Source organism: Oryzias latipes, chromosome 8, assembly GCF_053564925.1.
Source record: "Oryzias latipes strain Hd-rR chromosome 8, Olatipes_Hd-rR_3.1".
In the NCBI taxonomy this organism is placed as follows: domain Eukaryota; kingdom Metazoa; phylum Chordata; class Actinopteri; order Beloniformes; family Adrianichthyidae; genus Oryzias; species Oryzias latipes.
This window is the reverse complement of record NC_136244.1, coordinates 12490460-12778817: the sequence shown is the minus strand read 5'-3', so window position 1 is coordinate 12778817 and position 288358 is coordinate 12490460. Positions and strand designations below refer to the sequence as shown.

The following is a 288358-nucleotide window of genomic DNA, read 5'->3' as shown; positions in this document are numbered from 1 at the left end:
ATTGACGTGCCCGTTTATAGCAACAACTACCTTATAATCTCATTTTTGTTGCCTTTAGTCAGAAAATACTCTCTACATATGTCTAAAAGATTGTCGTGTGTTACTCCTATGATGATTGATACATACCAATCTTTACACTAACCCTCCAACACAATAACATTCAGTTTTCAGAAGCCTTCTCTTCGCATGAAACATTCTCTCTTTTTATTATCTCATTGCCAAACAAACACTCTGCATACGATGGTGCCCCGTCACAGAATCATACCCTTTTATAACATTTCAAAAAGACTTGATGTCATGTTGTCAGCCAAGAAGAAGATCTAATCAGTCATCTTCATCATCATCCTCATCATGTTCTCTGGAGTTCTGCTGCTGCTTCTGGCTGCTGGAGCCTGTGAGTTTGACTGAGACAAAGACACTGTTCACTGTTGTTACACCATTAACCATTAAACTGTTTGTCCTCTTCAGGTGTAAAGTGTGAACAGCTGACACAGCCAGCCTCTGTGAGTCTGCAGCCAGGTGAGAGGTTGACCATCACCTGTCAGGTCTCTTATTCTGTAAGCAGCTACTACACAGCTTGGATCAGACAGCATGCAGGGAAAGGACTAGAGTGGATTGGTAGCGAACGTGTTGGACAAACGATTATGTGTGTTAAACCCTTGTGCTATCTTAGGTGACCCCACCCTTACATTGATGTGTTCTCCCTACCATGACAATGGTGGATGAAGGTGGAAAGATTTCATGTGATCCATGGAAACCAAGAACACAAATCATTGAAGAAAAAGGGTTCAACGCACTGTCTAGTGGGTCTAGATGACCCAACTCCCAACGTTAAATTGCCTAGGATAGCAAAAGGGTTAAAGAATGAAATAAATGTAATCTAGTTGACATGATCTGATCAAGGTGGACCCAGATGCTGTAACCCGGAAGGAAGAGGCAGGTAGATGGAAGGTATGTAACAGGTTTTAATTTGAAGGAGCCAGTGGATCCAGGAGGGGAGAGGGGCTTGGAGCTTGACGAGGAGTCTTCAGCCAACGGTGAGCACGGGAGTCAATGGCGTGACTAGTGTTCTCGAAGGCGGCGAGAATAGAGTCTTTGGACAGCGGCGTGGCTGGAGTTCTTGACTGTGGCGTGGCTGGAGTTCTTGTGGAGCGTGGAGGGTTTTGGCTTCTGCTCGAGGTGGATTAGGACTCAGTTGCTCTCGTGGAAAACGGCAGACCTGAAGCACAGCAAAAACATGATAAGCGAGGCAAAACATGACATAGAGGGCCAGGTGTAGCATGAGGTGAGGTAAGCACCATCAGGGTTAAAGGACTGGCAAAGAATGCTTGAGGTGGGTCTCCTTAAATGGCAGGTGCGTAGATGAGGAAAGTAGAAAAACCTGCGAGTCCTGAGCAGAGCTGGGAGGGGGAGGAGTCTGACAAGCCACCATGACACTAGTCTGACAGTTATCAACATTTAAACAAAATGCTTTTTGTAATCATCCATTTAACATTTAAGTGGACATATAAATTGATTTTGGTAAATAATGAAAATCATTACAATTGCAAAGGCAAATGCACAAGACTTGGTTTGTGGAGCTAAAACTCAAAAACAAAGTTAACCTAATTTGTTGTGGTACTGTAGGACAGGACTGCTGCCCTGTCATCTGTCTGCAAGCCTATGTTTCCCACGGATTTTAACATTACGAACTAACACACGGTCTCCCACTTGCAGACTAGCAGGTTTCACATACTTGTCAAAAGAACTTTTATTCTTATCTGCAGACCTCCAAGCATTCTTTGAAGCAAGCTTATAACTCTTTTGTAGTCTGGCTTTTAAGTTCTTTACATAGTCTGTATGTGCTACAATTGGAGGTTCCTTTATCGGTAACCCAAATGCTAAGTCTACAGGTAAGCGAGGTAACCGCCCAAAAAGGAGTTCGTATGGTGTGTACCCAGTTACATCATTCCTTGTGCAATTATATGCCCGAACCAGAGGCTTGACATGCTCATTCCACTTAACCTTTTGTTCATTATCGAGCGTGCCTATCATGTTTAACAATGTCCGGTTAAAACGCTCTACCGGATTCCCTCTGGGATGATAGGGAGTTGTTCTGGATTTCTTGATGCCAGTCATGTCACAAAGCTCTCCAACTAACCTAGACTCGAAATCTGAGCCTTGGTCAGAATGCAGACGTTCTGGGATGCCATAATGCACTATGAAATCATGCCACAAACACTTTGCGACAGTCCTGGCTTTCTGATTCGGAGTTGGAATAGCGACAGCAAATTTGGTGTAATGGTCAGTTAATACTAAGATGTCCTTCGTATTACTGCTATCTGGCTCTAGAGATAGAAAGTCCATGCACAGGAGTTCCAATGGTCTGGTGGTGTGAATGTTAACAAGGGGTGCTGCTTTCTCAGGTAAAGATTTACGCCTTACACAGCGATTGCAAGTCTTGACATAATGCTCCACTGCGGCTGCCATTTTGGGCCAAAAAAACCTTTGCCATACTAAGTCCAATGTCTGCTCAATCCCCATGTGACCCATATCATTATGGAGGCTTTCAAGAACAACAGGGCGCAAATCCAGCGGCAGAACCAATTGGAGATGAGGTTTATCCTCTTCTTTCTTCTCCCGATAAAGGACTCCATTCACCAGTTTCAATTTACTCCATTCCCTCAGTAGCAAAGAGAGCTCAGGAAGAAGTCGATGTGCAACAGGCAGAACTTTCTCTCCCGCCTCAAGCTGCTGTATAACTTCTCTGATTGCTGGATCTGCATACTGTAATTCTTGTAGGTCAATGTCAGTCATGGACGGTACAATGTCCAAACCATGAGATGACTCTTCCTCAAAGGCTTCTGGAAAGACGTTAGTAGAGACTGTCATTGATTCAACCAATGCAACATCAATGCAAGCTGACGGAGGTAGACAACTTCTCACCAGAGCACCTTGACAGATTGCATCCACAACTTCAGGAGGTAATTCAGAGGGTCTGCTTGAATGAGATAGACGCTCGACAACATGATAGGTAGGATCCCACTCCCCATTCTGAGGTGATTCATTCAGTATGGGGGGATGAGGTCGCCGTGACAATACATCTGCATCATTATTTTGCTTGCCAGATCTATACTGCAGCTTGAATGAGTATGTCAACAAGGCAGCCAACCAACGATGACTGGTGGCATCTAATTTCGCAGAGGTCCAGATGTAAGTGAGAGGATTGTTGTCAGTGATCACAGTAAAATGGGAACCATACAAATAATCATGAAATTTTTCTGTGACACTCCATTTTAATGCTAAAAACTCCAGCTTGTGTCCAGGATAGCGAGATTCACTCTGGGAGAGTCCTCTGCTGGCATAAGCAATGACACGAAGCTGGCCCTCCTGTTCTTGATACAACACAGCCCCCAGTCCAGACAAACTTGCATCTGTGTGCAAAATATAGGGAAGCTTGGGGTTAGCAAATGCAAGAACAGGAGCCGATGTTAATTTGTCTATCACAGTTTCAAAAGATGTTTGACAAGCAGGAGTCCATCTGTCTCCAAACGGTTGTTTTGAATCTGTGTACTTTGATGCAGTCTTCTTGCTCTTGTCAGTCGGGCGGCTAAGTTCATAGCCACGAGTAAGATGATTAAGTGGTCTTACTATTGTGGCATAGCTTCTGATGAACCGCCGATAATATCCGGCAAAACCTAAGAATGATCTTAGTTCTTTCAGATTTCGGGGTACCGGCCAGGATTTTAAAGTGGACACTTTCTCTGGGTCTGTTTCAACACCGCGTTCTGACAACACATGTCCCAAGTAGTGCACGCTTGACTGAAAGAACCTGCACTTATCTGGAGAGAGTTTTAATCCAAACTCTTTTGATCTTTTCAACACTTTCAACAGGCATTCTTCATGCTCTTCCAGGGTGGCAGAAAAAACAATGATATCATCTAGGAAAACAAGAACTTCCCTGAGGTTCAAATCTCCCATGCACTTCTCCATTAATCTTTGGAATGTTGTAACCCCGATGAAATTCTGCGCTATCACTTTAAATCATACTGCGCTGTAGCTCCTAGTAAAATTCTGCACTGTCACTTTAAATTTGCCGGTTCCCTTGCGCTGTGCAAATACCGCGAGACTATAAGTTCAGTAGTGACGTGGCTTTCGTTCTTGGGAGACCTGTCAAAGCACTGACAGGTTGCAAGGACGAGGGAGCTGGGCTGTGTACCGCTGCTGCAGATCGGCGTTCATCATCTGAAGCCGGGATTTAAATCTGCACAGTTGAACAAAAAGTGAACTGGTGAGTGCAGCCATGATTGAGACAGCTGGCGCGGGCGCCAGCTTAAATGAATTGTTTTTTTATAATTGGATGTGGTTAAAATGAACTATTTTTCTGCTTGATAAATAATGTTGAAATATGAATTGTGAGTACTCGTTGAAATGAAATTGATGATCATCTACATTGAAATAGAATTTGGAAATGTTGTACAACTATCGATTATGCACTTAAGATATTTTTTGCAGTGTCCTCCTGATTATGAATTGCATATGCATTTGTTTATTATGTTAATTAAGGAGGTTGTGGGAATATGCTTTCTTTTGATCAAAGGAAATTATCATTTATTTATTGACCCTGTTTTAACAGGCCAGGTCGCAAGACTGGTCGTCTTGCAGACCAATTTACTGGATGCTCAACCTGAGCACTGGACAGAATTGTTTATCAGGGAGTTTTACCACTCCCAGAAGGAAAAAAGAGGATAAATCCTCTGCAGATGGCGAGCTAAAAAGGAGCCCCGATCCTGACTTGGATTCTGCCCTCTTCACTGCCAGTGCGGTAGGAACTAACCCCCTTCTCATCCAACAAATCAGCTGGAGTGTTTCTTTCTTTTCGTTTTTCCAAAAGAGAACTATAAAAACTCTTTCATAAGGCCTAACGGACGCCTTAAGAACTAGAAAGACAAAACGACAGAAAACATCCTCTGGACTAAAAAAAAATCCTTTGTTGTATATATTGTGATTTTTGTATTCACTGTATATTGTAAATACATTTACATTAGCAACTCAAGTCTTGTCTGTGGTTTTTAAACATTCACATTCCTCCATGAGTCGAACCAAACTAGCCCAAATTAATTAAAACCAACTTTGTAAAGTTCATGTAAGACATACATGCTACAATGTGCTTGGAGCATTCGTCACCCCCTGAGGCATGCGGTTCCATTCCCAAAAACCCAATGGAGTCACAAAGGCAGTCTTGGCTCTGTCTTTTTCATCCATTTCTATTTGGTAATAACCGGACTTCAAGTCCAGAACTGTAAACCATTTTGACCCAGTTAATGCTGAAAAGGATTCCTCGAGGTTTGGCAGGGCATAGGCATCCTTTATAGTCTGTAAGTTTATTCATTCATCATTCATTCATTTTCTTAACCGTTTTTTCCCTTTCAGGGTCACGGGGCTGCCGGAGCCTATCCCGGCCACTTGGGCGAAGGCAGGGGACAACCTGGACAGGTCGCCAGTCTGTCGCAGGGTAGAATGTCCACAGTCACACACCCATTCACTCTCCTACTCACACCTATGGACAATTTAGAGTTGCCAATTAACCTATGAAGCATGTTTTTGGATGGTGGGAGGAAGCCGGAGACCCCGGAGAGAACCCACGCATACATGGGGAGAACATGCAAACTCCACACAGAAAGGTCCCCCATTGATGTTGTGTTTTTCATGTCCCCCAGCCGGGACTTGAACCGGGGGCCTTCTTGCTGTGAGGCAAGAGTGCTAACCACTGCGGCACCGTGCAGCCCCTGTAAGTTTAGTTTTCTATAATCAATGCACAAGCGCACATCTCCGTTCCGCTTCCGAACAACAACAATTGGGGAGGAAAAGGAAGATTCAGACTCCCTAATTACGCCAGCCCTTAGCTGATCTTGTATGTGTTTCCGCACAGCTTCAATGTCATTCGGATGTATGGGTCTGGCTCGATGCTTGAATGGTGTCGGGTCATGGAGATTAATCTGGTGTTTTATTTGGTTTGTACAACCAAAATCTAGGTCATGGTGGGAGAACACATCAGACATTTGGCTGAGCTTATTTTTTACTCGCTCTTTCCAGTCAATAGGAATGGGCGAATCTCCAAAATGAAAGTCCAATTTCCCTCTCCCCTTCTCATCCAGGGAGACATCCCTCGTTTGATGACTCAAGATGGTTGGCGATGGCCTTATACTGGCTATAACGGCAAAAGGGGGAATGGTAACATCTTGTTTAGACTCATTGTCACAATAACAGGAACCTTATTGGGAGACTGTGTTGAGACTGTGACCAGGCAACTCTGCACATACAGCTTCCCAGGAAGTGCAGATCCTGAGTGGTCAATTACAGCCTACTGACCTGACAGCTGTCCATTTAATTGTGCAGTGCCCTCTAGAACAACAGTACGGCCAGCTGGGACAGAAACTGGAGCCTGACTTAATAACTTCACAACTCCAGAAGAGTCTGCATGGTTCTGCTGATGGTTGATCTGTAGCAACTTCAGAACAGCTCGATATTTTGGAATAGTGGGCAGGGAAAAAACATCACTATTACGACCCGAGTCATACAAAGATTCCAATGTATTCATTCCCACTACAACAGGTGTGTGGCTGTGGGGCTTTGCATCTGGGACCACAAGTGCTAGAGTTGGCATATCAATTTCAGACCCTAAAAAATCTTTGGGAAACGTTATTGTCAACTCCACATATCCCAAATATGGTATTAAATGTCCAGCTGCACCTTCGACCTGTAATAAGTCAAAAAGCGGACGAATTTGTTGATCATTGAGAAACTGATTAAAGAAGGAAACTGAAACTGTGGTGACCTGAGAACCAGTGTCCAAAAGGCAATTATGGTTTTGTTGTGCTATTTTAAGGATGGCGGTGCATTTAGAACCAACGAGCCCTTTTGGCATTTTTTTGGCATTATAAGCTTTGCTTGTAACAGTTCCCCACACTGGACGATCCTCTTCTTGGGACAGTTTGGGTCCCGTTTGGGTCCCGTTTGTCCCTCAACCGAAGCCGGACTCAGTTTAAATGATTGTAAGTGGAACTGTTGTATTGTTTTTTTTCCAAATAATTTCTTTTTATGGACAACCAAAGCAGAATTTGGCTCATTCTTACACTGGGGACGGATGTGTCCATCTTCACCACACCGGAAACAAAAGCCTGGTTTCTGTGGAAATGGCATGGGATGACGAAGAGGTTTTGTGTGGCGCTTTTCTTTTGCTGGTGGTCTGTTGTGGGCTGTTGCTGGTGGATGAGAGGCTGATTTGGGTTGTCAATGAGTCAGCATAGCTAACTGCCGCTGTATGTCTGCTAGCTGATGCGAAAGCTGTTGGGTGATATTGGTCAGTTTAGCCACTGCCCCCCCATCATTATTGTCTGTTCGCACATACTGGGGATGATTAGTAACTTTTTGCCGAGTAACACCCAGATGCCGTTTCATTCGAAGAGTCTTTGTTGCCCCTCTGTCCTCTTCGGTGCGTAACAGCAACAACAGCTCTGCAAAAGTAGGAGGTTGAGTTTTCTTTTGTTTAAGTTGGAGTTCTGTTATCAATCCATCATCCCAACATCCACGACAGAACTGATTTATTAAATGGCGACTACTATCAGACTCCTTGACTCCACCTCTTTTTATAGCAGCATTTAAAGCAACTTGAAGGCGTTGGAGGTAAGTTGATGCTTTTTCTCCAGTGTCTTAATAGGTGTCCATAAACTTGGCAAATAGTTCATCCCCATCCTGAACGGCACCATATGCAGAATCAAGAGTGGCTAAATACACCATTGGCATTGTATTAGGACCCAGATGTTTAACCATATCTGCTGCAGGTGGTAAAAGGCTTTCAACAATCCGCCTGGGTCCTAGCTACTGTTGGGAGACAGCTGGGTCTCCCAACAGTAGCTCTACTCCTGACCGCCAGGCCTCATAATTAGATTCGTTTGATGGTCTGGGTATCCTACCCGAAAACACCCTGAGCCTCTGATGGTGTACTGCAATCTCTTCATTCTTTACAATGTGCTCTACAATGTAGCGCTGGACTTCAGAAGGCTGAACTTCTATAATAGGATTGGATTTTTCCTTGCTGGAGGTTAACAGGGGGTCTGGTGCTGGTTGATGCGGCTTGCATTCCAGTTTGACACTAAAAGTCTCTGGAACAGGTGAAAGTGGGGTGAATAAAGAGTCTTTAGCAGATGATGGAAGTAGCAGAGTAGGCTCTGCATGCAGGGTTTGTTCCTCTTCTTCCTTGGTAGCTGGACCCAGCTCTGTGACAGCCAACCCAACCTGAGCACACATATGCGCCAGCATGTCCTTATATTCAACACCCGTAAGTTTGGCTGTGTTTTGTAACTCAGACAAGTATGATTTAGTTTTAGTTTTAGAAAAATGCTCTGTGAAAATCGTAGCAAGTTCAGATATATAAAATGTAAGTTCATGTTCGGTTGAAAGAAATGTATATGGTAATATAGGACGCAGTGCACCAATAGCATTCCCATTGTTAAATTCTACAACAAGCGCATCATTAAACTCAGAATCTGCATCATTAATGGTCTCTATCCTGTTAATAGAGCCATAGGGTCGCACAAAATCATATGCAGGTTTTATAATGCTGTCATGAAAAGGCAGAGGCATACCCCTCACATAGACTGGTCCACTGGACGGGTATTATCTTGGAGTTCTTTTTGCTTGCTTAACTGTCTCTCTTCTGCTGCTGTTCGTAATGTTGTTAAAGGTCAACAGCCTGCTGCCCCCCTGATCTCAGCAATGTTCCTTTGGTGTATCATGACTTAAGCACTGTTTTCTGTAAGGTTCGAGCTGGGTCTCTTCCTCCCCACCGTCCGTATGACTGTGCTATTGACCTCTTGCCAGGTACGCAACCACCTAGGGGTCATATTTACCCCCTGTCACCACCTGAACGGGATGCTATGGACAGTTACCTACAGTAGTGTCTTCAAGCAGGGGTCATTCGACCGTCCTCCTCTCCTGCTGGAGCGGGATTCTTTTTTGTGGGGAAGCGTGATAGAGGACTACGTCCTTGTATTGATTATAGAGGTCTGAACAGTATTACGGTTCGCAATACTTATCCCCTACCTCTGTTACAGACTGCTTTTGACCTGTTGAGCGGGGCCCAGGTTTTTTCTAAACTGGACCTCAGGAACGCATATCATCTGGTCTGCATCAGAGAGGGGGATGAGTGGAAGACGGCCTTCAATACTCCCAATGGACATTTTGAGTATTTGGTTATGCCTTTTGGCCTCACAAATGCCCCAGCAGTTTTCCAAAGTCTAATCAATGACATCCTGAAAGATATGATAAACAAGTTCGTCTTTGTTTATCTTGACGACATATTGATTTTCTCTCCAGACCTCGACACTCATGTGCAGCACGTCAGAGCCGTACTCCAGCGCCTGCTGGAGAACCAGCTCTACTGTAAGGCAGAGAAGTGCGAGTTTCACACCACGCAAACTCGGTTCCTGGGTCATGTGGTTTCTCCTGGGAGAGTCCAGATGGATGGCTCTAAAGTTAAAGCTGTTCTAGAATGGCCTGTTCCTTCTGGCCGCAAACCACTCCAGCGCTTTCTCGGGTTTGCCAATTTCTACAGACGTTTCATCAGAGGTTTCAGTGGCGTTGCTGCACCCCTTCATAAACTCACATCAGCTAAGGTACGTTTTGTCTGGAATGAGGGGGCCGATAGGGAATTTACCAAGCTGAAGAGTCGTTTCTCTACAGCTCCTATTCTGACTCAGCCTGATTCCTCCAAGCAATTCATTGTGGAGGTGGATGCGTCTGAGTCTGGGGTAGGAGCTGTTTTGTCACAGAGAGCGGCCGATAATAAAGTCCATCCCTGCGCGTATTTCTCCTGCAAGCTCACTCCTGCAGAGAGAAACTACGACATTGGGAACAGGGAGCTGCTAGCGGTCAAACTTGCCTTGGAGGAGTGGCGTCACTGGTTGGAGGGGGCTGAACAACCATTTTTAGTATGGACCGATCATAAGAATTTAGAATATATCCGAACTGCCAAGCGTCTAAACCCTCGCCAAGCGAGGTGGGCTCTGTTCTTCGATTTTTCTATATCCTACCGTCCGGGGAGCAAAAACATCAAGCCTGACGCCCTTTCACGGCAGTTCCAGACGGAGGAGGAGTCTGCTATACCTGCAGCCCCCACCACCATTATCCCTCCTCACTTGGTGTTGGGAACCACTCGCTGGTCGCTGGAGCGCAAGGTAAAGGCATCGGTTCCTGATCCTGCCGCCATACCTGCCGGCTGTCCAGAAGGGTGCCTGTTTCTACCTCCATCCCTACGCACCCTGGTATTAAAGTGGGGTCATTCTTCCCGATTGGCCTGCCATCCCGGAGTGACCAGAACCAGTTTTCTGGTGGCCCAGCGTTTTAAGGCCTTTGTGGCTGCTTGTCCCATATGTTCCAGTGTCAAGACACCCCGGACCCCACCTGCTGGATTGCTTCACCCTCTACCGGTGCCGTCTAGACCTTGGTCCCATGTTGCCATGGACTTTATCACTGGTCTACCCAACTCACGAGGTAAGACGGTCATTCTTACCATCATTGATCGTTTTTCCAAGCTGGTACACGCCATCTTCCTGCGGAAACTTCCGTCATCTAAGGAATTGGCTGTGCTCGTCAGTCAACACCTGTTTCGTTTACATGGACTTCCTCAGAACATCACCTCAGATCGTGGTCCCCAGTTCGTTGCTGCTTTCTGGAGGGAGTTCTGCAACCTCCTTGGGATCAAGGTCAGTCTGAGTTCTGGCTTCCATCCTCAGACTAACGGCCAGGTAGAGAGGTACAACCAGGACTTGGAAACCACGTTACGAGCTATGTGCAGCAAAAGCCCCAAGACCTGGTCTTCTCAGCTCCCATGGGCGGAGTACTCCCATAACTCTCTAGTCAACTCATCCGGATACTCCCCTTTCCAGGCTGCCTATGGTTATCAGCCACCTCTGTTTCCTCGTCAGGAACAACAGGCCTCCTCTTCTGGACCTGCTGCCTTCGTGAGACGTTGTTGCCGAACCTGGAGCAGATACAGGCTTGAACTCTTGCGTAACCAGGAGCGTATCACGGTGGTGGCCAATCGCCGGAGAACAAGAGCTCCGGAGTATAAAGTGGGAGACAGAGTTTGGCTCTCCTCAGCAGATGTTCCGTTAAAGGGGGGTTCCAAGAAGTTACATCCACGCTACATTGGTCCTTACTCTATCTCGAGAATCATCAATCCCGTTGCTGTTAGATTGGATCTTCCTCGCACCCTACGCATCCATCCTGTGTTTCATGTGAGCAAACTGAAACCTGCCAGAGTCTCCCCTCTTCAACCTGCGCCAGTATCTCCTCCAGCCCCCCGTATCGTGGGTGGAGGTCCCGTTTATACAGTCAAGACTCTCCTTGGTTCCAGAAGGGTGGGTCGTGGTTTGCAATATCTGGTTGACTGGGAGGGTTACGGTCCGGCAGATCGACAGTGGGTTCCTGACCGTTTCGTTGTTGACCGATCCCTGGTTGCCCGTTTCCATCGTGATCACCCTGATCAACCTCGTCGTCCGTCTGGTAGCCGGACGTAGGGGGTGGGGTTATGTCATGAAAAGGCTTGACTTTCTCTGTGGGATCCCTCCTGGAGTCCCTCCTCCTTCTTCCTGAGGTTCCCTGCGAGTGTCACAGGTGTTTTGATTTTGTGTTGATTACGTTTGGGTCTACTTAAGCCATGTGTGTTTTTGATTCTGTGCCGAAGCATCTTCTGTCTATACTCCAGTTTACTCTTGTGGTTTTGGCATTAAAACCCTTCTCGTTTTGGAAACTGGTTCCAAGTCGTTCCTTCCTGCTATTGGGTTTCCCCCCTGGCTTCCCCCGTCACAAATGCCTTCAACTAAAACAGCATTTGGCAACTTAATACTAAGATCCAAAAACACATTCATTGTTATTCTTGATACTCAGAGAGTGAGAGAGAGAGAGAGAGGAAAAAAATACAAACAAATTTACAACACTAAACACCATGCACTTCCTCCTAGCTAGCTCGCCAATTTATGTAGCCAGTTTAACTAGAATCCACCAGACTCTAGTTAAAACTAGTTATAAGGGCCAAAGTTTGTTTCAGAGGAAGTGCTAATGATGACAAGCAACATTAAGATGCAGAAAGTGTATATATGTATTCATATTTGATTTACAACAGAAAATAAACAAGCAAAAAAACATAAATCAGTTCAATGCAGTGCATCTGCTGTCCATCCTCCAATAATGTTCATAAATCCAGTCCAAGAAGTTCAATGCAAGCAAAGTTCATCGCATAATCCATCATATCCCTGAGCGCACTTTCAACCCGAGACCTGGTGGGAGACAACTGCAGGACCCCCTGCTCCGCTAGGTGTCTTCTCAGCAATAACTTTATATCAGGCTTGCGTGTCGCAGTCGGAACATAAATATCAAAGTACTTGGCAACAATTAACGAATCTACTTTAGTGCAGTCATCCAATTTATGCAGCTGTGGGTCAAGAACAAAGTCATCCAAGTTGAAAGCCATGACTACCAACAAAGACCACCACCAGAAAAAAAGGAAATGAATGATATACTCAAATGGATATTCAGATCCCGGACGACTCGCACCCCAAGCGAGAATCATACCCCTAGACGCAAACTCTCCATATACAAAACATTAAATCCAAATAAAAAACATACACAAATACGACAAGGGTCGTAACAGTGGCCCTCAATAAAAGAGAGCCAGAGCAGGTTCCTTTTAGGAAAAATGTTGTGTTGGTGAGGACAAAAGCCGTTTTAAGCTAAGTGGACAAATTCTTACTTTATTGTACCTCATGGACTGGATAAAGTCATGTGCCTTATTTGCAAGCAGGTTAATTGAAATGCAATGCTCAAATAATTCAATAGAAATCGTCACTATGTTACAAATAATCACAACCATAACAAATTTACAGCAGAGGACCGTAACAGTAAGCTCCAACAAGTACAACGAGGCTATGGTACACAACAAATGTTTCTAAACATTTTCAAACATTTCTAAATTCAGTGAAGCTGTGACAGATGCTAGCTATGCTGTGACTTTGGTAATGGCCCTATGTAGCAAACCCTTAAGTGAGGGGGATTTTGTAAAAGAATGTATGCTAAAAGTAGCTGACATTGTTTTTCAGAAGCAAAAGAAAAAGTTTGAAGAAATGAGTCTGTCAAATGATACAATTACTAGAAGAGTAGATCTGGGCAGTAACCTCCAATTGCAACTGGGAAAACATGGAGGGCCTTGTTAATTGTACAAATGACACTCGGTCATTAAAGTTTTTAAAAACAACTTTTTCTGTTTAGCCATTTTTCCCCCAAAACAAATTGGCACCCAGTCTATTTTAGAGTTCCTAATTTGGCCTCCGCAACAAAAAACTTCGACAACCTTTAGTTTCTACTTTCTGTGGGCTGCTTAAGGAGAGGCACTGACTGTAAAAACATAACTACTTCAATAAAATTAAGGGCAGCAAAACCATAGAATGGCTTTTTATGTAGCAAAAATCTGCATCTCTACAAAGTGTTAAAAAAATGTCTAAAAATATTTTATTTCTGCATTGTAATGCACATGTATTTGTTGATTTAAAGCTGTTTAATTTATTGTAATGAAACTTGGGATAAACTTCTGATTTAACTATCGCTGCATAATTTTCTCTTTTTTTTTATCATCCTTTCATTCATCTATCCATTTTAATTCAGTTTTATTTGTATAGCCCAAATTCACAACAACAGTCGTCTCAATGGGCTTCGTGTCGGTAATTGTAAGGTAAACACACAATCAAAAAGGATCATAAACACATAGAATTCAATAGGATAGTACTAAACTTTAACTAAACTGACTAAACTAAACTGGCATCCCTGCCCTTAGGAAAAAGTCCTAAAAAAAACGGAATCTGGAAAAAACAAAAAAGCCTCAGGGGTTCCTACATGAAGAAGGGATCCTCCCCCAGGAAGGACAGGAGATTAACAGAACTCATAGAGAAGAATTAACTTATCTAACGCTACAAATTCAGATTTAAAATCCTCGTCAAATAAAACCCCTAGGTTTTTAACTTTGGAGATGGAGGCTATACTTAAGCCATCCAGGGAGACAATCCTATCAGACAGAGCATCTCTGAGGTTTTAGGACCTAGTATAATTACCTCAGTTTTTTCTGGGTTCAGAAGGAGTTAATTAATTGTCATCCAGCTCTTGATGTCTCTGATGCAGGCAGTCAGTTTCTTTATATGGTCATTTTCTTCAGGTTTAATAGATAAATACAACTGCGTGTCATCTGCATAACAGTGAAAATGAATGCTGTTTCCGGATCATGTTTCCTGAGGGTAGCATATAAAGCATAAACAGGATGGGTCCCAAAACTGAGCCCTGTGGGACTCCATAGCTAACTCGAGTGCAATGAGAGGACTATCCATTTACATTAACGAACTGGTACCTGTCGGATAAATAGGATTTAAACCACTGGAGGGCAGATCCTCTGATCCCTATGTCCTTCTCTAATCTATGGAGTAAAACACTGTGGTCGATAGTGTCAAAGGCTGCATTGAGGTCTAATAGGACAGGGATAAAGAGTAGTCCCTTTTCTGAGGCCTGTAATAAGTCATTAGAGACTCTAACTAGTGCAGTTTCCATACTGTGGTGAAGTCTAAACCCTGACTGAAAATCTTCAAAGTGGCTATTGTCTTGTAGGTGGCGGTAAAGCTGCTTCACTCCAACTCTTTCTAAGATTTTAGAAATAAAGGGGAGGTTTGATATTGGTCTATAGTTGATAACTGCATATTTAAAAGACTGTGGCACATAAACTTTTTCCAGAGAGGCATTTATTATTATAAGGATGGATATAATCTTCCTCCATTTATTTCCTTTCGGGGTCACGGGGCCGCCGCATGTGGATGAAGGCAGAGGGCACCCTGGAAAGGTTGCCAGTCTGTCGCAGGGTAGTATAATCGTTGTGCAAATGTTTTAAGTGGAGGCCCCAATCGTTTTTTCATGCCTCTCTCCCTGAACTGTTTTTAATTTGCTTTTCCGTGTCTTTTTTTCTTTTTAATTGCGGGAAATCATATTAATCAAATCAAAATCAAATCAGATTGTGGAAATAATGTTAATAAAGGTATTTGTTAACACTGGTATGTCATTAAATTGTATTACTCATCAAGTATAAAACTTTCCCACTCATGATTTCAATGAATTTTTAAACAGAAGATTTCTTTAACATTAAATACAAATACACATATTTAATATTGTTTAATGATAAATGTTCGTTGATGTATTTTTATGTAAAAGAAGCATAAAGAGAACAGACAGCTGATCTGCATATAAACAGTTTTTTTCCCCAAGTTCAGCTGTTTGTTCTTCTGCTCCACATGTAAATGTTGATTTGATCTGTCCTTTCACTAAATTTCCTGACAGCCCCATATACTGTAAACAAATCAGGCTCTTACATCACCATTCATCTTAAAAAGACCTGGGGCCTCATTTATAAATGTTGCGTACGCACAAAAGAAGGCGTACGCCACTCTCTACGCAATAGTTGAGATTTATAAAAAGCAAACTTGACGGGAAAATGTGCGGTCCTCCACGCAAGCTCTGACCCAGGCGTACGCACAAAAACGGGTGAAATGAGAAACGGCGACACCATCGGCAGATGCAAGACACACGTGAAAGTGACAGTGTCTGCCAAATCGTGCTGGCATGTGCTGTACTACACAATGTGTCACAGCTTAAAAACGTGCCTCTACCCCCTGGCGCCGATTGCTGTGTTGGCCCTGAACTCCATCCCCACGCATTTGAGCCAAATGCTGCTGCTGTGCGCCAGCGTTTGGAAGTGATGCGTCGCTTGTAAAGAACAACAAAAGGTGTGGAAAATATTACTTATTTAAGAATTCCCTCATCGTGCAGTTTATTTCAGTCAGGGCGGTCTTGATTTCGCCCAACTCCTTGGCCACCTCTCTGATTGAACTACTGACTTCCCTCTGCATTTCAAGGACTGCATTGGTGAGGACACGTCCACTGCTGGAGGGTTGAGAGCCGCGTGCCGTGGAGACGCTGGGTCCAGACGGCTGCTCAGCTGCAGCATCGTAACCACTGGCCCCGCTGGAACACCCAGCAACTAAAATAAAATTGTTTTATATTAATAACATGTAATTGTGTAGCCTGCATACATGTGACTTGACTGCATTCATTTTAATTATTTCTCTTACCTGTGTCACCCGGTGCGTCTGGCACGTCGGCGTCCCCCTCCGCCTCAGTCACCACAGTCACCGAGTGACGGAGGGGGAGGGGGACGCCGATGAGGGTGACTTAATAGGGATTCCCCAATAATAGCCGCCAGTCTCTCATCAAGAGGGGTCAGCTCCGGTGTCACCCCCCCCCGTGGCAGACACACTCTGACGATGCAGCGCTAGACGTATTTTTGCCTCGACTTTGATGTCCGATCATATCTTTCATTTCTTTTTTATTTCGGCCACGGTCCGAGGTTGTGAGGCTACAGCATTTACGGCGTCTGCCACCGTTTGCCGCTCACGTGCCTTTTTGGCATTAGTAATGCCCACACTGTGCCCTCCAAACAACATTTTTCTCCTCTTTTCCACCTCGCCAACGATAACTTCGACTTCACATTGAATGAAGTTACGTTTTTTTGATTTCCTCCCTGTGTTTGCCATGATTTAGCAAGCCATGAATATTAATTTGTGGGCGTTTCACGGACTATTTATGGGCGTGTCATGACGCCGCAAAAGCTGCGCTACATTTAGAATTGGTTGTGATTTATTAAGGGAAAGATGCGTAGGATGTGCGTGCGCACGGTTTTATAAATCCGAATATTTCTGTGCGTACGCACGTCCTATGTTTCATCCATACGCCACTTCTGACGCAAATCCTACACAAAGTTTTATAAATGAGGCCCCTGATGTCATGTTGTCAGCCAAGTAGAAGCTCCAATCATTCATCTTCATCATCATCCTCATCATGTTCTCTGTAGTTCTGCTGCTGCTTCTGGCTGCTGGATCCTGTGAGTTTGACTGAGACAAAGACACTGTTCACTGTTGATCCACCATTAACCATTAAACTGTTTGTCCTCTTCAGGTGTAAAGTGTGAACAGCTGACACAGCCAGCCTCTGTGAGCCTGCAGCCAGGGGAGAGGCTGACCATCACCTGTCAGGTCTCTTATTCTGTGGGCAGCTACCACACAGGTTGGATCAGACAGCCTGCAGGGAAAGGACTGTAGTGGATTGGGATAAAAACCACTGGAGCCTCTTACTACAAAGATTCACTGAAGAACAAGTTCAGCATTGATTTGGACTCTTCCAACAACAGAGTGACTCTAAATGGACAGAACATGCAGCCTGAAGACTCTGCTGTGTATTTCTGTGCCAGAGATCCACAGTGACACAAACCATCAGCAGACCTGAACAAAAACCCCTCAGAGCCTGAAAACTTGTAACATGAATTCACCAGAGGAGGCGCTCTAACACTACCAAAGATTTTTTGCTGTACTTCCAATACTAATAAATAAGTGAGTCTTTTTTACTAAATCAAGTCAAATCAATCTAAATTATATAACATAAAATCAAACTTTTCTTACGAGGCAATTTTCCTAAATACATGAAGGATCAGAAATCTGGCTTGATGCTGAGTGATGACATCATGTTATGAGGATCTTTCCAGACCAAAGACCCCCCCCCCCCCCTCTTCCATTGAAAGCAACCGGCCATTCCACTGCTACAACACTTTTCATTGAAAGGCAAGGCTGAGTGACTGGGGTGCAGTAAATTATGAGATTTTAAGGCGTAAAGTTTTTCTCCTGTAAATTTAACGAAGAAAAAAGACAAAATTTTTCTGTTTATTGGAGCCTATTTGACGATAAAAGATGTGGAGAGTTTTGTTAAGCTTTATTTCCAAATAGTTTCAAAAACAACAAAATTCTGAACTCTTTGGTGTCGCAAAATCGGATTATTGTCAGTGTAGCTGACTTTCATGGGTTCTGTGTCGTTAAAGTGGAGTTTAATTTGTAAAATAAAGAACTCAGAGACACGTTAGGGTGAAGAGGACAGCAACTTTATTTTCCTTTTCATTAACATACACAGAAGTCAATTTGTCACCTGATGTCATGAACCTTTCATGCACAGAAGACCAATGCAGAAGTAAACAGTGTTACATACGCCCCCTCCTCCAGATGAAACGTCCCATTTCAACATAAAACAACAAAGATAAAAATCTTCTGTTATAATAGCATAAGAACATTGAAAGTACCAAAAAGTGCTCCTCCTCAGACAGAGGAGTCACACAGACTTAGAGATCTTTTATTTGGTGGAGGAAGAAGGATTGAAGTGGACAGCTTTATTATCAACGGGCTGCAGAGATCCTGCAAACCACCCATTAATGAATAAAACATTAATAAATCCTAAATCAAACAAATGAGCTTCCAAACATTTGGAACATTATCAATAAACATTCAGCTCACCTGTAAAACTAAGTGTAGTCGGTCTGCTCTGCTGCTGTGTGGCTGTGAAGAAACTGGATTGTCTAGAAAGGTCTGTATTATATTAGTTCGTAACCCCGTCAGTTTCTTGCACACAGAAATAATGAATAAGACTCGGAGACAGTTACTTATCTTTTGTGGAGGTTTTACTTCGTACAAACACGAAGGGGACAGACAGATGAACATGGTGCATTCAAAGTCCGAACCAACGAGCTCAGAGATGGGCTTAGTATAAAAACCCTGCATTTGCATATTCAGAAGATCGTCTGATGGACCCTGTGTGAAAATCACGCCCACAGGTTACTGCTGGAGAGAAGCTTCAAGGCTAAAGTGATGATAAGTCTGAGGCCTGCTCAGCAGATCAAACATGCACAGAAAAAGGGAGTACGAGAATAAACTGTGAGGAAAATAGCTTGGCTGTGCTGTCTTCAAATGTAATATAATTTTGAGATGACAATACATGCTCAGTGAATTAAGTTTAAACCATTAGTGTAATAAAAGTTAGAGGCAGTTTCTAACTATTCTTCACAGTGGCGTTCACTTGCTGCACTGTATGTTCACTTCTATTTTACTTAAGTAAAAGTTTGTTTCTCGTAATTTTACGTCTTTAAATATCGTAATTGTACTTTTTTACTCTGTTGTACACATGGAATAACAATAAAGGAATAACAAATGATCTAAAAAAGATTATTCAAACAAAAAACAATAACACTTTTTTAATTAAAAATTTTCAAAGCTTTTAAAATTGTTCAACAGATTTATTAAACTATCATTCTTTTGCCGTGACCAAATTTCTTATTCTAATTTAATTGTTACAACAATACCACATGCTTTTTTTATTTTATCTAGTACTTACGAATACATTCTTAAATTAAAGAAAATGAAAAATAAATTGAGGTAAAAGAATCCTTCTATTTCTATTTATTGGGTTAATATTTGTTTATACATTTTCTACTGTTTTATCCCTTTTGGGGTCACGGGGCTGCTGGAGCCTATCCTGGCCACTTGCGAGCAAAGGCAGGGGACATCCAGGACTGTTCACCAGTCTGTCGCAGGGCCACAATCATACACCCAGTCACACTCACACTTAGGGACTATTTAGATAAACCAATTAACCTATGAAGCATGTTTTTGGATGGTGGGAGGACGCCAGAGGCACTGGAGAGAACCCACATTTACACGGGGAGAGCATGCAAACTCTACACAAAAAGGTCCCCCATTGATGTTCTGATTCAGGTCCCCCAGCCAGGACTTGGACCAGAGGCCTTCTTGCTGTGAGGCAAGAACACTAACCACTGCACCACCATGCGGCCCATGCAATATTTGCATTTCCCTAAAACTCTGTTATGTTGTGAAGTTGTGGAAAGATCTCACGGTGAATCTTTTAAGACAAACTTTATTAATCCAGTTGTTGCAGAACAGTCTAGTCTATCACACACCCACTGAAAATTTAGAGTGACCAATTTACCTATGAAGGATGTTTTTTGTTAGTGGGAGGAAACCAGAGTCCCCCATCCCCACTGGGAGAACATGCAAACTCCACACAGAAAGGTCCCTCGTTGCTGTTCTGTTTCAGGTTCCCCAGCTGGGACTTGAAACGGGGGACTTCTTGCCGTGGGGCACAAGTGCGAACCACTGCACCACCAATAGATGATCAGATTTAAGATTTTTTTCAGATAATCCACCAGTATTTGTCAAAGCATAAATGATTATTTATAAATTTATAAATAATCATTTATGCTTTGACAAATACTGGTGGATTATCTGAAAAAAATCTTAAATCTGATCATCTATTGTCTTGTAATCAGTTCATTATTTACTGTATTATGTTGACTGAAAAAGAATTAAAAGTTTAGTAAAAATATTACATAAATGATTATGTAATATGAAGAATACCTATTTAAACAACAAAGAAATATTAATAAAGATATGATGAAAAACATGTGACAGGAATTCCACAAAGGAAGTCACCTACAGCAGTGGTGCCCAACCTTCATAACACCACGGACCGGTATGACGTCACGTCAAGTTTTCACCGACCGGACTTTAAAATGCGGCGAACGATTATTGTAGCAGCACTACAGAAACAGAAACGTGGCACTTTTATTTTGACACGCATGACATTGTACATCATAAAGGTCTCATCATCATCTCCCCTGCCCACAGTCATGGTGCAAAAATTAAGTACTGTCTATTAAATGTATTTTTCTATTTTTTCGAAGGCTCCTCTTTTGTCTCCTGGCTGGGTGTTTTCCCCTTGGCAAAAAAAAAACTTTCCAAAGACGTTTGATTTTTACTCATTTTGCTGGGTTCTATTTTAACCTTTTATGAAACCTATCACGTGACAAAGAAGAGCGCCTTGGTCTGCGTCAAGATTGACTTAGACGGATGTAACAGAAAATCAAACAATTTTTCAACATCTTTTAGATTCTGAAATAAATAAAACGAAAGTAATGTAAGTTATTTATTTTTTCTGTGCGGCCCGGTTCCACATTACCAACGGATCGGACTCGGTCCACGGCACGGGGGTTGGGGACCGCTGACCTATAGCAAAATCATGAAACAATTTATTTTTAACTAATGATGCTCATATCCGATTTTCTGACTATATCCGATTTTTTTGACGACCCGCTTACATCATCTTTTAAAAGTGACCCGTATCTGATTTTTGCATTTACACTATACAGTGCTGAAACTATCAAACGTAGACGTTCTGAGGACTACGTAGCAGTATTTCCGCATTCCGCGGACCTCTTTCTGACTTTTGTCATTGCGGTTGTCATGGAGGCAACGCGGCGACGGAAGGAGGGGATGCACGGGGGAGTAAAAAGGAGGAGGGCTGCTCGGCTCTCTCTGAGTTTTGAGTGAGGAAGTGTTTGTAGACGTTGTGCTGTCCGAACAGTTTGATCCAAGTGTTGAACCTTTCCTGCGCGATGACTTCTCTTTTCTGACCGTGGTCAGAAACACATGGGAGATTTCCTCGGGGTTCACTTTTCCGTTCTGAACCCTCAGCCTCCAGAATGGGCTAAGAAACACTCCAAAACTTTTGGGCGAGACACCTTATTTTTAATTTTCCGTTTTTCCGACAGTCCCCCGCTCCGCTCTCACACCCCCCCCTCTCTCCTTACACACAGACACGCAACATGGTCCCCATCATACACGCCCCCCAAAGAAATAAACGGCTTCTAGCCTGTTCCATAGCAACGGTGTTCCACTTCATTAGTTACCGTTTGTGTCCCGACCGGGACACAAACACAACAGCGGTTTCCAACTACGGTCTGAAGCCTGAGGCTGAAAGGTAACACGCTGACAGCAAAATCAGCGCAAAAAAACCACCTTAATAAGTCATGTGATCTCAGTTGGTGGTGTCCTGAATTGACGTCACTGACGTACGACTCGCATTTACTGGGGAATATCCGATTTGTCTGCTTACATGGCACACGCAAATGCACGTATCCGATTTGTTTCAGATTTATTTCCACATATGAGAGAGGCCTGTATCTAGGGATAGGTATCGTTAAGGTTTTAACGATACTACTACTCTTATCGATACTGCTTATCGATCCGGTACTCTTATCGGTACTCTTATCGATACTTTTTGAGGACGAAAAAAATAAATAAATAACAAATTAAGAACATAAAGTGTTTTATTTCCTCACTATGCAACAACATTTTTTTTTTAACAAAACATTTTACTTTATACATGAGAATGTTCCAGACAGGATATTTATTTAATTATTTATTTAATCTAATTGTTTTTATTATTTATGAGTGTGATGTTTCATTTGATCTTTTGTCCATTTTCCACAACCTTGAATAGACTTTTCTGTCTGTCAAACACCAGAGTTGAGTGAAGTTAAGTTAAATGATGGAAACAAATTCATTTTGATGCAGACTCCTTTCTATTTTGCCAACTCCATTCATTTTTCTTTAAATCCAGTAAACTCAATAAATGATATTCATTTTACGGATGACAACTATCATTAGTTATTAATTATTATTAAGTATTAGGAAGCAGCTGATAGTTTGTCGCGGGTCTGGAATCATAAGCGGTGAATCTAAGCCCCGCTACTCTACCTGTTTGTTGTATGCTCCGCGTGCAACGCCCCCCCCCCCCCCCCCCCCCCCCCCCGATGCCCCGGCCTGTTCTGCACAAACAGCGCAACATACGGTCACACAAATAGACAGAGCTCTCCGCTTCAACGAGAATACCGAAATTAACATCATCATTAATGAACTCAAAATTTACTGACTTGGTGAGTTAAATATGGCAGATAACGCTTGTGGGACACACACACACACACACACACACACAAAAAAGAAAAAGTATCTTCTCCAGTACCGATAGCAGAACCGTTCAGGTCAGATCTTAACGATACTGCGGTCTTGAAGAATGCGGCCCCGGGGGGCACAGTACCCATCCCTACCTGTATCCGATCTGAGAAAAACGGAATCCATGCGCTTTTGTCCTGCTTACACGTTCACCGATCATATCCGATCTATGCCACGTGAGAGGAAAAAATCGGAATTGGGTCACTTGAACCATGCAGTGTAAAGGCGGCCTAAATGGACAGAACATGCAGCCTGAAGACTCTGCTGTATATTTCTGTGCCAGAGATCCACAGTGATACAAACCATCAACAGATCTGAACAAAAACCCCTCAGAGACTGAAAACTTGTAACATGAATCCACCAAAGGAGGCGCTCTAACACTAACAAAGATTTTTTTTGCTTTTTTTTACTATAAATACTTTTTTGTTTTAAAGCCTTGGAAAAATTGGTTCAACAAATGAGTCTTTTATAAAAGAATTCAATCAAGTCAAAAAAATAAAAGTCCTATCATAATAAATTAAACTTTATTTATGATGCACTTTTCATAAATACATAAAGGTTCAACAAAATAAAAACATCTTTCAAACTCAAAAAACAATATAAAGACATTCACACATATGATGGGCTTAAATCCAAAAACCACCTCCCACATTGTTAAAGATAAAATGTCACATGACTAAGAAAAGGATCAGAAATCTGGCTTGATGCTGAGTGATGACATCATGGTATGAGGATCTGTCCAAACCTCTTCCATTCAAAGCAAGTAAGCAAGTAAAAAAACAAAAAAAAATGTAAAAGAATAAATAAATAAATGCACAGTACACATAGAATCACAATAAGTGAATAGCAAATAGTCTTAAAAAATTTCTTAGAAAAAATGCCATCAAATTAAAAATATGAATTACATTGAATTATATTAACAGTCAAGACACTTTTTTTGAATTGTTTATAACATTTATTAAAGCAACATTCTCTTGCTGTGGCTCAATTTCCTATTTTTAATTTCAATGTTCATAAAATAAAGAAAATGTAAACAAATTGAGGAAAAGAGTATTTGTTTTATTTATTTATTGGGTTTATTTTTGCATTTTCCTAAAATCTACTAAGATCTTTATCATTTATAATGTTAAACATTCTGGTGGATTAACTGAAAGAAGTCTTAAATCTGATCATCGATTGTCTTTTAGTCAGTTCAAAATTTACTGTATTATGTTGACTGAAAAAGTAAAAAATCTTACATGAAGAATTTTTATGTTTATGAATAATACATATTAAGACAACAAAGAAATATAATAAAGAAATCATGAAAAGAAAATAGTCCAGGAATTCAACAAAGGAGGCCACCTACAGAATAATTTTGAACATTTATTTGTAACTAAACCTGAAGATATAAAAAAGAGAAAACAAAAGTGGAATAATTTAATTAGATCAGAAAAAAGTATTTTCTGATTCAAATGTGAATTCTGATGGAGCTGAATGTCTTCTGTGAGGTGGAGTCAATGCAAACATGGACATCTTCCTCCTCTATTTATCTGACAGCAGAGATGACAGCAGAGACACTGAACTCAGTTGAACATGATGGACTGTAGGACAGGACTGCTGCTTTTAACTCTCTGTTATGCAGGTGAACATCATCATGCAGATATTGTAGATTTCTGATGTTTTCCTTTTTTAAATCCAGTGTTCTGATATTCCTTCCCAGTTGTTGATGGACAGACTCTGACTGAGTCTGAATCTGCGGTTAAAAGACCTGGAGAATCCCACAGACTGACCTGTTCAGCCTCTGGATTCTCTTTCAGCAGCTATCGCATGAGCTGGGTCAGACAGGCTCCTGGAAAAGGACTGGAATGGATTGCTTTTATCTACTCTGACAGCAGTGGCATGTTCTACTCAGAGTCAGTGAAAAACCGCTTCACCATCTCCAGAGACAACAGCAGACAGCAGCTGTATCTGCAGATGAACAGTCTGAGAGCTGAAGATTCTGCTGTTTATTACTGCGCTAGAGACACACAGTGACTCAAGAGACAGAAACTCTGTACAAAAACACAACATGAAGAAAATAGCTCTCATCCGTTCTTTTAAATATTATTCTACAGAACAGTGAATGCAAAAAAGGGAAAATTGATATTTTACAAAAGCCTTTCAAAGGAGTAAAATAACAACAGTTTTAGGAAAAGTGAGATGTGTTGTTTTTTTTTTCCTTGTCAATTTTTTACTTTTTTGTTGCTATTTTAGTGTGCAGGTTTTTAAATGATTGCTTATACTTTCAATGGAGCTGTTAAAGGGATTCACAGACCGATTTTTAATGTGGGAGGATTTGCCGTTTTCCTATTTAATTTATTTTGTCCAGCCTCTTTTTGGGCTATATCTATTTATGGGCCATGGAGAAGAAAAAAAAGGCCATAGAAATTTAATCTCAGAATTCTGACTCTAAAGTTAGAATTCTAACTTTAATCTCAGAATTTTGACTTTAAACTCAGAATTTTGACTTTAATCTCAGAATTTTGACTTTAAAGTCAACACGAACATGTGAGCCATATCCTTCAGCACTGCAGAGGCCGAGGAGCTGCAGGAGTGGAACCAACAAAATTGACGTCTGTAAGTGTCTTTTTGCACGCTCAAGGCTTACCGGAGGAGGTCATTACGCCAGTGGAAGAACAGAAGGTAAGTAAAACAAAGAAATTGTTTTAAACTGGATCTTGTAAATGAACGGGCAGCAGGCTATGCAAGTATTTTGCATCAGCCATGCAAGACTTTGCATGCATAGCTAGTGCAAAATCTAGGGCTTTGTCTAGATATGTTTAGCACCACCATTGACGTGCCCGTTTATAGCAACAACTACCTTATAATCTCATTTTTTTTGCCTTTAGTCAGAAAATACTCTCTACATATGTCTAAAAGATTGTCGTGTTTTACTCCTATGCATGATGATTGATACATACCAATCTTTACACTAACCCTCCAACACAATAACATTCAGTTTTCAGAAGCCTTCTCTTCGCGTGAAACATTCTTTTTATTATCTCATTGCCAAACAAACACTCTGCATACGATGGTGCCCCGTCACAGAATCATACCCTTTCATAACATTTCATAAAGACTTGATGTCATGTTGTCAACCAAGTAGAAGCTCCAATCAATCATCATCATCATCCTCATCATGTTCTCTGTAGTTCTGCTGCTGCTTCTGGCTGCTGGAGTCTGTGAGTTTGACTGAGACAAAGACACCATTAACCATTAAACTGTTTGTCCTCTTCAGGTGTAAAGTGTGAGCAGCTGACACAGCCAGCCTCTGTGAGTCTGCAGCCAGGTGAGAGGCTGACCATCACCTGTCAGGTCTCTTATTCTGTGAGCAGCTACTACACAGCTTGGATCAGACAGCATGCAGGGAAAGGACTAGAGTGGATTGGTAGCGAACGTGTTGGACAAACGAAATACTACAAAGATTCACTGAAGAACAAGTTCAGCATTGATTTGGACTCTTCCAACAAGAGAGTGACTCTAAATGGACAGAACATGCAGCCTTAAGACTCTGTGTATTTCTGTGCAAAATATCCACAGTGACACAAACCATCAGCAGACCTGAACAAATACCCCTCGGAGCCTGAAAACTTGCAACATAAATCAACCAGAGGAGGCGCTCTAACACTACTGGATAATTGTTCAGTAAAGAAGAAGATACTCAACTTTTATGTGTGTTTAACCCTTGTGCTATCTTAGATGACCCCACCCTTACATTGATTCTCCCTACCATGACAATGGTGGATGAAGGTGGAAAGATTTCATGTGATCCATGGAAACCAGTGAAAAACACAAATCATTGAATAAAAAAGGTTCAACGCACTGTCTAGTGGGTCTATATGACCCAACTCCCAACGTTAAATTGCCTAGGATAGCAAAAGGGTTAAAGGATGAAAAAAATGTAATCTAGTTGACATGATCTGATCAAGGTGGTCCCAGATGCTGCAACCCGGAAGGAAGAGGCAGGTAGATGGAAGGTACGTAACAGGTTTTAATTTGAAGGAGCCAGTGGATCCAGGAGGGGAGAGGGGCTTGGAGCTTGACGAGGAGTCTTCGGCCAACGGTGAGTACGGGAGTCAATGGCGTGACAAGTGCTCTCGACGGCGGCGAGAATAGAGTCTTTGGACAGCGGCGTGGCTGGAGTTCTTGACTGTGGTGTGGCTGGAGTTCTTGACTGTGGCGTGGCTGGAGTTCTTGACTGTGGCGTGGCTGGAGTTCTTGTGGAGCGTGGAGGGTTTTGGCTTCTGCTCGAGGTGGATTAGGACTCAGTTGCTCTCGTGGAAAACGGCAGACCTGAAGCACAGCAAAAACATGATAAGCGAGGCAAAACATGCAATAGAGGGCCAGGTGTAGCATGAGGTGAGGTAAGCACCATCAGGGTTAACGGACTGGCAAAGAATGCTTGAGGTGGGTCTCCTTAAATGGCAGGTGCCTAGATGAGGAAAGTAGAAAAACCTGCGAGTCCTGAGCAGAGCTGGGAGGGGGAGGAGTCGGACAAGCCACCATGACACTAGTCTGACAGTTATCAACATTTAAACAAAATGCTTTTTGTAGTCATCCAGTTAACATTTGAGTGGACATATAAATTGATTTTGGTAAATAATGACTGTCATTACAATTGCAAAGGCAAATGCATAAGATTTGGTTTGTGGAACTAAAACTCAAAAACAAAGTTAACCTAATTTGACTAAAAATCCATACACATTGACTTAACAAAACTGGACTGTAAAAACCCTTAAATGAGGAGAAACATGACTGGTAAACTTTTATTCCAAGTATGTTGTTGCATTTCATGAAAAACCCTCAGACAGGCCTAATATTTTCTGCTTTTAAGAATATGTGAAGAAAAATCATTTTTATTATTATCATTGTTTATCTGTAATTGTTTAAATGTATTTTAAATATTAACCTAAATTGACCTGTTTACCTATTTTATAATACCGTTCTGTGTTTGTTTATCTGCATCTCACCCTCAGCTAGGATGAGGGGGTTTTACGACACACTGTCCTTAGCTGATGAAGAATACTGTCTGAACTGAGAATCTTCCCAAATGGTTCATTATATGACTCCCCCTAATGAACTTTACTCTCTGTTTGGAAATTGTAACGTCCTACTTGAATTCTTACTAAAAGGAGCACTGTAAGAAGCAGACCTTTGAGAAGAGAAGTTACTTGTGCATAAGTTACTTTGATTCTTGTTGTGGTTTCTTATTTTGTTTTTTTTTAATGTCTAGATGCATTTATCTCACAGACTAGAAACAAGAATTTTCTGCCTGTACTAAATATTATCCATTTTATTTTGTTTTCAGTGGTACATTGGCCTTCAATCTCAAGTTTTACTCTCTAAAGGTATTTATCGAACTGGAAGATTCCCATTAATAGCATGTTAACAAAAACATGTAACAAAAGTTTTCCTGTGGATTACTTTTTTCAAAGTTTCCAGTTATGATCTAACTATACTTGTGGTAAATGTGTCATGGTCTTTTGTTTTAAGTCAACATCAAAGATTTTCATCTTCTCATTAAAGAGTCATTTCCTCCCTGTCTGTGCCTTTGGGACGCCAGCTGAGGCCACATCACTGAAAGAAAGACTAAACTGATGCAAAAGATCTCTGTTTCACTGCTCAGTTCGCATGGCAGCAGATGCTCGTGTCTGTTCCCATCTTCTGCATACGTGCATCAACTGAAACAAGGTTTTAACATCGTGTATTAAAAGAAAAGAGTAATTGTTGCAGATTTTTTTGACTGTAAGGTTTGAGTTCCACCTCAAAAAACCTACAATAGAAATGTTAGACAGGTTACAACTGAACACACCGAGAACAGGTTGATGATGCTGAAATACTCTACTCATTGTTGCTAATGCTTCACTAATTTTTGCCAAAACGATAGAAACAAATTAATATTATAATTGAAAACATGTGACAAACAATTGAAAGCAAACTACAGCACAGACAGCATTGGAAGGCTAAAAAATAACTCAATATAATTTAAAGAAATAGGTAAAACTCAAAGAGAAATTAAAATGTGTGTGGACAATGTCAGAAGTATATTTTTTGCATCCGTTGTAATTGGAACTGTAGAAAAGTTATTCTTGCTGCTTGATTCTAAATCAAAAGTTACTGGGGCTGCACTATCGCTTTAAAAAAGTCTTGGTTCAAATCCCAGCAGGGTTCTTTCTGTGTGCAGTTTGCATGTTCTCTGTCTGTGGGTTATTTCTGTCCAGTCCAGGCTCCTCCCACAATCCAAAAACATACTTCATTGGTTGATTGGGGACTCTAAAATGTCTCATAGTTGTGAATGTAAGTGTGTGAGGTTTTGTTTCTGTGTTGCCCTGCGATGGACTAACAGCTGTCCAGATCTGGGGTGTCAAACTCATTTTGGTTTGGGGGCCACATTCCACCCGTCTGATCTCATGTGGGCCGGACCAGTACCATAAAAGCAAAAATAACCCATGGTCAGCTTGTTATACCACTGTCATTCAAGTGTGCAAAACACAAGAAAATGTCAAAGAATCTTTTCCTGGTTGGCTGCTTGAATTTTGTGGCAACACCTGCCTTCTTCCTGACCTTTAATGGGGCGCCATCAGTGACCAGACTGGCATCACGTGACCAGGTCACACCAACATTGTCCACTGCAGTAACTAGAGAGCTGACTATGTCATCAGCTGTTGTTGTGTCCATAAACTCAGCAAACTCTGCTGTGACAGTCACTTCAACACCTCTAATAAATATGCACAGTTGTATATACCTGTGGTGTCGGTGCTTTCATCATTAGCTACCAAAAAAGCAAAAAAATGACTGGATTCCTTCATTTGGCCGCCCAAATCAGAAATGTTGTATCTGGCATTGTAATACTTGATAGACTTATGTTGGCAAAGATCAACGTTTTTTTGGAGCACAAGCTCCATGAACAAAAAAAAATGTCAATTTTTCCCAGAAAGCTTGGCACTCCACTTCAACATTTTTTTTTTTGTGACAACATTTCGGTCATTAGGCTGTCACTACTGATCATTCTTATAGCAATGTAACAGCGGTGAGGATAGCAGGGAATCAAACTGAATCTTACCCAAAGACAGAGCTGTTAGGTTTTGCAATTGGCACGTGCAGAGATATGCTGTTTCACGTTTTCCTTTTTCTTTGGTCCCCCTAATGGCGGAATTGTGCATTTTGGTTATTTCTTTAAAAAAAAATCATAACTTGCCACAGGAATGGACTTGAAAAAAATTTTTGGTTAAAAAAAAAACATCCTTAGAATTTCTACTCTTCCTGAGTTGGCCGGATTAAACCATCTTGGTGACCGAATACGGCCTGCGGGCCGTATGATTGACACCCCATGTCCAGAGGTTGGCTAAGCTCCAGCAACCCCGTGACCCCGTAATGGGAACAAGCAGATATAGAAAAATGATAGATGGACAAAAAAGTCTTTTGAAAAAAATAATGATTTCTAAATAAAAGCATCTGGGTAAAAAATGTGTTAACATATAAAATACATAATATGCATAACTGTTTCTTAAAATGCTAATATAAAATGGCAATCTTATTTTATATTAAAATAACATTTATTTTATGAGGTCAATTTAAGGAACCACATTCGTTGATTTTACTGTATTTTATTAACTGAAATGTGAACATTTCGGATCTCTATACTTGTGGGTAATAACCTGCTGAACTGTTGTTTTAACAGAAAAACAGGTTTTTACTTTGATTTTCACCGTAAAGCTTTTCTGGCCCTAAAGAAAAAGACTAAAAAAATCATGAAAAATTGTTAAAATCTGATGCTGCACAAAATGCCAAACTTTTAAAATGTTTTGTAAAATTGAAACCCTATTTATGTGGCATTTTATTCTTCTGGGAAATGTGTATCATCTGTTACACTTTACTAATTGTAGAGTTAAATAATGAGGATATCTTACATATTTTCACATGCAAGAACCTGTTGGGATCAGTGTGTACTTTCAGAGAGCTGTGTAGTTTTTCCTTTTAAGTAACTGGATGCTTGAATTTACATAACGGTCTACCTTTTAGAATATTTTCTTTATGCAAAGTAAACTTGTAGGCCTTTTTTATCTAAGCTTCAAATGTTTCCATTAGCAGCAGAGGAAGAGTTACTCCCATCAGAGATAGTTCATCTTCATCATCATGTTCTCTGTAGCTCCTCTGCTGCTGCTTCTGGCTGCTGGATCCTGTGAGTTTGACTGAGACAAAGACACTGTTCACTGTTGTTACACTATTAACCATTAAACTGTTTGTCCTCTTCAGGTGTAAAGTGTGAACAGCTGACACAGCCAGCCTCTGTGAGTCTGCAGCCAGGTGAGAGGCTGACCATCACCTGTCAGGTCTCTTATTCTCTGAGCTACTACACAGGTTGGATCAGACAGCCTGCAGGGAAAGGACTGGAGTGGATTGGGATAAAATACACTGGAGACTCTCACTACAAAGATTCACTGAAGAACAAGTTCAGCATTGATTTGGACTCTTCCAACAACAGAGTGACTCTAAATGGACAGAACATGCAGCCTGAAGACTCTGCTGTGTATTTCTGTGCCAGATGGACACAGTGACTCATACCATCAGCAGACCTGAACAAACGTTCATACGTAACATAAATTCACCAGAGGAGGTGCTCTAACATTACCAATTATTTTTTGCTTTAGTTCCAATACTAATAAATACTATGGTGTTTTAAGGTGTTGTGAAAAATAGATTCAACAAATGCGTTTTTTATTAAGTCAAGTAACATCAATTCAGAATAAAAACAGAACAAAAACATCTTTCAAACTCAAAAAACAATATAAAGACGTTCACAAACATATAATGTCCTTAACCCTTGTGCTATCTTTGATGACCCCCCCACCCTTACATTAACGTGTTCTCCCTACCATGACAAAGGTGGATAAAGGTGGAAAGATTTCATGTAATCTATGGACACCAGTGAAGATCACAAATCATTGAAGAAAAAAGGTTCAGAGAACTGTCTAGTGGGTCTAGATGACCCAACTCCCACATTATTAAAGATAAAATGTCACATGACAAAGAAAAGGATCAGAAATCTCGTTTGATGCTGAGTGATGACATCATGTTATGAGGATCTGTCCACACCAGAGACCCCCCCTCTTCCATTCAAAGCAACCAGCCAGATTCCACTGCAACAACATTGTTCACTGAAAAGGCTGAGTCACTGGGGTGGTGTGAAGTGACTGAGGTGTGGAGTATTTTTTTTTTACTTTTGTTGTTGTTTTTTTTACTTCAGTTTTTACTGAAGTAAGTACAAAAACAATAATAGTAAAAAAAATAAATCAATAAGTAAAAGCACAGTACACATGGAATCACAATAAGTAAATAACAAATGATCTAAAAAATATAATATAGAAGATACCACAAAATCCAAAATATGAATACATTTAATTAATTTAATAGTCAGCACACTTTTTTATTAAAATGTTTTCTAAGTTTCTACAATTGTTTATTACATTTATTAAAGTAACATTCTTTTTCTGTGGCCAAATTTCCTAATTAATTTCAATGTTAAAACAATACCACGTGCTTTGTCATTTCATGTAGTACAAATTAAAAGAAAATGTAAACAAAGTGAGGAAAAGAGTACATTGTACTTCTAGTACTGTTGGGTTTATACTTTAATATTCCTAAAACTTATAAAGACTTTAAACATACAAAAGCTTTATCATTTATGCTAAGACAAATTCTGGTTGATTATTTGAAAACAAGTCTTAAATCTGATTGTCTATTGTCTTTTACTCAGCTCAATATTTACTGTATTATGTTGAATAAAAAAGCTCAGTAAAAGATATTACATACATATTAACATTCTATGTTTATGAATAATACCTATTGAATACCTATTGAAACAAAAAAGTGTGACAGGAATTCAACAAAGGAAGTCACAGTAGAATCATGAAAAGTAAATTTTTATGCTCAAGTAATGTTTAAATATCCAAATATTCAAGAAAACCTATAAGGAAACTCTGATGTCATGATATAAAGATAAGGGGATTTAAGGATCAACAGGTGTTTGAAAAATTCCAAATACATGTGAACTTGATTGTGGTGAAATATTCAAAGCTCTTTTATTTACAACCAATGAGTTTTATATTGTGTAATGTGTAATACTGACTACTGATATGTTTAAACTGCAATCAATAAGCTATTGATTTTCTTAAAATGATCTCTATTGTGTTGCAATAATTACTGGTTTAATGTGATAATATGTTCTAATGATAATCAATGATTATTACATAATGGTTACCGTTACTGAAATCATGAATGAATGTTTTCTGAAGATAATCAATCATTACTAGGCTCTGGATGACAAAAACTATAAAACCATAAAAGGAATTAACTCAGTAATGGTGGATTTATATAAACTCGCTTTTCCCACTCCTTTTCAAGCAATAAATCAAACTCTACTAATACTTTAGTTAATGATCACTGTTTGTAATTAAGCAAATGTGATTTAAGTGTCTTTTTCTGCTTGTTTTATTTTCTGTTTTTTTTAATCTAATTTAAATCTAATCTAATCTTGATTTCTGTAATGAAATTGATTAATGTGTGTCAATTACTTATTGCTTTGACTACAATATTTGAAATAAATCAACAAACTTAAATCAAATCAATCAAATGGTATATTTTTTAAATAAACTTAAAGTTCATGAATTAAGAAAAAGAAATCAAAATTATTTTATTAGACCTGAATAAAGTATTTTCTTATTCAAATGTGAATTCTGATGGAGCTGAATGTCTTCTGTGAGGTGGAGTCAATGCAAACATGGACGTCTTCCTCCTCTATTTATCTGACAGCAGAGATGACAGCAGAGACACTGAACTCAGTTGAACATGATGGACTGTAGGACAGGACTGCTGCTTTTAACTCTCTGTTATGCAGGTGAACATCATCATGCAGATATTGTAGATTTATGATGTTTTCCTTTTTTAAATCCAGATTTCTGATTTTCCTTCCCAGTTGTTGATGGACAGACTCTGACTGAGTCTGAATCTGTGGTTAAAAGACCTGGAGAATCCCACAGACTGACCTGTTCAGCCTCTGGATTCACTTTCAGCAGCTATTACATGGGCTGGATCAGACAGGCTCCTGGAAAAGGACTGGAATGGATCGCCTATATCTACACTGGCAGCAGCAGCATGTACTACTCAGAGTCAGTGAAAAACCGCTTCATCATCTCCAGAGACGACAGCAGACAGCAGCTGTATCTGCAGATGAACAGTCTGAGAGCTGAGGATTCTGCTGTTTATTACTGCGCTAGAGACACACAGTGACTCAAGAGACAGAAACTCTGTACAAAAACACCACATGAAGAAAATACCTCTCATCATTTTTTTTAAATATTATTCTAAAGAATCAGTGAATGGAAAAAAGGGAAAATTGATATTTTGCTAAATCTCTTTTAAAGGAGTTAAATAGCAACAGTTTTAGGAAAAATTAGACGTGTTTTTTTCTTTGTCAATTTTTTTTTTGATATTTTAGTATGCAGATTTTTATGTTTGCTTATATTTTCTGTGAGATAGTGAAGAGGTGCTGACTCTGACATGAAGTTTGGGTGCATTACCGGTTTTCCCGCTTTAGTTAGTTTATTTTAAAAAAGCAAAAAAAAAATAAAAAAATAAACAAACTATAATACAATCTTTCATGTTGTTATATTTCTTTATATACCTAATTTTTAGTAAAACAAAAGCAGTGATTTTTTTTTTTCATTAACTTGTCCTGTCCAACAGCTGGGCAGACAGATGAGAGCTTAAGGCCTCTTGTGTTGGACATATTTTACTTTTACAACAGGGGTTATGAATCTTCTGACAAAAGCAATGATTTTTAGTACATTTGATATCTCTCAGACGCAATTTTGGGTTTTATCAGCCACGGCTCCCTGTAGGATTTCTGTTAAGAGACCCACAGCGCCCTTGTGATCAGGAAACAACACTGATGATGTGTTCAAGGTCACACGTGACGAATGATCAAGTCTCACCTTAAACATTACATGTTCATTCATTTTTTCATTCATCTTCTTAACCGTTTATTCCCTTTCGGGGTCACGGGGTTGCCGGAGCCTATCCCGGCCACTTGGGCGTAGGCAAGGGATGCCCTGGACTGGTCGCCAGTCTGTCGCAGGGTAGAATATCCTCAATCACACATCCATTCACTCACTCTCACACCTATGGACAATTTAGAGTTGCCAATCAACCTATGTAGCATGTTTTTGGACAGTGGGAGGAAGCCGGAGATCCCGGAGAAAACCCACGCATACACGGGGAGAACATGCAAACTCCACACAGAAAGGTCCCCCATTGATGTAGTGTTTTTCATGTCCCCCAGCCAGGACTTGAACCGGGGGCCTTTTTGCTGAGAGGCAAGAGCGCTAACCACTGCGGCACCGTGCCACCATTTTATGTTCAATGGTGTGCATTTGTTAAAAATATTCCTTTTATAATCACTATACAGCTGTAGCCTACGGAGCCCGGGACATGACATGAGTAACATAATAATTATTTAGTTCACAAAAAACAATATTTAGTTCCAAAGAAATAAAATTCTGTTCCCACGAAATAATTAATTTGAGAGAACAAAATAATTATTTAAGTCATTCATAAATATGGATGTTAGCAATAGTTGGATTTACTGCAGATACTTTCACATTTCTGTCTGTGTGTGTCTCCCTACATTGTATGTAAGACAGTGAGGATATTTTGAGATCAGATTTTAAAAAGCTCTACAAAAGCATCGATAATCATGTCTGCGTTCAGTCACATCCCTGTACAAAAGCAGCTTTCCGCCGCTACTCTCGTGTCTCTGTGACCGATAATCCTTCTAGCTGTCATGTTACAAACACAATTCTGGACAAAAACTGAATAGCTTTAAAGACGGAAAGTTTACTAATGTCTATTTGAACAGAGAAAGACAGTTCAATATTTGTGCACAAATTGACATGAAACACACATTTTTTACATACAGTAAGCAACAAAAACACAACTACATGTGAACATCAAAGAAAAATTCAAGTCAAATTCCCTGAGATGAAGAACCTAATCCTGCTGTAACTGTGACTGCAGGAAGACAGGAAAGCGGAAAATAACTTTTATCCAAAAACATGACTAAAGGAATAAACATTCAACTTCTTCACAATTTTAACAAAATAGCTTAAGTAAAATCTGTAAAAACGTTCATACTTCAATAAGATTCAGGGCAGCAAAACCATAAAATGGCTTTGTAATGTAGCAAAAAGCTGCGTCTGTATAAAGTGTTACAAAAATGCCTGAAAAACTTTTTATTTTTGCATTGTAATGCACATGTTTTTTGTTAATTTAAAATTGTATGAAATTGTAATGTATTGTGATGAAAATTGGGATAAACTGATTTAACTATTACTGCATTATTTTCTGTATTTTTAAATAATCATTGTGCAAATGTTTTAAGTGGAGGCCCCACAGGTTCTTTTTTTATATCTCACTGTTCTGTATTTAATTTTCTTTTCCATGTTATTTTTTCTTTTAATTGTGGCAAATCATAATAATCCAATCAAAATCAAATCAAATGATTGTGGAAAAAAATGTGAATAAATGTATGTGTTAACACTGATATGTTATGAAATTGTATTACTCGAACATGCTGCAGAACAAAACAAACAAAACCTGGAAATTTAATAATATTAATCAAATCATTCTGTTTTCTTTGCTCTTTTGTACATTTTTTAGAGCTGGACTCCTGTAATTATTTTTAGCAATAAGTTCATTTCTGCTTGGTGTCTGATGTCCTGTGTGTGTCTTTGTGAAACATATCAGAGGCATTTGATTTTTTTCAAAAAATCTCAATACTTTCCTAAACAAATTATCTATTTTTTTATTATTTTAAAAAGCGCAGCTGTCTTTCTGCCTACATTACCCGCTGTCTTTGTGTCAAATACTGACACCAACTAAACGACAGGCAGACATAAAAAATAAATTTATATGGAAAATAAAGACACGTCATAAAAATGTCTACAATAGTCAATAAAGAACGACATTATTTGAATGAGCTGAATCTTAAGGTAAGGCATGATCCAGGTGTTGCGGAATAGAGGCTGCCTTCTGTACGCCGTTTCACCTCGCTGCCTTCGCCCACTACCCCTCCCCTTTACTTTACACACATTTGCCGCTCCTTCTCAAAGACAGAAGTGCGCAACTGCAGGGACGGCAATTCTCAGGTTTCAGGCTGTTACAAACCTTGAGTGGTGTGCCCCACTATTTGAGAAGGACTGCCGTATGGGAACGTGTCCCCCCCCTTCTTGGTTTTAATTGCACCATAGACATGTAGGCCCTCTGGTGGGGGGATACTTGGACATCACTGCCAGCAAGCAGCAGATGTCCTCTCAGTGCCCTACCCACCAATTTTAACTGCACCCTCTAGTACACACACCCTTTACCCCTCAAAAACATACACTCCAACACACACATACACGAGTCAGGTGGGACCTCTGACCATCTGTCCACTACCCCATCCCTGGCCGAGGGTACTAGGCATTTGGAATAATGTATGTAAGTTATCTCATATTTGCTTTTTTGCATTGCCTAGCTATACAGGTGATATAATCATGTTTGCATAAGTGTTTGTGTCCAAGTTCTGTTTCACAGGAAGGTGGAGGTGAAATCCTTGGGGGAAAACCAACTGTCTTTGCGTCTTCCCAGAATCAACATGAGAACTTTGTCATCTGTCTAGACCGGAATCCAAGGACACTTTGGCTACGTTCACACTGCAGGGCCTAATGCTCATTTCGGATTTTTGGAAAAAATCCGAGTTTTTTGCAAGACCGTTCACATTTCCTAGTAAATCCGAACTTTTGTGATCTCCAGTGTGACCGTGACATGACCCAAACGAGACCAGCATGCGCAGAAGAGTACACAACGGTAAACGACGTCACTCGTTGATTGCGGAAGTAGCCAACGTCAACGATGGATGACAACAACAGAGTTGCCAACAGCGGAGGTCTTTTATCACTATGGAATTTATTATCACGAAGTAGCCAGAACTATAACAATCTTCTTATTTCAAGAAGAAAGTTAAAAAGGAGGAGAGCAAGGGTTTTGGCCATGGCGTTTAGTGGAGCTGTGCTAGCAACGTCGGTAGAGAGGAACGTTTGGGTGCGGAGTCGCAGGAGTGGTGGGATACTGATGTGAGTGGCTTCACTGATGCAGAATTTATTAGTTACTTTAGAATGACCAGATCCACCTTCAGTTACATCTGTGAGCGCCTTTGATTAAGTCTGTCGCGAGAAGAGACATGTCTGCGGCGGCCCATTACAGTGCAGAAACACGTTGGAGTTGGACTGTATTGGCTAGCAACAGGCGCTAACTTGTTCGGTATAGCAAAGTCCACAGTCTGCTCCATTGTACGGGAGTTCTGTGAAGCAGTTCGCCGTGTCCTCATGCCCCAGTACGTCAAACTGCCCAAAGGCGGTGACCTGCAAGAGGTAATCAAAGGCTTCCAGCAGCGATGGGGTTTCCCGCAGTATGGAGGAGCTATTGATGGGAGTCATATCCCCATCATCGCTCCAGAGGATAACCACGCAAAATATTTCAACCGCAAAGGGTGGCATTCAGTTCTGCTCCAGGGTGTCGTGAATCATCAATTTTGGTAAGAAATATAGATATTTTACTTTTATAATCGTTTAAAAGTACTATACTTGCCTCACTTTCTTTTGATAGAACCATATACATCTGCAAGAATATTATCCTTGAAAACACTGTACATAGGAAACTGTACACTGTTCAGTAATGTAACACGGTCTTCCAACAGCTTCACCAACATCTATGCTGGATGGCCAGGGAGTGTCCATGATGCGAGGGTACTCCGAAATTCCCATGTGTACTCACTCGCAGAGAGAGGGGAGTTTTTTCCGCCAGTGAGTAATCCAGTAATAGTGATCTATAATGTGTACAATGTCTTTTTTTCATTTGGATTATTTTGTGCTTTTAAATCTTAAGGGCACTGGGGAGATAATGGGCGTTCAAGTGCCAATCATGCTGCTTGGTGACCCGGCTTATCCCCTTCGAAGCTGGCTGTTACTGTGACACAGGGACCCTGACAGCTGAGCAGAAGAACTTCAATGAGCGCCACAGCAGAGCCAGGATAACTGTGCAGTGTGCTTTCGGCCGACTGAAGGGCCGGTGGAGGTGCCTTGCTAAACGGCTGGATGTGGACGTTTCCCTCGTCCCCGCCATAATCGGTGCATGTTGCACACACTCCACAACTTCTGCAACTTCTGAAACCGTCCGTTTCAACAAATAAATTGTTATAAGTATAAGTAGGATTAATAAAGTTTACCCTAAATTACAAAAGGAGTTAATTCAAATATACATCTTGTTTGTCAAAAGATTCATAATCCCTGTTGTAACAGTAAAATATGTTTGCTCTGCTGTTGAACAGGACAAGTTAAAAAGAAAGTACTTCCTCTTTTTATCTGTTCAAATCATCTCATCAATGTCAGACAGATGTTGTTTATTTTGAACAATTCTGCTGAGAAACATTTGGTCTTTCAGTTTTATAAAGATAATTCCTTCCCTGTTTTTGACTGTCAGCTAAAACACCAGAATAAATGAAGTAAAGTTAATAATTTATTGATTTTCTTGCAACGTTTTCTTCATAGGTAGGTAAGATGGAGAAATTATAGTTTTAACAGTCATATTTTATGCCAATTTCTCGTAATAAAAATCTGTAATAAAATTTAGTGAAATATTTAAAAAAAAAACTAGAATGATTTAATCAATAAATTCCATTAACCTACTTGTTCAGCTTTACAAAAAACAACAGAAGTAGTGTTAATTCCAATATATATATATATTTTTCTACATTCTTTTTCTTACTGACAGTTTCTCAGATTTACAGAGATGACAGAAAGCAAAGTATACTTTTAAATTGATTATGTTCACTTGTTACAGTAATCCTCCATATTTAGTCAATACATAAAAATACTCGACTAATTAATTTGATCAAACAATCACTATTTGTTAAACTCCACTAAATATATAATGTTTAAAGTTTGTTTTAATTTCATTATTTAATTTTGTAAAAGTAAAACCAAAGGTGATGTAGGATCTACAGGCAGAGCAAACTGTGAAACACGGAAGATAAAAAAGTGAAAAGTTTTTAAGATTTAAATGATTATTTCACACAAAAATTTACAATTGAAGTTACTTTTTTGTTGTAATTTGTTGTAAGAATTTATATATCAATTTAAATAAATCATCAGACAGCAGACAGCTGATCTGTAGATATGGTTTATTCTCCAAAATTCAGCTGTTTGTTCTTCTGCTCCACATGTAAATGATGATCTGATCTGTAATTTCACTAAAATAATATTTCCTGACAGCCCCATGTACTGTAAACAAATCATGCTCTTACATCACCATTCATCTTAAGAAGACCTGATGTCAAGTTGTCAGCCAAGTAGAAGTTCCAATCAGTCATCTTCATCATCATCATGATCTCTGTAGTTCTGCTGCTGCTTCTGGCTGCTGGATCCTGTGAGTTTGACTGAGACAAAGACACTGTTCACTGTTGTTACACCATTAACCATGGTCCTGTCCTCTTCAGGTGTAAAGTGTGAACAGCTGACACAGCCAGCCTCTGTTAGTCTGCAGCCAGGTCAGAGTCTGACCATCACCTGTCAGGTCTCTTATTCTCTGGGCAGCTACACAGCTTGGATCAGACAGCCTGCAGGGAAAGGACTGGAGTGGATTGGGATGAAACACACTGGAGCCTCTTACTACAAAGATTCACTGAAGAACAAGTTCAGCATTGATTTGGACTCTTCCAACAACAGAGTGACTCTAAATGGACAGAACATGCAGCCTGAAGACTCAGCTGTGTATTTCTGTGCCAGAAGGACACAGTGACACAAACCATCAGCAGACCTGAACAAAAACCCCTCAGAGCCTGAAAACTTGTAACATGAATTCACCAGAGGAGGCGCTCTAACATAATCAATTATGTTTTGCTTTAGTTTCAATACTAACTACACTGTTTTAACCCTTGTGCTATCCTAGGGACTTTAGCATTGGGAGTTGGGTCATCTGGACCCCACGAGACAGTGGATAAAGGTGGAAAGATTTCATGTAATCCATGGACACCAGTGAAGATCACAAATCATTGAAGAAAAAAGGTTCAACTGTCTAGTGGGTCTAGATGACCCAACTCCCAATGTTAAAGTGCCTAGGATAGCACAAGGATTACATCAAATCAAATCAATTCAAATTATAGAAAATAAAATCAAACTTTATTCATGAGACACTTTTCCTAAATACATGAAGTGTTATACAGAATAAAAACTCAAAGAAAAATTATAAAGACATTTATAATGCCCTCAAATCCACAACCCACCTCCCACATTGTTAAAGATATGATGAAGAAAAGTATCAGAAATCTGGTTTGATGCTGAGTGATGACATCGTGTTATGAGGATCTGTCCACAACAGAGACCCCCTCTTTTCCATTCAAAGCAACTGGACAGATTCCACTGCAAAAGCACTTTTAATTGAAAAGGCTGAGTCACTCATTTGGAGTAAAAAAAGCTAGAAAAAACCCAAAAACAAGTAAAAAAATCAAAATAAAATCACAGTACACATGTACACCTGAGTTTTAGGGCCATTTTACTTTTTTTTTTCTTTTATTATGACTTTTTAAGTCTTAAATTTATGAGAAAAACAGTCAACTGTTAAATCTGAGCCAAGCTTGAAGACAACGCTAAAGTTGGCTTCCGATTCACAGTTTCCGATTCGCGAGGGCACTAAATCATAGCTTGAAGATGAGATGTGGAGCTTTCTGTGAAGCTTTATTTCCAAATAGGTTTCAAAAACAAAGAAATTTGGAACCTTTTGGTGACTCAAAATCAGATTATTGTCAGTGTAGCTGACTCTCCGGGGCTCGGTGTCAACAAGGAGGAGTTTCATTTGTAAAAGGGTGAAGAGGACAGCAACTTTATTTTCCTTTTCATTCACACAGAAGTCCATTTGTCACCTGATGTCATGAACCTGTCATGCGCAGACGACCAATGCAGAAGTGAACAGTGTTACATACGCCTCCTCCTCCAGATGAAACGTCCCATTTCAACATAAAACAATAAAGCTGAAAATCTTCTGTTATAATAGCTAAAGGATGTTGAAAATACCAAAAAGTGCTCCTCCTCAGACGGAGTCACACAGACTAAGAGATCTTTTATTTGGTGGAGGAAGAATGATTGAGGTGGACAGCTTCATGTCTTCATCATCGGGCTGCAGAGATCCTGCAAACCACCCATTAATGAATAAAATATTAATAATTCATAAATTAAACAAATGAGCTTCCAAACATTTGAAACGTTATCAATAAACATTCAGCTCACCTGTTCAACTGATCTTATTAGGTCTGCTCTGCTTCTGTGCAGTGTTTACTTGCTGAACTGTATGTTCACTTCTATTTTAATCTTGTAAATTTATGAGTTTGTTTCTCGTAATTTTACTTTTTACTGATGGCCCTTAAACTCCATTGTACACATGGAATCACAATAGGTGAATGACAAATGATCTAAAAAAAATTATGACATGGTTTCTTTTTGTTGGCTTTACATTTGCATTATATTTGCTTTATCATTTGTTCTGTGACAAATTCTGGTGGATTATCTGAATGAAGTCTTAAATCTGATCATCTATTATTAACTTTTACTCAGCTCAATATTTACTGTATTATGTAGACTGATAAAGAATAAAGGCTCAATAAAATATATTACATAAAATGTATCTATGTTTATGAACAATAGCTATTGAAACAACAAAGAAATATTAATAAAGATATGATAAAGGAATGTGACAGGAATAAACAAACGAAGTCACCTATAGCATAATCATGAACATTTATTTGTAACTAAACTTTTGAACTTTTAAAGATTAAAAAAAGAGAAAAGAAAAGTGGAATAATAATATTATTATCAATAATTATTATTATTGTTTTAAAAAAGTCTTTTCTGATTCAAATGTGAATTCTGATGGAGCTGAATGTCTTCTGTGAGGTGGAGTCAATGCAAACATGGACGTCTTCCTCCTCTATTTATCTGACAGCAGAGATGACAGCAGAGACACTGAACTCAGTTGAACATGATGGACTGTAGGACAGGACTGCTGCTTTTAACTCTCTGTTATGCAGGTGAACATCATCATACAGATATTGAAGATTACTGATGTTTTCCTTTTTTAAATCAAGCTTTCTGATTTTCCTTCCCAGTTGTTGATGGACAGACTCTGACTGAGTCTGAATCTGAGGTCAGAAGACCTGGAGAATCCCACAGACTGACCTGTTCAGCCTCTGGATTCACTTTCAGCAGCTATCACATGGGCTGGGTCAGACAGGCTCCTGGAAAAGGACTAGAATGGATCGCTTATATCTACACTGACAGCAGCGGCATTTTCTACTCAGAGTCAGTGAAAAACCGTTTCACCATCTCCAGAGACAACAGCAGACAGCAGCTGTATCTGCAGATGAACAGTCTGAGAGCTGAGGATTCTGCTGTTTATTACTGCGCTAGAGACACAGTGACTCAAGAGACAGAAACTCTGTACAAAAACACCACATATAGCAAAGAGTTGTCATCCGTTGTTTTTAAATAGTATTTGAAAGAACAGTGAATGGAAAAAAGGGAAAATTTATATTTTGCAGAAACACTTTTAAAGGAGTAAAATAACAACAGCTTTAGGAAAAGTGAGATGTGTTGTTTCTTTTTCCTTGTCAAATTTTTACTTTTTTTTGTTGCTATTTTAGTATGCAGGTTTTTAGTTGATTGCTCATACTTTCAATGGAGCTGTTAAAGGGAGTCGCAGACCAATTTATTATGTGGGAGGATTTGTTGTTTTCCTATTTAATTTATTTTGTCCAGCCTTTTTTTAGGTGCCATACCTATTCTAAACAAGAACAAAATTGTATAACTTTCATAATATAATTTACTCTAACTCAGCTGTATTTTATATTGTGTCAGAATTTAAAAAATGTTACGCTTTTTGTAATTTCTTCTACATTAAATAAAAATCTTATCTTAGAAGCACCAAAGTAATTTTGTTGGAAATTCTTTATAATGATTATTAAATGTGTTTGGACATTAAAAGTCTCTATGTTCAGAGAAGCAAAAAAGCTTTAAGACAATCTTTTATGTTGTTATTTTTCTTCGAATCAAATCAAATCAAACTTTATTTATAAAGCACTTTTCATACAAAAAATATAACACAAATTGCTTTACATTAAAACACAACAAAATATAAAAACAGACAATTTAAAAATAAATAAATAAAAATAAATAAATAAATAGGGCCCCACTCCCCGTACCTCCTTTCACACCTCCCACCCCCTAACTGATGGCAATAGACAAATAGAATTTTTTTTTCAAATTTTCGTCATCTACTGCATTTTATTGAAACAAAAAATAGTGATTCTAAACCCATTTGATGCGTCTCTGACACAGGCTGGGGTTTGATCAGCCTCGGTTCACTGTAGGGTTTCTGACTAGAGATCCACAGCACCCTGTGTGTTCAGGAAACCACACTGATGATGTGTTCAATGTCAAACAATGGCAGATGAACATGTTTTATCTGAAACATTAACTGTTTAATGATCTGCATGTTCAAAACATTATTTTTTATAATTACAATACAACTGTAGCCAGACTGGTCATTGACAATATTTATTTTACTCTTTAACTGTTCTTTTTAAAAAAAAAATTAAAATAAAATACTTAAAAATGGCCATTCATATTATTTAAATATAATTTTCATTCAACAATATGCAAATGTGTTTTTTATTATAAGGAAGTGAAGTGTGAGTGTGTGAGTCAGAAAGACCTCAGTGAGTTCATCTTCAGCATCAACCATGTTCTCTGCAGCTCTGATGCTGCTGCTGACAGCTGGATCCTGTGAGGAGATTTCAGTGGATTCACAGCAATAATCAGATCAGAAACATTTCAGATTCAGATGAATGATGGAGATGATGTTGGTTTGTGTTTCCACAGGTGTGGACAGTATTGATCTCATCCAGCCAGACTCAAAGGTTGTTCAGACTGGACAGTCTTTGACCATCAGCTGTCAGGTTTCTGGATATTCACTGACTGATGGTTATGCAACAGGCTGGATCAGACAGCGAGAAGGAAAACCAATGGACTGGATTTTTTATCAATGGGGGAGTAGTAGTGGGAGCTTCCATCAAAATGATGCTCTGAAAAACAAGTTCAGCTACAGCAGAGACACTTCTGCAGGAACAGTGACAATAACAGGACAGAATCTGCAGCCTGAAGACACAGCTGTGTATTACTGTGTGAGACGCCCCACAGTGATACAAACAAACACAAACCTGGACAAAAACTCAGCAGCTATAATGACGGAAAGTTTACTAATGTCTATTTGAACAGATAAAGACAGTTCAATATTTGTGCACAAATTGACATGAAACACACATTTGTTTACATACAGTAAGCAACAAAAAACACAACTACATGTGAACAATAAAGACAAATTCTAGTGGAATTCTCTGAGATACTAAAGAACCTAATCCTGCTGTAACTGTGACTGCAGAAAGAAAGAAAAGTGGAAAACAACTTGAATCCAAAAACACGACTATAGAGGAATAAACATCCAACTTCTTCACAATTTTAACAAAATATTTAAAGTAAAATCTGAAAAAAACTTCAACACTTCAAAAAATGTCAGATGCTACTGGATCATGTGAGTCTCGTTGAAAAAAATGACAAGTGCTGTATTTTTATGAACTCTGACAGTTGATATATTTATTTCTAAAACACATGTTCATCTTTTTCAGGTGTAAAGTGTGAACAGCTGACACAGCCAGCCTCTGTGAGTCTGCAGCCAGGTGAGAGGCTGACCATCAGCCTCTCAGGTCTCTTATTCTGTGAGCAGCTACTACACAGGTTGGATCAGACAGCCTGTAGGGAAAGGACTGGAATGGATTGGGATGAAACACACTGGAGCTTCTTTGTTTTTTTTTTTTTTTTTTTTAACTTGTCCTGTCCAACAGCTAGGCAGGCAGATGAGAGCTGAGGGCCTCTTGTGTTGGACATATTTTACTTTAACAAGAGGGGTTATTAATCTTCAGACAAACCAAAGGTATGTCTGGATAAACCCCTTTTGTAATTGAGGCCAAACTTTATTAATTTCAACCATGTTTGATAATTTCTGGTGTTGGACCGGACGGAAAAGGAAAGACGGGAAGAAGAGAGGGATGTTAGAGAGAGAGAGGGGGGGGGGGGTGATAGTGAGAGGGGGGGTGGGGGGGATAAGACCATGAAGCAGCATAGAGCAGACAGGTTTACTGGTTGTTTATCATTACGGTAAGGTTAAAATGTAGTACAAAAAGGGCGGGGCCTGTCCACACACACACTGAAATGTTATCAACATACCTGCTAGCTGCAAAAATGTCCACATGTCAACATGTACACAAAACAGATAGTGTTCACACACGCATACCTATGCCTTTAAACCAACTAGTGTGAAATCTTTCATTCATTCAATCATGCAAACTATTAGTGCAAAGGTGAGCTAACACCTGTGCTCAGGTGAGTGTTTATGTTCTTCTAAAATGGATGGTGGAATGTGAAAAGAAGGAAGAGGAGCGCCCAGCCACCCCCACACCCAGACCCCTGCCGCAGCAGCAGCGGCAGCCGGAATCCCCCCAACGCCACACGGGAACGGCAGGGAACAACCGCCCCACAGGCGACAAAGACCGCCACCCGGGCCAGGGGCAGCAGGACCGCCGCGAGGCCCCCAGAGCCAGAGAGCAGGGAGGCGCGGAGGGAAAGAGAGCGCCGCCCCAGCCCAACCAGGAAAGCAGCCCCCCCCAACGCAGGGCCCCACCGGAGAAGGACGCCCACAGCCCCAGACGAGCACCCCACCACCACCAGGAGTTCCGGGCATCCCCCCGCCCCAACCCCAGGTACGAGCCAGGACCCCCCAAGGGAGACCCTCTCCGCGCTCCATGCAGCCACCCACCCGGCCCACGGTTGGTCCAGGAAGGAGCAAGGCAGGGGCCCGCCGCCCCCGCCCAGGAGGGGGGAACCCCGGGGAAAAAAGGGGGCCCACAAGGGGTGTTGTAAATATGGACCGACCAGGCTTGGCAACTATTGGAAGTTTGGCGGGGCCCAGCGCTCAGGGGCAAGGACCAGGACCCACCCCCCAGGGACACGAACACCCCCGGCTCAGGTGTAATGTGAACCCCCCCACCGCGCGGAGAGAGCACCGCCCGGCCCAGGAAGCCGGCACCCAGGGGACACGGCCGCCGTCGCCAAGGGGCCCGCACCCCCCACCAGGGAAGGGGCAGGGGACAGATGGACCCAGGTCCCACCTTCCTTGCAAAACGTGTGTGCGTGTATGAGTGTTTGAGAGGGTGTGTGTGTGAGCTTCTTACTACAAAGATTCACTGAAGAACAAGTTCAGCATTGATTTGGACTCTTCCAACAACAGAGTGACTCTAAATGGACAGAGCATGCAGCCTGAAGACTGTGCCGTGTATTTATGTGCCAGAAGGTCACAGTGACACAAACCATCAGCAGACCTGAACAAAAACCCCTCAGAGCCTGAAAACTTGTAACATAAATTCAGACTGAGCCGCCGCATCCTGACTCCGCTCTGCAGTGTTTTCTTCTTTTGAAGCCCGCGGTGCAGCTGTGTTTGTTAAGGAGAAGAACATAGTCGTAGGCAGTTGTCGCTCTTTTTCTATGGGTTTTAGAGAAACTCCAAATTGCAAGATGATTTGCACGTACGTAATGTAAATTTGAAAAGCTGTTTTACATACGTGTACATATTAAACTGCAACGTTATTGACGCACATGTAGAGAAGAAGCGGAGTGACTTTTTAGCCAATCAGAATGCAGAACACAATGCACGATCCAATCCGTGAAGTAGCGAAACTTTGAAAAGTAAACCGTGTTTTAGCAAGGGATCACTGTACAGACCAAAGGTATGGACATACGTTCTCATGCAAATGAATGGGAAGGAAGGTGTGTCCAAACTTTTGGTCTGTACTGTAAGTCTTAATGAATCTTTTTGTTTGTCTGAAAAACTGATAACAATAAAACAGCCGTTTTTTACAGTTCATTTCCAGAAAAGGTTTCCTGACAAAAACCTAAACTTGTAAGAATCCTGGTAGATTATAAAATCTTAATCTGATCATCTTCTGTACTTTACTCAACTCACTATTTCTTTTCTTAAATTTCCTAAAGAAAATATAGACATTCTGCAAAAAAATATTAGAGTTAGCTTATCTTTGTTTTTGGCATACACTAATTTAAACGATAAAGAAATGAAATATCATAAAAAATGTGACAGGAATTCAATAGAAGATATCACCTACTGCAGTAATCATTTCAGGAACAGCATTTATGTGAAATGATCTCTTCTTAAATGAATTCATAAAAGTTTCTTTTTATAAATAAAAAAAGTGAAATAATTTAATTAGATCAGAAAAAAGTCTTTTCTGATTCAAATGTGAATTCTGATGGAGCTGAATGTCTTCTGTGAGGTGGAGTCAATGCAAACATGGACGTCTTCCTCCTCTATTTATCTGACAGCAGAGATGACAGCAGAGACACTGAACTCAGTTGAACATGATGGACTGTAGGACAGGACTGCTGCTTTTAACTCTCTGTTATGCAGGTGAACATCATCATGCAGATATTGTAGATTTCTGATGTTTTCCTTTTTTAAATCCAGTTTTCTGATTTTCCTTCCCAGTTGTTGATGGACAGACTCTGACTGAGTCTGAATCTGTGGTTAAAAGACCTGGAGAATCCCACAGACTGACCTGTTCAGCCTCTGGATTCACTTTCAGCAGCTATCGCATGAGCTGGATCAGACAGGCTCCTGGAAAAGGACTGGAGTGGATCGCTTATATTAGCACCTACAGTGATCCAATTTATTACTCCCAGTCAGTCCAGGGGCGGTTTTCCATTTCCAGAGATGATTCCAGCAGTAAAGTTTATTTACAGATGAACAGTTTAAGGATGGAGGACACAGCAGTTTATTACTGTGCCAGAACAGACACAGTGAGAGACATTTTGGGGACGGTCCCACAAAAAGTACTTCCTCTTTTATCTGTTTAAATCATCTCATCAATGTCAGACAGATGTTGTTTTTCTGCACAATTCTGCTGAGGCATATTTGGTTTCCCTGTTTTTTTCCTTCCCTGTTTTTGACTTTCAGCTAGAAGCACCAGAATAAAATGAAGTAGAGTTAATGAATTGATTTTCTTGGAAATTTTTGTTCATGTGTGGTATAAAAATGGAAAAATTATAGTTTTAGCAGTCTTATTTTATGCAAATTTCTTTCATAAAAAACTGTGATAAAATTTAGTCAAATCTGATACAAAAAATATTTAGAATGATTTGTTCAATAAATTCCATGAACCTACTTGATCACCTTTACACAAAACAACAGAAAAAGATCAGATTGTGTTCATTTTGAATTATATATGTTTTTTCTAAATTCTTCATCTTATTGACAATTTCTCAAATTTACAGATGACAGAAAGGAACACGTTTTTTAAAGTTGATTACATTTACTTGTTACAGTAATCCTCCACATTTTGTTACTATATCAGAATACTGCAACTGACTTAATTGATCAAAATTGGCACTTTTTGTTAAAACCTATTTAATAAATTGTGTTTATTTGTAAATATTTAACAACGCAAAAGTAAAAGTAAAGCTGATGTAAGATCTAAAAGCTTCAGAACTTGAAACAAGGAATTAAAAAAAGTGACAAATTATTAAGATTTAAATGATTATTTTAAACAAATATTTAATATTGAGGTTACGTTTTTGTCTTAATATAACCATTTGTATTTCAATATAATATAAATTATCAGAGAGCAGACGGCTGATCTGCAGATGCACGGTTTATTCACCAAAATTCAGATGTTTGATCTTCTGCTCCACATGTAAATGTTGATCTGATCTGTCATTTCACTGAAATTTCATTTCCTGACAGCCCCATGTACTGTAAACAAATCAGGCTCTTACATCACCATTCATATTAAAAAGATGAATGTTGTCAGCCAAGTAGAAGCTCCAAATCAGTCATCTTCATCATCATCCTCATCATGTTCTCTGTAGTTCTGCTGCTGCTTCTGGCTGCTGGATCCTGTGAGTTTGACTGAGACAAAGACACTGTTCACTGTTGTTCCACCATTAACCATTAAACTGTTTGTCCTCTTCAGGTGTAAAGTGTGAACAGCTGACACAGCCAGCCTCTGTGAGTCTGCAGCCAGGTCAGAGGCTGACCATCACCTGTCAGGTCTCTTATTCTGTGAGCAGCTACTGGACAGCTTGGATCAGACAGACTGCAGGGAAAGGACTGGAGTGGATTGGGATGAAATACACTGGAGCCTCTTACTACAAAGATTCACTGAAGAACAAGTTCAGCATTGATTTAGACTCTTCCAACAACAGAGTGACTCTAAATGGACAGAACATGCAGCCTGAAGACTCTGCTGTGTATTTCTGTGCCAGAGTCACAGTAACACAAACCATCAGCAGACCTGAACAAAAACCTCTCAGAGCCTGAAAACTCAACATGAATCCACCAGAGGAGGCGCTCTAACACTACTGGATATTTGTTCAGTAAAGGAGAAGATAGTCACAACTTTTATTTGTTTTTGAAGGATGAAATAAATGAAATGTAGTCTGACAATTGTCGAAATTTAAAGAAAATGCTTTATGTAATCTTTAATTTAACATTTGAGTGGACATATAAATTGATTTTTGGTAAATAATGACTATCATTAGAATTGCAAAGGCAAATGCATGAGACTTGGTTTGTGGAACTATAACTTAAAAACAAAGTTACGCTAATTTGACAAAAAATCAATACACATAGACTTAACAAAACTGGACTCTAAAAACCTGAAATTAGGGGAAACATGACTAGTAAACTTTTATTCCAAATATTTTGTTACATTAAAAAAAACCAAGACAGGGCTAATATTTTCTTTTTTTGAGAATATGTGAAGAAATTGGTTTTTATCATTATCATTGTTCAAATGTAGTTGTTTAAATATATTTTAAATGTTAACCTAGATTGACCTTTTTACCTTTTAAAAATACAGTTCTGTGTTTGTTTATCTGCTTCTCTTCCCCAGGATGACACACGACACACTGTCCTTAGCTGATGAGGAATACTGTTTGAACTGAGAATCTTCCCAAATGGTTCATTACATGACTCCCCTTCTCTCTGTTTGGAAATTGTAACCTCCTACTTGAATTCTCACTAAAAGGAGCACTGGGAGAAGCAGACCTTTGAGAAGAGAAGTTACTTGTGCATAAGTAACTTTGATTCTTGTTGTGGTTTGTGGTTTCTTATTGTGTTTTTCTTCAATGTCTAGATGCATTTATCTGACAGAATAGAAACAAGATTTTTCTGTCTGTACAAAAAAAAAAAATTGTTTTCCATTAATAGCATGTTAACAATAAAATGTAACAAAACAGTTTCCTGTGGATTAATTCTTTTATAGCTTCCAGTTATGATCTAACTATACTTGTGGTAAATGTGTCCTGGCCTTTTGTTATAAGTCAGAATCAAAGATTTACAGCTTCTCATTAAAGAGTCATTTCCTCCCTGTCTGTGCCTTTGGGACACCAGCTGAGGCCAAACCACTGAAAGAAAGACTCAACTTTGCAGATGCATAAGATCTTTGTTTCACTGCTCAGTTTGCATGTCAGCAGATGCTCGTGTCTGTTCACATGTTCTGCATATGTTCATCAATTGAAACAAGGTTTTAACATCGTGTATTAAAAAGAAAAGAGTAATTGTTGCAGATTTGTAGATTTGACTGATGTTTGAGTTCCACCTCAAAATATCTATAATAGAAATGTTTTACAGGTTACAACTGACAACTGGTTACACACCAAGAACAGGTTGATGATGCTGCAATGCTCTACTTATCGTTGCCAATGCTTCACTAATGTTGTTACTGAAGCGATAGACTGAAACAAATTAATATTATCATTGAGATGTTGTTGTTTCTCTTTTGGCTTTTCCCATCAGGGGTCGCCACAGCGAGCAAGTTGCATGGTAAGTTTGGCAATGTTTTAACGCTGGATGCCCTTCCTGATGCAACCTTCTCAAAGCAACCAGGCTTGGGACCAGCATAGAAGTAGAGAAGGGAAGAGGGAGCAGCCCGGATTCGAACCCTGGTTTCACGGACGGAAGGCGCCGCAAACCAGCACGAGCTAAACCGGCTCTAATATTATCATTGAGAACATGTGACAAATAATTGAAAGCAAACTCAAGCACAAACAACATTGGAAGACTTAACAATAACTCTATATAGATTTAAAAATAGGTTAAAATTAAAAAAGAAATAAAAATGTGTGTGAACAATGTCAAAAATATATTTTTGCTTCAGTTGTCATTGGAACTGTAGAAAAGTTATTCTTGCTGCTTGATTCTAAATCAAAAGTTATTTATATATATATATTATATATGGGTTATTTCTGTCCAGTCCAGGCTCCTCCCACAATCCACAAACCTAATGCATAGGTTGATTAAGGACTCTAAAATGTCTCTTAGGTTTGATTTAATTTATCAATTTATTGTGTGAAAGTGTGTGAGGTTTTGTTTCTGTGTTGCCCTGCGATGGACTAACAGCTGTCCAGATCTGGGGTGTCAAACTCATTTTGGTTTGGGGGCCACATTCCACCCGTCTGATCTCAAGTGGGCCGGACCAGTACCATAAAAGCAAAAATAACCCATGGTCAGCTTGTTATACCACTGTCATTCAAGTGTGCAAAACACAATAAAATGTCAAAGAATCTTTTCCTGGTTGGCTGCTTAAGTTTTGTGGCAACACCTGCCTTCTTCCTGACCTTTAATGGGGCACCATCAGTGACCAGACTGGCATCACGTGACCACTTCACACCAACATTGTCCACTGCAGTAACTAGAGAGCTGACTGTCATCAGCTGTTGTTGTGTCCATAAACTCAGCAAACTCTGCTGTGACAGTCACTTCAACACCTCTAATAAATATGCACAGTTGTATATACCTGTGATGTCAGTGCTTTCATCATTAGCGACCAAAAAAGCAAAAAAATGACTGGATTCCTTCATTTGGCCGCCCAAATCAGAGATGTTGTATCTGGCATTGTAATACTTGATAGACTTATGTTGGCAAAGGTCGACGTTTTTTTGGAGCACAAGACTTCTGCATGTATTTTTTCATAAACGTACCATCTGAAAATGGATTGGATGTTTGCACCAACCTATTTGCAATAAGACAAAAAAAGACGTGTTGATGACATACCAAGCATGCAGTTTTTACATTCAGCTCCATGATCAAATAAAAATGTCAATTTTTCCCAGAAAGCTTGGCACTCCACTTCAAAATTTTTTTTTGTGACAACATTTCGGTCATTAGGCTGTCACTACTGATCATTCTTATAGCAATGTAACAGCGGTGAGGCTAGCAGGGGAATCAAACTGAATCTTACCCAAAGACAGAGCTGTTTGGTTTCGCAATTGGCACGTGCAGAGATATGCTGTTTCACATGTTTTCCTTTTTCTTTGGTCCCCCTAGTGGCGGAGTTGTGCATTTCGGATATTTCTTTATGGACTTGCTTTGAATTTGCTTTTTTTTAAAAAAAAAAAAAAAACATCCTAAGAATCTGCTCTTCCTGAGTTGGCCGGATTAAACCATCTTGGTGACCGAATACGGCCTGCGGGCCGTATGTTTGACACCCCTGGTCCAGATTGTACCCCACCTTCAGAGGTTGGCTAAGCTCCAGCAACCCCGTGACCCCGTATTGGAACAAGCAGATGTAGAAAAATGATGGATGGACAAAAAAGTCCTTTAAAAAAATAATGATTTCTAAATAACAGCATCTGGGAAAAAAATGTTTACATATAAAAAACACAATATCCATAACTGTTTCTTAAAATCTTAGTATGAAATGACAATCTTGTTTTATATTAAAATAAAATTTATTTTATGAGGTCATTAAAAAATAAAACCTATTGGTTGATTTTACTGTATTTAATTCATTGAAATGTGAATGTTTCAGATCTCTATAACTGTGGGTTGATAACCTTCTGAACTGTTGTTTTTAACAGATAAACAGGTTTTTACTTTGATTTTCATCGTAAAGCTTTTGTAGCCCAAAAGAAAAAAAACTGACAAAATCATGAAAAGTTGTTAAAATCTGATGCTGCACAAAATGCCAAACTTTTAAAACATTTTGTAAAATTTAAACCCTATTTATGTGACATTTTATTCTTCTGGTAAATGTGTATCATTTGTTACACTTTAAAATTTTTATAAGGAGTTAAATAATGAGGATATCTTACATATTTTCACATGCAAGAACCTGTTGGGACCAGTGTTTACTTTCAGAGAGCTGTGTAGTTTTTCCTTTTAAGTAACTAGATGCTTGAATTTACATAAAAGGTCTTCCTTTTAGATTATTTTCTTTATGCAAAGTAAACTTGTAGAGCTTTTTTATATAAGCTTCAAATGTTTCCATTAGCAGCAGAGGAAGAGTTACTCCCATCAGATATTGTTCATCTTCATCATCATGTTCTCTGTAGCTCCTCTGCTGCTGCTTCTGGCTGCTGGATCCTGTGAGTTTGACTGAGACAAAGACACTGTTCACTGTTGTTACACCATTAACCATTAAACTGTTTGTTGTCTTCAGGTGTAAAGTGTGAGCAGCTGACACAGCCAGCCTCTGAGAGTCTGCAGCCAGGTGAGAGGCTGACCATCACCTGTCAGGTCTCTTATTCTGTGAGCAGCTACTACACAGCTTGGATCAGACAGCCTGCAGGGAAAGGACTGGAGTGGATTGGTAGCGAATGTGTTGGATGCACTAAATACTACAAAGATTCACTGAAGAACAAGTTCAGTATGACCTTGGACTCTTCCAACAAGAGAGTGACTCTAAATGGACAGAACATGCAGCCTGAAGACTCTGCTGTGTATTTCTGTGCCAGAGATCCACAGTAACACAAACCATCAGCAGACCTGAACAAAAACCCCTCAGAGACTGAAAGCTTGTAACATGAATCCACCAGAGGAGGCGCTCTAACACTACCAAAGGTTTTTTGCTTTACTTCCAATACTAAAAAATTCTAGTCTTGGAAATACTGAATCCACAAATGAGTATTTTCTATAAAATAAAGTCAAATCTGTCCAGATCATATAAAATAAATTCAAACTTATTCATGAGGCACTTTTCATTAATACAAGAAATATTATACAGAATAAAAACATCTAAAAAAAATGGTATGAGGATCTGTCCACACCAGGGGACCCCCCCCCCCCCCCCCTTCCATTCAAAGCAGCCAGATTCCACTGCAACAACACTGTTCACTGAAAAGGCTGAGTCACTGGTGTGGAGTGAATCAGGTTTGGAGTATTTTTTTTTTACTTTTGTTGTTGTTGTTTTTTTTTCCTTCAGATTTTACTGAAATAAATAAAAGCAAAGTACACATGGAATCACAATAAGTGAATAACAAATGATCTAAAAAAATATCATAGAGAAGATTCCACAAAATTCCAAATAGGAATATATTTAATTACTTTAATTGTCAGGACACTTTTTTTATTAAAAATGTCCTAAATTTCTACAATTGTTTATTACATTTATTAAAGTAACATTCTTTTGCTGTGGCCCAATTTCCTAATTTAATTTCAATGTTAAAACAATACCACATGCTTTTGTCATTTCATCTAGTACAAATTAAAATAAAATGTAAACAAAGTGAGAATAAGAGTACATTGTATGTCTAGTACTATTTCTATTTGGTTTATACTTTAATTTTCCTAAAACATTTAAAGATTATTTTAAATATACAAAAGCTTCATTATTTATACTGTGATAAATTCTGTTGGATTATTTGAAAAGAATGTTAAATATTAAAATGATTGTCTATTGTCTTTTACTCAGCTCAGTATTTACTGTATCATGTTGAAACAGAATAAAAACAGTAAAATATATTATGAAAATAAATTCTATGTTTATGAATAATATCTATTGAAACAACAAAGAAATAGTAATAAAATATGATGAAAAAAGTGTGACAGGAATTCAACAAAGGACGTCACAGCAGAATCATGAAAATTTAAGTATAGAGCTCAAACAATGTTCAAATATCCAAATATTCAAGAAAAGCTATAAGGAAATTCTGATTTAATGATGTAAAGATAAGGGAAGTTAAGAATCAACAGGTGTTTGAAAAATTCCAAATACATGTGAACTGGCTGACGAGACTGTGGCAGACCCAGATGCTGAAACCCGGAAGGAATACTTGGCAGGCGAGGCAGACGAGTAGTAAAGGATTTAATGGAGGAATGACAGGGTTCCAAGAGAGGATGTTTTGTGGATGGTTGGAGGGTCTTGGCGGCGAACACCGTGTTTCCAGAAGGATGTCCAGAGGGGCGACGAGGAGGGACCAGAGCGAAGGTGAGTCGGAGTCCAGAACGTGACAGGCGTGATCGTGATCCTAGGCAGGCAGAGACGAGACAAGGTTAGGCGAGGCAGATAATGCATGGACTAGAATAGCGAGCAAGGCCAGAGAGTGCACCGTGGAGTACAACGAACTAGCGTCGAGTAAGGGTCCTGGGGCCTCATTTATAAACGTTGCGTACGCACAAAAGAAGGCGTACGCCACTCTCTACGCAATAGTTGAGATTTATAAAAAGCAAACTTGACGGGAAAATGTGCGGTCCTTCACGCAAGCTCTGACCCAGGCGTACGCACAAAAACGGGTGAAATGAGAAACGGCGACACCGTCGGCAGATGGAAGAAACACGTGAAAGTGACAGTGTGTGCCAAATCGTGCTGGCATGTGCTGTGCTACACAATGTGGCACAGCTTAAAAACGTGCCTCTACCCCCTGGCGCTGATTGCTGTGTTGGCCCTGACCCTGAACCCCATCCCCACGCATTTGAGCCATTTGCTGCTGCTGTGCGCCAGCGTTTGGAAGTGATGCGTCGCTTATAAAGAAAAAGAGGTGTGGAAAATATTATTTATTTAAGAATTCCCTCATCGTGCAGTTTATTTCAGTCAGTGCGGTCTTGATTTCGCCCAACTCCTTGGCCACCTCTCTGATTGAACTACTGACTTCCCTCTGCATTTCAAGGACTGCATCGGTGAGGACGCGCCCACTGCTGGAGGGTTGAGAGCCGCGTGCCGTGGAGACGCTGGGGCCAGACGGCTGCTCAGCTGCAGCATCGTAACCACTGGCCCCGCTGGAACACCCAGCAACTAAAATAAAATTGTTCTATATTAATAATCTGTAATTGTGTAGCCTGCATACATGTGACTTGACTGCATTCATTTTAATTATTTCTCTTACCTGTGTCACCCTGACCCTGGCGCGTCGGCGTCCCCTCCGTCTCAGTCAGGTGACTGAGGCGGAGGAGGACGCCGATAAGGGGGACTTAATAGGGATTCCCCAATAATAGCGGTCAGTTTCTCATCAAGAGGGGTCAGCTCCGGTCCCCACCCCACCCCCCCCACGTGGCGGACACACTCTGCCGATGCAGCGCTAGACGTTTTTTTGCCTCGACTTTGATGTCCGATCATATCTTTCATTTCTTTTTTATTTCGGCCACGGTCCGAGGTTGTGAGGCTACAGCATTTACGGCGTCTGCCACCGTTTGCCGCTCACGTGCCTTTTTGGCATCAGTAATGCCCACACTGTTCCCTCCAAACAACGTTTTCTCCTCTTTTCCACCTCGCCAACGATAACTTCTACTTCACATTGAGTGAAGTTACGTTTTTTTGATTCCCTCTCTGTGTTTGCCATGATTTAGCAAGCCATGAATATTAATTTGTGGGCGTTTCACGGACTATTTATGGGCAACTATGGGCGTGTCATGTAGCCGCAAAAAGCTGCGCTGCATTTAGAATCGGTTGTGATTTATAAAGGGAAAGATGCGTAGGATGTGCGTGCGCACGGTTTAATAAATCCGAATATTTCTGTGCGTACGCACGTCCTATGTTTCATCCGTACGCCACTTCTGACGCAAATCCTACGCAAAGTTTTATAAATGAGGCCCCTGGTTCTCCTTAAGAGTCCCCCGGCTGATGAAGATGATGAAGCGCAGCTGGAGTCCTCAGGTGAACCTGATGAGGAGGCGGGGCCAGCAGGGGGTACCATGACATTGATTGTGGTGAAATATTCGAAGTGATATGGTGCCTCTGTCAGACTCCTCCCCCCTTCCTCTCCGCTTGGTTCCTGATTCAGCCCAGCTGCGACCACTTACCTCATCGCCTCTTCTGCCTTCTTAAGGAGCTCCAGGATCATCATTCCTCGCCAGTCCGTTGCCCCTGATGGAACCCATTGCCACAAGTGGTCGCCTGAAGCTGTCTCAGCCGAGAACCTTTTTTCCTGCCTTCACTCCTCGGTTACACCTCGAGCCTCTGCCATTTCCTCTCTCCCTCCGGACCTCCGCCGACGACAACTCACTCTGTAAGTCTGCGAAGGGATGCACCAGTGACGCCACCGAAGACTACGTTCCGCATTGTGGAAGCCACATATCCTGCTCTCCCTCCATTGCAGACCTCCCTATTAAATCCTCCTGCCTGCCACTCTCGTCCTCGTCTGTGTTTCTTCCGGTGTTCAGCGTCTGGGTCGAAAAGTGTTCTGTAGCCATGACACAAAGCTCTTTTATTTACAACCAATGAGTTTTATATTGTGTCATTTGTAATACTGACTACTAAGATGTTTAAAGTGCAATCAATAAGCTATTGATTTTCTTTAATTGATCTCAAATGTGTTGCAATAATTACTGGTTTAATGTGATGCGTTCTAATGATAATCAATGATACCGTTACTGAAATCATGAATGTTTTCTGAAGATAATCAATCATTGCTAGGCTCTGGATTTTGTAACTTGAACAGAATTTATCTAATCAAAACTGGATTACAAAAACTAAAAACTACAAAAGGAATGAACTAAGGGGTGGGATTATATAATTCCTCTAACTCCTTTTTAAGCGATAAATTAAACTCTACTCGACTTTAGTTATTGATCACTGTTTTTTAATTTAGTAAATGTGATTTAAGTGTCCTTTTTTGTTTGTTTTATTTTCTGTTTTTTTAATCTGTGCATTTCATAATTTCTGTATTGACTTTGATATGTATAAATTGTTTATTGCTTTGACTTCAATATTTGAAATAAATCAATAAATTAAATCAAATCAAACAATATATTCTTAACTAAACTTAAGTTTATGAATAAAAAAGTTAAATCATTTTATTAGACATGACAGTATTTTATTCAAATGTGAATTCTGATGGAGCTGAATGTCTTCTGTGAGGTGGAGTCAATGCAAACATGGACGTCTTCCTCCTCTATTTATCTGACAGCAGAGATGACAGCAGAGACACTGAACTCAGTTGAACATGATGGACTGTAGGACAGGACTGCTGCTTTTAACTCTCTGTTATGCAGGTGAACATCATCATGCAGATATTGTAGATTTATGATGTTTTCCTTTTTTAAATCCAGATTTCTGATTTTCCTTCCCAGTTGTTGATGGACAGACTCTGACTGAGTCTGAATCTGTGGTTAAAAGACCTGGAGAATCCCACAGACTGACCTGTTCAGCCTCTGGATTCACTTTCAGCAGCTATTACATGGCCTGGGTGAGACAGGCTCCTGGAAAAGGACTGGAATGGATTGCTTGGATCAACACTGGCAGCAGCAGCATGTACTACTCAGAGTCAGTGAAAAACCGCTTCACCATCTCCAGAGACAACAGCAGACAGCAGCTGTATCTGCAGATGAACAGTCTGAGAGCTGAGGATTCTGCTGTTTATTACTGCGCCAGAAGAGACACAGTGACTCAAGAGACAGAAACTCTGTACAAAAACACCACATGAAGAATATACCTCTTATCATTTTTTTAATATTATCCTACAGAACAGAGAATGCAAAGAAGGGAAAATTGATATTTTGCTAAGTCCCTTTGAATGGAACAAAATAACAGCTTTAGGAAAAATTAGACATTTTTTGGTCAAATTTTTACGTTTTTGTTGGTATTTTAGTTTGCAGATTTTTACGATTGCTTATACTTTGGCACTTATACTTTGAAGCTATTAAAGGGAGTCGCTGTCCGATGTTCAGTTTGGAAGGAGTTATTGTTTTTCCACTTTAGTTAATTTTTTTCTCCAGCCCTTTTTTGGAGCCAACTTTCACATTATCATTTACTCTAACTTACTCTAGCTGTTTTTTAATCATATTGTGTTATATTTTACTATTTTTACGTTTTTAATGTGATTTTATACATGAAATATTTTATCTTAGCAGCACCACAGTAATTTTTTTAGAAATTCTTTATAATGACTGTTTGAATTTAACTGAATAAACGAAATGTTTTTATTTTCACTCAGTTTTTCAAATCTAAAACCTTTTATGTGTTTGGACATTAAAAATGTGTTTGGACATTAAAAATCTCTCTATATATCTATATATAACTATAAGACTATAAAAAAAACTATAAAACTATAAAAAATTAATCGACTGCAGTTTTAGTAAACTGTTGAACCATAAAGTAGTGATTCTAAACATATTTGATGCCTCTCGGACACAGGCTGGGGTTTGATCAGCCTCAGTTCACTGTAGGGTTTCTGTTTAGTGACCAACAGCATCCTGTGTGTTCAGGAAACCACAATGATGATGTGTTCAAGGTCAAACAATGACAGATTAACATGTTTCACCCGAAACATTAACTGTTTAATGATCTGCATGTTCAAAACATTCGTTTTTTATAATTACAATACAACTGTAGCTAGACTGGTTATTGAAAATATTTTATTTTTCTTTTTTAAAATTCATTGAAACAAAAGTGGCTATTCACATTATTTACATACAATTTTCATTTAACAAATGAAAATTGCAAATGCAAATGTGTTTTTTATTATAAGGAAGTGAAGTGTGAGTGTTTGAGTCAGAAAGACCTCAGTGAGTTCATCTTCAGCATCAACCATGTTCTCTGCAGCTCTGATGCTGCTGCTGACAGCTGGATCCTGTGAGGAGATTTCAGTGGATTCACAGCAATAATCAGATCAGAAACATTTCAGATTCAGATGAATGATGGAGATGATGTTGGTTTGTGTTTCCACAGGTGTGGACAGTATTGATCTCATCCAGCCAGACTCAAAGGTTGTTCAGCCTGGACAGTCTTTGAACATCAGCTGTCAGGTTTCTGGATATTCACTGACTGATGGCAGCTATGCAACAGGCTGGATCAGACAGCGAGAAGGAAAACCAATGTATTGGATTTTTTATCAATGGGGTGGTGGGAGCTTCTATCAATATGATGCTCTGAAAAACAAGTTCAGCCACAGCAGAGACACTTCTGCAGGAACAGTGACAATAACAGGACAGAATCTGCAGCCTGAAGACACAGCTGTGTATTACTGTGTGAGACGCCCCACAGTGATACAAACAAACACAAACCTGGACAAAAACTCAGCAGCTATAAAAACCAAACAAGTTGTGTTTGTGAACAATAATTTAATAGATATTTGTTATTGCTTTAAAAAAATACAGATAGAATTAATAAATGTTTTATGTTCAATAAAAGCAAAGATGTTTTGTACAAAAAGAAAAATAAATCCAGAATGAAAAAGTAAACAATACATACAAGTAATTTTAATCTTTTTAACACGATAAATTTTGTTTTGTACAGTACATCATCATTGGCTATTAAAAGTTTTTTTCACCATCAGTTTCATTTCCTGTTATAAGTTTTTGCATTGAAGCTTTTAAACGGAGGAAAACCTAAGAAGATTTACAAGTAGTTAGTTTTTACCATGAATATTAATAAAGACAGACAGAAAACAAGAGTAGGTTAAATGCTAATAACTAATACATAGAAACAAGTTTTTCAAAGAACAAATTGATCTTGACACATTCTTGAATCCCAAAAGGTGACACACAGGTAAACATTATTTTGTACCGGCAGAAATATTTTCTTACCAACAGCTAAGGGTTTGGTCTACAGGACAGCACAGAAACACTCATCCTGCCGACACAGGAGCAAAGCCTGAGCACCAGAGGAATAGAGATCCAGATCTACCACACCAGATAAGACCCAAAGTGTAGGCTGTGTAAAGAGAAAACTAAACCAATCCAACACAAAACTGCAGGGTGTAAGATGCTGGCAGAGAAAGCATATGGAGCTTCCCAACAAAGTGACTGGAATAGTATATAGAAACATGTGTGCAGAATATGAACTGGAAACCCCAAGATCAAAGTGGGAAACACCTCCTAAAGTGGTGGAGAATGAGAGAGCAAAGATCCTTCCAGTCACAGACTGCATGGTAATGGTGAACCAGCAGACATTTTAGCGGTGGATAAAGAACAGAGGAAAGCCGTTGTGGATGATGTGGTAATAACAAATCAATTCAATTCAATTATTTTTTTATAGTCCAATATGACAACACAGTTGTCTCAACATGCTTCAGGTATAAAATAAAACAGCTGATTACTTAAGCAATCTAAACAGACAAAGCTAAACTGGGCATCGCTGCCCTAAAACCCTCCTTCTTGGTAAGAAATGACTCCTAAAAAAACAGATTTTAAAAAAAGAAATAACCTCAGGGATGTCGACAAGGAGGGCTCCTCTTCCAGGATGGACAGGTGAAGTTACCAAGAGATGGTAAAATCAGGAAGAAGGAACATGAGAAACTGCAGAAAAAAAGGGCCTCAGGGAAGAACTGGTGTCAAATGTTGTCTTTCTTCTATTAAAAGCAACAATTGTTTTTTTTTTAAAAAAGTTATTTTTACATGTCTTTAAATTTCATAAAATAATTAATTTGGCTTCCTGCAGCCAACTAATAAACAGTGTTGTGGGTAATGAATCACAAAGCAATGAATCACTGTAATAGTATTACTTTTGTCGGTAACGAATTACAGTTCAGATTAAATAAACAAAACAAAGGAATTTGTGTAATATATGGAATATTGAATGTTTTGAGTACAGTAAAATATCTTTTAAAATGACAAATGTGTAAAAAATTAAATAAAATAATGTTTATATATGATTTATAAAAACATATTGTGGGTGTTAACAATACCAGACAAATTCCTAGAATAACTTTTTATCATGAAGTTTTTTTTTGAGAAAGTTGTGATCTGAAATAAGAGAAATCATTTGAGCTCATCAGAATATTTTAAGGAGGAGTTTATGCAAACGGACATTTTCAGTTTCTTCTTATATAAAGCAAAGTTCAGTGATTCAATCTGACAAAGAAGCTGCAGACAGAACAAAGACAAATGACTTCAACAATGATCAGACCTGTTTGTTTGCTTGTTTTTCTCTTTTTCTTTTGTGTCTTACCTGGTAAGAAATTGTGCTGAACAAGCAAAATGGTAGAAAGGTCTTCTAACTGCATTAATGTGCTGCTTGTTGCTCTGCAGGTATCAGGGGTCAAACACTTACTGAATCTGAATCAGTGGTTAAAAGACCTGGAGAACCCCACAAACTGACTTGTACATATTCAGGTTTTAGTGGCACTCCCGATATAGCTTGGATCAGACAGCCTGCAGGAAAAGGACTGGAATGGATTGCTTATATCAGCTCTGGCAGCAGCATCTACTACTCAGAGTCAGTGAAAAACCGCTTCACCATCTCCAGAGACAACAGCAGAAAGCAGGTGTATCTGCAGATGAACAGTCTGAGAGCTGAGGATTCTGCTGTTTATTACTGCGCTAGAGACACACAGTGACTCAAGAGACAGAAACTCTGTACAAAAACACCACATGGAGTTCAGTTCAATTGGATTTATCCTTTTCCGTTTTTTTAGAGTGATATCAGTTCTAAACGAGAGCAAACTTTTATATTTCATTTTATTATTCACCATGATATGTATTTTATTATATTATATTATATACAATTTTACTTCACAATATACTTTCTGTGTGGATTTATTTACATGAAACATTTTACAGCAAAAACTGGAGAGTTGAAATATCGGGGTTAAACAAACCAAAGTTTATTACCACTCTTAAAGTGTTATTTTAACACATTGCGATTCAAATGGTGTTTAGTTGGAGTCATGTATCAGAGTTTGCCAAACCAAGCTCATTAACACTGCAGAGAGTTCCTGTTTGCGCCTCAACACCATTAAGGCCCCTGGGCTTCCGCCTAGTAAAACCTGTGCAAAGAAAGTACAAGGTGCTGAGAATTTTCCTTGTGAAGATGAAGTAATTATTGTTGTTAACAAGGGTTTTAACGTCTTCAAAGAACGTTAATGCCGCAGGGACATTGATGCATTTTGGACATGCGACCGGTACAGACTGGATACCTACACCTGCCTTTCATTGCAACTGTGATCAGATTTGTTGAAGAATACACTGAAAAAAAAGACCTGTTGGATTGACATAAAAAAATCATGGACAGCGGTTGCGCGCAAAAAAATCATGTTGAACCAATATAATTATTGCTCATAATAAAATCATGTTCTACTGTAATGAATGCTTCTTTGTTTCTGCACCTAATAATTTTACATAAACAAACAAGATTTTATTATGTCATTTACCATAATTTTTTCAAACATTTAAAACGCTATTATTTGTTTGAAATCACCTACATAGTTCATTTAATTTATAAATTATTTTAATAAAATTTAAATAGAAAAATAAAATTGCAATTGCAGATTATTATTTAAAGCAAATACTTTCTTGTGCATTATGAAAATCCAATGAACATATGACACTGAACACAAATTTCAGATTTAACTTTTTTATTATCTAAACTTGAAAAATATGTTTACAGTGTAGCATAAAATGACAAATCACAATAAATTGGGCTTGCCATTTTTATTAAACAGAAGATAACAGAGCCAAAGCAAACAGCTGGAATCCCTTCTTAGGAAAAAGTTAAACTATTTAAAGGTAATTTTATTCAAAGAGTCGGATCTTTAAGCCTGAAACCTTAGACACCACTTTGCCTTACAACTCTAATACAGTTTTTTTTTGGATTACCTCAAAGGTGTGTGACGGAATGTCCAAGGGAGAGAACCCAAGAGCAGGAAGAACGACCCAAATCCAATAGTTCACTCGAAGGGGCTTTAATGCCAGAGAACCATAACGCCAGAGCGTAGAACGAAGATGCTCCGACACAGAAACAAGATCAGACACTGCATAAATAGACAAACCAATCAACATAATACACAACACCTGTGACCAGCGGGAGAGCTCAAGAAGGGAAGGGCCTCCAGGAGATCATAGCAGGAGCAAAGCCACGGGCCCCATGACAAGGTGTTTCTGAGATGAGGATGGTAATCAGATTTGTGCTGTAAATAAGGCCAAAAAAGCCTTGGCATCTGCCACTCAGACACTTGGTGGGACGACCACCACAGCCTGGGAGATGTGGACCACGAGAATGTCCTCTTCCTCACCACTGCCAGTTTCCATTAGGAGGGAAATTCCCCCCGTGGTGTCCTCGATTGCCTCCTGGATTGCTGCATGGTCTTCATTCTGAAGAACACAGAAGATATTTGTGTGCACAGTTCACATTTGAAGTTTAGTTAAAGCGTCTAGATTACACAACTCACCTATACTTTGAATAAACCCCTGAACTTGCTTATATTGGCGAGAAGTTCAGCAGTCTGAAATACAAAGAGTCAAAAAATTTTAAATTCACATGAAAACTTTGGAAAAATACAATTCTTACTCTTGGCTCATCAATAAATGTTATAGTTACTGTGTTAACAAAATCATTATATCCTTAGTGTCATGTTAACAGAGGTAGTGGGATAACTGATCAACCATCAATTTCATTATTTATTATGTATGTATCTCTCTGCATAAAAGGTGCGTGTAAAGAGTAGGGCTGGCAATCTTGGTTACCTCCCGATTCGATGACAATCCAGGAGACAATAATTCCAATAATATATAGTAAATGCATGGTGACCCACCTGACTCAGTGAAGACTGGAGCATGGACCCCAGCATGATCAGGGAGGAGCAGTTGGAAGTGTTGTGTGATGAGCTCTGTAATCAGGACGGAGGTTTATTAGTTAAATTTCAAATATATATAGAGAGTGAGACTTCCACAGCTTTGTTGTATCATTTTAATAACTAAACATGCATTGGTTTGAAATAAATAGCTGCAAAAATATTCTGAAGAAATTAGACCAGAAAGAACATTAGACACCTCCTCCCCCCACAGGATTCAAACCAGGCTTATGAGAACCCGCGAATTTTGAAATGGAAACTGCAAAACTAAACTAGCAGATCGGGAGTGGATAATCCCCCCCACCCATAAAGGATTCCCATATTAATTTATCACAAATGGGAGGAATATGTGAAGTAGGATTACAGACATTATTATAAGGCTGTAAACTTTTTACTACATATTATACACTTGTTCCAAAAGGACATGAATATTTTCACTCAATTAAACTCTCAAAGCTAAAATAAAAAATATGTTCAGCATCATAGAATGAAAACAAAGCTCTGATTGAAACCAAAGATTTATGTAAACTGGACACACCAAACGCATTCTGTGCACGAGACGCGCACGGAGAATGATTGACAGCTGACTGAGACAGAAGTGCGGTGCTGTTTGCTGGTCAAATAATGCTGTCCTTAAACTAGCTCATGGTGGAACGGTATGGAAAAACTAAATAATGACAATAGTAATGATAGCTTCTCACATTTTCCTTCAATTTCGGTCTCCACAACGCAGAATATAGCAAAAAGAAATCCACTTAGTGACGATGAAAATTCCCCTGGCAGAGTTTCTGCCTGTGGAAAAAAAAAAAGCCGTGCCCACAAGCGCCCACTGCCCTCTGTCAAAAGCGAATTCCTACGGCATAACTACTCACCACTCTTCCCCGTACATCATTTGAAATCACCGCGTTTACAGCTGAATCTGCCTGCGACGTGAAAGTACAATTTACCGCGCACACACACCTCCCCCTACCTGCCGTCCGAGGGCTGCGGCCAGCAGGGACAAAAGTGGCGCGCAGAGCCTTAACTTTGATAACTACGACAAAAGTGGATTACAAAGCTCTTCCCCGTGGAAAAAAATAACACTAATGATACATTTACGCCTTCCACTTTCTTAAATTAATTTGTTAGAGTAAATTAACTTACCTTTTTTAAGTTCCTCCAGCCAGAGCAGGTGCTTGTAGCTTCTCTAAAATGGCTGACTGCAAAGTTTCCCCTCCTGGAATTCTTCTTCACCGATGGGGTTTACTGATCCAAAATTAAGGGGCAAAGGATCAAGCATAACTATTTCATGTTTTGTCAACATGATTTAAATATATAAAAGTAACACAGCAAGAAATGATGTGTGATTTTCAAGATTATATTATGTTTCGAAGGTAAACATAATTTGTTCATATTAAACAAACATGTTTACTATTTGTAAATTGAACAACCCCACTTTTCCCGTTTTTTCAGTGTAGAGGAATGCATGAATAATGGATGTAATGCCTCCGCGTCCCCCCCAGGGAGGCACACCCTATAGTTTCAGGACATACAAAGTGAATGATCCTTTATTTAATTGATTTATACTTTTTATAAAGGATCATTCACCCCCTCTGCCTCGCCAGACAGCGCGGCCTCTCGGCTGTCCTCCGGGCCCGCCTCACAAGGCAGCGCGGTCTCTTGGACGCCCTCTCACCTCGCTGGACTTCGTGGCATCCCGACCATCCTCCAAACGCTTCTTATCTGCCCCGCCAGTGTGCCAAGCCTCCATGGACTCCGTTACCCATAGAAGGTCTTCCTCTGGGTCCCCTCCTCCCTTCCTTGGGTTGACTTTCTGGAATCTCAGAGTGGTTCCTTTAGGTGGGTTACTGTCATGGTTTGGGTTTTTGCCTTAGTTTTTGCTTCCATTTTGTTTCTGTCATTATGAGTTCTGCTTCCTGTTTTTTTTAAAGCTTTTCTTCATGTCATGGTTTTGAGTTTTACTTCCCTGGTCCCTGACCATTTTGACCTGTGTCTGGTCAGTCCTGTTTGAATATAAGTCTTGTCTCTGCCTTCCTCTGTGCTGGTCCATACTGTCTTCTGCCCCCGTTACCTCTTTGCCTGGTTAGCCCACAGTTTGTTTTGTTTTGTTATCCCTACTCAGCAGCGCTTTTTATTCATGAGAAATAAACCCCTTTGCCTTTGAACCGTATGACTCCCGTCTCTGCATTTTGGGTTCTTCATCAAGCCTTGTACCTGATAGTAGGGGTTAAATCTTTTTCGACTTTAATCTCGACATTTCAACTTTTTTTCCTGTGAGGAACAAAAAAAATAAATTCCGTCGTACATCTGTGCTGTGCTGCTGAAGGTATTTTTCAGTGTTGTCAGTGTCACTTTGCAACAAAATACATGGCAAAAATATATTTTTACATGTGGGACACAATTTTAAGTCTAAAGACTCCATTTTCTGCTTGTAATAGTTGGAAGTCACATGATCTAGATGACCCGTGAAACTAAACTGGTGAACACTGTTTTATTTTACTCCTATGTGTTTTAAAAATGCATTTTACAAGCAAAATGCATACATTTATATTTTATGTGTTATTTAGATCTATGGACAATGATTTAAGCTAGCATTTATCAATAAGTTTATATTTATGCATCGTTTAGGACTGAAAGACATGGGCTGTCACTTTATTTTTTTAGTTTTGGAAAGTTACTTAAATTGAATTTTATAAAGCAACCTTGCCTTAATCAATCCCTACAACACATTGTAAAGGTAACTAAATATTAGAATCTAACTCTGGTAGGTCTATCGGTGTTGCTCTTTAGCTTCAGATTGTCTCGGCTGGTAAACCGTGAGTTAAGGAGGTAAGTCTTGATTGTCATGTTAGCAGTGCCAACATGGCCACCCGCTTTTATTTTTCTCTTTTTATTTCTTGTTCTTTTATGGAAGGCTCATCCTAACATATACCAGACTAGGTGTTTACATAGTTGAATGTGTATATTACATGGCTCACACACTACATTCTGGAATCCACGACATGCGTTTTAAATGTTTCAATACTCTGTAGTGTATAGTGTATGGTTGATATCGGTTTATTGTGTTCAAATGACTTTTTAATTTTACCTTGAAATGTTTAAGTTGTATCCTATTAAATGCTTATTATTGGTACTGTCATTATGTTTCCTCTTTTTTGTATGGCTCAGTAAATTACTGCTTCACGTTGTCTACCGTCAACAGCAGAAATATGTAAAGGTGGATGATGTTGAAGGACAGTTTGGTTTCAATGCAATTTCATGAAAAAAAGGTTTTTAAACTTTCGATTGATTGAATTTATTTTGTGTAAGTGGTTTAATCCAAATTAGTTTAATCATTTGTGAAGTGAGAATAATGCTGGCTTAAAAAGGTGCTCTCCGATATGTCATCTTTTCCAGTCATGGAGAGGTTTTGCCTGCCCCCTGACGCAAAAGTAGTATAAAAAGATGCAACAGGGACAAAAGTTGACAAATACATTTTCCATGACCTTGTCAGCCAAGGCAGCATAGTTTTAACAGTTTTCCCAAGTGCTCGTGAGAAATGTAAAAGGGTCAGTCAGGAAGCGATTCAGTGTCAAATGGTGGAACCTGTATTTTTTCCCCTCAAATCTATCAGTCTAAAGAACAAAACATTTGTAGTATAATGTGGAACAACTTTTAGAATACAACAGCAATGCAAATAAGTTTGGTGTTTGTGAACAAAGGTGTCTATATTTTTTATTTCTGGAACTATTTTTTTTGTCCTAGAGTTTACTGATTGCTCCTTGTCCTCTCCATCTAAATGGTCTGACTCGAGCTTTAGTTCAAGTGCAATTGCATCAACTACACCTCTAAATGAGATCCCGAGGATAAAAATCAAGAGTCGAAGGAAAAATCAATGCAGTTTCTGCAAATAAGGTTGCAACAAAGCTCAATTATTGTTAACATTTGTTATTTCCCCCCTAATTACAATATTTGTCTTCCCTAACCCTTGTGCTATCCTAGGCACTTTACCGTTGGGAGTTGGGTCATCTAGACCCACTAGACAGTACTCTGAACCTTTTTTCTTCAATGATTTGTGATCTTCACTTGTGTCCATGGATTACATGAAATCTTTCCACCTTTATCCACCTTTATCATGGTAGGGAGAACACGTCAATGTAAGGGTGGGGTCATCTAAGATAGCACAAGGGTTAAATTGATCGAAGCTGTACTTGGAATAACTTCAGGTGGTGAGGAGATCCTTGAAGAATATCACACATCACAGGCCCTTATAGATTCTACCAGAAGACAGCTGGTCAATATAATAGTGGCCCACATGATTGATATACACGGGTGCCAAGTTTGTGTATACTACAAAAAAACAATAATTGAAATTGTTTAGCTATTATATTAGTAATCCTGATTGAATCTCGTCCCAGACATCTCCCCACCAAAGCTGTTAGAAAAGAATATGTTTTTGGGATCATGACACCTTTTCCATCCCTTAAAGACCCATACTCTGACAAAGGCTACGTATGTATAATCATTATTGTTTGTCGAGATAGTATTTATCTTTTGTATTGTTGGGTTCTGGGTGGACATTTGAATTTCTGATATTCATACAACACATTAAGTGTTAATGTATTTCCATTTCAGGAACACCTCCGTAATGCTGCAAGCAATACAGGATACATTTCTTGGCGACTTAAGACAATCCAGAGAAAGATTCAACAAGAATCTACACCTTTAAATAGCTTCACTGGTCTTTCTCAAGGAGGAGGTAATATATATGCAAACTGGTTACCATAAGAGCTAGCGTAGTAGAAGAGAACAAAGAGAGGTTTAGGTTTGGATGCTGTCACCTCTTTCACAGAAGTATTTTGTATGTCTGACATAAAGAAACAACCTTCTACTAACTAGATTTGTTAAATATATTATTGCACTTGCTGTAATTAGATTATTATTTTTCATTTTTCTATCTGATCAGCAACTAGGGCTTCATTTCTTTAAAGTGTGCATGTTCTTTTATTGAGGGGGGCCTAAATTCCAGAGATCTGTTGTAGTTGAGGAGCAGCTGAATGAAGATGGTTGTCAGGAGTCAATGTATTTGCTCAACCATGTGTGATGAGTGTGATGAATAGGAGACGCCCACCAATTAGGAGGCTGTATATGACATACCCGAGTTAATCGGGAGATTGTGATTTAAAAGCCCTCCTACTCCCCTTTCTGATCTGACCTCTTGTGTTTGCAATACATTGAGTCATCAGGAAGTGGGAACGGGAGTTGGCAGCCAGGTGAGCCAGGCTTTCAATGCTCAGATCGGGACAGGGAGTGGGAACTTACGAGTAGACTAGTTCACATTTCCCTGTACACAAGCAGTTGACTGGGGTTTTGCACATGTACGGCGTGGCGACTAGGGATGTTAAAAAAAATCGATTCGGTAATATATCGCGGTAGTTCATTTGGCGATACTTGCATCGATTCAAAATGTGTCAGGACGATATTTATTTAATTATTTCTGAGCATCTTGCAGTGTCTGTCTCTTGTTTTCCACTTCAACCTCCGACCACTAGTTGGCAGCAGAGCACACAGAGCCTCTTTGAGCAGCTCTCGTCGTCGGCATGCCCGTCTCGAGAGACAATGGTGTAGCTCCTTGTTGAATCTACCTGCACCGCCGGGAATGGCTGTGCAGTCCGATTCTGGAATGGTAGTCCCTGCCACACTTGGTACGGGTGAAGGATGATGGCTCTTGCAGCTGCTGCTGCTTCCTCCTGGTTCTTTTCTGTACAGCATTCTTGTTCCGCTTGGTCTCTGCATCTGTTGTATCCTGCCTGACTGCAAGTCTCCAGATTGGACAACGTATGCTTGACTTTCCCATTTGTTGGGGTTAATGGAGCACCGCCTCATGTCCTTCTTGCAGACGTCTTTGAAGCGCAGTTTTGGACGCCCTCTTGTTCTATAGCCTTTAACTAGTTCGCCGTAGAGGAGGTCTTTAGGAATGCGGCCTGCATCCATTTTCATGACATAGCCAAGTCACCTCAGACATCTCTCACTCAGTGCTGCGTGCATGCTGTTTATGTTGGCTCGTTCCAGCAAAACTCCTTGCAGGCGACTGACAAGCTGCTGAAGGCCGCCTTCAGTGTGTGATGTTAAGGCTGCGTCATCAGTAAAGAGCAACTCACGGATGAGTACTTCTGTGACTTTAGTCTTGGCACGAAGACGGGCTAAACTATAGAGCTTGCCTTCTGACCTGGTGTGGATGAAGACACTCTTGCTACAATCCTTGAAGGCATGTTGAAGGAGCATGGAGAAGAAGATGCCGAAAAGTGTAGGCTTAAGGACACAGCCCTGCTTTACTTACAGGGAAGGCCTCAGATGTTGCACCACTGTAGCAGACCGTGCTGTGCATGTTCTCGTGGAAGGACATGACCACTGCAAACAGGTTGGGGGGCAACCCCGAGCAGCTCTAAACCACAGAAAACAACAGGAACACCTCGACAAGAGGCAGCTTTTTCGTTGTTATAAGACACGAACTACTTAGTTTTTACTTGGGATGGTAACCGAACTGATACTCTGAGCTATGTTGCTGCCATTAACATAAAAAAACGCAGATTGCAGTGCTTTTTTGACTGCAGCTGCACAGCAGCCAAAATGCTATCGGCAAAGCAGGCCAAAATTCTGCAGAATCTCCAAGCAATAGATTCTAGTTAAATTACCCGACAGATCAGACTGATGTGTACAATGCTCTGAAAAAAGGCCAACATCGTGGTGATGACTGTTACTAGTATACTCCGTGTGTGAGAAATCAGGGATGCAACGGTGTGCTCTCCTTCACCCTGCCATCCTATCTCATCATCACACTTTATTTTTTCTGGAAAGAATTTGTGTTTTTTTTACCCCCTTTATTTTTGAAGCATCATTCAGGCTCCTGAACTGTTTAAAAGTACTGGAGAAGCTACATTAAGCAATATTGAAAACAAACAGCACTTTATTAACTTAATCATACTTTTAGAACCTTATTGTTATGGCACATTCATTCCATTTTATTTTTTATACTGAAATATATTTTGTTGTGGAAATCAGACAATGTTGACTGTTCCCTTTCTATATTATAAGTTACCAAAATAAAAGCACTATGGATTTGCCTAGGTAAAAGCAACTTATATATGAAATACAGTTGCAGAGCTTAACACTGTGGTCATTAAATAAACTGAATGTGACAATTCTATTACAATGGAAGACTTATTAAAATTCAGGTAGAGTTTTTTCTAAGTCATACTTTATAAAAAAAAGAAAGAAAATGTGTTCCGGTACAATATCTTGATACGTATCGTATCCTGGGGCGCCCATCGGGATACATATTGTATCGTCAGACTCTTACATATACACACCCCTAGTGGCGACAGTAGGCTGCAAGCATGTCGTGGACTGTTGCACCTAGATCCGGGCAGCTGGCTGGCCGACAGATGGACAACCGCTGCGGTATGGGGTGTTGTACTTTAAGGTCATAAATGAAAATGCAAAATGTTTATTTGCATTGGAAAATGCACGGGTTATCCGAAAATCCTCATTCTCATCCTCAATCCTATTCTCTCAGAGCTCTTCTCTGCTCTCTAGCTAACACAGCTCCGCGGTCTGTGCTTACAGATCCAGTCTGTCGTCACATCTGTTTTCTTTTCACGCCATTACTGTGGCAGCTCCCGAGAGGCGAGCTGGCCAGACAGTGGCCTGAAAGCAGCGCCAGCCTGCCCCGGGCCCCGGGGAAGACCCAGGACACGCTGGAGAGACTGTGTCTCTCGGCTGGCCTGGGAACGCCTTGGGGTCCCCCCAGAGTAGCTGGAGGAAGTGGCTGGGGCGAGGGAAGTCTGGGCATCTCTGCTTAGACTGCTGCCCCCGCGACCCGGTCCCGGATAAGCGGAGAAAGATGGATGGATGGGTTCTGAAAAAAGCCATAAAATTATAGTAATACACAACATGATTACATTTAATATTTTAAAAGGCTGTTTAAAATAATGGACAGGTTTTTAAAATAAAATGAAACATATTGAGTAATATAATGGCTAATCTGTGTACAGGTTTTTCCCAATTTCATGATCTTTTTATATATTTATGATAGATTTATTGGTTGATTGTGTATTTGCAGAGGGTCATATTTCTTTATTTATTTATGTCAATTATAATTAACAGTTTGGGACTCCATAGGATACAGGCTGGGGTTTGATCAAGGTTTTTGGTACACAAAGATAATTAAACATTAAGGTTTATTAAAAAAAAAAGTATTTTCCAAAAGCTTCTTCGAGTTAAATATATCCTGCTTACTAGGCAGTGGCCCCCCCTCCTATGGTTGCCGTATGGAGTGGGCCCCCCCTCTTTCGGTTTTATTTGCACCTTAGACATGTAGGGCCCTTGGTAGGGGGGGGGGGGTGCTTGGACATCACTGCCAGCAAGCAGCAGATGTCCTCCTAGCACCCTACCCGCCAATTTTAACCGCACCTTAGACATTTAGGGCCCCTTGGTGGGGAGGGTGAGGGGACATCACTGTGAGTAATCAGGAGATGTCCCCTTAGTGCCCTACCCGCCAATTTTAACTGCACCCCCCTTAGTACACACACCCCTCCCCCCTCAATATATACATCCCAACATAAACACACACAAATGCACACACACACCCTCTTAAACACACATACACGCACACACATTTTGCAAGGAAGGTGGGACCTAGGACCATCTGTCCCCTGCCTCTTCCCTGGTGGGGGGTACGGGCCCCTTTGCAACGGCAGCCGTGTCCCCGGGGTGCCGGCTTCCTGGGCCCGGCGGTGCTCTCTCCGCGCGGTGGGGGGGTTCACATTACATCTGAGCCAGGGGTGTTGATGTCCCTGGGGGGTGGGTTCTGGTCCTTGCTCCTGAGCGCTGGGCCCCGCCAAATTTCCAACTGTGGCCGAGCCTGGTCGGGCCATATTTACAACACCCCTTGTGGGCCCTCTTTTTTTCCCCGGGGTTCCCCCCTCCTGGGCGGGGGCGGCGGGCCCCTGCCTTGCTCCTCCCTGGACCAACCATGGGCCGGGCGGATGGCTGCCTGGAGTGCGGAGCGGGTCTCCCTTGGGGGGTCCTGGCTCGTACCTGGGGTTGGGGCGGGGGGATACCCAGAACTCCTGGGTGGTGGTGGGGTGCTCGTCTGGGGCTGTGGGCGTCCTTCTCTGGTGGGGCCCTGCGTTGGGTTCTCCCGGCGCGGCGGGGGGGCTGTTCTCCTGGTTGGGCTGGGGCAGCCATCTCTTTCTCTCCGTGCCTCCCTGCTCTCTGGCTCTGGGGGCCTTGCGGCGGTCCTGCTGGCCCTGGCCTGGGTGGCGGGCTTGGTCGCCCGGGCGGCGGTTGTTCCCTGCCGGTTTCCGTGTGGCGTTGGGGGGATTCCGGCTGCCGCTGCTGCTGCGGTGGGGTCTTGGGGTGGGGATGGCTGGGCGCTCTCCCTCCTTCTTTACACATTCCACCATCCATTTTATAAGAACATGAGCACTCACCTGAGCACGGGTGTTGGCTCACCTTTGCACTGGCGGTTTGCGTGACTGAATGACTGAAATGTTTCACACTAGTTGGTTTTAAGGCATAAGTATGCGTGTGAGCACTATCTGTTTTGTGTACATGTCGACAGATGGACATTTTTGCAGTTAGCAGGTGTGTTTGACACTTGGGTGTGTGTGTGGACAGGCTCCGCCCTTTTTGTACTGCATTTGAGCCTTACCATGGTGATTAACAACCAGTAAACTTGTTGCTTTATTCTGCTTCATGGTCTTATCCCCCTTCCCCTCCTACTATCACCCTCCTTCCCCCCCTCTCTCTAACGTCCCTCTCTCTTCTTCCCCTCTTTCCTTTTCCGTCCGGTCCAACACCAAAGATCTTCAAACATGTTTGAAATTAATAAAGTTTGGCCTCAATTACAAAAGGGGTTTATTCAGACATACCTTTGGTTTGTCTGAAGATTAATAACCCCTCTTGTTAAAGTAAAATATGTACAACACAAGAGGCCCTCAGCTCTCATCTGTCTGCCCAGCTGTTGGACAGGACAAGTTAGAAAAAAAATAAATAAATAAATATATATCCTGCTTAGATCTCATATTTTGGATTAATCGATTCTATTGCTCAAAAAAAAAAAAATGCTAATTTCTCATTCCCATAACTTCATTGTGTGACTCATCAGTTTTATTCCTCTGTAGTTTTCCCAACTCTTCATGTCTACCTTCTGTTTAAAAATGGGCACCAGAACACTTATCCACTATTCATTAGACAGCCTCTCATAGTCAAAGATCTTATTAAACAGTCCAGTCAGAAATTCTGCTGCCACTTTTCTTATTACTTTCATACCTTTATAGGTATGTTCTACAAAACCAACTGTATTCCCATTCTTTATCCTCTTCCACCATAAGGGGGCACAATCCAATGCTTTTTATGTGTCAGTCCCATGCCGAGGGTTGTGTCTGACATTAAACCAAAGCCAAATCAGTTATGTCAATCACAAACCCATTTCTAATTTAATTTTAGGAACAAAGGAGACGTGCAGAGCTGTAGAAACAGAGGAAGCTGATGAGTCAAACAATGAAGTTATGGGAAAGAGTAGAAGAAGAGAGGTAGAGGTCAGAAATGAGCATTTGTGAGCAGCAGCATTGATGCATGCGGTGAAGAAATCCATGTTTCACGTTTCATTTCATCTCAGAGACTTTCTTAATTCAATGGGAGGGTGGTTGGTGTTAGTGATGAGGACAAAGGATTAGATGGAGGCAAATGATTGTTATGACTCCTAAAAGACGCAACCAAAAGAAAAAGAAGAATGAATTTACCTTTATCTAAAGTTTTTTTTTCCATTATTATTTTTTTATGTCCTGTGGTGAAATTAGATGGTCTGACAAAAAAAACAAACTAACATGTCAGTAATTTTGATATTTGGTTAATTGCTCGCAAAAGTGCACTGATGCAAAATTACACATAATTCTGTTAAAATTTAAAGCACTTTGTTGTCTTGATGAGAATTTAAGATTTATTAAAGGTCAGAAAAACTATTAAATAGCTTCATGGCATATGTCGCCAACTCGCAACGCTCCATAAAATCTAGGACTCCAGTTAATTTAGCTTCATCTTGAACAGAAAAACAGTGAAGAAAATGTTTTATATAATTGAAATCCGAGTTATGCATAAGGAGGTCAAAGTTTTATCTAGTGAGAAAACTTAGAAACATAACCTAAAAAACACTTTTATTTTACACATTTCCTGACATACTAACATTAACATTCCCTAACTGCAGTTACAGCAAACATAAAAAACATTCAACAGAATCAAAAGATGCATTACAGTTTAGAAAAGAGGACATTTCAGTGCCTTGCAGGGTGGAGTTTTTGTTCAGGGTTGTGTCACCGTGTGGTATAACGGCCACAGTGAAAAACACCATGACAAAAACCTCCAGCCTTTATAAGTCATATGTGACATTTAAATCTACTATTTAAAAAACCACAAACAAAAACAAACATGTAAACAAAATCCTGCATTCAATAAAAGACATTTTACAGGTAAAAATGTATTTATCAGATAGACATAAAATAAACAGCAGTGATGTCAGGAATATAACACCAAGTGTTATATTAAGTAAATATTAAAAAGTAAACATTTTAGGGTCAAAACATAATTTATCAGCATTTTAAGACGTACAGTTTTTTCATTTATTTTAGAATAAAACTGTCTAATATTTGCATCTGTTTTTCTTAAGTTCGTTCTTTTATTAATTTTCTTTAAAATACATTTCCTTGTTTAAGTACAAATGTGTTTTTTTGCAGTCACTCACTTAAAAAATAATTAAGTATAAAATATATTAATTCATTAAAGTCATATCAACCCAAAAAGTCCAAAAGTCCCATCAAGTTTTGTGGGCAGGTTTTTGTAGGACTGTTTCTCACAGTGTATCCTGGGGGGGCCACAGTGATAAATGGCAATACAAAAACCTCTTCTGCTTTCAACTGAAGTCTAAAGCCTTTTTAAATTTCAACCAAATATAAAAATAAAAAGTTTTCATATTTCTGGAACTCCACAGAAATTCACTATTTAACCTTTTTGTTTTACTCTATTTCTCAGTTTTTCTTTCACTACAATAAAAAACATTTACAAGAACTAAGTTTTATTCTCTATTATTAGTTTATACCAACATTATTTCTCATTTTATTTAAATTATATCATAACTTTGTAGCAGAAAAATACTGAGGGATTTGTTACACATAGAAAAAAAGAAACAAATGTATCTAAACACTTTCTTAACAACTCTAAATGTAAAAATTATGTTTTTTTATGTGCAATATTTGTGAGTCACTTTGGGGAAAAATATTTGATAAATGTTCAAAGATCAAAATGTAAAATTAAAGGTATGTTATAATTCTAATAAAAAAGAATCATGCAGCGATCAACAGCATGAGGTTTTTGTAAGGGACTGAGTCACAGTGGAAACTATGGGAACCACAGTGATCCATGCAATGACAAAAACCTACATTTACTGAAAAAGGAAATTGTTTGTATAGAACTACACATAATGACACAAATATGATTCAGAAAAATGTTTATCATAAAGAAGAAAAACCTGTGTAATAATATCAATAAATAAATAAATAAAAATGAATAACATTTTTGGAAGTAATAAGAAAATCAGCTGTATGTTTTTGTATTTTTAAATAAACTAAAGATGATTTTTTACCAAAGTTTTACAATAGAAATTTTAACAATTTTATAGTGAAAACAAAGAACAAACACAAGAAAAAAAAACTAATAATGTAAATGTTGCCTTCTTTGCTTATCAGAAAACCTGGATGAGGTTTTTGTTAGAGCATGTGTCACTGTGGATGGGATGGCAGCCACAGTGTGAAATGGTAATACAAAAACCTAAGCTGAGCTGAAAACCCAAACACTTATTCTGAAAAACAGAACCAGATAAAGAATTATCTGAACATTGAAATAGAATGACATTTGTACAGATCACATGTTTAAATGATTACTAAAAGTCACAGGTTTAGTAATTGGTTTTAGTTTTTAGGGAAATGGTCAAATAAAATAAAAACTCAATGCCAACTATTTCCTATTTTAAAATAATTTTACTGACTTTTATTTTTCTTATGTCTATTAGATATAAATAATATTTCAGTTTATTCCAATTTACTGACAATTTACTGTAAGTCCCTTTGGAAGAGGTCAAACATAATTGGAAATTAAAAATACTGAATAATATGTTTCAAGAAACAGTTTTAAAGAAGAATATTTTGAAAAGAAAATAAACAATTAACAAACAAGAAAAAATGCAGATATGTTTTTGTATGACCATGTATGACTTTGTTGGGTCTTCCCTAATTAAATATCAAGTCCATGTATTAAAAAAAAAAACAGGAGCCCAAACTCATCACAGGCTTTAGGAAAGATTTTCAAATGACCAAAACATTATACATTGTGTTAAAAAACAAACAAAAAAAAAAACAGTTTGGTCATGTTAATAACCTCTGGACAAACAGTTGACTGACTTAACTTTGTTATTTTTTTTTTCTATTGTCCCAAAAACATGTATTTGGTATTATATTGTGAGGAAAAATGTCACTTTTTTCTTACCCTCATACAAATGTGACAAAAATATAATACAACAAATAAACTTTCAAAGTCTTTTCATAAAGTGTATGTACAGTTTTTCACATAGTAACTTATATATCTCATCTCTGTATAAAATAAATAATGTAACAAACAGGAACACCACAGAAACAGATGTTTCCTCATCCTGTTAAGAAACTGAATTTTTGGACTGAAAGACAGAAGCTTAAAAAGAAATGAGTGAAAATGTTGCACGTCGAGGTAGATACATAACATTTTTAATTGATTTAACTGATTTTTAGCATAGAATTAGTTGTAGTTTAGTAGCATTCTTTAACACAGCAAGATGAATACACAAAAAAGAACAACACAAGATTAAAATGTAATAATAATAATAATAAATTGGATTTATCAGCCCTTGTTCAGATGCTTAAAGCGCTTACAATGTATCTCCATTATTCACACTCATTCATACTTGGTGATGGTAAACTGCTGATGTAGCCACAGCTGCCCTGGGGCAGATTGACAGGAGGGTGGCTGCCATTATGCGCCTATGGCCCCTTCTGACCATCACTGGGACATTGATACACATTCACACACCAGTGGAGCAACGCTGGAGGCAGGAGGGTGAAGTGTCTTGTTAAAAAACACAACAACGGTTGACTGGGAATAGCGAGGATTGAACCACTGATCCTTTGATCATTGACCAGCCTGCTCATCCACCTGAGCAACTGCCTCCCCCTACTACAATGTACTAATAGTAACAGCATTGGTGAAGGAAATTATATCTATACATTTCTGTGTCCATTGCCTAACAAGTTATTGTAGTAACACAAAAAGAGAAAACATTTAACTTTATGTAAAATTAGATGCTTAGATTTCCAACATATAATTAAAGCTGTCAAATGTGTGTTTTACTCCTAAACAACCAGATGAATGTATTGCTTGTATATATTCAGAAATACATGCATAGGAATAGCAACAACATTGTCATGGTCCCATGGAATATTCAGACCGACCCAAACGCTGGAACCCAGAAGAACACTTGGAGACGGGAGGTAAGTTAAGGTGGTTTAATTCACAGGAGGTGAGTATAGAACTAGATTCTTGATGCGGCGTGGCGGCTGACTGGAGGTTTGTGGCAGGATGAACCAGAGAGCGTGACTTCGGCTGAGTCCGAGGAGAAGGATGAGGAGCGAGAGCAGAGGACGGCGACCCGAGGTTCCCTTGTGATGAAGACGGTTCCTGAGAGCGGAGCAGAGAGGAACAGTTAGCGAGGCTGAGATCAGACAAGGTACAAAGCATGAGCTGGCCAGACATAAACACCGTGGGAGTAACAACGAACTGGCACCGAAGAAAGGTCCTGGATCTCCTTAAGAAGGCGGGGAAGATGATGAGGTAAGTGGAACCAGCTGGTCGCATCCAAGGCAGAGCAGGAAGGGGGGAGGAGGCAGGTAGCTGACCGAGGCACCATGTCAGTACCCCCCCCTCAACGACCGCCACCAGGCGGTCCAGGACGACGGTCCGGGTGGCCACGGAAGAAGTCGTCGATCAGGGAACGGTCCAGAATCATAGAGCGGGAGATCCATGAGCGCTCTTCCGGACCGTACCCCAACCAGTCCACGAGAAACTGGAAGCCCCTACCACGGCGCCGGACGTCCAGCACACGACTGACCGTAAAGGCAGGCGCACCGTCAATGACCCGGGCGGGCGGAGGGGAAGAGGACGGCGGGCACAAAGGGCTATCGCTGACAGGTTTGATCTGGGAAACGTGGAATGAGGGGTGAACTTTCAGAGCAGCAGGCAGGCGCAGGCGGACACAGGAGGGATTGATGATGCGATCAATCACGTAAGGGCCGATGTATCTGGGAGCCAGCTTACGTGATGACGCCTGAATGGAGATGTTGCGAGACGATAGCCAAACCTTCTGCCCAGGACGGTAATCGGGACTCACCACCCTGTGACGATTAGCGATCTGGCAGTTGCTCTCCCTGGTGCGCAGGAGAGCAGCCCTGGCCTGACGCCAAATGTCCTGGCACCGTTGAAGATGGAGCTGAACCGAGGGCACTGCCAGATCGAATTCCTGAGAAGGAAACAGAGGTGGTGAGTACCCCAATGAGGCTTCGAAGGGAGATAAGCCAGTTGCGGAAGAGGGGTGAATGTTGTGGGCGTACTCAACCCAGATGAGAAACTTGGACCAGTCCGACTCGTTCTGAGCTGCCAAGCACCTGAGAGCCGCCTCCAGCTCTTGGTTAACCCTTTCAGCTTGCCCATTGGACTGGGGATGGTAACCTGAGCTGAGACTGACCGTGGCCCCGAGGGCAGAACAGAACGATTTCCACACTTGGGACGTGAATTGGGGTCCACGGTCAGACACGATGTCACAGGGAATTCCATGGTAGCGAAATACGTGATGGATCAGGATCTCTGCGGTGTCTGTGGCGGAGGGAAGCTGGGCCAAGGGAACAAAATGAACGACTTTGGAAAAACGATCAATGATCGTCAGAATAACAGTGTGCCCTTGGGAAGGAGGCAACCCAGTAACGAAATCCAGAGCGATGTGCGACCAAGGCCGACTGGGTATCGGCAGAGGCCGCAGTAGACCCGAGGGGGGTGAATTAGAGTTCTTAGAGCGGGCACAGATGGTACAAGCTGCCACGTACTCACGAACGTCTTTTTCCAGGGAGGGCCAGAAAAACCTTCGACGAAGCAAATTGATAGTCCGGTGAACCCCTCCATGACAGGCGGTCCGGGAAGCATGCCCCCAAGTGAGCACCTCGGACCTGAGAGAGTCAGGCACATACAAAGTTCCAGGCGGACAGGTAACGTGATTAGGTATCTCACCCTGGGCTTGCTGGATCTTGTTCTCAATCTCCCAGGTGAGAGTACCTATAAAACAGGATTTAGGGAGGATAGCAGAGTCAGAGGGGGTCTCAGAGATTGTGTATTTCCTGGACAAGGCGTCTGGCTTGATGTTGCGGCTGCCTGGACGGTAGGTGATATTGAAATTAAACCGGTCAAAGAACAGGCACCAGCGGGCCTGACATGAATTCAGTCTTTTTGCACTGCGTAGATATACAAGATTCTTATGGTCTGTCCATACAATAAAGGGAAGCTCTGCCCCCTCCAGCCAGTGGCGCCACTCATCCAAAGCCAATTTGATGGCCAGAAGTTCTCGGTTGCCCACATCATAATTCCGCTCCGCACAGGACTCAGTTTGCGGAAAAAATAAGCGCAGGGCTTTAACTTGCCGGAGGATTCTTCACGCTGAGACAGAACGGCGCCAACCCCAGAATCGGAGGCATCCACTTCTACAATGAACTGTTTCGTGATACCGGTTGAATGAGGATGGGAGCTGTGACAAAAAGTTCTTTGAGTTTTCTGAACGCCATATCGGCAGCTGGGGTCCAGACATAGGGTTGTTTAATAGATGTAAGCTGCGTGAGGGGTGCTGCTATGCTGCTGTAGTTACGGATAAACCGCCTGTAAAAGTTTGCGAAACCCAGAAATTGTTGTAGCTTCTTACGGGTCTGTGGAGTTTCCCATTGACTAACCGCTTCAATTTTGGCTGGATCTGGTCGTATGTTGCCAGCTTCAATGATAAACCCCAGAAAAGGAACGGAGGAGGTATGAAATTCGCATTTCTCAGCTTTTACGAATAGTTGGTTTTCTAACAGACGTTCTAGGACGAGACGAACGTGATGCTCATGTTGAGTTAGGTTAGAAGAATAAATCAAGATATCATCAAGATAAACAAAAGCAAACCTATTAAGGAAGTCGCGAAGGACATCATTAACAAGCCGTTGAAAAACAGCGGGAGCATTAGTGAGGCCGAACGGCATGACCAAATATTCATAGTGGCCCAGGGGTGTGTTGAAAGCCGTTTTCCATTCATCTCCCTCACGAATGCGAACCAAATGATAAGCGTTTCTCAGGTCTAACTTAGAGAAGATGGTAGCCTGCTGGACAGAGTCAAAAACCGAATCAATTAATGGGAGAGAATATTTATCCTTAACCGTAATCTGGTTCAACTCACGATAGTCGATGCAGGGCCTCAGGGTTTTGTCTTTTTTCTCCACAAAAAAGAAACCTGCACCGATCGGAGAAGTGGAGGGACGGATGTGACCAAGAGACAAAGCCTCCTGAATGTATTTTTCCATAGCGCCTTTCTCGGGTACGGATAAATTGAATAATTTGCCCTTAGGAAGAGGAGCGCAGTTCAGAAGTTCAATGGCGCAATCATACGGCCTATGGGGGGGTAAAGCACTGGCTTTAAATTTACAAAACACAGCTTTAAGGTCGTGGTAGCACGAGGGCACCTTGGACAGGTCGATTTCTTTAGCTGAAGTGGGAGTAGGGGCAATAGCAGACGGAATAGCAGAGTGAAGGCAATTTGCCATGCAATAAGTACTCCAGTTGGCGATGCGGGGAGCAGTCCAGTCAATTTGAGGGTTGTGAATTTGAAGCCAGGAAAATCCCATAATTATGGGAGTCTGAGAGCAACGAGTGACAAAAAACTGGTGGTATTCTCTGTGATTACCGGAAGTAAGAATGAGGACCGGTTTAGTACGTGATGTGATACGGGTAAGTTGTTTGCCACCTAACCCAGCAACATTAATGGGGGAATCGAGGGGTTCTACAGGTAACGAGAGATGTTTAACCAGATCTAAGTCGATGAGACTATGTTCGGCGCCAGCATCTATAAGTGCATTCAAATCGTGGACTTGATTTTGATGAGCTACTTTGACAGGTACAAACAAGAACTTGGTTTTCTTGACATGAATAACGTTATCCCCCCGTGGCCTGTCATCTAACGGGGGGGTTCTGGAGTTTAAACGTTGTCTGCACTGGGAAACAAGATGACCGGGATGACCACAATAAAAGCATAACCCTTCTTCACGCCGTTTCTGTCGTTCTTCAGCAGTGAGTTTAGAATGACCTACTTGCATTGGTTCGTCTGGTGCGGTAGCTGATGGCTCGTGAGCAGGTAGCGGGACCACATGGTTGGATGAAACAGGGTTTTGAAAAAGGCCCGGAGGTCTAATGCTCCGTTCAGCGTGACGTTCTCGTACCCGGATATCAGATCTGAGGGCTGCGGAGACAAGCTCTTCAAGATTGTTAGCCTCTGGTTGTGAACATAAATGATCCTTAATTTTTTCACTCAGGGATTGGTAGAAAATCCCTTTTAGAGCAGGATCTGGCCAGCCAGCCTCTACAGCTAATATACGGAAGTCAATAAGATGTTCACTTACCGAACGGTTGCCTTGTTTTAGATTGAGCAACCGTCGGGTGGCTTCCTCCTGCTTACGAGGCTGGTCAAATACTAGACGGAACTCTTCTATGAACCGGTCGAAGGGAAGATGAGAGATTGGATGAGCAGCCAAAAAAGCTTGGGCCCACTGGAGTGCTTTGTTTCTGAGAGAATTCACAATTAAAGCAATTCTGCTTTGATCCGTTTGGTAGTGTCTGGGCGCCTGCTGGAATATGAGCTGGCATTGTAGGAGAAACCCTCCGCAGGCCGTGACGTCACCGCTGAATGGTTCCGGTTGAAGGCGGAAGTTTTCTGGAGTGACGGCGGAAGCGGAAGTGAAACTGTTGCCGGAAGCGGGAGCTTGAGTTGTGACTGAGACAGTAGATGCCTGTCCTGTTAGTTCCGTGAGTGTATGGGTAATACAATCGAGACGGCGAAAAAAATCTTGCTGAGCTGCGGACATTTGAGCGAGAGCGTCCGCTTGGCGGCTCAGAAGATTACCTTGGAGGGTAACGTCGTGGCGAAGTCCTTCCGAGTCAGCTGGGTCGGGAATTTGGCCAGTTCGTTCTGTCATGGTCCCATGGAATATTCAGACCGACCCAAACGCTGGAACCCAGAAGAACACTTGGAGACGGGAGGTAAGTTAAGGTGGTTTAATTCACAGGAGGTGAGTATAGAACTAGATTCTTGATGCGGCGTGGCGGCTGACTGGAGGTTTGTGGCAGGATGAATCAGAGAGCGTGACTTCGGCTGAGTCCGAGGAGAAGGATGAGGAGCGAGAGCAGAGGACGGCGACCCGAGGTTCCCTTGTGATGAAGACGGTTCCTGAGAGCGGAGCAGAGAGGAACAGTTAGCGAGGCTGAGATCAGACAAGGTACAAAGCATGAGCTGGCCAGACATAAGCACCGTGGGAGTAACAACGAACTGGCACCGAAGAAAGGTCCTGGATCTCCTTAAGAAGGCGGGGAAGATGATGAGGTAAGTGGGACCAGCTGGTCGCATCCAAGGCAGAGCAGGAAGGGGGGAGGAGGCAGGTAGCTGACCGAGGCACCATGTCAAACATTTGACACACAGACTTAAACTCCTTTTCCTGCTGAGTTTTATAAAATAATTCTGGGAACAACTGGCACCAACATTTTATAAAACGGTCACATCTATCAATGAAAGCCAATCACTACCACCTAACATGAACTCAGCCAACATAATCCTTCTTCTAAAACCAGACAAAGATCCCAATAGTCCTTCAAGCTATCGCCCAATTTCTCTAATCAATGCAGATGTAAAAATTATCTGCAAAGCACTAACACAGAGAATAGAAAAAATCACTCCTCACATAATTGATTTCAACCAAACTGGATTCATCAAAGGCAGACACTCGGATGACAATCTCCGAAGACTTGTTAATATAATAGACTTTGCCACCATTAAAAAGCAGGAAATGACCATATGGATGCTGAAAAAACTTTTGACAGAGTAAACTGGAAGTTCCTTATTGCTGCCCTCCATAAATTTGGTTTTGGAGAATCATTCATCAAATGGATAAAAATATTATATCACAACCCCAATGCATCAGTTAGAACTAATAAACAGACTTCCAACAGATTTTTTCTTGGAAGAGGAACCAGACAGGGTTGCCCACTCTCTCCTTCTCTTTTTGCTATATTTATTGAGCCTCTAGCAGCAGCAATAAGACAGAATGAGAGCATTATAGGAATAAAAACCAAACACAGCCATCATAAAATTAGTCTCTATGCAGATGACATATTACTGTTTTAAGTGATTTACATTCTGTAAATGAAACAGCAACAATCATTGATGAATTCTCCTCTATATCAGACTATTCCATTAATTGGAATAAGTCTGTTTTATTACCACTGAACAGTAATGCAGAGCAAAGACTCACAAAACCAGTTAAATCAGGAAATATCAAATATCTAGGTATCAACTTTTCCCCAAAACTATCAGAACTGGTGCAGCTAAACCACACCCCATTACTGAAAGACATACAGGACGATCTAACACGCTGGACCAACCTGCCTCTGTCCCTTATGGGCAAGGTAGCCACGGTAAAAATGAAAATCTTACCCAAAGTTAATTATCTATTCTCAATGATTCCCACACAACCGCCATTAAAATGGTTCAAAACATTAGACTCATCCATATCAAACTTTTTATGGAACAATAAACCTGCAAGAATCAGTCTAAAAACTTTAAAATCTGCAACAAGCTGTGGAGGATTAGAATTACCTAACTTCCACAATTACTTTCTTGCAAATAGATTACAATACATCTTAAAATGGTTAAAAAATAATCCAGAAACCAACTCATGGTTAGACTTGGAACAGGCGTTATGTGGAAAGATCAACCTGTCAGATCTTCCATTTATTAGCCAAACGGTAAAAAACAGGATTGTTTCAAAAGTATTAATATAAATGCCACTTTAACAGCCTGGTGGGAATTTCTCAAAATATCAAAATCATCAATTCAACCATGCAAAATGACACCCATCTGGAACAACCCAGACATCCTTATAAACAAAAACATGATCCACTTCCCATCTTGGCAAGCAGGGGGCATAAAACAACTAGAGCACATAATTATTGATAGAAGATTCATAGCTCCCCAGGAACTTCAAGACAAACATGGAATAAATAACTTCTTGGAATATCAGCAACTTAAATCAATTATTACTAAAAAGTTTAAATACAGAGACAACGATTTAAAACCACCAGATGTAGTTACCACTCTGATTAATTTCTCAATGAATAAAACTCTCTCCAAAATATACAAACTTTTATGTAATTTAGATAATAATACTTCACTTCCAATAACAAAATGGGATGCAGATTTGAGCATCAGCACAGATGGAAACTTCTGGTCAGAACTTTGTCTAAACACATTTAAACTGACAAAAAGTCCAAATCTGCAGCTAATCCATTTCAAAACTCTTCACAGAATTTACTACACTGGACAGAGGATGTTCAAGATGGGTCTCAGCAACTCAGACATTTGTCAGCACTGTGACAGTAATCTACCCGACAGTTACATGCACGCACTGTGGTTCTGCACACATGTCCAGGCTCTCTGGCAGCAGGTATGTGCCGATCTATCAGTCTGGCTTAAAGTTTCAATCACGGCTTCACCGTCACTTTGTGTGCTTGGTGAAATGAGTGCCATTGATGTAGAAGGAGGATTAGGCTCTATCATTTTCATAAATCTTTGTTTTGCTGTAAAAACGATTTTAATAAATTGGAAAAACAAGAAAAATATAAATATAAGTCAACACAGAAATCTGCTGCTTGATCATATCAGCTTGGAAAAGATGTCAGCCCAAAGTTCAAGTAACTTTGAAAGAATTCAGTCTCTGGTCTCCCATAGCTAACTCCATGACTTAGGGGGTGGGGGGGCCTGGTCGTCACTGCTCCTTGCCCTACTGCCGTGGTTCGGGGTGGGGGTCGGGGCCTCCGGTGCCTGGTGGGGGCTCCGTTGGTCGGGGGGTCGGGTCCGGTGCCGGGATGGGGCGGGCTGGGACCCTGCGTGGTCCTCTGGGCTTGGGTGTGGGGGTGCGTGGTGGGGGGGTGGGGTGGTGGTCTGGCTTGGCTTGGGGGGGTGGTCCCTTTGCCTGTGCTGGGGGTGGTTGGCGGGGGGCCTGCTCGGGGGGGGGGGGCAGCGGCCCTGGATGGGATGCCCATCTGCACCTGGGGCTGGGATCGCCCCTTCCCTGGCTCTGGGACGGGGCGGGACAACCCTCTCGGGGCCCCCGGTCTCTCTGGGTGTCATCAGCTTCAGCTGCGGGGTCTGGGGTGGGGTGGGGTGGGGGTGCTTGTCGGCCCTGTCCTGTGGGGGGGCGTTCTGGGGGGGAGGGGGGGCCCGCTATTGGTACAGGGCGGGGGAGGGGTTGACGGGTCGGGGTCTCCGCTGAGGCAATCGGCGGTTGGCTGCCTTGGTCCCGTCGAGGCCTGACCAGAGCTCTTCTAGGGCCGGCGTTTGGGGGTGGGGCGGGGGGATGCCCGGAACAGACGTGGAAGTCAGACGCGGAAGTCAGACACATCACGAGTTCAAAAATCGGAACTTTTGCAGTCAGCAATCTCGCTACGCTGGACCCCGGTGGTGGAACTCATTACACCGGGCAGCAGAGATTACACCTCTCCTTATATTTTAGAAAAGGTAACAGGTAATAGGTAACATGAGCAGACCCAAACGCTGAAACCGAAAACGACAGACACTGGAAGTGGTGAGAATGGACTTAATCTTTGACAAGACTTTGCTAGTTTGGAGCCTAGTGGCGAAGAAGTCACCAGAGCAGTAGAGGACAGATGCAGAGGAGGATTCTTGGAGCCGAGCTGGAGCGCCGTTTAGGAGGTAACAGGAGCTTGATTTGCGAGGAACGGGCTTAATGGCAGAATGGAGTTAGAGTGCTGGAATTTCAAGGAGCTGGAATACGGACTTGAGGTTGATTGACTTGTGGCTGGACACAGGTCGGCGTGGATGGATGGGAGAATTCTGTAGGCAGATTGAGAGCTTGGATCAGGCAAGAGCAGGGAATGAACAAGAGCGTGAATAATCAAAACAAGAGCTTAGGGAAGACCAAGTAAGCACCATAGAGGGCAAACGAACTGGCGATGAGTACTGGTCCGGAGTCACCTTAAATACAGGTGCAGGTGATGAGGTGAATGCCGACAGCTGGGTCCAATCAAGGAGGAAGTAGAGAAGGGCGGGGGGGCTGGAGAGGTCTCCCGGGGGTACCATGACACCCTAATTTTATTCTTGTCATTATTTTTCTCTCGAGTCACAGCCCTTCAAACAGTGTCACAGAGACGGAAACAAAACAGAAGGGGCCATCATTCAGACACAGCCCCCCCTGCAGGAGTAAACTTCACTCAGACATGGAGACGTGATTACCAACGCTTTTATAGAACTCTTCAAAAGAAATAAATCTGATCTCTAAATATCATCCATGTCTTTCATGCAATGTGAATGAATCACACAGACACCGTTCCATATAGCCATCAGGCTGAAAACATTTGACACTAGCTCCTCCCACACGTGTCTGGGGCGTCAAGCTATTATTACAGTTTTGGACTGGCATTGAGTAGTGAATATGTCGCGCGGTAAAAGAGAGGCGGGTGACGTGAATGTGAACGTAACATTAGAGTATATTTTAGAGCAGAATCCAAATTCTTCCACTACCCCGATGGCTTCACCTTACCCCTAGATTAGCCCACCAAACAGAGAGTTATAGAAAAAGAGTGTCTTTAAATCTGGACGTTACTCCCACTCGATGACGTCATCGATAGTTGCTGGTCGACTATGCTAGATCGGAGCTGCTTGCGCTCAGAAATACATAACTAAATCCTTCCTTGTCCCATCAGGGGTCACCACAGCGAATCAGCCACTACACCGCGGAAGATTTGCATTGTAATCTTGGCAATGTTTTACGCCGGATGCCCTTCCTGATGCAACCCTCTCAAATCAACCGGGCTTGGGACCGGCACAAGCTAAACCGGCTCCCAGAAATACATAACTAAATAAGTTTTATAATTGTAAAAAGCCATGCTATAACTGGCCCAACTCATGACTCCACCACCTCCTTGCTGTCTTAGCAGCATCGTTGGGATATGGTGGCCATCCCCCAACCACCCAATACTTCATCCATTTGGACCATCTAGGGTTGCACAGCACTCATCAGTTAACAAGACTGTTTGAAAATGAGTCTTCATGTACGTCTGGGCCCACTGCAGCTGTTTCTGCTTGTAAGTGTTGATCAGGGGAGGGTGAATAGAGGGTTTATGTATAAATGCAAGCCTTTGGAGGATCCTACACCTTGATGTTGGTGGGACTCCAGAGACACCAGCAGCTTCATATATGTGCTTGCTGTTTTGTAATAGTATTTTAGCATCTACTGTAATTTCCGGACTATAAGCCGCTACTTTTTTCCTGCGCTTACAGCCCTGCGGCTTATTCAGTGACACGGCTAATTTATGGATTTAATTGGCGGCCGCCATGTACGTATTTTCGGACTCAGTGAAAGGTTTGAATTCTCTATCTACCAAAAAGCACAAGTCATTTGTTTTTCAACACACCTCTAAACAGTCAAACAGCATGGACGTCACTTCAGGTCTTAGACACTTCAGTCATGGTTCAACAAAACGAAACACACATGCCCGGCCGCATCCCAGAATCCTTTGGTGCCATTAGACCCAACGTGCACGTGATCGCTGCTACAATATGATGAAGCTTTCAAGTTAAAAGCAATCGTTAAAAGCAGCGTGAAAAAATCCACCATCACCAATGGGTTTGGAAAAGCTGGTCAGCTGCGTGAAGGAGAGAACAGCGCATGGAGTGAATTTACCTCTGAGTCACAGTGACTCGGCTGGCTGCACGTAAATATGTGGGAATAACATCAGCCTTTATTTTGTCGGGACACGACTGGAAACACAAATCGACGTGATCGTTTTCATGGTTTCTAAGGACTGAGCGGAATTTTGCATTGAAAAGCTCACACCGACCCACAGCCGCCATGTGAGCTGGAGACATGTTATGCTGCTAGTTCACATAGAGCTGCGGGGCCGATGGCAGTCTGATGGCTCCCACACGTAACAACGTATCCGCCCCTCATCCACAAAACGTTCAGTATTAAGTCCTATTGCTCTGCACAGAAACGATTTGCTCCGTCCAGCGCAGAATGGGGACGAAGCGTACTTCCCTGGCCAGGGGTGTCGGAGAAAATAGGAAGGGGAGACAAGGAGCGCGCGGGGCGAGCGCGGAGCGCAGAGGCGTCCGCGGAGCAACAGTGTTTGTTGTGGAAGGAAACTTCTGACGCACACGCTGCGCTGAGGCACTGGTATCGCGCTGAGGCGCGCGCTTTTCAGTCCCCGCTGCTTTATTTTACTGGTGTGTTTTTTTAACCAGCCCTGTTACTCCCATAACGCTGCCGCGACACAAGCGGAAGGAGAGCTGTTCCCGTTCACCCCTCCATGCACTGCTGATACTTGCTCATTCTTAAACACGTACAACAGTGTGGCGAGCCGGTTGTTGGCCCCGCCTTTAGCCCCTAAGACTCATGGGAAATGGGGAATCGCGGATATAAATTTCCTCATCATAACTGAGGGATGTAATGTTGACTATATGGTTACTGTTTTTAATTTTATGTATGATACCTAGATTGTCAATAAGTAAAAAAAAACTAAAAAACTAAAATAAAATAAAATAAAAACATAACTGAGGAACTTGTGAACAGAACAGAGGTCCATGCTGTTTTGCAGATGTAGGTGTTCTCAAAGACATGAGGCTGAGGCAAAGCTGACTCCACCCACAGTGTGCTAATGAATCATACTTACTCTGGGAGTCAGGATGTGATTTGTCATGAGGACAATGTTGCCTGATACATGCGGCTTGTACTCCGACGCGGCTTGTGTGTGTATAAAAGTAGTTAAACACGTGAAAATGGGTGGGTGCGGCTAGTATTCGGGTGCGTTTATAGTCTGGAATTTATGGTACTCTCTTAATGGGATGCATTTGTCTGACTGAAACTTTCCTCAGCCTTCCTTTATCTGCATCAACTTGTATCAAATCCACTTCTTGTGAAAAATGATTAACGTAAAAAATAGCAAGATTTAAGTACTATTGATTTGGACTTCATGAAGCAATGGTCCTTTAGTCTATGGTTCATGTCTCCATATTGTCTATTCATTTCTAATATCCCAATGGTATGGTATCCCAATTATGGATACCATAATTGGCCATTGTTACTTATACCATGGTCCAGGTAAATACTCAATTCTGATTGGCTGCTAGTAATAATCCACAGGGATAATACACACCTAAAAAAGAAGTTCCGGTCACATAGCTTAAATTTTCAAAATCACTGTGCTGGATTCTTTAAAACAAACCTTTACGCGCCTCACAGCCTAACAAGAAGTCTGCTTTGTGTGAAAAAAGCAATCGTTCAAAACGTTCAGAAAAGAACGAAAAAAGGTTCTGAACAATCCAATAACTCAAAAAACCGAGACACAAATTTGATTTGATTGAACATTTTAGGAAAGATTAAGGAAGAGCTTGAGTCAGCTGGAGTCATGAAAATGCGGCACACCAAGTATCAAACAGTCAAACAGGAAAAAAAAACTATTTAAGCTTGAAAAGACAACAAGATCGAAGTACCAAGTACCAGTAATGCTTGGGACAATTGACTGCATCTGATTTTGTTGCCAAACTTTGGAGTTTTTTTGCACAAGTGAACGACCCTGAGAGTATTTCGGGCAGGCAACTCGAGCAAATGTGACCCAGTCCACTTGGATATGTGGTCCTGAATCCGATACCTATCAGATCTTTTGAAATGCAACCTCCGTCTAAACGGCCAGGCCACATGTTTCCGATCCGTATGTCATTGATACGCTACAAACGACATAATTATGCATTAAAGTAGGCAGGAACGAGAACATAAACATTAACCATGGTGGACGATGCTGCTGAGACCAGTCAGTGGAAGGGAAGCGAGGTCACCAATTTGATTAATATTTGAGGTGACAGCTCTATTCAGGCCAAACTCGAAATGGCTGAGTGTGGTGTTGAACCTTTACCGCGATTACTTTGTTTCCTTTCCGACCGTGGTCAGAAGTGCGGGGAACAGAAGGCGGATTCTCCTACGGGGTTCACTTCCCTGTTCGGACCCTCAGATTCTCCAGAGCGGGTTAATAAAGAGTCAATGGCATTTATTCTGGGGGAAACCTTCTTTTATTATCATCCTCCTTCCTCCGTAACACACAACATGAATGCGCACCCCCACTTCTGGGTCATTTCAACCGTTCGCATTTAATTGGAAATGTGAATGGCCTTTTAATAAAATCTAATTAAAAAAAAAAAATCTGAATTGAGCACTAAGCCCTGCAGTGTGAACGTAGCCTTAGAGAAGCATCTAAAGCAGTGATCAATTGTCTTGGGGGGACAGACCAGCTAACACCCACTGTTCTTCATATCATAGTTTGGACATTTTTCTGCTCAATAGTTCTGCACAGACGTTACAGCATGATATTAACTATATCAGGTCTATCTGGTGTGAGTCCACACAGAAGGAAGTAGAGTTGACAGTGAGACCCACAAAGAGGAAGTGTGCTTCAACTGTTTCCATGGAGATCTAATTTTATGTGACTGAGACAGGAAAGACAGTTCTCACGGGATTAGGGTATTAAATAGAAGAATGTGGACATTTTTCGCAGTAAACATTTTTATTTTCATTGATGTTAACAAACTTAATATTTTATCATCCAAATGTAGAATATCACTGTGACAGCTATATTGACTATTGAGGGACACCAGTTACATAAGTTCTGGTAAGTCATGATCTAGAATATTTAGTTTTCAAAAATGTATTTATTAATAAATCTATGTATTTGTTAATTCAATTTACTGCAATAACAAAATTAAGATCTCCAGTTTAATATTGGTGATGGTTTAAAGTTTTCTGACAAAGTATTATCATTAACTGTAAGACAAAGGTGTGAGAGACATTTTTGTACTGAAGTGTTGTTGAAATTTATCACTGTGACTATTACTTTGACTACTGGGGAAAAGGAACAACGGTGACTGTAACACCAGGTAAAAATCAAAGATTTTGATACATATTTTGAATTTGTGACTTTTTAACTTTGTATTTTAGAACATTTAGAACTCAGAGGGCACAAGAATTAGTTTAAAAAAAACTGTAGATCTCAAGTATTACTGATCCCGTCTGATAGAATCTGTCAAAACAGGTATACATTTTTCTTAAAACTATGAATTTAACCTTGTTAAAAGACATCTTCTGAGAAATATTGGTATTAATGATGGATTAGAAGTTATTGTATGTCAGATATGTTGGGATGTTACACTGTGACAATGCTTTTGACTACTGGGGTAAAGGCACAACAGTCACGGTTACTTCAGGTAAAAAACAATTATTTTCTACTGATCAGATTGAAATTGAAAAACTGCATTTAACTTTTTTTAATAACAGTTAATTTTTGTACTAAACTACTAACTGGTCAATGATAGACCTGAACAATAATGTGTCTTGGGTCTGTAGAAAACTGAACAGGTTTTAGCATGGAGTAGTTGATAGTTTGTTTTACCGTGACTACGCTTTTGACTACTGGGGTAAAGGCACCACGGTCACCGTCACTTCAGGTAAGACCAATAATCATTTATGATTTAACATTAGTAGTTTAACAATATTTTGCTTTTAAATGTTTGTCTCCACAAACAACTGGCTGTCAATAGGTCAAAAAATATATTTTTATTACTTAAGCGTTTGTGAACATTTACAGTGTTCTTCTGAATCAAAAATGAATATTTAGCAGGGTTTTTTTGGGGGGGCTTTGAATTCTCTACAAATTAAAGTTTCCAAAGAGAAAATCAGTAAAACATAGCAAAGAGGTTTTTGTTGGGGAAGTCACAGACTTGTTTTACTGTGATAACTGGGCTTTTGACTATTGGGGAAAAGGCACAACGGTGACGGTTTCTGCAGGTAAGATTTTTCTGTTTTCTTTAGAATGTGGATTAGGATTAATTTAAATTGTAAAAGTTATTTTATGATTTGTTCTAAAGCTTGTAAATATTTCAATTTTTAGAGAATGTTTTTGCCTAAAATCGAATTTATTGATGTTTTTAAAGTGTGTAAAAGTTTACTTTAAAAAGAGTAGCAGTGCGAATGAGAATGAATCGTAGTCACAATGAGTTTCTACACTAAGAGTCCAGTAGATTCAGCACTATGTAGCTGGTATGCTTTTGACTATTGGGGAAAAGGCACAGTGGTAACAATAACATCAGGTAAGACCTTTTCTTTTATAAATATAAAACATTATGTACTTTAAAAATGTAATATCAAATTGTGTAAAATTGCCCGTTTTTTCCCGAAAATAAAATCTTTTTTTACTGTGATTTAAAATATAGTACAATTTACATTGGTATAAAAGTTTTAATTAAGATCCATAACAATATTTTACTGTTGATTTGAATTGTTTAGATTTTAATTTTTAGAATAATGATAGTTTAGTCTTAAAGAAACTATTCAGTCATTATTGGTAGTGACCTTTTTACACTGAGAGTCAAGCAGATTGAGCACTGTGTTACTACGGAGCTTTTGACTATTGGGGAAAAGGTACAATGGTGACTGTTTCTTCAGGTAAGATCTATTTAAAATGTGCTGCCAGCCCAATATTACACTTTATAATTCTGATTTATTTGATTTTGTATATTTTTGTTTTAAAGAGTTTTAGAGTAAACAGATTCTGAGTATTCTTATTGTCATACAGAAATGAATTTCTGCTTAAAATGATACACACTAAATTTTTTAATGCATTTTAGAGAAAGAGATAGATTTTTCTTAAAATATGATTTTAATGATTGATGAATGCTGCAGTCACCATTAGTAGAGTTGCCTTTTTACTCTGAGAGTCAAGCAGATTGAGCACTGTGTTACTATGAAGCTTTTGACTATTGGGGAAAAGGTACAATGGTGAGATCTGTGTTTCATTTATTACAGAAGTCAAATTAATTAACGTTGAATATTTTACAAGATTTTGATTAAAGATCTTTTCATGGAAGTTTGAGAAACAACAGCAACAAAATATTCTTTAATCTGTATTCAGAGTGAATTAAAAGTGTTAATACAACTCAGGAATAATAACGTAATACATGTCATGAATTGTTGGAGGTATTTTAGGAGGGTGAAATTGTATACAAGAAAAAAGTAGTGTTATTTTAAAGGGGATTTAAAAATATTTAGTTTTTTTTTTGTTTCCATTTGGTCTGCGTGCTGTGCAAAGTCAAATAAATTAATGTAAAAATTCATTTTTATAAGGTTTTGATTAAAATTCTTTTCTTGTTAGTTTTAGAAACAACAATAATAAACGTTTTTTGGTCAGTGTTCAGAGTAAATTACTTGTGTTAATACTAAATGTTGTGAATTGTTGGGAGATTTTTTAGGAGGGTGAAATTACAAAAAAGAAAAAGGGTTCGTTTTTTCCCCCAAACAGGATTTAAAACTATTTTGTTGTTTCTTTGTTTCAGTTTGGTCTGTGTGCTTTGAACAAATTAGATAAATAAAAAAAATGTGTTTCTCTGTCTTGATAGATTAGGAATTGTATATTTTGTTGTTTTAATTCTTCATTCCTTTGTTTTCTTCAGCCACTCCTACTCAGGCTCCAACGGCCGTGATTGGTCTGATGCCATGCGGCCCTCAAAGTAGAGACACGGTCACTCTTGGCTGTCTTGCCACTGGTTTCACCCCCTCTTCATTGACTTTCTCGTGGACTCAGGGCGGCAACAATTTGGAAAATATCACACAGTACCCTTCAATGCTGAAAAATGACAAATATTTTGGAATCAGTCAGGTTCAAGTCAGCCGACAGGACTGGGACGCCAAAAAGACTTTCAAGTGTGTTGCCAATCATGTAGGAGAGAGAACAACGTCTCCTATTACTAAGCCAGGTAATTTTGTTTTATAAGTCGCTATCAGCTTTTGTTAAATAGAGTTACAATTAATGAATACATTTTTACATTTTTATAAAATGTTATGAACAAATTACTGAAAGAAAATTGACAAGTTTTAGAGAAATATTTAAAGGATTAAGATTATAAATGTGAAGAAACAACTGAAGGTTTTGGCAACACTCTTAATGTGAATTCTTTGCTTTCGGTATAATTTAGACCTTAAGAAATAAAAGCTTTAGTAAATGATGTATTAATATTTTAATATTCTTTTATCAAACACATTTTTCAAAGTAATATAGAATTTTGACCATAATTAGAGATAAATAAACCTAGTCTCTCTTTCTCTAGTCATTTTAACTTCCATAAATTTGTTTAATAATTAGCTTTAATTACTGCATCATTACTATATTTTTTATATATATTGATTTTTCAGGACTTATTTGATCATATTCTTGCAACAAACCATTTTCTATAAATGTAAAAATTATTACAGAAATGTAATGAAAGAAAGTAAAAAATGTGTAATTTTTTGTGCAAAAAACTTTAATTGAAAAGAAAAATTGAAATTTCTTTTTGCAAAATTATAGCAAAAAAAAAAAAAAAAAAAAACGGGGAATTCAAAAAGACATTCAGTGTCTGTATTTCCCTTCACAGATAAGCAGTTTGTTTCTGTGTTTTAATGTCTTTGAATAATATTCCTCATAACTGTGACCTTTGTTTCTGTTTCACTGTTTGCTGTTAATTAACATTATTAACAATGACTTTAAATATATGTTTGCTTTCCAGTCATTGTCAGTATATATGCAGAAGTCAGAATCAATGCTCTCCCATGATTTACAAAGTCTCACATTAAAGTCACAACAAAATCATAATAATATAATTAATTTAAAGAGCATCATAATTATCAGTTTGCTGAAAGTCGTGATTAATATTTTTAAAAATCTTCAATATTATAAAAAAAACTGTCATTTTCTGATCATCTGCATATATATTTGCACAAAAAAGTTCTTTGCTTCTGCAAAAATCTGTTTGTGTCTGTGTTTGTTTTTTCAGATGTCCTGTTTAGGTCGCCCAATCTCACAACAAGTTTTTTCCTTGATGAAGAAAAGCAACAGGCTTCTTTCTACTGCTTTGCCAAAGATTTTTCTCCTAGGACCCATGAGATCATTTGGCAGAAAGTTGGCAGTGAAAAAGCCAGCATCCTTGATGAGACCAGTGTTTTCTCAGAGGGAAGAAATGACACAAATGGAGCTAAGCTGTATTCTGCAGCAAGTTTGCTCACAGTAAACCCCACTGAGCTGACTTCTGGAGCAACATTTACATGTGTGTTCAAGGGGAAAGGTGTGAACAATACTGACGTGTTGGAAAAGGCTAATGCCACCTACAAGGAAGAATCTTCTGGAGGTAAGTGGAACATCCAGCTGCAATGATTGAACATCTAGGTTCTGATCGATAACTTTTCATTTGTCCTTCATTCAGGAAGTGCAGGATGTACTCAGGCAGCTGTAGACTTAAAAATCATTGGCCCTACATACAGGGACATTCTTGTAAAACAAAGTGGAAAAATAACATGCCAAATTCAAGTAAATAACGGTCGGCTTGAAAAGATTTTTTGGGAGAATCAAGATAACGTAGAAATGGCTGGAACTGTAAAGACTGAAGGGTTAAAAAAGAAGGAGGAGCTTGTGCTTGACATCACATATGATGAATGGCATCAGGGAGTCGAACGCTACTGTGTTGTCCAACATAAAGACATTCTTTTCCCATTCAAGATCCAATACAAGAGACAAAACAGTACGATCACTTCTTCTACATTTTGACATTCACACATGTTTTGAATCCTTTACAGTCAGAACAAATGATGACAGTTGTGTCAGTCAGTTGTTTATTTCCTCTGTTTTCTGGTACTTGCAGGCGGACCTGTTCAGCGTCCTTCAGTGTTTATGTTGCCTCCTGTAGAACATGCTAAAAACAAAGAGGTGACCCTGACTTGCTCTGTGAAAGACTTCTTCCCTGAGGAGGTATTCGTAGCTTGGCTTGTTGATGATGATGTAGTAGACTCAAAGTACAAGACCAGTACCACCAGTCCAGTAGAGAAAGAAGGATCTTACTTGGTTTACAGCCAGTTAACCCTCACAGATGATCAGTGGAAACAGTCTGGTGTGGTGTACAGCTGTGCTGTTTACCACGAGTCCATTACCAACTCCACCAGATCCATTGTCAGATCCATTGGTTTCAGCACAGCTGATAAAAACAACCTGGTCAACCTCAACCTGAACATCTCTGAAAAGTGCAAGGCGTAGTAGATGTTGTTTGTTGTTGTCTACTTTTTCTTTCCTGTTTGTACTTTGTGATGAGTCATTGTGTTGTGTTTGATTGCAGATTAAAAACTAAAAAAAAAACACAGTTCATGTTTGTTGTCTGTTGTTGTTAAAAGTATAAAAGTTTGACCTTCTATGAAGTCACAGTGCTGTGATGTGAGACACTGTTACACTAGTGTACATTTTGAACACACTGATCTTTCAGCATCACACTTTACTCTCCAGAACACCACAATCTTCCTGAATACAACAATATTGTGTTTTTCTTATTTTCCAGCAGAGTGTTAACAAAGCTTGTGTGTGTCTGTGTGCCTGTGTGTCTTCTACTGGGTCTTGCACCCCCAACTAGACAAATCCTCTAACTCTGGTCTCTCAGTTACTGAACAGACTCACTCTGTGAGTTTACTGACTAACAAGCCAAGTCATGCAAACCAAACCAAGAATGACGTTTCTCAAGAACAAGTCAGGATCATTAGCTGACTGAATGAAGGAGAAAACACTGATCAGGATCATGTAAACACATGCAGGACAGTTGAAGATGATGGGACATTCACAGTAGAGACACTAACTGATGCCATTCCAGATTAAAGCCACTTTGCTCTTTGGGACAGGACAGGTTCTAGTGTTGACTTAGAAAAGGAGCATTCTAGAAATACTGGGAACAGTCTGTGAAGTGTGGATGATCCCAACAGTTCATTGATTTGTTACTTTGCAGTCCCACCAGAGTTTCTGAATGAAACTGTTTGCTCCTGCAAAGAGGAGATGGAAGCAGAGGAAGATCACATGGCAAACACAGCTCTGACCTTCATCTTCCTCTTCATCATGACTTTGTTGTTCTCTGTTGGAACCACATTGTCAAAGGTAAATGCTTCATTTGTTTATAACAGGCTCAGAGTTTTTTTTTGCTCAAAGAGAAAAAAAACTTATTTAAAGATATTTAAAAGAGGTTAAATTATTACAAAGTCAGCATTAAAAAATATTTTTGGTGTTAAAGTATATTCAATAAAACTTAATGTAGAAAATAAACATTTTATGAACTATATTTCCAACATTTATTACTTATATACCTAGCATGATGAGATTGTTTTCTCTAAAGCATCAGGAAATAAAAAATCATGTTTCAGCTTCAGAAGTTTTTATAAATATGTCAACATCATTCCTGAGGCTGAAAACTCAACAAAAGCTAAATAAAAAAATCACGTTAGATATTAGTCTCAAAAATATTTTATTATTTTTGAAGGAAGGAATATGACATACATGATAAATACATGGTAAAAACCGGATAAATATATTTATTTCTCATTTTCATTTTAAAAACGATTTTATTAAAAGTAATAAAATAGTAATTTTTAATGCTATCCTTTCACTTTTTGTTACATTTTTTAATCAGCAATTTAAAATTAGAGACAAAGATGTAATTCACAGCTAAAGATTGTTGAACAAAATTTTTTAGTATCATCATTAAAACGTTTTTTTTTTCTCCTTTTACAGATCAAATGAAAAAAAGGATCAGAAAGATCTTTACAATTTTTTTCCACCATTTTCTTTTCTTCATTGTTTTTCTTTTAAACTGATTTAATCCTGTAAGTAATCTCTTTTTTTATTTTAACTTTTAAGTCTTTGTATCTTTTCCTGATTTAAATAAAATAGTAAAAAATGATTTATTTGCTCCTCCATCTTTTTCTGGTGTTTCATTTTTGTGAAGTTCTTCATGTTTATGCATTTGTAGATAGATTTATAGACAAATGTTGTCAGTGTTTGGTTGATTTCATGTAACATTTTGTGTTTTATCTTTTCTGAAGTTTCATCAAACCACCAACAGCTGGAGTCAGCGGTCCATTACTCAGTTTGCAAATTTTACAGTCGATAACTTTTTCAGTCTAGAATTACTTGACAGTTGAAGTCAAACCTTTGACAAAGCTCATGTAAATGAAGATGAGATATTTGCATCTTCTCTGTTTCTGTTCCTGGCATAACCACACCTCACACCTGCAGTCTGCCATGCTCTGCTGCTCTTTCTGTCCTTTCACTTCTGTCTTTCTGGACTTTTTTGGGAGCTGGGTGTTGAACAAAGCTTCCTCTAACTGAATAACCGGATCTCTCTGTCCTGTCGAGCTCAACGTCTGTGAAACTGACTTTCAGTTGTGTTTTTGCAAACCTCTTTAACACCAAACTGTGTAAAAGTACAACTATGCCGTAAACATAAACACAAAAAAATTACACTTAGAACTGAGACTACAAACTAAAACATGAAGGTTAGTATGAATGAGTTTAAATCAGCTTTTAAATAATCAGTGCTGAAATTCAGAAGGACAAATGCAAAAACATGTCATCTCTTTTCTATCACAGAGCTGCGCGTTGTTTCTCCAAACATCAGCCTGTTTCCTGTTTGGGAAGGTGAATTTGGAGTCTCACAGGTCAGACTCATCTGCACCCTGAACGGTTACTTTCCCAAAAACCTGAGTGTGGAGTGGCAGCAGAACAAGCAGCAGCTGACACAGATCCAGCCCACAGAAAGACATCTGCAGAGTGTGGAGGGGGGAGAGAAGACCTACAGTCTGACCTCTGAGATTGAGCCAAACATGGAAGAGTGGACAAGAGGCTCCAATTTTACCTGCAAGTTCATTCACAAGGAGAACAAGGATGAAAAGACAACAAGTATTTGTCACAGTAAGTGTGAGGAAACACTTGAATCACTATTTTGATCAGTGTTATCAGAAGGTCATTGATATTTGTGAACAAACTCATGATTCCTGCAGTCTTTGGATCCAATCCTCCTTCCATTCATGTGGAGATTCCCAGCTTCAAGACAGTGATGATGACCAACTCTGATGTGAAAGCTAGATGCTTCATCCACAATGTTGATGCTAAGCTGGTCTGGCTGATGGACGGGGAACAACCATCCACTGACAGAGTGAATGAATTCTCAAACAAAACCACTTTAATCAGTGAACTGACAGTTCCATCCAGCAGCTGGAAAAACCTGAAACTTCTGAAATGTAAAGTTCAGCATCACTGCTTTTCTGCTGAGAAGACTGTAGAGATTTCAGGTGAGAAGATCAACTATCATCTGTGTTGTGTAACCAACTTCCTATTTGAAGTACATTGCAGATTACTCGTTACTTTTTTCAGTTAAATCTCTCTTTACAATTTTAACATGTCAGAAATGTAAAGTGTCATTTCACTACTTTCTTACTTTAAAGTCACTTTGATCATAAATCCTATCCAGAACACAACAATATTAAATGACATATTTAGCACTAAACATTTTCAATTTTGTTGAGGGGCGGCATGGTGGAATAAAAACTTCTATGAATAAAGTTTATTTTTGGTAAAGTGGAGCTAAGATCCTAGAGCAAGAAAATATGACAGGTTTAACCACAAACAATTCCAGAATGTCAAAAATACTGTAGATGTAACGTGAATAATTGGTTATTTTACTGATTATTCTGGGTGTTTTATGGTAGATTGGCAGGATTTTTAAAATACAATCCATATCCTTTATATTAGACTATTTATAACTTAACTCTTAATCCAGAAAGTCTAACAAAGTGAACTTGTGACTTTTCAAAGTGTCTATCAATAAATCTTTAATGTTCAAGCTTTGGCTTTACTGAACTATTTCTACCCATTTGAGCTCACTATTTTATGACTGAAACACAATCAGATAACTGGTTAAAAGGTGACTCAATAATGTCTTCTGGTTTACTAGAACACCTCACTTAAATGTTAGTTGTAAACCAGTGATGGAAAAAATCCACTAGTTAGTCACAGTGGTTCTAAATCTTCACAGCTTAACTGGTTAACTGGTGCCCAAAAAGGCTGACGAAAATGTTTTTTAATAAAAACAGGTTCAAAATTCTACACTTGTGTTGAAACAACAAAAAGACTGACAATTACTGGTTTAGTGAAAAAACAGGAACATTTATTAATGATTACAAAGAATGAAGAAAGTATTTGGGTCTACGAAGCCAAACAGGAGATTTGGCTCAATAATTTCATTCTAAAAAACCCAAAGTTACTTAGAACTGATGACTGTTAGCAGCTGTTTTTAATCTATTAAAGCCTCATAGTTTCTATCATCCTTCAGGTTCTGCAGTTTCAGCTCCTCATGTGGACATCAGGAGATCTCTGTCAGACCTGCAGACAGAAAACAATGATGTGAAGCTGCACTGTGACCTTTCACAGCTCTCCTCACAGCACCTCTATGTCACACTTCAGTCCAAAGGAGCTGACATTTCTGACAAACAGTATGTTGATCTTCCTGAAGCTCCAGCCTCACATACAGTCAGTGTCAGCTTCTCTGTTCCTCACATCGACTGGAAGAGTGACCAGAGTTTCACCTGCAAAGTCCATCAAGGCTTTTCCAGCCAGTCTTTTGAGTCCAAAGCTATCAGTGTTTTTGGTGAGAATGGTTCTTTTCTAGAAAAAGCAGAAATCTAACAAAAGTCTTCACTGACTGAATCCTTCATGTGTTTTTCTCTACATTCTAATCAGTGGATCCATCAGTAGAAGTCCTTCAGGTCTCCAGTAAAGAGTCAGGACAACACAAACTCCTGTGTTCTGCATCAGGCTTTAATCCACAAATTAGTTGGTTTTCTGACTCAGAGTCCAAATCAGCATCAAGCACAGACATCAGCATGGATACAAATGGACGTGTGACTGTAATCAGTCGACTGGATGTTCTTCAGACAGAGTGGAAAACAGGGAAGACCTTCACCTGTGAAGTGGTTGACAGGTTTCTAAATAAACGTGACAGAAAGGACATCAGCCTCTGTTCAGGTAAAAACAGAACTGATTTGGAAATGATCAATAAATATTAAAGAATGGACTTTTACTTTTGTCTCCTTCACTCTTTTTAGACCTTAATCCTCCAACTGTGAGGATTGTGGAACCAAGTGCTGCTGAACTCTCCGTGTCTGACATTCTCACACTAACCTGCTTAGTTTCTGGTTATTTCCCATCTAACATCTCGGTGCATTGGAAGGAGAATGGTCAGAAAGTCTCATCTTCTCGTTACATTAACAGTCCTTCATTCAAGGATCCAGACAGCAGCTCTTATTCAATGAGCAGCAGACTGAATGTGTCTCAAACTAATGACAAGAAGTCAACTTATACTTGTGTTGTGAGACATGAATCCTCCAACAGTCCATTTGAAAGCAGTATAAAGGATGTTTTTGGTGAGATTACAGTTCATTTTCAGAATGAACATTCCTAAAAACTCCATTGGTTTCCTCCAAACATTTGATTCTGACCTGTTTCCTCAGCCTCAGTGACCCACAGTGAACCATCAGCCGTCCTGCTCCAGGGTTCAAATGAACTTGTGTGTCTGGTCTTTGGCTTCAGCCCTGCATCCATTAACATCACCTGGATTGCTGATGGAAGCACAGAGCTGTAGAACTACAATAATAGTCATCCCCACAGAGGCCCGGATGGAAAGTTCAGCATCCAAAGCTTCCTCCGTCTGTCTCCAGTTGACTCCTTACCCGGGGTGACCATCACCTGCAGGGTGACACATGGAAACACCACTCTGTCTGTGAATGTCTCCAAAACAGGTCACACTGATGCTCTGTCTTCACCTCTATTAAAAACTACATCCGTCACATGACTTTTGTGGTGGAATCTCTTTGTTCCACTGTAAGAATCAAAGCAACAATGAAGTAACAGATGTGCTTCTGCTTCTTTCACAGACACGGTGGAACTCTGTCATTTCTTTGATGACATCCTGCATGCTGATGTGAGCCAAGACACAGTCATGCAAGCTTGGGGCATGGCTATTTTCTTCCTCCTTTTATTCTTCATCTCCATCATCTTTTCTGCTGTCACCACAGCTTTAAAGGTAAAAATCATCAGCAGTCATTCTGTTCTAGTCTTGTATGAATGTGACTCTAATGAATTTATTAAACAATGAAACATGTTTTTCATCACAGTCTCCAGATGTTTGAAACAATATCTGTGTTTTTCTTTTCAGATTAAATGAAGATGTGAAAGAGACAGATCTCTTTTTCTGCAGGCATCTCAGGATTTTTGATGACATTTGACCTGTTTTTATTCAGTTTCAAAGATTTTATATCTTACATGTATTTTTCTATGTGCTTTATTGTTATGATGAAAGATGACTCAATATTACTTGAATCTCTTTTTTTTCAATTTTGTATTCATTGTCGCTTGTAAAACAAACAAACAAATAAATAAATAAACTTTAAAGAGTTGTCTCATAAATTTATCTTATTTATAAATTTTAAAGATAAATAATATCACACTAAATGTTGCTAATAACATTTAAAGACAATTATCACAGTTAGTATTAACAGTCATAGACAGTCATTTCTTTTTTACATGAAACACCTTTATGTAAGAACAGAATAAGGTGCAAGTTTCAATATTTTCACAAGTCGGAGACAAAAATCCGGAGAAGCTTTTGTATCTGGACACATTTTCATGAAAGGTAAATCTTTGAATCCTTGGTAATTTTTCAGCACATTTTTATGTGAGAATACTACACAATGTAAATAAATTACCATTTTTATGATATCCACATAATTTATATCTGAAGATTTGTGTTTGAGAATAATTATTAAACTAGTTTAGGTTTTGAGATAAGACCACAAGATTCTTGTGTTGTATTTTTCTCATAAAATGGCTTCTTTAAAACACATTTTGAAGACTTTTTTACACAAAAATCCAATCATATAAACAATTGTTGATGATTCTTGAATAGATGCTAAACTATCACCTAGAGAAAGGTCAATCTATTTCAAACAGCAAATATTGAATCATTACCTTTAAAAAAGTTTATAAGAATAAATCCTAATAGAAACCGTTCAGTCATCCATCCATTTTATTTCTTTTTGGAGTCACTGTGTTGCTGCACCCAATTCCAGCTGCTACTGGGTGAAGGTGGGGTACAGCCTGGACAGGTCCATCACAGTTTATGCCAAAGTTTTACAAGAACATTTTATATGACCTAAATGTTTTATAGATTCTTATTTTAATTTTTTTTTTTTTTTACATGAGATTGGAATGAGTCTATACAGTAAATTCAGAAGAATTAAATAAAGACAATCACATTTTTAGACATTGTAATAATAAATTTCACCTTTTATTTTACACAAAAAAGAAATACTTTGATGCACTTTTCTGCTGATTTGAATTAAACATGTTAATAAGTAAACAAAATAAATATCACAATAACAACAATTGACTTTAAACTCCAAAGTTGGAAATAATAAATTGTTGAATACGGTAATCTGAATTGTCAATAGATGTTGTACTTTCTCTTCCTGTAACACCAGGGGGCAGCAGTGTTCTTTCTTCAACACTAACTTGCATTACAGCAGTTGTTCATTTAACTGTCAAATACAATCTTAACCTAATTCAGTTCCTATTTATTCACTGATTTTTTTATTTAAATTTTTTTATTTTATTTTATGTTATTTTAAACAAACTCCCAAATATAAATATTTTTTAACCATTTGGTATTTTCCCTTTTTTTTTGCATTTGTTTAAGTTGAATCAGGATGTGGGAGGAGTTTACTTAAAATATGCCAAGACGCAGATTTGAATGCATATTTAACGAGCATCAATGTTTTTCTAAGCAGACAGTCAACATGGCTCACAGAGAAATCCCTTTGTTTGTGTTTGTTCTGCTTGTTTTGAGCAGTGCTGAAGTTTGGAGCATTACAGCAGTTAAAACACCTGGAGAGTCCCACAGACTCACCTGTACAACATCTGGATTTGACTTTAGAGGCTCAGTGTGGAACTGGATCAGACAGACTCCTGGGAAAGGACTGGAGTGGATCTCTTTGGTGCACACATCCAGCAGCCCTATCTATTACTCAGAGTCAGTGAAGAACAGATTTACCATCTCCAGAGATGACTCCAGCAGTAAAGTCTATCTGCAGATGAGCAATCTGAAGGCAGAAGACACAGCTATGTATTACTGTGCAGAAGAGACACACTGACTGAAGTGTTTGAAGAGTCACACACAAACTATTTCCTCTGTTTACAACTGAAACAGGAGCTGGAGAGTGTCTGTGTTGGTTTAAAAATCACAAACTACAAATGATTGTCAGGAATGGGAGGTGAAGGACTCAAAGAGTAGATCAGGGTTGACTAAAACTTTAATTAATAGGCTTAAAAGAAAAATTAAGCTGACAAAATCAAACTGAAACTCATATAAATGAATGAAGAAACTAAAGGTGACCTGACCAGGATGTACTAAAAACTTTATTAGATGAATTCTGATTATTACAAACAGAAACAGCTCAATAAATGAAAACTTGGTGCAGACAGTGACAGCCTAAAAGTCAAGATTTTGATCCAATCGTTGATTTTTTGGGGTTTGTGATTCATTTCAATCATTAATTGTAGTTAATACAGTAAAATCTCACACTGATTTAAAAAACACAAAGAAATGATGAAATGCATAGATAAAAAACAAACAAAAAAACAAAGACACACTTCAGTCACATTTGCTTAATTAAATATATTTATTATTAACTTAGGTTAAGTAGAGCTTGATTTATTGCTTAAAAAAGATTGGGAAGAATTGAGTTTATATAATCCCAACCTTACTTTTTAAATTGTAGTAATCCGGCTTGATCAGATAGATTCTCTGATTTCTAAGCTTTTATTAACTTTCATGGCTAGCGGGGAAAACAGACCCAGATGCTGGAACCCGGAAGAACACACAGGTGAGTAAGATGGTGAGTTAAGAGTTTTACTATTCAGTTCTTGGTTTTTGTAGATGTTTGGGCGGAGTTGTAACGTTCGAGGGGATCCCACGATGATTATGGAACGTGTCTGCGGCCCATGGCGTCACTGGTGGATTATCTTGAATCGGCAGCGGTTCGTGGTGTGGCTTGAATCGGCAGAGGCTCGTTGGCATGACCGGAGGAATTCTGAGGCTTGGTTCCAGAAGCAAAGATGATTCAGGCGACCACTTGTAAAAATGGAATCCTGAGGATAGACAGAGAACAAAGACTTAGGCAAGAGCTTGAAAACAGTAGCTGCGAGCAAGGTGACCATACTAAGCACCATAGAGTAGCAACGATCTGGCGATGGATACTTTGAAGGCAGGCGGGTGATGAGGTGAGTGGAAGCAGCTGTGAATAGTCAGGAGCCAAGCAGAGAGAGGGGAGGGGGAGGAGTCTGACAGAGGCACCATGACATTAACTTTAGTAAAGTAACATTTATATGTTGTGGCCCAATCTCCACTTCTCAAAGTTTAAAAATAATTAAAAATGAAATAAAAATGCAAAGTTAGTAAAGATGAACTGAGTCATTGTCTTTACATTTGCATTTTCCTAAAAATCAAAAGAGTTTACCAGTTACGTTGTAAAAAATTCTGGTAGATTAAAAAGAAATCCTAATCCGATCATCCTCTGACTTTTATTCAACTCACTATTTCTTTTCTTGTATCACTAAAGAAGATAAAGATGTTCATAAAAAAATATAATTACAGTTAGATTTTCTTTTTTTTTCTATATATCACCCACTGCAGTAATCATTTCTGGAACAGCATTGATGTGAAATGATTTGTTTTTAACTGAACTCATAGAAGTTTCTTTTTATAAATATAAAAGTGAAATCATTTAATTAGATCAGAAAAAGTCTTTTCTGATTCAGATGTGAATTCTGATGGAGCTGAATGTCTTCTGTGAGGTGGAGTCAATGCAAACATGGACGTCTTCCTCCTCTATTTATCTGACAGCAGAGATGACAGCAGAGACACTGAACTCAGTTGAACATGATGGACTGTAGGACAGGACTACTGCTTTTAACTCTCTGTTATGCAGGTGAACATCATCATGCAGATATTGTAGATTTCTGATGTTTTCCTTTTTTAAATCTAGCTTTCTGATTTTCCTTCCCAGTTGTTGATGGACAGACTCTGACTGAGTCTGAATCTGAGGTTAAAAGTCCTGGAGAATCCCACAGACTGACCTGTTCAGCCTCTGGATTCCCTTTCAGCAGCTATCGCATGGCCTGGATCAGACAGGCTCCTGGAAAAGGACTGGAGTGGATCGCTTGGATCAACACAGGCAGCAGCAGCATCTTCTACTCAGAGTCAGTGAAAAACCGCTTCACCATCTCCAGAGACAACAGCAGACAGGAGGTGTATCTGCAGATGAACATTCTGAGAGCTGAGGATTCTGCTGTTTATTACTGCGCTAGATACACACAGTGACTCAAGAGACAGAAACTCTGTACAAAAACACCAAATACAGCAATAAATGACAAAAGCTTCAGGAAAAATTAGATTTGTTGTTATTTTTTTGTCTTCATCAATATTTTACTGTTTTGTCGGTATTTTAGTTTGCAAATTTTTATTTCATTGCTTATACTTTAGAATGAGCTGTTAAATGGAGGGGCTGACTAATTTTCATTTTGGGTGTTTTTTTTGTTTCCCTATAATTAATTTATTTTGTTCAGGCCTTTTTTTGGGCCATACCTATTCTAAACAAGAACAAAGTTTTAGTTTTAGCTATTTTTTTTATCATATTGTGTAAGATTTTACAGTCTTAATGTTTTGTGTGTGATTTTATCTACAAAAATTTTTTTATCTTAGCAGCACCAAATTTTTTTTATGACTTTTTAAATTTAACTGGTAAAAATGAAATATTTTTATTTTCACTCAATTTTTCAAATCTAAAACCCATGTGTTTGGACAATAAAAAAAACTGGAGAACCTGGAGAATCCCACAGACTGACCTGTTCAGCCTCTGGATTCACTTTTAGCGACCATCCCATGAACTGGATCAGACAGGCTCCTGGAAAAGGACTGGAGTGGATCGCTTATATTAGCACCTCCAGTTCTCCAATTTCTTACTGCCAGTCAGTCCAGGGACGGTTTTCCATTACCAGAGATGATTCCAGCAGTAAACTTTATCTACAGATGAACAGTTTAAGGATCAAGGACACAGCAGTTTATTAATGTTATTACAGTGAGAGACATTTTAGGGACGGTCGTACAAAAAGTTCCTTTCTCTTTTATATGTTTAAAAAAAAGTATCTCATGAATGTTAGACAAATGTTTATAGGCTTATTTTGAATAATTCTGTTGAGACATATTTGGTCTTTGTTTTTTAAGGAAATTTCTATCGCTCTTTTTGAATGAAAACAGCTGAATATACCAGAAAAGATGAAGCAATGATGATAACTGCTACTGACAAGGGCTTTATATCTTTTTAGTCCAGGATATTCCAGAATATTAAACTAATTGTTTTCGATTTCTTACGTATATTTTTTTTTTTTATGCAGACATTTTAAATGCATGTGACATTCAAAAAACATTTTTTAAATTGTATTACTAAAATAAAAATTATGACAATGTTTAGCAAGGTAAAGTTTTTGCATCACTTCCGGTGATGCAAAAACTTGATCCCACATCACCCTCAAGACCCCACATCACTTGAGGGTCTTCCCTTTCTGTTAAACTTGAACTTAAAGATAAAGTGCAACTTTAATTCTTACTACTGGATGTGATGCAAACACTTTGCCTTGCTAAACGTTGTTGTAATTTTTATTTTAGTAATACAATTCAAAAAAAGGTTTTTGGACTGTACTGTATTAAAAATGCCCACATAAAAAAAAAACAGTAATAAATAAATGTAAAAAATCATATACGATCTGTTTTATTTCACGTCCCTTTTTTTTGCTGTAATTCCGGTCATCTGCACCCGGATTTGCTATATATGTTGATTTGTTCTGGGATATTGTTGTTGTATCTTAAATGTAAGTGTGTCTTGAATCTCTCGACCACCGTACTTTCCCTATATAAAAAAAATTGAAAATTCTTGATCAAAACGTGCACTCCTTGGTAAACTCTACTAAAATGGTGTTTATTTTTGTCAATTGCTACAAGATAAAAATGTTTTTAAATAAAAATATAAATGAAAATATTGTTATCTGAAAATAGCAATGAAGAAATTAAAACATTAGCAAACTGTGATACAAGAAAGAAAAAGAGGTGATAAACAGATGATCTGACAAAGATGAATTCAACCCATATTTAGAATATACTGAGAATATTTAACTAACAGAAATACTTAGGAGTAGAGAAATGTTTAAAATCAATAAGATGCATTTCAAGGTTGATCACTATTCCCTCACATATGGATGTTTACCATAAGGGCTGGGCCGGCAGACACATTAATCCACACATACATAAAGTATTAGTTTGTTATTATAAGCATTAAGGTTCAATAGAAAACAAAATCTTAGTTTAAAAGTCTCAAATTTCTTTGGTGCTTGCTGCACAAATTTGACCATAAACAGGATTGCAGCTTTTTTGCAGTTAAAAGATAAACATGTAAATGCAGAAACCAAAACAATTTAAATTGTCTTGAGAATTTATTTTTCAAATAGATCATTTTAGGCTTTTATTTTGTAGGATGTTGATGTATCCTGCCACATGCAAAAACAACATCCAACTTTTTTATGCAAATAAAAAAAAGGCCCTAATATTCAATAAAGGCTTGATGTGAAGCCAACAGCTGCATGTGGAAAACCTCAGATCAACATCTTCATCATGTTGTCTGTAGTTTTGTTGCTGCTGGCTGCTGAGTTTGGTGAGTGTCACTGTAACAAAATGAATATGTATATTTATTCAGATTTTTAATGGTTGATAGATGTATTTGTATTAAAACAATTCCCTCCTCTTTAGGTGTAAAGTGTGAACAGCTGACACAGCCAGCCTCTGTGAGTCTGCAGCCAGGTGAGAGGCTGACCATCACCTGTCAGGTCTCTTATTCTGTGAGCAGCTACAGGACAGCTTGGATCAGACAGCCTGCAGGGAAAGGACTGGAGTGGATTGGGATGAGATACACTGGAGACTCTTACTACAAAGATTCACTGAAGAACAAGTTCAGCATTGATTTGGACTCTTCCAACAACAGAGTGACTCTAAATGGACAGAACATGCAGCCTGAAGACTCTGCTGTGTATTTCTGTGCCAGAGAGTCACAGTGACACAAACCATCAGCAGACCTGAACAAAAACCCCTCAGAGCCTGAAAACTTGTAACATGAATCCACCAGAGGAGGCGCTCTAACACAATCAATAATCGTCAATCCATTTGTTTTTGTTTTTGTTTTTAAAGACTTGGAACATTTATTTTTCAAATTAGTCTTTTTATCAAATTAAGTCAAATCAAATTAAATTAAACTTTAAAAGCACATATCATGTATACTTCAGTGCTTTACAGAACAAAAGCATCAATTAATCTTGATAACCAAAAAAAAAAGACCTTCACTCTCACACAATGCTTTAAACGCCATGACCCCCACACTTCCAACATTGTTACATTAAATGACACATGAATAAAGACACAAAATCTGGTTTGATGATGAGTGATGCATTAATGGTACGGGGATCTGTCCACACCAGAGACCCACCATCTTCTATTCAAAGCAACCAGCCAGATTTCACTCCAGCAACACTCCTTCTTCCTCTTTTGGCTTCTCCCATCAGGGGTTGCCACAGTGAACAAGTCGCATGGTAAACTTGGCAATGTTTTTACGCCGGATGCCCTTCCTGATGCAACCTTTTCAAACCGGGCTTGGAACCGGCATAGAGGTAGAGAAGGGAACAGGGAGCAGCCCGGAGTCAAACCCTGGTTTCACGGACGGAAGGTGCCGCAAACCAGCACGAGCTAAACCGGCTCCCTTCACTCCAGCAACACTGTTCACTGAAAAGGCTGAGTGACTGGTGTGGAGAACAAGGGTGACATTGAAAAGTTAAAAACAAAGGTAAATGTAAGTAAAAAGACATAAGACATTTGTAAAATCATTAAAAAAAAAAAAGATATAAAAGATCTCATAAAAAAACGTTATCCTGGATAAAATGCGCAATATAAAAAAAAAAAAAACATCTGACAACACCTGAAAAAAATTGAGCATAATTAGGAATAGGTTTCATAGACTCAAAATTCAGGAAACCAGGAACTAAAACTATAATAAACTTAAACATGAGCAAATTATCAAACTAAGGAGAACCAAAACTGATGACAAATACATGAACAGATCAAACTTAAACCTGCTGTAACTATGACTGCAGCAACAGAGAAAACAAATCAATAAATAAATAACTTGATTTTTTTTCAGTGACTTAGGGCTGCATGGTTGTGTAGTGGTTAGTACGCTCACCACACAACAAGCAGACACTGGTAGAGACACATAAAGGTCTCAGGTGGGACCTCAATGTGTGGAGCTTGCATGTTCTCCTTTGCATGTGTGGGTTTTCTTCCCACAGTCTAAAAACATGCTTCATAGATCAATTGGTCTCTCTAAGTGTCCCTTGGTGTTTGTGTGACTCTGTGACAGGCTCTGGTGACCCCCAAAAGGCAGATAGTGGGCTAAATGTGTTCATCCACACTTATCAAACATTTAGTTTAATAATAAACAATAAATCAACAATTATTTGAAACTAGATAATTATTTAATTTATGAACTAATAAATGATCTTTGATGTATTTCACTGGAGAGGAAGTAATAGTGTACTGATGCTGACATCCTTGTAATATCCGAAACACAAGTCTGTTTTAGAACTATTAGTTTTCAACGACAAAAATCTTTTAATGTAGTTTCCCCCAAAAAGGAGGAGGTGTAGCTTTCTACCTAAAAAAAAACTTTACATCCCAACATTTTGAATTTCTAGCACTAAAGCTTGAAATCTTCAGGGGTCAGCCCCTCACAATAATGGGCATAGATCTCCCTTAGCTTATAGTGAGACTCTCACCTCACTTTAAGACCAGATTTCAGAAATAAATTTGACTGAGCTTTTTTGGTGATAGTTTTAACTTTGACTGGTTGTCTGTCCTTTTTGATGCCTTAAAGTTTGTTTGTGATTTTTATAATCTCTCCCAACTAATGGACAGTCCTTACCATGACCATCACCACACAACTAGAAAAATTGTAACATGAATCCACCAGAGGAGGCGCTCTAACACTACCAGTGACAAAGACCATCTCAATGAAAAATGCAATTTCAATTTATGATCTTTATGATTACAAATGTATGACTGAACAAAGAAAACAATGATGAAATTTGATTGATTAAAAAGTTTAGCTTCACATATTACGGTAAAGAGATACATTAAAAACAAAAAAACAAAAATCTGTGATGACTTTCTGTCAAACGTAATCAAAATATAACCCCACCAAATTCTAAATAATTGCTACTGAAGAAAATGGTTATTTTTACACAAAATGACAGAAGTTTTTGTGATTGTTTTGAATCAGAATTTTTCTCAGAATTTTTAAATCAGAAATTTTTAAAGTCTTTACTGAATCTCATTTCTGTCAACAATGTTCAAAAACTAATTTAAAGGCTGATCTGCAGCTATGGGTTGTTTATGTCATTTATTTCACTTTTGTGTTTTTCATTGACTTGTCATATTTTGGATATTCTGGATTTTAGTTGCCATTCCTTTTCTGTCCTTTCTTTTACAGTTGCTAATGTCCACAAGACCAGTTTCTCTTCAGTGTTTTCTACTTTACTTTAAAACAAGGAAAATATATTAAAAATAAACAAAAAATATTTAAGGGTAAAATAATTGAAAACAGAAAAATACACGAAAAACCAACATCCAAAAATAAAAAAGATTGTGAATACAGAAACTTGAATAACTCAACATAAGTTTTTATTTGAGAGGAAGAGGAGGAGCTGAGGCAAACACAATCTGCCTCCATGTTTCCTTGTGCATTAAAGAGGGTAAGACTCTGAAAATCACTGACAGACTCTCTAGACTGGACACAGAGAAATGACTGCAGCTACAATGAATAAACTTGACTTTGTGGTTACTTTTCTTATTCTGGTCTTTAACTGGACAGGTAGGAAAAATATTTTATAGACTGATGGAAAGAGAAATGATTAGACTGCATTAAGTAAAGAGTTTTGTGTCTGCAGGTACTGAAAGTCAAACACTGACTGAATCTGAATCAGCGGTTAAAAGACCTGGAGAATCCGAAAAACTGACTTGTACATATTCAGGGTTTAGTGGTGTTCCCTATATAGCTTGGATCAGACAGGCTGCAGGAAAACAACTGGAATGGATTGCTTATATCAACCCTGGCAGCAGTGGCATCTACTACTCAGAGTCAGTGAAAAACCGCTTCACAATCTCCAGAGACAACAGCAGAAAGCAGGTGTATCTGCAGATGAACAGTCTGAGAGCTGAGGATTCTGCTGTTTATTACTGCGCTAGAGACACACAGTGACTCAAGAGACAGAAACTCTGTACAAAAACACCACATAAAGCAATTAGCTCTCATCCGTTCTTTTAAATATTATTTTACATAACAGTGAATGCAAAAAAAGGAAAAGTGATATTTTCAAAAACACTTTAAAAGGAGTAAAATAAAAACAGATTTGGAAAAGTAAGACTTGTTGTTTTTTCTTTTTCTTTGTTAAACGTTTAATTTTTTTTTTTTAGCGTGCAGTTTTTTATTTAATATTTTAAACTTTTTGTGAGTTGGTTAAGGAGAGGCGCTGACTTTGACATTTAGTTTGGGTGGATTTGTCATTTTCCTAATTTAGTCAATTTATTTTGGCCAGGCCTTTTGTTGGAGCCATATCTATTTTAAACAAGAACAACATTTTATAACATCCATATTTAATTTACTCTAACTTACTCTAGCTTTATTTCATCATATTGTGTTAGATTTTACAATTTTTACGTTTTGTCTGTAATGTTATACATGAAATATTTTAGTATAGCAGCAGCAAAGTAAGAGTCATTTTTTAAAATGACTGTGAATTTAACTGGCAAAATGAAATGTTTTTATTTTCACTCAGTTCTTTAAATCTAAAACCTCTTATATGTTTTAAAATAAAAAAAATCTCTATGTTCAGAGAAGTAAAAAAGCTAAAAGACAAACTTAAATGTTGCTATTTTACTTCATTAACTTCATTTTTAGTAAACTGTTGAACCATAAAGTAGTGATTCTAAACACATTTGATGCGTCTCGTACACAGACTGGGGTTTGATCAGCCTCTGTTCTCTGTAGGGTTTCTGTTTAGAGACCCACAGCACCCTGTGTGTTCAGGAAACAACACTAAAAATGTGTTTAACCCTTGTGCTATCTTAGATGACTCCACCCTTACATTGATGTGTTCTCCCTACCATGACAAAGGTGGATAAAGGTGGAAAGATTTCATGTAATCCATGGACACCAGTGAAGATCACAAATCATTGAAGAAAAAAGGTTCAGAGCACTGTCTAGTGGATCTAGATGACCCAGCTCCCAACGTTAAAGTGCCTTGGATAGTACAAGGGTTAAAGTCACACATGTCAAATGAACAAGTCTCACCTGAAACATTAACTGTTTTTTGATGTGCATGTTCAAAATATTCTTTTTATAATGACAATACAACTGTAGCCAGACTGGTCATTGACAATATTTATTTTGCTCTTTAAAAGTCATTTTTAAATTAAAATAAAATAATTAAAAATGGCAATTCACATTATTTAAATATAATTTTCATTTAACATTATGTAAATGTGTTTTTGATTATAAGGAAGTGAAGTGTGAGTGTGTGAGTCAGAAAGCCCTTAGTGAGTTCATCTTCAGCATCAACCATGTTCTCTGCAGCTCTGATGCTGCTGCTGACAGCTGGATCCTGTGAGGAGATTTCAGTGGATTCACAACAAAAATCAGATCAGAAACATTTCAGATTCAGATGAATGATGGAGATGATGTTGGTTTGTGTTTCCACAGGTGTGGACAGTATTGATCTCATCCAGCCAGACTCAAAGGTTGTTCAGACTGGACAGTCTTTGAACATCAGCTGTCAGGTTTCTGGATATTCACTGACTGATGGCAGCTATGCAACAGGCTGGATCAGACAGCGAGAAGGAAAATCAATGGACTGGATTTCTCATCAGTGGGGGAGTAGTAGTGGAACCTTAAGACAAAATGATGCTCTGAAAAACAAGTTCAGCACAGCAGAGACACTTCTGCAGGAACAGTGACAATAACAGGACAGAATCTGCAGCCTGAAGACACAGCTGTGTATTACTGTGTGAGATACCCCACAGTGATACAAACAAACACAAACCTGGACAAAAACTCAGCAGCTATAAAAACCTAACAAATTGTATGTCTAATAAAAAAAAAAAAAATTAGAAATTTGCAATTTTCTGTTTAAAAATACAAACATAATTGACATTTGACAATCATACAATAACAGCCTAGTTTGTCCCAAAAAGAAAGAAAATCGAAATATAAAAATATAATAAAATAGGTCATCACTATCTTTGATTTAAAAAAAATATATTTCTTTACAAAATATGATTTCCCAACAGGTGTGTTTATCACCAACAGTTTCTGTTCATTCTAAGAAGTTCTTTCTGTGAAGTTTCTGTTCTGCTCAGTGAGACACAAAATCTGAAAACAAGTTTTTTATTTTGATGTGATTTCATGAAATTTTTGATTGTGAGAATATCCGGTCAGACTAAAGTCAAATCCAGAACTTTGAAACAAATTAACTTTAAAACAACTTTTATCATCTCTGCCACTGGCCTCTCTTGGTTCATATCTTTTTCCAATCAAATATTTCCATCCATCTTCTGAACTTGCTGAATCTCTTTTGGGGTCACAAGATAAAATAATTCTTTTTTATGAATGTTTCAAAACGACTCTGTGGTGGTTAGAGTAAAAGTGATCAAACTGTTATTAAAAAAAAAGAGAAAGAAGGAGGAGTCAATACAAAACTCTTCTAATCTCTTTTAATATGTTTGGTGTCTCACTGTAAGGCTCACAGGTTTTATTCTTTTTTTTTGCTCATTTTACTTCTGAGGAGCCGAGGATTCTGCTTTTTATTATTCCGTTCAATACACACAGAGATTCCAGAGAGAGAAACTCTGTAAAAACACCACAGAAAAACAAAACAGCTACCGTTGCCTTAAAAGACATTTTTATTGGTATAGCTCTCATAAAATATAAATTGTTAATTGTTTCAAAGTCTCATAAAAGCTGCTGCTTAAATGTTGCCTGAAATGGTCCCGCAACTTATTTAGTAGCCAAATGATAAACATGTAAATGCAGAGACCAACACTTTTGTCTCATTTTGCGCTTTTATTTTGTAGGATATTCAAGTAGGCTGGAACCTTCAATTTGCAAATACAACATCCTGCTTTTTATGCAAAGCACGATTTCCTCACATCTATATCTATAAACTCTGTATGTGTTGCTTTCAGCTTCTTGTAAAAACATCAGATTATCATCTTCATCATGTTGTCTGTAGTTTTGTTGCTGCTGGCTGCTGGATCCTGTGAGTCTCGTTGAAGAAAAGCTAACTGCTGTATTTTGAATTTACTCTAACTTATCTAGATTTAGATGAATTCTAAATACAGTGTTTTTCATCTTCCTCAGGTGTAAAGTGTGAACAGCTGACACAGCCAGCTTCTGTGAGTCTGCAGCCAGGTCAGAGGCTGACCATCACCTGTCAGGTCTCTTATTCTCTGGGCTACTACACAGCTTGGATCAGACAGCCTGCAGGGAAAGGACTGGAGTGGATTGGAATGAGATACACTGGAGGCTCTCACTACAAAGATTCACTGAAGAACAAGTTCAGCATTGATTTGGACTCTTCCAACAACAGAGTGACTCTAAATGGACAGAACATGCAGCCTGAAGACTCTGCTGTGTATTTCTGTGCCAGAAGGACACAGTGACACAAACCATCAGCAGACCTGAACAAAAACCCCTCAGAGCCTGAAAACTTGTAACATGAATCCACCAGAGGAGGCGCTCTAACACTGCCAATGATTTTTTGCTTTAGTTCTTATACTAACTACACTGTTTTAAATAAAGTCAAACCAATTCAAACTATATAAAATAAAATCAATCTTTATTTATGAGGCACTTTTCCTAAATACATGAAGTTTCATACAGAATAAAAACTCAAAGAACGATTAGAAAGACATTTATGATACCCTTAAAACCACAACCCACCTCCCACATTGTTAAAGATAAACTGGCATATGACAAAGAAAAGGATAAGAAATCTGGTTTTGATGCTGAGTGATGACATCATGTTATGAGGATCTGTCCACACCAGAGACCCCCCCCCCTCTTCCATTCAAAGCAACCAGCCAGATTCCACTGCAGCAACACTGTTCATTGAAAAGGCTGAGTCAGTTGTGTTGAGTTAAAAAAGCTAAAATAAAAAAAAATAAAAAACCCAAGTAAAAAGAAATAAATAAAAGCACGTACACATGTACACTAGAGCTTTATGGCCATTTTACAATTAATTTTTTTATTACGACTTTTAGGTCTTAAATTTACGAGAAAAACAGTCAACTGTTAAATCTGAGCCAAGCTTGAAGACGACGCTAAAGTTGGCTTCCGATTCACAGCTTCAGATTTGCGAGGGCACTCAGTCGTAGCTTGAAGATGAGAGATGTGGAGAGTTTTGTGAAGCTTTATTTCTGAATAGTTTCAAAAACAAAGAAATTCTGAACCTTTTGGTGACTCAAAATCAGATTATTATCAGTGTAGCTGACTCTCCGGGGTTCGGTGTCAATAAAGAGGAGTTTAATTTGTAAAATAAGGAACTCAGAGATACATTTGGGTAAAAAGGACCGCAACTTTATTTTCCTTTTTATTCACATACACAGAAGTCCATTTGTCACATGATGTCATGAACCTTTTATGCACAGAAGACCAATGCAGAAGTAAACAGTGTTACATACGCCCCCTCCTCCAGATGAAACGTCCCATTTCAACATAAAACAACAAAGATAAAAATCTTCTGTTATAAAAGCAAAAGGACATTGAAAATACCAAAAAGTGCTCCTCCTCAGACAGAATTGTCACACAGACTTAGAAATTTCTTATTTGGTGGAGGTAGAATGATTGAGGTGGACAGCTTCACGTCTTCATTATTGGGCTGCAGAGATCCTGCAAACCACCCATCAATGAATAAAATATTAATAATTCATAAATCAAACAAATGAGCTTGCAAACATTTGGAACGTTATCAATCAACATTCAGCTCACCTGTTCAAAGAAGTTTAGTCGGTCTGCTCTGCTGCTGCGTGGCGTTCACTTGCTGCACTATGCTAACCTCGACTTTAATCTAGTAAATTTATGAGTTTGTTTCTCGTAATTTTACTTTTTTTTGGTGGATCTTAAACTTTGTTGTACACAATAAGTTAATAACAAATGATCTAAAACAATTATCACATGGTTTCTTTTTGTTGGGTTTATATTTGCTTTTTCCTAAAACGAATTTAAATTTTAAAAATACAAAAGCTTTATCATTTGTTCTGTGACAAATTCTGGTGGATTAACTGAAAGAAGTCTTAAATTTGATCATCCATCGTCTTTTACTCAGCTCATGTTTACTGTATTATTATTATTATTAAAGTTTAAAAAACAGAAAAGAAAAGTGGAATAAAAATATTATTATGAATAATAATTAATTATTATTTTATAAAGTATTTTCTTATTCAAATGTGAATTTTGATGGAGCTGAATGTCTTCTGTGAGGTGGAGTCAATGCAAACATGGACGTCTTCCTCCTCTATTTATCTGACAGCAGAGATGACAGCAGAGACACTGAACTCAGTTGAACATGATGGACTGTAGGACAGGACTGCTGCTTTTAACTCTCTGTTATGCAGGTGAACATCATCATGCAGACATAGTACATTTCTGATGTTTTCCTTTTTTTAAACCCAGATTTCTGATTTTCCTTCCCAGTTGTTCATGGACAGACTCTGACTGAGTCTGAATCTGCGGTTAAAAGACCCGGAGAATCCCACAGACTGACCTGTTCAGCCTCTGGATTCTCTTTCAGTGGCTATCACATGGGCTGGATCAGACAGGCTCCTGGAAAAGGACTGGAATGGATCGCTTGGATCAGCACTAGCAGCGGCAGCATCTACTACTCAGAGTCAGTGAAAAACCGCTTCACCATCTCCAGAGACAACAGCAGACAGCAGCTGTATCTGCAGATGAACAGTCTGAGAGCTGAGGATTCTGCTGTTTATTATTGCGCGAGAGACACAGTGACTCAAGAGACTGAAACTCTGTACAAAAACACCACATGAAGAAAATTGCTTTCATTTGTTGCTTTAAATATTATTTTAAAGAACAGTAAATAAAAAAAAGTTAAAATCGATATTTTACAAAACATTTTAAAAGGAGTAAAATAACAACAGCTTCATGAAAAGAGAGATGTGTTTTTTTTATTTATCAAATTTTTCCTTTTTGGTTGTTTTTTTTAGTATGCAGGTTTTATTTCATTGTTTTTACCAGGGGTTCTCAAAGTGTGGCCCGGAGGCTACAAGAAGCCCGTGGGAAGATCTATTGTGGCTTTTATGCACCCTATATCTAGGGGTGTGGGGGCATAACATAAAGATGAATTAAATAAGAAAAATGACCCAATAATGCAATAAGTAAGCCCTAACAAAACCCACCTAATTTAATAAAGCTGCCAAAACCAATTTCCGTACAAATAAGGGTTTATTGTCTTACATGTAAAGGTGACAAAAGGAAAGAAAAAGGAGCATCAAACGTCAGGGTGAACACAGGCCAAAATAATAAACAAAACAGAACTAACTCAAATGTCAAATACTCTATCTGACCTTCCAGAAACCAAAGTAAAAATAAATGACAGAGTCTGACCTGTCTCCCTGAACCTCAACCAAAACAGGAGAAAAACAGTCAAACAAAATGGCAGTTCACCCCTACTGCTCTACAAATAATAACAAAAAAATCCTGATACAAATCACCAATAAGCTAAGCTTCACCAAGAGAGTCTACACAGCCGAAAGGCCTCACACAGATTGGTCGATGGTCAATCTGTACAGACAGCCAAAAACTCCAGCTAAAGATTTCTTTCTTCCCCTCCCCCCATGGGGCAGTGGAGATGTCAGGGTTTTAAAGTCTCATCCTCCAATCATGTGCCGCCATCAATCATCCTCCCTCCAATCCTGAGCAGCAGCACCAGTCACTTGTCCTCCAATCATGGGCAGCCACAAGGCCTTAGTGCAGCAATCCAGGTCACCTGAAAAAAAAGAACAGAACCTACACACACACGACAAGTACTTTCAACCCCTACACAAACTTTCCATAAACAAAACATTAAATGCAAATAAAAAACATACACACATACGACAAGGGTCGTAACACCCTCCCCCTGAACCCCCCCCCTCTACAAAAGAAGTTATCCTATGAATATGCATGAGAGAGAGCGTCAGCCAGGAGATTGTCAGAACCTCTTTTATGAAGGATCTCAATGTTAAAATCCTGCACTAACAAAGACCATTGCATAAGCCGTTGGTTTGCATTCTGGACAGGAAAACTAGGGGGGTTGTGGTCAGTGTAAACAGCAACAGGAAGTGAACTGGAACCAAGATATACCTCAAAGTATTGGAGTGCTAATAGCAGAGACAGTGCCTCCTTCTCAATGGTGCTGTAACAAACCTAATGTTTATTGAATTTGTTTGAGAAATAACAGAGAGGATGGTCAATACCATCATCGTCCTCTTGCAACAAAACAGCTCCTGCTCCAGAGGCACTGGCATCAACCTCCAACTTAAAAGGGCGTTCAAAGTCAGGGGCTGCCAGAACTGGGGCGCAGCTTAGACGAGCTGTCACAGTTTTAAATACATATTGACATTGAGCTGACCAAACAAACGGGATTTTTGTACTGGTTAAACTAGTTAAAGGGCTTACAATGTCTGAAAAATTACAACAAAAACCACGATAGTAGCCAGCCATCCCCAAAAAACTACGAAGTTGTGGCTTTGCGATTTTGGGGGTCAGGAAAACTAACAATGGCATGTACCCTGTATGTGAGAGCACGGAGATGTCCCTGACCAACCTCTTTACCAAGGTAAAACACTGTGGCTTTTCCAAAGTCACATTTAGCCAAATTAAGGGTTAGCGAGGCCTTACACAATCGATCAAAAACTTCCCTTAAGGTGGCCATGTGAGATTCCCATGTAGGTGAAAATACAACGAGATCATCTAGATACACCTCACAGTCACTTACACCTGAAAGAACAGTGTGCATGAGGCACTGAAACGTTGCAGGAGTATTTTTAAGACCAAATGGCATAACTGTATATTGCAAAAACTGATCTGGAGTAACAAATGCAGAGATCTCAGATGCACGAGAGGTTAACAGAACTTGCCAATAACCTTTTAACAAATCCAATTTTGTGACATATTTGGCAGAACCAACCCGGTCAACACAATCTTCCATGCGTGGTAATGGATACGAATCAGTTTTGGTGACCTTGTTCACTTTTCGAAAGTCTTGAAAAACAGAGCCAGAAATAGGGAGAAACACAAGAACTTTGTCTCCAGCCTGAAATTTTCTAGACACAGCTTTTTTGTCAAATTACTTTTTCATTTTTTCCTGAGACACTGAAAGCGCATCACACGCCAGCTGACGAGCATGGTGCAACCGCTCTCTAAAAGAGCTGACATAGTCCAAAACATTTGTTCGTGGATCACAACAATCTGACACAAGTCTGTCCTTCAGTAACTTGATGGTACCCCGAACAGCATGACCAAAAACAAGCTCTGAAGGGCTGAATCCAGTGGATTCATGTTTGCTCTCACGAGATGTCAGCATCAGAAAAGGAAGCCCCTCATCCCATTCCTTTTGAGATTCTAAACAAAATTTTTTAATCATAGACTTCATGGTCTGATGAAAGCGTTCTATGGCTCCTTGTGACTGGGGATGATATGCACTTGACATTCGATGTGTAATGGAGAGCGCTTTGAGGACTTGACTGAAGATGCAAGATGTGAAGTTCGAGCCCTGGTCAGTTTGGATAACCTTTGGCAAGCCAAACGTAGAAAAGAAATTCACAAGGGCTTTCACAATGGTTTTTGCTTTGAGTGTGCTCAAAGGTATTGCTTCAGGATAGCGTGTTGCAGCACACATTAAAGTTAGGATGTACCGATGTCCTGACTTGGTTTTGGGTAAGGGACCAACACAATCTAGTATAAGATGTTAAAAGGGTTCCCCAATCACAGGAATAGGGTGCAGGGGAGCAGGTGGAATGCTTTGATTAGGTTTACCACTCATCTGACACACATGACATGACCAGCAATATGTAAATGCATCAGACTTCAAACCCGGCCAAAAGAAATGACGAAGAATAAGACTAGTCGTTTTTTTAATACCTAAATAATCTGCGGAACCATCATGAGCTAAACTAAGAATTTGACCGAAATTTCTGTGGAACTACCACTTGTTCAACAACATTCCAACTGAGGGAAACCAGGTACACACCAACAGACCATTTTTAATGTGATATGGAAACTTTCTCCCGCTAGAGTTAACAGCAGTAAAACAGTGTGCTAAAGAAAGATCATTTGTTTGAGCTTGCATAAATTCTTCCTTGTCGACAGAAAAAGTTAGTGCAGCGTCCACAAATGACAAGCTATCATTCACATTGTTCTTAGGTTTTTCCCCATTTGATTTAACCATTTGATTTTTGTCATTTTTGCACAAGAAGGTATCGGCCAAATTAAGAACATCACCCAACTTTAGCACCTGTGCACGTGTAACAACACAAGAAGGGAAAACAAATGAGTTGTCAATTATGCCAAATGTCTGATTAGGCCCTGTGTCACGCAGAATTGTGACTGGAACAACATCTTTTTCTGATTCGGTGAGGGAAACCATGCCTTTGAATATGAAAGGTTTGAAAGCCTCACATGTCTCATCTGTGCAACCAGTTGAGTTAGATGAGAGTGCAGGAATAGCTTGAACAAAACTGACACTTTTAGGCATCTCTAGGTTTTTCCCCTGTTCCTTCCTGGCAAGGACAGGACAATTAGAAATAACATGTCCTTTTTCATGACAGTAAAAACACTCACGGCTGTCAGGAGGCATAGTTCCCATGTGCGGCGCAACTTTGGGCCAGGCTTTTGGCTTCCTAACGGCAGCTGAAGAACTGTTAACACGTGTGGGGGGAAACACAGATCGATGAGTCAACACAAATTCATCTGCCAGTACAGCAGCACTGGTCAAAGATGTGACTTTCTGCTCATTCAACTAAATAACAATTCTTTCAGGAAGGCAAGATTTAAATTCCTCCAGCAGCACCAATTCCCGAAGCTGAGCAAAATCCTCCACTTTAAATGCAGCACACCATCTATCAAAAAGGACGCTCTTCTCCCTCGCAAATTCCACATATGTCTGGGTGGCTGATTTTCCACATGCTCTGAACCTTTGTCTGTATGCTTCTGGGACCAATTCATATGCTCTCAATACAGTGGACTTCACAACATCATAATCTAAACTTTCATCAATGGACAAAGTGGCACAAACATCCTGGGCTTTGCCTGTGAGTTTGCATTGTAATAGTAAACTCCACACGTTCCTTGGCCATCCTAATGTAGTGGCAATGCGCTCAAATGCGTTGAAATAAGAGTCAACCTCAGTTTCCCTGAAGGAAGGAACGAGAGCAATGTGTTTACTCACGTCAAACTGAGGTGAAGCACCAGGAGATGTCGGAATCGCAGAGGCATTGGAAAGAACAGGTGGGTCTTTTCCCAGCTCCAGGGCACGCACACGCAGGTGCATAAGCTCAACTTCACGGGATTTAGATTCAAGATCGAATTCCATCATCCGAAGGATGAGTTTGAGATCTTCTGTGTGGATCACCGCGTGAAGAAGCGGGATTGGGTCATAGAAAACACCTGAATGGGTCACAGGAGCATCTACCCCTGCCTTCTTTACATCATCATCCCCCCCTTTATATCAGGCTTGCGTGTCGCAGTCGGAACGTAAATATCAAAGTACTTGGCAACAATTAACGAATCTGCTTTAGTGCAGTCATCCAATTTATGCAGCTGTGGGTCAAGAACAAAGTCATCCAAGTTGAAAGCCATGACTACCAACAAAGACCACCACCAGAAAACAAGCAAATGAATGATATACTCAAATGGATATTCAGATCCTGGACCTCTCGCACCCCAAGCGAGAATCATACACCTAGACACAAACTCTCCATATAAAAAAACATTAAATACAAATAAAAAACATACACAAATACGACAAAGGTCATAACAGTGGCCCTCAATAAAAGAGAGCCAGAGCAGGTTCCTTTTAGGAAAAATGTTGTGTTGGTGAGGACAAAAGCCGCTTTCAATCTAAGTGGACAAATTCTTACTTTATTGTACCTCATGTACTGGACAAAGTCATGTGCCTTATTTGCAAGCAGGTTAATGTAAATGCAATGCTCAAATAATTCAATAGAAATCGTCACTATATTACAAATCATCACATCTATAACAAATTTACCGCAGAGGACCGTAACAGTAAGCTCCAACAGTACAACGAGGCTATGGTACACACCAAATTTTTCTAAACATTTTCAAACATTTCTAAATCCAGTGAAGCTGTGACAGATGCTAGCTATGCTGTGACTTTGGAAATGGCCCTGTGTAGCAAACCCTTAAGTGAGGGGGATTTTGTAAAAGAATGTATGCTGAAAGTAGCTGACATTGTTTTTCAGAAGCAAAAGAAAAAGTTTGAAGAAATGAGTCTGTCAAATGATACAATTACTAGACGAGTAGATCTGGGCAGTAACCTCCGACTGCAACTGGGAAAACATGGAGGGCCTTGTTAATTGTACAGATGACACTTGGTCATTAAAGTTTTTAAAAACAACTTTTTCTGTTTAACCATTTTCCCCCCCAAAAAAATTGGCACCCAGTCTATTTTAGAGTTCCTAATTCGGCCTCCGCAACAAAAAACTTCGACAACCTTTAGTTTCTACTTTCTGTGGGCTGCTTAAGGAGAGGCACTGACTGTAAAAATATAACTACTTCAATAAAATTAAGGGCAGCAAAACCATAGAATGGCTTTTTAATGTAGCAAAAATCTGCATCTCTACAAAGTGTTACAAAAATGTCTAAAAACATTTTATTTCTGCTTTGTAATGCACATGTATTTGTTGATTTAAAGCTGTTTAATTTATTGTGATGAAACTTGGAATAAACTTCTGATTTAACTATCGCTGCATAATTTTCTGTATTTTTTAATCATCCTTTCATTCATCTTTCCATTTCAATTCAATTTTATTTGTATAGCCCAAATTCACAACAACAGTCGTCTCAATGGGCTTCGTGTCGGTAATTGTAAGGTAAACACACAATCAAAAAGGATCATAAACACATATAATTCAATAGGATAGTACTAAACTTTAACTAAACCGACTAAACTAAACTGGCATCCCTGCCCTTAGGAAAAAGTCCTAAAAAAAACGGATTCCGGAAAACACAAAAAAGCCTCAGGGGTTCCCACATGAAGAAGGGATCCTCCCCCAGGAAGGACAGGAGATTTAACAGAACTCATAGAGAAGAATTAACTTATCTAACGCTACAACTACAGATTTAAAATCCTGGTCAAATAAAACCCCTAGGTTTTTAACTTTGGAGATGGAGGCTATACTTACAACATCCAGGGAGACAATCCGATCAGACAGAGCATCTCTGAGGTTTTAGGACCCAGTATAATTACCTTAGTTTTTTCTAGGTTCAGAAGGAGTTAATTAATTGTCATCCAGCTTTTGATATCTCTGATGCAGGCATTCAGTTTCTTTATATGGTCAGTTTCTTCAGGTTTAATAGATAAATACAACTGCGTGTCATCTGCATAACAGTGAAAATGAATGCTGTTTCTGGATTATGTTTCCTAAGGGTAGCATATAAAGCATAAACAGGATGGGTCCCAAAACGGAGCCCTGTGGCACTCCATAGTTAACTCGAGTGCAATTAGAGGACTGTCCATTTACATTAAAAAACTGGTACCTATCAGATAAATAGGATTTAAACCACTGGAGGGCAGATCCTCTGATCCCTATGTCCTTCTCTAATCTATGGAGTAAAATACTGTGGTTGATAGTGTCAAAGGCTGCATTGAGGTCTAACAGGACAGGGATAAAGAGTAGTCCCTTTTCTGAGGCCAGTAATAGGTCATTAGAGGCTCTAACTAGTGCAGTTTCCACTCTGTGGTGAAGTCTAAACCCTGACTGCCGCTTGTGGGTGAAGGCAGAGGGCATCCTGGAAAGGTCGCCAGTCTGTCGCAGGGTAGTATAATCGTTGTGCAAATGTTTTAAGTGGAGGCCCCAATCGTTTTTTCATGCCTCTCTCCCTGAACTGTATTTAATTTTCTTTTCCGTATCTTTTTTTCTTTTTAATTGCGGCAAATCATATTAATCAAATCAAAATCAAATCAGATTGTGGAAATAATTTCAATAAAGGTATTTGTTAACACTGGTATGTCAGTAAATGGTTTTTACTCATCAAGTATTAAACTTTCCCACTTATGATTTCAATGATTTTTTAACAGAAGATTACTTTAACATTAAAAACAAATACACATATTTAATACTGTTTAATGATAAATGTTCGTTGATGTATTTTTATGTAAAAGAAGCATAAAGAGAACAGACAGCTGATCTGCAGATAAACTGTTTTTTTCCCCAAATTCAGCTGTTCGTTCTTCTGCTCCACATGTAAATGTTGATTTGATCTGTCCTTTCACTAAACTGTCATTTCCTGAGACCCAGCGTATGCAAATCAGGCTCTTACATCACCATTCATCTTAAAAAGACCTGATCTCATGTTGTCAGCCAAGTAGAAGCTCCAATCAGTCATCTTCATCATCTTCCTCATCATGTTCTCTGTAGTTTTGCTGCTGTTTCTGGCTGCTGGATCCTGTGAGTTTGACTGAGACAAAGACACTGTTCACTCTTGTTACACCATTAACCATTAAACTGTTTATTCTCTTCAGGTGTAAAGTGTGAACAGCTGACACAGCCAGCCTCTGAGAGTCTGCAGCCAGGTCAGAGGCTGACCATCACCTGTCAGGTCTCTTATTCTGTGAGCAGCTACTGGACAGGTTGGATCAGACAGCCTGCAGGGAAAGGACTGGAGTGGATTGGGATAAAATACACTGGAGGCTCTCACTACAAAGATTCACTGAAGAACAAGTTCAGCATTGATTTGGACTCTTCCAACAACAGAGTGACTCTAAAGGGACAGAACATGCAGGCTGAAGACTCTGCTGTGTATTTCTGTGCCAGAGATCCACAGTGACACAAACCATCAGCAGACCTGAACAAAAACCCCTCAGAGCCTGAAAACTTGTAACATGAATCCACCAGAGGAGGCGCTCTAACACTACCAATGATTTTTTGCTTTACTTCCAATACTAATAAATACTACACTGTCTTAAAGCCTTGGAAATATTGATTCAACAAATGAGTCTTTTTTACTAAATTAAGTCAAATCAAACATAAAATCAAACTTTTTTTATGAGACAATTTTCCTAAATACATGAAGGATCAGAAATCTGGCTTGATGCTGAGTGATGACATCATGTTAAGGATCTTTCCACACCAAAGAACCCCCCCCCCCTTCCATTCAAAGCAACCAGCCAGATTCCACTGCAGCATCACTTTTCATTGAATAGGCTGAGTGACTGGGGTGCAGTAAATTATGATATTTTCAGGCGTAAAGTTTTTCTCCCGTAAATTTAACAAAGAAAAAACACAAAAGTTGTCTGTTTATCAGAGCCTACTTGACGATAAAAGATGTGGAGAGTTTTGTGAAGCTTTATTTCCAAATAGTTTCAAAAACAACGAAATTCTGAACTCTTTGATGTCTCAAAATCAGATCATTGTCAGTGTAGCTGACCTTCCGGGGTTCTGTGTCGTTGAAGTGGAGTTTAATTTGTAAAAAAGGAACTCAGAGACACGTTAGGGTGAAAAGGACCACAACTTTATTTTCCTTTTCATTCACATACACAGAAGTCCATTTGTCACCTGATGTCATGAACCTTTTATGCACAGAAGACCAATGCAGAAGTAAACAGTGTTACATACGCCCCCTCCTCCAGATGAAACGTCCCGTTTCAACATAAAACAACAAAGATAAAAATCTTCTGTTATAAAAGCAAAAGGACGTTGAAAATACCAAAAAATCCACCTCCTCAGACGGAATTGTCACACAGACTTAGAGATCTTTTATTTGGTGGAGGAAGAATGATTGAAGTGGACAGCTTCTTTATCATCGGGCTGCAGAGATCCTGCAAACCACAAATTAATAAATAAAACATTAATAATTCATAAATCAAACAAATGATGCTGCTGCGTGGCGTTCACTTGCTGCACCGTATGTTCACTTCTATTTCACTCTAGTAAGAGTTTGCTTCTCGTAATTTTACGTCTTTAAATTTGTACTTTTTTACTCTGTCGTACACATGGAATCACAATAAGGGAATAACAAATGATGTAAAAAAGATTATTCAAAAATTATTATTTTTTAAAGCTTTTAAAATTGTTCATCAGATTTATTAAACTATCATTCTTTTGCTGTGACCAAATTTCTTATTCTAATTTAAGTGTTACAACAATACCACATGCTTTGTCGTTTTGTCTAGTACTTATGAATACATTCTTAAATTTAAGAAAATGAAAACAAATTGAGGAAAGAGTACTTCTATTTCTATTTAATGGGTAAATATTTGTTCATTCATTTTCTACTGTTTTATCCCTTTTAGGGTCACTGGGCTGCTGGAGCCTATCCTGTCCACTTGTTGGCAAAGGCAGTGGACATCCAGGACTGTTCACCAGTCTGTCGCAGGGCCACAATTACACACCCATTCACTTTCACACCTAAGGACAATTTAGATTACCCAATTAACCTATGAAGCATGTTTTTGGATGGTGGGAGGAAGCTGGAGAGAACCCACACATGCACGGGGAGAACATGCAAACTCCACACAGAAATTATGTTCTGATTCAGGTCCCCCATCCAGGAATTGGACCAGAGGCCTTCTTGCTGTGAGGCAAGAACGCTAACCACTGCACCACCATGTGGCCCGTGCAATATCTGTTGTGAAGTCATGAAATCACACGGTGAATCTTTTAAGACAAACTTTATTAATCCAGTCATTGCAGAACATGTCGGCAATAAAGGCAAAACACTTCCTCCTTTCTCATTTTTCCTTCTTCTCCTCTTTATATCTTACATCTCCCCCTAGTTGCAACATAAAAACACAACAAACTTGTAACAATTTTAAATACAAACACTTTAGTCTAGTCTATTACACACCCCTACACACCCATGGAAGGTGTAGAGTGACCAATTGACCTATGAAGCATGTTTTTTGTCAGTGGGAGTAAACCAGAGTCCCCCATCCCCACTGGGAGAACATGCAAACTCCTGAACTAGGGGCTGTCTTGCCGTGGGGCACAAGTGCGAACCACTGCACCACCGTGCAGCAATCTATAAATAATCTATAAATTTATAAATAATCATTTATGCTTTGACAAATACTGGTGGATTCTCTGAAAAAAATCTTAAATCTGATCATCTATTGTCTTGTACTCAGTTCATTATTTACTGTATTATGTTGACTGAAAAAGAATGAAAAGTTTAGTAAAAATATTACATAAATGACTACTATCGGAGGGAGAGTCCGTCCGATAGTCGAACCTCGGATTCAGGAACAATAGTGTGGTTTCCGTCCTGGTCGTGGAACAGTGGACCAGCTCTACACCCTATCTAGGGTGCTGGAGGGATTGTGGGAGTTCGCTCATCCAGTCCATATGTGTTTTGTGGATCTGGAGAGGGCTAAGGGCTGTCCGGTCTCTGTATGAAGCCGGCAGTAAGTCAGATCTGTTCCCGGTCCATGTTGGACTCCGGCAGGGCTTCCCTTTATCACCGGTTCTGTTCATAGTTTTTATGGACAGGATTTCCTCTCTGCTTTTTGCAGATGATGTTGTCCTGTTGGCTTCATCGAGCCAGGACCTCCAGCGTGCATTGGGGCGGTTTGCGGCCGAGTGTATAGCGGCTGGGATGAGGGTCAGCACCGCTATATCCGAGGCCATGGTTCTTGACCGGAGAAAGGTAGCTTGCCATCTCTAGGTGGGTGGAGTATCCTTACCCCAGGTGGAGAAGTTTAAATATCTGGGGGTCTTGTTCACAAGTGAGATAAGACCGGAGCGTGAGATTGACAGGCGGATCGGAGCGGCGTCCGTACTTATTGGATCGCTGTATCGGTCCGTTGTGGTGAAGAGAGAGCTGAGCCGAAAAGCAAAGCCCTCAATTTACCGGTCGATTTTTGTTCCAATACTCACCTATGGTCATGAGCTATGGGTCATGACCGAAAGAACGAGGTCCCCAATACAAGCGGCTGAAATGAGCTTCCTCCGTAGGGTGGCTGGGCGCTCCCTTAGAGATAGGGTGAGAAACTCGGCCACCCGCGGAGAGCTCGGAGTAGAACCGCTTCTCCTCCACATCGAAAGGAGCCACTTGAGGTGGCTCGGCATCTAGTCCGAATGCCTCCTGGACGCCTCCCTGGAGAGGTGTTCCGGGCATGTCCCACTGGGCGGAGGCCCCGGGGAAGACCCAGGACACGCTGGAGAGACTACGTCTTTCGGCTGGCCTGGGAACGCCTCGGGGTTCCCCCAGAGGAGCTAGAGGAAGTGGCTGGGGTGAGGGAAGTCTGGGCATCTCTGCTTACACTGCTGCCCCCGCCACCCGGTCCCGGATAAGCGGAGGAAGATGGATGGATGGATGAAATGATTATGTAATATGATTTATGAATAATACCTATTTAAACAACAAAGAAATATTAATAAAGATATGATGAAAAACATGTGACAGGAATTCCACAAATGAAGTCACCTACAGCAGCGGTCCCCAACCTTCATAACACCATGGACCCGTATGACGTCAACCAAAGTTTTTACTGACCAGACTTTAAGATGCGGCGGACGATTATTGTAGCAAGACTACGATGAAGGAGAAACAGAGACGTGGCAAGATGAACTCTGAGCTTTTATTTTGACACGCAGGACATTGTACATCATAAAGGTCTCATCATCCTCTCCCCTGCCCACACTCATGGTGCAAAAATGAAGTACTGTCTATTAAATGTAGCTTTCTATTTTTTGGAAGTCGAAGGCTCCTCTTTTGTCTCCTGGCTGGGTGTTTTCCCCTTGGCAAAAAAACTTTCCAAAGACGTTTCATTTTTACTCATTTTGCTGGTTCCTGGGTTTTATTTTAGGGGTAACCTATCACGTGACAGAGAAGAGCGCCTTGACCTGTGACATAGACAGATGTAACAGAGAATCGAGCAATTTTTCAACATCTTTTAGATTCTGAAATAAATAAAACAATAATGTAAGTTATTTTTTCTTTCTGTGCGGCCCGGTTCCACATGACCCACGGATCGGTCTCGGTCCACGGCACGGGGGTTGGGGACCGCTGACCTATTGCATAATCATGAAACAATCTATTTTTAACTAAACTTAAGGTTAAAAAAAAGAGAAAAGAAAAGTGAAATATTTTTATTAGACCTGAAAGAAGTATTTTGTGATTCAAATGTGAATTCTGATGGAGCTGAATGTCTTCTGTGAGGTGGAGTCAATGCAAACATGGACGTCTTCCTCCTCTATTTATCTGACAGCAGAGATGACAGCAGAGACACTGAACTCAGTTGAACATGATGGACTGTAGGACAGGACTGCTGCTTTTAACTCTTTGTTATGCAGGTGAACATCATCATGCATACATTGTAGATTTCTGATGTATTCCTTTTTTAAATCCGGTTTTCTGATTTTCCTTCCCAGTTGTTGATGGACAGACTCTGACTGAGTCTGAATCTGAGGTTAAAAGACCTGGAGAATCCCACAGACTGACCTGTTCAGCCTCTGGATTCAGTTTCAGCAGCTATCCCATGGCCTGGATCAGACAGGCTCCTGGAAAAGGTTTGGAATGGATCGCTTGGATCCACACTGGCAGCAGCAGCATCTACTACTCAGAGTCAGTGAAAAACCGCTTCACGATCTCCAGAGACGACAGCAGACAGCAGGTGTATCTGCAGATGAACAATCTGAGAGCTGAGGATTCTGCTGTTTATTACTGCGCAAGATACACAGTGACTCAAGAGACAGAAACTCTGTACAAAAACACCACATAAAGCAAATAGCTCTCATCCGTTGTTTTAAATAGTATTTGACAGACCTGTGAATGCTAAAAAGGAGAATTGATATTTTGCAGAAACCCTTTTAAAGGAGTAAAATAACAACAGTTTTTTTTTCCTTGTCAAATTTTTTCTTCATTGTTGGTATTTTAGTTTGCAGGTTTTTAGTTGTTGCTTATACTTTCAATGGAGCAGTTAAAGGGAGTCGCTGACCGATTTTTAGTGTGGCAGGATTTGCCGTTTACCTATTTAATTTATTTTGTCTAGCCTTTTTTGGGCCATATCTACAGAAGAGGATTGGGGCCATGGAGAAAGAAAAAAAAAAGGGCATAGAAAATTCTGACTTTAATCTCAGAATTCTGAGTTTAAACTCAGAATTCTGACTTTAAACTCAGAATTCTGACTTTAAACTCAGAATTTTGACTTTAAAGTCAACACGAACATGTGAGCCATATCCTTCAGCACTGCAGAGGCCGAGGAGCTGCAGGAGTGAAACCAACAAAATTGACGTCTGTAAGTGTCTTTTTGCGTGCTCAAGGCTTACCGGAGGAAGTCATTTCGCTAATGGAAGAACAGAAGGTAAGTAAAACAAAGAAAATGTTTTAAACTGGATCTTGTAAATGAACGGGCAACAGGCTATGCAAGCATTTTGCTTCAGCCATGCAGGGCTTTGCATGCATAGCTAGTGCTAAAACCAGGGCTTTGTCTAGATATGTTTAGCACCACCATTGACGTGCCCGTTTGTATCAACAACTACCTTATAATCTCATTTTTTTTGCCTTTAGTCAGAAAATACTCTCTACATATGCCTAAAAGATTGTCGTGTTTTACTCCTATGCATGATGATTGATACATACCAATCTTTACACTAACCCTCCAACACAATAACATTCAGTATTCAGATGCCTTCTCTTCGTGTGAAACGTTCTCTCTTTTTATTATCTCATTGCCAAACAAACACTCTGCATACGATGGTACCCCGTCACTGAATCATACCCTTTCATAACATTTCATAAAGTCTTGATGTCATGTTGTCAGCCAAGTAGAAGCTCCAATCAGTCATCTTCATCATCATCCTCATCATGTTCTCTGTAGTTATGCTGCTGCTTCTGGCTGCTGGATCCTGTGAGTTTGACTGAGACAAAAACACTGTTCACTCTTGTTACACCATTAACCATTAAACTGTTTGTCCTCTTCAGGTGTAAAGTGTGAACAGCTGGCACAGCCAGCCTCTGTGAGTCTGCAGCCAGGTCAGAGGCTGACCATCACCTGTCAGGTCTCTTATTCTGTGAGCAGCTACTACACAGCTTGGATCAGACAGCATGCAGGGAAAGGACTAGAGTGGATTGGTAGCGAACGTGTTGGACAAACGAAATACTACAAAGATTCACTGAAGAACAAGTTTAGCATTGATTTGGACTCTTCCAACAACAGAGTGACTCTAAATGGACAGAACATGCAGCCTGAAGACACTGCTGTGTATTTCTGTGCCAGAGATCCAGAGGCGCTCTAACACTACTGGATAATTGTTCAGTAAAGGAGAAGATACTCAACTTTTACTTGTGTTTAACCCTTGTGCTATCTTAGATGACCCCACCCTTACATTGATGTGTTCTCCCTACCATGACAATGGTGGATGAAGGTGGAAAGATTTCATGTGATCCATGGAAACCAGTGAAGAACACAAATCATTGAAGAAAAAAGGTTCAACACACTGTCTAGTGGGTCTAGATGACCCAACTCCCAACGTTAAATTTCCTAGGATAGCAAAAGGGTTAAAGGATGAAATAAATGTAATCTAGTTGACATGATCTGATCAAGGTGGACCCAGATGCTGCAACCCGGAAGGAAGAGGCAGGTAGATGGAAGGTATGTAACAGGTTTTAATTTGAAGGAGCCAGTGGATCCAGGAGGGGAGAGGGGCGTGGAGCTTGACGAGGAGTCTTCGGCCAACGGTTAGCACGTGAGTCAATGGCGTGACTAGTGTTCTCGACGGTGGCGAGAATAGAGTCTTTGGACAGCGGCGTGGCTGGAGTTCTTGACTGTGGCGTGGCTGGAGTTCTTGTGGAGCGTGGAGGGTTTTAGCTTCTGCTCGAGGTGGATTAGGACTCTGTTGCTCTCGTGGAAAAACGGCAGACCTGAAGCACAGCAAAAACATGATAAGCGAGGCAAAACATGACATAGAGGGCCAGGTGTAGCATGAGGTGAGGTAAGCACCATCAGGGTTAACGGACTGGCAAAGAATGCTTGAGGTGGGTCTCCTTAAATGACGGGTGCGTAGATGAGGAGAGTAGAAACACCTGCGAGTCCTGAGCAGAGTTGGGAGGGGGAGGAGTCTGACAAGCCACCATGACACTAGTCTGACAGTTATCAACATTTAAACAAAAGGCTTTTTGTAATCATCCATTTAACATTTGAGTGGACATATAAATTGATTTTGGTAAATAATGACTGTCATTACAATTGCAAAGACAAATGCATAAGACTTGGTTTGTGGAGCTAAAACTCAAAAACAAAGTTAACCTAATTTGACTAAAAATCAATACACAGACATAACAAAACTGGACTGTAAAAACCTGAAATGAGGGGAAACATGACTGGTAAACTTTTATTCCAAGTATGTTGTTGCATTTCATGAAAAACCCTCAGACAGGGCTAATATTTTCTGCTTTTAAAAACATGTGAAGTATTAAATGTATTTTAAATATTAACCTAAATTATGTCATGGCGTCGTAGACGTAACAGACCCAGATTCTGAAACCCCGGAAGTCACTCACTGCGAGTATGAACTTGAAAAGGTTTATTTTACCAATGGTAAATACAGTTTCTGAGGAAATGTGGAAGTTATTTCCTCCGTGGAAATATCTTGAAGTTCTTTGAGCTGATGAGGGTGAGGGGGGCGACGCGTGGACGCGACGCATGGACGCATCGGACCGTGGAGCCAGAGGGAGCGAGGTTTGGACGCTGAGAACAGCGGGACCAGCTTGAGGTGAGGACGCCGAGGACGACAGGATCAGCGTGGAGCGTGGAACCAGCGTGACCAATGGATGAAAACCTGAAGGTGAATACAAGGCGAGGTAAGTAACATGAACTAAAAAACATGCGCTAAGACTTAAAGGCCAGGCATAAGCATCGGAGTGAGTATAACGGACTGGCGCCGGATACTGGTGAGAAGCTCCCTTATGAAGGCCGGCAGGGTGATGAGAAGATGAAGATCAGCTGGTTCCAATCAGTGGTGAAGAAGAGCTGTGGGAGGGGGAGGTGAACTGCCAGGCACCATGACAAATTGACCTGTTTACCTTTTTTATAATACCGTTCTGTGTTTGTTTATCTGCATCTCACCCTCGGCTAGGATGAGGGGGTTTTACAACACACTGTCCTTAGCTGATGAAGAATACTTTTTGAACTGAGAATCTTCCCAAATGGTTCATTATATGACACCCCCTAATGAACTTTATTCTCTGTTTGGAATTTGTAACCTCCTACTTGAATTCTTACTAAAAGGAGCACTGTAAGAAGCAGACCTTTGAGAAGAGAAGTTACTTGTGCATAAGTAACTTAGATTCTTGTTGTGGTTTCTTATTGTGTTTTTTTTTTTAATGTCTAGATGCATTTATCTGACAGAATAGAAACAAGATTATTCTGTCTGTACTAAATATTATCCATTTTATTTTGTTTTCAGTGGTACATTGGCCTTCAATCTCAAGTTTTAGTCTTTAAAGGTATTTATCGAACTGGAAGATTCCCATTAATAGCATGTTAACAATATCATGTAACAAAAAGTTTTCCTGTGGATTACTTTTTTCAAAGCTTCCAGTTATGATCTAACTATACTTGTGGTAAATGTGTCGTGGTCTTTTGTTTTAAGTCAGCATCAAAGATTTTCAGCTTCTCATGAAAGAGTCATTTCCTCCCTGTCTGTGCCTTTGGGACACCAGCTGAGACCAAATCACTGAAAGAAAGACTAAACTGATGCAAAAGATCTCTGTTTCACTGCTCAGTTTGCATGTCAGCAGATGCTCGTGTCTGTTCACATGTTCTGCATATGTGCATCAATTGAAACAAGGTTTTAACATTGTGTATTAAAAGAAAAGAGTAATTGTTGCAGATTTTTTGACTGTAATGTTTGAGTTCCACCTCAAAAAACCTACAATAGAAATGTTAGACAGGTTACAACTGAACACACCAAGAACAGGTTGATGATGCTGAAATGCTCTACTCATCATTGCTAATGCTTCACTAATTTTTGCCAAAACGATAGAAACAAATTAATATTATAATTGAAAACATGTGACAAACAATTGAAAGCAAACTAAAGCACAGACAGCATTGGAAGGCTAAAAAATAACTCAATATAATTTAAAAAAATAGGAAAAACTCATGGAGAAAATAAAATGTGTGTGGACAATGTCAGAAGTATATGTTTTGCATCCGTTGTCATTGGAACTGTAGACAAGTTATTCTTGCTGCTTGATTCTAAATCAAAAGTTACTGGGGCTGCACTATCGCTTCAAAAAAGTCTTGGTTCAAATCCCAGCAGGGTTGTTTCTGTGTGCAGTTTGCATGTTCTGTGTCTGTGGGTTATTTTTGTCCAGTCAAGGCTCTTCCCACAATCCAAAAACATACATACATTCATTGGTTGATTGGGGACTCTAAAATGTCTCATAGTTTCGAATGTAAGTGTGTGAGGTTTTGTTTCTGTGTTGCCCTGCGATGGACTAACAGCTGTCCAGATCTGGGGTGTCAAACTCATTTAGGTTCGGGGGCCACATTCTGATCGTCTGATCTCAAGTGGGCCGAACCAGTACCATAAAAGCAAAAATAACCCATGGTCAGCTTGTTATACCACTGTCATTCAAGTGTGCAAAACACAATCAAATGTCCAAGAATCTTTTCCTGGTTGGCTGCTTGAATTTTGTGGCAACATCTGCCTTCTTCCTGACCTTTAATGGGGCGCCATCAGTGACCAGACTGGCATCACGTGACCAGTTCACACCAACATTGTCCAGTGCAGTAACTAGAGAGCTGACTGTCATCAGCTGTTTTTGTGTCCATAAACTCAGCAAACTCCGTCACTTCAATACCTCTAATAAATATGCACAGTTGCATATATCTGTGATGTCGGTGCTTTCATCATTAGTGACCAAAAATGCAATAAATGACTGGATTCCTTCATTTGGCCGCCCAAATCAGAGATGTTGTATATGGCATTGTAATACTTGATAGACTTATGTTGGCAAAGGTCGACGTTTTTTTGGAGCAAAAGACTTCTGCATGTATTTTTTCATAAACTTACCATCTGAAAATGGATTGGATGTTTGCACTAAGCTATTTGCAATAAGACAAAAAAAGACGTGTTGATGACATACCAAGCATGCAGTTTTTACATTCAGCTCCATGAACAAATAAAACTGTCCATTTTTCCCGGAAAGCTTGGCACTCCACTTCAACATTTTTTTTGACAACATTTCGGTCATTAGGCTGTCACTACTGATCATTCTTATAGCAATGTAACAGCGGTGAAGCTAGCAGGGAATCAAACTGAATCTTACCCAAAGACAGATCTGTTTGGTTTCGCAATTGGCACGTGCAGAGATATGCCGTTTCACATGTTTTCCTTTATCTTTGGTCCCCCTAGTGGCGGAGTTGTGCATTTCGGTTATTTCTTTAAAACAAAATCATAACCCGCCACAGGAATGGACTTGAAATTTGCTTTTTTTTTAAAAAACACCCTTAGAATTTCTACTCATGAGTTGGCCGGATTAAACCATCTTGGTGACCGAACACTGCCTGCGGGCCGTATGTTTGACATACCTGGTCGAGATTGTACCCCACCTTCAGAGGTTGGCTAAGCTCCAGCAACCCCATGACCCCGTATGGGAACAAGCAGATATAGAAAAATGATAGATGGACAAAAAAGTCTTTTGAAAAAAATAATGATTTCTAAATAACAGCATCTGGGTAAAAAATGTTTACATATAAACTACATAATATGCATAACTGTTTCTTAAAATCCTAGTATGAAATGACATTGTTTTATATCAATATAGCCTTTATTTTATGAGGTCATTAAAAAATAAAACCTATTGGTTGATTTTACTGTATTTAATTCTGTAACGGAGTGGCCAGGAGAGAAACCCAGAAGCAGGAAGGACATGACACAAATCCTCAGTTAGAGTAGGATTTAATACAGGACCAAACTAGAGAAGGTACGAAGACGCTCAGGCACCAAACACAGAACAAGCCACACTTTAAATACAGGCATAATCACTAACTCAGTGCAGCTGTGACTCACACAGGAGGACTCAGCGAGGGGGAGGACATTCAGGAGAAAAATCAGACTGCCAGACAAAACAACAAACAGACATTTTCATGACATAACCCCACCCTCTAAGTCCGGCTACCAGACGGACGACGAGGTTGGTCAGGATGGTCCCGATGGAAACAGGCGTGACGATCCGGGACCCATTGACGATCCGCAGGACCGTAACCCTCCCAGTCGACAAGGTATTGTATGCCCCGACCCACTCGTCTGGAAGCAAGTAGGGCTTTGATCGTGTAGACTGGACCAACATCCACGAAGCGAGGAGCCGGAGGGGGCACTGGAGCAGGTTGAAGAGGGGAGTCTCTAGCTGGCTTTAACTTGCTGACATGGAAAACTGGGTGGATTCGCAGAGAGTGAGGCAATTCCAGTCTAACAGCCACAGGATTTATTATTTGGGTGATAGAGTATGGACCGATGTAGCGGGGAAGCAGCTTCTTGGTTCCTCCTTTCAAAGGAACATCCGCTGAGGAAAGCCACACTTTGTCTCCCACCTTATAGGCTGGAGCAGCAGACCTCTGACGGTTTGCGACAACCGTGAGCCTCTCCTGGTTCCGTAGAAGCTCAAGTCGGTACTTGCTCCAAGTACGACAACAGCGTCTCACGAATGCAGCCGGTCCCGAAGAAGAGGCTACTTGTTCCTGGTGAGGAAATAGAGGTTGTTGATACCAGTAGGCTGCTTGAAAAGGCGAGTACCTGGAGGAATAGCTCAGGGAGTTGTGGGAATACTCAGCCCAGGGAAGCTGAGACGACCAAGGCCTGGGATTCTTGAGACACATAACTCGTAAGGTCGTCTCTAGGTCTTGATTATACCGCTCTACCTGGACATTGGTCTGGGGGTGGAATCCAGAGCTTGGGCTGACCTTGATCCCCAGGAGATTGCAGAACTCCTTCCAAAACGCTGCTATGAACTGTTGACCACGATCAGAGGTAATGTTTAGTGGTGAGTCCAAAAGGCATGACTAAGTACTCGAAATGACCACTGGGAGTGTTAAAAGCTGTTTTCCACTCATCCCCCTCTCGTATGCGAACCAGATGGTATGCATTCCTGAGGTCCAGTTTTGTGAAGACTTGGGACCCACTCAACAGATCAAACGCGGTCTGTAAAAGAGGAAGAGGATAAGTGTTCCGGGTGGTGATGCTATTTAAACCCCTGTAGTCGATGCAAGGCTGCAGGCCTCCATCTTGCTTGGCCACAAAGAAGAACCCAGCTCCAGCCGGAAAGGAGGAGGGTCGAATGATTCCAGCCTGCAAACTCTCCTGCAGATACTCCTTCATAGCCCTGCGTTCAGGTGGAGACAGAGGGTAGATGTGTCCTTTAGGTGGATGTGTTCCTGGTAGGAGGTCAATAGAACAATCGTATGGACGATGGGGAGGCAGAGACTTATCTCGGACTTTACAGAATACTGCATTCAGGTCATGATATACAGAGGGTATAATACTAAGATCTGGTGGATCAGGAGCATGTTGACTACAAACAGAACGCACAGTAGCAGCAGAAAGACAGTTCAACAAACAAAAAGAGCTCCACGACAATACCCGCCCAGAAGACCAGTCAATATGAGGGGCATGTTTGCATAACCAGGGAAAACCTAAAATAACAGTGGGTTTTAAGTCCTCTACAACATAGAACCTCACAAGTTCAGTGTGGTTTCCAGACACAGACACTTTAATGTTCACAATGCGTGAAGTGACCCTGTGAATGACTGAACCATTCAATGCATGAATTTCCAAGGCTGGAGACAAAGTCTCAACAGGAATCATGAGTGTTCTCACCACTTCCTGAGAGATTAAGTCTCCATCAGAACCAGAGTCAATTAATGTCTCAAAATCCTCCTGTACTCCAGCGTGTTCAACCAAAACCTTGGTATGTGGCCTTGAAGGTGGTGAAAAAGAGGAGATACAGCTCACCAGTTCTGCCTTTTCTCTGGAGTTCTTCGAACAGCTTTGCAGGAAATGTCCGGGAGCCCCGCAATACAGACAAAGCTGCTCCCTTATACGCCTCTGGCGCTCTGCCGGAGTGAGTCGACCAGACCTCAGCAGTATAGGCTTGGGGGGAAAGTAAACACCTGACGTGGAGCACCAATGCTGGAATGAAGTGGGGAATCACCCAGGCGATGCGGTGAACAGGAGCCTGAGCCGCTACGTTGCTCCAGGCCCCGCTCTCTCATCCTCCGATCAATGCGCACAGCCAGGTTGATCAGCTCCTCCAGGTCCTCTGGAACCTCCCTCGCTGCCAACTCGTCCTTGAGCACGCTGGAGAGACCTTGAACAAAAACATCCACCAGCGCATCGTCAGACCAGCGGGTGCTGGCAGCTAGAACCCGAAACTCCACAGCGTAATCTCAGACGCTGCAGGCTCCTTGCTGGAGACGGAGGGGCTCAGAAGCGGCAGCTCAGTGAGGTGTGGTCGGGTTGAACACCGTGAGGAGTTGGGTAGAGAAAGCTCGAAACGTGCGAAACAGTTCAGTTCCACGGTCCCACTCTGCCAACCCCCATCGCTTGGCTCGTCCAGTAAGAAAACTCAGAGCGAAAGCCACCTTGCTCTGCTCGGAGGGGAATTCACTTGGGTTGAAGTCAAACTGGAGGCGACAGGAAGTGAGGAACGCCCGGCAGTCCTCAGCTGTCCCATCAAAAGGCTGTGGTGAACCCAACCGGATCATCCGAGATGGAAAAGGAGACTGAATATGGGGAGCCTGCTCCAAATGTGACAGCCGGTCATGAAGCTGCTGAATGCTGGAAACGCAGTCACTCAGATCACAGGGGAAGACAGACATCTACTCAGCGGCAGGCCGTGGTGAGTCTCCCAATTGTGGTCCTTCTGCTGGGTTTGACATGGCCTGAACGTAATGTAACGGAGTGGCCAGGGAAGAAACCCAGAAGCAGGAAGGACATGACAAAAATCCTCAGTTAGAGTAGGATTTAATACAGGACCAAACTAGAGAAGATACGAAGACGCTCAGGCACCAAACACAGAACAAGCCACACTTTAAATACAGGCATAATCACTAACTCAGTGCAGCTGTGACTCACACAGGAGGACTCAGGGAGGGGGAGGACATTCAGGAGAAAATCAGACTGCCAGACAAAACAACAAACAGACATTTTCATGACAAATTCATTGAAATGTGAATGTTTTAGATCTCTATAACTGTGGGTTGATACCCTTCTGAACTGTTTTTTTTTAACAGATAAACAGGTTTTTACTTTGATTTTCATCGTAAAGCTTTTGCAGCCCAAAAGAAAAAAAACTGACAAAATCGTGAAAAATTGTTAAAATCTGATGCTGCACAAAATGCTAAAATTTTAAAACATTTTGTAAAAATTGAAACCCTATTTATGTGACATTTTATTCTTCTGGGAAATGTGTATCATCTGTTACACTTTACAATTTTTATAAGGAGTTAAATAATGAGGATGTCTTACATATTTTCACATGCAAGAGACAAAAACACTGTTCACTCTTGTTCCACCATTAACCATTAAACTGTTTGTCCTCTTCAGGTGTAAAGTGTGAACAGCTGATACAGCCAGCCTCTGTGAGTCTGCAGCCAGGTGAGAGGCTGACCATCACCTGTCAGGTCTCTTATTCTCTGAGCAGCTACTGGACAGGCTGGATCAGACAGCCTGCAGGGAAAGGACTGGAGTGGATTGGTAGCGAATGTGTTGGATGCACTAAATACTACAAAGATTCACTGAAGAAACAAGTTCAGTATGACCTTGGACTCTTCCAACAACAGAGTGACTCTAAATGGACAGAACATGCAGCCTGAAGACTCTGCAGTGTATTTCTGTACCAGAAGGACACAGTAGCTGCGTTTACATGGGCAAAAGTAATCGGAAAGAATGCCTGATCGGAAAGAAAAGGCGTCATGTAAACGCGCCGTTCGGAATACTCTGCCCCGATCAGACTCATTCGGATCAGAATTTCTTTCCGATCGAGATAGGTGGGTTATACCGATCGTTTATCCGATCGTAGAGCATGTAAACGGTCATTCCGATCTTGTGTCACTGTTGCTCTGGTTCACGTCATGCATAGACGGTGTTTCGCTGAGAGAAAGCCTTGGAGCTCATACGGGACCGACCAGCTGCTCTGCGGACGCCCCGTGAAAAGCACCGCTCCGCTCTCGCCCCGCTGGGTCTCTGCCTCTCCCTCCTTCACGAGGGGTATGCAGGGCAGCAGCGCTTTGGACCAAGTGAGCAGAGGAGCCAGATAACTTTGTGTGTGAAGGGAGGGAGGGATGCTTAGTTACGTGTGCGTTTTATTGTTTGTTATGTGTGGGAGAATTCAGACTGCGAGCCGTCCCGCCACTCTGGGTTAGCGGCTGCAGGACTCAGGAGGAACCGTGTTTGGGGCGGTGTGTGAACGTCTCAGAGCAGAAATAAATGTTGCTCCGACCTTTAGAAGCTGTCCCGGCAAAATAAAGGCCGATGTTATTCCCACATATTTACGTGCAGCCAAGATGTAGATTGCCGTGTCTCTCGCACGGTCCTGGATTTTGTGTCCTCAAGCAAGGCTAATGTTGTTAGCGCGTGTTTACAGCCTGTCCTAACTCTTCCAGCTCCGTTCTTCAACATAAAAAGCAATGACCACACGGATTAAAAAAACGATGAGCGAGCAGGCGCTTCATACTATTCATAACATTAATAAAAGCACGTTTGGAAGATCGCCTCGTGTTACGGAGCTGCTGCACAAAAGTCTGTGGCAGCGGTCTGTTTACAACGAGGCGCATCTCTTCTTCCGGGTTTTTTTTTACCACTACTGCGCATGCCCAAACGATTTATTCCGACCAAAGGCGTGAGCCATGGGAACGCTTGTTCTAATCGGAAAAAGGTTTTCTGATCCCATGTGCACGGGTGAATTTTAACCCGACCATTGATCCGATCAAGATATTCTGCCCATGTAACCGCGGCTAGTGACACAAACCATCAGCAGACCTGAACAAAAACCCCTCAGAGACTGAAAGCTTGTAACATGAATCCACCAGAGGAGGCGCTCTAACACTACCAAAGATTTTTTGCTTTAGTTCCAATACTAAAAAATACTAGTCTTGGAAATATTGAATCAACAAATGAGTATTTTCTATAAAATAAAGTCAAATCTATTCTGATCATATAAAATAAATTCAAACTTATTTATGAGGCACTTTTCATTAATACAAGATATTATACAGAATAAAAACATCTAAAAACAAAAAAACAGAAATCTGGCTTGATGCTGAGTGATGACGTCATGGTATGGGGATCTATCCACACCAGGGACCCCCCTTCTTCCATTCAAAGCATCCAGCCAAATTCCACTGCAACAACACTGTTCACTGAAAAGGCTGAGTCACTGGGGTGGAGTGACTCAGGTATGGAATATTTTTTTTTTTCTTTTGTTGTTGTGTTTTTTTTCTCTTCAGTTTTTACTGAAATAAATAAAAGCACACACGGAATCACAATAAGTGAATAAAAAATGATCTAAAAAAAATATCCTACAGAAGATTCCACAAAATTCCAAATAGGAATATATTTAATTACTTTAATACTCAGCACACTTTTTTTATTAAAAATGTTCTAAATTTCTACAATTGTTTATTACATTCATTAAAGTAACATATTGCTGTGGCCTAATTTCCTAATTTAATTTCAAGGTTAAAACAATACCACATGCTTCGTCATTTCATCTAGTACAAATTAAAAGAAAATGTAAACAACGTGAAAATAAGAGTACATTGTACATCTAGTACTATTTCTATTGGGTTTATACTTTAATTTTCCTAAAACCTTTAAAGATTATTTTAAATATACAAAAGCTTTAATATTTATGCTGTGACAAATTCTGTTGGATTATTTGAAAAGAATGTTAAATCTGATCGTCCATTGTCTTTTACTCTGCTCAATATTTACCGTATCATGTTGAAACAGAATAAAAAGCTCGGTAAAATATGTTACGAAAAGAATTTCTATGTTTATGAATAATATCTATTGAAACAACAAAGAAATAGTAATAAAATATGATGAAAAAAGTGTGACAGGAATTCAACAAAGGACGTCACAGCAAAATCATGAAAATTTAAGTATAGAGCTCAAACAATCACTCAAACAATCAATTCAAAGTGATATGGTGCCTCTGTCAGACTCCTCCCCCCTTCCTCTCTGCTTGGTTCCTGATTCAGCCCAGCTGCGACCACTTACCTCATCGCCTCTTCTGCCTTCTTAAGGAGCTCCATGATCATCATTCCTCGCCAGTCCGTTGCCCTTGATGGAACCCATTGCCACAAATGGTCGCCTGAAGCTGTCTCAGCCGAGAACCTTTCTCCTGCCTTAACTCCTCGGTTACACCTCAAGCCTCTGCCATTTCCTCTCTCCCTCCGGACCTCCGCCGACGACAACTCACTCTGTAAAGGCCCGTTCACACTGGGACGAATTTCGTTTAACGCCTCGTGACTAAACAAAGGGCACCACTGTGAGTGTGCACACCGACGCGAAAAAACGCCACGCGTCAAAGCGTCAAAAAAAAAACCCGCCTCGGGTTCGTTTTTTTTTTTCGACGCGTCGCGTCGAAATCTATTCGACCAATGAGAATGCCGCTTTTGCACACGTGTCTGGAGCTTCTGAGGTTACAGTAAAACACAACTTGGGGGCGCTCAAACACAAAACTGCCTTGCTGAGCACACATACCAGCGAAGAAGATAGACGCCAAGTAGCGTCTACACTGCCGCGAAGAAATAATGACGGACATTCTAAAATATCCCCGAACCAAGCACCAGTTGGAGCTACTGGTGCTTGAAATATTCATGTTTTCTTTGTATTATTCTGACTAGCGAGTAAATACTTGCTCTCTTCTTCTGAGTGAAAAGCGACTTTAAGAAGCCTAAAGTTGCGCAGCGCCACCTTGTGTACAGGAGTATTTCTGTTTACATTAAGCGCCATCTAATGTCAGGGAATGAAATTGCATGTTCACTCGGCTCATCGCCAGCGAAAATCGCCTGGGTGTGAACACAAAAAACGTGGCGAAAAACGCTGGCGAATAACGCCTGGCGAATATTCGTCCCGGTGTGTACGGGCCTTAAGCCTGCGAAGGGATGCACCAGTGACGCCACCGAAGACTACGTTCCGCATTGTGGAAGCCACGCGTCCTGCTCTCCCTCCATTGCAGACCTCCTTATTAAATCCTCTTACCTGCCACTCTCGTCCTCCTCTGTGTTTCTTCCGGGTTTCTTCTGCGTCGAAAAGTGTTCTGTAGCCATGACACAAAGCTCTTTTATTTACAACCAATGAGTTTTATATTGTGTCGTTTGTAATACCGACTACTGAGATGTTTAAACGGCAGTCAATCTTTAATTGATCTCAAATGTGTTGCAATAATTACTGGTTTGATGTGATAATATGTTCGAATGATAATCAATGATTATTACATAATGGTTACTGTTACTGAAATCATGAATAAATGTTTTCTGAAGATAATCAATCATTACTAGGCTTTGGATTTTGTAACCTGAACAGAATGTATCTAATCAGAACCGGATTACAAAAACTAAAAACTATAAAAGGAATGAACTCAGTAGGGGTGGTAAATAATTCCTCCTACTCCTTCTCAAGCGATAAATTAAACTCTACTTGACTTTAGTTATTGATCACTAGTTTTTTAATTAAGCAAATGTGAGTTAAGTGTCTTTTTTTGTTTTTATTTTCTGTTTTATTAATCTATGCATTTCATAATTTCTGTGTTGACTTTGATAAATATGTGTAAATGATTTATTGCTTTGACTTCAATATTTGAAATAAATCAATAAATTAAATCAAACAAATCAAACTATATATTCTTAACTAAACTTAAAGTTTATGAATAAAAAAAATTAAATAATTTTATTAAAAAAGTATGAAACTTGAAAGTATTTTTTTATTCAAATGTGAAATCTGATGGAGCTGAATATCTTCTGTGAGGTGGAGTCAATGCAAACATGGACGTCTTCCTCCTCTATTTATCTGACAGCAGAGATGACAGCAGAGACACTGAACTCAGTTGAACATGATGGACTGTAGGACAGGACTGCTGCTTTTAACTCTCTGTTATGCAGGTGAACATCATCATGCAGATATTGTAGATTTCTGATGTTTTCCTTTTTTGTAAATCCAGACTTCTGATTTTCCTTCCCAGTTGTTGATGGACAGACTCTGACTGAGTCTGAATCAGTGGTTAAAAGACCTGGAGAATCCCACAGACTGACCTGTTCAGCCTCTGGATTCACTTTCAGCAGCTATAACATGAACTGGATCAGACAGGCTCCTGGAAAAGGACTGGAGTGGATCGCTTATATTAGCACCTACAGTGATCCAATTTATTACTCCCAGTCAGTCCAGGGACGGTTTTCCATTTCCAGAGATGATTCCAGCAGTAAAGTTTATCTACAGATGAACAGTTTAAGGATGGAGGACACAGCAGTTTATTACTGTGCCAGAACAGACACAGTGAGAGACATTTTGGGGACGGTCGTACAAAAAGTACTTCCTCTTTTATCTGTTAAAATCATCTCATCAATGTCAGACAGATGTTTTTTTGTACAATTCTGCTGAGGCATATTTGGTTTCCCTGTTTTTTTCCTTCCCTGTTTTTGACTCTCAGCTAGAAGCACCAGAATAAAATGAAGTAGAGTTAATGAATTGATTTTCTTGGTTATTTTTGTTCATGTGTGGTATAAAAATGGAAAAATTATAGTTTTAACAGTCATACTTTATGCAAATTTCTTTCATAAAAAACCTTATTAAAATTTAGGCAAATATAATACAAAAAATACCTAGAATGATTTGTTCAATAAATTCCATGAACCTACTTGTTCAGGTTTACACAAAACAACAGAAAAACATCAGATTGCGTTCATTTTGAATTATATATGTTTTTCTAAATTCTTCATCTTATTGATTCTAATCTAATTTTTCAGATTTACAGATGACAGAAAGCAACATGTTAACATATGAATATGTGAAGAAATTGTTTTTTATTAATATCATTGTTCAAATGTAGTTGTTTAAATATATTTTAAATGTTAACCTAGATTGACCTTTTTACCTTTTTAGAATAACGTTCTGTGTTTGTTTATCTGCTTCTCATCCTCAGGTAGGATGAGGGGGTTTTACGACACACTGTCCTTAGCTGATGAAGAATACTGTTTGAACTGAGAATCCTCCCAAATGGTTCATTATATGACTCCCCCTAATGAACTTTACTCTCTGTTTGGAAATTGTAACCTCCTACTTGAATTCTTACTAAAAGCAGCACTGGGAGAAGCAGACCTTTGAGAAGAGAAGTTACTTGTGCATAAGTAACTTAGATTCTTGTTGTGGTTTGTGGTTTCTTATTGTTTTTCTTTAATGTCTAGATGCATTTATCTGACAGAATAGAAACAAGATTTTTCTATCTGTACAAAAAAAAAATATTTTGTTTTCCATTAATAGGATGTTAACAATAAAATGTGACAAAACAGTTTCCTGTGGATTACTTTTTTCAAAGTTTCCAGTTATGATCTAAATATATTTGTGGTAAATGTGTCGTGGTCTTTTGTTTTAAGTCAGCATTAAAGATTTTCAGCTTCTCATGAGAGAGTCATTTCCTCCCTGTCTGTGCCGTTGGGACACCAGCTGAGACCAAATCACTAAAAGAAAGACTAAACTTTGCAAATGCAAAAGATCTCTGTTTCACTGCTCAGTTTGCATGTCAGCAGATGCTCATGTCTGTTCACATGTTCTGCATATGTGCATCAATTGAAACAAGGTTTTAACATTGTGTATTAAAGGAAAAGAGTGATTGCTGCAGATTTGTAGATTTGACTGTGATGTTTTAATTCCACTGTAAAAAAGTTATTCTTGCTGCTTGATTCTAAATCTAAAGTTACAGGGGCTGCACTATCGCTTCAAAAAGGTCTTGGTTCAAATCCCAGCAGGGTGCTTTCTGTGTGCAGTTTGCATGTTCTCTGTCTGTGGGTTATTTTTGTACAGTCCAGGCTCCTCCCACAATCCACAAACATAATGCATAGGTTGATTGCGGACTCTAAAATGTCTCTTAGGTTTGATTTAATTTATTAATTTATTGTGTGAAAGTGTGAGAGGTTTTGTTTCTGTGTTGCCCTGCGATGGACTTAAAAACTGTCCAGATCTGGGGTGTCAAACTCATTTTGGTTCGGGGGCCACATTCCACCCGTCTGATCTCAAGTGGGCCGCCGAACCAGTACCATAAAAGCAAAAATAACCCATGGTCAGCTTGTTATACCACTGTCATTCAAGTGTGCAAAACACAATAAAATGTCCAAGAATCTTTTCCTGGTTGGCTGCTTGAATTTTGTGGCAACACCTGCCTTCTTCCTGACCTTTAATGGGGCGCCATCAGTGACCAGGCATCACGTGACCAGTTCACACCAACATTGTCCAGTGCAGTAACTAGAGAGGTGACTGTCATCAGCTGTTGTTGTGTCCATCAACTCAACAAACTCCGCTGTGACAGTCACTTCAACACCTCTAATAAATATGCACAGTTGCATATATCTGTGATGTCGGTGCTTTCATCAATAGTGACCGAAAATGCAATAAATGACTGGATTCCTTCATTTGGCCGCCCAAATCAGAGATGTTGTATCTGCAATTGTAATATTTGACAGACTTAGGTTGACAAAAGTTGACTGCTTTTTGGGGAAAAAGACTTCTGCATGTATTTTTTCATAAACCTACCATCTGAAAATGGATTGGATGTTTGCACCAACTTATTTGTAATAAGGCAAAAAAAGACGTGTTGATGACATACCAAGCATGCAGTTTTTACATTCAGCTCCATGAACTGTCCATTTTTCTCGGAAAGCTTGGCACTCCACTTCAACATTTTTTTTGTGTGACAACATTTCGGTCATTAGGCTGTCACTACTGATCATTCTAATAGCAATGTAACAGCGGTGAGGCTAGCAGGGAATCAAACTGAATCTTACCCAAAGACAGATCTGTTAAGTTTTGCAATTGGCACGTGCAGAGATATGCTTTTCCTTTGGTCCCCCTAGTGGCGGAATTGTGAATTTTGGTTATTTCTTTAAAACAAAATCATAACCCGCCACAGGAATGGACTTGAAATTTGAAAAAAAAAAAAAAAAAAAAAAACTAGAATTTCTGCTCTTCCTGAGTTGGCCGGATTAAACCATCTTGGTGACCGAATACAGCCTGCGGGCCGTATGTTTGACACCCCTGGTCCAGATTGTACCCCACCTTCAGAGGCTGGCTAAGCTCCAGCAACCCCGTGACCCTGTATGGGAACAAGCAGATATAAAAAAATGATATATGGACAAAAAAGTCCTTTAAAAAAATAATGATTTCTAAATAACAGCATCTGGGTAAAAAATGTGTTTACGTATAAAATACACAATATGCATAACTGTTTCTTAAAATGCTTGTATAAAATGGCAATCTTATTTTATATTAAAATAACATTTATTTTATGAGGTCAATTAAAGGAAACCTATTCGTTGATTTTATTGTATTTTATTTACTGACATGTGAACATTTTGGATCTCTATACTTGTAGGTTGATAACCTGAACTGTTGTTTTAACAGATAAACAGGTTTTTACTTTGATTTTCACCATAAAGCTTTTCTGGCCCTAAAGAAAAATACTAAAAAAACCATGAAGTATTGTTAATATCTGATGCTGCACAAAATACCAAACGTTTAAAATGTTTTGTAAAATTGAAACCCTATTTATGTGGCATTTTATTATTCTGGGAAATGTGTATCATCTGTTACACTTTACTAATTGTATATGGAGTTAAATAATGAGAGTAACTTATATATTTTTTACATGCAAGAACCTGTTGGGATCAGTGTGTACTTTCAGAGAGCTGTGTAGTTTTTCCTTTTAAGTAACTGAATGCTTGAATTTACATAACGGTCTACCTCTTAGAATATTTTCTTTATGCAAAGTAAACTTGTAGACCTTTTTTATATAGGCTTCAAATGTTTCCATTAGCAGCAGAGGAAGAGTTACTCCCATCAGATATTGTTCATCTTCACCATCATGTTTCCTGTAGCTCCTCTGCTACTGCTTCTGGCTGCTGGATCCTGTGAGTTTGACTGAGACAAAGACACTGTTCACTGTTGTTCCACCATTAACCATTAAACTGTTTGTCCTCTTCAGGTGTAAAGTGTGAACAGCTGACACAGCCAGCCTCTGTTAGTCTGCAGCCAGGTGAGAGGCTGACCATCACCTGTCAGGTCTCTTATTCTCTGGGCAGCTACTACACAGGTTGGATCAGACAGCCTGCAGGGAAAGGACTGGAGTGGATTGGTAGCGAATGTGTTGGATGCACTAAATACTACAAAGATTCACTGAAGAACAAGTTCAGTATGACCTTGGACTCTTCCAACAAGAGAGTGACTCTAAAGGGACAGAACATGCAGCCTGAAGACTCTGCAGTGTATTTCTGTGCCAGAGATCCACAGTGACACAAACCATCAGCAGACCTGAACAAAAACCCCTCAGAGCCTGAAAACTTGTAACATGAATCCACCAGAGGAGGCGCTCTAACACTACCAAAGATTTTTTGCTTTAGTTCCAATACCAATAAATAATATTTTGTTCCAAAGTCTTGGAAATATTGAATCAACAAATGAGTATTTTCTATAAAATAAAGTCAAATTCCTCCAACTCCTTTTCAAGCAATAAATTGACTTTAGTTATTGATCACTAGTTTTTGTAATTAAGCAAATGTGATTTAAGTGTCTTATTTTGTTTGTTTATTTTCTGTTTTTTTAATCTATGCATTTCATAATTTCTGTATTGACTTTGATAAATATGTGTAAATTATTTATTGCTTTGAATTCAATATTTGAAATAAATCAATAAATTAAATCAAATAAACCAAACTATATATTCTTAACTAAACTTGTGAACTAAACTTAACTAAAAAAGTGAAATAATTTATTAAGATCAGAAGAAAGTATTTTCTGATTCAAATGTGAATTCTGATGGAGCTGAATGTCTTCTGTGAGGTGGAGTCAATGCAAACATGGACGTCTTCCTCCTCTATTTATCTGACAGCAGAGATGACAGCAGAGACACTGAACTCAGTTGAACATGATGGACTGTAGGACAGGACTGCTGCTTTTAACTCTCTGTTATGCAGGTGAACATCATCATGCAGATATTGTAGATTTCTGATGTTTTCCTTTTTTGTAAATCCAGATTTCTGATTTTCCTTCCCAGTTGTTGATGGACAGACTCTGACTGAGTCTGAATCTGAGGTTAAAAGACCTGGAGAATCCCACAGACTGACCTGTTCAGCCTCTGGATTCACTTTCAGCAGCTATTACATGGCCTGGATCAGACAGGCTCCTGGAAAAGGACTGGAATGGATCGCTTATATCAGCTCTGGCAGCAGCAGCATCTACTATTCAGAGTCAGTGAAAAACCGCTTCATCATCTCCAGAGACAACAGCAGACAGCAGCTGTATCTGCAGATGAACAGTCTGAGAGCTGAGGATTCTGCTGTTTATTACTGCGCTAGAGACACACAGTGACTCAAGAGACAGAAACTCTGTACAAAAACACAACATAAAGATAATAGATCTCATCATGTTTTTAATATTATCCTATAGAACAGTGAATGCAAAGAGAGGAAAATTGATATTTTGCTAAGTCCCTTTGAACGGAACAAAATAACAGCTTTAGGAAAAATTAGGCATTTTTTTTGTCAAATTTTTACTTTTTTGTTGGTATTTTAGTTTGCAGATTTTTACGATTGCTAAAACTTTGGCACTTATACTTTGAAGCTGTTAAAGGGAGTCGCTGACCGATGTTCAGTTTGGAAAGAGTTGTTGTTTTCCCACTTTAGTTAATTTTTTTCTCCAGCCCTTTTTTGGAGCCAACTTTCATATTATCATTTACTCTAACTTACTCTAGCTGTATTTTATCATATTGTGTTATATTTTACTATTTTTACGTTTTTAATGTGATTTTATACATGAAATATTTTATCTTAGCAGCACCAAAGTAATTTTGTTAGAAATTCTTTATAATGACTGTTTAAATTTAACTGAATAAATGAAATGTTTTTATTTTCACTCAGTTTTTCAAATCTAAAACCTTTTATGTGTTTGGACATGAAAAATGTATTTGGACATTAAAAATCTCTCTATATCTATATATAACTATAAGACTATAAAAACTATAAAACTATAAAAAATTCATCGACTGCACTTTTAGTAAACTGTTGAACCATAAAGTAGTTTTTCTAAACATATTTGTCTCGGACACAGGCTGGGGTTTGATCAGCCTCAGTTCACTGTAGGGTTTCTGTTTAGAGACCCACATCACATTGTGTTCAGGAAACAACACTGATGATGTGTTTAAGATCAAACAATGACAGATGAACATGTTTCACCTGAAACATTGACTGTTTAATGATCTGCATGTTCAAAACATTCGTTTTTATAATTACAACACAACTGTAGCCAGACTGGTTATTGAAAATATTTTCTTTTTCTTTTTTAAAATTCATTGAATCAAAAGTGGCTATTCACATTATTTACATACAATTTTCATTTAACATTATGCAAATGTGTTTTTGATTATAAGGAAGTGAAGTGTGAGTGTTTGAGTCAGAAAGACCTCAGTGAGTTCATCTTCAGCATCAACCATGTTCTCTGCAGCTCTGATGCTGCTGCTGACAGCTGGATCCTGTGAGGAGATTTCAGTGGATTCACAGCAATAATCAGATCAGAAACATTTCAGATTCAGATGAATGATGGAGATGATGTTGGTTTGTGTTTCCACAGGTGTGGACAGTATTGATCTCATCCAACCAGACTCAAAGGTTGTTCAGCCTGGACAGTCTTTGACCATCAGCTGTCAGGTTTCTGGATATTCACTGACTGATAGCAGCTATGCAACAGGCTGGATCAGACAGCGAGAAGGAAAACCAATGGACTGGATTTCTCATCAGTGGGGAGGTGGAACTTTAAGACAAAATGATGCTCTGAAAAACAAGTTCAGCTACAGCAGAGACACTTCTGCAGGAACAGTGACAATAACAGGACAGAATCTGCAGCCTGAAGACACAGCTGTGTATTACTGTGTGAGACGCCCCACAGTGATACAAACAAACACAAACCTGGACAAAAACTCAGCAGCTATAAAAACCAAACAAGTTGTGTTTGTGAACAATAATTTAATAGATATTTGTTATTGCTTTAAAAAAATACAGATAGAATTAATAAACGTTTTATGTTCAATAAAAACAAAGGTGTTTTGTACAAAAAGAAAAATAAATCCAAAATGAAAAAGTAAACAATACATACAAGTAATTTTAATCTTATCAACACGATAAATTTTGTTTTGTACAGTACATCATCATTGGCTATTAAAAGTTTTTTTCACCATCAGTTTCGTTTCGTGTTATAAGTTTTTGCATTGAAGCTTCTAAACGGAGGTAAACCTAAGAAGATTTACAAGTAGTTAGTTTTTACCATGAATATTAATAAAGACAGACAGAAAACAAGAGTAGATTAAATGCTAATAACTAATACATAGAAACAAGTTTTTCAAAGAATAAATTGATCTTGACACACTCTTGAATCCCAAAAGGTGACACACAGGTAAACATTATTTTGTACCGGCAGAAATATTTTCTTACCAATAGCTGAGGGTTTGGTCTACAGGACAGCACAGAAACACTCATCCTGCCGACACAGGAGCAAAGCCTGAGCACCAGAGGAATAGAGATCCAGATCTACCACACCAGATAAGACCCAAAAGTGTAGGCTGTGTAAAGAGAAAACTAAATCAATCCAGCACAGAACTGCAGGGTGTAAGATGCTGGCAGAGAAAGCATATAGAGCTTCCCAACCAAGTGACTGGAATAGTATACAGGAACATGTGTGCAGAATATGAACTGGAAACCCCAAGATCAAAGTGGGAAACACCTCCTAAAGTGATGGAGAATGAGAGAGCAAAGATCCTTCCAGTCACAGACTGCATGGTAATGGTGAACCAGCAGACATTGTAGCGGTGGATGAAGAACAGAGGAAAGCCGTTGTGGATGATGTGGTAATAACCAATCAATTCAATTAAATTATTTTTTTATAGTCCAATATGACAACACAGTTGTCTCAACATGCTTCAGTTATAAAATACAACAGCTGATAGTTTAACCAATCTAAACAGACAAAGCTAAACTGGGCATCGCTGCCCTTAAACCCTCCTTGGTAAGAAATGACTCCTACAAAAACAGATTTTAAAAAAAGAAATAACCTCAGGGATGTCGACAAGAAGGAGGGATCCTCTTCCAGGATAGACAGGCGATGTTACCAAGAGATGGTAAAATCAGGAAGAAGGAACATGAGAAACTGCAGAAAAAAAGGCCTCAGGGAAGAACTGGTGTCAAATGTTGTCTTTCTTCCATTAAAAGCAACAATTGTTTTTTAAAAAAAGTTATTTTTACATGTCTTTAAATTTCATAAAATAATTAATTTGGCTTCCTGCAGCCAACTAATAAACAGTGTTGTGGGTAATGAATCACAAAGCAATGAATCACTGTAATTGAATTACTTTTGTCGGTAACGAATTACAGTTCAGATTAAATAAACAAAACAAAGGAATTTGTGTAATATATGGAATATTGAATGTTTTGAGTTCAGTGAAATATCTTTTAAAGTGACACATGTGTAAAAAAATAAATAAAATAATGTTTATATATGATTTATAAAAACATGTTGTGGGTGTTAACAATACCAGACAAATTCCTAGAATAACTTTTTATCATGAAGTTTATTTTTGAGAAAGTTGTGATCTGAAATCTAAGAAATAATTTGAGCTCATCCGAATATTTTAAGGAGGAGTTTATGCAAAATGGACTTTTTCAGTTTCTTCTTATATGAAGCAAAGTTCAGTGATTCAATCTGACAAAGAAGCTGCAGACAGAACAAAGACAAATGACTTCAACAATGATCAAACCTGCTTGTTTGCTTGTTTTTCTCTTTTTCTTTTGTGTCTTACCTGGTAAGAAATTGTGCTGAACAAACAAAATGGTAGAAAGTTCTTCTAACTGCATTAATGTGCTGCTTGTTGTTCTGCAGGTATCAGGGGTCAAACACTGACTGAATCTGAATCAGCGGTTAAGAGACCTGGAGAATCCCACAAACTGACTTGTACATATTCAGGGTTTAGTAGTGATCAGCATATAGCTTGGATCAGACAGCCTGCAGGAAAAGGACTGGAATGGTTTGCTTATATCAGCTCTGGCAGCAGCAGCATCTACTACTCAGACTCAGTGAAAAACCGCTTCACCATCTCCAGAGACAACAGCAGAAAGCAGGTGTATCTGCAGATGAACAGTCTGAGAGCTGAGGATTCTGCTGTTTATTACTGCGCTAGAGACACAGTGACTCAAGAGACAGAAACTCTGTACAAAAACACCACATGGAGATCAGTTGAATTGGATTTATCCTTTTCCTTTTTTTTTGGAGTGATATCAGTTCTAAACAAGAGCAAACTTTTATATTTCGTTTTATTATTCATTATGAAATGTATTTTATTTTTATTATATTATATACAATTTTACTTCACAATATACTTTCTGTGTGAATTTATTTACATGAAACATTTTACAGCAAAAACTGGAGAGTTGAAATTTCGGGTTTAAACAAACCAAAGTTTATTACCACTCTTAAGGTGTTATTTTAACACATTGTGATTCAAATGGTGTTTAGTTGGAGTCATGTATCAGAGTTTGCCAAACCAAGCTCATTAACACTGCAGAGAGTTCCTGTTTGCGCCTCAACACCATTAAGGCCCCTGGGCTTCCGCCTAGTAAAACCTGTGCAAAGAAAGTACAAGGTGCTGAGAATTTTCCATGTGAAGATGAAGATGAAGTAATTATTGTTGTTAACAAGGGTTTTAACGTCTTCAAAGAACGTTAATGCCGCAGGGACATTGATGCATTTTGGACATGCGACTGGTACAGACTGGATACCTACACCTGCCTTTCATTGCAACTGTGATCAGATTTGTTAAAGAATAGAGAAATGCATGAATAATGGATGTAATGCCTCCGCGTCCCCCCCAGGGAGGCGCACCCTATAGTTTCAGGACATACAAAGTGAATGATCCTTTACTTAATTGATTTATACTTTTTATAAAGGATCATTCACCCTTTCTGCCTCGCCAGACAGCGCGGCCTCTCGGCTGTCCTCCGGGCCTGCCTCAAAAGGCAGCACAGTCTCTTGGACGCCCTCCTGCCTCGCTGGACTTCGCGGCAATTCGACCGTCCTCCAAACGCTTCTTATCTGCTCTGCCAGTGTGCTAAGCCTCCATGGACTCCGTTATCCATAGAAGGTCCTCCTCTGGGTCCCCTCCTCCCTTCCTTGGGTTGACTTTATGGAATCTCAGAGCGGTTCCTTTAGGGTGGGCTACTGTCATGGTTTGGGTTTTTGCCTTAGTTTTTGCTTCCATTTTGTTTCTGTCATTATAAGTTCTGCTTCCTGTTTTTTTAAAGCTTTCCTTCATGTCATGGTTTTGAGTTTTACTTCCCTGGTCCCTGACCATTTTTAGCTGTGTCTGGTCAGTCCTGTTTGAATATAAGTCTTGTCTCTGCCTTCCTCTGTGCTGGTCTATACTGTCTTCTGCCCCCTTTGCCTGGTTAGCCCACAGTTTGTTTTGTTTTGTTTCCCTGCTCAGCAGCGCTTTTTATTTATGAGAAATAAACCCCTTTGCTTTTGAACCGTGTGACTCCCGTCTCTGCATTTTGGGTTCTTCATCAAACATTTCAACTTTTTTTCCCGTGAGGAACAAAAAATTCCGTCGTACATCTTTGCTGTAATGCTGAAGGAATTTTTCAGTGTTGTCAGTGTCACTTTGCAACAACATACTACATAGCAAAAATAAATTTTTACATGTGGGACACAATTTTAATTCTAAAGACTCCATTTTCTGCTTGTAATAGTTGGAAGTCACATGATCTAGATCAGTGTTTTTCAACCAGTGTGCCGCGGCACACTAGTGTGCCGTGGGAGATGGTCAAGTGTGCCGTGGAAAATTGCCCTCATTAACTGATCTAAAAACATTAACCATCTCCAGGAAATCAGCTCTTTGTTCATCCAAACAGGTCCTGATAAAACACTGAGTAGTTAAGAATATGAAAGATCATAAAATACTTTTTTCTTTGTGTTTAATTGATTCTATTAAAGACATTTTGATAAGAATGACGGCTCCGCGTTTTACCTGCAGCTTTAACTTTTTTCTGAAAAGTCCCGCAGCTCTTACTGTCTCCACGACTCCACCAGTCATTCTTGAAGGATTAATCACATGTCAGCAGTCTGACCAATCAGTAGTGTTAAAAGTCTTCACTTACTTGTTCCAATTTAGCTCATAACTCACTCATTTCCAACAAAAACACCAGCTAAAGCTCGTCTTTAGCGGTGGAGCTTTCCACAGAATCCGGGATCAGACCGTGCAACAGGTGAACAAAACCATGAAGCTCAGAGACGCAAGTCTTTCTGCCGTTTTGTCGCAGTATTCACACTACATCTCCAATGATGCATTGGCTTCCTCAGCGTACAATGAGTCATCCTTGTTACACGGATTGAAACCACAACGAACATACAGTTTGTATGTAACTTAGCTTTTATTACATCTTTTCGAAAAAACATCTGCAACTTCCTGCTTTTTCTGCCACAATTATCACAAAAATGCACGTCAGATTGCCGGGGGGGGGGGGGGGGGGGGCTGTAGATCAAAACAGACTATGAGTTTCTGCTTTTTTTTTTTTTTTTTGGGATGCTGGTGTGCCGCGGGATTTTTGTCAAGGTCAAAGTGTGCCGTGGCTCAAAAAAGGTTGAATAACACTGATCTAGATGACCCGTGAAACTAAACTGGTGAACACTTTTATTTTACTCCTAGGTGTTTTAAAAATGTATTTTACAAGCAAAATGTATACATTTATATTTTATGTTTTATTTAGATCTATGGACAATGATTTAAGCTAGCATTTATCAATAAGTTTATATTTATGCATCGTTTAGGACTGAAAGACGGGCTGTCACTTTATTTTTGGAAAGTTACTTAATTGAATTTTATAAAGCAGCCTTGCTGTCATGACTTGTCAAAGCTAGACAGACCCAGACGCTGAAACCCAGAAGGAAGACAGGAGGTGAGTGAAGGTAAATAATAGATTTAATTTTTCCAGCGGATGAATTTGTCCTGTTGTGGCGGGGAATGGCAGGAACGGCAACTCCAGATGAGAGGGTGGATCTTGACGTGGCTGGAGGTTCGACTGTGGCCCGTGGCGTGGCTGGAGGTTCGGCTGAGGCTAGAGCTGTGGCCTGATGTATGGAGCGTTGAGAGGAGGTAGGTAACTCCGGGGATAACTCCGCTTGGGCTGAAGCTGAAGCTGGCGTCCACTCGTGGGATATGTAGGTCCTGGACATAGAAAGACTAGAGTTTAGACGAGGGTAAAGATACGTAACAGGAAAACTTGAAAGAGACCAGACAAGCACCATCAGGGGCAACGAACTAGCGTTGAATTCTGGTCCTGGCGCTCCTTAAGAAGGTCTGGCAGGTTGATGAGATGAGTGAACGCAGCTGGGACGAATCAGTGGCCAAGCAGAGAGGGGAGGGGGAAGATAGCTGACAGAGGCACCATGACACTTGCTTTAATCAATCCCTACAACACATTATAAAGATAACTAAATATTAGAATCTAACTCCGGTAGGTCTATTGGTGTTGCTCTTCAGCTTCAGATTGTCTCGGCTGGTAAACCTTGAGTGACGGAGGTAAGTCTTGATTGCCATGTTAGCAGTGCCAACATGGCCACCCGCTTTTATTTTTCTCTGTTTATTTCTTGTTCTTTTATGGAAGGCTCGTCCTAACATATACCAGACCAGGTGTTTACATAGTTGAATGTGCATATTACCTGGCTCACACACTATATTCTGGAATCCACAACATGCGTTTTAAATGTTTCAATACTCTGTAGTGTATAGTGTATGGTTGATATCGGTTTATTGTGTTCAAATGACTTTTTAATTTTACCTTGAATTGTTTAAGTTGTATCCTATTAAATGCTTATTATCGGTACTGTCATTATGTTTCCTATTTTTTGTATGGCTCAGTAAATTACTGCTTCACGTTGACTGCAGTCAACAGCAGAAATATGTAAAGGTGGAGGATGTTGAAGGACAGTTTGGTTTCAATGCAATTTCATGAAAAAAAAGGTTTTTAAACTTTCGATTGATTGAATTTATTTTGCGTAAGTGGTTTAATCCAAATGAGTTTAATCATTTGTGAAGTGAGAATAATGCTGGCTTAAAAAGGTGCTCTACGATATGTCATCTTTTCCAGTCATGGAGAGGTTTTGCCTGCCACCTGACGCAAAAGTAGAATAAAAAGATGCAACAGGGACAAAAGTTGACAGAGACATTTTCCATGACCTTGTCAGCCAAGGCAGCATAGTTTTAACAGTTTCCCCAAGTGCTGGTGAGAAATGTAAAAGGGTCAGTCAGGAAGCAATTCAGTGTCAAATGGTGGAAACTGTATTTTTTCCCCTCACATTTATCAGTCTAAAGAACAACACATTTGTAGTATAATGTGGAATGACTTTTAGAATACAACAGCAATGCAACTAAGTGTGCTGCTTGTGAACAATAGTATCTATATTTTTTATTTCTGGAATTCATTTTTTTGTCCTAGAGTTTACTGATATCTCCTTGTCCTCTCCATCTAAATGGTCTGACTCGAGCTTTAGTTCAAGTGCAATTGCATCAACTACACCTGTAGATGAGATCCCGAGGAAAAAATCAAGACTTGAAGGAACAATCAATGCAGTTTCTGCAAAAAAGGTTGCAACAAAGCTCAATTATTGTTAACATTTGTTATTTCTCGCCTAATTAGAACATTTGTCTTCCCTAAGTTGATCGAAGCTGTACTTGGAATCAGTTCAGGTGGTGAGGAAGTCCATGAAGAATATCACACATCACAGACTCTTAAATATTCTACCAGAATACCAGAAGATAACTGGTCAACATAATAGTGGCCCACATGATTGATAAGCACGGGTTCCCAGTTTATGTACACTACAAAAAAATAATAATTGAAATTGTTTAGCTATTATATTAGTAATCCTGATTGAATCTCTTCCCAGACATCTCCCCAACAAAGCGGTTAGAGAAGAATATGTTTTTGGGATCATGACACTGTTTCCATCCCTTAAAGACCCATACTCTGAGAAAGGCTACGTATGTATAATCATTATTGTTTGTCGAGATAGTATTTATGTTTTGTGTTGTTGGGTTCTAGGTGGACATTTTAATTTCTGATATTCAGACAACGCATAAAGTGTTAATGTATTTCCATTTCAGGAACACTTCTATGATGCTGCAAGCAATACAGGATACATTTCTTGGCATCTTAAGACAATCCAGAGAAAGATTCAACAAGAATCTACTCCTTTAAATAGCCTCACTGGTCTTTCTAAAGGAGGAGGTAATACATCTGCAAACTGGTTACCATAAGAGCTAGCGTAGTAGAAGAGAGCAAAGAGAGGTTTAGGTCTGGATGCTGTCACCTCTTTCACAGAAGTAGTTTGTATGTCTGAAATAAAGAAACAACTTTCTACTAACTAGATTTGTTAAATATTTTTTTGGACTTGCTGTAATTATATTATTATTTTCATTTACCTATCTGATCGGCTTAATTTCTTTAAAGTGTGTGTGTTCTTATCTGTAAGGGGCCCTAAATTCCAGAGATCTGTTGTAGTTGAGGAGCAGCTGGATGGAGATGCTTGTCAGGAGTCAATGTATTTGCTCAACCATGTGTGATGAGTGTGATGAGTAGAACACGCCCACTAAATAGGAGGCTGCATATGACACACCCAAATTAATCTGGAGATGGTTCTTTAAAAGCTCTCCTACTCCTCTTTCTGATATGACCTCTTGTTGTTGCAATACATTGAGTCATCAGGAAGTGGGAACGGGAGTTGGCAGGCAGAACAGCCAGGCTTTCAATGCTCAGATCGGGACAGTCTCGTTCCCAGGTCCCTGTACACGAGCAGTCGGCTGGGTTTTTGCGCAGGTGTGGCGACTAGGTATATTAAAAAAAATCGATTCGGCAATCACAATAGTTCATTTGCCGATACTTGCATTGATTCAAAATGCTATCAGGACGATATTTATTTAATTATTTCTGGGCATCCTTTAGTGTCTGTCTCTTGTTTTCCACTTCAACCTCCGTCCACTGGTTGGCAGCAGAGCACACAGAGCCTCTTTGAGCAGCTCTCGTCGTCGGCATGCCCGTCTCGAGAGACTATGGTGTAGCTCCTTGTTGAATCTACCTGCACTGCTGGGAATTGCTCGGATTTCAAAATCAATATTATCCAAAGTAGCTTTGTTTTTATTTCACATTGCTGTTTTTCACAATGACTTGTTTTATTTCATGATAAGCTGTTTCAGCAGAATAAGTCTGTCTGTCAATAAGTGAAAGTGGGTGGGATCTAAACGCACATTGGCTAATCCCCTGAAATCGACTTGTGGTCTTAGATACCCGCTCTGTGGTGTGCTAGTTAAAAAAAATATGACATGTTTCTGCAACATCCTCACGGCTTTGCTGACATTAGAGGATCAAATAGAGACAAACGATCTGTCTGCTGTGGAAGATGCAAACATAGACGCCTTTTTTTGTAGTTTGAGGGTTCGTGTGGACCACAGAGCAGCTTTCTTTAAGCTCGTCATCCACGTCTTAAAGTTCCCGTTAAAATACTCCAGATTCGCTTTCTCTATGCAGGATTGCTAGATAGTGTCCCAGTTTTGCAGGCCAAAAGTCATCTGAAATCGTCAGACCCAACAAAAAAAAATGCCCAATCCTTCTATGACCGCGGACCATAGGGGGTCATAAATGAAAATGCAAAATGGTTTTTTGCATTGGAAAATGCACGGTTTATCCCAAAATTCTTTGAAAAAATGCTACATTTCTCCTTCCCATAACTTCATTCTGTGACTCATCAGTTTTATTCCTCTGTAGTTTTCTCAACTCTTCATGTCTACCTTCTGTTTAAAAATGGGCACCAGAACACTTCTCCTCTATTGATTAGACATCCTCTGATAGTCAAAAATCATGTTTAACAGTCCAGTCAGAAATTCTGCTGCCACTTCTCTTATTACTTTCATACCTTTTCAGGTATGTTTTTCAAGAGCAACTGTATTCGTTGCATTTTTGTTGTGCTGTTGTACAAAGTGTGACTGTACAATGACAATAAAGCTTTATCTTATCTTATCTTATCTTATTTATTCCCATTCTTGATCCTTTTCCACCACAAGGGGGCACAATCCAATGCTTTTTATGTGTCAGTCCCATGCAGAGGGGTTGTGTCTGACATTAAACCAAAGCCAAATCAGTTATGTCAATCACAAACCCATTTCTAATTTAATTTTAGGAACAACGGAGAATCAAAGGAAGCTGATGAGTCAAACAATAAAAGTTATGGGAAAGACTAGAAGAAGAGAGGCATATCCATCCATGGTTCACGTTTCATTTCTCCACTAATAGACTTTCTTAGTTCAATGAAAGGGTGGTTGGTGTTAGTGAGGAGGACAAAGGATTATATGGAGGCAAATAATTGTTATGACTCCTAAATGAAGTAACCAAAGAAAAAAAAAAAAAAATTACCTTTATCTAAAGTTTTTTTCCATTATTATTATTATTATTTTTTGATGTACTGCAGTGAAATTAGATGGTCTGACCAAAAAAACAAACAAACAAACATGTCAATAATTTTGATATTTGAATAATTGTTCACGCTGACGCAAAATTACATTTAAATCTGTTAAAACTTAAAGCACTTTGTTGTCTTGATGATAATTTAAGATTTATTAAAGGTCATAAAAACTATTAAATAGCTTCATGGCGTGTGTCGCTAATTCACAACATTCCATAAAATGTTGGACTCCATTTAATTTAGCTTAATCTTGGACAGAAAAACAGTGAAGAAAATGTTTTATATGATTGAAATCCGGGTCATGTATATAGAGGGTAAAGTTTTAACTGGTAAGAAAGATTAGAAACATTAACTAAAAAACACTTTTATTTTACACATTTCCTGACATACTAACATTAACATTCCCTAACTGCAGTTACAGCAAACATAAAAAACATTCAGCAGAATCAAAAGATGCATTACAGTTTAGAAAAGAGGACATTTCAGTGCCTTGCAGGGTGGAGTTTTTGTTCAGGGTTGTGTCACCGCGTGGTATAACGGCCACAGTGAAAAACGCCATGACAAAAACCTCCTGCCTTTATAAGTCATGTGTAACATTTAAATCTATTATTTAAAAAAGCACAAACAAAAACAAACATGTAAACAAAATCCTGCATTCAATAAAAAACATTTTACAGGTAAAAATGTATTTGTCAGATAGACATAAAATAAACAGCAGTGATGTCAGGAATACAACACCAAGTGTTATATTAAGCAGTGATGAAAGTCAGGCAAGGAAAAAATCCCTGAACTTTTCTTTGAGCGATATGGCGGGCACAGAGCGAAATTTTGGAAAAATACGTGGTCTTAGATGCATTCTGGTGCATTCTGGCAACTAGTTATTCACTTCTTTATCAAGAAACTAAGACTAATTGGAGCATCATGATTTGTCATTCAAACCCCTAGTTTGACTCTCCATTAAGGACTTGCTGGTCCTAAAAAAGAATTTGGAAAATTGCTCAAAGTAACACAATCCTACAATCTACGCTTTTCCTTAAAGCTGCAAAACATACAATTGCTAAAATATAGTAACATCAAAGCCCCAAATGGCAAAAAGAACACCAGTAACTATTATATTCTATGAAAATACCTCAGTTATTTATACATTATTTCTGCTTTAGAAATGACTGATGTACAACATCCACTTGCACTGTTTTCTCAAACTATAACTACATCAAAATATGGGATCTGCTTTAAACTATAATTCTATAACATAATACATCAATTCTTTAACACCAATACTAAGTAATCTGGGAAATATCAAAACAAACATACAAACTAAACTAAACATTGTAAACATTATTTTTTAAGGGAGTGTGGGTCCAAACCATCAAATACTTATAATTAATGTCAACTATACTGAACTAAATCATGGTAATTAGGAAATACAAATAAATTAGAGAAATGTATTCAAAATAAAAACTGAAACTCAAAACTAAAATTGAAATTATTTCAAAATGTGGTTTTGAGATTATTTTACACAAAAAAGTATTTGACCTACACTACCTTAAAAATCTTTTTTTTTTTTTCCAGCCAAGACCACTTCAATTTGTTTTTTATCGTCTTCTCACAACTGAGGTCGTGACCACGCTCAATAATGACGATGCCTGCCATTATTTTAACACAAATTTGATCGCAAACTCTTCAGATGTGTTTGTGAAAATTTAGCGTGGGTCCGCCAGTTTTGGTCTCTAGGGAAGCGAGTCACGCTGACCACGTGGTGCAGACAGAGCCAATCAGACCCGTCGACGCATCCGAAAGCAACTAAAACGTCCCGTCATTGGTCAATTAGGCCGGGAAGACGAGAGATGGCCACGACCATAGAGGAAGCGATCTGCGGAGAAATATAGAAAATAAAGCTAAAATTAGCTGATTTCAGACCTTTTTTTGATCCGGAAAGCGATTTGTCCGTAGAGATCAGGTCTTTATTTCCCGGAAAGTACGTTCGGTTTGCTCAAAAACCCGGATTTCCGGGAATTCCCGGAAGACTTTCATCACTGATTAAGTCAATATTAAAAAGTAAACATTTAGTGTCAAAACATAATTAGCATTTTAAGACGTAGAGTTTTCTCATTTATTTTAGAATAAAACTGTCTAATATTTGCATCTGTATTGCTTAAGTTTGTTCTTTTCTTGATTTTCTTTAAAATACATTTCCTTGTTTAAGTACAAATGTGTTTTTTTGCAGTCACTCACTTAAATAACTAAGTATAAAATATATTAATTCATTAAAGGCATATCAACCCAAAAAGTCCGAAATTCCCATCAGGTTTTGTGGGCAGGTTTTTGTAGGACTGTTTCTCACAGTGTATCCTGGGGGGCCACAGTGATAAATGGCAATACAAAAACCTCTTCTGTTTTCAACTGAAGTCTAAAGCCTTTTTAAATTTCAAACAAATATAAAAATAAAAAGTTTTCATATTTCTGGAACTCCACAGAAATTCACTATTTAACCTTTTTTGTTTTCCTTTTTTTTCTTCTCACTTTACTGTTTTACTTTTCTCAGTTTTTTCTTTCACTACAATAAAAAACATTTGCAAGAATCAAGTCTTAGTTTAGTTTTAGTTTATACCACATTTATTTCTCATTGTATTTAAATTATACCATAACTTTTTAGCAGAAAAATACTGAGGGATTTGTTACACACAAAAAAATAAACACATTTATCTAAATATTTTCTTAAAAGCGCTAAAGATAAAAATTATGTGTTTTTTGTGCCATATTTGTGAGTCACTTTGGGGAAAAATATTTGATGAATGTTCAAAGATCAAAATGTAAAAGTAAAGGTATCCAAGATGTGTTATGATTCTAATAAAAAAGAGTCATGTAGCGATCAACAGCGTGAGGTTTTTGTAAGAGGCTGAGTCACAGTGGAAACTATGGGAACCACAGTGATCCATGCAATGACAAAAACCTACATTTTCTGAAAAACGACATTCTATGTATAAAACTACACATTATGACACTAATATGATTCAAAAAATGTTTATCATAAAGATGAACAAACCTGTGTAATAATATAAATAGGAAATTAAAATAAATAACAATTTTGGAAGTATTAAGAAAATCAGCTGTATCTTTTTGTATTTTTAAATAAACTAAAGATGATTTTTTTTTTTACCACAGTTTTACAATAGAAATTGTACAATTTTATAGCGAAAATAAAGAACAAACACAAGAAAAAAAACTAAAAATGTAAGTGTTTGCCTGTTCTGCTTATCAGAAAACCTGGATGAGGTTTTTGTTAGAGCATGTGTCACTGTGGATGGGATGGCAGCCACAGTGTGAAATGGTAATACAAAAACCTAAGCTGAGCTGAAAACGCAAACACTTATTCTGAAAAACAGAAACAGTTAGAGAATTACCTGAACATTAAAATAAAGTGACATTTGGACAGATCACATATTTAAATGATTACTTAAAGTCACAGGTTTAAGAATTTTTTTTAGTTTTTATGGAAATGCTCAAATAAAATATAAATGCAACGCCAACTATTTCCTTCAGTAGTAGCTAAATAAAATAGCTTCACTTTAGATGTGCTGTTCAGCTTTTATTACAAAGGGACCTCAGGTTCAGAGGTTGAAGAGCACTATTGTACATTTTTATAAGTATTCTGCTGTAATTTCGAACAGAAGCAACATCCAAGATAATATCAGTTTTACTTTTTATTCAACTGTTGACGTAAAACTTTTTTAAAATAATTTTACTGACTTTTATTTTTTTTATGTCTATCAGATTTAAATAATATTTCAGTTTATTCCAATTTACTGACAATTTACTTTAAGTCCCTTTGGAAGAGGTAAAAAATAATTGGAAATTAAAAATACAGAATAATATGTGTCAAGAAACAGTTTTAAAGAAAAATATTTTGAAAAGAAAATAAATTAACAAAAAAATAAATTACAGATATGTTTTTGTATGACCATGTATGACTGTGTTGGGTCTAAGATTAAATCCAATCTAAGATTAAATCCAACATCAAGTCCATGTATTAAAAAAAAAAAAAAACAGGAGCCCAAACTCATCACGGGCTTTAGGAAAGATTTTCAATTGACCAAAACATTATACAATGTATTAAAAAAAAGAGTCTGGTCATGTTAATATCCTCTGGACAAACAGTTGAATAACTTAACTTTGTTATTTTTTTCTCTATTGTTCCAAAAACATGTATTTGGTATTACAGTAAACCCTTGTTTTTTGCGGGGGTTATGTTCCAAAAAGACCCCTTGATAGGCAAAATCCGTGAAGTAGAAACCTTTATTTTTTTTACTATTATTATACAATTTAATACTCTATTTTACATGGAAAAGAAACCATTTTACAGGCTCAAGGATTTGCTTCACAAATAAAATAACTTTAGAAACGTTTTTTTTTCAACAAATAACTTCTGTTCTGTACTGTCAAATAATAATTTTAATCATCAATGTGAACAGAAGACTTCAAATCGCGGAGATTAGCCCCGCCCACTGCGATCCGAGTAATTGGATTAAACGGGAGAAAATTTAAAATGATTGAGAAACATACAAAGTAAAGTGGGACAAATAGTGACTCAGGTGTATTTCACTGTTCTCCAGACTTAGCGACTGAGCCGCTGCAATCTGACTCTGCTCTGCAGTGTTTTCTCCTTTTGAAGCCCACGGTGCAGGTGTGTTTGTTGGGGAGAAGAACATAGTGATTGACAGTTGAAGTCGCTCTATTTCTATGGGTTTTAGAGAAACTCGAAATTGCAAGAGAGTTTGCACTTACGTGTTGTAAATTTGGCACGCTGTTTTACGTACGTGTACATGTTAAACTGCAACGTTATTGACGCACAGGTAGAGATAAAGCGGAGTGACTTTTTAGCCAATCAGAATGCAGAACACAATTCACAATGCAAATCCGTGAAGTAGCAAAACCGTGAAAAGTAAACCGTGTTATAGCGAGGGATCACTGTATATTGTGAGGAAAAATGTCACTTTTTTCTTACCCTCATACAAATGTGACAAAAATATGATACAACAAATAAACTTTCAAAGTCTTTTCATAAAATGTATGCACAGTTTTTCACATATTAACTTATAGATCTCAACTCTGTATAACATAAATAATGTAACAAACAGGAACACCACAGAAACAGATGTTTCCTCATCCTGTTAAGAAACGGAATTTTTGGACTGAAGGACAGAAGCTTCAAAAGAAATGAGTGAAACTGTTGCACGTCAAGGCAGATACATAACATTTTTAATGGATTTAACCGATTTCTAGCATAAAATTTGTTGTAGTTTGACTTAGTAGCTTTTTTTAACACAGCAAGATGAATACACGAAAAAGAACAACACCAGATCAAAAATGTAATAATAATAATAATAAATTGGATTTATCAGCACTTGTTCAGATGCTTAAAGCGCTTACAATGTATCTCCATTATTCACACTCATTCATACTTGGTGATGGTAAACTGCTGATGAAGCCACAGCTGCCCTGGGGCAGACTGACAGGAGGGTGGCTGCCGTTACGCACATGTGGCCCCTCTGACCATCACTGGGACATTCATACACATTTACACACCAGTGGAGCAACGCTGGAGGCAGGAGGGTGAAGTGTCTTGTTAAAAAAAACAATGACGGTTGACTGGGAATAGCGAGGATCAAACCACCGATCCTTTGATCATTGACGAGCCTGCTCAACCACCTGAGCCACTGCCTCCCCCTACTACAAATGTACTAATAGGAACAGCATTGGTGAAGGAAATAATGTCTATACGATTCTGTGTGCATTGCCTAACAAGTTATTGTAGTAACACAAAAAGAGAAAGCATTTAACTTTATGTAAAAGTAACACTAAGATTTCCAACATATAATTAAAGCTGTCAAATGTGTGTTTTACTCCTAGACAACCAGGTCAGAAACACATGCATGGGAATAGCAACACCATTTGACACACAGACATAAACCCCTTTGCTATAGGTGATTTGTGTTATTTCTTGGCTAATAACCAAATTCCTACTGTTGTTTACCTTCAATGACTACCCTCAGCATTGACCTTATACCAGAGATGTTAGTAAAACGTGATTTGGTAAAAAATATTTAACTCTTCATGCTAGACGCAATTTGAGCGTCAGGCAGCAGCGTGTTTTGAGTGCCACACTGTGGTTTGGAAGTCAGACGCGAAAGTCAGAGACATCACAAGTTCAAAAATCGGAAATTTGGCAGTCAGCAATCTCGCTATGGCGGACCCCAGTGGTGGAACTCATTACACTGGGCAGCAGAGCTTACGCCTCGCCCTATTTTTTAGAAAAGGTCCCCCATGTCATGCTTGGTGGTAACATGAGCAGACCCAAATGCTGAAACCCAAAACGACAGACACTGGAAGTGGCGAGAATGGATTTAATCTTTGACAAGACATTGATAGCTTGGAGCCTAGTGGCGAAGAAGTCACCAGAGCAGTAGAGGACAGATACAGAGCAGGGTTTTCGGAGCCGAGCTGGAGCGTCGTCTAGGAGGTAAGTGGAGCTTGATTTGCGAGGAACGGGCTTGATGGCACAATGGAGTTAGAGCGCTGGAATTTCGAGGAGCTGGAATACGGACTTGAGGTTGATGGACTTGTGGCTGGACCCAGGTCGGCGTGGATGGATGCGAGAATTCTGTAGGCAGATCGAGAACTTGGATCAGGCAAGAGCAGGGAATAAACAAGATCATGAGTAATCAAAACGAGAGCTTAGGGAAGACCAAGTAAGCACCATAGAGGGCAAACGAACTGGCGATGAGTACTGGTACAGAGTCGTCTTAAATACAGGTGCAGGGGATGAGGTGAATGCCGACAGCTGGGTCCAATCAAGGAGGAAGTGGAGAAGGGGGGGCAGGAGAGGTCTTCCGGGGGTACCATGACAGTACCCCGCCCTCAACGACCACCCCCAGGTGGTCCAGGATGACGGTCAGGGTGGGCCCAGTAAAAGTCATCGATGAAGGAGGGGTCGACAATGAGCGAGCGAGAGACACACGAATGCTCTTCGGGGCCATACCCCTCCAGTCCACCAAAAAGTGGAAACCCCGACCTCACCGTCGAATGTCCAGAATGCGACTAACCGTGAAAGCGGGGCCACCATCAATGATACGGGCGGGAGGTGACATCGGAAGGCGGGCAAAGGGGACTGTCACTGACTGGCTTAATCTGGGAGACGTGGAACGAAGGGGGAATCTTGAGTGCCGCAGGGAGACGAAGGCGAACGCAGGTGGGATTGATGATCTTTTCAATTTCATAGGGGCCAATGAACCGGGGTGCAAGTTTGCGATGTGTCCGAATTGGAATGTTCCTGGAGGAGAGCCATACCTTTTCAACAGGTTGCTACGTGGGTCCTACCACCCTGTGATGATTGGCGACTCTACAGTTCATGTCCTTAGTACAGAGGAGTGCGTCGCTGGTCTGCCTCCAGATGCGCCTGCATCGGTGAACTGCCACGTAAACTTCCTGAAACGGTAACAAGGGTGGTAGGTACCCAAGGCTTGCTTCGAATGGTGAGATTCCTGTGGCGGAAGATGGAAGAGAGTTGTGAGCATATTCAATCCAGACCAAGTAGGTAGACCAATCAGAAGCGTTCTGGGCAGCGACACATTAAAGAGCAGCTTCCAGTTCTTGGTTGGCCCTTTCCGCCTGTCCATAACTGCATGTGGTAACCTGAGGACAGACTAGTGGTAGCCCCCAACGCAGAACAGAAAGCCTTCCAGACCTGCGAAATGAATTGAGGTCCCCTGTCGGATACAATGTCTGTGGGAATTCCATGGTACTTGAAGACTTGGTTGACAAGGATGTTGGCAGTTTCAGATGTGGTGGGGAGTTCAGGCAGGGGAAATAAAATGAACTGAATTGGAGAACCGATGTACTACAGTGAGTATAACTGTATTGTTATGAGAGGGTGGTAGGCCAGTAAAAAAGTCCAAGGCGATATGCGCCCAGGGTCTACTAGGGGTGGACAAAGGGTGAAGTAGACCAGACGGTGGCGAGGTGCACGACTTAGAACAGGCGCATGTATAGCAGGCTCAAACGTATTCATGCACATCTTTGTCCATCTTTGGTGCATGATTAGGTTCCTCATCCTGGGCTTGTAATACGCGGGTCTCAATTTCCCAGGTGAGGGTACCAATAAGACAGGTGGCGGGTATGATGGGAGAGCTGGAGTCACTCTCGTCGGTGCAACATTTTTGGGACAGGGCGTCAGGCTTGATGTTACGACTGCCAGGTCGATAAGTAATTGTCAAGTCGAACCAATCAAAGAACAGGCACCAACATGCTTGGCAGGAGTTAAGTCTCTTGGCGGAACGTAAATATGCCAAGTTCTTATGATCGGTCCAAACTATTAAGGGGTGAGTAGCTCCCTCCAACCGATACCGCCATTCTTCCAGGGCTAGATTTATGGCTAGCAGTTTGCGGTTACCGATGTCATAATTCTGTTTCTAGACAATTTCTTTCCATTCATCACCATCCTTGATGTGGATGAGGTGATACGCATTTCTAAGGTTGAGCTTGGAAAAAATGCGTGCCCCCTGGACAGAGTCAAAAACGACATTTAACAACGGCAAGGAGTATTTATCCTTAATGGTGATCTGATTGAGCTCTCGATAGTACACAGAGGGACGAAGGAAGTCAATAGCACAATCGTAGGGTCTATGGAGTGGTAATGAGTTGGCTTTGATTTTACTAAACGCGGAGATCATGATAGCAAGTAGGGACCTTAGATAAATCAAGTTCTTCAGGAGGACGGGATGACGGGTTAATGGATGGAACAGCCGATTGGAGACAGTTGGCCATACAAAAGAACCTCCAGTTAACAATTAGTTAACATTGTGTCCAAAACAATTAACAATGTGTCCAGTCTAATTGCGGGTTATGTAATCTAAGCCAAGGGAAACCTAAAACAATGGGATTCTGGGGAGCATTGGTGATGAACAATTGGAGGTGCTCATGATGATTACCAGAAATAAGGAGATGGATGGGCTTAGTACGATGAGTTATCTGGGAGAGAAGTTGACCGCCCAGCCCAGCAGTTTTGACCGCGGTTTCCAATGGCTCAATAGGAATGGATAGTTGGCTGACGAGATCCTGACCCTGTCCCTGCGGCCTGTCTTCTAGCGAGGGGTTCTGCAGTTTAAACGTAGTGGATATTGAGAGACGAAGTGGTCTTGTTCCCACAATCTTCCCTCCCTCCTTCTCTGACATCTTCCTCCGGGGTTAGCTTGGAGCGCCCAATCTGCATAGGTTCCTCAGGAGTCTTCCTGGAGGTGTCTTGCACTGAGGTGGAAGGAAGAGCATTAGATGGAATTGGCAGGTCTCTGTAATTAGTAGGTGGCTTACGTGAGACATATGTTTTCTCCGTATGTCGTTCACTTAGACGGGCGTCCGAGTGGAGTGCTGCAGAGACTAGGTCTTCAAAGGTTAGAGCTTCAGGTTGGGAACAGAGGTGATCCTTAATAGCTTCATTCAATGATTGGTAAAAAATTCCCTTTAGTGCTTTGTCCGGCCACCCTGCTTCAATAGCCAGGATGCTGAAATCAATGATGTGGTCGCTTACTGAGCGGTTACGTTGTTTTAAACTCAGTAATTTGGATGTGGCTTCATCCTCACGACGTGGTTGATCAAAAAAGCAATTTGAATTCTTCTAGTAATTTGTGAAAATTCAAATGACAAATAAGATTGGTGGTTAAATAAGCTTGAGCCCATTGCTTATCTTTGTTGCGTAGAGAGTTTACAATGAGCGTGATCTTGCTGTGATCTGACTGATAATAATTTGGTGCTTGTTGGAAAATGAGTTGACATTGTAACAAACATCCTGCACAATGCTCCACCTCACCGTGGAAGGGTTCAGGTTGTAACCGGAAGTTCTCTGATGACGCGGCGGATGTAGCGGCCACCATGTTGCCTTGGTGCGGATGAGGTGAGGTACTTATGGGAGTGGCAGTCACATGACTAGTAAGGTCCAACAAGGCCTGGGAGATAATGTCCATCAAACAAGGAACAAATCCTGTTGTGCTGTAGCCTTCCGAGAAACAGCGTCTGGATGGCCCAAAAGTGGCCCAAAAGAACTCCTTGTTGGGAAACGGCGAAGCAAAGCCCTTCCGGGTCAGCTGGGTCTGGAGTTTGGCCAGTTCGTTCTGTCATGTTCAGTGGTAACGTGAGCAGACCCAAACGCTGAAACCCAAAACGACAGAAACTGGAAGTGGCGAGAATGGATTTAATCTTTGACAAGACTTTGATAGCTTGGAACATAGTGACAAAGAAGTCACCGGAGCAATAGAGGACAGATGCAGAGGAGGATTTTCAGAGCCGAGTTGGAGCGGCGTCTAGGAGGTAAGAGAAGCTTGATTTGTGAGGAATGGGCTTGATGGGAGAATGGAGTTAGAGCGCTGGAATTTCGAGGAGCTGGAATACGGACTTGAGGTTGATGGACTTGTGGCTGGACCCAGGTCGGCGTGGATGGATGCGAGAATTCTGTAGGCAGATCGAGAACTTGGATCAGGCAAGAGCAGGGAATAAACAAGAGCATGAATAATCAAAACGAGAGCTTAGGGAAGACCAAGTAAGCACCATAGAGGGCAAACGAACTGGCGATGAGTACTGGTCCGAAGTCGTCTTAAATACAGGTAAATGCAGTCGATGCAGTGAATGCCGACAGCTGGGTGCAATCAAGGAGGAAGTGGAGAAGGGGGGGGGGCATGAGAGGTCTCTCGGAGGTACCATGACACCCTAACTTTATTCTTGTTATTATTTTTCTCTCGACTTAATGCGGACAGTGAGCCTTATTGGATAAGGCACATTCATTCCATTTTTTTTCTTATATTGAAATATATTTTGTTGTGGAAATCAGACAATGTTGACTGTTCCCTTTCTATATTTTAATTTACCAAAATAAAAGTACTATGAATTTGCCTGGGTAAAAGCAACATATATATGAAATACAGTTGCAGAGCTTCACACTGTGATCATTAAATAACTAAAAGTGACAATTCTATTACAACGGAAGACATATTGAAATTCAGGACTAGTTTTTTCTAAGTCGTACTTTTTAAAAAAAAGAAAGAAAATGTGTTCCGGTACAATATCGGGATACGGATTGTATCGTGCGACGCATATCTGGATACCTATTGTATTGCCAGACTATTGCCGATACACACCCCTAGTGGCTGCAAGTGTGTCGTGGACTGTTGCATCTAGATCCGGGCAGCTGGCTGGCCGACAGACGGACAACCGCTGTGGTATAGGGCGTTTCACTTTACGGTCGAACAGGAATAATAATATTCGGGGCGTACTGACCTAACTAGTCTTTAATTAACATACTCGTTGGTAGTCACTTTTACCAACATGCATCACACATATCCCATAATGCAGCTTGACCAATCCGCGTGTCACTGTAACCAGGATGCATTCAAATACAACACGATAAGTGTATTTCAAAAATATTTTTTTTTGGGGAAAGAATTATTATTATTATTTTTTACCAACGTAATGTCACAGGCTCTGTATCATCATGTGTTTGAAAACAAACAAAAGCTCAATTTTTTTAATATTACTTTTCTTTACTGTAATATAATCAACTGCGTTTTGCGTAAATTATCGTAACAAAAAGTAGGGATTCTAAACACATGAGAAAGCAGTAAAAGCATACTGGGATACTATGGAGTCCCAAACTGTTCACAAATAAATAAATAAATATGACCCTCTGCAAATACACAATTATCCAATAAATCTCTCATAAATATATAAAAAGATCAGGAAATTGTGAAAAACCTGCACACAGATTTTAAATTATGTTTAATTTTGCTTTAAAAACCTGTCCATCATTTTAACACATCTTTTTAAAATATTAATTTTAAACATGTTGTATATTATTATAATTCTATAGCTTTTTTCAGAACCTCGGATTTTAAAATCAATATTATCCAAAGTAGGTTTGTTTTGTATTTCACATTGCTGATTTTCACAATGACTTGTTTATTTCATGATGAGCTGTTTCAGCAGAATAAGTCTGTCTGTCAATCAGTGAAAGTGGGTGGGATCTAAACGCACATTGGCTAATCCCCTGAAATCGACTTGTGGTCTTAGATACCCGCTCTGTGGTGTGCTAGTTAAAAAAAAGATGACATGTTTCTGCAACATCCTCACGGCTTTGCTGACATTAGAGGATCAAATAGAGACAAACGATCTGTGTGCTGCGGAAGATGCAAACATAGACGACTTTTTTTGTAATTTGAGGGTTCGTGTGGACCACAGAGCAGCTTTCTTTAAGCGCGTCATCCACATCTTAAAGTTCCCGTTGAAATACTCCAGACTCGCGTTCTCTATGCAGGATTGCTAGATAGTTTTGCAGGCCAAAAGTCATCTGAAATCGTCAGACCCAACAAAAAAAATGCCCGATCCTTCTATGACCGCGGACCATAGGGAGTCATAAATGAAAAAGCAAAATGGTTTTTTGCATTGGAAAATGCAGGGATTATCCCAAAATCCTTTGAAAAAATGCTAAATTTCTCCTTCCCATAACTTCATTCTGTGACTCATCCGTTTTATTCTTCTGTAGTTTTCTCAACTCTTCATGTCTACCTTCTGTTTAAAATGGGCACCAGAACACTTCTCCTCTATTGATTAGACATCCTCTGATAGTCAAAAATCATGTTTAACAGTCCAGTCAGAAATTCTGCTGCCACTTCTCTTATTACTTTCATACCTTTTCAGGTATGTTTTTCAGGAGCAACTGTATTCGTTGCAATTTTGTTGTGCTGTTGTACCAACTGTGACTGTACAATGACAATAAAGCTTTATCTTATCTTATCTTATCTTATCTTATCTTATCTTATCTTATCTTATCTTATCTTATCTTATCTTATCTTATCTTATCTTATCTTATCTTATTTATTCCCATTCTTTATCATTTTCCACCACAAGGGGGCACAATCCAATGCTTTTTCTGTGTCAGTCCCATGCAGAGGGGTGTGTCTGACTTTAAACCAAAGCCAAATCAGTTATGTCAATCACAAATTTATTTCTAATTTAATTTTAGGAAAAAAGGAGAAACCGAGGAAGCTGATGAGTCAAACAATGAAGTTATGGGAAAGACTAGAAGAAGAGAGGCTGATCCATCCATGGTTCACGTTTCATTTCTCCACTAATAGACTTTCTTAGTTCAATGAGAGGGTGGTTGGTGTTAATGAGGAGGACAAAGGATTAGATGGAGGCAAATGATTGAGAAAAAAAGAAAAGAAAAAAAGAAAAGAAAAAAGAAAAAAAAGCAAAAGATTACCTTTATCTAAAGTTTTTTTCCATTATTATTATTATTATTATTATTAATATTATTTTTTGATGTCCTGCGGTGAAATTAAATGGTCTGACCAAAAAAAAAAAAGCAAACATGTCAGTAATTTTGATATTTGGTTAATTGTTTGCACTGATGCAAAATTACATTTAAATCTGTTAAAACTTAAAGCACTTTGTTGTCTTGATGATAATTTAAGATTTATTAAAGGTCAGAAAAACCATTAAATAGCTTCATGGCGTATGTCGCTTATTCACAACGTTCCATAAGATGTAGGACTCCATTTAATTTAGCTTAATCCTGGACAGAAAAATATATGATTATATGATTGAAATCCGGGTCATGTATAAAGAGGATAAAGTTTTAAATGGTAAGAAAGATTAGAAACATTTACTAAAAAATACTTTTATTTTACACATTTCCTGACATACTAACATTAACATTCCCTAACTGCAGTTACAGCAAACATAAAAAACATTCAACAGAATCAAAAGATGTATTACAGTTTAGAAAAGAGGACATTTCAGTGACTTGCAGGGTGGAGTTTTTGTTCAGGGTTGTGTCACCGTGTGGTATAGCGGCCACAGTGAAAAACGCCATGACAAAAACCTCCTGCCTTTGTAAGTCATGTGTAACATTTAAATCTATTATTTAAAAAAGCACAAACAAAAACAAACATGTAAACAAAATCCTGCATTGAAAAAGAAACATTTTACAGGTAAAAATGTATTTATCAGATAGACATAAAATAAACAGCAGTGATGTCAGGAATATAACACCAAGTGTTATATTAAGTAAATATTAAAAAGTAAACATTTTAGTGTCAAAACATAATTTATTAGCATTTTAAGACGTAGAGTTTTCTCATTTATTTTAAAATAAAACTGTCTAATATTTGCATCTGTTTTGCTTAAGTTCGTTCTTTTATAAATTTTCTTTAAAATACATTTTCTTGTTTAAGTACAAATGTGTTTTATTTGCAGTCACTCGCTTAAAAAATAATTAAGTATAAAATATATTAATTCATTAAAGGCAGATTAACCCAAAAAGTCCAAAGGTCCCATCACGTTTTGTGGGCAGGTTTTTGTAGGACTGTTTCTCACAGTGTATCCTGGGGTAGCCACAGTGATAAATGGCAATACAAAAACCTCCTCTGCTTTCAACTGAAGTCTAAAGCCTTTTTAAATTTCAAACAAATATAAAAATAAAAAGATTTCATATTTCTGGAACTCCACAGAAATTCACTATTTAACCTTTTTGTTTTACTTTATTTCTCAGTTTTTTCTTTCACTATAATAAAAAAAAAAACATTTAAGAGAACCTAGTCTTATTCTCTGTTATTAGTTTACAGTATACCACATTTATTTCTCATTCTATTTCAATTATACCATAACATTGTAGCAGAAAAATACTGAGGGATTTGTTACAGACAGAACAAAAGAAACAATTTCATGTAAACATTTTCTTAAAAGCGCTAAAGATAAAAATTATGTTTTTTTTATGTGCCATATTTGTGAGACACTTTGGGGAAAAACATTTGATGAATGTTTAAAGATCAAAATGTAAAAGTAAAGGTATCCAAGATGTGTTATAATTCTAATAAAAAAGAATCATGCAGCGATCAACAGCGTGAGGTTTTTGTAAGGGGCTGAGTCACAGTGGATACTATGGGAACCACAGTGATCCATGCAATGACAAAAACCTACATTTTCTGAAAAACGACATTCTATGTATAAAACTACACATTATGACACTAATATGATTCAAAAAATGTTTATCATAAAGATGAACAAACCTGTGTAATAATATAAATAGGAAATTAAAATAAATAACAATTTTGGAAGTATTAAGAAAATCAGCTGTATCTTTTTGTATTTTTAAATAAACTAAAGATGATTTTTTTTACCACAGATTTACAATAGAAATTGTACAATTTTATAGCGAAAATAAAGAACAAACACAAGAAAAAAAACTAAAAATGTAAATGTTTGCCTGTTCTGCTTATCAGAAAACCTGGATGAGGTTTTTGTTAGAGCATGTGTCACTGTGGATGGGATGGCAACCACAGTGTGAAATGGTAATACAAAAACCTAAGCTGAGCTGAACACCCAAACACTTATTCTGAAAAACAGAAACAGTTAGAGAATTACCTGAACATTAAAATAAAGTGACATTTGGACAGATCACATATTTAAATGATTACTTAAAGTCACAGGTTTAAGATTTTTTTTTAGTTTTTATGGAAATGCTCAAATAAAATATAAATGCAACGCCAACTATTTCCTTCAGTAGTAGCTAAATAAAATAGCTTCACTTTAGATGTGCTGTTCAGCTTTTATTACAAAGGGACCTCAGGTTCAGAGGTTGAAGAGCACAATTGTACATTTTTATAAGTATTCTGCTGTAATTTCGAACAGAAGCAACATCCAAGATAATATCAGTTTTACTTTTTATTCAACTGTTGACGTAAAACTTTTTTAAAATAATTTTACTGACTTTTATTTTTTTTATGTCTATCAGATTTAAATAATATTTCAGTTTATTCCAATTTACTGACAATTTATTTTAAGTCCCTTTGGAAGAGGTAAAAAATAATTGGAAATTAAAAATACAGAATAATATGTGTCAAGAAACAGTTTTAAAGAAAAATATTTTGAAAAGAAAATAAATTAACAAAAAAATAAATCACAGATATGTTTTTGTATGACCATGTATGAATGTGTTGGGTCTAAGATTAAATCCAATCTAAGATTAAATCCAACATCAAGTCCATGTATTAAAAAAAAAAAAAAACAGGAGCCCAAACTCATCACGGGCTTTAGGAAAGATTTTCAATTGACCAAAACATTATACAATGTATTAAAAAAAGAGTCTGGTCATGTTAATATCCTCTGGACAAACAGTTGAATAACTTAACTTTGTTATTTTTTTCTCTATTGTTCCAAAAACATGTATTTGGTATTACAGTAAACCCTTGTTTTTTGCGGGGGTTATGTTCCAAGAAGACCCCGTGATAGGCAAAATCCGTGAAGTAGAAACCTTTATTTTTTTTACTATTATTATACAATTTAATACTCTATTTTACATGGAAAAGAAAGAACAAACCATTTTACAGGCTCAAGGATTTGCTTCACAAATAAAATAACTTTAGAAACGTTTTTTTTTCAACAAATAACTTCTGTTCTGTACTGTCAAATAATAATTTTAATCATCAATGTGAACAGAAGACTTCAAATCGCGGAGATTAGCCCCGCCCACTGCGATCCGAGTAATTGGATTAAACGGGAGAAAATTTAAAATGATTGAGAAACATACAAAGTAAAGTGGGACAAATAGTGACTCAGGTGTATTTCACTGTTCTCCAGACTTAGCGACTGAGCCGCTGCAATCTGACTCTGCTCTGCAGTGTTTTCTCCTTTTGAAGCCCACGGTGCAGGTGTGTTTGTTGGGGAGAAGAACATAGTGATTGACAGTTGAAGTCGCTCTATTTCTATGGGTTTTAGAGAAACTCGAAATTGCAAGAGAGTTTGCACTTACGTGTTGTAAATTTGGCACGCTGTTTTACGTACGTGTACATGTTAAACTGCAACGTTATTGACGCACAGGTAGAGATAAAGCTGAGTGACTTTTTAGCCAATCAGAATGCAGAACACAATTCACAATGCAAATCCGTGAAGTAGCAAAACCGTGAAAAGTAAACCGTGTTAAAGCGAGGGATCACTGTATATTGTGAGGAAAAATGTCACTTTTTTCTTACCCTCATACAAATGTGACAAAAATATGATACAACAAATAAACTTTCAAAGTCTTTTCATAAAATGTATGCACAGTTTTTCACATATTAACTTATAGATCTCAACTCTGTATAACATAAATAATGTAACAAACAGGAACACCACAGAAACAGATGTTTCCTCACCCTTTTAAGAAACAGAATTTTTGGACTGAAGGACAGAAGCTTCAAAAGAAATGAGTGAAACTGTTGCACGTCAAGGCAGATACATAACATTTTTAATGGATTTAACCGATTTCTAGCATAAAATTTGTTTTAGTTTGACTTAGTAGCTTTTTTAACACAGCAAGATGAATACATGAAAAAGAACAACACCAGATCAAAAATGTAATAATAATAATAATAAATTGGATTTATCAGCACTTGTTCAGATGCTTAAAGCGCTTACAATGTATCTCCATTATTCACACTCATTCATACTTGGTGATGGTAAACTGCTGATGAAGCCACAGCTGCCCTGGGGCAGACTGACAGGAGGGTGGCTGCCGTTACGCACATGTGGCCCCTCTGACCATCACTGGGACATTCATACACATTTACACACCAGTGGAGCAACGCTGGAGGCAGGAGGGTGAAGTGTCTTGTTAAAAAAAACAATGACGGTTGACTGGGAATAGCGAGGATCAAACCACCGATCCTTTGATCATTGACGAGCCTGCTCAACCACCTGAGCCACTGCCTCCCCCTACTACAAATGTACTAATAGGAACAGCATTGGTGAAGGAAATAATGTCTATACGATTCTGTGTGCATTGCCTAACAAGTTATTGTAGTAACACAAAAAGAGAAAGCATTTAACTTTATGTAAAAGTAACACTAAGATTTCCAACATATAATTAAAGCTGTCAAATGTGTGTTTTACTCCTAGACAACCAGGTCAGAAACACATGCATGGGAATAGCAACACCATTTGACACACAGACATAAACCCCTTTGCTATAGGTGATTTGTGTTTTTTCTTGGCTAATAACCAAATTCCTACTGTTGTTTACCTTCAATGACTACCCTCAGCATTGACCTTATACCAGAGATGTTAGTAAAACGTGATTTGGTAAAAAATATTTAACTCTTCATGCTAGACGCAATTTGAGCGTCAGGCAGCAACGTGTTTTGAGTGCCACACTGTGGTTTGGAAGTCAGACGCGAAAGTCAGAGACATCACAAGTTCAAAAATTGGAAATTTGGCAGTCAGCAATCTCGCTATGGCGGACCCCGGTGGTGGAACTCATTACACTGGGCAGCAGAGCTTACGCCTCGCCCTATTTTTTTAGAAAAGGTCCCCCATGTCATGCTTGGTGGTAACATGAGCAGACCCAAATGCTGAAACCCAAAACGACAGACACTGGAAGTGGCGAGAATGGATTTAATCTTTGACAAGACTTTGATAGCTTGGAGCCTAGTGGCGAAGAAGTCACCAGAGGAGTAGAGGACAGATACAGAGCAGGGTTTTCGGAGCCGAGCTGGAGCGGCGTCTAGGAGGTAAGTGGAGCTTGATTTGCGAGGAACGGGCTTGATGGCAGAATGGAGTTAGAGCGCTGGAATTTCGAGGAGCTGGAATACGGACTTGAGGTTGATGGACTTGTGGCTGGACCCAGGTGGATGTATGCGAGATGGATGGATGCGAGAATTCTGTAGGCAGATTGAGAACTTGGATCAGGCAAGAGCAGGGAATAAACAAGATCATGAGTAATCAAAACGAGAGCTTAGGGAAGACCAAGTAAGCACCATAGAGGGCAAACGAACTGGCGATGAGTACTGGTACAGAGTCGTCTTAAATACAGGTGCAGGGGATGAGGTGAATGCCGACAGCTGGGTCCAATCAAGGAGGAAGTGGAGAAGGGGGGGGCATGAGAGGTCTCTCGGGGGTACCATGACACCCTAACTTTATTCTTGTTATTATTTTTCCCTTGACTTAATGCGGACAGTGAGCCTTCAAACAGTCACAGAGACGGAAACAAAACAGAAGGGGCCATCATTCAGACACAGCCCCCCCTGCTGGAGTAAACCTCAGTCAGACATGGAAACATGATTACCAACACTTTTATAGAACTCTTCAAAAGAAATAAATCTGATCTCTAAATATCATTTATATCTTTCATTTAATGTGAATGAATCACACAGACACTGTTCCATATAGCGATCAGGCTGAAAACATTTGACACTAGCTCCTCCCACACATGTCTGGGGCGTCAAGCTATTATTACAGTTTTGGACTGGCGTTGAATAGTGAATATGTCGCGCGGTAACAGAGAGGCAGATGACGTGAACGTGAACGTAACATTAGAGTATATTTTAGAGCAGAATCCGAATTCTTCCACGACCCCTATGGCTTCACCTTCCCCCCAGATTTAGCCCACCAAACAGAGAGTTATAGAAAAAGAGTGTCTTTAAATCTGGACGTTACTCCCACTCGATGACGTCATTGATAGTTGCTGGTCGGCTATGCTAAAGCGGAGCTGCTTGTGCTCAGAAATACATGACTAAATCAGTTTTATAATTGTAAAAAGCCAGGCTAAAACTGGCCCAAATCATGACTCCACCACCTCCTTGCTGTCTTTGCAGCCTTGTTGGGTCATGGTGGCCATCCCCCAACCACCCAATACTTCATCCATTTGGACCATCCAGGGTTGCACAGCACTCATCAGTTAACAAGACTGCTTGAAAATGATTCTTCATGTACGTCTGGGCCCACTGCAGTTGTTTCTGCTTGTCACTGTTAATCAGGGGAGGGCGAATAGAAGGTTTATGTATAAATGCAAGCCTTTGGGGGATCCTACACCTTGATGTTGGTGGGACTCCAGAGACACCAGCAGCTTCAAATATGTGCTTGTTGTTTTGTAATAGTATTTTAGCATCTACTCTCTTAATGGGATTCGTCTGACTGAAACCTTCCTCAGCCTTCCTTTATCTGCATCAACTTGTATCAAATCCACTTCTTGTGAAAAATGATTAACGTAAAAAATAGCAAGATTTAAGTACTATTGATTTGGACTTCATGAAGCAATGGTCCTCTAGTCTATGGTTCATGTCTCCATATTTTCTATTAATTTCTGATATCCCAATGGTATGGTATCCCAATTATGGATACCATAATTGGCCATTGTTACTTATACCATGGTCCAGGTAAATACTCAATTGTGATTGGCTGCTGGGTGTGGATTAAAAAGTGATAATCCACAGTGATAATACACACTTTAAGGAGAGCTGGAAAACAGGCAGGGGTGGAGATCTCTATGTTTGGGACAATTGACTGCATCTGATTTTGTTGCCAAACTTTGGAGTTATTTTTCAAAAGGGGACGACCCTGGGAGTATTTCGGGCAGGCAACTCGAGCAAATGTGACCCAGTCCACTTGGGTATGTGGTCCTGAATCCGATACGTATCAGATCTTTTGAAATGCAACCTCCGTCTAAACGGCCAGGACACATGTTTTCGACCCGTGTATCATTGATACGCTACAAACGACATAATTATGCATTGAAGTAGGCAGAAACGAGAACATAAACATTAACCATGGTGGACGATGCTGCTGAGACCAGTCAGTGGAAGGGAAGCGAGGTCACCAATTTGATTAATAATTGAGGTGACAGCTCTATTCAGGCCAAACTCGAAATGGCTGAGCGTGGTGTTGAACCTTTCCTGCAATTACTTTGTCTCCTTTCCGACCATGGTCAGAAGCACGGGGAACAAAAGGCGGATTCACCTACGGGGTTCACCTCCCTGTTCAGATTCTCCAGAGCGGGTTAATAAAGAGTCAATGGCATTTATTCGGGGGGAAACCTTCTTTTATTATCATTCTCCTTCCTCTGTAACACACAACATGAATGCGCACCCCCACTTCTGGGTCATTTCAAAAGTTTGCATTTAATTGTAAATGTGAACTGCCTTGTAATAAAATCTAATTTAAAAAAAAAAATCGGAATTGAGCATTAAGCCCTGCAGTGTGAACATAGCCTTTGAGAAGCATCCACAGCAGTGATCAATTGTCTTGGGGGGACAGACCAGCTAACACCCACTGTTCTTCATATCATAGTTTGGACATTTTTCTGCTCAATAGTTTTGCACAGACGTTACAGCATGATATTAACTATATCAGGTCTATCTGGTGTGAGTCCACACAGAAGGAAGTAGAGTTGACAGTGTGACCCACAAAGAGGAAGTGTGCTCCAACTGTTACCATGGAGATCTAATTTTATGTGACTGAGACAGGAAAGACAGTTCTCAAGGGATTAGGGTATTAAATAGAAGAATGTGGACATTTTTCGCAGTAAACATTTTTACTCTCATTGATGTTAAGAAACAATATTTTATCATCAGAATGTAGAATATCACTGTGAAAGCTATATTGACTATTGAGGGACACCAGTTACATAAGTTCTGGTAAGTCATGATCTAGAATATTTAGTTTTCAAAAATGTATTTATTAATAAATGTATGTATTTGTTTATTCAATTTACTGCAATAACAAAATTAAGATCTCCAGTTTAATATTGGTGATGGTTTAAGGTTTTCTGACAAAGTATTATCATTAACTGTAATGCAAAGGTGTGAGAGACATTTTTGTACTGAAGTGTTGTTGAAATTAATCACTGTGACTACTACGGCTACGGCTACTTTGACTACTGGGGAAAAGGAACAACGGTGACTGTAACATCAGGTGAAAATCAAAGATTTTGATACATATTTTGAATTTGTGACTTTTTAACTTTGTATTTTAGAATATTTAGAACTCAGAGGGCACAAGAATTAGTTTAAAAAAAAACCTGTAGATCTCAAGTATTACTGATCACCTCTGAAAGAATCTGTCAAAACAGGTATACATTTTTCTTAAAACTATAAATTTAACCTTGTTAAAAGACATCTTCTGGACAATATTGGTATTATTGATGCATTAGAAGTTATTGTATGTCAGATATGTTGGGATGTTACACTGTGACATTGCTTTTGACTACTGGGGTAAAGGCACAACAGTCACGGTTACTTCAGGTAAAAAAACAATTATTTTCTACTGATCAGATTGAAATTGAAAAACTGCATTTTACTTTTTTTAATAACAGTTAATTTTTGTACTAAATTACTTACTGGTCAATGATAGACCTGAACAATAATGTGTCTTGGGTCTGTAGAAAGCTGAAGAGGTTTTAGCATGGAGTAGTTAATAGTTTGTTTTACTGTGACTACGCTTTTGACTACTGGGGTAAAGGCACCACGGTCACCGTCACTTCAGGTAAGACCAATAATCATTTACGATTTAACATTAGTAGTTTAACAATATTTTGTTTTTAAATGTTTGTCTCCACAAACAACTGGCTGTCAATAGGTCAAAAAATATATTTTTATTACTTAAGCGTTTGTAAACATTTACAGTTTTCTTCTGAATCAAAGATGAATATTTAGCAGGGTTTTTTGGGGGGGCTTTGAATTATCTACAAATCAAAGTTTCCAAAGAGAAAATCAGGATAAAATAGTAAAGAGGTTTTTTTTGGGGAAGTCACAGACTTGTTTTACTGTGACAACTGGGCTTTTGACTATTGGGGAAAAGGCACAACGGTGACGGTTTCTGCAGGTAAGATTGTTCTGTTTTCTTTAGAATGTGGATTAGGATTAATTTAAATTGTAAAAGTTATTTTATGATTTGTTGTAACGCTTGTAAATATTTCAATTTTTAGAGAATAATTTTACCTAAAATCGAATTTAGTGATGTTTTTAAAGTGTGTAAAAGTTTACTTTAAAGACAGTAGCAGTGAGAATAAGAATAAATCATAGTCAGAATGAGTTTTTACACTAAGAGTCCAGTAGATTCAGCACTGTGTGGCTGGTATGCTTTTGACTATTGGGGAAAAGGCACAGTGGTAACAGTGACACCAGGTAAGATCTTTTATTTTAAAAAATATAAAACATTATGTACTTTAAAAATGTAAAATCAAATTATGTTAAATTGCCAGTTTTTTCCCCCAGAATAAACTCTTTCTTTATTGTGATTTCAAATATAGTACAATTTACATTGGTATAAAAGTTTTCATTAAGATCCATAACAATATTTTACTGTTGATTTGAATTGTTTAGATTTAAATTTTTAGAATAATGATGGTTTAGTCTTAAAGAAACTATTCAGTCATCATTGGTAGTGACCGTTTTTACACTGAGAGTCAAGCAGATTGAGCACTGTGTTACTACGGAGCTTTTGACTATTGGGGAAAAGGTACAATGGTGACTGTTTCTTCAGGTAAGATCTGTTTAAAATGTGCTGCCAGCCCAATATTACATTTTATAATTCTGATTTATTTAATTCTGTATATTTTTGTTTTAAAGAGTTTTAGAGTAAACAGATTATTCTGAGTATTTTTATTGTCATACAGAAATGAATTCCTGTTTAAAATGATACACACTACATTTTTTAATGCATTTTAGAGAAAGAGATAGATTTTTCTTAAAATAGGATTTTAATGATTGATGAATGCTGCAGTCACCATTAGTAGAGTTGCCTTTTTACTCTGAGGGTCAAGCAGATTGAGCACTTTGTTACAACGATTCTTTTGACTATTGGGGAAAAGGTACAATGGTGACTGTTTCTTAAGGTAAGATCAGTGTTTCATTTATTACAGAAGTCAAATTAATTAACGTAAAATATTTTAAAAGATTTTGATTAAAGATCTTTTCATGGAAGTTTGAGAAACAACAGCAACAAAATATTCTTTAATCTGTATTCAGAGTGAATTAAAAGTGTTAATACAACTCAGGAATAATAACGTAATACATGTCATGAATTGTTGGAGGTATTTTAGGAGGGTGAAATTGCATACAAGAAAAAAGTAGTGTTATTTTAAAGGGGATTTAAAAATATTTAGTTTTTTTTTGTTTCCATTTGGTCTGCGTGCTGTGCAAAGTCAAATTAATTAATGTAAAAATTCATTTTTATAAGGTTTTGATTAAAATTCTTTTCTTGTCAGTTTTAGAAACAACAATAATAAACGTTTCTTTGGTCAGTGTTCAGAGTAAATTACTAGTGTTAATACTAAATGTTGTGAATTGTTGGAGATTTTTTAGGAGGGTGAAATTACAAAAAAAAAATGGTTCGTTTTTTTCCCCAAACAGGATTTAAAACTATTTTGTTGTTTCTTTGTTTCAGTTTGGTCTGCGTGCTGTGAACAAATTAGATCAATAAAAAAATGTCTTTCTCTGTCTTGATAGATTAGGAATTGTATATTTTGTTGTTTTAATTCTTCATTCCTTTGTCTCCTTCAGACACTCCTGCTCAGGCTCCAACGCACGTGATTGGTCTGATGCCATGCGGCCCTCAAAGTAGAGACACGGTCACTCTTGGCTGTCTTGCCACCGGTTTCACCCCCTCTTCATTGACTTTCTCGTGGACTCAGGGCTCCAACAATTTGGAAAACATCACCCAGTACCCTTCAATACTGAAAAATGACAAATATTGGGGAATCAGTCAGGTTCAAGTCAGCCGACAGGACTGGGACGCCAAAAAGACTTTCAAGTGTGTTGCCAATCATGTTGGAGACCAAACAACGTCTCCTATTACTAAGCCAGGTAATTTTGTTTTATAAGTCGCTATCAGCTTTTGTTAAATAGAGTTACAATTAATGAATAAATCTTTACATTTTTATAAAATGTTATGAACAAATTACTGAAAGAAAATTGACAAGTTTTAGAGAAATATTTAAAGGATTAAGATTATAAATGTGAAGAAACAACTGAAGGTTTAGGCAACACTCTTAATGTGAATTCTTTGCTTTTGGTATAATTTAGACCTTAAGAAATAAAAGCTTTAGTAAATGATGTATTAATATTTTAATATTCTTTTATCAAACACATTTTTCAAAGTAATATAGAATTTTGACCATAATTAGAGATAAATAAACCTAGTCTCTCTTTTAATGCATTAGTCATTTTAACTTCTATAAATTTGTATAATAATTATCTTTAATTACTGCATCATTACTATATTTTTTATATATATTGATTTTTCAGGACTTATTTGATTATATTCTTGCCACAAACCATTTTCTATAAATGTAAAAAGTATTACAGAAATGTAATGAAAGAAAGTACAAATGTGTATTTTTTTGTGCAAAAAACTTTTATTTAAAAAAAAAATCGAAATTTCTTTTTGCAAAATTGTAGCAAAAAAAAAAAAAACGGAATTCAAAAAGACATTCGGTGTCTGTATTTCCCTTCACAGATAAGCAGTTTGTTTCTGTGTTTTTATGTCTTTGAATAATCTTCCTCATAACTGTGACCTTTGTTTCTGTTTCACTGTTTGCTGTTAATTAACATTATTAACAATTATTTTAAATATATGTTTGCTTTCCAGTCATTGTCAGTATATATGCAGAAGTCAGTACCATGATTTACAAAGCCTCACATTAAAGTAACAACAAAATCATTATAATATAATTTATTTAAAGAGCATCATAATTATCAGTTTCCTGAAAGTCTTTATTAATATTTTTAAAAATCATCAATATTATAAAAACTGTCATTTTCTGAGCTTCTGCATATATATTTGCACAAAAAAGTTCTTTGCTTCTGCAAAAATCTGTTTGTGTGTGTGTTTGTTTTTCAGATGTGCTGTTTAGGTCGCCCAATCTCACAACAAGTTTTTTCCTTGATGAGGAAAAGCAACAGGCTTCTTTCTACTGCTTTGCCAAAGATTTTTCTCCTAGGACCCATGAGATCATTTGGCAGAAAGTTGGCAGCGAAAAAGCCAGCATCCTTGATGAGACCAGTGTTTTCTCAGAGGGAAGAAATGACACAAATGGAGCTAAGCTGTATTCTGCAGCAAGTTTGCTCACAGTAAACCCCACTGAGCTGACTTCTGGAGCAACATTTACATGTGTGTTCAAGGGGAAAGGTGTGAACAATACTGACGTGTTGGAAAAGGCTAATGCCACCTACAAGGAAGAATCTTCTGGAGGTAAGTGGAACATCCAGCTGCAATGATTGAACATCTAGGTTCTGATCGATAACTTTTCATTTGTCCTTCATTCAGGAAGTGCAGGATGTATTCAGGCAGCTGTAGACATAAATATCATTGGCCCTACATACAGGGACATTCTTGTAAAGCAAAGTGGAAAAATAACATGCCAAATTCAAGTAAATAACGGTCAGCTTGAAAAGATTTTTTGGGAGAATCAAGATAACGTAGAAATGGCTGGAACTGTAAAGACTGAAGGGTTAAAAAAGAAGGAGGAGCTTGTGCTTGACATCACATATGATGAATGGCATCAGGGAGTCGAACGCTACTGTGTTGTCCAACATAAAGACATTCTTTTCCCATTCAAGATCCAATACAAGAGACAAAACAGTACGATCACTTCTTCTACATTTTGACATTCACAGATGTTTTGAATCCTTTACAGTCAGAACAAATGATGACAGTTGTGTCAGTCAGTTGTTTATTTCCTCTGTTTTCTGGTACTTGCAGGCGGACCTGTTCAGCGTCCTTCAGTGTTTATGTTGCCTCCTGTAGAACATGCTAAAAACAAAGAGGTGACCCTGACTTGCTCTGTGAAAGACTTCTTCCCTGAGGAGGTTTACGTAGCTTGGCTTGTTGATGATGATGTAGTAGACTCAAAGTACAAGACCAGTACCACCAGTCCAGTAGAGAAAGAAGGATCTTACTTGGTTTACAGCCAGTTAACCCTCACAGATGATCAGTGGAAACAGTCTGGTGTGGTGTACAGCTGTGCTGTTTACCACGAGTCCATTACCAACTCCACCAGATCCATTGTCAGATCCATTGGTTTCAGCACAGCTGATAAAAACAACCTGGTCAACCTCAACCTGAACATCTCTGAAAAGTGCAAGGCGTAGTAGATGTTGTTTGTTGTTGTCTACTTTTTCTTTCTTGTTTGTACTTTGTGATGAGTCATTGTGTTGTGTTTAATTGCAGATTAAAAACAAAAAAAAAACACAGTTCATGTTTGTTGTTTGCTCTTCCTGTTGAGGTTCAAATTACATTTTGACTTTCTATGAAGTCACAGTGCTGTGATGTGAGACACTGTTACACTAGTGTACATTTTGAACACACTGATCTTTCAGCATCACACTTTACTCTCCAGAACACCACAATCTTCCTGATTACAACAATATTGTGTTTGTCTTATTTTCAGAAGAGTGTTAACAAAGCATGTGTGTGTCTGTGTGCCTGTGTGTCTTCTATTGGGTCTTGCACCCCTAACAAGACAAATCCTGTAACTCTGGTCTCTTAGTTACTGAACAGACTCACTCTGTGAGTTTACTGACTAACAAGCCAAGTCATGCAAACCAAACCAAGAATGATGTTTCTCAAGAACAAGTCAGGATCATTAGCTGACTGAATGAAGGAGAAAACACTGATCAGGATCATGTAAACACATGCAGGACAGTTGAAGATGATGGGACATTCACAGTAGAGACACTAACTGATGCCATTCCAGATTAAAGCCACTTTGCTCTTTGGGACAGGACAGGTTCTAGTGTTGACTTAGAAAAGGAGCATTCTAGAAATACTGGGAACAGTCTGTGAAGTGTGGATGATCCCAACAGTTCATTGATTTGTTACTTTGCAGTCCCTCCAGAGTTTCTGAATGAAACTGTTTGCTCCTGCAAAGAGGAGATGGAAGCAGAGGAAGATCACATGGCAAACACAGCCCTGACCTTCATCTTCCTTTTCATCATGACTTTGTTGTTCAGTGTTGGAACCACATTGTCAAAGGTAAATGCTTCATTTGTTTACAATGGGCTCTGATTTCAGCTGAAAGAGAAAAATAACTTTTTAAAGAGAATTGAAAGAGGTTAAATTATTACAAAGTCAGCATTAAACTATATTTTTAGGAGTTGAAGTATAAAAAGTATAAAGATACACGTTTTAAGAACTTTATTTACAACATTTATTATTTATATGCTTAGCATGATGAGATTGTTTTCTCTAAAGGATCAGGAAATAAAAAATCATGTTTCAGCTTCAGAGGGTTTTTAGAAATATGTCAACATCATTCATGAGGCTGAAAACTCAACAAAAGCCAAATAAAAAAAATCACAATAGATATTTGTCTAAAAGTATTTTTTTCTGAGATTATTTTTAAAGCAAGGAATATGACATACATGATAAATGCATGATAAATATATATTTATTTCACATTTTTGTTTAATTTTTTGATCAGCCTTTTATAATTCGAGACAAAGATGAAATTCACACATAAACATTGTTGAACAGAACTTGTATTATTATCATTAAAAAAAATTCTCTCTTTTTACAGATCAAATGAAAAAAGGATCAGAAAGATCTTTACAATTTTTTCCACCATTTTTCCTTTTCTTTATTTTTTCTCTTAAACTGATTTCATCCTGTAAGTAATCCCTTTTTTTTAAATTTTGAACTTTAAATCTTTGTATCTTTTCCTGATTTAAATAAAAAAGTGAAAATAAGAATTTATTTGCTCCTCCATCTTTTTCTGGTGTTTCATTTTTGTGAAGTTCTTCATGTTTATGCATTTGTAGATAGATTTATACACAAATGCTGTCAGTGTTTGGTTGATGTCATGTAACATTTTATGTTTTATCTTTTCTGAAGTTTTCATCAAACCACCAACAGCTGGAATCAGCGGTCCATTACTCAGTGTGCAAATTTTACAGTCGATAACTTTTTCAGTCTAGAATTACTTGACGGTTGAAGTCAAACCTTTGACAAAGCTTATGTAAATGAAGATGCGATATTTCCATCTTCTCTGTTTCTGTTCCTGGCATAACCACACCTCACACCTGCAGTCTGCCATGCTCTGCTGCTCTTTCTGTCCTTTCACTTCTGTCTTTCTGGACTTTTTTGGGAGCTGGGTGTTGAACAAAGCTTCCTCTAACTGAATAACCGGATCACTCTGTCCTGTCGAGCTCAACGTCTGTGAAACTGACTTTCAGTGGCGTTTTTGCAAACCTCTTCAACACCAAACTGTGTAAAAGTACAACTATGCCGTAAACATAAACACTAAAAAATGACAATTAGAACTGAGACTACAAACTAAAACATGAAGGTTAGTATGAATGAGCTTAAATCAGCTTTTAAATAATCAGTGCTGAAATTCAGAAGGACAAATGCAAAAACATGTCATCTCTTTTCTATCACAGAGCTGCGCGTTGTTTCTCCAAACATCAGCCTGTTTCCTGTCTGGGAAGGTGAATTTGGAGTCTCACAGGTCAGACTCATCTGCACCCTGAACGGTTACTTTCCCAAAAACCTGAGTGTGGAGTGGCAGCAGAACAAGCAGCAGCTGACACAGATCCAGCCCACAGAAAGACATCTGCAGAGTGTGGAGGGGGGAGAGAAGACCTACAGTCTGACCTCTGAGATTGAGCCAAACATGGAAGAGTGGACAAGAGGCTCCAATTTTACCTGCAAGTTCATTCACAAGGAGAACAAAGATGAAAAGACAACAAGTATTTGTCACAGTAAGTGTGAGGAAACACTTGAATCACTATTTTGATCAGTGTTATCAGAAGGTCATTGATATTTGATTCCTGCAGTCTTTGGATTCAATCCTCCTTCCATTCATGTGGAGATTCCCAGCTTCAAGACAGTGATGATGACCAACTCTGATGTGAAAGCTAGATGCTTCATCCACAATGTTGCTGCTAAGCTGGTCTGGCTGATGGACGGGGAACAACCATCCACTGACAGAGTGAATGAATTCTCAAACAAAACCACTTTAATCAGTGAACTGACAGTTCCATCCAGCAGCTGGAAAAACCTGAAACTTCTGAAATGTAAAGTTCAGCATCACTGCTTTTCTGCTGAGAAGACTGTAGAGATTTCAGGTGAGAAGATCAACTATCATCTGTGTTGTAACTTCCTATTTGAAGTACATTACAGATTACTCATTACTTTTTGTCAGTTACAATTTTAACATGTCAGAAATGTAAAGTGTCATTTCACTACTTTCTTACTTTAAAGTCACTTTGATCATAAAACCTATTGTAGCAGAATACAACAATATTAAATGACATATTTAGCACTGAAAATTTTCAATTTTGTTGAGGGGCGACATGGTGGAATAAAAACTTCTATTAATAAAGTTTATTTTTGGTAAAGTGGAGCTAAGATCCTAAAGCAAGAAAATATGACAGGTTTAACCACAAACAATCCCACAATGTCAAAAGTATGGTAGATGTAACGTGAATAATTGGTTATTTTAGTGATTATTCTGGGTGTTTTTATGGTAGATTGGCAGGATTTTTATAAAACACAAAATCCATATCCTTTATATTAGACTATTTATAGCTTAACTCTTAATCCAGAAAGTCTAACAAAGTTAACTTGTGACTTTCCAAAGTGTCTATCAATAAATCTTTAATGTTCAAGCTTTGGCTTTACTGAACTATTTCTACCCATTTGAGCTCACTATTTTATGACTGAAACACGATCAGACAACTAGTTAAAAAGTGACTCAATAATGTCTTCTGGTTTACTAGAACACCTCACTTAAATGTTAGTTGTAAACCAGTGAGGGAAAAAATCCACTAGTTAGTCACAGTGGTTCAAAATCTTCACAGCTTAACTGGTCAATTGGTGCCCAAAAAGGCTGAAGAAAATGTTTTCTCATAAAAACAGGTTCAAATTTCTCCACTTTTGTTGAAACAACAAAAAGACTGACAGCTACTGGTTCAGTGAAAAAACAGGACTAGAAACATTTATTAATGATTACAAAGAATGAAGAAAGTGTTTGGGTCTACGAAGCCAAACAGGAGATTTGGCTCAATAATTTCATTCTAAAAAACCCAAAGTTACTTAGAACTGATGACTGTTAGCAGCTGTTTTTAATCTATTAAAGCCTCATAGTTTCTATCATCCTTCAGGTTCTGCAGTTTCAGCTCCTCATGTGGACATCAGGAGATCTCTGTCAGACCTGCCGACAGAAAACAATGATGTGAAGCTGCACTGTGACCTTTCACAGCTCTCCTCACAGCACCTCTATGTCACACTTCAGTCCAAAGGAGCTGACATTTCTGACAAACAGTATGTTGATCTTCCTGAAGCTCCAGCCTCACATACAGTCAGTGTCAGCTTCTCTGTTCCTCACATCTACTGGAAGAGTGACCAGAGTTTCACCTGCAAAGTCCATCAAGGCTTTTCCAGCCAGTCTTTTGAGTCCAAAGCTATCAGTGTTTTTGGTGAGAATGGTTCTTTTCTAGAAAAAGGAGAAATCTAACAAATGTCTTCACTGACTGAATCCTTCATGTGTTTTTCTCTACATTCTAATCAGTGGATCCATCAGTGGAAGTCCTTCAGGTCTCCAGTAAAGAGTCAGGACAACAGAAACTCCTGTGTTCTGCATCAGGCTTTAATCCACAAATTAGTTGGTTTTCTGACTCAGAGTCCAAATCAGCATCAAGCACAGACATCAGCATGGATACAAATGGACGTGTGACTGTAATCAGTCGACTGGAGGTTCTTCAGACAGAGTGGAAAACAGGGAAGACCTTCACCTGTGAAGTCTTTGACAGGTTTCTACATAAACGTGACAGAAAGGACATCAGCCTCTGTTCAGGTAAAAACAGAACTGATTTGGAAATGATCAATAAATATTAAAGAATGGACTTTTACTTTTGTCTCCTTCACTCTTTTTAGACCTTAATCCTCCAACTGTGAGGATTGTGGAACCAAGTGCTGCTGAACTCTCCGTGTCTGACATTCTCACACTAACCTGCTTAGTTTCTGGTTATTTCCCATCTAACATCTCGGTGCATTGGAAGGAGAATGGTCAGAAAGTCTCATCTTCTCGTTACATTAACAGTCCTTCATTCAAGGATCCAGACAGCAGCTCTTATTCAATGAGCAGCAGACTGAATGTGTCTCAAACTAATGACAAGAAGTCAACTTATACTTGTGTTGTGAGACATGAATCCTCCAACAGTCCATTTGAAAGCAGTATAAAGGATGTTTTTGGTGAGATTACAGTTCATTTTCAGAATGAACATTCCTAAAAACTCCATTGGTTTCCTCCAAACATTTGATTCTGACCTGTTTCCTCAGCCTCAGTGACCCACAGTGAACCATCAGCCGTCCTGCTCCAGGGTTCAAATGAACTTGTGTGTCTGGTCTTTGGCTTCAGCCCTGCATCCATTAACATCACCTGGATTGCTGATGGAAGCACAGAGCTGTGGAACTACAATAATAGTCATCCCCACAGAGGCCCGGATGGAAAGTTCAGCATCCAAAGCTTCCTCCGTCTGTCTCCAGTTGACTCCTTACCCGGGGTGACCATCACCTGCAGGGTGACACATGGAAACACCACTCTGTCTGTGAATGTCTCCAAAACAGGTCACACTGATGCTCTGTCTTCACATCTATTAAAAACTACATCCGTCACATCACTTTTGTGGTGGAATCTCTTTGTTCCACTGTAAGAATCAAAGCAACAATGAAGTAACAGATGTGCTTCTGCTTCTTTCACAGACACGTTGGAACTCTGTCATTTCTTTGATGACATCCTGCATGCTGATGTGAGCCAAGACACAGTCATGCAAGCTTGGGGCATGGCCATTTTCTTCCTCCTTTTATTCTTCATCTCCATCATCTTTTCTGCTGTCACCACAGCTTTAAAGGTCAAAATCATCAACAGTCATTCTGTTCTTGTCTTAAATTTAACTCGTCTTATTTTCTAAAGTTTTGTGACTTTAATGCATTTATTAATAAATGAAACATGTTTTTCATCACAGACTCCAGATGTTTAAAACATTATCTGTGTTTTTCTTTTCAGATTAAATGAAGATGTGAAAGAGACAGATCTCTTTTTCTTCAGGCATCTCAGGATTTTTGATGACATTTGACCTGTTTTTATTCATTTTTAAAGATTTTATATCTTATTTGTCTGTTTTTCTTTGCTTTATTGTTATTATGAAAGATGACTCAATATTACTTGAATCTCTTTTTTTAAATTTTGTATTCAATTTCGCTTGTAAAATAAATAAACAAATAAATAAAGTATAGAGAACTGTCTTATAAATTTAACTTCTTTATAATTTCGAAGATAAATAACATCACAATAAATGTTGCTAATAATATTAAAAGACAATTAATACAGTTAGTATTAACAGTCATAGAAAGTCATTTCTTTATTACATGAAACACCTTTATGTAAGAACAGAATAAGGTGCAAGTTTCAATATTTTCACAAGTGGGAGACAAAAATACAGAGAAGCTTTTGTATCTGGATACATTTTAATGAAATGTAAATCTTTGAATCTTTGGTAATTTTCAGCACATTTCTATGTGAGAATACTACACAATGTAAATAAATTACAATTTTTATGATATCCACATAATTTAAATCTGGATATTTATTTGGAGAAATATCACAATAACAACAATTGACTTTAAATTCCAAATCCAGTTCGAAATAACAAAATGGTAAATAATCTGAATTGTCAACAGATGTTGTACTCTCTCTTCCTGTAACACCAGGGGGCAGCAGTGTTGTTTCTTCAACACAAACTTGCATTAGATGTTCATTTACCTGTCAGTCAAATCCAATTTACTTTCTTTTCTTTTTTTTTACTGATTATTTTATTTTATGTTATTTTAAATCTACGACGGAGTATTAAGGCCACCAAAAAAAAAAGTAAAATTACGAGATTTTATCTCGTAAATTTAGGAGATAAAAACTCGTAAATTTACGACTTTTTATCTCATAAATTTACGACTTAAAATCTCATAGATTTACGAGAAAAAAGTCGTAGATTAAGGAAAAAACACCGAAGTTGTCCGTTTATCGGAACCTAGCGTGAAGATGAAGTATGTGGAGCCTTTTGTGAAGCTTCATTTCTGGATTATTATAGGTTTAAAACAAAGAGATTCTGAGTCTTTTGGCGACTCAAAATCAGAATATTTCCCGTTTTAGCAGTCTTTCCGGGGTTCAGTGTCAGTAAAGCGGAGTTTAATATGTAAAATAAGGAGCTCAGAGACACGTTTGGGTGTAGACAATCGCTGCAGCCTTTATTCTCCTTTTCATTCACATATCCTGAAGTTCATTTGTCTCATTACGTCATGAACCTGTCATCCCAACACCAATGCTGAAGTAAACAGTGTTACATACGCCCACTCCTGCAGATGAAATGTCCCGTTTCAGCATAAAACAATAAAGAGGAATGAAAATAGTGTTTTATATTAGTTTTGGAATGTTGAAAATGCCAAAAAAAGTGCTCCTCCTTTTGTGTGACGGAAGCGTCACACAGACGTAGAGTCTTGTCTTTGGTGGAGGAAGAAAGGATTCAAGCGAACAGCTGCAGGGACACCGACGACGGCTTCATCGGGCTGCAGAGATCCTGCAAACCAACCATCAATAAATAAAACTTTAATGAATCGTAAATCAAACAAATGAGCTTCCAGACATTTGGAACGTTATCAATAAACATTCAGCTCACCTGTTCAACAAAGTTTAGTCGGTCTGCTCTGCTGCTGCACGGCGTTCACCTGCTGCTCTGCATGCTAACTTCCACTGTAATCTCCTAAAATTACGACTTTGTATCTCCTAAATTTACGAGTTTTTATCTCCTAAATTTACGAGATAAAATCTCGTAATTTTACTTTTTTTTTTTTGCTGGCTCTAAATTTTTTTTTTTTTTGGTGGCCCTAATACTCCGTCGTATAAATCAAATCCACAATAAAAATATTTTTTATCATTTAATATTTTCCCTTTTTTTTGCATTTGTTTAAGTTGAATCAGGATGTGGGAGGAGTTTACTTAAAATATGCCAAGAAGCAGATTTGAATTCATATTTAAGGAGCATCAATGTTTTTCTAAGCAGACAGTTAACATGGCTCACAGAGAAATACCTTTGTGTTTGTTCTGCTTGGTTTGAGCAGTGCTGAATGTTGGAGCATAACAGAATCTGAAGCAGCAGTTAAAACACCTGGAGAGTCCCACAGACTCACCTGTACAACATCTGGATTTGACTTTAGAGGCTCAGTGTGGAACTGGATCAGACAGACTCCTGGGAGTCTGTCTGATCCAGGACTGAAGTGGATCTCTTTGGTGCACACATCCAGCAGCCCAATCTATTACTCAGAGTCAGTGAAGAACAGATTTACCATCTCCAGAGATGACTCCAGCAGTAAAGTCTATCTGCAGATGAGCAATCTGAAGCCAGAAGACACAGCAATGTATTACTTTGCAGTAAATATTTCCTCTGTTTCCCACTGAAACGGGAGCTGTATCTGTGTTAGTTTAAAAAACACAAACTACAAATGATTGTCAGGAATGGGAGGTGAAGGAATCAAAGAGTAGATCTGGGTTGACTAATACTTTAATTAAAAAGCTTAAAAGAAAAATTAAGATGACAAAATAAAACTGAAACTCATATGAAAGAATGAATAAACTAAAGGTGACCTGACCAGGATGTACTAAAAACTTTATTAGATAAATTCTGATTATTACAAACAGAAACAGCTCAATACCTGAAAACTTGGAGCAGACAGTGACATCCTAAAAGTCAAAATTTTGATACAATTATTGTTTATTTTTTTATTTATTTCAAGCATTAATTGTAGTTAATACAGTGAAATTACACACTGATTTTTAAAACTCAAAAAAAGAAAAGATGAAATCCATAGATAAAAAACAAAAAAATAAACAAAAACAATGACACACTTAAGACACATTTGCTTAATAAAGATGTTTATTAATAACTTAGGTAAAGTAGAGCTTGATTTTTTGCTTAAAAAGGAGTGGGAAGACGTGAGTTTATATAATCCCTCCCCTACTTTTTTAGTGTTAGTAATCCGGTCCCGATCAGATAGATTCTGTGATTTCTACGCTTTTTAAAATGTTTATTAACTTAATGTAATATTTATGTGTTGTGGCCTAATCTCCGCTTCTGAACTCAAAGTTTAAAATAATTCAAAATGAAATAAAAAATGCAAAGTAAGTAAAGATGAACTGAATTGTTGTCTTTATAATTGCATTTTCCTGAAAATCAAAAGAGTTTTACCAGTTATGTTGTAAATATTCTAAAGAAAATCCTAATCTGATGATCTCTGTCTTTTACTCAACTCACCATTTCCTTTTTTGTATAACAGAAAGAAGATAAAGAAATTCATAAAAAAAATAATATTACGGTTAGATTTTATTTTTTTATCAAAACAATACATAAATATTGATCAGGAAAGTATGATAAAAATGTGACAGGAATTCAATAGAATATATCACCTATTGAAGTAATCATTTCAGGAACAGCATTGATGTGAAATGATTTCTTTTTAACTAAACTCATAGAAGTTTCTTTTTATAAATAAAAAAAAGTAAAATCATTTAATTAGATCAGAAAAACAAATATTTTCTGATTCAAATATCAATTCTGATGGAGCTGAATGTCTTCTGTGAGGTGGAGTCAATGCAAACATGGACGTCTTCCTCCTCTATTTATCTGACAGCAGAGATGACAGCAGAGACACTGAACTCAGTTGAACATGATGGACTGTAGGACAGGACTGCTGCTTTTAACTCTCTGTTATGCAGGTGAACATCATCATGCAGATATTGTAGATTTATGATGCATTCCTTTTTTAAATCCAGATTTCTGATTTTCCTTCCCAGTTGTTGATGGACAGACTCTGACTGAGTCTGAATCTGTGGTTAAAAGACCTGGAGAATCCCACAGACTGACCTGTTCACCCTCTGGATTTACTTTCAGCAGCTATGGCATGGCCTGGATCAGACAGGCTCCTGGAAAAGGACTGGAATGGATTGCTTATATTGGCACCTCCAGTTCTCCAATTTCTTACTCCCAGTCAGTCCAGGGACGGTTTTCCATTTCCAGAGATGATTCCTGCAGTAAAGTTTATCCACAGATGAACAGTTTAAGGATGGAGGACACAGCAGTTTATTACTGTGCCAGAAGACACACAGTGAGAGATATTTTAGGGATAGTCGTAGAAAAAGTACTTCCTCTTTTATATGTTTAAATCATCTCATCAATGTCAGACAAATGTTTATTTTGAACAATTATTTTGAGACACATTTGGTCTTTGTGTTTTGTAAGGTAATTTCTTCCCTGGTTTTGACTATCAACTGAAAGCACCAGCATAACATGAAGTAAAGTTATAAATTATTGATTTTCTTGCCACTTTATTATAAAGATGGAGAAATGATAGTTTTAACATTCATATTTCATGGTAATTTCTCTTCATAAAACATGTGATAAAATTTGACAAACATATGATTAAAAAACTCCCCACAACTCGTTTGGTCAATAAATTCCATTAACCTACTTGTTCAGCTTTACACAAAATAACAGAAGTACATCAAGTTGTGTTGATTTTTAATTATATATTTTAATTAAATTCTTCATCATCTTATTGACAGTTTCTCAGATTTACAGAGATGACAAAAAGCAACATTTTTTTTACGTTGATTATGTTTACTTGTTACAGTAATGCTCCACATTTCTTCACTATATAAGAATACTGCAATCAATTTATGTGATCAAAACCAGCAATCTTTGTTAAATTCTGTTAGTAAATCATGTTTATTTCTTGTCAAATGCTAACAAGATAAATGTGTTTTAATGTAAATATTTAACATTGTAATAGTAAAAGTAAAGTTAATATAGGATCTTCATTAATAAATTGATCAGTCCTGTTTTTCTTTTTCCTTTCTTGAATGAATGTGGGTCAAAGAGACACGGAAGTTACCGCTGAATGCGGCTTTTGCACTAGAACAGAGAGCATATCCTGTTTATGAATGACTTATCACTTGAATAATTATTTCGTTTGCACAAATTAATTATTTCGTTTGCACAAATTAATAATTTCGAGGGACTGAAATAGTGGGATAATATTAATAATAATAATAATAATACGTATCATGTAGCTTACTAGCCTTCAGATGTAAAATGACTGCTAACGAAAATTATGCTTTTTTAGAGTTTTTTAAAACAAAGACCTTTGATCTATAAACATCGTCTGTGTCTTCCGTTTAATGTAATCAGACACACAAAGACAGAAATGTGTAGGTATCTGCTGTAAATCCTAATATTGCTCACATCCATATTTATGAATGGGAACAAAATATTATTTAATTTGCATCAATTAATAATTGCTTGGGAACAAGATAATATTTTGTGGGAAAAATATATTAACTTGTTGAAACAAGATATGAATTTGTGGGAACAAGACATTTATTATTTTACCCATGTTAGGTCACGGGCTCCGTAACAAGACAAATGTGTTTTAATGTAAATATTTAACGATGTAAAAGTAAATGAAAAGATGATGTGGTATCTAAAGGCTTGAGGAAGGAACTCAAACTTTTGTAAATAACCTTAAACATGAGCAAACTGTGAAACAAGGAAGATAAAAAATTGACAAATGATCAAGATTTAAATATATTTAGTAAATTAATATTTAACACAAATATTCCTCCCACCGTCCAAAAACATGCTTCATAGGTTATATTCAGGTTTATTCACCAAAATATAGATATTTGTTCTTCTGCCCCACATGTAAATGTTGATCTGATCTGTCATTTTACTAACATATCATTTCCTGACAGCCCACATATGCTGTAAGGAAATCAGGCTCTTACATCACCATTCATCTTAAAAAGACCTGGTGTCATGTTGTCAGCCAAGTAGAAGCTCCAATCAGTCATCTTCATCATCATCCTCATCATGTTCTCTGTAGTTCTGCTGCTGCTTCTGGCTGCTGGATCCTGTGAGTTTGACTGAGACAAAGACACTGTTCACTGTTGTTACACCATTAACCATGAAACTGTTTGTCCTCTTCAGGTGTAAAGTGTGAACAGCTGACACAGCCAGACTCTGTGAGTCTGCAGCCAGGTGAGAGGCTGACCATCACCTGTCAGGTCTCTTATTCTCTGAGCAGCTACTACACAGGTTGGATCAGACAGCCTGCAGGGAAAGGACTGGAGTGGATTGGGATAAAACACACTGGAGCCTCTCACTACAAAGATTCACTGAAGAACAAGTTCAGCATTGATTTGGACTCTTCCAACAAGAGAGTGACTCTAAATGGAAAGAACATGCAGCCTGAAGACTCTGCTGTGTATTTCTGTGCCAGAAGGTCACAGTGACACAAACCATCAGCAGACCTGAACAAAAACCCCTCAGAGCCTGAAAACTTGTAACATGAATCCACCAGAGGAGGCGCTCTAACACTACCAATGACAAAGATCTGCTCAAAGAAAAATGTAATTTCAATCTAAATGACACTGCACATAGAATAAGATAATATTATATCACTGATTGATTGAACATATCTATCTATCGATCTATCTATCTATATATATATATATCTATATATATCTATATATATATATATATATATCTATATCTATCTATATATATATATATATATATATATATATATATATATGAATGAATTCCATTAACTTGTCATTTTTCATTATTCAGAATTTTAGTTGTTGACTATTTTCTCTTCTTTTTACTGTTCTGTCTGTCAACAAGTTTGCTTACATTCTTTTTACAATTTACTCAAAAAGGAAATTTTAAAAACAAATATTTTTCAAGAAATTTTCAGGGTAATTTATATTAAAAACAGGAAAATACACCAATAATCATATCAAATATTTAAATAATCCTGTTTACATGTCCACTTAGAGTCAGTCTATCGTTGGAAGAGTTTATATCAATGCTGAACTTGTTTTTCAGTGAAATTTGTAGTAAAAAGCTCCAGTGTAAACTCACTGGCCACTTTATTGGGTCCAACTGCTCGTTAAAGCAAATTTGTCATCATGTAGATATGTTCAAGAAGATCTGCTGCAGTTCAGATCGAGCACCAGAATGGGGAAAAACTGTAATTTTAGAGACTTTGAACATGACAGTACAGTGGTTAGTGCTCTCACCTCACTGTGAGAAGGCCCTGATTCAAATCCTGACAGGGAGCTTTCTGCGTGGAGTTTTCATATTTTCCCTTTGTTTTTTGCAGGCACTCTGGCTTTCTCTCATGTTCCAAGAACGTGCTTCATTGGTTGATTGGTAACTCTAAAATGTCCCTAGGTGTGAATGTGTGAGTGTGGGAGTTATTGTTTGACCCTACGACAGACTGGTGATCTGTCCAACAGGTGCCAGGACAGGATTCAGTGCCAGATGGGCTGTTCTGAGTATTTCAGAAAATGTCGATCTACTGGCGTTTTCTCTCACAACCATCTCTAGGGTTTACAGAGAAAGGTCTGAAAAAGAGAACATTTCCAGTGACCAGCAGTTGGATTGAAATGTGTTGTTAAAGCCAGAGGTCGAAGGAGAATGGCCAGGCTGGGTCCAGATGATAGAAAGGCAACAGTAACTCAAATAGCCAGTGGTTACAAAAGAGGTCTGCAAAACAGCATCTCTGACCGGACAACACATCCAACCTTAAGGCAGATGGGCCACATCAGCAGAAGACCACACTCTGTGCCACTCATGTCAGCTTACTACAGGAAACTGAGGCTACAATTTACACAAAGTTACAAAATATGGACAAAAGAAGATTGGAAAAATGTTTCTTGGTCTGATAAGTCTCGATTTCTGCTGTGACATTCGAATGGTAGCGTCAGAAGTTTGCACCACATTTAGGCAAAACAGTTGCAACTTTCCGCTTTTTCTGCCTCAATTATTACAAAAAAGTGTATTCAAGATCACGGAGAGACTGTATATCAATACAGACTATGGAGCTTCTTTTTGTGTTACATTTATAGATGCTGGTGTGCCGGAAGATTTTTGTCAAGAAAAAAGTGCTGAAAACAATGCTCTAATGGCATCCACAGTCACCAGATCTTAATTTAGCACAGCACCTTTGGGATAATGGAACGGGAGATTGGCATCATGGATGTGTAGCCGGCAAATCTGCAGCAACTGCGTGATGCTTTCATGTCAATATGGACCAAACTCTCTGAGGAAAGTTTCCAGTACCTTGTTGCAACTATGTCATCAAGGATCAAGGCAGTTCTAAAGACAAAAGACGGTCCAACCTGGTACTAGAAAGGTGTACCTAAGAAAGTAGCCAGTGAGTGTATATCATCCCAATCCAGTGCAGTCCTTTTGCTGCAAACTGCCTGAAACTTGAATGTCATGACATAGTCACATAGGTTTCTGTTTGAGAGGAAGAGGAGGAGCTGAGGCAAACACAATCTGCCTCCTTGTGTATTAAAGAGGATAAGAAACTGAAAATCACTGACAGACTCTCTAGACTGGACACAGAGAAATGACTGCAGCTACAATGAATAAACTTCACTTTGTGGTTACTTTTCTCTTCCTGGTCTTTAATTGGACAGGTAGGAAAAATATTTTTTTAGACTGATGGAAATAGAAATGATTAGACTGCATTAAATAATGAGTTTTGTGTCTGCAGGTATCAGGGGTCAAACACTGACTGAATCTGAATCAGTGGTTAGAAGACCTGGAGAACCCCACAAACTGACTTGTACATATTCAGGGTTTAGTGGTGATTACTGGAACGCTTGGATCAGACAGCCTGCAGGAAAAGGACTGGAATGGATTGCTACTATCAGCCCTGACAGCAGTGGCATCTACTATTCAGAGTCAATGAAAAACCGCTTCACCATCTCCAGAGACAACAGCAGAAAGCAGGTGTATCTGCAGATGAACAGTCTGAGAGCTGAAGATTCTGCTGTTTATTACTGTGCTAGAGACACAGTGACTCAAGAGACAGAAACTCTGTACAAAAACACCAAACAGAAACAAAACAGATAACCTTGTCAGTAAAATAAGAAATGGTTTGATTTGAAATGGTTTATTTCAAGCAATCAAATAGGAATAATACACAAAAACAATACAATCATCAGTTATACATTCATACAATAACTAATCAAACTTAGAATAATTAGACATAAAATTAAATATTGCTCGAAAGGGAGTGGAAGGAAACGAATTTATTTAATCCCACCCCTGTTTTACTGTAACCATTTTATTACATGATTTATCAATATCCGGTTCCTAGAAAGCACATGACAAAGATGAATTACTTAAATTATTTTGTAAAAAATAATTTTTAGAAATCAACATGGCAAAGAAGTATCCAAAATATTTGCAGATTATGTTACTTATAAAAGTCATTGATATGATTAAGAAATAATATTCTATAAGTAAAATAGACATTACCCTGTTTCAGGACTTTTCATAGCAAAATTATGTCAAGTATCAAAAGTTAATAATATGTGTAAAATTATGTTACATTAGGAAAAAATCATGAATCAGCTTATCAATTTTTTGGAGCAAATGAAGTTATATCATTAAAAGTCAATCAATTTGACAATTTTCAATAATTGATTAATCATTTGTTTTATTATTTTTTTGCATTTTTATTTATCTTTTTTTCTTCTTTTTTTATGATAAAGTAATGCTATGAAGTAAAATAAAAATAAAAATGGGTCCATGTTTGTTGAAAGACCAAGGCTGGTATTTCTTCTTCTTCTGCTGATTAACAGCCGTTCTTCTCGGTTTAAAACAAAGCTTATAGTTCTCTTCGCTGTTGAGTCTGCAGACATTAGACAGAGGTCCATATCCTTCTTCAGTTGATATCACCTTCGCTTTGTAAAGTGTCCTTGGGTTTCATGAAAGGCGATTTAAATAAAATGTATTATTATTATTATTAAATTCACAAAAATTTACCAGTTATGCCATGACTAATCCAGGTACATTTCTTTAAAAAAATCCTAATCTGATCATGTCTTGTTTTTCACTTAAATAAATATTTCCAGTACTGTATTGCCTAAGAAGATTTAGAAGTTCAGTGAAAAATATAAAGTTAAGATTTTCTATGTTTATGAAGAACACTTCAGTAGTCTTGAACAGTGAGTTTTTCAGTCACTTCAGCTGTTTCCAATGATGCAGGAATTACACAGAGCCCCCTAATTAGCAGTGCTTTCAATCAAAATCTAATGTGAAACGCTTCATAAAAATGTTTTAAATTTGTCATTTTTGGTTTGAAACTAACATAAAAAGAGTTATGACATATAATTGTGATTTTCCTTGGAAGAAATCCTTGGAAATCTGTATTTCAGTGGAGCGTTGTGTTTTTTCTTAGACATTATTCACCTTGTTTTGACCTTGGCTTTGCTTTGTTTTTAGATTTACTCATTCGTGTTTTGTCTCTGCATAAATGACTTTTCTTTATGAATCATGAAAACTGATCTCGACGGTTATGATTTTTGCAGTAAAAAAATGACAAACTTTACCACTCCGAATAGAGATTTTTGGGCAGTTTCAGGTTCATTTTGTGTAATATATTCAAATCTATATATATAAAAGAAGAAGATGGATATTAAGCATTGCCACAAAAACTATTTTAAAAATAAATTAATAGATTAATTTCCAAAGCAGTAAAATGAGCTCTTCTAAAGGTTAAAACAACAAAGAAATATTCATGAAAAATAATAAAAGGAAAGACTGTTGCAGATTTTCAACAGATGAAGTCAACAACTGCAGTTGTCATTCCAGAAACAATACTGACAAACATGAAATGAGTTTTTTTTCTAATAAATATCTATTAAAAAATGGAATGATTTTATTGTATCAGAAAAAGGTCTTTTCTGATTCACATGTGAATTCTGATGGAGCTGAATGTCTTCTGTGAGGTGGAGTCAATGCAAACATGGACGTCTTCCTCCTCTATTTATCTGACAGCAGAGATGACAGCAGAGACACTGAACTCAGTTGAACATGATGGACTGTAGGACAGGACTGCTGCTTTTAACTCTCTGTTATGCAGGTGAACATCATCATGCAGATATTGTAGATTTATGATGTTTTCCTTTTTCTAAATCCAGATATCTGATTTCCCTTCCCAGTTGTTGATGGACAGACTCTGACTGAGTCTGAATCTGTGGTTAAAAGACCTGGAGAATCCCACAGACTGACCTGTTCAGCCTCTGGATTCACTTTCAGCAGCTATGGCATGAACTGGGTCAGACAGGCTCCTGGAAAAGGACTGGAGTGGATCGCTTATATTTGCACCTCCAGTTCTCCAATTTATTACTCCCAGTCAGTCCAGGGACGGTTTTCCATTTCCAGAGATGATTCCAGCAGTAAACTTTATCTACAGATGAACAGTTTAAGGATGGAGGACACAGCAGTTTATTACTGTGCCAGAAGAGACACAGTGAGAGACATTTTAGGGACGGACGTACAAAAAGTACTTCCTGTTTTATCTGTTTAAATCATCTTATCAATGTCAGACAGATGTTGTTTTTCTGCACAATTCTGCTGAGACATATTTGGTCTTTGTATTTATAAAAGTAATTAAATCCCTGTTTTTTAACTGTCAGCTAAAAACACCAGAATAACATGAAGTAAAGTTAATAAATCATTGAATTTCTTGCCACTTTTGGTTAAAAGGTATTATAAAGATGGAGAAATTATAATTTTAACAATCATATTTCATGGTAATTTCTGTTCATAAAAAAATGTGATCAAATTTAATCAAATATAAAATAAAATACCCACGACTCATTTGGTCGATAAATTCCATTGAATTACTTGTTCAGCTTTACACATGATAAAAGAAGTACATCAGATTGTTTTGATTTTAAATTATATGTTCTAGTTAAATTCTTCTTCATCTTATTGACGGTTTCTCAGATTTACAGAGATGACAGAAAGCAACATATTTGTTTACGTTGATTATATTTACTTATTACAGTAATCCTCCACATTTTGTTACTATATAAGAATACTGTAACTGATTTATTTGATCAAAACCAGCACTCTTTGTTAACCTCTACTAACTAATCATGTTTATTTTTTGTCAAATGCAAACAAGATAAATGTGTTTTTAATGTAAGTATTTCACATTGTAAAGTAAAAGTAAAGGCTTGAGGAAAGAACTTAAACTTTAGTAAATAACCTTAAATATGAGTAAACCGTGAAACAAGGAAGATAAAAATCGACATATAGTTAAGATTTAAATAATTATTCTACATAAAATATATATGATGGAGGTTACATTTTTTGTCCTAAAACTATTTGTTTTTCAATATAAAATAAATTATGAGAGAACAGACAGCTGATCTGCAAATACATGGTTTATTCACCAAAATATAGATATTTGTTCTTCTGCCCCACATGTAAATGTTGATCTGATCTGTCATTTTACTAAAATATCATTTCCTGACAGCCCACATATGCTGTAAGGAAATCAGGCTCTTACATCACCATTCATCTTAAAAAGACCAGATGTCATGTTGTCAGCCAAGTAGAAGCTCCAATCAGTCATCTTCATCCTCATCATCCTCATCATGTTCTCTGTAGTTCTGCTACTGCTTCTGGCTGCTGGATCCTGTGAGTTTGACTGAGGCAAAGACACTGTTCACTGTTGTTACACCATTAACCATTAAACTGTTTGTCCTCTTCAGGTGTAAAGTGTGAACAGCTGACACAGCCAGACTCTGTGAGTCTGCAGCCAGGTCAGAGGCTGACCATCACCTGTCAGGTCTCTTATTCTGTGAGCAGCTACTGGACAGGTTGGATCAGACAGCCTGCAGGGAAAGGATTGGAATGGATTGGTAGCGAACGTGTTGGATATGCTAAATACTACAAAGATTCACTGAAGAACAAGTTCAGCATTGATTTGGACTCTTCCAACAACAGAGTGACTCTAAAGGGACAGAACATGCAGGCTGAAGACTCTGCTGTGTATTTCTGTGCCAGACATCCACAGTGACACAAACCATCAGCAGACCTGAACAAAAACCCCTCAGAGCCTGAAAACTTGTAACATGAATCCACCAGAGGAGGCGCTCTAACACTACTGGATAATTGGTTTGTAAAGTAGAAGATAGTTACTCCTAAACTTTTATTTGTGCTTGAACAATGATTTAAACGAAATGTAGTTTGACAATTGTAAACATTTAAACAAAATGCGTTTTGTTATCATCCATTTAACATTTGAGTTGACATTAAAATTGATTTTTGGTTAACAATGACTATCCTTTGAATTATCAAGGCAAATGCATGAGAGGTGGTTTTTGGAACTAAAACCTAAAAAATAAAATTAGACTGACTTGACTAAAAATCACTACACATGAACATAACAAAACAAAACTGAACTGTAAAAACCTGAATTGTGGAAAAAAAAAGACTGGTAACTTTTATTCCAAGTATTTTATTGCATTACATAAAACCCCTCAGACACCCCTAATATTTTCTGTTTTTGAGAATCAAAACAAGATTATTCTGTCTGTACTAAATAATATCTAATTTATTTTATTTTGTAAGTTGGCCTTGAAACTCAATTTTTAGTCTTTAATGGTATTTAAACTGGAAGATGCCCATTAATAGCATGTTGACAATAAAATTTAACAAAAAGGTTTCCTGTGAATTACTTTTTTCAAAGCTTCCAGTTATGCTCTAACTATCTTCTTCTTCCACTTTCGGCTTCTCCCATCAGGGGTCGCCACAGCGAACAAGTCGCATGGTAAATTTGGCAATGTTTTACGCCGGATGCCCTTCCTGACGCAACCTTCTCAAACCGGGCTTGGAACCGGCAGAGGTAGAGAAGGGAACAGGGAGCAGCCCGGAGTCGAACCCAGGTTTCACGGATGGAAGGCGGCGCAAACCAGCACGAGCTAAACTGGCGCTACTTGTGGTAAATGTGTCATGGTCTTTTGTTTTAAGTCAGCATCAAAGATTTGCAGCTTCTCATGAAAGAGTCATTTCCTCCCTGTCTGTGCCTTTGGGACACCAGCTGAGGCCAAATCACTAAAAGAAAGACTAACATTTGCAGATGAAAAAGATCAGTTTCACTGCTCAGTTTGCATGTCAGCAGATGCTCATGTCTGTTCAAATTTTCTGCATATGTGCATCAACTGAAACAAGGTTTTAACATCATGCATTAAAAGAAAAGAGTGATTGCTGCCGATTTGTAGATTTGACTGTGATGTTTGAGTTCCACCTCAAAAAAACCTATAATAGAAATTTTAAACCGGGTTGTTGTAGTAGGTTTAGGGGCTGTCATCTGGACTTAGTTTTAAAGTTAGAAGACGTTTCACCTCTTATCCAAGAGGCCTTGTCAATTCTAAATAGCTGGTCGCAGAGCTGGTATATATAGTATATATATATATATATATATATATATATATATATATATATATATATATATATATATATATATATATATATATATATATATGCGCTCATGTGGGATGAGTCAGACCTGAAACTGGATGGTATTGTCAACTTAGCCTTCATGGTTTCGGGTCGTTAAGTGTCCTTTGTCCTCAGCTGGGGGTTGGGGAGCCAGTGACTCCCTCCCCAAGCTGGTCATCTCTTTCAGCTGTTAACGACCCTGGTGGAACTGGTTCGGTTTGTTTGGGTTTCAGAACACTGCCATAGATGGATGGAAGAATAAACCTGAGACCACCATTCTTATTAAGAGAAGGCTTATCCTTCTTGACAAAGATGGCTTTTTTTCACTCCTCCCTCAAACCATCCTTTCTCTCTGGCTAGAATTCAGACTTCACTGTCCTCCAATGAGTGGTTTGTGGCCTTCAGGTGGAGGTGCACTGCAGACTCAGGTCCACTTGGGTTGGCTCTGCGATGTTGGTAAAGCCGCTTGTGTAGTGGTTGTTTGGTTTCCCCTATATACTGTTCATTGCAGTTCTCTTTGGAGTGGATAGAGTACACAACATTACTCTGTTTGTAGCTAGGAATTTTGTCCTTTGGATGAACCAGTTTTTGTCTGAGAGTATTAACTGGTTTGAGATGAACTGGGATGTTATGTTATCTGAAAATCCTTTTTAGTTTTTCAGACAGGCCTGAGATATAGGGAATTGAAATACTGTTCCCTTTCGTCTCTTGTTCCGTCTTGTCTTGTTTTCCTGTATGTTGGGATCTGGTGAATGCCTAGTTGGAATATCAACAGGTTTGGAGGGCTTGACGGATATGCTGCTCTTCTTTCTTCTTTCCGTCAGAGCTTGTGGGGACCTCCTGGGCTCTGTCTTGTAATGTTCTGATAACGCTTAGTTTGTGCTGTAAAGGGTGGTTTGAATTAAATAGAAGGTATTGATCTGTGTGAGTAGGCTTCCTGTACACATCAACCTGGAGCTGTCTGTCAATGGAACCAAACTGGATGAATGAGAGTCTTCATAGACTTAGTTATACAGTTTAAAACTAACACACCAAGAACAGGTTGATGATGCTACAATGCTCTACTTATCTTTGCTAATGCTTTACTAATGTTTTTGCCAAAGCGATAATACTGAAACAAATTTATATATATATATATATATATATATATATATATATATATATATATATATATATATATATATATATATATATATATATATATATATATATATATATATATATATATAGAGGGTAATATTGATATTATAATTGAGAACATGTGACAAATAATGGAAAGCAAACTAAAGTACAGACATCTGGAAGGTGGTGTGACAATCAACACCACCTTCCAGATGTGTCAGCAGCTCTCCCCCTTCTGTTAATATCCCTGTCATCATCAGGCCTCGCTACCATTACCAACCTATTTCCAGAGGATTCCATCTTGCCTGCCTCATCACCCTCCCCCTGCAGACCCTCTCTGTGCAAAGTACTCAGGATGTGTTCTGTTGCCCCACCTGGTTGCCACTGAACAGCAGAAACCTTCAACCCTTTGCAAAGGTTTGCGCTTCTGAATGCACGCTCAATCTCGAACAAAGCTTATAATTTTGGTGACTTGTTCTCATCTGAAAATCTTGACTTCTTGAATTTTTATCCACTCTTATCAAAATTAAGAAGGTTTTAATTCTTGGTGATTATTATTTGCATGTGGATGACCCACCTTCTAAAGAGGCTTTGGAATTTTTAACACTCAACTTAGCCTTCATGGTTTCGGGTCGTTAAGTTTGCACTGACTCCCGATCAAGTGGTGTATTAGTTTTAACCTATATAGAGCTTTAAATAAACAGACCCCCAAATACTTATCAGACTTTGCTTTGTCCCAAAGGTGAACGGTCATACCAGGCAATAGCCCGCAGACTCTGGAATGCCTTCCCTCTGTCCCTTTGTATGGCCGACACTGTCGATTCTTTCAAAAGTTAACTAAAGAAACTTTTATTCAATTAGGCTTTTAGCTGACTGGTTTTATTGTTATTTCTATTCTATGTTTATTTTATTCTATTGAGTTTTGTTTGACATCATTTTTAATAGGATTGTTTCTATGTTTTTTTTATTGTATTGTATTGTGTTGTTTTATTGTTAAGTGCTTTGGGATTTTATCTGTGAAAGGCGCTATATTAATAAAACGTACCTACTTAAAACATTGGAAGACTAAACAATAATTCAATATAATTAAAAAAAATAGGTAAAACTCAGAGAAATAAAAATGTGTGTGGACAATGTCAAAAGTATATTTTTGTATCAGTTGTCATTAGAACTGTAAAAAAGTTATTCTTGCTGCTTGATTCTAAATTTAAAAAAAAAATACGTAATATGCATAATTGTTTTTTAAAATGCAACAAAACGATGAGCTTATTTTATAGTAATATAACATTTATTCCATGAGGTCAATAAAAATGAAACCTATTGGTTGATTTTACTGTATTTTATTTTTAAAAATGAGAACATTTTGGATCTCTATACTTGTACAGTTGATAACCTGAACTGCTGTTTTCATGCATTGAGAGTTTTTGATTTTCATCGTAAAGCTTTTATAGCCTAAAGAAAAACAATTAAAATTCTATCATATAAAATAAAACTTTATTTATGAGGCACTTTTCATAAATACATGAAGGTTCAACAAAATAAAAACATCTTTTAAACTAAAAAAACAATATAAAGACATTCACACATATGATGCGCTTAAATCCACAAACCACTTCCCACATTGTTAAAGATAAAATGTCACATGACTAAGAAAAGGATCAGAAATCTGGCTTGATGCTGAGTGATGATACCATGGTATGAGGATCTGTCCAAACCTCTTCCATTCAAAGCAACCAGCCAGATTCCACTGCAACAACACTGATTACTGAAAAGGCTGAGTCACTGGTGTGGAGTAAAAAATTGAAGTAAAAAAACAAAAAAAGAAAGTAAAAGAATAAATAAATAAAAGCACACTACACATAGAATAACAATAAGTGAATACCAAATAATCTAAAAAAAATATCGGTAACGCTTCCTTTTACAGTACAGTACTTACAGTGTACTTAAGTGGTATTTACATGGTACTTATAGTGTAACTACTGGGTACTTTCAGGGTACTTACATGGTACTTTTTATGGAATTTACTGGGTACTTACAGTGTGTTTACATGGTACTTTCTATGGGACTTTACTGGGTACTTACATGGTACTTTTTGTGTCTACTCTGTACTTACATGGTATTTTTGTGTCTACTCTGTACTTACCGTGTATTTATATGGTACTATTTGGTTCATACCTATGTGGTACATACTGGGTATTGTTGGAAAATATAATCTGTCGCTTTGAGATTACTTTCCTTTGTTGCATGTTCAATAAAGTCGAGAAGAAGAAAACCACGGGATTCGTCCGGATTAAAGATTAACAAATTTATTCCCTAACAATATTTCTAAAAAACAGAGTAAAAACAGAGTAAAATAAAAACAGATCGATCTGGGTGTCCAAAATCAAGGCCTGCAATACGCAAGAGGTTACATTCCGAATTCACATGCAGCTTGTCTGGAGACACAGGAAAATTCCTTGAGTTCAGACTTTTAAGCATGTGGGCAGAACATCCTCCCCCGGGAGCAAGATGGCCGCCGAATCTCCGCCTCTGGTCGCTAGAGATTGGCTGGCAGGGAGCCTGCCCACTTCTGTCAGTCCATGTTAGGAGTCAGCATCCGTTTTCCCGCGTCTGAAGTCACCTCCCAGACTGACATGGTCCCGCAACCAAATGGCTCCCTAGGTGGCCCCCACGTGTGGCCGGATCTTCTTAACATACAGTAGACAATACACCTTTGTTCCCCACACGGGAGCAGATGCCTGTGGCGGTTCCCAGGGATTGAGATGATTGATTTATGATCCAAGTCAGACCTACAACCAAATGGCCCCAGAAGATCAAAGACCGTTTTCTCCTGAAGGGGTTGGAGGTTGGAGCTGCATTCCTGAAACCTCTTTACATATGCAATTATCAGGAAGTCCCTTTTAATTGAAATGACTGAAACCCACACACAGTAAACCTGAAAGAAAACCTTCAAAGAAATAAAGATAAGATAAAAACCTAGGAGAAATAAGAACCACAAAAATAAATTCCTTCAGTTTTTATAATATTCTTACTGGGTATTTACATGTTGTGCAAAGGTGTCTTTTATGGTACTTACCACATGTAAGAACAAGGTAAGTACAAATAAAGTACTTTGACCTTTAGGTCTGCACTCGCTGCATGTTTCATGGTATTTACCATGAATTTACCACAGAAACTACCCCTTAAGTACACTGAAACTGTAACTGTAAAAGAAAGTCAGCCCTATTTCCACTCAACTACATGGTACTTTCATCACGAAATACTGGGTATGTTCACTTGAATATTACTTGGTACTTACCCCTTAAGTACAATGAAACTGTAACTGTAAAAGAAAGTCAGCCCTATTTCCACTCTATTACATGGTACTTTCAGTAGTAAATGCTGGGTATGTACACGTATTACCTTCCTGTGCAGTGTACATACACACTTGGTCTTCTGACCTCACCAAATGAGACAATGCTAACTTGTTGGTAAAGGTCAAATAACTACATTGTAAAAACATATTCTGGCCTGATTACTTCTTGTAACATGAGGCAAGTTTAAAAAGAAACAAGACAGCAGTGAAAAGAACAATCTTTAATATGATACATGTCTGCAGCATACAAAGTGTCATCACAATGAAATAGGTTTTAAGTACAAAACAGTACAAAGGAGCATTCCAAAAAACACATTATTGGCCTGAGGGTCGTGCTTTTTGTCCGTCAAAATTCTTTCAGCAGAGTTTGGTAACGGTGCAGGACTTCTTCAAGGTTTGTAACTGCAAGAAAATTCACAATATGAGATCAAGTGAACATAAAAAGCATAACGACTTTGATGAAATACAAAATAAATTTTACTTATTTAATCATTTCTGTAATGAGTTTGATACATTTCTGTGAATTCTTTTTCGCTTTGACTGTAATGCTTGAAATTAATCAATTATCCTCATTTATGAACATGATAGATTATTCACAACTTTATATTTTAGTTACATAAACAAGAACAACAAAAAAGAAATCAAAGAAAAAAAATCAAAATTGCCATAAAAAATCTAATTTGTTTAGACAAAGAATGACAAAAGCAATGTTTTAATTGGCAATTGCTGTGTGTATTTCTTCTTTATAAATATTATTCGCACCTACAATTTGCATTAGCATGAAAAACATTGCAGTGTAAAAGAAAAGGAAAAAAGAAATAAATAGGCAATTTCAAATTCAACACAGTTATTCACAAAAATATGTTTTACATTTTCAAACAGTTACATTCACTGTTGGGTGGTATTGTTGTCTCTATCTCATATTTGAAAATAAATAAATAAATAAAAATAAAATAAAAACGGCGAAAGAAAAGAAAATGGGGAAAAGGCAGTTAAACTCTTCATTAATGTAAATAATATGTCCACTTGGTGGATTTAACTTACTTTAGCTTACTCTCCTGTGGATTCGTCTGGAATGTCTTCTTCACCACAGCTGATCTAAAGCGGTAAAAAGACGGAAGTACGTCATCATTATTTTAAATAAACGCCTTTCTTTGATTTTCCCAGAAAGACGTGCGCTCAGTCAAACGAGCACAGAACAACAGACTTTATCATTTAGTCTACGTGCTTGTTTTACAGGTGCCACTCTCCTGGTAAGTAACAACAATGTTTGTAGATTTTCATTACAAACTTTGAAAATGTATACATGAAATAACTGAAATTATTGGAGTAAGGTAGACATGCTCTTACGTCACGTTTCAAACACAGAGATAGTGGCTTGAAATCACGAGGTTAGCTTCTTTATAAAGTTTGATCAGTTTAAATATTTACATGTAATTTAACCAATATTTAAAAAAAACAAAAACACTATAAAGTTTGATCAGTTTAAATATTTACATGTAATTTAACCAATATTTAAAAAAAACAAAAACACTGGCTTACCTGCCAGATGAAGAGAAATTCAAACTGTTGCGCGCGCCTCGAGGCTCTCCGGATTAATGCACGTTCACTTTGGGGGTAGTTGTGCTGCATTCAAGTGCGCTGGGAATTTGCAACTTTACTTGCCCCGACCTAGTTAACAAAAACACACACTCGGGGTGTTTTTAGTATTAAAAGTAAATATTTAGCCTTGTTGTTTTACATATTTTCCTGACATTATATAATATATATTAAAACAAGTTCATTTTTACAACAATATTTTAAAAAAGTTAAGTTTTGAATAATTTATTATCATGTTTTTAAATGAGGATAATTGATTAATTTCAAGCATTACAGTCAAAGCGATAAAAAAATCATAGAGATTTATCAAACTCATTACAGAAATGATTAAATAAGTAAAATTTATTTTGTATTTCATCAAAGTCGTTCTGCTTTTTATGTTCACTTGAGCTCATATTGTGAATTTCCTTGCAGTTACAAACCTTGAAGAAGTCCTGCACCGTTACCAAACTCTGCTGAAAGAATTTTGATGGACAAAAAGCACGACCCTCAGGCCAATAATGTGTTTTTTAGAATTCTCCTTTGCACTGTTTTGTACTTAAAACCTATTTCATTGTGATGACACTTTGTATGCTGCAGACATGTATCATATTAAAGATTGTTGTTTTCACTGCTGTCTTGTTTCTCTTTAAACTTGCCTCATGTTACAAGAAGTAATCAGGCCAGAATATGTTTTTACAATGTAGTTATTTGACCTTTACCAACAGGTTAGCATTGTCTCATTTGGTGAGGTCAGAAGACCAAGTGTGTATGTACACTGCACAGGAAGGTAATATGTGTACATACCCAGCATTTACTACTGAAAGTACCATGTAATAGAGTGGAAATAGGGCTGACTTTCTTTTACAGTTACAGTTTCATTGTACTTAAGGGGTAAGTACCAAGTAATATTCAAGTGAACATACCCAGTATTTCGTGATGAAAGTACCATGTAGTTGAGTGGAAATAGGGCTGACTTTCTTTTACAGTTACAGTTTCAGTGTAATTAAGGGGTAGTTTCTGTGGTAAATTCATGGTAAATACCATGAAACATGAAGCGAGTGCAGACCTAAAGGTCAAGGTACTTTATTTGTACTTACCTTGTTCTTACATGTGGTAAGTACCATAAAAGACACCTTTGCACAACATGTAAATACCCAGTAAGAATATTATAAATACCCAGTATGTAACACATAGGTATGAACCAAATAGTACCATATAAATACACAGTATGTACCATGTAAGTACAGAGTAGACACAAAAAGTACCATGTAAGTACCTAGTAAAGTCCCATAGAAAGTACCATGTAAACACACTGTAAGTACCCAGTAAATTCCATAAAAAGTACCATGTAAGTACCCAGTAGTTACACTATAAGTACCATGTAAATACCACTTAAGTACACTGTAAGTACTATACTGTAAAAGAGAGCGTTACCAACATATCCTAGAAAAATATGCCATCAAATTAAAATAATGAATTACATCGAATTATATTAACAGTCAAGACACTTTTTTTCAAAGCTTTTAAAATTGTTTATAACATTTATTAAAGTCACATCCTCTTGCTGTGGCTCAATTTCCTATTTTTACTTTCACTGTTCATAAATTAAAGAAAATGTTAACAAGTTGAGGAAAAGAGTATTTGTTTTTTTATTTATTGGGTTTATATTTGCATTTTCCTAAAATCTACTAAGATTTTAAATATACAAAAGCTTTATTCTTTTATGCTGTTACACATTCTGGTGGATTATCTGAAAAAAAAAAAAAAAAACTTAAATCTGATCATCGATTGTCTTTTACTCAGTTCAATATTTACTGTATTATGTTGACTGAAAAAGTTTTTAAAAAAAGTAAAATAAGTAAAAAAAATATTACATAAAGAATTTCTATGTTTATGAGTAATACCTTTTGAGACAACAAAGACACTTAATAAAGAAATATAAAAAGAAAATGGTGCAGGAATTCAACATAGGAAGCCACCTACAGAATAATTGTGAACATTTATTTTTAACTAAACTTAAAGATAAAAAGAAAGAGAAAACAAAAGTGGAATGATTTTATTAGATCAGAAAAAAAGTATTTTCTGATTCAAATGTGAATTCTGATGGAGCTGAATGTCTTCTGTGAGGTGGAGTCAATGCAAACATGGACGTCTTCCTCCTCTATTTATCTGACAGCAGAGATGACAGCAGAGACACTGAACTCAGTTGAACATGATGGACTGTAGGACAGGACTGCTGCTTTTAACTCTCTGTTATGCAGGTGAACATCATCAGGCAGATATTGTAGATTTATCATGTTTTCCTTTTTTTAAATCCAGATTTTTAATTTTCCTTCCCAGTTGTTGATGGACAGACTCTGACTGAGTCTGAATCTGTGGTTAAAAGACCTGGAGAGTCCCACAGACTGACCTGTTCAGCCTCTGGATTCACTTTCAGCAGCTATCAAATGAGCTGGATCAGACAGGCTCCTGGAGAAGGACTAGAATGGATCGCTTTTATCGACGTCACCAGCATCTACTACTCAGAGTCAGTGAAAAACCGCTTCACCATCTCCAGAGACAACAGCAGACAGCAGCTGTATTTGCAGATGAACAGTCTGAGAGTTGAGGATTCTGCTGTTTATTACTGCGCCAGAAGAGACACAGTGACTCAAGAGACAGAAACTCTGTACAAAAACAACACATGAAGCAAAAAGCTGTCCAATCTTTCTTTAAAATATTATTCTACAGAACAGTGAATGCAAAAAAGGGGAAAACGGATATTTGCAAAAACCCTTTTAAAGAAGTAAAATAAAAACAGCTTCAGAGAAAATGAGATGTGTTTTTTCTTGTCTTGTCAATATTTTACTTCATTGTTGCTATTTTTGTTGTGTAGGTTTTCAGGATGAAGAAGCTCAGATAATACTTTTTTCACCGTGAGAGGATGATAAGATCACATATGGATGTTGGAAAATTAAACTTTTTTACTTTGATCTAACTTAATTATTTGCTTCAGTTAAGATAAATCATTTGTTTGTTAAGTCAGTTTAAAAATAACACACAGTTTTCAGACAGTTATTTTACTTTCATTCAAATTAATTAAATTAAGTAGGTGTAACTTTGGTGCTGCTGTTAGATCGGCACCGCAAAGGATTGTGGGATACCATTTCCTTTGCCTGTCTGGACGGATTTTTGTTTAAGTGTGGGTTTTTGACCAAATGTGTTTAGTTGTTTAGCTGTTTTATTGTGTTGTGCCATGTTTTGCTGAATTGTTTATTCCTACTGTGCTTATGTCTCTGCACCATGAGTAAGAGTGAAGGAGAGGATGATTAGTTTATATCGCACCCCTACCGGTGCTTATTGTAATGATATTATGGAAAATTCTTTAATGAAGTTTTGCGCAACGTGCTTTTTTTTCCCCCCGTCCTTTTTTATTGTTATAAAAATGAGCATATCTGCCGGCTCATACTTAGACATATGAGAGATCAAGAAATATAAATAATTAAGATGGAAAAGATCTTAATTGAATTGGAGTAATATGACATTTAGTTAGATAAATACATAAATTTGAGTTGTATGAACAATTATTTAGTTTTATAGACGTAAGAAATTAGGTTGATTAAATTTTACTCAATTAATTGTTACCAATAGAGGTAATTCATTTAAGGTGGCAAAATTGGATAAGTTATATATTTATGCGTCACAAGGAAAATGGAAATAAGATCAGAAACTTGTGCGTTTACTTTGTCTGTTCTTACTACAAGCAGAAACTCTTTCTTTTGATGATGCAGCCATATTACTTTTTTTATGGACGTATAATCTTCATACGCCATCATTAAAACCTCAGACTCCGTCTCACCGAAGTATAGCGCTTTCTTTTTTCCACGTGTTTCCATGGTGACTCCAGAAATCGGCGATCCATTGAGAATGTCTTTATGTACTTGACATGCACGTGCATTAACCCAGGGTTACCAAGTCGAGCGTAATTACGCCAACTCATATCCGGTCTTTTGGAACCGACATACCCAGAGTAAGCAAGTTCAGGCGGATTTCAGCCAGAGTTCAGGCTTAAAGTCAGGCTAGTTTAAACATGCTTCCTGGAATACCCCACTGGTCTGTGGGTTGAGTTTGATTGTTCTCACCATCCTTAGCTTCTACCTATCTGAGATTTTTCTGGGCCGGCCACTCCGGGCCTTTGCTTGAACTGTGCCTGTGGTCTTCCATTTTCTCACTATATTCCTCAAAGTGGAAATTGACAGCTGAAGTCTCTCAGCAAACTTTTTGTATCCTTCACCTAAACAATGATGTTGAAAAATCTTTGTTTTCAGGTCATCTGACAGCTGTTTTGAGGTTCCCATGTTGACGTTCTTCAGAGAAGATGCAAAGAGGAGAAAAACTTGCTCTTGGCCACCTTAAACACCTCTTCTCATGATTGGCTTTACATGTGTGTGTAAGTCAAGGGTCAATGAGCTTATAAAATAAATTTTGTGTTCCACCAATTATTGCTAAAGGTAGTCAAATCAATAAAACAACAAGGGTGCTCAAATTTACGCACCTGCCTATTTTTGTTTAAGTAACTATAGCACAGTTTCTTTAAACCCAATAAACTTAATTTCACTTCTCAAATATCATTGTGTTCATCTGCTATATGATATATTTAACTGAAATTGATGATTCAAACAACCAATGATTTATGAAGAAAATCTTGAAAATTATCAGGGGTGCCCAAATTTTCTCATACCACTGTATTCTAAACAAGAACAAAGTTTTATAACATCCATATATAATTTACTAAAACTTACTCCACTTTAGTATTTTATCATATTGTGTTAGATTTTACAGTCTTTAAGGTTTGTGTGTGATTTTATCTACACAAAATATTTTATTTTAGCAGCATGTAATTTTGTTAGAAATGTTTTTATGATGACGTTTGAATTTAACTGGCAAAATGAAAAGGTTTTTTTTCAATCAGTTCTTTAAATCTAAAACCTCTTATGTGTTTAGACATTGAAACATCTCTAAGTTTAGAGAAGCAAAAAAAATATTAGACAATTTTTATGTTATTTTTCTTTATCAACCTTATTTTTAGTAAACTATTGAAACAAAAAGTAATGATTCTAAACATATTTGATGCCTCTCAAACAGAGGCTGGGGTTTGATCAGCCTCGGTTCCCTGTAGGGTTTCTGTTGAAAGATCCGCAGCTCCCTGTGTGATCAGGAAACAACAATGATGATGTGTTCAAGGTCAAACAATGGCTGCGTAATAAGTCTCACCTGAAACATTAAATGTTCCATGATCTGCATGCCCAAAACATTCTACAATACCCCTTGTGCTATCTTAGATGACCCCACTCTTACATTGACGTGTTTTCCCTACCATGATAAAGGTGGAAAGATTTCATGTAATCCATGGACACCAGTGAAGATCACAAATCATTGAAGAAAAAAGGTTCAGAGCACTGTCTAGTGGGTCTAGATGACCCAACTCCCAACGTTAAAGTGCCTAGGATAGCACAAGGGTTACAGCTGCATCCAGACTGGTTATTGAAAATATTTACTTTTCTCTTTTAAAATTAATTGAATCAAAAGTTCATTAAAATAAAATACTTAAAAATGGTTATTCACATTATTTAAATATTATTTTCATGTAACATTATGCAAATGTGTTTTTGATTATAAGGAAGTGAAGTGTGAGTGTGTGAGTCAGAAAGACCTCAGTGAGTTCATCTTCAGCATCAACCATGTTCTCTGCAGCTCTGATGCTGCTGCTGACAGCTGGATCCTGTGAGGAGATTTCAGTGGATTCACAGCAATAATCAGATCAGAACCATTTCAGATTCAGATGAATGATGGAGATGATGTTGGTTTGTGTTTCCACAGGTGTGGACAGTATTGATCTCATCCAGCCAGACTCAAAGGTTGTTCAGCCTGGACAGTCTTTGACCATCAGCTGTCAGGTTTCTGGATATTCACTGACTGATGGCAGCTATGGAACAGGCTGGATAAAGACAGCGAGAAGGAAAACCAATGGACTGGATTTTTCATCAGTGGGGAGGTGGAACTTTAAGACAAAATAATGCTCTTGGTCAGACTGTAGGAAAATGACTGGAATGTATTACTTTGATCAGCACTGAAAGCAGCATCATCTACTACTCAGAGTCAGTGAAAAACCGCTTCATCATCTCCAGAGACAACAGCAGACAGCAGCTGTATCTGCAGATGAACAGTCTGAGAGCTGAGGATTCTGCTGTTTATTACTGAGCTAGAGTCAAGAGACAGAAACTCTGACAAATCCTGACAAAAAAATGTCTGGATTTTTTTTTCTTTAGCTCATCTTACTATTTAGAGTACATTTTTATCATCAAAAAAATGAGAAAAAGTCCTACATCAAATAAAGTTTACTCATGGAACACTTTTATTTAATTATTTTTTATTTTTTAACTTGTCATGTCCAACAGCTGAGGAAACAGATCAGAGCTGAAAGCCTCTCGTGTCAGACATATTTTACTGCTACAACAGGGATTATGAGTCTTTTGACACACTGAATTTGAATTTACCCTTTTGTAATTTTGGCTAAACCTTTTTCATCTTAATTTGTTTTGATACAATGTACACAATACAACTCATGTTCACACACACATACTTATGCCTTCAGACCAACACATGTGAAACATTTCATTCAGTCACACAAACTATTTGTGCAAAGGTGTATGAGGTTCCATTTGTGCCAAAAATATCAAAATGTGTTTTTGCGTATACTGTTATGTCTTTGGTCCATTGTCTATGTCTACTGATCGTGTTTTTGCGTCCACTGTCTATGCTTTGGGCTCATTGTCTATGTCTATTGAACGAGTTCATTTTACATTGGTTCATGTCTATGTATTACTAAGCAATATCTTCTGCATGCCCATGATTCTTTGATTATTACTTTGTATTAACTTTGTGATGTATATGCTTGCTTTATCCTTAAACTTTATCTTTGTCATTGTCCTTATCCCATGTCGTCTAACTACGACGTCAGGAAGATCCTTAGCAACCGTTGCTAGTGTCGTTTGCTATGTCGTCTCATCATGTCGTCAGGAAGATCCTTAGCAACCGTTGCTAGTGTCGTTTGCCAAGTCGTTTCACGTGTCGTCAGGAAGATCCTTAGCAACCGTTGCTAGTGTCGTATGCTACGTTCTCTCACCATGTCGTGTCCTTACATCTTGTTGTATTTCAAATTTTGCAAAGGTCGTCAGAGAAGTCTTTTGTACGGTCGATAAATTGTTTCCCGTATTATCACGGAACAAAACACTTAAAAAAAAAAAAACCTTTATTGACAATCCTGCAAACGCGCACTCCCAGAAAGGGGGGGGGGGGGGGGTGCATGCGTACAACGGTTTCACGTTCCCGTTTAAAGTTATTTAGAGTGTGGCTTTAATTTAATCTTGTGATGAAACGATTATTTAAAATTATTTTGAAAAATGACTGATCTTTATAAAATATGTTGTTACAAATCTGATGGATAAACGAGGATCAGACGGACTAATAAGCCTTATACTGGTCCCGAGTGCGCCATCTCATGGTCACATAAATAGATTAAAAAGAAAAGCTCAAAAAACAGTCAGTTTTCGACTGTTATATTCATAATTAGTGACTCGACCCACTAAAATTTGAGAAGGTAACTCATCGAAGATATTTTAAAGGCCTCCTTGCAAGGCCCCCGTAAATCGTTCAGCGGCAAAAAAATAAATATTGCCATGGACTAATGACTTGAGGGTTTATTTCTGAACAAATACATTAAATCAACACCAATGTGTTTGTAATTTTATTATTAATAAATCAGCCACGTTTTTCATGATCAGAACACAGAACATTCATAAATAGTCTTCGTAAAATGTTCATATTTATTATGTGTCATTCTCCGCGTTAAATAGAAGTAGTTCGCCTCCAGATCAGATGGTGGCGGTAATGCGCCACTTTGTTTTCGTGTCAAGCGTTGTATGCATGCCCCCCCCCCCCCCCCCCCCCCACCCTTTCTGGCAATACGCGTTTGAGGGAATATCAAAATAAAGTTCATCTTAAAAACGTGTTGTCATGGTTAACCCTGACGTCTGCTTTGATAAACATTTCTTTTTCGTTCCGTGGTAGTACAGGAAAAAATTTACCGGCCGTACAAAGGACTTTTCTGACGACTTTGGCAAAATTTGAAAAACGAGAACATCTAACGACAAAACACGGGGAAACGTCGTAGCTAACGACAGTAGCAAACACCGTAGCTAACGACAGTAGCTATCGACAGTAGCAAACACCGTAGCTATCGACAGTAGCTAACGACCGGAGCTATCGACAGTAGCAACGGTTGCTAAGTCCTGACGACAAAGTGAGACGACCAAAGACATAGACAGTGGACACAAAAACAGATTTTTGGCACAAATGGAACCTCATAAAGGTGTGCTCGATGAGTGTTTATGTTCTTCCTTACTGCCCGACAATGTTCCCAGTCGAAGTCAACAGCTCCCCACCTGCACTGAAAACGGTGCCTGTAGAAAACTGCTTTCCCCTCCTGAAGCGCCGGATGGTTAGCCAGAATCTCTTCGAGGCCAACTGATAGTCTTTCTCCATGGACTCACTGAACTCCTCCCAGGATATAGTTTTTGCCTCCACAACAGTCCAGGCCACAGCTGGCTTAGACTGCTGGTATTGAATTCCATTGAATTCAATTTAATTTATTTGAATTCAATTCAGTTTTATTTTTATTTCTCAAGTTATAAAATTATAAAGTTATAACATACAACAGCTGATTGCTAAAAAAAACAAACAGACAAAGCTAACCTGGGCATCCCTGCCCTTAGACCCTATTCTTGGTTAGAAAAGACTCCTAAGAAAAACAGATTTCACAAAACAAAAAGAAAAAGCATCAGGGATGTCCAAATGAAGGAGGGATCCTCTTCCAGGACGGACAGGCAACATAACAGGACTGTTAAAGAAAAATTACCTTATCTGATGTTACCAAGAGATGGTAACATTAGGAAGAAGAAACATGAGAAACTGGAGAAAACAAGGGCCTCAGGGAAGAACTGGAGAAGACCTGTAAGGTGAAGGTGACAGTGGTGCCTGTGGTGATCAGAACACCGCAGGTCAGTAAATTGTACAACTACAGCAGATCTCTGGAAAAACGTCAAACATCTCTTTCCAGAAAAGCACAGTTCAGGGAACAGCTAGGATATTGAACAGGACCCTGAATCTCCCAGACCTTTGGTATTAGGATCCAAGCTTGGGTGAGAAACTACGGGTGGGTAGAAGTCATGAAATACCCATTACAGTATTTTAAAACTGTATTGAATTTTTTAAATTAAGTTTACAAGAAAAGTGTTAAATTGTGTCTTTCTTCCATTAAAAGCAGCAATTGTTTTAAAAATAGTTATTTTTACATGTCTTTATACTTTAAAAAATAATTAATTTGGCTTCATCCAGCCAACTAATAAGCAGTGTTGTGGGAAATGAATTACAAAGCAATGAATCACTGTAATTTAATGACTTTTGTCAGTTAGGGATTAATGATCTACAGTTCAAATTTAAGTAATAAATTAAATAACTACACTACAAAGACCCTCATTACTTCATTTCTCATATTTTGGTCCAGTAAACCATTGGGGACTAAAAAAACAAAGTAATTTGTGTAACCTCCTTCTTTTTTTTTTCAACCAAATATTAAATGTGCAGTGAAATATCTTTAATATTTAAAAAAAAGCATAGTAAACATTTATATATGATTTATAAAAACATGTGGGTGTTAACAATACCAGACAAATTCCTAAAATAACTTTTTAATATGAATTTTGTTTTTCAGAAGTTTGTGATCTGAAATAAGAGAAATCATTTGAGCTCATCAGAATATTTTAAGGAGGAGTTTATGCAAAATGGACTTTTTCAGTTTCTTCTTATATGAAGCAAAGTTCAGTGATTCAATCTGACAAAGAAGCTGCAGACAGAACAAAGACAAATGACTTCAAAAATGATCAGACCTGTTTGTTTGCTTGTTTTTCTCTTTTTCTTTTGTGTCTTACCTGGTAAGAAATTGTGCTGAACAAACAAAATGGTAGAAAGTTCTTCTAACTGCATTAATATGCTGCTTGTTGTTCTGCAGGTATCAGGGGTCAAACACTGACTGAATCTGAATCAGTGGTTAAAAGTCCTGGAGAACCCCACAAACTGACTTGTACATATTCAGGGTTTAGTAGTGATCCCTATATAGCCTGGATCAGACAGGCTGCAGGAAAAGGACTGGAATGGATCGCTTATATCAGCTCTGGCAGCAGCAGCATCTACTACTCAGAGTCAGTGAAAAACCGCTTCACCATCTCCAGAGACAACAGCAGACAGCAGGTGTATCTGCAGATGAACAGTCTGAGAGCTGAGGATTCTGCTGTTTATTACTGCGCTCAACAACAGTGACAGAAGAAACCTGAGCAGCTTTACAATATCCCTCTGGACCAACTCCATTTTTTTGCCACATTCTTTTCATTACATTTTCAATGCAATAAAAAATTAGAAACAGTTTTTACATTTCACTCGATTCAGCCATTACAAAAATTGCAACTTTTATTAACAGTATGTAGGTAATGCTTTTTCTTATTCACAGTCTTATTTTAACAACCCCCCACCCCAAGAACAAGAGTGCCTCTCCTTAGACATTGACAAAATTAAGAATATAAATATAACAAACTACAAATTAAGAAAGTAAAAAAGTAATAACAGAGGTCTAATATACCATCCAAAAATAACAATCAACATTCTATTCTACAGGATCCATATTCTTCACAAAATGTATGAAAGGTTGCCATATATTTTCAAATTATTTTACTTTGTCTTTTAAAATATAAGTAATTCTTTTAATTCTTTCCTGACAGCATTTGTTGGAACCATTGGGTTATGCTTGGACTGTAAGTGTTTTTCCAGCTGGATCAGACAGTGTTTAATTTATAAACGCCCTCTCACCTTTGTTGTAGATATGTACTTTTGGAAATATACCTAATAATTTTTTTTGGCTCAAGTGGGATCTGTTTTAAAGCAATTTTCTCTATTGTGACTTTCAAATCTAATTTTTTTTCTTTTTTATCTTTTCAGTGTTTGAAAAATTAGGTAAATCAACAAATTTTCAAAAAATATGAAGTCACATTTGATTTTTTATCTGTATAACCCTCAGCAGATCTGAGCAAAAACACTCAGAACTGATGACTTGACAACAGATCACAGGGGGCGCTCTCACATCAAAAATCACTTTCTTATAAAACTGAAAAAAAGAGTCAGTGCAAATTATTCATCTTTTCAAAAGTGAAAGTTCAGAATTGAGATTCAGTTTAGCTTGTGGTCACAAACTGTCAGTCAGATCATCTGCAGTAATGAAGAAACTTCTGTCTCTGTTTCACTGATTTGCTTTAGTTAACCAACAGCTCAACACTGTGCTCAAAGTTGTTAAGACTCATTTAGAAAATGTTAAATCAACTAAAAACATTTTATGAAACTTTAATAAAACCAATTCAAGAAAATCAGAGAATAACAAGTGCTGCAATGTTTTACTTATTAAATGAATGAAGAGGACTCCAGCAAGCACTGGGACTTAAGAAAATCTAGAAAGAGGAACTTGTAAAATAAACAAAAGCATAAAAAAATAAAAACTGTGACATTAATCAAATAATCGATAGTGTCTTTTCAAAATGTCAAAGAAAAGCAATTTTATTTTATTTTCGGAGTGAGAATGAGTTAATCTATATGATGTAAATACTTATGTCATTGTGTTTAGCAAAACCTGAAAATAAAAATTTATCAAAAAAAATTGTAACTGACACTTTATGCTTGTGACTTTGTAACACATATGATGTATTTGCTTTTTTTTTTTAAATAAAGAAGGAGGTTAAATACAAGACATGACGTTTAAAATGATCTTATTTTCCTTAGTTTTGTTCTGTTTCTACACTAAATTAAAACTTTTCAATCTAATATTTGCACAAAAGACTTGAATGAAATATTCAAAGCTCTTTCTAAAAATGTTCGTTGTAACTGATTATTCACAGATTCAAGTAAAACAATTTGATTCATAGTGTTGTAGATTCTATGCAAATACAGCATTTATAACGTTCATAAAGCTGCATGTAAAAACATCAGATGATCATCATCAGGTTGTCTGTAGTTTTGTTGCTGCTGGATCCTGTGAGTCTCATTAAAGAAAATATAATTGCTGTATTCTGAACTCACTTTACCTTAGCTAGATTTAGATTAATTCTAATAAGAACGTAGTCATGTTTCTACATCGACTCTCTGGCCTTGTGGTTAGGGTGACTGCCCTGTAACTGGAATGTTGTGATTTCAAGTCCAGGCTGACTCATACCGAATACTTTAAAATTAGGACCCAATGGACTCTTGTCTTTTACTCAACCCAATATTTATTGTGAAATATTGACTAAAAAAGCATAAAAAGTTCATTAAAAAATATTACCTAAAGAATTTCTACTATAATGAATAATACCTATTGAAACAACAAAGAAATATTGATAAAGATATGATGAAAAAAATGTGACAAGAATTCAACAAAGGAAGTCACCTACAGCATGATCATCTTCATCTACTTCTTATGTTTTCGGGGTCTTGGGGCTGCTGGAGCCTATCCCGGCCACTTATGGGCGAAGGCAGGGGACATCCTGGACAGGTCGCCAGTCTGTCGCAGGGTAGCATGATCATGAAACGATTTGAACTAAACTTAAAGTAAAAAAAAAAAAAGAAAAGGAAAAAGAAAAGTCAAATCATTTAATTAGATCTGAAGAAAGTATTTTCTGATTCAAATGTGAATTCTGATGGAGCTGAATGTCTTCTGTGAGGTGGAGTCAATGCAAACATGGACGTCTTCCTCCTCTATTTATCTGACAGCAGAGATGACAGCAGAGACACTGAACTCAGTTGAACATGATGGACTGTAGGACAGGACTGCTGCTTTTAACTCTCTGTTATGCAGGTGAACATCATCATGCAGATATTGTAGATTTCTGATGTTTTCCTTTTTTTAAATCCAGTTTTCTGATTTTCTTTCCCAGTTATTGATGGACAGACTCTGATTCAGTCTGAATCTGTGGTTAAAAGACCTGGAGAATCCAACAGACTGACCTGTTCACCCTCTGGAATTGATTTCAGCAGCTATGCCATGAGCTGGATCAGACAGGCTCCTGGAAAAGGACTGGAATGGATCGCTTATATCAGCTCTGGCAGCGGCAGCATCTACTACTCAGAGTCAGTGAAAAACCGCTTCACCATCTCCAGAGACAACAGCAGACAGCAGCTGTATCTGCAGATGAACAGTCTGAGAGCTGAGGATTCTGCTGTTTATTACTGCGCTAGACACACACAGTGACTCAAGAGACAGAAACTCTGTACAAAAACACAACATGAACAAAATAGAGCTCACCCGTTCTTTTAAATATTATCCAGTGAATGCAAAAAAGGGAAAATTGATATTTTCCAAAAACCCTTTCAAAGGAGTAAAATAACAACAGCTTTAGGAAAAATGAGATGTGTTTTTTTTCTGTCTCTGTCAATATTTTATTTAATTGTTGTTGTTTTTTTGTTTTAAGTTTTTTATTTAATACTTGATACTTTTTGTGGGCTTGTTAAAGAGAGGCGCTGATTCTGACATTTAGTTTGGGTGGATTTGTCATTTTCCTACTTTAGTCAATTTATTTTGGCCAGGCCTTTTGTTGGGCTATACCTATTCTAAACAAGAACAAAGTTTTATAACATCCATATATTATTTACTCTAACTTACTCTAGCAGTATTTTATCATATTGTGTAAGATCTAAGCCAGACATTGATAATTACAGTGTATATGTTTTGTGTGTGATTTTATCTGTATGAAATATTTCATCTTAGCAGCAACAAAGTAATTTGGTTGGAATTTTTATTTTCCTTACTCTTTGAATTTAATTGGCAAAAAAACTGTATTTTTTTTCACTCAGTTCTTTAAATCTAAAACCTCTTCTGTGTTTGGACATTAAAACATCTCTAACTTTAGAGAAGCAAAATAACCCTAAAGCAATCTTTTTTTTCTTTCTCTACCTTTTTTCAGTAAACTAGTTAAGCAAAAAGTAATGATTCTAAACATATTTGATTCCTCTCTGACACAGACTGGGTTTTGATCAGCCTCGGTTCCCTGTAGGGTTTCTGTTTAGAGATCCATAGCACCCTGATCTGTTCAAGGTCAAACAATGGCTGCGTAATAAGTCTCACCTGAAACATTAAATATTCTGCATGCCCAAAACATTTTGTCTTTTATAACTACAATAGAGCTGTGTCCAGACTGGTTCTTGAAATTATTTTCTTTTCCTTTTTTTACATTCATTGAATCTAAGGTTCACTAAAATAAAAGACCTCAAAATGGCCATTCACATTATTTAAATACAATTTTCATTAAACACTATGCAAATCAAATACAGTGTTCATATAAGGAAGTGAAGTGTGAGTGTGTGAGTTGGAAAGCCCTCAGTGAGTTCATCTTCAGCATCAACCATGTTCTCTGCAGCTCTGATGCTGCTGCTGACAGCTGGATCCTGTGAGGAGATTTCAGTGGATTCACAGCAATAATCAGATCAGAAACATTTCAGATTCAGATGAATGATGGAGATGATGTTGGTTTGTGTTTCCACAGGTGTGGACAGTATTGATCTCATCCAGCCAGACTCAAAGGTTGTTCAGCCTGGACAGTCTTTGACCATCAGCTGTCAGGTTTCTGGATATTCACTGACTGATAGCACCTATGGCTATGCAACAGGCTGGATCAGACAGCGAGAAGGAAAACCAATGGACTGGATTTTTCATATTTACTATGATGGGAGCTCAAATCAAAATGATGCTCTGAAAAACAAAATCAGCCACAGCAGAGACACTTCTGCAGGAACAGTGACAATAACAGGACAGAATCTGCAGCCTGAAGACACAGCTGTGTATTACTGTGTGAGGATGCACCACAGTGATACAAACAAACACAAACCTGGACAAAAACTCAGCAGCTATAAAAACCAAACAAGTTGTCTTTGTAAAAAATACATAGAAGTAATTTTAATAATGTCAACGGGATAATTTTTTTTGTACAGTACATCATAATTGGCTAAAAAGGTTTATTCACCATCAGTTTCATTTTCTGTAAAAAGTTTTTGCATTGAAGCTTCTAAACGGAGGTAAAGATAAGATTAGCAAGTAGTTAATTTATACATGAAAATTAATAAACTTAAAACAGAAACAAAGATTAAATTAATTCAAATAAATAGAACAAAGTTATTCAAAGAATAAATTGATCTCGACACACTCTTTAATCCCCAGAGGTGGGTAAACATTACACAGGTAAACATAATATTATACCTGCAGAAATATTTTAATCGGTCCTACCAACAGCTAAAGGGCTTGTCTACAGGACAGCACAGAAACACTCATCCTGTCAACACAGGAGGGAAGCCTGAGCACCAGAGGAATAGAGATCCTGATCTACCACACCAGATAAGACCCAAAAGTGTAGGCTGTGTGAAGAGAGAACTAAATCAATCCAACACAAAACTGCAGGGTGTAAGATGCTGGCAGAGAAAGCATATGGAGCATCTCAACCAAGTGACTGGAATAGTATACAGGAACATGTGTGCAGAATATGAACTGAAAACCCCAAGATCAAAGTGGGAAACACCTCCTAAAGTGGTGGAGAATGAGAGAGCAAAGATCCTTCCAGTCACAGACTGCATGGTAATGGTGAACCAGCAGACATTGTAGCGGTGGATAAAGAACAGAGGAAAGCCGTTGTGGATGATGTGGTAATACCAATTCAATTCAATTCATTTACATTTTTATTGTCCAATATGACAACACAGTTGTCTCAACATGCTTCAGTTATAAAATACAACAGCTGACTGCCTAACCAATCTAAACAGACAAAGACAAACTGGGCATCGCTGCCCTTAGACCCTCCTTCTTGGTAAGAAAAAACTCCTAAAAAAAACAGATAAAAAAAAAAGAAGAAACCTCAGGGATGTCGACAGGAAGGAGGGATCCTCTTCCAGGATGGACAGGCGATGTTACCAAGAGATGTTAAAATCAGGAAGAAGGAACATGAGAAACTGCAAGAAAAAAGGACCTCAGGGAAGAACTGGTGGCAAATGTTGTCTTTCTTCCATTAAAAGCAACAATTGTTTTTAAAAAAAAAGATATTTTTACATGTCTTTAAATTTCATAAAATAATTAATTTGGCTTCCTGCATGCAGCCAACTAATAAACAGTGTTGTGGGTAATGAATTACAAAGCAATGAATCACAGTAATTGAATTACTTTTGTCAGTAACGGATTACAGTTCAGATTAAAAAAACAAACAAAGGAATTTGTGTAATATATGGAATATTGAATGTTTCGAGTTCAGTGAAATATCTTTTAAAATGACAAATGTGTAAAAAAATAAATAAATAAAATAACGTTTATACATGATTTATAAAAACATGTTGTGGGTGTTAACAATACCATACAAACTCCTAGAATAACCTTTAAACATGACGTTTATTTTTCACAAAGTTGTGATCTGAAATAAGAGAAATCATTTGAGTTCATCTGAATATTTTAAGGAGGAGTTTATGCAAAATGGACATTTTCAGTTTCTTCTTATATAAAGCAAAGTTCAGTGATTCAATCTGACAAAGAAGCTACAGACAGAACAAAGACAAATGACTTCAACAATGATCAAACCTGCTTGTTTGCTTGTTTTTCTCTTTTTCTTTTGTGTCTTACCTGGTAAGAAATTGTGCTGAACAAACAAAATGGTAGAAAGTTCTTCTAACTGCATTAATATGCTGCTTGTTGTTCTGCAGGTATCAGGGGTCAAACACTGACTGAATCTGAATCAGTGGTTAAAAGACCTGGAGAACCCCACAAACTGACTTGTACATATTCAGGGTTTAGTGGTGATCCCTCTATAGCTTGGATCAGACAGCCTGCAGGAAAAGGACTGGAATGGATTGCTTATATCAACTCTGGCAGCAACTACATCTACTACTCAGAGTCAGTGAAAAACCGCTTCACCATCTCCAGAGACAACGGCAGAAAGCAGGTGTATCTGCAGATGAACAGTCTGAGAGCTGAGGATTCTGCTGTTTATTACTGCGCTAGACACACAGTGACTCAAGAGACAGAAACTCTGTACAAAAACACAACAAGAAGTTCAGTTGAATTGGCTTTGTCATTTTCCTTTTTTTTGGAGTGATATCAGTTCTAAACGAGAGCAAACTTTTATATTTCATTTTATTATTCACCATGATATGTATTTTATTATATTATATTATATACAATTTTACTTCACAATATACTTTCTGTGTGGATTTATTTACATGAAACATTTTACAGCAAAAACTGGAGAGTTGAAATTTCGGGTTTAAACAAACCAAAGTTTATTACCACTCTTAAAGTGTTATTTTAACACATTGTGATTCAAATGGTGTTTAGGTGGAATCATGTATCAGAGTTTGCCAAACCAAGCTCATTAACACTGCAGAGAGTTCCTGTTTGCACCTCAACACCATTAAGGCCCCTGGGCTTCCGTCTAGTAAACCCTGTGCAAATAAAGTACAAGGTGCTGAGAATTTTCCATGTGAAGACAAAGTAATTATTGTTGTTAACAAGGGTTTTAACGTCTTCAAAGAATGGTAATGCCGCAGGGGACATTGATGCATTTTGGATTTGCGACCAGTACAGACTGGATACCTACACCTGTCTTTCATTGCAACTGTGATCAGATTTGTTGAAGAATAGAGAAATGCATGAATAATGGATGTAATGCCTCCGCGTCCCCTCCAGGGAGGCGCGCCCCACAGTTTGAGAACATACAAAGTGAATGTTCCTTTATTTAATTGATTTATACTTTTTATAAAGGATCATTCACCCTTTCTGCCTCGCTGTACAGCACGGCCTCTCAGCTGTCCTCCGGGCCCGCCTCACCAGGCAGCGCGGTCTCTTGGACGCCCTCTCGCCTCGATGGACTTCGCTGCATCCTAACCGTCCTCCAAACGGTTCTTATCTGCCCCGCCAGTGTGCCAGCCTCCATGGACTCCGTTACCCATAGAAGGTTTTCCTCTGGGTCCCCTTCTCTCTTCCTTGGGTTGACTTTATGGAATCTCAGAGTGGTTCCTTTAGGTGGGCTACTGTCATGGTTTGGGTTTTTGCCTTAGTTTTTGCTTCCATTTTGTTTCTGTCATTATGAGTTCTGCTTCCTGTTTTTTTTAAAGCTTTTCTTCATGTCATGGCTTTGAGTTTTACTTCCCTGGTCCCTGACCATTTTGACCTGTGTCTGGTCAGTTCTGTTTGAATATAAGTCTTGTCTCTGCCTTCCTCTGTGCTGGTCCATACTGTCTTCTGCCCCCTTTGCCTGTTTCCACAGTTTGTTTTGTTTTGTTTCCCTGCTCAGCAGCGCTTTTTATTTATGAGAAATGAAACCCTTTGCCTTTGAACCGTGTGACTCCCGTCTCTGCATTTTGGGTTCTTCATCAAATCTTGTAGCTGATAGTAGGGCTTAAATCTATTTCGACTTTAATCTCGACATTTCAACTTTTTTTCCTGTGAGGAACAAAAAACAAAAAAATTCTGTCGTACATCTGTGCTGTGCTGCTGAAGGAATTTTTCAGTGTTGTCAGTGTCACTTTGCAACAAATAACTACATAGTAAAAACACATTTTTACATCTGGGACATCATTCATTTTTACATGTGGGACACAATTTTAAGTCTAAAGACTCCATTTTCTGCTTGTAATAGTTGGAAGGCACATGATCTAGATGACCCGTGAAACTAAACCGGTGAACACTGTTTTTTTACCAGACTAGGTGTTTACATAGTTGAATGTGTATGTTACATGGCTCACACACTACATTCTGGAATCCACGACATGCGTTTTAAATGTAGTGTATAGTGTATGGTTGATGTTGGTTTATTGTGTTCAAATGAATTTTTAATTTTCCATTTAATTGTTTAAGTTGTATCCTATTAAATGCTTATTACCAGTACTGATATGGTTCCTCTGTCAGACTCCTCCCCCTCTCCTCTCCGTTTGGCTGCTGATTCTCCCCACCTGCGACCACTTACCTCATCATCTCATCCGCCTTCATAAGGAGCCACAGGATCATCAGTCTTCGCCAGTCCGTTGCCCCTGATGGAATCCAGTACCACGAGTGGTCGCCAGAATCAGTTTCCAGCCGGTCTCACCAATCTGTCCTCTCCTGCTGACCCACCACGAGCCTCTGCCTCTTCAAGTCTCCCATCCTCCACCAACATCTGCCTACGGAGAAATCCACCAGTGACGCCGCTAACTTCTGCCTCTAGTTTGGAACCGACATCCAGTCCTGCTCACGCTCTGTTTCCTGCTCCACGTATTAAACCTCTTACCTGCCACGCTTGCCTCCCGCTGTGTTCCTTCTGGGTTTCAGCATCTGGGTTCGAAAAGTGTTCTGTAGCCATGACAGAACGGACTGGCCATAACTCCAACCCAGCTGACCCAGAAGGACTCAGATTAGCCGTTTCCCAACAAGGCATTATGCTGGGACGTCAAGCGGACGCTCTGTCACAAATGGCTGCGGCCCAGCAGGATCTCTTTCATCGCCTAGATGGTATGTCTCAGACCTTACATGAACTAACCAGCCAGTTTTCCCAGGTTTCGCCTGCCACAGCCCATACTCCTGTCATCCCAGTTTCTTCCGCTTCCGGATCGCCGTCCGCACCCGAAAACATCCGACTCCAACCGGAACCTTTCTTCGGGGATGTGGAAGCCTGCGGAGGATTTTTGCTGCAGTGCCAGTTAATCTGTCAACAAGCTCCCCGATTCTATCAGACCGACCACAGTAAAATCAGACTCATCATCATTTCTCTGCGAAGTAAAGCTCTCCAGTGGGCCCAAGCCTTTCTCTCTGCCAATCCCATCTCTCACCTGTCTTATGAGCGTTTCCTCGACGAATTCCGCCCGATATTCGACCAACCTCGTAAACAGGAAGAGGCGACCCGGCGGCTGCTTGCACTCAAACAGCGGAGCCGTCCTATTAGCGATCACGTCATCGATTTCCGCATTCTAGCGGTTGAAGCTGGCTGGCCCGATCTGGCCCTCAAAGGTGTTTTCTACCAGTCCTTGAATGAACAAATTAAAGACCACCTTTGTTCTCAACCGGAAGCACGATCCTTTGAGGAGTTAGTTTCCGCCGCTCTCAGGTCGGACGTTAGGATACGGGAACGCCAAAAAGAACGAAGTCATCCACCCTCACGTCTCCCGACTAAGTCAGTCCACGCTCCACCGATCGATCCAGGCCCGTATGCTGAGTGTCCTGTCCCCTCCAAGACTATGGATGAACCCATGCAGATCGGTCACTCAAGGCTGTCAGAAGAGGAGCGGCGCAAAAGACGCGAAGCTGGTGCCTGTTTCTTGGCGGGGCTAAAGGCCATTTAGTCTCAGGGTGCCCAGTACGTTTAAACTCCCAAGCCCCTCGCTTTTGCCTGTCAAGTTATGCCTCGATCTCCAAGTTCATGATCTTAGGGCCCTCGTAGATTCTGGGGCGGAACAGAGCCTTATTGACTTTCATGTAGTTAACCACTTGTCTATCCCCACAGAGCCCCTAGAGACCCTCATTGAAGCCTCTGGCCTCGGGGGACAACACCTGTCTGGTATCACCCACCGTACCAAGCCCATTCTACTCGTCACGTCAGCTAATCATAGGGAATCAGTTCAGTTTTACCTGATCTTGCTAAGTTAGAAGCCGTCACCAACTGGGCGCCTCCAGACACTCGGAAAAAACTCCAACAGTTTCTAGGCTTCGCCAATTTTTACAGGCGCTTTATCCGTAATTACAGCAGCATAGCTTCTCCCCTCACGCGCCTTATTTCTACTTCTCACCCCTTTGTCTGGTCCACTGAAGCCCAACAAGCCTTTGACAAATTGAAAGAACTGTTCGTATCCGCACCCATCCTCATCCAACCTGACCCATCTCGCCAATTCATCGTCGAGGTCGACGCTTCTGATACCGGTGTGGGGGCCGTCCTCTCCCAAAAGGAAGACTCAACAGGCAAAATGAAACCTTGTGCCTTTTTTTCTCGCAAATTATCACCGGCAGAACAGAACTACGATGTCGGCAACCGGGAACTACTTGCCATCAAGCTGGCATTGGAGGAATGGCGTCACTGGTTGGAGGGAGCAGAACAGCCATTCATCGTATGGACCGATCACAAGAACCTGGCTTATCTCCGCTCAGCCAAACGGATCAACTCCAGGCAAGCTCGTTGGTGTCTCTTTTTTGACCGCTTCAATTTTGTAATCACCTACAAACCCGCGGATCCCGAAATGTCAAGCCTGACGCCCTGTCCCGAAAGTACAGTCCTTCAAAACGCGCCCCAGCCACTATCCTTCCCTCCACCTGCGTCATCGGAGCCCTCACGTGGGACGTCGAAAACAAGGTACTCCAAGCCCTGAGAGACAATAACGACCACCCTCCTGTCCCCAGGGGTACCTTGTTCGTTCCTGCTGATCTCCGGTCCGAGGTCATCACATGGGGGCATACATCCCGCTTGGCTTGCCATGGGGGAATTCACCGGACTCTTAACCTTGTTCGCAAAAGGTTCCATTGGCCTGCCATGGAAAAGGACGTGGGGGAGTATGTAGCAGCCTGCTCCACGTGCGCCCGATCAAAATCTTCATCCTCTGCTCCGGCAGGTCTGCTTCATCCACTCCCCACTCCCAATCAACCCTGGTCCCATCTTGCCATGGATTTTGTCACCGGTCTCCCCCCGTCACATGGTAACACAACTATCCTCACTGTTGTTGATCGTTTTTCGAAAATGGCTCACTTCATTCCCCTTCCTCAACTCCCTACGGCCACTGAAACTGCTGACCTAATGGTCAACCACGTTTTTCGCCACCATGGCATCCCTATGGACATTGTCTCCGACCGTGGCCCCCAATTCACGTCACAAGTGTGGAAGGCCTTCTGCTCGGCCTTGGGGGCCACGGTCAGTCTCTCGTCCGGCTATCATCCCCAGTCAAATGGCCAAGCGGAGAGAGCGAACCAGGAGCTGGAGGCAGCTCTCCGCTGTCTGGCGGCACAGAATGAAAAGGACTGGTCCACCTTCCTGGTATAGATAGAGTATGCCCATAACACTCATCCTTCATCTGCCACCGGGATCTCTCCTTTTGAGGCCGCCCTAGGGTACTCACCACCTCTGTTTCCATCCCAGGAGTTGGATCTGGCAGTGCCTTCCATCCACCATCACATCCAGCGTTGCCAACGCGTCTGGACTCAGATGAAGGCCGCTCTCCTCCGCACCAAGGAGAGCAACTGCCGGATCGCCAACCGTCGCAGGGTGGTGGGACCCGGCTATCAGCCTGGTCAGCGGGTTTGGCTCTCCACTCGCAATATACCCATTCAGGCATCCTCCAAGAAACTGGCTCCTCGATTCATCGGTCCTTACGTCATTGACAAACTCATCAACCCTACCTGTGTCCGTCTTCGTCTACCCAAAGCCCTGAAGGTCCACCCGTCATTCCACGTCTCTCAGATCAAGCCAGTCCAGGACAGTCCTCTGTGCCCGCCGTCCACTTCCCCACCGCCCGCCAGGGTCATCGACGGCGCTCCGGCCTATGACGTCAGCCGGATTTTGGATGTCCGTCGTAGGGGTCGTGGATTCCAGTTCCTGGTCGACTGGGTGGGCTACGGTCCGGAGGAGCGCTCCTGGATTCCCCGCTCGTTTATTTTGGACCCCTCGCTCATTGAGGATTTCTTCCGTGCCCACCCTGATCGCCGCCCTTGACCGCCTGGAGGCGGTCGTTGAGGGGGGGGTACTGATATGGTGCCTCTGTCAGACTCCTCCCCCTCTCCTCTCCGCTTGGCTGCTGATTCTCCCCACCTGCGACCACTTACCTCATCATCTCATCCGCCTTCATAAGGAGCCACAGGATCATCAGTCTTCGCCAGTCCGTTGCCCCTGATGGAATCCAGTACCACGAGTGGTCGCCAGAATCAGTTTCCAGCCGGTCTCACCAATCTGTCCTCTCCTGCGGACCCACCACGAGCTTCTGCCTCTTCAAGTCTCCCATCCTCCATCAACATCTGCCTACGGAGAAATCCACCAGTGACGCCGCTAACTTCTGCCTCTAGTTTGGAACCGACATCCAGTCCTGCTCACGCTCTGTTTCCTGCTCCACGTATTAAACCTCTTACCTGCCACGCTTGCCTCCCGCTGTGTTCCTTCTGGATTTCAGCATCTGGGTTCGAAAAGTGTTCTGTAGCCATGACAAGTACTGTCATTATGTTTCCTCTTTTTTGTACGGCTCAGTAAATTACTGGTTCAAGTTGTCTACCGTCAACAGCAGAAATATGTAAAGGTGGATGATGTTGAAGGACAGTTTGGTTTCAATGCAATTTCATGAAAAAAATGTTTTTAAACTTTCGATTGATTGAATTTATTTTGTGTAAGTGGTTTAATCCAAATGAGTTTAATCATTTGTGAAGTGAGAATAATGCTGGCTTAAAAAGGTGATCTCCGATATGTCATCTTTTCCAGTCATGGAGAGGTTTTGCCTGCCACCTGACACAAAGGTAGTATAAAAAGATGCAACAGGGACAAAAGTTGACAGAGACATTTTCCATGACCTTGTCAGCTAAGGCAGCATAGTTTTAACAGTTTCCCCAAGTGCTGGTGAGAAATGTAAAAGGGTCAGTCAGGAAGCAATTCAGTGTCAAATGGTGGAACCTGTACTTTTTCCCCTCACATTTATCAGTCTAAAGTACGGAGCCTGTGTCCTGACATTAAGATATCAAAATATGTCTTGTTCCCACAGATTAATATCTTGTTCCCGCAGATTATTATCTCGTTCGCACGAAATACTATTCCGTTCCCACAAGATACTATTCCGTTCCCACAAGATACTATTGCGTTCCTTCAAAATACTATTCCGTTCCCTCAAAATGATTAACTCGTGCGAACGCAATAATTATGTCGTTTGAACGCAATAATTAATCTGTTCGAACGCAATAATTATTCACGTCATAAGTCATTCACGCAGAGATGCTCTCTCTGTACCGTGTCTCTGTGACCCATATTCGTTCAAAAAAGGAACATGAAAAACAAAAATGATCACTTTATTACTGTCTCAATGAATATAAGAAAATATCAAAAGATTTATGATAACTAGGCTGCTTTGTCATACGATAGCTCCTGCTAGGCTACTACTAGCGCCGCCGCAGAGCTCTTTAATCTATGCCGGTATTTGGGCAACTGGCTGGTCGGTTGACAGACAGCTTATATTGTAGTTTAGGGTCGAATAGGAATTATAATAATCAGGACTTGTCTTTTATTAACTTTAGCAGTCAGTCGCTTTACATTCGAAGGCTATTAGGCTACATCACGCTAACTGACTAGCCGATCATATCCTGTTATTAATTTACGTAGATTTACAGCAGATACCTTCACATTACTGTCTGTGTGTGTCTCATTACATTGCATTGAAGACACGGAGGATGTTTAGAGAACAGATTTATTTATTTTAAAAAGCACAAAAGCATCCATCATATTCACGTTCATTCACATGATGATGATCTGGTACCCCCTCAGTCATCTTGCTGCAAAAGCCGCTTCCTGCCGCTATTCCCGTGTCTCTGTGAGCATTCAATAGGGGTAAAAATAAAAGCAAGAATGGTCGATCTGTTATTGTCTCGATGAAAATCTGGAAAATATCATAATTAGCTGGCCTCATTCGCTTAAAGCACTTACCTTTAGCTCGTAGCATAACAACAATAGCAGTACGTCACGTTTCCCAGAATGCTTTGCGGCCAATCATTGGTCTTGTTGTTACACCTTGGTTACAGGGACACGGTGATTGGTCACATGCATTTTGGGAAATGGCCTCCGTTCTTGCGCACGCAATGTGGACCCGCAACGTGGACAGGTACATGTGAAAGCAAAGCTCTACAGTAAGTAATGGCATCCTTCGCTCATTGACTGTATAGGCTAAATGTATGGTGTATAGGCAACAATTTGAGATTCACTCACATTTTAAGTGATAGTCCAAAACTTCCTCAGGAAGTTCCTGTTACCCGGGAGAGGGAAAAAAATAAAAGAAGAGGAGGAAAGACTCAACAAAGACAGAGATATATCAAGTAAATATGATTTAACAGTCAATCATATCGTTGCTGTTGCAGAACTAATGCTAGCATCGTTAGCTTAACGTCAATTAGCTAGCGCGAGTGCTCGAAGCTTTAACTTAAACTTTAACGTCTGTATTCTGGTCATGTTAAGTGATCCTTGTTGTTATGGAAAGGTTTTGTAACAACGCCTACCTTACATTCCCCCACACTAGGTGTTATGCTAATTGCTTTAAGTGCTTTTCTTATGTTGTCCCACCTTGGCTTGTTGGACCAGTCAATCAAAATCGTGTACATCGTTATGTCATAATGTCATCATAAAATTCACACATGCTATATTTTACTGTTATTGCATTCCTTATTGCAATTACTGTAATGACGGCATCATTGAAATTACATATGAATGACTAATATAATTTGCAAATTAGAGAAAATTCATTGAATATGATAGTCTAGTCAACATAGCACATGCATCTCCATGTTATTTTTAAATTTATACTATTTCATTTAATTTGATTCTTAGACCATTATGTCTTATAAATTGTGTTTCACATAATCCTCTTCTGTCCTCAGATGCGCTCCTGTGATTTCTCAGTCCTTCCTCTCCAATTCCTTGTCGCCTACACATCAGCATCACATCTCAGCATTGATGCTGTAGCATCAAACGCTGCTCCTCCAATAGACCTAGCTTACTGGCTTATTTCATGTGCCATGTATTTACAGAAACTTTTTATTTTTATGTGACCTATTTTGAGATTGTTTCTGTGTTTTCATCATAATTTGAACGTTTTTTTCTTCTTCTTAAAACTCCAGAAGAATTACATGTTTCCAAATGTTAATATATTAATGAATTAACATTTTTACCAAAACATATAATAAATCATAGCAAAAAACTATTTCCCTGATATCTCATAAGTATTACATGCTTGCTGGCCCACCTTCCCTCAAGTGGCTTCTTTTGGTTAGACCTTAACCTCAGAGAGAAAATTTGATCGAGACAAGAACAGCTACACTGGAATAGTAATACAAAAATGAATACTGTAAAACTGAACCTCGAATTGAGCTTTGACACTTTAATGAAGCATTGAAAATAATTACCAGTATTTACATTTTATTATTTAACTTGATGAGTATTTATTCATCAAATTATCTCATAAATCTCTTTTAAAAGCTACTTTTATAAGTATTCATTGTGTGTGGGGTCATGTGTCGTATTTGTTAACGGAGGGGAGTGGGAAAGGTGAACGGTGGATTGGTTTCTTATTGTAATATTGTGTTGTTTTTTTGTATGAATGTTTTATCGTTTCTAGTTGCGCATGGTATGACGAGTGCTTTTTTCAACAAAAAAATAAATATATATATGTTGATTTGATCACACTTCAAAGACTAATATTATGCCAGTTTGTGGCATATAAGGTTGAAAGCTACAGTGTTAGACCTTGAGTCTGGCACATTGACTTTTCATCAAAGTCTGAAATTTTATTTCAGGCAGTACACTCTGAAAAAAAGCTAAATGCATACAAAAGTAATATTTGGAGAGGTACATTCATGTGCTATGTTTCAAGCCTGCTATTCATTTGAATGTTCTTTGTAGAAATCAACCCAAAATGGAGACACAGCTGCGGGAATTCCTGATGGAGCGCAACATAGCTGACGAACTGATTAAGAAACTTGAAAATGAAAACGTAAATTACTATTTTATGTATTTGTGAAATCAAGCTCTTATATTGACCTACCGGTACACTGCTTTAAATATGGCACAAAATGTGTTAGAAGGAAATCATTTTCCAAGTACTATAGGTTTTTTCCCACCAACACTGTAGCCTTTTTTTGAGCCGGGAATCAATTTAATAAAAAAACAAAAGGACAAATTAGCTGGATATCTGAAAATTTAATTGCGATGATTTGCTATTACAAAAATATATAACAATAACTCAATTCAACTCAGTCATGTAAACATAATAACCCAAACAATCATTTAATTGAGTTACACCAACACATTTCAGAAATTAGGAGGCTTTATCAAATCGCATCTAGATTGCACTCCAAACCAAAAATAATTCCAAGTTTTGTAAGTATGAGCTAACCATGATGCTTGTTGCTAATGCTACGATAAATTAAAAATGAAGGAAAAACAGTGTTTTACCACACCAGTATATCATAAAATTTTGGGCAAATTAAAATGTAATCAAGGAAATAGCATAACATGTAAAATACACGCACATTTCATGAACATGGTGGGGCTAATTATGTAAAGGTTGTGACTTTCCAGAATATTTTGCAAAAGCTTAAACTAACATATACCATCACAATATACAGTGATCCCTTGTTTTTCGCGGGGGTTACGTTCCAAATAGAACCCGTGATAAGCAAAACCCGTGAAGTAGAAACCTTTATTTTTTTTACAATTATTATACAATGAAATTCACTATTATACATTGAAAAGAAAGAACAAACCATTTAACAGGCTAAATCAATTGTTTTTTTAAAGAATAAAAGTACTTTAGAAACGTTTTTTCAACAAATAACTTCTGTAGTGTGCTGTCAAGTAATAATTTCAATCATCGATAAGAACAGAAGGCTTTAAATTGCGGAGATTAGCCCCGCCCACCGCGACCCGAGTGGATTAAACGGAAGAAAATTTAAAATGATTATGAAAAAAATAAAAAAGTACAGTGGGACAGATAGTGACTCCGGTCTTCTTTTTCACTGCTCTTCATACTGAGCCGCTGCATCCTCTGCAGCGTTTTTTTCCTTTTGAAGCCCGCGGTGCAGCTGCAGGTGTGTTTGTTCGGGAGAGGAACATAGTGATAGGCAGTTGTTGTCGCTCTTTTTTCTTCTTTGCTAAAGATCCTTATACACCGACATGCCCCCATCGATTATGTTGGAGAACTGTAATGAACGGCTCATCAAAGATCATCTTGAGCTACTCGCCGAAGGACTTTTTAGCCAATCAGAATGCAGAACACAATGCACAATCCAAATCCGTGAAGTAGCGAAACCGTGAAAAGTAAACCGTGATATAGCAAGGGATCACTGTAACTCAATGCAATAACCATTGATGTGATGCACACCAGTCTCAATAGCCCAGATAAACCATGTGACTCTCTGATTTCTGCAACTACCCCTGGCTGCGGCCTGGTGAATGCTTAACGTCGTGGAATGCTCGATCACTGTGGAATGCTAACCCCGCCCACGTTGAGCCCGTCTTTTTCTTCGCATTTTAAAAGTTTCCATGTGCTATGTTAGGGAGTTAATAAAATTAAGACTCCAAAGCGCTGCTTTTTTGCTTGGCCTCACTGAGCCTGAGGAAGTATGTGTGTCCGACTTTTATCCTTGAACGCACTTAAAATGCATGCAGGCAATGGAGCAATGTGCATCTTGGCTGCATGTGTTGCGTGCGACCAATGTGGATTTCCATTGGTGTTTGATCGCATGTACATAAATGCAATTAACCGCCTTTAGGAACTTTTTTTTTTTTTTAATTGTTGTGTATTTCAGCTCAGTTCACACACAACTCAAGTAGTGCACAGTCTCTGTTGGCTCTCCAGCAACGGTTGTCTCTCTTGCTGCTCGGGAATATCTTTAATTTACAAACATCCTTGATTTCTGTGCAAAATGCTTCACAGTCGCTTCTAATAAAAAAATTAAAAAAACAAAAGTTTCCCTCAGTTCCATGACTCTTGTAACTCATAAGGGAACCATTTTGGAGCTCTTTCAGAATTTCCTTCTGTTCCCTTTTATTACCTTCAGACCATCAGGCAGGGAATATCTTCCTTGAAACGACAGAAAAAACACACATGACATTTGAAAATACGAAATTGTTTTGGAAAAGCGAGCAATAATCACAATAAAATAATTCATTACACAAAAAAAACCGACAGCAAAAAAAGTCAAGGACCACCTAAACTTTCCAGAGGAAATGACAGCAGACCAATCAGTGATTGCTCGTTATCTGAAAAGGTTCATAGGGGAAACCGATTCCAACATTCTTCCTCTCGTTTTACGTTTCTGCACTGGATCAGATGTTTTGGACAACTCAATAACTGTTCAGTTTGTAGAAACCTCTGAGTTCCTCCGGAGGCCACAGTCTCACACATGTGGATGTATTTTAAAACTACCGATGGGTTACCACAGCTATCCTGATTTCCGCAGCGACTTCAACAGCATACTTACCAGTGCCATGTGGGTAATGGATGTTATTTAAGCAGAAACAAATTCTAAGAACATCCAGCTGTTATATTAGTGTTTAAAGTTTGATAATGTTTTTGTTTGCCTTTTGGAAAGCAGACAATTCAGTTAATGTTTGAAGTACAGTTTTTTCCTACAGCTCTTCTAAGGATTGTTTAAGGTGGCTGTATTTTTTCCCCAGAAAAGCCAAAACCTAATTGTGGTTTGCACGAATGTGTAAAGGAAAATTTGTTATTAATTTAATAATTGTAATAATTTTATTATTTTGATGAGCACTTATGTTTACATTTTGAATGTAGGCAATTCTTTTAAACATTATTTTGCAGATTTCTTTGATTATTTACAATCTCAATAAGTGTTGTGCTTGTTTTTTTTGTATTTTGCAAACAAAAAGACAATAAACACTTATGCTATGGTTTGCACAAAGGTGTGATTATTTTTTTAATTTATTTTTTTATAACACATTTTAATATTGAGTAAACACTTAAGTTTTGGTATTTGAAACACACAATTTTGATTAATTAAATGTAGCTGCATTTGTTTTTGCAGAAATTACATTTACACTGTTACCTACAACGGATTTTTAGTGCCACCCACCCGTAACGTGGTCTGTTCACTCTCCTTCCCTCGGGATGAAGGTACAGGAGTTGAAGTGCAGGACCACCATGTTTGGTATGAATGTTTCAGATATCCTGTATACATCCTACTCCATCTATAGTTTTTTATTTAACAAAAAGTCAGTCAGCTTTATTGTCAAGTATTCTGCATACACATGACAAACAGCACATATGAAATTACTTTCTTCTTGACCCATAGTGCAAGCAGCATATAAAATAATAAAAATAAAAGCAATCTAAATTGTGAAAAAGAGCAATGAGATCGTGAAGTGACAATTCTCAGCACAAGTTTGCAACATGGAGTGGAGGGGGAAGAGGGGGTATGGCAGGGAGATAGTTGAGTTTCCTTATTGCCTGATGGAGGAAACTGTCCTTGAGTCTGCTGGTTCTGGCCTGGAGACTTGGCAGTCTCCTGATGGCAGCAGGCTGAAGTGGTTCTGGGATGGATGTGATGGATTACCTGCAGTCCTGATGGCTTTGCAGGTGAGACGAGAATGATAAATGTAGGCCAATGAGAGGGACACCGATGATCTTCTCAGCTGTTTTTACAACCTTTACCCTTTAGGCATTTAGAGCAGACGGCAAAGTAAGCATCTCATTGTACAGGGAAAACTGTTTCCTTACTTTGCATATGACAATAAACCCCTTTGAATCCTTTAAGTTTAGTCTGTCTGCTTTGCTGCTGCGTGGCATTCACTTGCTGCACTTAATGGTCACTTCAACTCTAATCTTGTAAATGTATGTAGAAACAGTAGGAAATGTAAAACTTTAAATCTTGTAATGTTTATTCATTCATTCATCTTCTAAACCTATTATGTCCCTTTCAGGGTTGTGGGGCTACCAGAGTCTATCCCGGCCACTCGTGAGCGAGGGCAGCAGACATCATGGACGTGTTGTCACTGTCGCAGGGCCACAATCATACTAATAAATACCCTCACTTTCAGACCAGGGACCATTTAGAGTAACCAATTAATCTATAAAGAATGTTTTTAGATCTCGTAATATAACTTTTTTGGAGTGGCCCTAAAGTCTGTTGTAGTTACCAAACACAAAACTTATGCATTAAAAAGAACAACTACAGATATATTTTCTACAATTAAACAACACCATTGCCAGTCTTCAATGTGATGCTGATTTGTTTTAATTTTAGTTGTAAGCAAAACATGTTTCAATACAAAATCTTAGTATGTTATCCAGTCCTTAAACACCCTCAGCCAACTCTGAACGAATATTTTCCCTCAGATTAAGATATAAATCAAGCGACTGAGACATGGTGGATGGGAACTCTAAGTGTGACTCTTGCATTGTTATTGTAAAAAGTTCGAACAAATCCATTTCACATGGGACGGAACTTAAAAACGTGCAGCTGCTTTTGCAGATGGTCAGATCGTCGTTCAGTGGAACAAGGAAGTCTTCTGCGTCCCAGAGGTGTGGAGCCATGTACATGATATTTGGTATCCCACAGGGCACATGCTGGTTCTTAGAAGGCCTTACGCGGTGTGCATTGCAGACATTCTTGATGTCATTTAGCACCTCCTGTTGTAAAAAATGAATACAAAATTTAGGAACATGGGGTACATATTATAACCAATGATCATCTTTGGTTTTCAAATTTATCTTAGATAAAAGAGTGCAGATGAAAATAAAAGAGATAGGAAAATTACATCAAATTATATTGTTGTGATGTGTTTGAGAAACAGTCACAAATTTATTAAAAAATTATTAGAATTCATTTTTCTTTTCTTTCTTTTTGTTTACCTGAATGACTGGCATGAAGCAAATCTGAGACAAAGCCTTATCCAACAAGTCTCCAGAGAAGGAGCCCTCATCCTTCAGCTCGGACAGCATCGCGATCCACTGTTCGATTCCTTCATTTCTCATCAATCCCCACCAACTTTCAATCCTCTGGTTGGCTGTACTCGCCCCTGTGATGTGACTTCTCTCTGCTGCTCTATCATCCTCGTTGTTTCTTCTGAGATACTGCTGAATGTCTCTCACCACAACATTTTCTTTTCCCAAGTCTGTTCGTGTGATCCTAGGGCATCCCTCACTGCACTCCACTGCCTCCAGGAAGTATCCCCCGATGACTTTGGGATCGCTATTGGTGAAGGCAGCCCACAGCCAGAATATTTTACGGGAGAAACCGTCAATGCAGCCATTAATGCATATTCCATATGGCTTTAACTTGTCATATGAGTCTATGTGCCACACATAGTTTGGACCTTTAGCAAAATATTGTCTTCTTCTGAGCCTTCTTCTCTGGCGAACATGACAGCCAACCGGGTCAAGAAGATAAAGAAGAATCCTCACGTCTTCTTTTCGGACTCGGATACCCCGTTGTTTACACTTCGTATACATCCACCTGTATCCGTGATCCTGTCCATCGCCTTGGAGTTGCTCAGCTATGAAATCGATGGCTTCATCCAAGTCATAACTCCGCCTTTCTAATCCCATTCCTCTCAAAAGTCGGTATAAATGTCTCTCCGAAATGATGATTCCTTGTATTGCCAGGCTCTGCAAAATGCCTTTATAATGCATTCCCATTTGGAAATACACCTTAATTAGATTATCCCTGTCCATCGTGTGACGGGGTCCCGCCGAGAAAGGATGCAGAGGAGCCAAGGTGAGGAGGATCTGTGTTTATTTCAGATCACGAGCACCACAATTGCTCCATGCAGGGCCACAACAGGTTGTCACCTCCGTCTCACTCCTTCATTCTCACTACCTGTGATGCACCCTTTTAAATGATGAGCCCCTCCCATTGGGCGTGGCTCTTCATCATCTTCCAGGTGGGACCACAGGTAGATATTTCATTCATAAAATATACACAAATACACAAAATAAAAACAGTGTGGGCCCCCTCGCCATCTGACGGTGCCACACCAAAAGGAAAATTGTGGGCAAAGTGGGATGTGAGGTGAAAAAGGGTAATATGCTAAATGCTACGTATCCCATGCACCACACATATCCCAGAATGCATCTGACCAATCACCGTGTCCCTGTAACTGAAGTGTAACAACAAGACCAATAATTGGCTGGTCGAAGTGTATGCTGGGTATTCGTGATGCATGACGGGTTATTCTATGTGTGTTATGCTAGGACCTAAAAGCTAAGTGCGGTAAGTAATTTTCATCGAGACAATAATAGATCGACCGTTCTTGCTTTTATTTTTAACCCTATTGAATGTTCACAGAGACACAGAAGTAGTGGCAGGAAGCGGCTTTTGCAGTAAGATGGACGGGTACCAGAGGATGATCATCATCATCGTGTGCATGAACGTGAATCATACCAATGGATGCTTTTGTGCTTTTTAAAATAAATAAATCTGATCTCTAAACATCCTCCGTGTGTTCATTTCAATGTAATGAGACACACACAGACAGAAATGTGAAGTTATCTGATGTAAATCTATGACGTGAATAACAGGTTAAATGATCGGCTAGTTAGCATGTAGCCTACTAGCCTTCGAATGTAAAGCGACTGACTGCTAAAGAGTATGTAAATAAAAGACAAGTCCTGAATAATAAAAGACAAGTCCTGAATATTATTATTCCTATTCGACCCTAAAATGCAATATCTGCTGGCTGTCTGTCTACGATCGGCCAGCCAGTTGCCCAAATGCCGGCATACATCGAAGAGCTCTGCGGCGGAGCTAGTAGTAGCCTAGCAGAAGCTATCGTATGACAAAGCAGCCTAGTTATCATAAATCTTTTGATATTTTTCTTATATTCATTGAGACAGTAATAAAGTGATCATTTTTGTTTTTCATGTTCCTTTTTTGAACGAATGTGGGTCACAGAGACACGGAAGTTACCACTGAAAGTGGCTTTTGCGGCCGGACGGAGATCATATCGTGTGAATGACTTATGACGTGAATAATTATTGCATTCGAACGGATTAATTATTGCGTTCGCACAAGTTAATTATTGCGTTCGCACAAGGTAATTATTTCCAGGGAACGGGATAGTATTTCGAGGGAACACAATAGTATCTTGTGGGAACGGAATAGTATTTCGTACGAACGAGATATTAATCTGTGGGAACAAGATATATTTTAATATCTTAATGTCAGGACACGGGCTCAGTACTAAAGAACAACACATTTGTAATATAATGTGGAATGACTTTTAGAATACAACAGCAATGCAAATAATTTTGCTGATTGTGAACAATGGTATCTACATTTTTTATTTCTGGAATTCATTTTTTTGTCCTAGAGTTTACTGATATCTCCTTGTCCTCTCCATCTAAATGGTCTGACTCTGGCTTTAGTTCAAGTGCAATTGCATCAACTACTCCTCTAAATGAGATCCCGAGGATAAAAATCAAGAGTTGAAGGAAAAATCAATGCAGTTTCTGCAAAAAAGGTTGCAACAAAGCTCAATCATTGTTAACATTTGTTATTTCTCGCCTAATTACAATATTTCTCTTCCCTAAGTTGATCGAAGCTGTACTTGGAATCAGTTCAGGTGGTGAAGAGGTCCATGAAGAATATGACACATCACAGACTCTTAAATATTCTACCAGATGATAACTGGTCAACATAATAGTGGCCCACATTATTGATAAACACGGGTGCCCAGTTTGTGTACACTACAAAAAAATAATAATTGAAATTGTTTAGCTATTATATTAGTAATCCTGATTGAATCTCTTCCCAAGACCTCTTGTTGTTGCAATACATTGAGTCATCAGGAAGTGGAAACGGGAGTTGGCAGGCAGATCAGCCAGGCTTTCAATGCTCAGATCGGGACAGACTCGTTCCCAGTTCCCTGTAAACACGCAGTCGGCTGGGTTTTTGCGCATGTGCGGCATGGCGACTAAGGATGTTAAAAAAATCGATTCAGCAATCTCAATAGTACATTTGCCGATACTTGTATCGATTCAAAATGCTATCAGGACAATATTTATTTAATTATTTCTGAGCATCCTTCAGTGTCTGTCTCTTGTTTTCCACTTCAACCTCCGTCCACTGGTTGGCAGCAGAGCACACAGAGCCTCTTTGAGCAGCTCTCATTGTCGGCATGCCCGTCTCGAGAGACTATGGTGTAGCTCCTTGTTGAATCTACCTGCACCGCTGGGAATTGCTGTGCATTTGGATTCTGGAATGGCAGTCCCTGCCACACTTGGTACAGGTGAAGGATGATGGCTCTTGCAGCTGCTGCTGCCGCTGCTGAACTGAAACTCTGAGCTATATTGCTGCTAGATTGCAGTGCTTTTTAGCAGGCTCAGATAAGAACGAATGAAACACTGCAGCTGCACAGTGGCCAAAATGCTATCGGCAAAGCAGGCCAAAATTCTGCAGAACCTCCAAGCAATAGATTCCAGTTTAAAAGTACTGGAGAAGCTACATTAAGCAAAATTGAAAATAAACAGCACTTTGTTAACTTAATCATACTTTTAGAACCTTATTGGATAAGGCACATTCATTCCATTTTTTTTCTTATATTGAAATATATTTTGTTGTGGAAATCAGACAATGTTGACTGTTCCCTTTCTATATTTTAATTTACCAAAATAAAAGTACTATGAATTTGCCTGGGTAAAAGCAACATATATATGAAATACAGTTGCAGAGCTTCACACTGTGATCATTAAATAACTAAAAGTGACAATTCTATTACAACGGAAGACATATTGAAATTCAGGACTAGTTTTTTCTAAGTCGTACTTTTTAAAAAAAAGAAAGAAAATGTGTTCCGGTACAATATCGGGATACGGATTGTATCGTGCGACGCATATCTGGATACCTATTGTATTGCCAGACTATTGCCGATACACACCCCTAGTGGCTGCAAGTGTGTCGTGGACTGTTGCATCTAGATCCGGGCAGCTGGCTGGCCGACAGACGGACAACCGCTGTGGTATAGGGCGTTTTACTTTACGGTCGAACAGGAATAATAATATTCGGGGCGTACTGACCTAACTAGTCTTTAATTAACATACTCGTTGGTAGTCACTTTTACCAACATGCATCACACATATCCCATAATGCAGCTTGACCAATCCGCGTGTCACTGTAACCAGGATGCATTCAAATACAACACGATAAGTGTATTTCAAAAATATTTTTTTTTGGGGAAAGAATTATTATTATTATTTTTTACCAACGTAATGTCACAGGCTCTGTATCATCATGTGTTTGAAAACAAACAAAAGCTCAATTTTTTTAATATTACTTTTCTTTACTGTAATATAATCAACTGCGTTTTGCGTAAATTATCGTAACAAAAAGTAGGGATTCTAAACACATGAGAAAGCAGTAAAAGCATACTGGGATACTATGGAGTCCCAAACTGTTCACAAATAAATAAATAAATATGACCCTCTGCAAATACACAATTATCCAATAAATCTCTCATAAATATATAAAAAGATCAGGAAATTGTGAAAAACCTGCACACAGATTTTAAATTATGTTTAATTTTGCTTTAAAAACCTGTCCATCATTTTAACACATCTTTTTAAAATATTAATTTTAAACATGTTGTATATTATTATAATTCTATAGCTTTTTTCAGAACCTCGGATTTTAAAATCAATATTATCCAAAGTAGGTTTGTTTTGTATTTCACATTGCTGATTTTCACAATGACTTGTTTATTTCATGATGAGCTGTTTCAGCAGAATAAGTCTGTCTGTCAATCAGTGAAAGTGGGTGGGATCTAAACGCACATTGGCTAATCCCCTGAAATCGACTTGTGGTCTTAGATACCCGCTCTGTGGTGTGCTAGTTAAAAAAAAGATGACATGTTTCTGCAACATCCTCACGGCTTTGCTGACATTAGAGGATCAAATAGAGACAAACGATCTGTGTGCTGCGGAAGATGCAAACATAGACGACTTTTTTTTGTAATTTGAGGGTTCGTGTGGACCACAGAGCAGCTTTCTTTAAGCGCGTCATCCACATCTTAAAGTTCCCGTTGAAATACTCCAGACTCGCGTTCTCTATGCAGGATTGCTAGATAGTTTTGCAGGCCAAAAGTCATCTGAAATCGTCAGACCCAACAAAAAAAATGCCCGATCCTTCTATGACCGCGGACCATAGGGAGTCATAAATGAAAAAGCAAAATGGTTTTTTGCATTGGAAAATGCAGGGATTATCCCAAAATCCTTTGAAAAAATGCTAAATTTCTCCTTCCCATAACTTCATTCTGTGACTCATCCGTTTTATTCTTCTGTAGTTTTCTCAACTCTTCATGTCTACCTTCTGTTTAAAAATGGGCACCAGAACACTTCTCCTCTATTGATTAGACATCCTCTGATAGTCAAAAATCATGTTTAACAGTCCAGTCAGAAATTCTGCTGCCACTTCTCTTATTACTTTCATACCTTTTCAGGTATGTTTTTCAGGAGCAACTGTATTCGTTGCAATTTTGTTGTGCTGTTGTACCAACTGTGACTGTACAATGACGATAAAGCTTTATCTTATCTTATCTTATCTTATCTTATCTTATCTTATCTTATCTTATCTTATCTTATCTTATCTTATCTTATTTATTCCCATTCTTTATCATTTTCCACCACAAGGGGGCACAATCCAATGCTTTTTCTGTGCTTTTTCCCATGCAGAGGGGTGTGTCTGACTTTAAACCAAAGCCAAATCAGTTATGTCAATCACAAATTTATTTCTAATTTAATTTTAGGAAAAAAGGAGAAACCGAGGAAGCTGATGAGTCAAACAATGAAGTTATGGGAAAGACTAGAAGAAGAGAGGCTGATCCATCCATGGTTCACGTTTCATTTCTCCACTAATAGACTTTCTTAGTTCAATGAGAGGGTGGTTGGTGTTAATGAGGAGGACAAAGGATTAGATGGAGGCAAATGATTGAGAAAAAAAGAAAAGAAAAAAAGAAAAGAAAAAAGAAAAAAAAGAAAAAGATTACCTTTATCTAAAGTTTTTTTCCATTATTATTATTATTATTATTATTATTATTAATATTATTTTTTGATGTCCTGCGGTGAAATTAAATGGTCTGACCAAAAAAAAAAAGCAAACATGTCAGTAATTTTGATATTTGGTTAATTGTTTGCACTGATGCAAAATTACATTTAAATCTGTTAAAGCTTAAAGCACTTTGTTGTCTTGATGATAATTTAAGATTTATTAAAGGTCAGAAAAACCATTAAATAGCTTCATGGCGTATGTCGCTTATTCACAACGTTCCATAAGATGTAGGACTCCATTTAATTTAGCTTAATCCTGGACAGAAAAACAGTGAAGAAAATTTTTTATATGATTGAAATCCGGGTCATGTATAAAGAGGGTAAAGTTTTAAATGGTAAGAAAGATTAGAAACATTTACTAAAAAATACTTTTATTTTACACATTTCCTGACATACTAACATTAACATTCCCTAACTGCAGTTACAGCAAACATAAAAAACATGTTTGAACAGAATCAACAGAATCAAAAGATGTATTACAGTTTAGAAAAGAGGACATTTCAGTGACTTGCAGGGTGGAGTTTTTGTTCAGGGTTGTGTCACCGTGTGGTATAGCGGCCACAGTGAAAAACGCCATGACAAAAACCTCCTGCCTTTGTAAGTCATGTGTAACATTTAAATCTATTATTTAAAAAAGCACAAACAAAAACAAACATGTAAACAAAATCCTGCATTGAAAAAGAAACATTTTACAGGTAAAAATGTATTTATCAGAGAAACATAAAATAAACAGCAGTGATGTCAGGAATATAACACCAAGTGTTATATTAAGTAAATATTAAAAAGTAAACATTTTAGTGTCAAAACATAATTTATTAGCATTTTAAGACGTAGAGTTTTCTCATTTATTTTAAAATAAAACTGTCTAATATTTGCATCTGTTTTGCTTAAGTTCGTTCTTTTATAAATTTTCTTTAAAATACATTTTCTTGTTTAAGTACAAATGTGTTTTATTTGCAGTCACTCGCTTAAAAAATAATTAAGTATAAAATATATTAATTCATTAAAGGCAGATTAACCCAAAAAGTCCAAAGGTCCCATCACGTTTTGTGGGCAGGTTTTTGTAGGACTGTTTCTCACAGTGTATCTGGGGGGGCCACAGTGATAAATGGCAATACAAAAACCTCCTCTGCTTTCAACTGAAGTCTAAAGCCTTTTTAAATTTCAAACAAATATAAAAATAAAAAGATTTCATATTTCTGGAACTCCACAGAAATTCACTATTTAACCTTTTTGTTTTACTTTATTTCTCAGTTTTTTCTTTCACTATAATAAAAAAAAAAACATTTAAGAGAACCTAGTCTTATTCTCTGTTATTAGTTTACAGTATACCACATTTATTTCTCATTCTATTTCAATTATACCATAACATTGTAGCAGAAAAATACTGAGGGATTTGTTACAGACAGAACAAAAGAAACAATTTCATGTAAACATTTTCTTAAAAGCGCTAAAGATAAAAATTATGTTTTTTTTATGTGCCATATTTGTGAGACACTTTGGGGAAAAACATTTGATGAATGTTTAAAGATCAAAATGTAAAAGTAAAGGTATCCAAGATGTGTTATAATTCTAATAAAAAAGAATCATGCAGCGATCAACAGCGTGAGGTTTTTGTAAGGGGCTGAGTCACAGTGGATACTATGGGAACCACAGTGATCCATGCAATGACAAAAACCTACATTCCCCAAAAAAGGACATTCTTTGTATAAAACTACACATAATGACACTAATAGGATTCACAAAAATGTTTATCATAAAGAAGAAGAAACCTGTGTAATAATATCAAATAGATAAATAAAATAAAAATAAATAATATTTTTGGAAGTATTAAGAAAATCAGCTGTATGTGTTTGTATTTTTAAATAAACTATAGATGATTTTTTTTACCAAAGTTTTACAGTAAAAATTTTAACAATTTTATAGTGAAAACAAAGAACAAATATTAGAAAAAAAACTAAAAATGTAAATGTTTGCCTGTTCTGCTTATCAGAAAACCTGGATGAGGTTTTTGTTAGAGCATGTGTCACTGTGGATGGGATGGCAACCACAGTGTGAAATGGTAATACAAAAACCTAAGCTGAGCTGAAAACCCAAACACTTATTCTGAAAAACAGAACCAGTTAGAGAATTACCTGAACATTGAAATAGAATGACATTTGTGCAGATCACATGTTTAAATGATTACTAAAAGTCGCAGGTTTAAGATTTTTGTTTAGTTTTGATGGAAAAGCTCACATAAAATAAAAACTCAATGCCAACTATTTCCTTCAATAGTAGATAAATAAAATAGCTTCACTTTAGATGTACTGTTCAGCTTTTATTACAAAGGGACCACAGGTTCAGATGTTGAAGAGCACAATTGTACATTTTTGTAAGTATTCTGCTGTAATTTCAAACAGAAGCAACATCCAAGAAAATATCAATTTTACTTTTTATTCAACTATTGACGTAAAACTATTTTAAAATAATTTTACTGACTTTTATTTTTTTATGTCTATCAGATATAAATAATATTTCAGTTTATTCCAATTTACTGACAATTTACTTTAGGTCCCTTTGGAAGAGGTAAAAAATAATTGGAAATTAAAAATACTGAATAATATGTTTCAAGAAACAGTTTTATAGGAATAATATTTTGAAAAAGAAATAAACAAACAATTAACAAAAGAAAAAAAAATACAGATATGTTTTTGTATGACCATTAATGACTGTGTTGGGTCTGCCCTAAGATTAAATCAAACATCAAGGCCATGTCTTCAAAAAAACCAGGAGCCCAAACTCATCACAGGCTTTCGGAAAGATTTTTAAATGACTAAAACATTATGCAATGTGTTAAAAAAAAAGTCTGGTCATGTTTATATCCTCTGGACAAACAGTTGACTAACTTATCTTTGTTATTTTTTTCTCTATTGTCCCAAAAACATGTATTTGGTTTAATATTGTGAGGGAAAATGTCACTTTTTTCTTACCCTCATACAAATGTGACAAAAATATTATACGACAAATAAACTTTCAAAGTCTTTTCATAAAATGTATGTACAGTTTTTCAAATATTACCTTATAGATCTCAACTCTGTATAACATAAATAATGTAACAAACAGGAAGACCACAAAAACAGATGTTTCCTCATCCTGTTAAGAAACTGAATTTTTGGACTGAAAGACAGAAGCTCAAAAAGAAACGAGTGACAATATTGCACATCAATATATACATAACATACTTTTTAATGGGTTTAACCAATTTCAACTACAACAAAACTTGTTGTAGTTTAGCTTAGTAGCATTTTTTAACACAGCAAGATGAATACACAAAAAAGAACAACACCAGATTAAAAATGTAATAATAATAATAATAAATTGGATTTATCAGCACTTGTTCAGATGCTTAAAGCGCTTACAATGTATCTCCATTATTCACACTCATTCATACTTGGTGATGGTAAACTGCTGATGTAGCCACAGCTGCCCTGGGACAGACTGACAGGAGGGTGGCTGCCATTATGCGCCTATGGCCCCTCTGACCATCACTAGCCACGGTTACATGGGCAGAATATCTTGATCGGATCAATGGTCGGGTTAAAATTCACCTGTGCACATGGGATCAGAAAACCTTTTTCCGATTAGAACAAACGTTCCCATGGCTCACACTTTCGGTCGGAATGAATCATTTGGGCATGCGCAGTAGTATTAAAACTCCCGGATAAGGAAATAGGTCCCGTTCAAAACAAACAGCTGCCACAGAAATTTATTTTATGCAGCAGCTCGGTAATATACGAGACGATCTTCCAAACATGCTTTTAATAATGTCATGAATAGTATGAAGCGCCTGTTCGCTTATCGTTTTATTTCATCCGTGTGGACAGTGCTTTTTATTGTGGAAGAACAGAGCTGGAAGCAGCTGGTCGGTCCCGTATGCGCTCCAAAGCGTTCTCTCAACGTAACACCATCTATGCATGATGTAAACCAGAGCAGTAGTGACACACGATCGGAATGACCGTTTACATGCTCCACGATCGGATAAACGATCGGTATAACCCACCTATCTCGATTGGAAAGAAATTTTGATCCGAACGAGTCTGACCGGGGCAGAGTATGCCGAATGGCGCATTTACATGACGCATTTTCTTTCCGATCAGGCGTTCTTTCCGATTACTTTTGCCCATGGAAACGCGGCTACTGGGACATTCATACACATTTACACACCAGTGGAGCAACGCTGGAGGCAGGAGGGTGAAGTGTCTTGTTAAAAAAAAAAATGAAAATTGACTGGGAATAGCGAGGATCGAACCACCGATCCTTTGATCATTGACGAGCCTGCTCAACCACATGAGGAACTGCCTCCCCCTACTACAATGTACTAATAGTAACAGCATTGGTAAAGGAAATAATATCTATACATTTCTGTGTCCATTGCCTAACAAGTTATTGTAGTAACACAAAAAGAGAAAACATTTAACTTTATGTAAAAGTACATGCTTAGATTTCCAACATATAATTAAAGCTGTCAAATGTGTGTTTAACTCCTAGACAACCAGGTGAATCTATTGAGTGCCACACTGTGGTTTGGAAGTCAGACGAGGAAGTCAGACGTGGAAGTCAGACACATCACGAGTTCAAAAATCGGACCTTTTGCAGTCAGCAATCTCGCTATGCTTGACCCCGGTGGTGGAACTCATTACACTGGGCAGCAGAGCTTACACATCTCCTTATTTTTTAGAAAAGTCATGCTCAGTGGTAACATGACCAGACCCAAACGCTGAAACCCAAAACGACAGACACTGGAAGTGGTGAGAATGGATTTAATCTTTGACAAGACTTAACTAGCTTGGAGCCTAGTGGCGAAGAAGTCACCAGAGCAGTAGAGGACAGATGCAGAGGAGGATTTTCGGAGCCGAGCTGGAGCGGCGTCTAGGAGGTAACAGGAGCTTGATTTGCGAGGAACGGGCTTAATGGCAGAATGCAGTTAGAGCACTGGAATTTCAAGGAGACTTGAGGTTGATGGACTTGTGGCTGGACACAGGTCGGCGTGAATGGATGGGAGAATTCTCTAGGCAGATTGAAAGCTTGGATCAGGCAAGAGCAGGGAATAAACAAGAGCGTGAATAATCAAAACGAGAGCTTAGGGAAGACCAAGTAAGCACCATAGAGGGCAAACGAACTGGCTAAGAGTACTGGTCCAGAGTCATCTTAAATATAGGTGCAGGTGATGAGGTGAATGCCGACAGCTGGGTCCAATCAAGGATGAAGTGGAGAAGGGCGGGGGGGCAGGAGAGGTTTCCCGGGGGTAGTATGACACCCTAATTTTATTCTTGTTGTTATTTTTCTCTCGAGTTAATGCGGGTCACAGCCCTTCAAACAGGGTCACAGAGAGGGAAACAAAACAGAAGGGGCCATCATTCAGACACAGCCCCCCCTGCAGGAGTAAACCTCACTCAGACATGGAGACGTGATTACCAACGCTTTTATAGAACTCTTCAAAAGGAATAAATTTGATATCTAAATATCATCCATGTCTTTCATGCAATGTGAATGAATCACACAGACACCGTTCCATATAGCCATCAGGCTGAAAACATTTGACACTAGCTCCTCCCACACGTGTCTGGGGCGTCAAGCTATTATCACAGTTTTGGACTGGCGTTGAGTAGTGAATATGTCGCGCGGTAAAAGAGAGGCGGGTGACGTGAACGTGAACGTAACATTAGAGTATATTTTAGAGCAGAATCCAAATTCTTCCACTACCCCTATGGCTTCACCTTACCCCTAGACATAGCCCACCAAACAGAGAGTTATAGAAAAAGAGTGTCTTTAAATCTGGACGTTACTCCCACTCGATGACGTCAACGATAGTTGCTGGTCGACTATGCTAGATCGGAGCTGCTTGCACTCAGAAATACATAATTAAATCCTTCCTTCACTTTCGGCTTGTCGCATCAGGGGTCGCCACAGCGAATAAGCCACTACACCGCAGAAGATTCGCATGGTAATCTTGGCAATGTTTTACGCCGGATGCCATTCCCGACGCAACCCTCTCAAATCAACCGGGCTTGGGACCGGCACGAGCTAAACCGGCTCCCAGAAATACTGTTATATCCCACCCAGAGGGAGGGAGAAAATAGGTAACATAAGGAAATAATATTAAGCCGGTAAGGGTTGAATGGCTGTCAGTGCGGCCGTTTATTTTAAATGAGAGCTGCAAAAGTAAAGAAGGTAACAAACTTAAAGGCTCAGGCACTAATGCATTAAATAGCCAAAAGAAAACTTAACTAGATGGACATCACTAACATACAAAACATAGTCCAAAAACACAGATCACAACCAGAGGGAGGGAGAAAATAGGTAACATAAGGAAATAATATTAAGCCGGTAAGGGTTGAATGGCTGTCAGTGCGGCCGTTTATTTTAAATGAGAGCTGCAAAAGTAAAGAAGGTAACAAACTTAAAGGCTCAGGCACTAATGCATTAAATAGCCAAAAGAAAACTTAACTAGATGGACATCACTAACATACAAAACATAGTCCAAAAACACAGATCACAACCAGAGGGAGGGAGAAAATAGGTAACATAAGGAAATAATATTAAGCCGGTAAGGGTTGAATGGCTGTCAGTGCGGCCGTTTATTTTAAATGAGAGCTGCAAAAGTAAAGAAGGTAACAAACTTAAAGGCTCAGGCACTAATGCATTAAATAGCCAAAAGAAAACTTAACTAGATGGACATCACTAACATACAAAACATAGTCCAAAAACACAGATCACAACCAGAGGGGAAAACCAGGCCGTTTCCAACAGTCTCTAACCCCAAGTCCAACAACAGGGATCAGCTGATCAAACAGATTCCTCCAATGAATTCAGCTGCCCAGTGGATCATAGGCTTCTCCAGGCTTTTATGCTTCCCGCCCAGCCTGGTGATTGGAGGAGGGAAAAAGCTGCAATCATCTCCTGCAGGAGGTGAAGTCAACTGATGTGGTGGAGGCTTCTGCAAAAGACACACAACCACACACACAACACACACATACACACAACACACACATACACACACCAAAAGGCCTGGGGCCGTAACAAATACATAACTAAATAAGTTTTATAATTGTAAAAAGCCATGCTAAAACTGGCCCAAATCATGACTCCACCACCTCCTTGCTGTCTTAGCAGCATCGTTGGGACATAGTGGCCATCCCCCAACCACCCAATACTTCATCCATCTGGACCATCCAGGGTTCCACAGCACTCATCAGTTAGCAAGACTGTTTGAGAATGAGTCTTCATTTACGTCTGGGTCCACTCCAGCTGTTTCTGCTTGTAACTGTTGTTTAGGGAAGGCAAATAGAAGGTTTATGTATAACTGCAAGCCTTTGGAGGATCCTAAACCTTGATGTTGGTGGGACTCCAGAGACACCAGCAGCTTCAAATATGTGCTTGCTGTTTTGTAATGGTATTGTAGCATCTGCTCTCTTAATGGGATGCATTTGTCTGACTGAAACCTTCCTCAGCCTTCCTTTATCTGCATCAACTTGTATCAAATCCACTTCTTGTGAAAAATTATTAACGTAAAAAATAGCAAGATTTAAGTATTGGGCTGCACGGTGGAGCAGTGGTTTGCGCTCTTCCCTCACAGCAAGAAGGCCCCCGGTTCAAGTCCCGGCTGGGGGACATGAAACATCAATGGGGGACCTTTCTGTGTGGAGTTTGCATGTTCTCCCCATGTATGCGTGGGTTTTCTCCGGGATCTCCAGCTTCCTCCCACCGTCCAAAACATGCTCATAGGTTGATTGACAACTCTAAATTGTCCATAGGTGTGAGCATGAGAGTGAATGGATGTGTGATTGAGGATATTCTACCCTGCGACAGACTGGCGACCAGTCCAGGGCATCCCTTGCCTACGCCCAAGTGGCCGGGATAGGCTCTGGCAACCCCGTGACCCTGAAAGGGAAAAACAATAAAGAAGATGAATGAAAAAAAAAAAAAAAGGATTTAAGTACTATTAATTTGGACTTCATGAAGCAATGGTCCTCTAGTCTATAGTTCATGTCTCCATATTGTCTATCAATTTCTGATATCCCAATGGTATGGTATCCCAATTATGGATACCATAATTGGGCATTGTTACTTATACCATGGTCCAGGTAAATACTCAATTCTGATTGGCTGCTGGGTGTGGATTAAAAAGTGATACACCACAGGGATAATACACACCTAAAAGAGAAGTTCCGGTCACATAGCTTAAATTTTCAATATCACTGTGCTGGATTCTTTAAAACAAACCTTGACACACCTCACAGCCTAACAAGAAGTCTGCCTTGTGTGAAAAAAGCAATCATTCAAAACATTCTGAAGAGAACAATTTGAAAGGTTCTGAAAAAAAGTTCTGAAAAGCCCAATAACTCATAAAACCCAGACGCAAAATTGATTTGATTGAATATTTTAGGAAAGATTAAGGAAGAGCTGGAGTCATGAAAATGCGGCACACCAAGTATCAAACAGTCCTCTTTTTGAGAAAAACTATTTAAGCTTAAAAAGACAAAAAGATTAAAGTACCAAATAATTAATCGGACAGTTCAGATCTCCATTTTATTTTCTTGTGGGACATTATCTCTTATAGTAAGGAGAGCTGGAAAACAGGCAGGGGTGGAGATCTCTATGTTTGGGACAATTGACTGCATCTGATTTTGTTGCCAAACTTTGGAGTTTTTTGCACAAGTGAACGACCCTGGGAGCATTTCAGGCAGGCAACTCGAGCAGTGCGTTTACCTGGTTACTCCTCCCTGCGGGCGGTTCAGTCTAATCAACGCAACTATTCAGCTTCCTACTTAAGTTCCAGGTGCGGTCCAATCCTCTTCTTCCATTTCCGCGAGCTCTGCATTCGTCACCGCACCCTCCTCCCCGACTTCCATCTGTGAGCTCCATTAGGGGTAGTTTAATACCCAAAGTTTTCTATAGAGTTCTTTTTATTTATCTGAACAGAGCCTAATGTCAAACTAAAAGAAATATGGAAAAAAATATTCTTTACTGCATGAGTTGTCTTTCTGAAATAGAAAAATTACCATCATTAGAGAAAGTAAGACTGTTCTTAGGCTTCGTTCACACTGCAGGCTGAAACGACACAATTCCGATTTGTTTTGCCCCTATGCGACCTGTATCTGATCTTTTCTTGAGAGTCTGAACGACACAGATCAGATCTTTTCAAATGTGACCCAGTCCACTTGGGTATGTGGTCCTGAATCCGATACGTATCAGATCTTTTGAAATGCAACCTCCGTCTAAACGGCCAGGCCACGTTTCCTACCCCTATGTCATTGATACGCTACAAATGACATAATTATGCATTGAAGTAGGCAGGAACAAGAAAATAAACATTAACCATGGTGGACAATGCTGCTGAGACCAGTCAGTGGAAGGGAAGCAAGGTCACCAATTTGATTAACATTTGGGGTGACAGCTCTATTCAGGCCAAACTCGAGGGCTAATATCGCAACCGGCCGGTTTTGAAAAGAATTCCAGCGAAATGGCTGAGCGTGGTGTTGAACCTTTCCAGCGATTACTTTGTTTCCTTACTGACCGTGGTCAGAAGCGCGTGGAACAGGAGGCGGATTCTCCTTCGGGGTTCACTTCCCTGTTCGGACCCACAGATTCTCCAGAGCGGGTTAATAAAGAGTCAATGGCATTTATTCTGGGGGAAACCTTCTTTTATTATCATTCTCCTTCCTATAACACACAACATGAATGCGCACCCCCACTTCTGGGTCAATTCAAAAGTTTGCATTTAATTGGAAATTTGAACGGCCTTGTAATAAAATCTCATTTGTAAAAAAAATTGGAACTGAGCATTAAGCCCTGCAGTGTGAACGTAGCCTTAGAAAAGCATCTAAAGCAGTGATCAATTGTGTTGGGGGGACAGACCAATTAACACCGACTGTTCTTCATATCATAGTTCGGATATTTTTTTGCTCAATAGTTCTGCACAGACGTTACAGCATGATATTAACTATATCAGGTCTATCTGGTGTGAGTCCACACTGAAGGAAGTAGAGTTGACAGTGAGACCCACAAAGAGGAAGTGTGCTCCAACTGTTACCATGGAGATCTAATTTTATGTGACTGAGACAGGAAAGACAGTTCTCAAGGGATTAGGGTATAAAATAGAAGCATGTGGACATTTTTCGCAGTAAACATTTTTATTTTCATTGATGTTAAGAAACTTAATATTTTATCATCCAAATGTAGAATTAAACTGTGACAGCTATATTGACTATTGAGGGACACAAGTTACATAAGTTCTGGTAAGACATCATTTAGAATATTTAGTTTTCAAAAATGTATTTATTAATAAATGTATGTATTTGTATGTTCAATTTACTGCAATAACAAAATTAAGATATCCAGTTTAATATTGGTGATGGTTTAATGTTTTCTGTCAAAGTATTATCATTAACTGTAAGACAAAGGTGTGAGAGACATTTTTGTACAGAAGTGCTGTTGAAATTTATCACTGTGACCATTACTTTGACTACTGGGGAAAAGGAACAACGGTGACTGTAACACCAGGTAAAAATCAAAGATTTGATCCTAATTTTGAATTTGTGACTTTTTAACTTTGTATTTTAGAACATTTAGGACTCAGATGGCACAAGAATTAGTTTAAAAAAACTGTAGATCTCAAGTATTACTGATCAAGTCTGATAGAATCTGTCAAAACAGGTATACATTTTTCTTAAAACTATGAATTTAACCTTGTTAAAAGACATCTTCTGGACAATATTGGTATCATTGATGATTAGAAGTTTTTGTATGTCAGATATGTTGGGATGTTACACTGTGACAATGCTTTTGACTACTGGGGTAAAGGCACAACAGTCACGGTTACTTCAGGTAAAAAACAATTATTTTCTACTGATCAGATTGAAATTGAAAAACTGCATTTAACTTTTTCTTAATAACAGTTAATTTTTGTACTAAACTACTAACTGGTCAATGATAGACCTGAACAATAATGTGTCTTGGGTCTGTAGAAAGCTGAACAGGTTTTAGCATGGAGTAGTTGATAGTTTGTTTTACTGTGACTACGCTTTTGACTACTGGGGTAAAGGCACCACGGTCACCGTCACTTCAGGTAAGACCAATAATCATTTATGATTTAACATTAGTAGTTTAACAATATTTTGTTTTTAAATGTTTGTCTCCACAAACAACTGGCTGTCAATAGGTCAAAAATATATTTTTATTACTTAAACATTTGTGGACATTTACAGTTTTCTTCTGTATCAAAGATAAATATTTAACAGGTTTAATTTGGCTTTGAATTCTCTACAAATCAAAGTTTCCAAAGAGAAAATCAGGAAAACATAGCAAAGAGGTTTTTGTTGGGGAAGTCACAGACTTGTTTTACTGTGATAACTGGGCTTTTGACTATTGGGGAAAAGGCACAACGGTGACGGTTTCTGCAGGTAAGATGTTTCTGTTTTCTTTAGAATGTGGATAAGGATTAATTTAAATTGTAAAAGTTATTTTTATGATTTGTTCTAAAGCTTGTAAATATTTCAATTTTTAGAGAATGTTTTTGCCTAAAATCGAATTTAGTGATGTTTTTAAAGTGTTTAAAAGTTTACTTTAAAAACAGTAGCAAAGAAAATGAGAATGAATCGTAGTCAGAATGAGTTTTTATACTAAGAGTCCAGTAGATTCAGCACTGTGTAGCTGGTATGCTTTTGACTATTGGGGAAAAGGCACAGTGGTAACAGTGACACCAGGTAAGACCTTTTCTTTTTAAAAAATATAAAACATTATGTACTTTAAAAATTTAAACTCAAATTGTGTTAAATTGCCAGTTTTTCCCCCAGAACAAACTCTTTCTTTACTGTGATTTCAAATATAGATCAATTTACATTGGTATAAAAGTTTAATTAAGATCCAAAACAATATTTTACTGTTGATTTGAATTGTTTAGATTTAAATTTTTAGAATAATGATAGTTTAGTCTTAAAGAAACTATTCAGTCATCATTGGTAGTGACCTTTTTTACACTGAGAGTCAAGCAGATTGAGCACTGTGTTACTACGGAGCTTTTGACTATTGGGGAAAAGGTACAATGGTGACTGTTTCTTCAGGTAAGATCTATTTAAAATGTGCTGCCAGCCCAATATTACATTTTAAAAGTCTGATTTATTTAATTATGTATATTTTTGTTTTAAAGAGTTTTAGAGTAAACAGATTATTTGGGGTATTTTATTGTCATACAGAAATGAATTCTTGTTTAAAATGATACACACTAACGTTTTTAATGCATTTTAGAAAAAGAGATAGATTTTTCTTAAAATATGATTTTAATGACTGATGAAAGCCCCAGTAGTTAGTGTAGTTAGTAGAGTTGCCTTTTTTCCCTGAGAGTCAAGCAGATTGAGCACTGTGTTACTATGAAGCTTTTGACTATTGGGGAAAAGGTACAATGGTGACTGTTTCTTCAGGTAAGATCTGTGTTTCATTTATTACAGAAGTCAAATTAATTAATGTAAAAATTCATTTTTATGAGATAAGATTTTGATTGAAATTATTTTCTTGTCAGTTTTAGAAACAACAATGATAAAAGTTTCTTTGGTCAGTGTTCAGAGTAAATTACTAGTGTTAATACTAAATGTTGTGAATTGTTTTTTAGGAGATTTTTTAGGAGGGTGAAATTACAAAAAAGAAAAAGGGTTTGTTTTTTTCCCCAAACAGGATTTAAAACTATTTTGTTGTTTCTTTGTTTCAGTTTGGTCTGTGTGCTGTGAACAAATTAGATCAATAAAAAAATGTGTTTCTCTGTATTGATAGATTAGGAATTGTATATTTTGTTGTTTTAATTCTTCATTCCTTTGTCTTCTTCAGACACTCCTGCTCAGGCTCCAACAGCCGTGTTTGGTCTGATGCCATGCGGCCCTCAAAGTAGAGACACGGTCACTCTTGGCTGTCTTGCCGTTGATTTCACCCCCTCTTCATTAACTTTCTCGTGGAAACAGGGCACCAACAATTTGGAAAATATCACCCAGTACCCTTCAATACTGAAAAATGACAAATATTTAGGAATCAGTCAGGTTCAAGTCAGCCGACAGGACTGGGACGCCAAAAAGACTTTCAAGTGTGTTGCCAATCATCCAAAACAGGAAGTTACGTCTCCCTTAACTAAACCAGGTAAGTTTGTTTTATAAGTTGCTTTTAGCTTTTGTTAAATAAAGTTCCTATTGATGAAAAAATGTTTACATTTTTGTAAAATTTTACGAACAAATTGCTGAAAGAAAATTTAAAAGTTTTAAAGACATATTTGAATGATTAAGATTATAAATGTAAAGAAACAACTGAAGGTTTTGGCAACACTTTAATGTGAATTCTTTGCTTTTGGTATAATTTAGACCGTAAGACATTAAAGCTTTAGTAAATGATGTATTTATATTTTAATATTCTTTTATCAAACACATTTTTCAAAGCAATATAGAATTTTGACCATAATTACAGATAAATAAACCTATTCTCTCTTTTAATGCATTAGTCAGCTTAACTTCTATAAATTTGTATAATAATTAGCTTTAATTACTGCATCATTACTAAAAAAAATTATATATTGATTTTTCAGGACGTATTTGATCATATTCTTGCAACAAACCATTTTCAATGTATGTAAAAATTATTACATAAATGTAATGAAAGAAAGTAAAAAATGTGTAATTTTTTGTTAAAAAAACTGTAATTTAAAAGAAAAATTGAAATTTCTTTTTGCCAAATTATAGCAAAACAAAAAACAAAAACGGGGAATTCAAAAAAACATTCAGTGTCTGTATTTCCCTTCACAGATAATCAGTTTGTTTCTGTGTTTCATGTCTCTGAATAATCTTCCTCATAACTGTGACCTTTGTTTCTGTTTGCTGTTAATTAACATTATTAACAATGACTTTAAATATATGTTTGCTTTCCAGTCATTGTCAGTGTATATGCAGAAGTCAGTATCAATGCTCTCCCATGATTTACAAAGCCATGATTATAAGTTTTCTGAAAGTCTTTATTAATATTTTTAAAAATCTTCAATATTTAAAAAAAATCCTTTTCTGAGCTTCTGCATATATATTTGCACAAAAAAAGTTCTTTGCTTCTGCAAAAATCTGTTTGTGTATGTGTCTGTTTTTCAGATGTGCTGTTTAGGTCGCCCAATCTCACAACAAGTTTTTTCCTTGATGAGGAAAAGCAACAGGCTTCTTTCTACTGCTTTGCCAAAGATTTTTCTCCTAGGACCCATGAGATCATTTGGCAGAAAGTTGGCAGCGAAAAAGCCAGCATCCTTGATGAGACCAGTGTTTTCTCAGAGGGAAGAAATGACACAAATGGAGCTAAGCTGTATTCTGCAGCAAGTTTGCTCACAGTAAACCCCACTGAGCTGACTTCTGGAGCAACATTTACATGTGTGTTCAAGGGGAAAGGTGTGAACAATACTGACGTGTTGGAAAAGGCTAATGCCACCTACAAGGAAGAATCTTCTGGAGGTAAGTGGAACATCCAGCTGCAATGATTGAACATCTAGGTTCTGATCGATAACTTTTCATTTGTCCTTCATTCAGGAAGTGCAGGATGTACTCAGGCAGCTGTAGACATAAATATCATTGGCCCTACATACAGGGACATTCTTGTAAAGCAAAGTGGAAAAATAACATGCCAAATTCAAGTAAATAACGGTCAGCTTGAAAGGATTTTTTGGGAGAATGAAAATGAAGTAGAAATGGCTGGAACTGTAAAGACTGAAGGGTTAAAAAAGAAGGAGGAGCTTGTGCTTGACATCACATATGATGAATGGCATCAGGGAGTCGAACGCTACTGTGTTGTCCAACATAAAGACATTCTTTTCCCATTCAAGATCCAATACAAGAGACAAAACAGTACGATTACTTCTTCTACATTTTGACATTCACATTTGTTTTGAATCCTTTACAGTCAGAACAAATGATGACAGTTGTGTCAGTCAGTTGTTTATTTCCTCTGTTTTCTGGTACTTGCAGGCGGACCTGCTCAGCGTCCTTCAGTGTTTATGTTGCCTCCTGTAGAACATGCTAAAAACAAAGAGGTGACCCTGACTTGCTCTGTGAAAGACTTCTTCCCTGAGGAGGTTTTCGTAGCTTGGCTTGTTGATGATGATGTAGTAGACTCAAAGTACAAGACCAGTACCACCAGTCCAGTAGACAAAGAAGGATCTTACTTGGTTTACAGCCAGTTAACCCTCACAGATGATCAGTGGAAACAGTCTGGTGTGGTGTACAGCTGTGCTGTTTACCACGAGTCCATTACCAACTCCACCAGATCCATTGTCAGATCCATTGGTTTCAGCACAGCTGATAAAAACAACCTGGTCAACCTCAACCTGAACATCTCTGAAAAGTGCAAGGCGTAGTAGATGTTGTTTGTTGTTGTCTACTTTTTCTTTCTTGTTTGTACTTTGTGATGAGTCATTGTGTTGTGTTTGATTGCAGATTAAAAACTAAAAAAAAAGCACAGTTCATGTTTGTTGTTTGCTCTTTCTGTTGTTGTTAAAAGTATAAAAGTTTGACTTTCTATGAAGTCACAGTGCTGTGATGTGAGACACTGTTACACTAGTGTACATTTTGAACACACTGATCTTTCAGCATCACACTTTACTCTCCAGAACACCACAATCTTTCTGATAACAACAATATTGTGTTTGTCTTATTTTCCAGCAGAGTGTTAACAAAGCTTGTGTGTGTCTGTGTGTCTTCTACTGGGTCTTGCACCCCCAACAAGACAAATCCTCTAACTCTGGTCTCTCAGTTACTGAACAGACTCACTCTGTGAGTTTACTGACTAACAAGCCAAGTCATGCAAACCAAACCAAGAATGACGTTTATCAAGAACAAGTCAGGATCATTAGCTGACTGAATGAAGGAGAAAACACTGATCAGGATCATGTAAACACATGCAGGACAGTTGAAGATGATGGGACATTCACAGTAGAGACACTAACTGATGCCATTCCAGATTAAAGCCACTTTGCTCTTTGGGACAGGACAGGTTCTAGTGTTGACTTAGAAAAGGAGCATTCTAGAAATACTGGGAACATTCTGTGAAGTGTGGATGATCCCAACAGTTCATTGATTTGTTACTTTGCAGTCCCACCAGAGTTTCTGAATGAAACTGTTTGCTCCTGCAAAGAGGAGATGGAAGCAGAGGAAGATCACATGGCAAACACAGCTCTGACCTTCATCTTCCTCTTCATCATGACTTTGTTGTTCTCTGTTGGAACCACATTGTCAAAGGTAAATGCTTCATTTGTTTATAACGGGCTCAGAGTTTTTTTTGCTCAAAGAGAAAAAAAACTTATTTAAAGATATTTAAAAGAGGTTAAATTATTACAAAGTCAGCATTAAAAAATATTTTTGGAGTTAAAGTATATTCAATAAAACTTAATGTAGAAAATAAACATTTTATGAACTATATTTCCAACATTTATTACTTATATAGGTAGCATGATGAGATTGTTTTCTCTAAAGCATCAGGAAATAAAAAATCATGTTTCAGCTTCAGAAGTTTTTATAAATATGTCAACATCATTCCTGAGGCTGAAAACTCAACAAAAGCTAAATAAAAAAATCACGTTAGATATTAGTCTCAAAAATATTTTATTATTTTATTATTTTTGAAGGAATGAATATGACATACATGATAAATACATGATAAAAACCGGATAAATATATTTATTTCTCATTTTCATTTTAAAAACGATTTTATTAAAAGTAATAAAATAGTAATTTTTAATGCTATCCTTTCACTTTTTGTTACATTTTTTAATCAGCAATTTAAAATTAGAGACAAAGATGTAATTCACAGCTAAAGATTGTTGAACAAAATTTTTAGTATCATCATTAAAACGTTTTTTTTTCTCCTTTTACAGATCAAATGAAAAAAAGGATCAGAAAGATCATTCTTTACAATTTTTTCCACCATTTTTCCTTTTTGTTTTTTATTCTATTAAACTGATTTAATCCTGTAAGTAATCTCTTTTTTTATTTTAACTTTTAAGTCTTTGTATCTTTTCCTGATTTAAATAAAATAGTAAAAAATGATTTATTTGCTCGTCCATCTTTTTCTGGTGTTTCATTTTTGTGAAGTTCTTCATGTTTATGCATTTGTAGATAGATTTATACACAAATGTTGTCAGTGTTTGGTTGATTTCATGTAACATTTTGTGTTTTATCTTTTCTGAAGTTTCATCAAACCACCAACAGCTGGAGTCAGCGGTCCATTACTCAGTGTGCAAATTTTACAGTCGATAACTTTTTCAGTCTATAATTATTTGACGGTTGAAGTCAAACCTTTGGCAAAGCTCATGTAAATGAAGATGAGATATTTCCATCTTCTCTGTTTCTGTTCCTGGCATAACCACACCTCACACCTGCAGTCTGCCATGCTCTGCTGCTCTTTCTGTCCTTTCACTTCTGTCTTTCTGGACTTTTTTGGGAGCTGGGTGTTGAACAAAGCTTCCTCTAACTGAATAACCGGATCACTCTGTCCTGTCGAGCTCAACGTCTGTGAAACTGACTTTCAGTTGTGTTTTTGCAAACCTCTTTAACACCAAACTGTGTAAAAGTACAACTATGCCGTAAACATAAACACAAAAAAATTACACTTAGAACTGAGGCTACAAACTAAAACATGAAGGTTAGTATGAATGAGCTTAAATCAGCTTTTAAATAATCAGTGCTGAAATTCAGAAGGACAAATGCAAAAACATGTCATCTCTTTTCTATCACAGAGCTGCGCGTTGTTTCTCCAAACATCAGCCTGTTTCCTGTCTGGGAAGGTGAATTTGGAGTCTCACAGGTCAGACTCATCTGCACCCTGAACGGTTACTTTCCCAAAAACCTGAGTGTGGAGTGGCAGCAGAACAAGCAGCAGCTGACACAGATCCAGCCCACAGAAAGACATCTGCAGAGTGTGGAGGGGGGAGAGAAGACCTACAGTCTGACCTCTGAGATTGAGCCAAACATGGAAGAGTGGACAAGAGGCTCCAATTTTACCTGCAAGTTCATTCACAAGGAGAACAAAGATGAAAAGACAACAAGTATTTGTCACAGTAAGTGTGAGGAAACACTTGAATCACTATTTTCATCAGTGTTATCAGAAGGTCATTGATATTTGATTCCTGCAGTCTTTGGATCCAATCCTCCTTCCATTCGTGTGGAGATTCCCAGCTTCAAGACAGTGATGATGACCAACTCTGATGTGAAAGCTAGATGCTTCATCCACAATGTTGATGCTAAGCTGGTCTGGCTGATGGACGGGGAACAACCATCCACTGACAGAGTGAATGAATTCTCAAACAAAACCACTTTAATCAGTGAACTGACAGTTCCATCCAGCAGCTGGAAAAACCTGAAACTTCTGAAATGTAAAGTTCAGCATCACTGCTTTTCTGCTGAGAAGACTGTAGAGATTTCAGGTGAAAAGATCAACTATCATCTGTGTTGTGTAACCAACTTCCTATTTGAAGTACATTGCAGATTACTCGTTACTTTTTTCAGTTAAATCTCTCTTTACAATTTTAATATGTCAGAAATGTAAAGTGTCATTTCACTACTTTCTTACTTTAAAGTCACTTTGATCATAAATCCTATCCAGAACACAACAATATTAAATGACATATTTAGCACTAAACATTTTCAATTTTGTTGAGGGGCGACATGGTGGAATAAAAACTTCTATCAATAAAGTTTATTTTTGGTAAAGTGGAGCTAAGATCCTAGAGCAAGAAAATATGACAGGTTTAACCACAAACAATCCCAGAATGTCAAAAATACTGTAGATGTAACGTAAATAATTGGTTATTTTACTGATTATTCTGGGTGTTTTATGGTAGATTGGCAGGATTTTTAAAATACAATCCATATCCTTTATATTAGACTATTTATAGCTTAACTCTTAATCCAGAAAGTCTAACAAAGTTAACTTGTGACTTTCCAAAGTGTCTATCAATAAATCTTTAATGTTCAAGCTTTGGCTTTACTGAACTATTTCTACCCATTTGAGCTCACTATTAATGACTGAAACACAATCAGACAACTAGTTAAAAGGTGATTCAATAATGTCTTCTAGTTTACTAGTAAACCTCACTTTAATGTTAGTTGTAAACCAGTGATGGAAAAAATCCACTAGTTAGTCACAGTGGTTCTAAATCTTCACAGCTTAACTGGTTAACTGGTGCCCAAAAAGGCTAAAGAAAATGTTTTCTCATAAAAACAGGTTCAAAATTCTACACTTGTGTTGAAACAACAAAAAGACTGACAGCTACTGGTTTAGTGAAAAAACAGGAACATTTATTAATGATTACAAAGAATGAAGAAAGTGTTTGGGTCTACGAAGCCAAACAGGAGATTTGGCTCAATAATTTCATTCTAAAAAACCCAAAGTTACTTAGAACTGATGACTGTTAGCAGCTGTTTTTAATCTATTAAAGCCTCATAGTTTCTATCATCCTTCAGGTTCTGCAGTTTCAGCTCCTCATGTGGACATCAGGAGATCTCTGTCAGACCTGCAGACAGAAAACAATGATGTGAAGCTGCACTGTGACCTTTCACAGCTCTCCTCACAGCACCTCTATGTCACACTTCAGTCCAAAGGAGCTGACATTTCTGACAAACAGTATGTTGATCTTCCTGAAGCTCCAGCCTCACATACAGTCAGTGTCAGCTTCTCTGTTCCTCACATCTACTGGAAGAGTGACCAGAGTTTCACCTGCAAAGTCCATCAAGGCTTTTCCAGCCAGTCTTTTGAGTCCAAAGCTATCAGTGTTTTTGGTGAGAATGGTTCTTTTCTAGAAAAAGCAGAAATCTAACAAAAGTCTTCACTGACTGAATCCTTCATGTGTTTTTCTCTACATTCTAATCAGTGGATCCATCAGTGGAAGTCCTTCAGGTCTCCAGTAAAGAGTCAGGACAACACAAACTCCTGTGTTCTGCATCAGGCTTTAATCCACAAATTAGTTGGTTTTCTGACTCAGTTTCCAAATCAGCATCAAGCACAGACATCAGCATGGATACAAATGGACGTGTGACTGTAATCAGTCGACTGGAGGTTCTTCAGACAGAGTGGAAAACAGGGAAGACCTTCACCTGTGAAGTGTTTGACAAGTTTCTAAATAAACGTGACAGAAAGGACATCAGCCTCTGTTCAGGTAAAAACAGAACTGATTTGGAAATGATCAATAAATATTAAAGAATGGACTTTTACTTTTGTCTCCTTCACTCTTTTTAGACCTTAATCCTCCAACTGTGAGGATTGTGGAACCAAGTGCTGCTGAACTCTCCGTGTCTGACATTCTCCCACTAACCTGCTTAGTTTCTGGTTATTTCCCATCTAACATCTCGGTGCATTGGAAGGAGAATGGTCAGAAAGTCTCATCTTCTCGTTACATTAACAGTCCTTCATTCAAGGATCCAGACAGCAGCTCTTATTCAATGAGCAGCAGACTGAATGTGTCTCAAACTAATGACAAGAAGTCAACTTATACTTGTGTTGTGAGACATGAATCCTCCAACAGTCCATTTGAAAGCAGTATAAAGGATGTTTTTGGTGAGATTCCAGTTCATTTTCAGAGTCAATATTCCTAAAAGCTCCATTGGTTTCCTCCAAACATTTGATTCTGACCTGTTTCCTCAGCCTCAGTGACCCACAGTGAACCATCAGCCGTCCTGCTCCAGGGTTCAAATGAACTTGTGTGTCTGGTCTTTGGCTTCAGCCCTGCATCCATTAACATCACCTGGATTGCTGATGGAAGCACAGAGCTGTGGAACTACAATAATAGTCATCCCCACAGAGGCCCGGATGGAAAGTTCAGCATCCAAAGCTTCCTGCGTCTGTCTCCAGTTGACTCCTTACCCGGGGTGACCATCACCTGCAGGGTGACACATGGAAACACCACTCTGTCTGTGAATGTCTCCAAAACAGGTCACACTGATGCTCTGTCTTCACCTCTATTAAAAACTACATCCGTCACATCACTTTTGTGGTGGAATCTCTTTGTTCCACTGTAAGAATCAAAGCAACAATGAAGTAACAGATGTGCTTCTGCTTCTTTCACAGACACGGTGGAACTCTGTCATTTCTTTGATGACATCCTGCATGCTGATGTGAGCCAAGACACAGTCATGCAAGCTTGGGGCATGGCCATTTTCTTCCTCCTTTTATTCTTCATCTCCATCATCTTTTCTGCTGTCACCACAGCTTTAAAGGTAAAAATCATCAGTCATTCTGTTCTTGTCTTGTATGAATGTGACTCTAATGAATTTATTAAACATTGAAACATGTTTTTCATCACAGTCTCCAGATGTTTGAAACAATATCTGTGTTTTTCTTTTCAGATTAAATGAAGATGTGAAAGAGACAGATCTCTTTTTCTTCAGGCATCTCAGGATTTTTGATGACATTTGACCTGTTTTTATTCAGTTTCAAAGATTTTATATCTTACATGTATTTTTCTATGTGCTTTATTGTTATGATGAAAGATGACTCAATATTACTTGAATCTCTTTTTTTCAATTTTGTATTCATTGTCGCTTGTAAAACAAACAAACAAATAAATAAATAAACTTTAAAGAGTTGTCTCATAAATTTATCTTATTTATAAATTTTAAAGATAAATAATATCACACTAAATGTTGCTAATAACATTTAAAGACAATTATCACAGTTAGTATTAACAGTCATAGACAGTCATCTCTTTTTTACATGAAACACCTTTATGTAAGAACAGAATAAGGTGCAAGTTTCAATATTTTCACAAGTCGGAGACAAAAATCCGGAGAAGCTTTTGTATCTGGACACATTTTCATGAAAGGTAAATCTTTGAATCCTTTGTAATTTTTCAGCACATTTTTATGTGAGAATACTACACAATGTAAATAAATTACCATTTTTATGATATCCACATAATTTATATCTGAAGATTTGTGTTTGAGAATAATTATTAAACTAGTTTAGGTTTTGAGATAAGACCACAAGATTCTTGTGTTGTATTTTTCTCATAAAATGGCTCCTTTAAAACACATTTTGAAGACTTTTTTACACAAAAATCCAATCATATAAACAATTGTTGATGATTCTTGAATAGATGCTAAACTATCACCTAGAGAAAGGTCAATCTATTTCAAACAGCAAATATTGAATCATTACCTTTAAAAAAGTTTATAAGAATAAATCCTAATAGAAACCGTTCAGTCATCCATCCATTTTATTTCTTTTTGGAGTCACTGTGTTGCTGCACCCAATTCCAGCTGCTACTGGGTGAAGGTGGGGTACAGCCATGGCAGGCCCATCACAGTTTATGCCAAAGTTTTACAAGAACATTTTATATGACCTAAATGTTTTATAGATTCTTATTTTAATTTTTTTTTTTTTTTACATGAGATTGGAATGAGTCTATACAGTAAATTCAGAAGAATTAAATAAAGACAATCACATTTTTAGACATTGTAATAATAAATTTCACCTTTTATTTTACACAAAAAAGAAATACTTTGATGCACTTTTCTGCTGATTTGAATTAAACATGTTAATAAGTAAACAAAATAAATATCACAATAACAACAATTGACTTTAAACTCCAAAGTTGGAAATAATAAATTGTTGAATACGGTAATCTGAATTGTCAATAGATGTTGTACTTTCTCTTCCTGTAACACCAGGGGGCAGCAGTGTTCTTTCTTCGACACTAACTTGCATTACAGCAGTTGTTCATTTAACTGTCAAATACAATCTTAACCTAATTCAGTTCCTATTTATTCACTGAATTTTTTATTTAATTTTTTTTATTTTATTTTATGTTATTTTAAACAAACTCCCAAATATAAATATTTTTTAACCATTTGGTATTTTCCCTTTTTTTTTTGCATTTGTTTAAGTTGAATCAGGATGTGGGAGGAGTTTACTTAAAATATGCCAAGACGCAGATTTGAATGCATATTTAACGAGCATCAATGTTTTTCTAAGCAGACAGTCAACATGGCTCACAGAGAAATCCCTTTGTTTGTGTTTGTTCTGCTTGTTTTGAGCAGTGCTGAAGTTTGGAGCATTACAGAATCTGAAGCAGCAGTTAAAACACCTGGAGAGTCCCACAGACTCACCTGTACAACATCTGGATTTGACTTTAGAGGCTCAGTGTGGAACTGGATCAGACAGACTCCTGGGAAAGGACTGGAGTGGATCTCTTTGGTGCACACATCCAGCAGCCCAATCTATTACTCAGAGTCAGTGAAGAACAGATTTACCATCTTCAGAGATGACTCCAGCAGTAAAGTCTATCTGCAGATGAGCAATCTGAAGGCAGAAGACACAGCAATGTATTACTGTGCAGAAGAGACATACTGACTGAAGTGTTTGAAGAGTCACGCACAAACTATTTCCTCTGTTTACAACTGAAACAGGAGCTGGAGAGTGTCTGTGTTAGTTTAAAAACACAAACTACAAATGATTGTCAGGAATGGGAGGTGAAGGACTCAAAGAGTAGATCAGGGTTGACTAAAACTTTAATTAATAGGCTTAAAAGAAAAATTAAGCTGACAAAATCAAACTGAAACTCATATAAATGAATCAAGAAACTAAAGGTGACCTGACCAGGATGTACTAAAAACTTTATTAGATGAATTCTGATTATTACAAACAGAAACAGCTCAATAAATGAAAACTTGGTGCAGACAGTGACAGCCTAAAAGTCAAGATTTTGATCCAATCATTGATTTTTTGGGGTTTGTGATTCATTTCAAGCATTAATTGCAGTTAATACAGTAAAATCTCACACTGATTTAAAAAACACAAAGAAATGATGAAATGCATAGATAAAAAACAAACAAAAAAAACAAAGACACACTTCAGTCACATTTGCTTAATTAAATATATTTATTATTAACTTAGGTTAAGTAGAGCTTGATTTATTGCTTAAAAAAGAGTGGGAAGAATTGAGTTTATATAATCCCAACCTTACTTTTTAAATTGTAGTAATCCGGTCTTGATCAGATAGATTCTCTGATTTCTAAGCTTTTATTAACTTTCATGGCTAGCGTGGAAAACAGACCCAGATGCTGGAACCCGGAAGAACACACAAGTGAGTAAGATTGTGAGTTAAGAGTTTTACTATTCAGTTCTTGGTTTTTGTAGATGTTTGGGCGGAGTTGTAACGTTCGAGGGGATCCCACCATGATTATGGAACGTGTCTGCGGCCCATGGCGTCACTGGAGGATTATCTTGAATCGGCAGCGGTTCGTGGTGTGGCTTGAATCGGCAGAGGCTCGTTGGCATGACCGGAGGAATTCTGAGGCTTGGTTCCAGAAGCAAAGATGATTCAGGCGACCACTCGTAAAAATGGAATCCTGAGGATAGACGGAGAACAAAGACTTAGGCAAGAGCTTGAAAACAGTAGCTGCGAGCAAGGTGAACATACTAAGCACCATAGAGTAGCAACGATCTGGCGATGGATACTTTGAAGGCAGGCGGGTGATGAGGTGAGTGGAAGCAGCTGTGAATAGTCAGGAGCCAAGCAGAGAGAGGGGAGGGGGAGGAGTCTGACAGAGGCACCATGACATTAACTTTAGTAAAGTAACATTTATATGTTGTGGCCCAATCTCCACTTCTCAAAGTTTAAAAATAATTAAAAATGAAATAAAAATGCAAAGTTAGTAAAGATGAACTGAGTCATTGTCTTTACATTTGCATTTTCCTAAAAATCAAAAGAGTTTACCAGTTACGTTGTAAAAACTTCTGGTAGATTAAAAAGAAATCCTAATCCGATCATCCTCTGACTTTTATTCAACTCACTATTTATTTTCTTGTATCACTAAAGAAGATAAAGATGTTCATAAAAAAATATAATTACAGTTAGATTTTCTTTTTTTTTCTATATATCACCCACTGCAGTAATCATTTCTGGAACAGCATTGATGTGAAATGATTTGTTTTTAACTGAACTCATAGAAGTTTCTTTTTATAAATATAAAAGTGAAATCATTTAATTAGATCAGAAAAAGTCTTTTCTGATTCAGATGTGAATTCTGATGGAGCTGAATGTCTTCTGTGAGGTGGAGTCAATGCAAACATGGACGTCTTCCTCCTCTATTTATCTGACAGCAGAGATGACAGCAGAGACACTGAACTCAGTTGAACATGATGGACTGTAGGACAGGACTGCTGCTTTTTACTCTCTGTTATGCAGGTGAACATCATCATGCAGATATTGTAGATTTATGATGTTTTCTTTTTTTAAATCCAGATTTCTGATTTTTCCTCCCTAGTCTTTGTTGGACAGACTCTGACTGAGTCTGAATCTGCAGTTAGAAAACCTGGAGAATCCCACAGACTGACCTGTTCAGCCTCTGGATTCACTTTCAGCAGCTATGAGATGAGCTGGATCAGACAGGCTCCTGGAAAAGGACTGGAGTGGATCGCTTATATTGGCACCTCCAGTTCTCCTATTTATTACTCCCAGTCAGTCCAGGGACGGTTTTCCATTTCCAGCAGTAAAGTTTATCTACAGATGAACAGTTTAAGGATGGAGGACACAGCAGTTTATTCCTGTGCCAGAAGAGACACAGTGACAGAGACACATTGTGAGGACGGTCGTACAAAAAGTACTTTGTCAGGTACACCCTAGAGGTTGAATACATCTCTGTTAAAAGACCAAGAATTTATTCAAATCTTTAAAAAAGACAGGGCAACCTTCCTAGAATTCAGCAATACTCCTGAAATCTCACCATGTCTTCTTTGGGAAACAGCAAAAGCAGTGATGAGATGGAAAATCCTTTCTTACTCAATACATAAAAAACACAACAAGGAAGCAGATTTATTAGAACTAGAAAAGAAAATTAAAACTCTGGATGCTGTTTCTGCACAGGATCACATTCTGGGAGATCTGAAAAAATATTTTAATGACAGTTAAATGACATTATCAATAAACAAACACAATTTCAAATACAAAGACTATGACTTGAAAGATTTGAAAACTCAAATAAATCTGACAAATTTCCAGATAATCAGCTTAAAATAAATAAATAAATAAATAAATAAATAAATAAAATTAGTAATAAAAAAATAAATTAAGAATCACATCTATTATGGACCAGACAGGAAATGTCACCCATAACCCGGTCAAAATTAATAATGAGTTTAAAGTCTTTTATTAAAACTTATACACGTCACCGATCATTCCATCAGAGCACAGCATCAACTCATTTCTTAATATTGTAAACCTACCCAGGTTAAATGAGGATCAAATTACAAACTTAGACTCACCGCTCTCATTGTCTGAACTTCATGAAGCCTAATAGCAAAGCTCCAGGCTCTGACGGCTTTACTGCTGAGTTTTATAAAGAATTTTAGGAGCAGCTGGCACCAACGCTTTATAAAAAGGTTACATTCATCAAAGAAAGCCAATCACTACCACCTAACATGACCTGATGAACATAATTGTTCTCATAAAACCAGACAAAGATCCCACAAGTCCTTCAAGCTATCGCTCCATTTCTTTATTTAATGCAGACGGAAAAATTATTTGTTATATCAAACTGGATTAATCAAAGGTAAATATGCGTTGCCATGTCTGCAGACTTGTTAACATAATAGACTTTGCCACTATTAAAACCAGGAAAGGACCATTCTCTCGTTGGATGCTGAAAAAGCTTTTGACAGAGTAAACTGGAAGTTCCTCATTGCTGCCTCCAAAAGTTTGGGTTTGGGGAATCATTCATTAACTGGATTAAAATATTATATCACAACCCCAATGCATCAGTCAGAACTAATAAACAGACTTCCAACAGATTTTTTCTGGAAAGAATCAGACAGCGTTTCCCACTCTCCATCTCTCTTTTTGCTATATTTATTGGACCTCTAGCTGCAGCATTAAGACAGAATTAGAGCATTAAAGGGATTAAAAAAAACAGAGCCATCATAAAATGAGTCTCTATGCAGATGGGGGGGTCATACTGCGATGCACCTTGGGGGGAGGAGCTACTTGGCAGTGATCCCACTCCCATAGTTGCCATAGGGCAGTGCTCCTCAAAAATTACAATATATTTACAATTGAGGTTACTTTTTTGGTGTAATTTGTTGTCACGATTTGTTATTCAATATACATAAATAATAATCAGAGAGCAGACAGTTGATCTGCAGATACATGGTTTATTCACTAAAATTCAGCTGTTTGTTCTTCTGCTCCACATGTAAATGTTGATCTGATCTGTCATTTTACTAAAATATCATTTCCTGACAGCCCCATATACTGTAAACAAATCAGGTTCTTACATCATCATTCATCTTAAATAGACCTGATGTCATGTTGTCAGCCAAGTAGAAGCTCCAATCAGTCATCTTCATCATCATCATCATCATCATCATGTTCTCTGTAGTTCTGCTGCTTCTGGCTGCTGGATCCTGTGAGTTTGACTGAGAAAAAGACACTGTTCACTGTTGTTCCACCATTAACTATTAAACTGTTTGTCCTCTTCAGGTGTAAAGTGTGAACAGCTGACACAGCCAGCCTCTGTGAGTCTGCAGCCAGGTGAGAGGCTGACCATCACCTGTCAGGTCTCTTATTCTGTGAGCGGCTACTACACAGGTTGGATCAGACAGCCTGCAGGGAAAGGACTGGAATGGATTGGGATGAAATACACTGGAGGCTCTCACTACAAAGATTCACTGAAGAACAAGTTCAGCATTGATGTAGACTCTTCCAACAACAGAGTGACTCTAAATGGACAGAACATGCAGCCTGAAGACTCTGCTGTGTATTTCTGTGCCAGAAGGTCACAGTGATACAAACCATCAGCAGACCTGAACAAAAACCCCTCAGAGCCTGAAAACTTGTAACATGAATCCACCAGAGGAGGCGCTCTAACACTACCAAGGATTTTTTGCTTTAGTTCCAATACTAATAAAAACAATGTATTTTTTAAAGTATTGGAAAAATGGATTAAACAAATGAGTCTTTGTAAAAAATCAAGTAACACAAATTCAAATCAAACTTTATTTATGAGGCACTTTTCTTAAATACATGGAGTGTTGTACAGAATCTTCTTCTTCCACTTTCGGCTTCTCCCATCAGGGGTCGCCACAGCGAACAAGTCGCATGGTAAATTTGGCAATGTTTTACGCCGGATGCCCTTCCTGACGCAACCTTCTCTAACCGGGCTTGGAACCGGCAGAGGTAGAGAAGGGAACAGGGAGCAGCCTGGAGTCGAACCCGGGTTTCACGGACGGAAGGCGCCGCAAACCAGCACGAGCTAAACTGGAGTGTTGTACAGAATAAAAACACCTAAAAAAACTCGGTGCCCACGCCTCACCTTACGTCCGTCTCAAGAACTAGAAGTCTCCTTCCAAAGAGGATTCTCTTCTAAAATCTCTTCTAACCCACCTCTCGGATCGTGAGTTACTTCCGGGTTTCAGCGTCTGGGTCAGTCACGTCTACGACGTCAGCCATGACATGTTTTTGTTTTTATGTACAGCACCTTGAGCTGTCTTTCTCGTCATGAAAGGTGCTATATAAATAAAATTAATTTAATTTAATTAATCTAAGAAAAGAATCAGAAATTTGGCTTGATGCTGAGTGATGACATCATGGTATGAGGATCTGTCCACACCAGAGACCCCCCCCCCCTCTTCTATTTCAAACAACCAGCCAGATTTCACTGCAGTAACACTGTTCACTGAAAAGGCTGAATCACTGGTGTGAAGTAAAAAAAAAAAGAAAAAAGAAATAACTGAATAAAAGCACAATACACATGGAATCACAACAAGTGAATAACAGATGATCTAAAAAAATTATCCTAGAAAAGATGCCACACAATTAAAATATGAATAAATTTCATTATTTTAATAGTCAGGACACTTTTTTATTAAAATGTTTCAAAGCTTTTAAGTTGTTTATCAGATTTACTAAAGTAACATTATTTTGCTGTGGCCCAATTTCCTTTTTAAATTTAATTGTTAAAACAATACCACATGCTTTGTCATTTCATCTAGTACTAATGAATACATTCATAAATTAAAGCAAATAGACAAACAAATTCAGTACATAATAATTCTAGTACTTCTATTTGATGGGCTTATATTTGAATCTTCCTTAAACTCATAAAGATTTTAAAATTACAAAAGCTTTATCATTTATGCTTTGACAAATTCTTGTTTATTATCTGAATAATAAACTAATAATTATCTGTTATATTTTAAAAATATAACATAAAGAATTTCTTTGTTAATGAATAATACCTATTGAAACAACATTGAACTGTTAAGAAAGATATGATAAAAAATGTGACAGGAATTCAACAAAGAAAGTCTTGTTTTTAATTTTATCTTCAACCAGACTCAAAGTCTTGAAAAATAAAGTGAAATCATTTAATTAGATCAAAAAGAAGTATTTCCTGATTCAAATGTGAATTCTGATGGAGCTGAATGTCTTCTGTGAGGTGGAGTCAATGCAAACATGGACGTCTTCCTCCTCTATTTATCTGACAGCAGAGATGACAGCAGAGACACTGAACTCAGTTGAACATGATGGACTGTAGGACAGGACTGCTGCTTTTTACTCTCTGTTATGCAGGTGAACATCATCATGCAGATATTGTAGATTTCTGATGTATTCCTTTTTTAAATCAAGATCTGTGATTTTCCTTCCCAGTTGTTGATGGACAGACTCTGACTGAGTCTGAATCTGTGGTTAAAAGACCTGGAGAATCCCACAGACTGACCTGTTCAGCCTCTGGATTCACTTTCAGCAGCTATAACATGAACTGGATCAGACAGGCTCCAGGAAAAGGACTGGAATGGATCGCTTATATCGGCTCTGGCAGCATCAGCATCTACTATTCAGAGTCAGTGAAAAACCGCTTCACCATCTCCAGAGACAACAGCAGACAGCAGCTGTATCTGCAGATGAACAGTCTGAGAGCTGAGGATTCTGCTGTTTATTACTGCGCCAGAGACACACAGTGACTCAAGAGACAGAAACTCTGTACAAAAACACAACATGAAGCAAAAAGCTGTCATCTGTTCTTTTAAATGTCATTTTACAGAACAGTGAATGCAAAAAAGGGAAAAGTGATATTTTCCAAAAACCCTTTCAAAGGAGTAAAATAAAAAAAGATTTAGGAAAAGTAAGACCTGTTGTTTTTTTTTTTTTCTTTGTTAAACGTTACTTTTTTTTTAGTGTGCAGGTTTTTATTTTATATTTTAAACATTTATGGGCTGGTGAAGAAGAGGCGCTGACTCTGAAATCTAGTTTGGGTGGATTTGTCATTTTCCTACTTTAGTTAATTTATTTTGGCCAGGCCTTTTGTTGGAGCCATATATATTCTAAACAAGAACAACGTTTTATAACATCCATATATCATTTACTCTAACTTACTCTAGCTTTATTTTATCATATTGTGTTAGATTTTACAATTTTTATGTTTTGTCTGTATGTTATACATGAAATATTTTAGTATAGCAGCAGCAAAGTAAGAGTCATTTTTTATAATGACTCTTTGAATTTAACTGGCAAAATGAAATGTTTTTATTTTCACTCAGTTCTTTAAATCTAAAACCTCTTATATGTTTTGAAATAAAAAAAATCTCTATGTTTAGAGAAGCAAAAAAGCTAAAAGACAAACTTAAATGTTATTTTTCTTCATTAACTTCATTTTTAGTAAACTGTTGAAATATAAAGTAATGATTATAAACACATTTGATGCCTCTCTGACACCCTGTGTGTTCAGGAAACAACACTAATAATGTGTTTAAAGTCACACATGACAAATGAACAAGTCTCACCTGAAACATTGACTGTTTATTGATCTGCATGTTCAAAATATTATTTTTTATATTTACAATACAACTGTAGCCAGACTGGTCATTGACAATATTTATTTTGCTCTTTAACAGTCCTTTTTAAATTAAAATAAAATACTTTAAAAATGGCTATTCACATTATGTAAATGCAATTTTCATTCAACATTATGCAAATGTGTTTTTGGTTATAAGGAAGTGAAGTGTGAGTGTGTGAGTCAGAAAGACCTCAGTGAGTTCATCTTCAGCATCAACCATGTTCTCTGCAGCTCTGATGCTGCTGCTGACAGCTGGATCCTGTGAGGAGATTTCAGTGGATTCACAGCAATAATCAGATCAGAAACATTTAAGATTCAGATGAATGATGGAGATGATGTTGGTTTGTGTTTCCACAGGTGTGGACAGTATTGATCTCATCCAGCCAGACTCAAAGGTTGTTCAGCCTGGACAGTCTTTGACCATCAGCTGTCAGGTTTCTGGATATTCACTGACTGATGGTTATGGAACAGGCTGGATCAGACAGCGAGAAGGAAAACCAATGGACTGGATTTTTCATATTTACTATGATGGGAGCTCAAATCAAAATGATGCTCTGAAAAACAAGTTCAGCTACAGCAGAGACACTTCTGCAGGAACAGTGACAATAACAGGACAGAATCTGCAGCCTGAAGACACAGCTGTGTATTACTGTGTGAGATACCCCACAGTGATACAAACAAACACAAACCTGGACAAAAACTCAGCAGCTATAAAAACCTAAAAAATTGTATGTCTAATAAAAAAAAAAACATTAGAAATTTGCAATTTTCTGTTTAAAAATACAAACATAATTGACATTTGACAATCATACAATAACAGTCTAGTTTGTCCCAAAAACAATGAAAATCTAAATATAAACATCTAATAAAATAGGTCATCAT

General features: G+C 38.5%; 2 protein-coding genes, 8 long non-coding RNA genes, 8 pseudogenes and 1 gene segment (V, D, J or C); 13 read left to right on the top strand and 6 right to left on the bottom strand.

The window, feature by feature from the left end:
• The first annotated feature begins 2470 nt into the window (after window positions 1-2470).
• Window positions 2471-5035, top strand: LOC111947768 (uncharacterized). The gene is made up of 2 exons (XR_002873696.2): window positions 2471-4270; window positions 4616-5035. It is a non-coding gene; the product is annotated as an uncharacterized LOC111947768 (long non-coding RNA).
• Window positions 5036-16913: 11878 nt separating this feature from the next.
• LOC144994287 (uncharacterized) lies at window positions 16914-17532 on the top strand. Its single transcript, XR_013657742.1, has 2 exons — window positions 16914-17008; window positions 17083-17532. It is a non-coding gene; the product is annotated as an uncharacterized LOC144994287 (long non-coding RNA).
• Window positions 17533-49950: 32418 nt separating this feature from the next.
• LOC105353582 (immunoglobulin heavy variable 3-53 pseudogene) lies at window positions 49951-50414 on the top strand (annotated as a pseudogene).
• A 3964-nt stretch (window positions 50415-54378) lies between these two features.
• On the top strand, window positions 54379-193978 carry LOC105354605 (Ig mu chain C region membrane-bound form-like). The segment is given in 7 exon segments: window positions 54379-54463; window positions 54538-54588; window positions 96786-97088; window positions 98145-98495; window positions 100128-100273; window positions 100904-100945; window positions 193848-193978. Coding segments are annotated over 6 exon segments (906 nt in total).
• On the bottom strand, window positions 64587-67270 carry LOC144994282 (uncharacterized). The gene is made up of 4 exons (XR_013657736.1): window positions 66962-67270; window positions 65780-65854; window positions 65417-65470; window positions 64587-65339 (listed from the first exon to the last, which is right to left on the bottom strand). It is a non-coding gene; the product is annotated as an uncharacterized LOC144994282 (long non-coding RNA).
• LOC111947769 (uncharacterized) lies at window positions 85262-85609 on the bottom strand. Its single transcript, XR_002873697.2, has 2 exons — window positions 85530-85609; window positions 85262-85448 (listed from the first exon to the last, which is right to left on the bottom strand). It is a non-coding gene; the product is annotated as an uncharacterized LOC111947769 (long non-coding RNA).
• On the bottom strand, window positions 104679-107481 carry LOC144994285 (uncharacterized). The gene is made up of 2 exons (XR_013657740.1): window positions 107133-107481; window positions 104679-104914 (listed from the first exon to the last, which is right to left on the bottom strand). It is a non-coding gene; the product is annotated as an uncharacterized LOC144994285 (long non-coding RNA).
• On the top strand, window positions 111948-112387 carry LOC144994182 (Ig heavy chain V region 5A pseudogene; annotated as a pseudogene).
• On the top strand, window positions 116997-119093 carry LOC144994181 (Ig heavy chain V region 5A pseudogene; annotated as a pseudogene).
• On the top strand, window positions 129077-129498 carry LOC111947766 (Ig heavy chain V region 5A pseudogene; annotated as a pseudogene).
• LOC144994180 (immunoglobulin heavy variable 3-53 pseudogene) lies at window positions 135478-135908 on the top strand (annotated as a pseudogene).
• LOC144994284 (uncharacterized) lies at window positions 136259-137562 on the bottom strand. 2 transcript variants are annotated; one of them, XR_013657739.1, is made up of 3 exons: window positions 137173-137562; window positions 136613-136704; window positions 136259-136533 (listed from the first exon to the last, which is right to left on the bottom strand). It is a non-coding gene; the product is annotated as an uncharacterized LOC144994284 (long non-coding RNA). The 2 variants fall into 2 exon arrangements; XR_013657738.1 differs by having other exon boundaries at window positions 137205-137561.
• LOC101168520 (Ig heavy chain V region XIG14 pseudogene) lies at window positions 152752-153179 on the top strand (annotated as a pseudogene).
• LOC110013907 (uncharacterized) lies at window positions 160886-161908 on the bottom strand. Its single transcript, XR_002289070.2, has 2 exons — window positions 161226-161908; window positions 160886-161148 (listed from the first exon to the last, which is right to left on the bottom strand). It is a non-coding gene; the product is annotated as an uncharacterized LOC110013907 (long non-coding RNA).
• LOC101158331 (uncharacterized) lies at window positions 188296-198531 on the top strand. Its single transcript, XM_078951023.1, has 14 exons — window positions 188296-188413; window positions 189791-190093; window positions 191130-191480; window positions 191556-191870; window positions 191991-192375; window positions 193138-193262; window positions 194669-194989; window positions 195065-195355; window positions 196394-196708; window positions 196801-197085; window positions 197166-197483; window positions 197571-197858; window positions 197994-198142; window positions 198298-198531. Exons 1-14 carry the CDS (start codon window positions 188317-188319, stop codon window positions 198304-198306), a joined length of 3552 nt encoding a protein of 1183 aa, XP_078807149.1. The 5' UTR covers window positions 188296-188316; the 3' UTR covers window positions 198307-198531.
• Window positions 198532-210807: 12276 nt separating this feature from the next.
• LOC111947765 (immunoglobulin heavy variable 4-38-2 pseudogene) lies at window positions 210808-211232 on the top strand (annotated as a pseudogene).
• Window positions 211233-217374: 6142 nt separating this feature from the next.
• Window positions 217375-218733, bottom strand: LOC144994283 (uncharacterized). The gene is made up of 3 exons (XR_013657737.1): window positions 218676-218733; window positions 218178-218231; window positions 217375-217535 (listed from the first exon to the last, which is right to left on the bottom strand). It is a non-coding gene; the product is annotated as an uncharacterized LOC144994283 (long non-coding RNA).
• Window positions 218734-224434: 5701 nt separating this feature from the next.
• On the top strand, window positions 224435-224954 carry LOC144994179 (immunoglobulin heavy variable 3-30 pseudogene; annotated as a pseudogene).
• Window positions 224955-268178: 43224 nt separating this feature from the next.
• Window positions 268179-278240, top strand: LOC111947800 (uncharacterized). Its single transcript, XM_023957659.2, has 14 exons — window positions 268179-268354; window positions 269469-269771; window positions 270761-271111; window positions 271187-271501; window positions 271622-272009; window positions 274180-274214; window positions 274333-274707; window positions 274783-275073; window positions 276113-276427; window positions 276520-276804; window positions 276885-277202; window positions 277290-277577; window positions 277713-277861; window positions 277991-278240. Exons 1-14 carry the CDS (start codon window positions 268258-268260, stop codon window positions 277997-277999), a joined length of 3519 nt encoding a protein of 1172 aa, XP_023813427.2. The 5' UTR covers window positions 268179-268257; the 3' UTR covers window positions 278000-278240.
• The last annotated feature ends 10118 nt before the right edge of the window (window positions 278241-288358 follow it).

Bases quoted from the DNA above. Each gene is read 5' to 3' on its own strand.
- LOC101158331 (XM_078951023.1), top strand. From the start codon at position 188,317: ATGAGTTTTTACACTAAGAGTCCAGTAGATTCAGCACTGTGTGGCTGG. The intron at 191,481-191,555 runs GTAAGTGGAACA...TCCTTCATTCAG, and splicing joins CAAGGAAGAATCTTCTGGAG to GAAGTGCAGGATGTATTCAG. The intron at 191,871-191,990 runs GTACGATCACTT...TGGTACTTGCAG, and splicing joins CCAATACAAGAGACAAAACA to GCGGACCTGTTCAGCGTCCT.
- LOC111947800 (XM_023957659.2), top strand. From the start codon at position 268,258: ATGAGTTTTTATACTAAGAGTCCAGTAGATTCAGCACTGTGTAGCTGG. The intron at 275,074-276,112 runs GTGAAAAGATCA...ATCATCCTTCAG, and splicing joins GAAGACTGTAGAGATTTCAG to GTTCTGCAGTTTCAGCTCCT. The intron at 277,578-277,712 runs GTCACACTGATG...CTTCTTTCACAG, and splicing joins TGTGAATGTCTCCAAAACAG to ACACGGTGGAACTCTGTCAT.